The sequence below is a fragment of the Dysidea avara genome, chromosome 6 (genome assembly GCF_963678975.1).
Source record: "Dysidea avara chromosome 6, odDysAvar1.4, whole genome shotgun sequence".
Classification (NCBI taxonomy): domain Eukaryota; kingdom Metazoa; phylum Porifera; class Demospongiae; order Dictyoceratida; family Dysideidae; genus Dysidea; species Dysidea avara.
The window spans coordinates 37,781,138-38,028,622 of record NC_089277.1 but is presented as its reverse complement, the minus strand read 5'-3'; the positions used below and the strand labels follow the sequence as shown (position 1 = coordinate 38,028,622).

The window sequence follows — 247,485 nt, the reverse complement described above, 5'->3', positions numbered from 1 at the left end:
ATTTTCTAGACCTTCTTACATATTGAAATTGTGAAAATCACATTTTACACAGTTTTGCAAAAGTTTTGTCTCTTGAAATTTTCTAGCTACACAGTAGCTGTTAATATAGATTTGTCAAAAGGGGTCTTCCACACACATCAAACTTACAATATCACAATTTTAGTAATGCATATCTACACATCAGGAAAACCCATTGCTCGAACTTTGGTTTGAAGTGAGACCTACTGTACATACAGCATAGCAGGCGTATACTGTGTTCTTAATGCAAATTTAAGGGATGGCTATAACCAATAAGTAACCACAAACAGGTTTGTGGCTTTCTATGAATAAAGGTGCTATAACTAGCTTTTTGAAAGGATTGCTGCAGCAATTTTATGATGTAAAGCATTTACATATAACCAAGTGGAAGAGCCACAAATCCATGCTTGTCTTGTGCATGTGACAATTCACTGCAGCACTTGTATATCTTTGTCAATTAGCAAGTACCTATTGCTATCAACTTTATTGTACATGATACGTATGCCCCATCAGAGTAAATAACTTTCCTAAACAACACATAAGCAAAAAAAAATTGACTGACTGCAGGTAAAACATACCACTGCAGCCCTAAAGTTCAGTTTGTTTCAGAGCGTCATCATGGATTGGAAATACAGTGCAAAAACCACTTTTATAAAAATTAATGTTCTAATGAAAGATCATTCATACAGCTCACAGGATTAATGAAATTAGGCCCTGGGAAATCTTTAAAAGCACAGTTGGCATCCTATTTCATTAGAATGGTACTGATTAAATGCCATTTTTGGGATAGAGGGTGCCTAGATTTTCTTTAATAATTTCACTTACTGTATCTTACAAGGGTACAGTGAAACAAACAACAATTTTCTTAAAAGATTTCTAATTATGTACATGAATTATTATGTAGCCACCAACTTAAATACACTCCTACGTAGTTCATAAAATTGGATGTATGTGAATGAAAAATCCCATTTAGGACAGCAATTACTCTTTATAATGACAAACGAATAATATTATGTGTTTGGTAAATTTTTACAGGTTATCTATGTGGCAGTTGTAACCAGACAGTTACTGCTCTCCTTAACAAGTGTGTATCCTGTGATCATGGTAGTATTGCTCTCATCTTTGGTTTAGGTTAGTCTACTTGTTACCATTACTGTATCAATTGTGTTATTGTTCTTGTAGTTGTTGTGGATATCATTGTGATTACAGTAATCCTACTATCATCTGTAACCATTTTCAGTTGGCTATATCCAGTATTGTTCTACATACAGGTAAATCAAATTATTATCCTACATATTAAGTTTCCATTAATATATGCCATAGGTCACTCCATATATTGCACAATACTTTCCAGTCACATTCAGTGCTGTTCAACCATATGTAAGTCACTAGCTAGTTAATGGGTAATATTGTACTGTTGTATTTCCTATAGCTTCACTACATTAGCAGTGCTGCCAGTCTCTACTTCCCTTATGACTTTTGTATCTATCCTGGAATGACTGCACTAGTATCTTATAGTCTCCGATATACTCCAGTTTTGCTGTTCTCTACAATTTTCTGCTCTATCTGGGGCCTCAGCAGGTATATATGTGACCGAATTTCGGAAAATGAACCTTATGTTCGCACTTAAAACAATTAGAATTTTTGAAACTAGCGTGGTGCTGTTTATTAATAGCAGAAAACACTTTTCTAGAAATTTTCTTTTTATTCTACAATAAGCCTAGCCTTAACGTGTAAATCCCACAATTTAAAGCTCTGTTTTACTAAATATAAGGAGTCAAAGTGTATCATATCTTTGAACTGGTTAGGCATCAAAGCCATGAGCAAACCACCTTCCCATGATATTGCCCAGGCAACATCAAGGTATTGTCTGGGCAATATCATAGAGTATGATAGTACAGTATAGTAAGGATCACAAAGGTTTGACCCTGATGATGATGAGGTAGGCCCAAACAAGCTTTCAGATCGAGCAGTAACACTTTCAACAAGTTGCTACGGAATTTAAAAAAAAATGTTAAATGGAATTTTCTACTGACTGACTGACTGACTGACTGACTGACTGACTGACTGACTGACTGACTGACTGACTGACTGACTGACTGACTGACTGATGCCTTCAGACAAGTGTAACTCAATAGTGGCTAAAGACACAGGTTTGATTCTTTCACTGTTCGACATCGCTTTGGCCTGAGAGGTACCTTTTGGTATACCGCAATACATAGAATGCATCTTTCATGGACTTACCAGTGTCCTCCTTTGTGTCCCATTCATCTTGGCTGACAGTGAAAGGTGTCAATTAAGGTGGTAGCATGTGATGGCTTCCCTTCGTAATGGAAACTGTCGATATTTTTCATAGTGGCTACTTTGATTGCAGAGGTGCTTTTTGAACAGTTCTTGATTTTTAATGCTGTGTAACGGGTTCAGCATAACTGACAACAAAGCGTAATGAACACTTCACTTTTCAGACGATAATTGGTAGCTGGGACATGTGGCACCATTTCTTTCTTTTGATGCGATATGCGTGGGTTCACCAGTCATAATAATTTTATTTTGCACAAATTTAACAAATAAGTAGACAAAAGAATTTGGAATTTTCAACTAGATTAGGGACCATAACACATTGATAAAAAGTACTGAAACAAGCTGGAGTAGTGTATGATAGGCCTGAGCCTATTATGCTTTTAAAATTGCCTATTATGCTTTTGAGCAATGCTCAAAAAGTTCCCTAATATGCTCCAATTATTCCCAGTTGTGTCCCATTATGCTCATATAAAATTGGGTCTTGACTGCTCTATTAGAGTATCTAATGCATCTGTGAATGTTCTATTAGGATATTTCAGTCTGTGGTGACTGTTCTGTTAGACTATAATATTATCAATCTTTAACTAATCTTTTCTTCACAACGTAGCTGTAAATCTCATTTTTACCATGTTTGCACACTATCCCATTTTGCATCATGCAAAATAGGCAGAGTTTCAGCTTCTCTGATAACCAATGCACAAAAACTTTCCTATTATGCTGGCATTATGCTCAATGCTTTTGGCTAACTATCATGCCCCAAATTATGTTGGCATAATCGGTACAGGCCTAGTGCACAATATTAATCACAGTAAAGCATTATATCCTTACTGTGCTCAAGATACCATAATGGAAATGCATAGTAGGGATATAACTCTTATTATTGGTTTACTGCACAGTAGGGGTATAACACTTCTTGTTGTTTTACTGTGATTTAATATTGTGCACTACTCCAGCTTGTTTCAGTACTTTTATCGATGTGCTATGGTCCCTACTCTAGTTAAAAATTTCATTTTTTTGTACACTTGTGTGATTTAAACCCCCCAGTGGTGCCTATGAATGCCCACACTAAAATGGTATTATAATAGGATATGACTGAAACATGTGCACTCTCCTTTGAGCACTGCACTCTCTTGGGATTATACGTATTTTTCATTGATATCTCAAGTAATCCTGTTATAACTACTATATTCTACACCCCAGTAGATGAAATAATCAGAGAGAGCAATAATTATTTACATTATAGTGAAACAGTACCTGTTAGTCAGTAGAATCATTGGTGTTTGAGAGTATTTAGCGATACCACACCCATCCAGTTGTTATTCCTGAGTTATTCACAAAGGAGACAAGAGTTCTTTGACAACATCTGAGGTAACAAATTGTTGGTTGATTTAGGCACATGTTGGAGACTTGTTCACTTTTAGGTAAGGATTTTGTAGAATGTGTAAAGTTACACCATTATATGGCATGTGTAGCCGTAGCCACAAAGCATGGTATATCAGTTATATACCACAGTGCACATGACACTTTTAATCTTTGCCACAGATACATTACATAATTATGTTATAGTTAAGGTACTGTTACAAATGTGTATGGAAAATACAGTATTAGGGGGTGTGTCGAGAGGCTAATACAGCACAAGGTGTGAAGCCAAGTACTGTATTTGTCTCAATACAACCCTTGAGTGCTGTTTTCTTTCTTTTTTTTGTAAACACAAGCATAGGCAGTGCTTTAAGTGTTGTATTTTACTTCCTGGTCTTCTTGCTTGGAGCGTTCACCTTGCTTTCCCAAACTGCTTCAATTTTTGGTGATCTAGTGTGTTTATGTAATCTATTTCTAGTTATAGAACCAACTGGTAGGGTTAGTCTGGCTAGTTCTAGCGATTTACAATGTCATGCACATGATCAATCGTGCTGTCTGAGTGTTTTAATAACATTCCATACATAACTGTTCTCCATAACTGTACTGTATTTGCCCAATTATGTGTATAACTATATTTGCCCAATTATGTGTATAACCATATTTGCCCAATTATGTGTATAACTATATTTGCCCAATTATGTGTATAACTATATTTGCCCAATTATGTGTATAACTATATTTGCCCAATTATGTGTATAACTATATTTGCCCAATTATGTGTATAACTATATTTGCCCAATTATGTGTATAACTATATTTGCCCAATTATGTGTATAACTATATTTGCCCAATTATGTGTATAACTATATTTTCCCAATTATGTGTATAACTATATTTGCCCAATTATGTGTATAACTGTACTGTATGACTCATAAAGTACAGTTATGTGGATAATTGGTACTGTGTGGAAAATACAGTACACGGCAACTCTTTGATCCTTCCATGAATAATACAATATTTAGATACAAGTGTAAGGAAAATTAAGAATTTTAAATTTAAGTAAGGGATCATAGAAACAAAAAGCAATGAAGTAAGTGAGGTCATCTTCTATACCAGCGCACATTTAGTTTCCACTTCAGTCATAGACCCTCCACTACTGAATCACAAGATTAATTTGTCATGGCTTATCGTACATATCAATTTTCATCTAGGAAATTCTACAACATTTCAGTATCATGGCGTGGAGTGTGGCTACTGATATTATTATTGTTCACTGATGTAGTGAACACTTCAGTGTCTATACTGAACTGTCCCATATTAAGAGATAGTGATGGACACAGATCTATGGTAATATCTTGCAGTATTTGTATTTTTCTTTTCATACATTTCATTCATTTTTCATATAGAGATGGTTTGTAGATGGTACAGTGGAGTGCTTCTCAGGAGGTCATCTTGGTCTAGCAACATTTGCCATATTAGTACTGATAGTGTGTACACTACTGATAATGGTGGTGGTTGTGCTGGGGAAAGTGAAGGTATGTGTAACATACAGTACAGTAGTACTGTATATTAGGGATCGTGGAGGTTTGGACTGGCTAACACAAAATACTGACAAGAATTAAACTACTCACAATACCTTAATGGAGGTAGGTTAGCTCTAATCAAGTCTTAAAGTGCCTTCAGTGTAACCCAAAGCATTTCCAGCAGGTTACTAGTTAAAGTTTTTTTAGTAGAATGTTCTTCTGGCTGATTACTTGCAACTGACTGCCTATATTTCCATCAGATACACTCAATAACAGCTAAGGGCTTAATGTTTCACTGTTAGATGCCCAACAGGTGTCATTTAGCATGCTACTGTATGTACAATGTGCACATTATGGACTTACCTTTGTCCTAAATTGTTTCCTTTTTTTTGCTGACAACATAGGATGTTGATTCATGGTAGTGCATAATGTCTTCCCTGTGCATTTATAATTAGAATCATCTGTATTTCCATAGTAACTGAAATGATTGCAAAGGCACTTCTCATACCATTCTTCACCATGTAATGGCTGTGGGCATTAATGTCACTAATCCCATAGCTGCATATAGCACTCTGACAAAACATTTTGGTTTCGCATTTTATTCTCCAATGAAAGCATCTATTACAAGAACACCACACTAGATAACATAGAATGCACCAACACTTACAGCCACCACTTCACCACTGTCAAACACTTAGCAGTTTTCTCCACAAAAAGGTAAAATGTATAATATAGGATTGCACCCAGGCCAAAAAATAGCAAAAAACGAAGCATAACTACCACTTTCTTTTTTAGTAATTGATATAGTTGGTGTGTGCATTCAGGTCAACACAAAATTAATTCTATGATTCTGTAAGGCTGGTGCCATTCATTGTGTTGATGAAGTATATGCTGCTGGGTTCACCAATACTATTACGTATGTTACAAAAAAAAACAACAACAACAACAACAACAACAAGGAAAAATTAAGTTTTTCACACTGTAGAAAGGCTTGTGACAATTATGCCATCATAATTTCAAGCATAGCAGGCTAGAAATTAGCACGAATTATGCTAGGATGATTTTCAACTTCTTTGATCAGTTAATGTGCAATGTACATGCTAAACGACAGAACATCAGTCTACTGCACACTATTATAATTGTATTTTGGATCAAAAGAGAGTACTGTGTTTATGTTGATTATTTTTATTAAAATCTAGACACTCTAATTGAGCAACCACCAAGTCAGGACATACTGATATACTCTAATAAAACAGTCAGCTTTCAAGCTTAAACTTTATAATTTGAGCAGAATATAATGTGCTTGATATCTGAGAGTATTGCTCAAAAGCACAATAAACAATTTTTGAAGCATAATTGACTCAAGCCTACCATAGAAATAAAAAGAAAGTAGTGAAACAAGGGAAGTAGCCTACATTTTTCAGATACACTAGTGGACATTTAATTCCTAGGTAAGTCATGGGATTCAATGTCTAGTAGTATATCGGCAGGTGTAGGGGACCTCCCTTGCTTTAATACATTGATTTCTATGATCTTTAATTGAACTAAAATTCCTTGTTGCTGTTATGATTATAAAGGTAGTGGTAAGTAAAGACAGCCAATTAGAACAACATTTTAATTTAATGTTGATAGTAGCAAGTGTTAGAGAATAAGGGTAAATTATATGTACTAGTAATAGCATGGGTAGCAGTGAAATTTGGGATAAATACCATGAGTGTTGTATTGGAAATGGGGATAAATTTCACAAGGCAAAGCCGAGTGAAATTTACCATTTCCAATACAACAAGAGTGGTATTTATCCCAAATTTCACTGCTATACCCATGCTATTCCCAGTTAATATCATACTCGCTGCATATACGCATGCTGTGCATTAGCGTTGCTATGTACGCAATTTGTCACTATGTACTAAACACGCGTAAACACTAATTGGCGCTACATTGGTAGCATAAATTCTAGCCAATGAAATTGCAATTACAACTTTTTCACTGCTGTCAGTGAAATACGGGATAAATTTCACTGCTACTATTGAGACTTTTGTATGGGCAGTGAAACAGGTATGGTATTAACATGTAAATACCATGAGCCCATAAATGCCACAAGAAGCAAATGTGTATGTGAGGTTTGGTTAATATACACCCTACTGATACTGCTTCCACCTAAAATATAGGTTGATAAAAAAACTAGCTCTAGGGTGTAAAGGGGGTCACCCACCACTCAGCTACAAGATCAACAATGGGTGGAAGACACCTAGTTGCACCTCTCATAAGATATTGCAGTATATGTGTTATGACTTGGTCTAATTACGTAGAAAATCAAAGGCTGTTTAAGGTTACGGCTATGGACTACCATGTTTGAGAAACTACTACAAGAGCCTTTTGTTGATCAGTATAACTGGTGGGCACCAACTGAATTAATAAGAAGACTACTGTTCATCATTTTGATCACAGCCTTTCCTGGAAACTTGGTATGGTACATTATTGTTAACACCACTGTACTTTATATTAGTTGTGGTTAGATTCCAGTTATGTTACTGGTGATGATTAGTGTGGCAATATACATGTATATTCAACCATACCAAGGATTGTGGACTAATATATTAGAGGTTGTTTTATTGGGAGATATTTTGTTTATGGTAATGATCACATCAACTGATCTTTTCAAGGTAATAACTATACAAGTATTAACTAGTCTATGATCCAGTTTGTTACAGACAGCTGCAGTGTTTGATAGTGATCATTCCTTTAGTATTGACCAATGTGGTAATGTGGACCAGATCAGTGAACATGCTGCAGTCTTGATCCCATTTTATTTCTTACCAATGATAATATTGTTTGGACTTATAGCAAAGGAAACTATTGATAGGGTAAAAACAATGTTGCATAACAGGTTGGTTGTAGCTATTGTTTAGTTGTCTATATTCAGTCATTTGCCATCATTGTGCTACATAGTAAAATTAATGTGTTTTGCGAAAAAAGTTCACAGAACAATTGTTGTATGTGACTCCCTGAGCAATATCATCCTTTTAGATATTGTAGTTTGCACTATAGTAGACCACTGGCTTGTCTTTGCACATCAACAGTAGAGCTGGTTACTGCAAAAAAGAGTAATTTCTCAGGGATGGATGTAGGGTGGAGACCAGGGGAGCAGTCCCCAATCCCCCAATCCTTCAGAATTTTTTAATGGTGTTGCTTATTGTACCATAGATATTTTGAACAGCATCCCAGCTGGTGTACATTATACATAATACATCTAGGCCTGAGTTAAATATGCTCAAAAATTTGCCCAAAATTCTTCCAGGAATTTCCCAAAATTTTAACCTATTATGTTCTTCAGTGTTCCCATTATGCTCCTAGGTTAGCAACATTTCTTACAATTATCTTGAATCAGTGAATGCTCTATTAGAGCAAAGTGACTTTTCTATGAATATCGATCTAAGAAGTTATATGTACAATGCATTTGAGTGCACTATTGCAGTTTACAGTTTCTACTGACTGTTGTATTAAGGAGTACATCAATCTATTTTTTTGGAATTAAGCTCCATAGTTTGAAATATCTACCTGGCCTGAGCCTATTATGCTCAAAATTTTACCTATTATTCTTTCCAGAAAATTCTCCTATTATTCTTTTTGTTATTCTTGTATCCAGCCTGTTATTCCATAATTATTCTCATTCAGTATATGTGTGTGGCTGGTGGCTTAGTTTTCAAGATGCTGCTATAAGAAATTTTGTCCGAATTATAATAGCCATAAATGAAGCATTCCATTGTTTTTCTCTCCATAATAGTTACAGCAGACTTAGAATCAAGACACATGGTAGTGTGTCGTGCGGCCCAAGAAGCCCGCGCGTAACACCCGTGAGTATATTGACAGGAAGAAAGAAAACGCAATTTTTGCACCTCCGTAGCTCTGTGCTTCCTTGATGAAACAAGACGATTTTTGCTGTGGACATGCCCTCCAACTGCAGCACTCCACATTCCAAATTTGAGCGAAATCGCTTCACAAATTCCCGAGATATGCGACTTCAAAAATTGGCTCAGTTTCTTCATTTTTTTTCTTCTTTTCTTGTTGCACACTTACAAAAACTCCTATAAAACGCGAACGCCACATCCGATTGCCTTGAAATTTGGCACACAGAAGGGGGGGTGTAAAGGCGCATCTCGGTACCAACGTTGGCTGGAATACGATAAACAGGCAAAGAGTTATGAGCAATTATTCACGAAAAATAGCACCAATATGTTGTCACGCTTACAGGGTAAACCGCGTATGAGAAGAAGCTGAAAATCGGTGAGTGAATAGGTTAACTATTGAACCTCAAACCTTTTGTGGTTTGAAAGAAATCGAGCTAAAAACCAGGAAGATACAACGAAAAAACCAACAGTGTGTAACAATTACGCAATCGAGATTAGCTAATTTAAAAAAGCGACTGCTTGCCACGCCTACCAGATAAACCGCTTGGGGTAATACTTTGAAAATCGTTGTACAGATGGAGTAATCATCTTAGAAAGGCTCATCAATGGTGTAGAAGAATCAGACTTAAAGCCACAGAGTTATAACACGAAATCCAACTTGGTGCAGCAAGTGCGGGATCGAGATACTCTAATAGAGCAGTCATCCTAATAGAGCAGTCACCCTGAAGAGAATTCAAGAGATCAGCTAGAAACAAGAAACCTGTATAGAGATCAGCTACACACAAGTCACCCTGTAGAGAGATCAGCTAGAAGAAGTTACCTTGTAGGGAGTTCATGCAACTATGGAAAGAGATAGTTCAGCTAGAAGAAATCACCTTGTAGAGTTCAGCTACAAAGAAACCACCATGTAGAGAGTTCAGCTACAAACAAATCGCCCTGTGGAGAGATTAATAGAAGAAGTTATCTTGCAGAGAGTTCAGCTACAAAGAAACCATCATGTAGAGAGTTCAGCTACAAACAAATCTCCCTGTAGAGAGATTAATAGAAGAAGTTATCTTGCAGAGAGTTCAGCTACAAAGAAACCATAATGTAGAGAGTTCAACTTCAAACAAATCACCCTGTAGAAAGATCAGCTAGAAGAGGTCACCTTGTAGAGAGTTCAGTTACAAAGAAACCACCATGTAGAGAGCTCAGCTACAAACTAGTGACCTTGTAAGGACATCAGCTAGAAGAAGTTACCTTGTAGAGAGTTCAGCTACAAAGAAACCATTCTTTAAAGAGCTCAGCTGCAAACAAATCACCTGTACAGAATTCAGCTACAAACAAATCACCCTGTATAAAGATCAGCTAGACAAAGTTACCTTGTAGAGAGTTCAGTTACAAAGATACCACCATGTAGAGAATTCAGCTACAAACTAGTGACCCTGTAAGGACATCAGCTAGACGAAGTTACCTTGTAGAGAGTTCAGCTACAAAGAAACCATTATTTAAATAGCTCAGCTGCAAACAAATCAGCTATACAGAATTCAGCTACAAACAAATCTCCCTGTAGAGAGATCAGCTAGAAGAAGTTACCTTGTAGAGAGTTCAGCTACTAACAAATCACCCTGTAGAAAGATCAGCTAGAAGAAGTCACCTTGTAGAAAGTTCAGTTACAAAGAAACCACCATATAGAGAGTTCAGCTACAAACTAGTGACCTTGTAGAGACATCAGCTAGAAAAGTTACTTTGTAGAGAGTTCAGCTACAAAGAAACCATTCTGTAAAGAGCTCAGCTGCAAACAAATCACCTGTACAGAATTCAGCTACAAACAAGTCACCCTGTAGAGAGGTCAGCTAGAAGAAATTACCTTGTAGATAGTTCAGCTACAAAGAAACCACCATGTAGAGAGATCAGCTAGAAGAAGTTAACTTGTAGAAAGTTCAGCTACAAAGAAACCATCATTTAGAGAGTTCAGCTTCAAACAAATCACCTGTAGAGAGTTCAGCTACAAACAAATCTCCCTGTAGAGAGATCAGCTAGAAGAAGTTACCTTGTAGAGAGTTTAGCTACAAACAAATCACCCTGTAGAAAGATCAGCTAGAAGAAGTCACCTTGTAGAAAGTTCAGTTACAAAGAAACCACCATGTAGAGCGTTCAGCTAAAAACTAGTGATCTTGTAGAGACATCAGCTAGAAAAGTTACCTTGTAGAGAGTTCAGCTACAAAGAAACCATTCTGTAAAGAGCTCAGCTGCAAACAAATCACCTGTACAGAATTCAGCTACAAACAAGTCACCCTGTAGAGAGGTCAGCTAGAAGAAATTACCTTGTAGATAGTTCAGCTACAAAGAAACCACCATGTAGAGAGTTCAGCTGCAAAGAAATCACCCTGTAGAAAATTCAGCCACAAACAAATTGCCCTGTAGAAAGATCAGTTAGAAGAAGTTACCTTTTAGAGAGTTCAGCTACAAAGAAACCATTCTGTAAAGAGCTCAGCTGCAAACAAATCACCTGTACAGAATTCAGCTACAAACAAACCACCCTGTAGAGAGATCAGCTAGAAGAAGTTACCTTGTAGATCGTTCAGCTACAAACAAATCACCCTGTAGAGAGATCAGCTAGAAGAAATTACCTTGTAGAGAGTTCAGCTACAAAGAAACCATTCTTTAAAGAGCTCAGCTGCAAACAAATCACCTGTACAGAATTCAGCTACAAACAAATCACCCTGTAGAAAGATCAGCTAGAAAAGTTACCTTGTAGAGAGTTCAGTTACAAAGAAACCACCATGTAGAGAATTCAGCTACAAACTAGTGACCCTGTAAAGACATCAGCTAGAAGAAGTTATCTTGTAGATAGTTCAGCTACAAACAAATCACCCTGTAGAGAGATCAGCTAGAAGAAGTTAACTTGTAGAAAGTTCAGCTACAAAGAAACCATCATTTAGAGAGTTCAGCTTCAAACAAATCACCTGTAGAGAGTTCAGCTACAAACAAATCTCCCTGTAGAGAGATCAGCTAGAAGAAGTTACCTTGTAGAGAGTTTAGCTACAAACAAATCACCCTGTAGAAAGATCAGCTAGAAGAAGTCACCTTGTAGAAAGTTCAGTTACAAAGAAACCACCATGTAGAGAGTTCAGCTACAAACTAGTGACCTAGTAGAGACATCAGCTAGAAAAGTTACCTTGTAGAGAGTTCAGCTATAAAGAAACCATTCTGTAAAGAGCTCAGCTGCAAACAAATCACCTGTACAGAATTCAGCTACAAACAAGTCACCCTGTAGAGAGGTCAGCTAGAAGAAATTACCTTGTAGATAGTTCATCTACAAAGAAACCACCATGTAGAGAGTTCATCTGCAAAGAAATCACCCTGTAGAAAAATCAGCCACAAAAAAATTGCCCTGTAGAAAGATCAGATAGAAAAAGTTACCTTTTAGAGAGTTAAGCTACAAAGAAACCATCATGTAGAGAGTTCAGCTGCAAACAAATCACCCTGCAGAGAGTTCAGCTACAAAAAAATCACCCTGTAGAGAGTTCAGCTAGACGAAGTCACCTTATAGAGAGTTCAGCTACAAAGAAACCATCATGTAGAGAGTTCGGCTATAAAGACACCACCATGTAGAGAGTTTAGCTGCAAACAAATCACCTGTTACAGAGAGTTCAGCTACAAAGAAACCATCCTGTATATAGTTCAGCTACATTTCAAGTCACCCAGTAGAGAGATCAGCTGCAAAAAAAATCCTGTGGGGAATAATGAGCATTTAATAAATATATGTATATAATTTGTATAATTACTAATAAAATCAAAAATAATTGAAGTACTAAAATTCTTCTTTAAGTTCTTTTCTTCTTCCTGTGGTAAAGAAAAAAACACATGGGTTAAAAAAGCCCCAAAGCCAGCCATGGGCCGGCTTTGCAGTATACAAATACAAAAAGAAGTGATATCTAATCAAAAACAGCCAAGCTGTAAAAAAAGGTGCGGCCCCCATAAAGGCCATGGTGAAAAAAGATGTGAAATCCAAGGTGGCGGCCAAGAAATGGCTGTGATGGTAGGTTAATGGTTACATTTTAATAATGGCAATTCAGGTGAATTTTGTGCCGCTTGGTCTTGGCACCAAATTCACCTGAATTGTTGTTATTAAAATGTAACCATTAACCTACCATCACAGCCATTTCTTGGCCGCCACCTTGGATTTCACATCTTTTTTCACCATGGCCTTTATGGGGGCCGCACCTTTTTTTACAGCTTGGCTGTTTTTGATTAGATATTATTATGCCTGTAACCATCCTATAATTCCAGAATTATTCTCACGAAATTGGTGACCTATTATTCTCAAGATTATGTCGGCATAATAGGTGCAGGCCTAATATCTACCCATTATACTGGCATAGCACTCCAGCACATTATGCATTTTGTTACACGCATATTAATTTGATGCAAGCCTAAATACAGTACAGCTGAAATATAACTTCACAGCATGCACGTTTTGCATGATTTCCACACGCATGAGCTGAAGTATGCACATGCAAGCTTGGCCTTGTGTATGCGCATCGACACTCGTGTCTTGTTGCACGCATGAAACAGTTGTTCACACCCACTATGCGTGTATACTTCTTCACACGCATGTGGCCACATGAGTATACATGGTTGCATTTAGTACAGTAGATCCAATGTTTTTAAACAAAAAACACAATGGAGAGGTTATTTCAAAGCCTAAGTGGCTTACCTAACTTCTCTGCTATAGTAATATGGAGATAATATCTAATTAAGCAGTCACACATAGTCACATACTCTAATAGAACAATCGTAGCTCTATAGCTATGCTCAAATAAAGATCAGTTAGTTTCTAGAAGATTTTAGATTTATTGTCACATTCAGTTTTTTTGATGAAGTCAGTATTACTGAAAAGATTCCCTGTAAATTTCTGTCAAATTAATTCTCTAGCATAAGAGTATGGATAGTTTCAATATGGATTCATGAATATAGTAGGCTTTCAGGTATATTTTAGTCAGCAATGCCAAGAGTTTGTAAGCCATACTTTTACTCCAGCTATTGATTTCAGAGTATGCAAAACTTTAGTGAAACAGCCTATATAATGTTTACATATTGCAGTGTTATTTAAAGTCAAAATTACAGTTATACCTTGGTTATCAGACTTCCATCAATTTTATCTGCTCCCTCATTTATCCAAAACTGGAAGTGACTGTCCTATTAGAGTATTTTGAGTATAGCTGTATGTTCTATTAGAGTATTTCTTCACAGTAAATTGTCACACCAAACTCATGGTTTATCACTACAGGTTGCATGAAGCTTGTACAGTAGACAAAGAGATGGAGAGAGTAAATATGTAGTGCATGGTTTAGTTGCTGTTATCACAGTTTTACTTATAATACAAATATGACTGGTTTTGGCTCAACTTGTCCAGAACATAACAGTGTTAGTATTAAGTGGTACAGGAAAAAAATTGCTGTGTCTAACTGGAGTGTTAGTTTGTTTCTTTGTACAATTCATGAAGCTGCCACAAAGGTCACTTAAAATTTAGGGTAGATACACAGTTAAAGGACACACTTAGCTGGTTCACAATTTAATTGTTTACTATAATACCTGTATTACTGCACATGGTGTTTGCTAGAGTTCTTGTTGTTTACTTGCAGGGAAATTTTTCCAACTAATCGCCACTACTCAAGGAGAAATCGTTCTACTTGTATAATCAATGGTCCCACAGGCCATTCTTTTGAACTGAAGTTTAACACATTGAGAGAATTGACATTGCGACTAGTATTGCCTCAGCACCAACAATCTGAAGAAACACAATTATAACAACAATATTGTCGGCTATGAGTAATATGTATAAGTAATGTATTTATTAAGTCATTATACCTACACACGAGTAGTTAATCTAATACCATGACATGGGTATGAGTAATTATTTGGTAGCTAAAGCAGTTCCATGCACTTACAGTCAATTTCAGATTGCTTGTGAAATGCAATTGTAGATGATTTGTGAAAGGAATGGTGCAGATATTTATGCACAGGTGCTGAATTCAATAACCATAGCTCAGTATACCTCTAGCATTGTCTAATGATTAAGGTAGCGGGTAATTATTTTGGTTTTCTTATAAGGAGTTGAAGTAGCTCACGTGTGAAAATTGTTCAGTTGTATTTTGCAAACAGTCTGATATTGACTGTATGTGAAATTGACTGCATGTATGTTTCCTTAATTAAAATGAGGTGGCCTGTATCATGTGTATTTTTGTAATAATATTATTGAGATCATTTCAATAATTTACATGAAACAGATGCACACAATAGTTTACATTATGCAACGTTCACTCTGCCTAGGGAACTAATTTGTCCAAACAGTAAAAAACACTAGATTACACCAATTATAAAGGTACAGTAAATGGTGCATTTTAGTGCAAAGATATTTCCTGTACTAAAATATACAAACAAAATACAGTGTGCAACTGACCCTGCAACAACAGGGTCAGCCCTTATCTATTAATAAGGGCTGATCTATTAATAAGGGCTGAAAATTACTTTGTCATAACATGCATTGTGATGGTATAAAGGTTAGAATAAGTAGGCAACTTCCCACATTCTCTGTTTCCACAGGTCCATATGCCACAATAATATAGTAACTGACTAGATCTGCACAAATCTAAAGGCTAAACTGAACAGCTGTATCAATCTCTAAAGCTTGAAGTGAAAAGCTTACATTTTGGGCCCTCTGCTGTTTCTTGTCTACATTAACGAATAACGATCTACCAGACCATGTATTGACTTCAATAACATTACTATATATTTGCAGATGACACAAACTGCTCCACATCACAGATCACACAACATTATCTTTGCACTGAAATAGAATGTTAAAGTTCTTTAGCATGTATTGTAAAGCCAATTAAATGTTAAATAAGTAGGCTTGAGTGAAATATGCTCAAAAGTTTGCCCAAAATGCTCTCAGGGATTTTCCAAAATTTTCACCTCATGCTTTTCAGTGTTCCCATCATGCTTGCATATTGCTCCTAGGTTTGAACAACATTTCTTACAATTACCTTGGAACATTTCAATCAGTGAATGCTTTATTAGAGTATTTCATTACAAAGTGACTGTTCTATTAGAGAGTATCGGTCTAGGGAACTGCATTTTAGTGCTCATAATTACAGTTTGCAGTTTCCATTGACTGCTTATTATGCTGGCACATTTGACACAGGCCTATTAATAAGGGCTGAAAATTACTTTGTCATAACATGCATTATGATGATATAAAGGTTAGAATAAGTAGGTAACTTTTATGTGCCCACATTCTCTGTTTCCACAGGTCCATATGCCACAATAATATAGTAACTGACTAGATCTGCACAAATCTAAAGGCTAAACTGAACAGCTATATCAATCTCTCAAGCTTGAAGTGAAAAGCTTACATTTTGGGCCTTCTGCTGTTTCTTGTCTACATTAACGAATAACGATCTACCAGATCTAGACCATGTATTGACTTCAATAACATTACTATATATTTGCAGATTACACAAAGTGCTTCAAGACTATAACTGATATAAATGACAGTCTCGATCTGCAAAAGGATGCAGATATTCTAGACGGATGGAGTATCAACTCTGATCTACTGTTCTCAATCTTTCTAAAATTTTATTCATGTCCTTTAAACCCCACCTGCTACTCTATAGGCAGCAATGTTATATCCAAAGTTTCTACTCATAGCGATCTGGGTACAGTGCGCCAAGGCATAAATAGGGACCCGCCGATTATGCTGGCGTAATTTTGAGCATAATAGGTGCCTAAAAGCATTGAGCATAATGCCAGCATAATAGGTTAAATATTTGTACGATAGTATAAATTCTTGCTGGAAAAATGACAATTGCAAAATAAGATCGATATACTCTAATAGAGCAATCAGTAACTCTAATAGAACAATCATCAAACTGACTGTTCTATTAGAGTATATCGATCTTTTCTCTTACATGCAGCAAGAATTTATTATTTGTGTTTCAGCCACTCATTTTTTTCTTTCTATGCAGTGTTAAACTAATAGCAAAGCATATGAACTAAGGCATGAACATTGAGCATAATCGAGCATAATAGGTAAATATTGAGCATTAATTTAAGCATAATAGGTGAATTTTTGAGCAGTGCAGCATAGCATAATAGGTAAAATTATGAGCATAATCGGCGGGTCCTGTAACGAAAATTTTGGTCCGGGGCAAAAATTGGTCCGGCCGGACCATTTTCAGTCGACCAAATTTAGTCCGCCCGGACCATTTTTAGCATCCGAAATTGGTCCGGCCCAAACCTAGTTGGCCACATGCACTTCTGGCCACTCAGACCAATATTGGTCGACCAAAATGGGTCCGGGTGGACCACTAACGCATGCAGCCAATGATGCTTAGCTATAAGTTGTTTGTGACGGAACACTGCAGCCGACTTAGCTATAGCTATTCTCATTTATCAATCTCGAACGCGAATAATGAGCATTGCAGGCATTATCACTACATGGATTTGTGCTTAAAAGGTTATCCAACAAGGGCACGGATCATTGCATGCATGGGATCAGCTAGCTGCATTGGAGGTGCTTAAGATCGAGATACTCTAATAGAGCAGTCACCTATAACACTCATCACCAGGCACTGATCCAGAAATAAATAAAGGTGGGTGGCTACCCAGCCTAGCCCAGATTTTAAGTTGAGAGTCCTGAATGTCTTATTATTTACATCAGGAAGAGTTGACACTGTTATTGTTTGGCTTGTACAGTGAAGCGCATGCACAGTAGCATGTGCACTGTGCTCTTATGCACATTATAATGTCTGATCATGAGTTAACACTAATGGTTAAAACCAGCGGCGGAGGAAGTAGTTGATATAAGGGTGGGCTGGGCTGACCCAGACTTATTTCTATAGTTTGGTAAGGTGAGACCAAAAAAAAAAAAAAAAAAAGGTCGCAACCAACTTGCAAGAGCTTTCCACCTCACCAGCTACCATTTCTAGCTGATAAACTATATAAAAATCCTTTCATAGCTCGCTACACACTGACTACTTTATTGAAGTGACTGCTCTATTAGAGTATCTCGATCTTTATCACCGTTTTCAGCCCCATTCCAAGAAAGATAATTTCGGTGTGATATCATTCTGAGGGGGGCTAAGCCCCCCCTCAGCAGACCGAGGGGGGCTTTAGCCCCCTAGCCCCCCCCTTTCCGCCGCCTATGGTTAAAACAATACACTGATCTGTAACAACGTTGAAACCGGGTCACTACTGCTGACCCGGATGACCCACTGACCCGGATTTTACCCGGATGTGACCCGGATTGACCTGGATGTGACCCGTCGGCTAGTCTCGAGCGAGCGAACGAGTCTACATTTTGAGCGTTCGAGTCGTGTTGAGTAAATATTGCAACTTCAGCCTAGCTGTAGGTTGAAGACAGATAAATGGCAAATGGCTTTTAACATCAGCAAATGTAAGATAATGCAAATTTCTAATCACCATAACAAAAGTTTATTTTCGTATGTAATGAATGGCACCTCACTGGCAGTTACAGAACAACATTTGTATCTTGGAGTAAAGTTACATCACAGACTTTCATGGAAGCCACATATAGATTACATCTGCAATAAGGCAAACAGAGCTGTTGGTTTTTTGCGACGAAATCTACAGCATTGTCCTAGCCATCTACGTGAGCTAGCATATAAACAACTTGTCTTGCCTATTTTAGAGTATTGTTCCCCAATATGGGATCCATATCACCAAACCAACATAAATCAAGTAGAGATGGTCCAACATAGAGCTGCTCGTTTTGTCACAGGTCAACCATGGAGACGAAATAATAGAGACAGCATCACTAACATCCTTGAAAACTTGCAATGGCCTACACTACAAGAACGTCGCAAATCAGCTAGACTAGTTTTACTATATAAAGTACTACATGATTTATTAATTATACCGAACTGTTATCTCCCATTTAAATCTACTGTATTACGGACCCGACACTCACATAACTTTAAACTAGTACCTTACCAACCAAGAATTGATGTATATAAATATTCCTTCCTCCCAAGAACTGTACCAGAATGGAATAGATTAGATGCTGAGATTATTGAGACTGACTGTGTTGAAGAATTTAAGCAAAAATTAGCCCCTTTTATGTATATGGTTAAGTAACTTATCGTAAATGTATATATTTTTATAGTTTATTATTGTAATTGTACATATGTATATAATTAAGTAACTTGTCGTAATTGTACATACTTATATAGTTAAGTAACTAATTGAAATTGTACACATGTAATTGCACATCAGCATTATACCCCTGGAGGGTCCTGCTGATTAACAATAAATACAAATACAGACCAAAAAAAAAAAAAGAAGAAGAAGAAGAAGAAGAAAAAGAAAAAGGTCTTCACCTACTGACAATAGCTACCCCTCACCATAGATACCCAGGGCCGCCCAGAGAAATTAAGGGGCCCAGGGCAAAGAGTTTAAAGTGGGGCCCTTGACCCAAGTTGTAAGGTGAAGACCAAAAAAAAAAAAAAAAAACAAAGGTCACAACCTGCTGGCAATGACAATAACTACCCATCACCAACCATATCTCCTTATCTATAAGCTTGCTACACTGCTCCTCTGAAGAATACTGTGACTGCTCTATTAGAGTATTTAGATCTGACTGCTCTATTGGAGTATATCGATCTTTTAAACAGGTATTCAGGGGGCCCTTCATGGGGCCTCCTGGGGCCCCTTTCAGGCTGGGGCCCGGGGCAAAATGCCCCAGTTGCCCCCCCTGTGGGCGGCCCTGTAGATACCCTCAGTTTCGTGCTACATACTGCACTTACTAACAAATGGGCGTGACTAAGCATATGTTGGTAATGCGATAAGTGGGCGTGGCTCACGAAAAAGCTACGCGATAGCGTTTATAAGTTCCACGTCGTCAAACAATTTCGTTTCTCACGTGATCCAATCCTGGTCAGACCCGGATAAATTGTAAACCGGGTCAGACCCGGAGAAAATGTGACCCGGATGACCCGACCCGGTTTCAACGCTGATCTGTAACACCTGCATGTGTACATACTACACGTACATTCCTCTCTTTTGTATGTGATAGCTATGTAGGAGTCACTAGCTTAGGTTTGCTCCATTAAATAACTTAATGTGAATTCAGTATCATCTCCTACTGATCACATGTTCCTGCTGGTATAAACATTCCTTAAAAGTTATAGCTATATAATATTCCCTGTATGCTTTTCACTATACTTAACCAACTTTAAAATTTTACTAATTTTCACCTGTGCACATATACCAATAGGAGATGCAGACACTGATCCAGAAATAAACCAAGGTAGGTGGCTGGTCCAGATTTTAAGATGAGAGTATTGAATGTCTTGGTAGTTACATCAGGGAGGAAGGGCTGACAATATTATCATCTATAGCTAGTACAGTGAAGCACATAGCTAGTAGCATGCCCTTGTGAACATAATAAGGCCGGGAAAACTTGATTAATTGTTTCTCATCCCCACCCACATCCCTTTTTACCCCACTGCCTCTAATTTCATTATTGCTGTTATCAATCACGTGCACACGTATTTTGATGTTAGGAAGGCTGGTTATCATTTTACAGCACAGCAAATGTCACTTGCACCTCAGAAAAGGTGGTAGCTAATACGTAAGTAATAGTTCTTAAAAGGTTTTAGTTAACCTTTATAACAGACAGCTTGATTTGGAGTATTTTCTTTACTAATGAATAATGAAAATGACCTCCCACCCACATGGAAATCTGAACTGATTTTTGTGGATGAGAAACTAGTAATCAAGTTTGCCTAGCCTAATGTAATGTATGGTTAAGACAAAGTGTAATACATCTGTAACACCTGTGCACATACTGCACATTCCTCTGTCAATCTGTCATACGTGATATGTAGGAGATGATAGTTTAGATTTACTCCATTGAATAACTAAATGTGAACTATCATCTCCTACTAATGACATGCCCCACAAGAAGAAACATCACCTTAAAGGTTACAGCTATAATATTCTCAGTATGCAGTGTTTTTCACTACTTAGCCAACTTAAAAGTTTGAGGCAGTCGCATTATTCCACATCTTAGGGTGAATTGCTGCAGACATAAAAGTAAAATTGACTCAATCCTAAAGCAGACCCCATAATTTCCTTCAAGAAGTCCTCTGCCTGGTGATAGTTAATACTGCCCATGATCATAGATAAATTCATGTAGCTATACTGCTACCATCTACTGTAAGGTTATAGCCAGCTATAGCTTTGGAATCTGATGCAATGCAGGGATTTAGTTTATATTGATATAACGAAAGAGTGTTCATGAACAGTAATATTCGGCATTATTAAATAATACAAATCTGAGTGGCTGCAAGGCCATGCATGGTGGGTGGCTAGCCACCCCATCCACCCCTCTGAATCAGTCCCTGAGATGATATGTGTAGCTGTTTATGACAATGTGCGCATGGGTATTCCCAGATTAATAAAGAACTGACCAAGGGTCAGAATTAACAAATTAAATTCTGAGCTATATGCAGAAGTTGAAGGTAAGACATGTTTTAATGACTGATAGATTTTATATATTGTCCATAGGCGGTGGAAGAGGGGATGCTGGGGGTGCTCCAGCACCCGCAACTTAAAGCTGTATTGCGCAATAGTCGTCACGTGAACTCCTGCAAGGTTTCCAGAAACTGGTCAATCACTATCGAGATACTCTAATAGAGCAGTCACCCCAATAGAGCAGTCACCCTAATACAACAGTCAATCATGTATTAAAATAGATAGCATTTCATTGACAGCTAAATCCACCAAAAATGCCCCCAAATTGAATCTCCTGATACCTAATTTTCAAAATTTTTCTGGGGGGACATGCCCCCAGACCCCCCTAGAATTCGCATGCTCAACTGGGTGTGCTTCGCACACTTACTACTACCAACATAAATTTTGGGCACCCCCAACTCTAGCACCCTTCCGCCTCCTATGACCATCAGTGATTTCCGCCATGTTGCTATAGTTGTTTGTCATAATCAACACTAACAGGCTGGATGAAAGATTCAACCAAACACTGCAGAGCCGATGATGCTTGTGAAGTTTATTGAGCATATAAAAACATACTTGGGAAGAATGATGTGATTATGACTATGATGTGATTATGATGTGATTTGGGTTGAGGCTTAGAAGCCTGTACACCCACCCAACCACATACATATACATACATAAATTAGATGCAATGAACAAAAATTAGCTATGAATATATAGTCATAAAAGAATACCTTGATACCTGTGTTTTTGCATGCAACATTGCATGCACACCATGAGTCCATGTAGTATTGACCATGCACTTGAGTTGATGTACTGATGCCGGAAGAAAACCTCTACTTCCCACTCGGACAGCTAGCTATTGATATGGAGAAGAAGAATGCAGGACTTTTATCATCTCACACTGCTTTAAATTAAAACAGCATTAATTTTGCGACTGTGTATAGTGTGTGTTAATTCAGCTGCATATATAGCTACGACATAGAATAGTTTCTGTACTACTGTAATATGCATTTTCCGTAGCTAAATCAAGTCGGGAAACGAAACTACACTACTCATTATATAGTTTCCAGGCTAAGTCGGCTGCAGTGATCTGTCACAAAAAAACTTAGCATGGACCGACCTGTAACACTGATAGTACACGCAGACTTATGCATGCACTACACATGATCTCCTGTAATTGACACATATGGGTAATGATTGTGGTTGTAAGGTTTCATGTACTTGTAATGGGAGATTAATAGTGAGATGTAACACGAGTGGTAGTGTTTCCTAGAGTAGCCGTTTCACAGACCTGTCCACACAATGCCGGGTACACCCGCAGACCGGCTAACCAAAACTATTTTTATTTATATTTTATTTTATTTATTGTTAATCAGCAGGACCCTCCAGGGGTATAATGCTGATGTGCAATTACATGTGTACAATTTCCATTAGTTACTTAACTATATAAGTATGTAGCTACAATTACGACAAGTTACTTAATTATATACATATGTACAATTACAATAATAAACTATAAAAATATATACAATTATGATAAGTTACTTAACTATATACATAGAAGGGGCTAATTTTTGCTTAAATTCTTCAACACAGTCAGTCTCAATAATCTCATCATCTAATCTATTCCATTCTGGTACAGTTCTTGGGAGGAAGGAATATTTATATACATCAATTCTTGGTTGGTAAGGTACTAGTATATATAGTTGGTCCAAGTGGTCTAGGGTCCGGTGCATGTGGCCAACCAAGTTTGGGCCGGACCAATTTTAGTCAGGCCGGACCAATTTTGGATGCCAAAAATGGTCCGGCTGGACTAAACTTGGTCAACCAAATTTGGTCCGGCCGGACCAGTTTTGGTATCCAAAATCGGTCCGGCCGGACCGAATTTACCCGGACCGATATTTCTGTGACAGTCCCTAGGCATAAACTTCCAAATCCAGTTCAAGCATGCATTTTTAAAATTACATAATATCATTCCTTACCTTTGTGCTATAGCATTAGTGCATCTTGCAATAAATAGTATTTATTGTAGTGATCAGTTATATCCAAAGGTATATTGAAAATGCATAAGTATGGCTGTTTAGATGGTGTGCACCAAATAGAAATTATTTTTGATTTTTATATTGTTTAAAAATAACTGTTGACAACTTTTAGGCCAAATTAAAATCTATTCTGTAAGTTTTGTTAAGCATTCTTTTAGGGAAAAGGTGATAATAATTTGAATACAATTAATTAATTTTTGAAACCCTACATACGTTTTTACGAAATTACCTGAAAAACACATAATCTGTACTACTGAAACTTGAATCAAAAATAAATTTTCAAAATTTGATCAGTAAGAATCAGGGAGACATCAATAACAATTCATGTGGTACATAGTTTTTAAAATTCTGATGTAAAACATAGAACCACTTACAAAAACTACAAAAATGGTATTTCAAAAATATCCACCATTTAATAAAAGTTTCCATGGCAACTAAAGGTGTAAAAGTTAGGTTGTGCTACAGGGTGCTCCCACACCAAGAACTGATTTGATTACTCAATGCAACTGGGAGATATACACTTTATTAATTTTTGGAAGTTTATGCCGTGGTGCACTATATCATTATTTCATCAGATTTAGACTGGGGACCCCACCACCAACTGGGGACCCCACCACCAACACATAATATCAAAGGCTTTTCAGATGTTAGGCTCATTTCGACGTTCCTTTTCAACAAACATAACTACTATATCCAAGAAACAACTATATACATATCACTTGTTAGATCCCAATTAATGTTTTGCTCAACACTATGGAAACCATACCTATTAAAAGATATTAGACAACTACAACAGCTTCAGCGTCACACAACAAAGTACATATTGAATGACTATATCGGCAACTGTAAATGTGACCGGGCCTGCAAAAATAGGGCATGTGGACATGATATTTTCCTATATTTTCAAACTTCCATCACTCATAACTTTTTATACCATTATGCTATTGCAATGCAATTTTCAGCTTTAGGTAAGCATTTAATATGCAAGTTACAGAATGCAGATATTCTGTCCCAGTACTGAGATATAACCTGGGGTGTAGTTTGTGCCCACATTCCATGTTTTCGCAGGCCCAGTCACAAATTTCGACTACTTGTGCTCAAAATTTCGCCTTTAAAGTATGTTTTGGACACCTGTGACATAATGTTTTTTTATCAAAAGCCTAAAAGTCCTACCAATACATTTAATATCACTGACTATGTTAAATTTACTTCAGAAAACACATGATCAGGTTCTACCTATAAACTACAACATGTAAGAAGTACCAATGTTTCCAGCCACGACTTCTTTTTCAGCAGACTCAATCACACATGGAATATTTTGCCAATAATAAATTACAATCTTAATCTACCCACAGTGGAACCTCTCTTATCCGGGCGGTCTGGTACATACTACTGTCCGTATCTCAGAAATGTCCGTAACTAAGAATAACATGCTATTATGCTAAAATGACTGACTTAAATACAAGTAATGTTATTGCTATCAGTTAGTGGTATGCAGTTTAGTGAGCAGAGGCCAGAGGGGGAAGTCACTACAGAGCATTCATAGTCACTCCCCTGGGCTGTAAAAATTCATTATCACCTCTAGCAACCAAGTGGTAGTTATTATTAGTAGAATAAACAAGTCACCAAACAGGTAAACAGCAACCTTTAGGCTCCCTCCTTGTGCTTTCATCCAAAACCAAACTCCATTATGCCAATTTATGGTCAATAAACTACAAGCCACATGACCAATTGGGCTGTCTGGACAATTAAGGTGCCCGGATAATAGAGGTCCGGATAAGGGAGGTTCCACTGTACTATCAAGTATAAACTTATAAACCTTCTTTGGAATTATTTTGAACAGAATTTTGATGTTGACAAGACAATGCACTTTTTTTTTGTTTGTCCCTGTATGTCCCCCAACCCCCCAACTGTGATCACCTGTAACCCTTGCTTTAATGAGTTTTATATAATATAAGTAACTGCAACTAATCTTCATAAGTACTCTATAACTACTTACTCCTGGCCACTGGCACTGGATGTCAGTAGACCTTCAGCATACACTAGATTTTAACAACTACTAGTGATTATACTGTACATATCTTGTTGTATGTATGCTGTAAAGCAAATAATAAATAAATAAATAAAATTATGTAAGTTGGACTATAATTATGGCCAGACTTCAGAAAATCAATCTTAATGTCATGTGTGAAATACAGTGTACATAGAAATCCACACTTTAATTTGTCACCACTAAAGCCCTTATGAACCTGTTAAAGTATTTCACAGAATTAATTTGTTGTTACTGACTAATGATTCTAATCACTGTAAAGCTGACTGGAAGTATGGAATGCCTTATTTTTTGATCATAAATATTAATTTTGATGTTTTAAAATATGACATTAAGGCTAATTTTCCAAAATCCAGTCACAATTATATAGTGTATGCACTGCAGAATGATGTTATTGAAATAGAAAATTGCTGTCAAACTGCAGTAGTTGCAATGTGATGCCCAGGGAATAATGGTAGCCAGTGTTTGCCTCAAATTGTAAAATTACATTAAGGTATTCCTAGGCTACAATTATGAACAATCAGTTGAAAGACCACCTCTCCCTATCAGACATTTTTAGTTTGACTTACTAGTTTCTATAAAGTATGTAACTAGCAATTTATGTCATTTGATCAAAATTAACAATTAACACTTTCAAGAGAGAGCTAGCATTTAGACTATTTCTACCATCTCAATCAATAACACTTATGACTGCTCTATTACAGTATATACTTTTAATATTAAAATGCATCACTGCTCTATTAAAGTGAGTCATTCTGGGGACCACTTTCTGTACACCTATACGTAGACTTGTCATGACTTGTGGGGGATAGTTTGAGTTTCTCCTCTTCTCAATGTTTAGCCTGTGATAGCAGCTAGAGAAAAACTTGTTTCATGACTTTGAAATTATATTACAGTATTTTGTTACTGCTGTATTGCTTTATAACATAGTATACTAAAACTAGCAAAACTTTAACCAGCAAAACTTTAACCAGCAACTACTGTCTCTCATGTAATGCCAGATACTATAAAAGTAACAGCTATGATATATAGTTACGATATAGTCACTGGCTATATTGTACTGACCTCGGAATACATACAGCTATTATGTAGCTATATAAATATCAGCTGAGCACTACAATTATTATGTGGTTGAACAGGTGTAACACATGCACCTCTCCATAAAAAAAACATGACAGGCTGTAATCACACTAACACTTATAGCATTACTGATTATACTGATACATGTAAGATATGTGTAAGATATGTGGAAGAGGTACCTTAATTATTATTATCATCAATAATTTTAATAAGCTGTGTATCCCTCAGTAAGTTTTGATGCATATTATTTTTAACAGCCACTAACCATATAGCTTTTATATGCAAGGTAAAATATTCAAATGTTCAGTGTCCAGCTGTCATTCTCAATAGCATGAAGCATACATTGGTTTGTTCATGCTAAATAACTGCCAATATAAAAATAATAAGGTACACTGTAACATCAATGTGTACCTGATGTAAACTGGGGAAGCAAATTCCCAACTATTCTTGTCTTGCGAGGTCACTGTGAAACTCTTTGAGTTCTGCAGCCTATCTCATTGAGACCTGGATGGTCCTCCTGCGGGTTACCAGTCCTTCCCCAGGAGGATTTTCCAACACTAGACTTGAATACATTACCTGAGTGGTGCACAAGCATCCCAATGTTGACTCACTGGGCAACAATAGCTGTGTTTCGCCTGTCTGCAGGATGTATGAATGTAAGTACAGTATGTATGTATACATATCACGCATTATTTAACATAGGCAATAGTTGTAAGGGATTTGCTTGATATGTATGCCTAAAGCCTGAAGGCGAAGCCCGCGGGCTCTGAGTATACATATCAAGCAAGTCCCAAGCTACATATCAAGCAAATTCCAACTTCCCAAGTTACATATCAAGCAAATCCCAAGTGCCTATGTTACAGCTACTGTAATACCTCTTAGCCTGCACCAGATAAGTAATCATCCATGCCAATAATATGAATGTAACCTTCTGGTTTCTTTTATACAAGTACACAAACGAATTAGGAATTTTTAACTAGAGTAAGAACCATAGCACATCTATAAAAAGTACTGAAACAGGCTGGAGTAGTGCAACACATTAAGTCACTGTAAAACAATAAGAAATTTTACATCTGCATTTTCAGTATAATATCTTGAGCACAGTAAGAATATAACAGTCCTAAGGATATCACAGAAAAGTTGAGGTGGGTGAATTTCTGGGAATTTGTATGTGTTTTAATGTTACAACATTGTTAAAAGACTAATTTATATACACTAAAGGCCTAAAAGGATAAGCTTAGTGGTTTACTTGTGTTATCTGTAATGTGGGTGTGGTCTATTTGGCTATGTTCTAAAACACTTGTGAATGTGCTACAAGACTTGTTCTCACCTTTAACTAGCATTTCCCACCTTGTAGAATGGCAAGGATACTGAAACACCTTCATCTGAGTGCTTCTAGATTCCAATTCTAGTTATTGAGCATTAATTTAATCCCATAATCGCTAAGCCAACAGGGTGGTATTACTACCTGATCCACATCAATACTTTGCGTTGCATGCTTTGATCAAAGCAGCTTGCTCTTTGGAAGTGCAACCACTTTCCCGGATACATTTCAATGTACACCGGTGTACATTTAGTTGTATCCCTATCAAGAGGTATACATGGCAAATGTATCCTCTGGAATTCCTTTAATCTGAGGTGTGAAAGTGGTAGCTGCATTCTTAACTATATTTCTGTATACTTGATGTGTATATAAAATGAACATACTATATTGGTACATTTACACCACATAATAAACAATGACAAAGGTTAAATTCCTATATTAATTCCTTGCTTTTGGGATGATATAATTGTAATGTCATTTCTTTGTTTGAATTAAAACTAATTTCATATGAATTTCCAATCGGATTGCCAACTATATGTGTTGGAGTAGAACGTCTTCTTTTTGTATAGTGCAATGACATCCTTCTCCTACAAATTATTGATAACAGCAAATGAAATGTGCAATATAATTTTGTATGGCAACAGCATGTATAGTTATCACTGAGCTGTAGTGGCTACATGTAGCACTGCTTATTACACGGACAACAGATAGACACTTCACAATGTGTTATACATAAATACTGGATATTTCATTGTCATAACATAAATCACTCTTGTATAAAATAATTGATCACCGAATCTATAGTATCATTGCTAACAATTTAGAAGATACCTCTTGACTAAAGCATAAAGTAATTCAAGAAATTCTGATCTGGTTGTAAGTGCATGTTTCTCAACTTCAGAGCAATACTTTAACAATGTCAGTTTATGGAGCTTTCCATAGACAACATCAAATGAAAAGGTGTACTTTATTTTCCATAAAGTAGAGTTGAGGTGTGAGCTGTACCCGGTAGCCCACCAACTGTACTCGAAACTTTAAAGCTTAATATAGTCGGTTATGACAGTAATAATATTATAGAATTGTGCATGGGCTACATCAAAGAAGAAAGTGTACTTTAAATTTCATAAAGTACACTCTCAGCCGGCCAACAGTGCTTCATTGACCACAAAGAGTGCTTTATTGCACTGCAAAGAGTGCTTTATTGAATGAATAAAGCACTCTTTAATAAAGCACTCTTTGTGGGCAATAAAGCACAGTTGACCACATGTTCTAGTGCAGGCTAATAGCCTACTAATCACCCAAGCTGGTGAAGACTGATAGCCTCGCCACGCTGAGTGATCAATCACCCCAGCCAATGCAAGTTCTACCACTGGATTGCTTTTATAGACATACTTAAATGCTTCGATGATGGGTGGGGGAAAGAAACGTTGCTGTTACATTTGTTAATGTAAACAGACAAGTCCTGGAGATATCACGGAAATATTTCACCATGTGACTCACAATAGAATTGATTGTGGGTTGCAAGCAAAACCTGCCAAAATACGCATTGAATGTCTACCATGCCAAACTATGGTGAAATACAAGTGAGTTACTTTGTTAAACCAGTTTGTGTACATTCGGGCTGCTAATAGTTCGTGCAACATGTGTTAATTACGAGTCCTAGTATATGGTAAAGCTACATGACTAGAAAGTTCCATAAATCATTTAAAGCATAGCCTTGCTCGTGCTATATGGAAATAAGACACTAGGTGCTTAGCCTTGATGCTAATAAAGCACTCAGCTTCGCCTCATGCTTTATTAGTATCTCAGCCACGCGCCTTGTGCTTTATTTTTCATATAGCACTCGCGGCTATGCTTTAACATAATTATACTTAAAGTGCAGGCACCAGTGGTTTATTGTTAACAACCCTAAATAAACCTGGGCACTGCCCAGTAAAATAACTGTATTTTGTAACAGAAAATTACTGAGCCTTTGGATTGCTACACTAATCATTTTGTACACTATGATGAAGATGAAACACTATCACCACACTCACCTGGACTACGTAAACATAAACATTTATGGCACACAATTTTCAGTCAATAAAGCTGAAGCTTTTGTTTTGCACAATTTTTAGTGTTACAGACTGCACGGTTAATAAGCATAAAGCATTTTGTAAGCAGTGCAAAACATCCTTTCTACAGATGTAAGACACCTTTTACCTCTTATGGTAAGAGGTTAGTGATTCGATTCCCACAGGAGGCAAATATTTTTTGTGTTTTAGTGTAGTTTTAGAAACATATTTTTTCATGAAGCACTTGACTGCAATAGTTTTGATTAGGGTATTTGAGAATCATATTGATCATTTTTCATGGTTTTCAGCCCCATTCCAAAAAGCATAATTTCAGTAAGATATCATTGTATACTGAGTGGATCATTAACCCCCCCATACTACTCCCCCTCATTCCACCAAATGTGGGTTTTATGAAAACATTTGAACTACTATGTGAATTTTCGATCACAATTGAATTAAACAGATTATTAAATAATGGAGGATTTTATAAAACAGAGATGGGGCTTCAGAATTATATCTACCATAATTATACAATAACACAAAAAAATTGGATACTTTTCACATAAACTACAGAATGTTTCAGGAGAAGGCACTAAATGTGAAACTTTGTCAGGCTTCAAATATACATCTACTGTATGTGTAAGTATGATGCACATGGAAGAGCAGTGAGGAGTTAGGGTTATTATAGTACATTAACAGCCTTATAGTGGAGTGGCCACTAGAAGCTCTGCCTTGTGTAAAACATACTTGAGCACTGCTCTTTATAGTTAGACAATGTAATTGACAGCAATTGTAAACATTTTTTCTTTGAAAGAAGTAGTTACTGAAAGTTGTATATACACACACTGTTTATCGCTAATGGTATGGATATGTGTGGTCTGATTATACACTCACAAACAACTAACGTGTCATGACGTATTCCTTTAACTTTAGTGAAGATTTCTTTAGCAACAAATCCAAACAATAGTACTATTGGTAAAAAATATAATGGGATCAAGACTGCAGCATGTTCACTGATCTGGTCCACATTACCACACTGGTCAATACTAAAGGAATGATCACTATCAAACACTGCAGTTGTCTGTAACAAACTGGATCATAGACTAGTTAATACTTGTATAGTCATTACCTTGAAATGATCAGTTGATGTGATCATTACCATAAGCAAAATATCTCCCAATAAAACAACCTCTAATATATTAGACCACAATCTTTGGTATGGTTGAATATACATGTATATTGCCACACTAATCATCACCAGTAACATTACTGGAATCTACACGCAACTAATAAAATACAGTGATGTTAACAATAATGTACCATACCAAGTTTGCAGGAAATGCTGTGATCATAATTATGAACAGTAATCTTCTTATTAATTCAGTTGGTGCCCACCAGTTATACTTATCAATGAAAGGCTCTTGTAGCAGTTTCTCAAAAGAGATGGTCCATAGTTGTAATCTTAAACAACCTTTGATCACCTACAGAACACGGCAGGTGATGTCTTTTACCAAAAATATAAAAAATAATACATGCATATACACAGCAAAATCACTAACTGTAAAGGTAACTACTTTGGCTCAAAATATCATATACAACAAGTATTAAGAATAGCGATCAGAAATGACCTTTGTGAAGCTACTTTGTGAAGCTACTTTGTGGCATTAACTGAATTGGTATGTCCCAAGGGCATCGCCTACTGTGATGTCATATCTAATTCGTTGTAAATATGCACCAATATAGCTGAGTGATAATATTGATAATTTATAGTGCAACATACAGTGTATTTGTGACCTAATTTGGGAAAACCGTCAATCTGTGCACATCAATATCATAACTCAGTGGTTTGTAATCTGATTCTTCTGTACTACTGCAAGGACTTTCTACGAAGATTATTCCAGCTATACACCGATTTTCAGCTCATTGCTCTAAGCGGTTTGCCTAGTAGGCGTGAAAACTAATACTTTTTTTATTCATAAAAATCGATCGCGTAATTGTGACACAGGTTGGGTTTTGTGTCATATCTCCATGGTCTTTATCTCGATTCTTTTCAAACCACCAAAAGGCACTCCTACGATGGTTACTCCATCTACATAGCAATTTTCAACTCATTCCATGAAGCGGTTTACCCTGTAGGCGTGACAACAAATCGATCCAATGATGCTGTGATCCTAAAATCAGCTTAAAAGTCCTGCTAGTTTTTCTAAACGAGGTGATTATTTATTGCTGTGTGTAGCAAAATTATCAAAAATTCTTCGATAATCGCTGCTTATTCCCAAGCTCAAAGAGCTATCTGGTCCATTTTCATACAGTACAGAGGGACAACTATGACTTACCACTATACCAAGTTTCGTTTGCAAACAATCAGCCCTATGGACTATTTTGTAAGAGCTAGTCTCATTGAAGCTGTATAAATATTTGTGTAAATACACCTAAATTTGAAATACCCATAACTTGACAACGAAAGGTACTATGACTCTCAAAATCGAGTATGAGGTGGGCGATAGATGCAAGTTTAACGTGGTGGTGTTTAAAATTCGAAATCAACTTCGAAAGTGCTGTATCAGGCATGATAAAAAGTGTCCGGAGTTAAGAGCATGCATGAAATTTACACATAGTTGAATTTTGGAGCGCAGCTCCTCGATGGATGGAGATATTTTGATGAAACCTGCAGGACTGATGCACCATAGGATAGGCTTTTTCACCATATTTTAAGGATTGAGTAATTCGCTTGCATGGCGGAGATAGAGCACCGAAAGCAAAAACTGTCCGGAGTTAGGCGCACTTACCTTACTAAGTTAAGCCAACTAACTTTGCTATTGGAACGGTAAGTAAGTTATATTAAGTTAAGTACTTAGGACTGTAATTTACTAACCTATTTCAGCATAGCAGTAGTAGTTTCGCCATTCTGTGGTCTGTTTAAAGGCTTGTAAAATAAAAAGCAAAGCTCTGTGTTGCTCAATATAACGAGTCAAAGCATATCGTTTCTTTAAACTGGCTGGGCATCCAAGTCATTGGCAAACCGCTTTCCCATGATATTGCCCGGGTAATATCCCAAGCAGTGTCTTTGAACACCCATGCTAAAGTGGTATATAATGCTTTATATACTGTAAATTTAGGCTTGTGCGATTGTGTCAGGTTTTCGTAGATCTGGTTATCTATAGTGGTATATTGGTGACATTGCACAGTAAGCTTGGATAACATTGATAAACTGTTTAATCGCCAATGGCTTGGATGTAAATTGTGGCCAAAGTATGTTATTCTAAGCACTTAACTAAAAGGTGTTGTGTAACATACAGTATGATAGTACTGCATATTAGAGATCATGGAGGTTTCGGTTTTTGTGGCCAAAAATATCACCCTTACACCAGCTTCAAAATACCATACTGGTGCCTTAGCAGCATTGGCTAGGTACAATCAAGCCCAAAAGTGCCTTCAGTATGACCCTAAGTGCTTCCAATAAATTGCTACAATTTTTTTTCAATAATTCAATAGAATTTTCTACTGATTGACTAACTGCCTTTCTGATGGTTTCAGACAAGCGTATCTTGATAAAGGCTAAGGCTATGGGCTTGTGTTCAACGTTGCTTCATCCTGAGATGTGCCTTTTGGTACACCGCAGTACGTAAAATGTATGTATCATGGACTTACCTTTGTCCTCCTTTGTGTCCCATTTCTTTTTGCTGACAGCCAAAGGGGTCAATTTGCACTAGCAATGGAAATTTTCTGTGGTGACTGGAATGATTGCAGATGCACTTCTCCCACTGTTCTTCATTTGTAGTGCTGTGAAATGGGCTGAATGTAGGTGAAAATAAAACATAATAGTCACTTATTCACTTTCGAGTCAGTTATAATAGTTGGGGCACATGAATCATCTGTATTTTTCATGAGACTGAATTGATTGCAAAGGCACTTCTCCTGATTGCTCTTCATTTGTAATGGGCTGAGCATAGCTGAAAGTGAAGCGTTATGGCCACTTCACTTTTAAGTTAGTAATTCATAAAATATTTGGAGCATACGTTCAGTCAAAAGCATTGCCTCCGGCACCATCCTTTCTTTTGATGCAGTTTGCACGGTTCACCAGTCATAATAATGTTACAGAAAAGTAAACCAACAAGTGGAAGGAAAAATTAAGAACTTCAAGTAGATCATAGAAAAAAGTAGGAAAACAAGGGAGGTCACCTACAACTGCAGATATACTAGTGGATATTTAATCCCTAATTCAGTGTACCTACCATGACTGAATTAGGGATTGCAGGTGTAGGGCAACCTCCCTAGTTTCCCTACATTTTTCTAAGATCCCTAATTTAACTTAGTTTCTTCTTATACTTGTATGTATGCAGCTATATCTCACTATTTTTCACAGCAGTATGGGTAGATTATTACAGCACATTTTTGAAATGTCACCATTAAGTTTTTGTCATCATAAAGTTAAATGGCTTAATGATGTAAACAATTGACAATGACTGCATGTGTGCAAGAAGATGGCTGTGTTATTAGGGTACATATAGGCATACTTATGGAAAATTTGTTTTTATTGATCATAATTTCAGCCAGGGAAGGAGATATCCAATTCCAAGCAACAGGTACAGTAACAAGGCAATGCAATAAATGAGTTGTATCAGAAGCTTAATAATTTTTTTGATAATTATCACTTATTTGTAATAGTTTCTTGTTATTTTATACTCATAGCTGTTGGCTACTACTTGATATCTTGTTCCTTCATGACTGAAATATGACTGATCAAAACAAGTCCCCAAATATTATGACAAGATTTCTGTTTGTAACGTTATTGTGGATAAGGTCCACACTGAAGTAGTGTATCTTTTAGTTTTTCGTCAGAATGAACATCCAATTGTGAGAAGCTTTGTATTGTCAGGTTGGGGGTGCACTTTCCATGCCAGGCCAATTGATCTAATAGAGTTACTAGTGTTCTGGATTACACTGGACACTGATGCAGATGTAGTGGCAATCTCTTTTAAAGTGTACTCCACCTTAGTACTTTCATTTTGCGTTTCACTTCTACTGTAGCTACACTGTGTTTCTAATTTGACTTAATGAATTTTTGTCAAATGTGACCGGATTTGCGAAAAGGGGTGATGGTGAAATTTCAGGTTAATACATTGCTTAAACACTAAGTTATGGTCTTCCAAGTTTACAGAATTGGATGTGTGTGGAAGACCCCTTTTCGCAAATCCGGTCACAAATGATAAAAATATGTTGCATCAAAATTTAAAACATCAGACAATAATTTCAACATTGTGGATTTACGGTACCGCACCATAAAAACTTCCTTTATTATAAGGAGGTGGTAACGGTTAATTCTACAATGTATTGTGTCTCCATAGTGCTGATACGCTTAATGGAAAGCTGCAATCTACTAACTTTCCTGCAACTTTAAGTACTTTTTTTCTGAAAAGCTACAGGCAGTATGAAAGATCCTAGGCTTGTAGAAAACCAGTAAATTTCTTTGCAATACACTTTATTAAATTCAGTCATTTATCAGTTGTCTTTATTGATGGATAGGGTTTTTAAAGAACTATAGATACTTTAATTTAAGATTTAAGCAACAAAAAATAGAGCAGTGATGTATTATTATACCACTACTACACAGGGGTGGCAAAAGATTGATATTGCACTAAACAATAATACTAAAATTTTGTGATGGCTTAGTCACAATGCAAGCTATCTATATTTACACTGTACATGGATGCATTTATGACAGCAGATGATAGCACATATCTACAAGTGGAATGGCTAGGTTTGATTTCTCACTATATTATTATGTGGACTAGTTAACTGACATGTGATTACTTATATCCTTACATGAAATTTTAAGAACTTTTTCATAAAAAATAAAATGAATATTGGTATCACAATGATGGCTAGTTGCACTCTAGTATCACCAGGGCTTGTATTATTAGTTATTACAGCTGGATCACATGGCTGCATTGTTTTTAGTCAGGCTACTCTGGATTAGATCTTACTTAGTGGTAATTTGATAACTGAACATACAGTAAGATATACACAGCTAATATGGTAACACATTCATTCACTTTAACTTTCCCAAGTACAACTACCACCAGAGCTATTATCAGTAGTGTACACACTATCAGTACTAATATGGCAAATGTTGCTAGACCAGCATGACCTCCTGAGAAGCACTCCACTGTACCATCTACAAACCATCTCTACATGAGAAGTGATGAAAAGAAAAGCACAAATGCTACAAGATCTTACCATAGATCTGTGTCCATCACTATCCCTTAATATGGGACAGTTCAGTATAGACACTGAAGTGTTCACTACATCAGTGAACAACAATAATATCAGTAGCCACACTCCACTCCATGATATAGAAACATTATGATACTTTCTATAGTAATGGAACATGTTCTTATTTTACACATCACACACATGAACACATATGTACCTGCTGAGGGCCCAGATAATGCAATAGATGATAGAGAACAACAGAATTGGAATATATCGGAGACTATAGGATACTAGTGCAGTCATTCCAGGATAGATACAAAAGTCATAAGGGAAGTAGAGACTGGCAGCACTACTAATGTAGTGGAGCTATAGGAAATATAGCAGTACAAATATTACCCATTAACTAGCTAGTGACTTACATATGGTTGAACAGCACTGAATGTGACTGGAAAGTATTGTGCAATATATGGAGTGATCTGTGGTGTATATTAATAGAAAATTATGTACACTGCATGGATAATAGTTTAATTTACCTGTTCATAGAACAATATTGGATATAGCCAACTGAAAATAGTTACAGATAATAGTAGGATTATTGTAATTACAATGATATCCACAACAACTACAAAAATAATAACACAATCGATACAGTAATGGTAACAAGTGGACTAACCTAAACCAAAGATGAGAGCAATACTACCATGACCACAGGATACACACTTGTTAAGTAGAACACTAACTCCTTTGTCACCACGACACTTGCCACACAGGTAACCTTCAAGATTGTTATGAACTAAACAATTGTACAGTACAGTAGTATTGTATATTAAGGATCATAGAGGTTTGGATTTTTCCGGCTGAAAACATTCCCCTAAAACCAGCTTCACAATACCATTCTGGCACCTTGGCAGGTATAACCAAGCCCAAAAGTGCCTTCAGTATAACCTTAAATGCTTCCAATAGATTGTTATATTGTTTTTAAATTATGGAATTTTCTGATGCCTGCCTCCCTGCCTGCCCCTACCTGCCTGCCTGCCCCTGCATGTGTGATGCCTTTAGGCAAGTGTAATTCTATAATGGCTAAGGCTACAGGTTTGATTTTTCACTGTGTTTGACATAGCTTCATCCTGAGACATGCACTTTGGCATACCACAATACTGTACATACATGTACAATGCATGCATCATGGACTTATCTTTTTCCTCCTTTGTGTTCCTTTTCTTTATGCTGACAACCTAAGGTGTAGATTCACAGTAGCATGATGCATAGCTTCCGTAAACGATAATTGTCCATATTTTCTGTGGTGACTGGATTGATTAGAGGTGGACCGATACCACTTTTTACCGATAATTCTGATACAAGTATTTGTACTAAACTTATCTTCCAATACCGATTGTGATACCGATACCAAGCATTGAAGCCTAGACAAGTTTATTATAGAAATTTCACTGTTGTGATACATAGCTAGCTATTAAAATATCACAGTAATTGAGCAGTTTGATTGAGAAGTGATGATCTCAGTTCAATCAAGTGCAAAATATTTGTATAAACTGGTAAACATCATCATGGATTACAAACTGCTTGATTAGAGGTAGTTTTCTTGTAAGCTATTGATAGGTAATTAATTACGTGGGCATCCATTAATTCTACAATGTTTGTTACAGCCTTGCGATCCGATATCAATATCACTGATATCGGCATCAGTCCACCTTTAGGATTGATTGCATGGGCATTCACTATTCTTTGTTTGTAACACTGGCTGTTTGTAACACTGGCTGTGTGACAGGCTGAACGTAACGTGCATTAAATGGCCATCACGTTTAAGTCAGCAATTGATATTTGAGGCACACAAATTGTCCGTATTCTTTGCAGTGACTGGACTGATTGCAGAGGCACTTCTCCTACTGTTCTTCATTTGTAGCACTGTGTAACAGGCTGAAAATACGTAGCTGAAAGTGAAGCATAATGGCCACTTCATCTTTGAGTCAGTAATTGATAGCTGCAGTGCTCATTCAGACGAAAACATTAACTCTGTGCGATCTAGGGCTCTCACAATAAATTGATAATATCGATTATTTGATGAAAATATGTAATCAAATTTTTTTATTTTGTAATCGATTAATTGTGTAGTATACACATCATCAAAAATTCTAAGTGAAAAGCCTCTTTGCTCACTACCAACAAATAATAGAAAGCCTCTTTGTACAATTCCACAAAGTACTAAGTTACGAGAAGCCATACAACCATGCGTGTAAGTACTGCTACTAGTGTTAAAATATTCTTACTCAGATCTTCTGAAAACATTAGTTGTTATACTTTAAGAATAAAGAACTGCATTAAAGGAAAATAAACTGATAATCTGTGTATAGCAGCCATCTTGATAACTAATCAAAACATGGAATAATCCAGACAAGGGAGCATGTATTATTATTATTAATAATAATAATAATAAGTGGCCACTGGCGTTTGAGTGGCCACTGGCCACAGATTTTTGGGTGGATTTCTTGGCAGGTCCATTGAAATCCAGGACTATGTTCTCCAGAAGGTTCGTCATTGGTGTGCTCAAATTAGAGTCCTGGCTGCTGTATCTGTTTCTCAGCCTCAGGCTTCTTTTATCGCTTTGACACGATCTCTACAATCTGAATGGATGTTTCTTATGAGAGTAATTCCTAACTGTAGTCCTATTTTGGCTGAGCTTGAACACTGTCTCTATTCCTGTTTTTTACCAGCATTATTTGGAGTTGAAGTATCTGTTGCTGAAAGGCAGTTATTTACTCTGCCGGTCCATATGGGTGGACTTGGTCTTTCTAATCCGGTAGCTGTTTCCAATCATTATTTCGAGTCATCTGTAAGTTCATCCGCTCTTCTTCGTGAGTCTATACTGGGTGCTGTCACTTTTGAATTAGGGGCTTTAGTTCAGTCCTCAAAGTCTATGTTTGGTAAATTAAAGTCAGACTATTTTTCTGGAGTTTTTAACAGTCTGATTGGGAACTTTGCTGCAGCACAACAGCGTGCTATCTTGAGGGCTAGAGAATGTGCCTCTTCTTGGTTGTCAGTTCTTCCTTTACGGAGTCATCATTTTGATTTGTCTGCACAGGAATTTAGGGATGCACTTGCTTTGCGTTATAGAAAGCCGTTGTTAAATTTACCACCAGTTTGTGATGGTTGTGGCTCTCTTTTTAGTGTGGAACATGCCTTAGATTGTCGTGTAGGTGGCTTGGTTTGTCAGAGACATAATGAGGTGCGTGATGCAATTTGTGATCTAGCTTGGGGACAGGTTCAGAAGGAGCCTGTGGTTTGCGAAGAAAAGATGGATGATCCATCTTCTGAGACCCTGATTGCTGAATACAGATGTAAGAATTCGTGGTGTTTGGCAGTCTCAAGTTGATGCTTTGTTTGATGTTCGGGTTGTTGACACAGATGCTCCTTCATATCAATCTCGTTCACCTCAGGCTGTCCTTTGTACTGCTGAAGTTGAGAAAAGGAGGAAGTATGGTGCTGCATGTCTGGCGCGTCGTGCCAGTTTCACGCCTCTGTGCTTTTCTGTAGATGGTTTATTTGGCTCAGAGGCTGATTATTTTTTGCGCAGGCTTGCAGACTCTCTATCAGTTAAATGGGAAAAGAATTATAGTGTTGTGATGGGATATGTGGGGCACGATTATCATTTGCAATTATTCGAGCAGCCTTATTATGTGTGCGTGGATCACGAACGAAATGGAGATCACTAAGTTTGGCAGATGGAGCGGCTATTGATGAGACATCTTATTGACAGTTGTGACAGATATATTCCTTTTTGCTTAATTGTCATATTTACTGTTGTTTCATTGTGTGTATGCTTTAATGTGTTTTATTTAATTTGTCATAATAATAACAATAATGCTTTACAGAATAATAATTCTGAGGGTCTACCAGTGACCTACACTGGTAGCCTAACATACATTAAAAAATAACTATACACTAACATTTACATACTTAGTTACAAGTGGTTAAAATTATTAGATGCAGGATTCTTGGAACAATGGAAACAGGGACAAAGGTAATGGAAACAACAGAGTGAATTGTCAAAGTTAGCTAGGAAATGATTCCATAAAAATTTCTTCAATTTTTGTTTTATTACAGTTAGTGATTGTGTATGATCAATTATTGGCAAAGAGTTCCATAGTCTAGGTAGGCGAAAAAAATAGGAGTTCATAGCTGCATTGGTATGGGCTGTCTTGTGGTGTAGTTTGATTCCAGAAGATCTAGTTGGGTCAATCTATATATTTGTGGTGCCTAAATGTCCGGGTTGTGTAATAGAGGCCACACCACCATTAGTGTGCTTTATAACAAAAGTTACATCACTTCTCTTTTCTCTACTTCTAGTTGGCTCACCACATCCATGACAGATTCTGAGCTCATAAACATGTCATATTGCAGCCTGTAAGTGCTGACAATGATTGCTAGTGTTTCCAGCTAAACTACTAATTGTAACTACCTATCAACTGCTGCCATTCCTTCAACTCTCCTTTTACCACTATAATGTTATTCTGGGTGGTGTGTAGACCACCACTGCTATACTGTGTACAGTATTGATTAAGTGTAGCTGATGCTATATGCATGGTGTTCACTACATATAGATTAATCGATCAATCAATTTAATAATCAATGATTAATCAATTAACAAATTAATTGAAACTGAGAGTCCTAGTGCAATCCTTTGTATGCATGGGTTCACCAGTCATAATAATTATTACAAAAAAGTAAACAAACAAGTATCAGGAAAACTTAAGGATTTTAAGTTTGATTCTGGATCATAGAAATATATAGAGATTAAATGTTCAATAGTATATCTGCAGGTATAGGCAACCTCCATTGTTTCCTACTGTTTTCTGATTATCCCTTTTCAAACTTAAAATTCTAATTTTTTTCCTTATACTTGTATAAGTAGATTCTGGCCTACAGTATCGTAGCCCAGTTTTTACTTTTTATGAGGAATGACTAAAAATTACGCTCAGAATTGCGGTTTAAATATGATTTTGCTAGAGCGTATCGACTGCTACATCACAAGTGACTGCTCTATTAGACTATCTTAATACTTTTGGAAAGTGTAGCCAAAAAATAGTTTATATAATACAATTATCACATGTTTGTTACTATGGAATGCAATAGATACTTGTGCTCATAATTTACTTTCTTTTTGGCATACACATTGCATATTTTTATAAAATATCATTATTATCAATTCATGCTAACATAATGCTAGATGTTTTACAAGCATAATTATTATGGAGAAATTATAATGAAAACTGACTGTACACTATACAGAGTTGTAAGTATACGCACACCGAATCAGCTAAACACTTCACAAACATAGTTACCTTGTCTATCACAGACACACTGAAGATCATCATTATCATAATAATATACACTGTTACATATGTTACCACCATCATCCTCCCTACTACACTGACAGTAACCAGGTGGGCACTGGTAATACTCCATCATCCCATTCAGTGACTCCCCAGTGTTGATATTGGTAGTCCATAATCCTTCCTGTAGTGTACAATGTGATGTTAGCCCTGCTCTTTGTCAAACAGCCAATACAGGTATCTTAACATTCTTATGGGCTAATACATTCAGTACATTTGCAATTAAGCATTCACTAAAAGCATGTCAAAAAATTGAATTTTAGAGTCACATTAGAACAAAATCCAATGGCAAGGCTAACGTACCAATATCATCACAGTAAGTGGCATATCCCAAAAGGCAAGGTTAATTTTGATGTTAATTAACGACACTTTTATTAAGAATTGCCTCTAGAAAGAGTATTGCTAATTATGCTAATAAACCAAACCCCAAATTTATTATTAAATATGTAAGTAACTTGGCTATGTGTAGTGATCAGTCTATTATGCTTTTTCTTCCTAATTTTCTTCCTATTTTTTTTCCAACAATTTCATATTCTTAATCTATTTATACATGTTCGTTATTTTGCCAGTAATATTGTATATTGTTTACAGTTTTTTTGTTTTTTTCACATAGCACATGAATGACTAAGCCAAAATGTGCTTATTATGTTTTTTGGTGACTGTTTTATGCTATTAGTGACTGCTCCATTAGAGTATCTTGACATCTGGGTGGGTATACTCATCTGGGGCCTAGATTTAACCGTGAACTTTCAATTAAATAAAATGAGCTGAACAGCCATGACACTAGTGGCTCACTGGTTAGAGATTCTTAATTTGAACAGTTGACAACTTTACTTACCATCTCATGCCCATAATCCTACACTAGTTTGGGTTTTGCAGTGTAACTTTGTACCTAACTATTTCTCAATGTCTTTTACAAACTCTTATACATTTCAAATGTGTTCCATACTCTGCATGTGTGTATGACATACTCTGTGTATGATGCTTCTCTAGTTAGAGAATTATACATAGATTTACTATAGCAGTTACACTTCAGACCACTGGGTTTATATAATATGTGTTACTAAAGTAGTAACTCTCATGTCTAGAGTTTATTAGGGTTGCATCATAAACTCCACGGGAGTGGTTCATAACAGAGGTTGCCGGTTTTTTTTTTTTCCAAAGTCCTAAAAAAACACTCAACTAAATGCCACTTTAGAAATCTCGTCTAACCTCAAAAAAAAAGCTTTAGAAGTTAATTTGGAATAAGTTTAGGTCCACTATAGTATGTTCACGTTGAGCTGAATCCTGAAAAATAGTTAAAAATTAAACGTGGATTTTTTCTCAACAGAGTTAACATTTCAACTAACCAGATGATTATTGGTAACAGCAAAGATGTCAACAACAGACACGTACGGTTTGGCTCCATTACAAGTTCGGGAAAGGACTGTAATGGACACTGTACTTATATGGCTTCCCCATAGGAAATGTATTGTGAAAATTTTGATTGGCTGTAAATATTATGTCAAACATTTGAACAAAAAGATTTTTAGCGGATCAAGCAATACTACAAACAAGCCAAATTTCAAGATCGTGTGTAATTGCATCCATGAGTTATTAAATGTTTTTGAGGATTCAGCTCAACGTGAACGTACTATAGCAAACTTGAATTCAAAAGGACCTGATAAAAGTTTTTTTTTAAAGAACTGAAATCTGCCATTTTGAGCCATTTTGTTTATTTATTTTTTCTCATAGGGCTAGAGCAAAATGTGAGTACTTTTTGGAGATGAAAACTAAAAAATATTTCTTTCCTATGTCTTTTTTTATATCCATGACATATTTTTTAATGCATATTACAATGCTAACATCCACTTTCAAGCAAAGAATTTGCTTCTTATAGGTTCACTTTGCCATTGATCTTCTGACTTAGTTTCTGCAAGAGAAACCAATGTGTAAATATGTGTTAATAAGTATCCGATCTATTTGATTTGATTTATTGTTCATCCTCTAGCTAGTTGGCATAAGCCGTTCTTCCTTACCAAAGCAACTAAGTACATAATTATACAACACACAGAGCAAAGCGCAAACAAATATACAAAAACAAAAAAGTACATTAGTTAATAACTACACAACACATAAATACAAGCAGGACACATAGCTACAAATTTAACACTTATAATTACTTAGCTAAGTATATAGATTTAGCATAATTAACAAAGATAGGACATATCAATGTACTAGGAAATGATGCTGTTGAATGGATTGAATTCCAATAAGGAGAGGCATTACAACGAAAATATTTCCTAGTTCTGGAGAGCTTAGAATTACAAGTATACGCAAAATAATCACCACAGTGTGCGTTGTATGAGTGCTGACAACCAAAGATAATTGGAGGATCTAATTGAGTATATTAAGTTCATACCGGAGCATCAATGTTGTTGTGTACCACTGGGTACTTGACTTATTTGGATCACCTAGCTGAAGCCATACTACTACTAGTGCTAATCACAGCAAACTATAATTTGCCTATAGTTGGATATATCAAAGCTGTATAGTACAAAGTACATTCAATAGTAAAAAAAACACACATTGGTGTACAGTATGTTAACACTGATAGTATTAGCTAACTACTTAACAATTGACTTGATACTGAGCAATATATCATCAGCACCTCTAATTGATTATTTTAAGTAAGAGTTTACAAATTAAAACATGGGAATAGAGATCGCTGAAAAAGTAAAGAAACAATTATAGTCAAACAAGCCAGCATGTTAAACACACAGAGATCTCTATTTGGACTCAATAGATGTGGTAGAGACTAAGGAAAAACCATAGTTTCCATAAATCAGGGGCAGGTAAGTACTAAGAATGCTTCTGTATAAATGTTTATTTCAGTTCAAATAGAGATCTCTGTGTGTTCACCACGCTGGTTTGTTTGACTCGTTTCTTCAATTTTTTCAACAATCTCTATTTCCATGTTTTATTGTTTTTACACTAGTAACCACATAGATGCTCTATCAGAAGAAAACATTGAGAAATGTATCAATATTATGACAAAGAAGCTCTTTCTACCTTTGATGATCAAGCTATATTTAGTTTCACATTGTCTTGTGTGCATGGGAAAAATAGTATGAAAATGGACTAAGAGGACAGAAAAAGTGTTTAAGTAATTTATACACCACTATAGTATGTATGTACTGAGCTGGATCCTCAAAAACATTTAATAACTCACGGATGGAATTTCATACGATCTTGAAATTTGGCACATTTGTAGCACCACTTTACCAGCTAAAAATATTTCAAAATTCTTTTATTCAAATGCCTGGCACAATATTTACAGCCAATCAAAATTTTCCACTATACATTTCCTATGATGAAGCCATAAAAGTGCAGTGTCCTTTCACGAACTTGTCCAAACTGTACATGCCTATTGTTGACAATTTTTGCTGTCACCACTAATCATCTGGTTGGCTGATCATGAAATGTCAATTTTCTTGAGAAAATCCACTTTGTATTTTTAGCTGTTCTTCAGGATCCAGCTCAACTTGTACATACTATAGTAAGTAAGGATTTACTATGCATAGAATCTACATCATCTGCATACAACTTTGCCTTATACAAAAATTCTATTATAACTCAGGGCTGGAGAAGATGGTCTGGTTGGTCAGGCCTGAGCAACCAGCTGACCAGCTCAAACTACATTACTTTCCATGCACCCGTGTAGGCGTGTACTATCTATGGACATATCTACATGTACATTAGTTTTACAGATGTTGTCGAAAATGAAATAATGAGTTACCTATAGTTCCTAACTAAAGCATAAAACTACACGTACAGTACTTACAATTAGCTTACAGCACAGTATAGCATTCACATCGCTTTGTGTGGTAAGTAATGATTGTGGGTTCTATGTATCACGTGTGCTGAGTCCACTAACAGCTGCATAGTGCCCGAAACATCACATGTACCCTGTACAGCAGGTGCCTTCTTTGATTGGAAACCAACACACTTAAATAGCAATTCAATCTTCATAAAATAATCATCAGTATTTCTTGACTTGTCGCTCTTGGCTTGGTATTGACAACCTAGCCGGGCGCCTCATTCCATGCAGGAAGCTGTACATCTATAAATCACTCCTCTTCAACTACTCACTCATCTGGTCAAGATACTGAGCAAACTCTCTCACCTTACACTTATCCATTTTCAAGTAATGATTGATCTCATGATTATCCACTAGTATCAAGACACACAATAGTGTGTTGTGCGGCCAAAGAAGCCGGCGCGCCACACAGTGGGTAAATTGACAGGAAGAAAGAAAACGTTATTTTCACACCTTTGTATCTCGGTGATACCTTATCCGATTGGAACCAAATTTGCTGCAGAGTTGCCCGCAAGCTAGGGGAGTCCACATTACAAATTTGAAGGAAACCGCTCAGGCCATTTCTGAGTTACGAGCAGCCAATGTTTTGGTAGTTTTTTTCTTCTTCGTATTTTCACACACTTGCAAAAATTGCTATTAAACACAAATGCGTACTCCGATCACCTTGATATTTGGCACACAGAAAGGGAGTCCAAAGGCGAATCCTAGTATCCAATTTGGTGCAAATCCAATGAACGGCTAAGGATTTATGACCAATTATTCGCGTAAAACAAGACCAATTTGTTGTCACGCCTACAGCCAGGGTGTGGGTTTTACTCTTTTCACCACCTTTCATAACCCTTACGTAATATTAAGCTCAAAAGCATCCAGACTTCCTACTGTAGTTGTTGCTCTCTCTCTTCGACTTTAGGGCACGCATCTAGTAGTTGCCGCGAGTAGTCGACTTTAGGGGATGCGTCCAGTAGTTGCCACGAGTAGACTTTAGGGGAAGCGTCCAGTAGTTGCCACGAGTAGTAGACTTTAGGGGTAGCGTCTAGTAGTGTTAGCGTTAGGGTTAGGGTTAGAGTTCAGCTTTGGTTTCTTCTTCACCTTTAGGGTTAGGTTCTTCTTACTATATACAGCTTATTTCGTTAGTCACATTTATAAGATACAAAAGAAGGAAATCAAGGGAGCGAGCAGCGGTAGCATAATCGGTAGAACACTGCATCATCACACTGGGATCCTGGGTTTGATCCCCGTTCAATATTGCACTTTTTTTTTCGCCTTTTTGGTTCACCATTTTTTGTCTAAGTTCTGTAGGGTTATGAAATAGGGTGAAAAGAGTGATACCCCAGCCAGGGTAAGCCGCTTCATGGAATGAGTTGAAAATCGTTTTGTGGATAGATCAACCATTGTAGGAGTACCTTTTTGTGGTTTGAAAGCAATCGAAGTAAGATCATAGAGATATGACACGAAACCGAAGGTGTGTAACAATTGCGCGATCGAGATTCGTGAATAAAAATACCAATAATTTTCAAGCCTACCAGGCAAACTGCTTAGAACAGTGAGCTGAAAATTGGTATGTAGCTGGAATAGTCATCGTAGAAAGTCCTTGCAGTAGTACAGAACAATCAGATGGAGTTGTGATTCGAAAGCCAACTCCGTGTAGCAAATGCGAGATCGAGATACTCTAATAGAACAGTCACCCTAATAGAGCATTCAGCTAGTTCATGACTTACTCCATTATAGATTTCTATTATACATTGCAAGTTATGCTGTAGAGAGTTCAGCAGCAACCAGTTAATATTGTAGACAGTTCAGCTACAAACAAGTCACCTTGCAGAAAGTTCAATTACAAATGAATCATCCTGTAGAGAGTTCAGCTACAAACAAATCACCCTGTAGAGAGTTCTGCACAAACAGATCGCCCTGCAGAGAGTTCGGCTACAAAGAAACCACCATGTAGAGAGTTCAGCTGCAAACAAATCACCCTGTAGAGAATTCAGCTAAAAACAAATCGCCCTGTAGAAAGATCAGCTAGAAGAATTTACCTTGTAGAGAGTTCAGCTACAAAGAAACCATTCTGTAGAGAGCTCAGCTGCAAACAAATCACCTGTACAGAATTCAGCTACAAACAAATCACCCTGTAGAGAGATCAGCTAGAAGAAGTTATCTTGTAGATAATTCAGCTACTAAAAAATCACCCTGTAGAGAGATCAGCTAGAAGAAGTTACCTTGTAGATAGTTCAGCTACAAATAATTTACCCTGTATAGAGATCAGCTAGAAGTCACCTTTGAGAGTGTTCAGTTACAAAGAAACAATCATGTAGAGAGTTCTATAATAAATATATGTATTATGTATATATACATATAAATTTGTACATTTACTGATAACATCAGAAATATATGAAGTATTTAACATCTACTTCATCTTTTCTTCTTCCTGTAGTAAAGAAAAAAAGATAGGTTTAAAAAGCCCCAAAGCCGGCCATAGGGTATACAAATACAAAAAGAAGTGAAATCTAATCCAAAACAGCCAAGCTGTAAAAAAAGAGTGCGGCCCTCAAAAAGGCTAAAGATGTGAAATCCAAGGTGGTGGACAAGAAATGGCTGTGATGGTAGGTTAATGGTAAAAATTTTAATAACGACAATTCAGGTGAATTTTGTGCCAAGACCAAGCGGCACCAAAATTCACCTGAATTGTTGTTATTAAATTTTTTACCGTTAACCTACCATCACAGCCATTTCTTGGCTGCCATCTTGGATTTCACATCTTTTTTCACCATAGTCTTTTTGAGGGCTGCACTCTTTTTTTACAGCTTGGCTGTTTTGGATTAGATATATATTTACGTGATGATCTGCTCACTTCTATACTCTTCCAGACAAACCAATGTAGTGCTGGCATTCTTGTACGTAGCTGTGTAGGCTTTTTATTGTAGCTGTGCAGTGAATTCACATAAATCCCTGTGAAATTTGAAAAATCTTAGGGGAAAAGTCGCAAGTCATGATTTACTAGTTTTACTTGTGTTTAGCATCAATTTTAAGGCATTTTCAAGCTGAAAAAATCCTGCAACTTCTGGGGGTTGCACCCAGACCCCCTTGAACTTCTAATTCCTAGCTATACAGCTACACAGCAAGTTTCATGCTGTGCCCTATATAGCTACTCCTACCATTACCTACCTATTATAGTATAGAAAATCTGAAGAATAACAAGGTATAGGCTAGGTGATTTGAGCATATTTATATAGCTAGCTAGTGTCTAATTTTTCAAAAATTTCCTGGGGGCCATGCCCCTAGAATGGTTGTACAGTTGTGCTTCGCATTTCACAGAGTGTGCTTCACACTCTGTGCTGCAACTCCTCTCTCAGGCAACACCATGCATATTAGTAGCAATTTCAACATCTACAATGGCCTGATCAACTCAATGTTCCTTCCTCCAGCCCTGTAACTTTTATTATTTACAATTTCAAGTACTAAGAAAATTTTTAGAACAGTTATCACATAACATACGTTTGGCAGGTAGTACATGTACAGTACCTTTAGTATTAATCTCCTCTCAGTTGGTGCACAATTAACAATATTCACATCATGGTCCTTGTGACATATGCATCCATATCTCTTTAAGTCACCCACTGACTTCAATGCCTGGATTGAATGACCAGCAGGACAGGCAGTGACTGTTAGGTTGAAGTACGATGATTTTTCCTAGAGTAACACACTATAATACCACCTATATAAAAAGGTACATAATACATAACTATTTCTATAAGTACAGGTTCACATACAGTATATCTTCACATTATAGGCCATGGACTAGCAACAGTAACATTTACTTACATTTGAGTGCATCGAGATTAGCAATGAAACAAGGGAGGTCATGCATATATATCTATTATCACACAGTACTGTATAGTAGGGATTATCATGGAGGTTTGGAAAACATCACCCAAAAACCAGCCTCATTTTTCCTTCAAACCAGCCAGCTTGGTGGTGCTGGATTAGGCATAATAAAGTCCTTCAGAATGGCCCCAAACCCTTTCAACAAGTTTCTATGACATCATTAAATTTTTTTAGCTGAATTTTCTACTACAGTAACTAAATGAAACCTCAGCCAAGTGTAACTTAATGGCAATAATTCGACTTAAGTTAATTCACAGTTTATCGCCATCACCTGCATAGTAGCTATTGCAAAATTTTCATTTTTCACTACTACTTTATCACATGGTGCCTTGTAGATTACATTTTCACAAAAATAAAACTACATTGCATAATTATAGCTTAAAGTGTGCGAAATAGCTGGCATAATTATGAGCATAATAGGTGCCTGAAAGCACTGAGCATAATGCTAGCATAATAGGAAGAATATTTGAGCCACACTACAAATCTTTGATGGCCAAAATACATATCACAGAAAAAATTGAATATTTTCTAATAGAACAGTCAATAACTCTAATAGAACAATCAGGCAGCTGACTGTTCTATTAGAGTATATCAATCTTTTCTGTCACGTGCATTTTGAAGAGTACAGATGTGCTTCAGCCACTTATTATGTGCCCATAACTGCAAATTTATTAGCAAAACATGGGAAATGAGGCATAAATCTTGAGCATAATTTGAGCATAATAGGTAAAAATTTTGATAATAGGCGGGTCCCTAGTGCGAAATAACTTTTCAGACATGTCCTGACATACTGTCAGAATATTGTGAAAGTTCAGTGGACATCAAGTGATTTAACCAGACATTTTAATTTTTGTTGCTTCTCCTTTCCTATGATTATACCAACTTTAGATGTTTACTTCTGCCAAACATTGGGGCTACCCACATACTGTAGAGCTGATTACTGTTCAACCACTCACTAATGCTGATACTACAGTAGCTTCTATGGAATCGATTCTGTTACAAGAACTTTTGTAGGAAAGGAGTCATAAAGAATTCTGTTAAGGCCTTCTACTTACTTTTATTATGTGGTCACACTCTGCCATGCTTTATAATAATATAATTGTAGTGGTTTTATCCCTAATACAGTATATGAACATAAAGATACACTGATATCATGTGCTCAAAATATAAACTGGTTGTACAGGTGATCATGAATACCACAAGTAAAAGTACTACTGGCGATCAAGTTACAAATACATGTTACTACTGCAGTACAGATGAAGACTGGCACAGCATAGTAAACTGTTAACCTCAGAGTTCATCTTGGGCATACCTTTGTAGTGACTACAAAACAAAAACACATAACTTAATTATATGTCAATACCATCATGTCTGGCCTCCCTCCTAGCTCAATATAAACTCTGCTACACTTTGAAAAGACACTATTTCTGGACAAATTCAATTATGGCCTGACACCTGCTGTAATTGACCAGAAATTGTCCCGATGTCCAGTCGTTATTTTGCACACTGGCTTATATAGAGGAGCTGAAGCCCCCATGATTCTCAGATTCTCCACTTTGCATGATTGAGATATTCCAATACTGTAGTACTCTAATAGAACAGTCAGCACAACTGCGTCAGACTGTATGCATTGTAGGAAGATTAGTGAGTGTGAAAAAGCACACTCACCATGCATGCATGTGCTAGGGGGGCCTGGAAGCATGCCCCCCAGGACATGTTTGAAATTTAGATGCTCTGAGGCTGCATTTGGCTACAATTTTGGTGTGAAATTATGTGTAAAATAAATACTTACGGAGTCTATTTACAGAGTGCTGAGCATGCACATTGCTTACTATATAAGCACACACTGCAATAATGAATTAAAATACTCAACTGTTATGTAATCATTTTTCAAAGGGGGTTTCCATGGAAAACTTGAAATTCGCCACTGAAATTATAGCAGTGATAAGTTACTAATTTTTCTGTGTACTTGTTATATTACAAGTACACAGAAAAATTTGGAAATTTCAACTAGAGTATGGACCATAACACTTCGATAAAAAGTACTGAAACAAGCTGGAGTAGTGCACGATATTAATTCGCAGTAAAACTATAAGAAGTGTTATATCCCTACTGTGCTCAAGATACCATAATGGAAATGTACAGTAGAGATATAACACTTCTTATAGTTTTACTGTGAATTAATTAATATTGTGCACTACTCCAGCTTGGTTCAATACCTTTTATCAATGTGTTATGGTCCCTACTCTAGTTGAAATTTTCTGTGTACTTGTTTGTTAACTTTTTTTGTAAATAATAATGATTGGTGAACTCACGCATACCAAATCTGAAATGGCACTTTGCGCCCCAATTATCGTCTGAAAAGTGAAGTATTCATTATGCTTCATTGTCAGCTATGTTCAACCCGTTATGCAGTATTTCGAATCAAGAACTGTTCGAAAAGTACCTCTGCAATCCATGCATACCAAAAGAAAGAAATGGTGCTGTGCGCCCCCCAGTTATATCAATTGTCGTCTGAAAAGTGAAGTATGCATTACGCTTCGTTGTCGGCTATGTTCAACCCGTTACACAGCAGTATGAATCAAGAACTGTTTGAAAAGCACCTCTGATATCAAAATAGCCACTATGACAAATACGGACGATTTCCGTTACGAAAGGAAACCATCACATGCTATTGCCAAATCGACACTTTTTGCTGTCAGCAAAGATGAATGGGACACAAAGGAGGACACTGGTAAGTCCATGAACGTACGTACTGCGGTATGCCAAAAGGCACCTGTTGGGCAGAAGCGACATCAAACAGTGAAAAAATCAAGCCTGTAGCCTTAGCTGTTATCAAGTTACGCTTGTCTGAAGGCATCAGTCAGTTACTTACTTACTCAGTCAGTAGAAAATTCCATTAAATAAATTATTTTAAAAATTCTGTAGCAACTTGTTGAAAGCGTTTCGGGTCGATCTGAAAGCTTGTTTGGGCTTAGTTTCACCTAATCAATAGTGCCTGATAGTCGTTAGCTGAAATTGAGGCTGTTTTTTGGGTGATATTATTTCTTGGGCCACGCCTACTCCTTTGTGGTCCCTACTATACACTACTATTGTAGTGTATGGTTGATTGCAAATAGCAGCGGCCATAGTTCATCTTTTAATATGGATTATAAAGTTTAGTCATTAAATCAGTAGATCAGTGATGACATTTGAAGCATAGCACATTTCAATGAAAAATGGCCACCCACTCTCATGCTTTTATGAGAAACCTTTGATGATAAACAACAGGTGATGTTTATCATCCAGATATCCAGCACGGCTGTCCTGCATATACTTTGATATTTCGATTCATAGCTACTACTCAGACTTCATCTCCACTTCTTGTTCTGGTGCAGCCGGGGAGTTGGTGAAGGAAAAAAAAACATCAAGATCCTATAGAGAAAGCAGGGTGTGATTTTATTTGATATTTGACTTTGAATTTTATTACTGGACAGACAGCATTTGCTGATTTGTCCAGGAGACCAACCCAAAGAAGAATTACACACACACAATAGATACATATATGCATACACATTTGAGGAGACTTAAGTTACATGTACTGGTTCAAGTTTGCTACAAATGGTTCAAGGGAATTTGATTCAATTATCCGGATGGGGAGATTTTTCCAATCACAGATTGTATTGGGTAAATCTGTAAGAGTCAGTGGATGAGGGGGGTAAGATGTAGTACATCTCATGGTAACTCCTTGTTGGTCTTGAAGTGATGTTGTAGTAAGATGGAATCTTCAGAGGTATTAGATTATAGATGGATCTGTAAAAGGTAACTAGTCTTGCTATTTTCCTTCAATATTTAAGTGTTGGCCACATAAATGCCTCTAACAGTGATGAAACGCTAGCTTTCCAGTCATAGTTTCCACAAACCCAGTGGGCTGCAGATCTTTGCACTCTCTCAATTTGGTCGGAGTCTTTGTTTGTGTAAGGGTCCCAGACTGTGGAGGCGTATTATAATATTGGACGTACCATTGATAAGTATGCTCTTGCTTTTGTCTCTATAGATCATCTATATACAGTAAGTTTCGTCTTAAGAAATTAAGTGCTTTAAAGGCTTTGGCAGTTATATTGGTAATATGTTGGGAAAAGGACATTTTTGTAGTAAAAGTAACTCCAAGGTATGAGTGCTGGACAACACTAGATATCGGTTCATTATTTAGAGTATGAAGTTGGATGGTGATGATATTCTATAGCGTCTAAATACAGTACATTTGTTTATGTTAAAACACATTTGCCATGTTTGTGACCACATGTAAATCAAATTTAAGTCATTCTGTAGTTGTTGGTGATCCTCTTCTGAATTTATGACTCTGAATATAATACAATCATCAGCAAAGACATATCGATGAAGATATACTTTTGCCAATATCATTAATATATAATAAGAACATTACTGGACCTAAGGCAGTCCCTTGCAGAATGCCAGATAGTAAATCTACATAGTTTGAGGCATTTCCATCAACAAAAACTCTTTGTGAACTTTCAGTGAGCCAGGTAGTTAGCCAGGTTAGTAACCTTCCATGTATTCCATAATATTTTAGTTTACTTAAAAGTTGTAGGTGGGGGACAGTATCAAAAGCTTTGAAAAATCTAACATAAGGAGATCAATTTGTTTGCGGTGGTTAAGGGCTATCTGTATTTCTTCAACTATCAACAGCAACTGAGCCTCACAGGAGTGAGATAGTTACTTAAGATGTTGTTTGCCTCAAGGTGGCCCATTATATCATGACACAGAATATGTTCCATAAGCTTGCAGCAAATCAATGTTAGCGAGATTGGCCGGTAATTTTTCAGCACTACTTTGGTCACCTTTTTAAACACGGGAGTGATATTTGCGAGTAGCCAATCATTAGGTAGTTTGCCACTTTCGTAAGATTGGGTAAATATTATAGCTAGAATTGGTGCTATTTCAGGGACACATATCTTAAGTACTCTACCAGGAATATTGTCTGGGCCAGATTCCTTGTTAATATCCAACGAGTTGAGGATATGTTGCAATGTTCCTGCAGGTACAGCAACAATTGTGCATATCCAACTTAGTAATTGTTGGATACATACATACATACTGTTGCCATACTTCCAGGTTATTAGCACCCAAAAATGACTTCGGTGAGTAGACTGACACAACTGTGGAAAGCAGTGCATAAATTCAAGGAGAACATTTATGTACTTGTGAGTTCATGATTGTGTGCATGGTGCATTCTTGTGTGAGTAGTGTCTATTGCAGCTACTATTGTAGGTACAAGTAGGTGGTATATACTAATATACAAACTTACAGGTGACTGGAATACATTAACTCTAATGGGAAATGTCATGTTGACCTTTGAAACATCATCTATTGATCCCAAATTGTAAGTGATATTAAATCTCAAACTTTGTGGAAACAGCACCCTAGCTGTAGGGTTGATTAAGATGTAAGGAGCCTATGGTAATACAGAACAATTACATAATATAAGCATGGACTTTATAATATTGCATACAGTGTCTTTGGCATCGGGACTTCTTTTTGGGCTGCTTTCAAAAGTTACTATTCCCAATGTAGTTTGATTTAGTTCATCCTTTGGTATCATTAGCAGCTCAAAATTTTCACCAGGATAAGCACTTACCTAAGTACATGAGACAATAACACCCATAGGTAACTAAATTGCAACTTACAGACTCATTCAGTAGTTTTATTGTGTCAATAGGAGTTAATAATGGTGAAGTGTTACTGTCAGATGTGATAAACGACAGTCCCGGTATACTAGTACTATTATGGTTAAAGAGATGTGGGAGCAAAGGACAGAGTTCTACTTTTGTGTATACATCACCTCCAACAACAGCTGTATTGTCCATGAAGTTAATGGAAATCTATGTTGATACATACTACAAATAAATGATAATATTTTGTGACATACACACCTGGTTAGGGTTAAAAGAATCAAAACGTACAGATGGATCAGAGTACTGCAAAAAGCATAAAGAATGAGTGAGAGTGTATCCAAAAACACTTGGAGTAGTTGGAAGGTCAGCGTCTACCACAACAGATGCACCAACTCTACATTAAAATAGTCTTTACATAACATATCATATACATGTACAGTATATTATATACCTGCCAGTATTGTTAACAAATTTAACATGTGTTCCATTACGAAGTTGAATTTGACTGAAGGAGCGGAGATGCAATGCACCACCCTCACTGACAATACCTTTACTAGCATCTGTTATGGCATTGTTTCCGTCATATGTAATATAGCCTTCAACATAAACCTTTCCAGAAATCACCTTAACCAAAATAACATAAATAAATAAAATAATATATTGAACAGAAGTTACGTATATCACATGATAATTATGTAACTTGTGTATTGATTTACAAACAAAAGTTTGTTGACTTACTGGGCAAGCTGTGATAAGGATGTTTTCATGTCCAATAAAAAATGATGTGACATCTTTTGAGGTGTACGCTTAGTGCTACTGCATGCATGGCTCAGAAAATAAACACTGAGTCCTTTACAACTTGCTAAGTAAAGCCACTCACTAGCTTTACGTTCCTCTACCATAGCTGTCTATTTCTATTTTTACTGATCCCATTTGTAAGAGCCTATGGTAGCATAGTTTGAAAAGCAGTTCTCAACATGCAGCCTAACAAGATGGCATGTGTTTCACAGGAAGAACTATAACTCAATATTCACCCATACATAATTCCGTGATGCATAGTGATTTAGTTTAGTCCCAATAGCAGGAGAGCAATTAAATCCCAAATCGCATGGTTTGTTTGCACTGTAAAGTAGTGAATAAAATAACAGAAACACAGAAGCCTTTTAAGAGCAACAAGAAGTGATTATTATAATGAATAGTCAATCAAATAAACCAACAATAGAAGCTTTTCAAGTGCAACAAATGTTGAGTAGCCAATCACAATTGCTCACATCTTTTAAGTGCAATAGCAAATGATGTGATAATAAAGCAATCAGATCAAGAAGCCTTTTAAGTGCTAGAAAATGATGCTATCACATTTAGAAGTTAATGGCCACACAGAACTGGATAAATGTGTACTACAAACCATGAAGGGTGATCACTATGTGATTAGCAGGCAATCACACATTTTTGTGCAAATATGTACTTGCAACAGCCAAAATTGTACTCAAATGTGTGTGATTACCTATACAAATTGTACTGACAACATTGCAATGATTTTGTTGCTGACACCTTTAATTTCACATTTTACTTATTGAGACTGAACACTCTATTCACAGCTACACTAATCAGGCATGGACATCTATATAATACTTACTTGAACAGCAGTTCCGACGTTGTTTCTAAATGTGACATTATCAAATCTTGCATTGTAATAAACAATGTTGATAGCTGCGGCTTCTGCACCAAAGTTGCTATCAAACAAGCTACATACCAGGACAATTAATATTTCAATGTGTTGATCATCTCCAAGCTATCCAAAATATTTGATAGCCATGACAACTTAAGTTCACCCTTTTCACAGCTTTGCAGTTTGGGCAATAGATAAAATGTACGAAGCTCTATATATACTTATCCGCATGCATTATTAGGAGTTGTAATTTAACTGCAAGACAGATTAGAGGTACCTTTTCCACATCCATAATTGTAGAGTTGTGGTAGTTACTTCAGAAAAGTAACTAGATACTAGTTACCTTTAGTTACAGTTATAGTTGCTTTTTAAAATGTAACTAAGTATCTAGTTACTAGTTATACTTTCATATACAAGTTATGCTTGTTTGTTAGCTTTTGTAATATATTTATTCTGCCCAGAGCAAGGGAGAAAGTAACTATATATAATAATTATATGCACACGTTCTGAAAATAATGATTCTGTAGCCATTTTAGCTCAGTTTCAACTGTTACGTCTGTATACTCAAGCTGAATCATGAAGAACAGTACACAGAAAGTGTTTACTTAATGTGGTTGTAGCACAAAAATTGAGCTTTTAAAGCATTATTACCTATAGTTACAATGTAACTATTGTAACTAGTTACTATTATAACTTAAGTACTTTTCAGGCACTTACAAAGCAAGTAACTAGTATTACTAGTTACTTTATGAAGTAATTAGTTACATAACTTAGTTACAAAGTAACTAGTTACCCCCAACTCTGCATATATTTCATAGCTACCCTGTAACACACTCACGTTACTCTAATAGCTACTTAGCTAAACCAATTAATAATTAAATATTACTGTGCCACGTGTTTGATTATAGGTCATATTAAATCAATAAGAGGTATAAATCAGGACCATTGACTTATGTACATACCATTTATGCATCAGTGTAAAATCACTTTAGCAAATTAATTTCACACACTACAATGAAACCATTTGATTGACAATAAGTGCAGTCTCATCACACATTACTATTAGGGGGTCACTTATACATTTACATGAGTAACTCACCAGTTAATAAATGCTACAGGAATAAAACTGCTCCTATCCACATAGAAGTTAACAGACACTAAGTCTACAGTGCCAGCAAAGTCTGTAGCTGAATTGTTGGTAAAAGTGCACTGCTTAAAAGTCACAGAATTATTCAATCCTAATGATGGAATTTGTGCAACTCCGGCAATTCCAGCGGTGTTGTCCGTAAATGTACAGTTACAGACAACCATACTATAAACTGCTTCTTCATTTCCTTGAAAGCGTACTGCATAAAATATGGCTCCAGCTACTGTAGCTCTATTGCCTTCAAACATAATATTTTCGAGCATGTACGTTTGATTATCGTATGCTGCGACAATTACACAGAACAGCCCTCCACCAAAACTACTAGCTGTATTGTTGATAAATGTTGAGTTACTTACTATACAATTTAATACACTGAAAGTGTTAATAAGAATTGCTAAGCCTCCACCTCTACCGTCAAAAAGATTTTGACTGAAAAAGTGTCGAAGTGAAGTTCTCAAATCTAAATCATTAACAGATGCAGCCACATTATTAACATACTCACAATCAGTTACAGTAATGTTAACAGTAGTTGCTGTTACAGAATTGTATGATATAGAAAGACCTCCACTACTTGTCTGGAATGGTCTAATATCACTACCATCAGAAGTGTTGTTGTAAAATGTACAATTCCTCACTAGCACATTTGGTGAGTTGTAAATATTTACTGCTCCATTTTTCATATTCCTGTGAAGTGTACATAATACATACTAGGTACAGCTACAATATTATACATCTCATTTCTTCCTTTAATACACAGTGTATTATAACATAGCACCTACACTGTAGCTGAACATGTAAAACAGCATTTGTGACTGGATTTTGGAAACGCAATCCAAGTCACACATTCATCAAGATAAATGGTTTTAAATCAGCATAACTTGGCAAGAATAGCAAGCATGCATATGAAATTTACACAAGAGATGTATCAATTCATTATAATACCTTTCAGACCACTTCCAGTACTTGTACCTGCTTGAAGAGTTTCCTGCCAAATAAGATAGATAATCTGAGTGGTTGCATGAGCAAAATAGTATCACTAGTGATCACAAAGGGGAGGAGAGTGGGGGTGATGGGATGGACAAAAGATAGACTCCAAAATGGAGGCAGACCAGGATTGAAGTCCAGAAACGAGATTACAAGGCTGTGCTGGTTTCTTAGATGCTGATATGCAGCAAAATCAACAGAAAAGTTGTTAGGCCGACATTATCAGGACATCCACCAGAAAACCACCAATTCTTGCCTGAAACCACTATTTGAGCTCCCGGAAAAGATGTTTGTTAAAACCAGCCTTGAGTAGTTTGAGTAGTATCAAGGGTCAAAACCAGTAGTATGATAGTGTACTAGCTGGTGTTAGTTTGATTTTGCCAGATGTGAAATTTGGACCAGATTTGCAAATCTGGTGACATGATCCACGCAAAAACAGCCAAGCTGTATAAATCCTGGGTGAAAAAGTTATGAAATCAAAGGCGATGATGTGGATGATAATAAATTTTAATAATGGCTTTGTACAATAAAATTTATTATCATCAACATTATTGCAGCCATTTCGTGGCCGTCACTTTTGATTTCACAACTTTTTTCACTCAGGCTATTTGAAGGCCGCACTCGTTTATACAGCTTAGCTGTTTTGCATGGATTTCACTTCTTTTTGTAGTTTAAATATATACCCAAAACCAATGATAAACCAGCTTTGAGGTTTGTTTTTACACATATCATTGTTCTTATCTACAGATGAAGATGATATGACAAACAAGTTCTACCAAAACAGAAAAATAACTACCTACTGATCCGATACTAAAGCCAACTAATATTAAGATAATTTTGTGCTTGCTTGTTCATGGCTATAAAAAGTTGTGATAATTATATAGATATGTTTAACGAAAAGGTGTGGTCATAAAAATGCACCACATGTGCAAATTACCAGCCATTTTTGTAGGGCAAGGAAAATGCGATGTCAACTGGAACTTGTCAATCAAACAACGATAAAATGGGTGGTTATCGTTGTTTGATTGACAAATTACAAACAAGTCATGCTGTAGAGAGATCAGCTAGAAGAAGGTACCTTGTAGAGAGTTCAGCTACAAAGAAACCATCATGTAGAGAGTTCAACTGCAAACAAATCACCCTGTTGAGAGTTCAGCTGCGAAAAGATCACCCTGTAGAGACTTCAGCTAAAAGAAGTCACCTTGTAAAGAGTTCAGCTACTAAGAAACCACCATGTAGAGAGTTCAGATGCAAACAAATCACCCCGTAGAAAGTTCAGCTATGAACAGATCACCTTGTAGAGAGTTCAGTTAGAAACAAGTCATCCTGTAGAGAGATCAGCTAGAAGGACCATCTTGTAGAGAGTTCAGCTACAAACAAATCACCCTGTAGAGAGATCAGCTCGAAGAAGTCACCTTGTAGAGAGTTCAGCTACAAAAAAAAAACCACCATGTAGAGAGTTCAGCTGCAAACAAATCACCTGTGGAGAGTTCAGCTAGTAACAAGTCACACTGTAGAGAGATGAGCTAAAAACAAGTCACCCTGTAGAGAGTTCAGCTAGAAGAAATCACATTGTAGAGAGTTCAGCTATGAAGAAACTACCATGTAGAGAGTTCAAATCACCCTGTAGAGAATTCAGCTACAAACAAATTGCCCTGTAGAAAGATCAGCTAGAAGAAGTTACCTGGTAGAGTTCAGTTACAAACAAATTACCCTGCAGATAGTTCAGCTACAAACAAGGTATCCTGTAGAGAGATCAGCTAGAAGGAACACCCTGTAGAGAGTTCAGCTACAAAAACAAATGACCCTTTAGAGAGATAAGCCAGACAAAGTTACCCTGTAGAGAGATCAGTAAGAAACAAATCACCTTGTAGAAAGTTCAGCTACATTTCAAGTCACCCAGTGGAGAGATCAGCTGCAAACAAGATATCCATAGGGAATAATTGACATGTAATATATGTATGTATTATATATAATTTGTACATTTACTGATAAAAGCTGAATTAGTTAAAGTATTTAAAATCTGCTTCGCCTTTTTCTTCTTCTTGTGGTAAAGAAAAAAAGATAGGTTAAAAAAGTCCCAAAGCCAGCCATAGGCCGGCTTTGCACTGTTAAAAGTGGCTTGTTAAATTAACACTCTGAGTGGTTATAATTGGTACCCAAACTTGTTAAGTCCTGTAAATTTTTGTGGCACAATACCAAATATAACCATCTTTGGTGTTAATGTAACAAGCCATGGTATACAAATACAAAAGAAGTGAAATCTAATCCAAAACAGCCAAGCTGTAAAAAAAAAGAGTGCGGCCCTCAAAAAGGTTATGGTGAAAAAAGATGTGAAATCCAAGGTGGCAGCCAAGAAATGGCTGTGATGGTAGGATAATGGTAAAAATTTAATGATGACAATTCAGGTGAATTTTGTGCCAAGACCAAGCGGCACCAAATTCACCTGAATTGTTGTTATTAAAATTTTTACCATCACAGCCATTTATTTGTTGCCACCTTGGATTTCACATCTTTTTTCACCATAGCCTTTTTGAGGGCCACACTCTTTTTTTACAGCTTGGCTGTTTTGGATTAGATACTATTTGTATTAAAATTTTGTAGTAACTGTTCTATTAGAGTATCTTGATTTTTCATGCAAAACATGATAAGTTGCAGTTGCTCAATTTTACAAAGCAAATCCTGTACCTTAATTTGCAGCCTGTTGTCACAAGTTTTATTAGCTAAGTTTAACTCTATAGTTGTCAATGCAATTTCTTTTAAACCGCACAAAGTTGAGCTGTCATGGTTAACCTATACGCATACTGATTTTTAAGTTATTCCCATAAGCAGTTTACCCTGTAGGCATGACAACATGTCGGCCATTTTTAATGCAAATAATCATCCATAACTCTATGACTAATAATCAGATTAGCACTAAACTTGGTACGTGATTGTGCCGCAATACGTTCTTAAAGTGTACCAAAGCTCAAGATAATCACGCTACGCATATAAGTTTTATAATGGTTTTTGTACAGTGTGTGAAAAGAATAATCTAAGCCCCCTGAATGAAGGAAAAATGCAGAACTTAAGCTGGATTTTGAAGTCTTATATTTCACGAATGTATTAGGCAGTCTTGGCATGTAAGGTGCTGAAGGTGGAGGGCGTTTGTAGTATAAAATGATTTCAATTCAAGAAGGGAACATGGAGCTACGTATGCATGAAAATCATGCTTTGTTTCTTCCAGTAAGTATATGTCATGAAGACAGAGCGAGGTTTTAGCTGCCACTCGTACTGTGATATTGTCGAGACCATTCATATTAAAGAGCACACAGTATTTATACAATAATTGATAATTAATAATTGTTGAAATAATAATTGAAGTCCAGCTTCGTTAAATAATAAATAATAATATAAATCTCAGTCTATCTTCTCAACACTCCCGAGGGAAGCAAAATATAACTGTGGAAATGTTATCATTTAAATGTTTTTGAATTGCTAGTCGAGCTTGAGTGGCTGCCTTTCTTTGCTGTTTGATAGGTTCAATTTGGCTTGGAACAATACTGTTTCTAACAGCATCAATCTTGTCTACATCAGTTACAGAATTATCAAGATCCTTTGTTTTATCGTTTTTGTTTACATCTGATTCAGTAATAGAGTTATCAGGGTTTTCTGGTACTTCTAGTGGATACAAGTGGTTCACTGGTCTTGTCATAATAATTTTCCTGGTAATTGTATTTCGGCTGATCGAATTTTGGAGTCTCTACTAACTATTAGTCTTAATATTTTGCCAATTCTCCAATTGCTTCTTGGCAAATTATCATCCTTTATGATTACGATACTGCCCTCAGTGGGTTCCTTCTCACTATTTGACCTAGGTTGTCTATGTACAAGTAGATTTCTTTCCCTTAAACTCAAGAGATATTCATCTCTCCAGGATTTCCAGAATATGTCTAGATGTTTTTGTCCTTTCTTCCAGTGTTCAATCAATTTAGTTGCTGAATTCTTAACAACTTGGAATTCAGGATCACTATGATCGTTGCCATTACCAAAGGGACTGATACCCAGTTTTCTGTTGGATGCTAAAAAATGTGAAGGCATTAGTACAAATCCTGACTTTAAATCTCCATAAACATACGTTAACGGTCTAGAATTAAGTACTGCTTCTATCTCAGCTATCAGGGTTATCAACTGTTCCAAAGTGAAATGTTTCCTTCCAGTAGCCTTCCTTAATGATCGTTTAACCATACCGACAAGTCTTTCATAAAAACCCCCTTGCCATGGGGCAAGAGCAGTTGTGAAGTTCCATTTAATTCCCTCCATAAAAATATAATTAAGTACATCCTTATTTTTGAACACTTGCCTCCACTGTTTATCCAAAACTGTATTTGTTAATCGAAACTGTGGGGCATTATCGGAGATAATTAGGTCTGGTCTACCCCGACGTGATACAAATCGTCTGATACAATTTAAAAACTGACTTGCAGTCAGGTCTAGAACCCACTCCATATGGATAGCTCTAATCGACAGATAAGTGAACAAGCATATCCAGACCTTCTTAAGTCCAGTTCCTTGTTTCACATATAATGGTCCCAAGTAGTCAAGCCCAATAAACTGAAATGGGTCACTCCTTGAAACTCTCTCCCTGGGCCAGGGTGGCATGTTGGGTAACTGGAATGAAGGTCCTTCATGTCTATTACAAATCAAACATTTAGAGATTACATGCCTTACTTGTGTCCTGCCTTGGGGAATCCAAAACTCCTCTCATATTTGAGATAAAGTATGTGAAACTCCAGCATGAATCAATCTCTGGTGTACTTCGCTGATTAAAAGAGCAGTAAAACGTTCATACCTTGGAAGTAGCTTGGGATTCTTAGTATCCTCATTCAAATCAGCATTACCCAACCTTCCATAACATCTAAGCAGCCCAATATCATCAATTTTAACACCAAGTTGTTGTTGAATACAATTCTTTCGATGTTTCTCAATATCGTTGAGCACCTCATGATATTTTCTATGTTGTATCACATAAAGCCAAAGTAGTGTAGCATTTCTAATTTCATCTGAATAAATGGAACCTTCCCTCATATTATTAAACACTTTCTCCAAAATCTTGTGTTTCCTCAGAACTCTTTCTTTCAATTCCTTAGAACATTTGTTTAACACCATAATGTAAATAAACTTGATACAGTAAACAGTTATGCGAAGTAACTTTCGTAAAGAGGAATATTTGAATTCATCTATTGTTAGTGGAGATGGATAATCATTGTGGACTTGAGAACCATCATTAACAACATTAATAACTTCGTATATGACTTGTGAACCTTTCTTACCAATTTCCAACAAGTTATCCAGCTTATCTGGTGTAATGTCTGGTATGTTCCAACTAGGCCATGTTGTTTCTTCGGATTTTAACCATTCCGGTCCATGCCACCATAATTTACAATCGATAATTTCTTGAACAGTGAGCCCCCGTGTTGCATAGTCTGCAGGGTTTTGTTTTGATGGAATATAACAAAATGTAATGTCCTTTTCCATTCGTATCTCCTTAATTCGATTTTCAACAAACAAAGGTAACAATTTTGAACTCTTCATCCAATGTAAAACGCATTCAGAGTCAGTCCAGAGATATCTCTTATATATTGGTAGTTTAAGCTCCTGAACAATAAAATTTGCAGCACGTACTCCAATTAAGACACCTAATAATTCAAGCCGTGGCAATGTGATCTCACCAGAATTGTTGGCATTCTTCTTCTTTCCAGTGCTGCTTGGTGCCAAACGCATCTTAGAAAAAACTAGGTTTACAAAAGTCCTACAACCTGTAATGACTCGTAAGTAAACTGTAGTAGCATATGACATAATTGAGGCATCACAGAATACAAGTACCTCAAAGACCACGTCATGTTCACATGTTGCAATGAAACGTGGGATTTTTATCAATGATAGATGTTGAAATGTTCTTGTTAATTTTCGGAATTCCTGACAAAGTGATTGTGGCAAATGTTCATCCCATGATAACTTATGTTTCCATAGACTCTGCAAGAACACTCTTCCATGAAATGAAACTGGTGTGATCAGACCCAATGGGTCATATATCTTGGCAACAAAACTTAGTACTTCTCTTTTAGTAATGGTCATGTTTGATGAAGGGATATTAACATCAGCAATCTGGATATAATCCTCAATTCGATTCCACAACATTCCAAACAATCCAATAACACATCCCATTACCTTCTGATCATCAGGTAAGCAATCAAGAAATTCCTGAGAATTTGAAACCCATTCACGTAAATTCATTGATGCCTTTCTGAAGATATTTCTAGATTCAACAAATATTTGGTAGGCTTCATTAACTGATTCAGATCCCATAGTAACAATATCCACATACAAATTCTCAAGAATTTTCTTTGCCACTAAACTGTTCTCATTTTTCAGGTGAAATTTCAAAGTTCCCTCCAGCAGAAATGGGCTACATACTATTCCGAATGGGACACGACAAAATCGATAAATGTCTATATTACCTTCTAGTTTATCTGGATGTTCAGGATCACGAAACCATAGAAAACGCGTCACATCCCTTTCTTCCTGCTGGATCCCAATTTGCAGAAAGGCCTTTTCTACATCGGCCAAAATAACAATTGGGTATGTTCGTTGTCTTAATAACACTCCACACATATCAGGTAGGGTTATAGGTCCTCGATATAAACAATCATTTAAACAATTAGCACTCTTACTTGCCTTAGATGAGGCGTCATAAACAATTCGGACCTTAGTGGTGTTTCTAGAAGGTGTCAGTACTGGATGGTGTGGTAAATAATGTGTCTTGTGATCAATTTCCTTTTCTATAACCTTTTCAATAATTCCTTGCTTTAGTTGACTCTGTAAAATATCATCATACTGCTGTAAAAGAGTTCTATCAGCTTGAAATCGTCGTGACAATGATTTCATTCTCCCGCAAGCCACATCAGAATTATCAGGTAAGTGAGGTTCAGGCCTCTTCCATGGCCATTTAATCTGATATCGTTCTCCATCATGATAAATTCCCTGATTGAACTGTTCTAGGGCCTTGTCATCACCATCCATCTGTACAGGGTCACTAATACCGATTATGTCTAAACTCCACATATCAGTCAAGTTAGGATTCCTTACCACAACACTATCTGCAGCTGAAAACAAATTCAGTTCGGAAACACTTTGGTTCATCTGTGTCATAACAAAACAAGCGGCTAACTGCTGATTAACATTAACATTACTGTTAGGGTCCACAAACTTCCCTGTAAGTAAATATCCCAACTTAGATGACAACAATAATAAACCTAATGGCAGCACAATCCTCCCATTATCAACAATGCTCCAAAAGTAATCAGATCCAACTAAGATATCAATGGGAGCTGCATCTGATGGGTCCGGAATAATATCAGCCAGTTTCTCAGGTGAAATCGATTGAAGAAACTTTAAATCTGATGGTTGAAGTGGTCCTCTTCGAATGGGACTAGTGATCTGAGTCAAAACATTAGCATTGAGGTCCATATTTGAATTCTCTTTTGTAATGATGGTAAAATGGACAACATATGTATCAATGGTCTGAGGACACTGTGAACTAAACGTAGAAATAGATAATGTTTCTTTTCTTTGAGAAGGCAAACTCAATTTTTTAGCAAGTCTTTCTGTCATGAAAGTTCTCTGGCTAGCACTATCTAACAGTAGTCGAGCTGATATAATAGATCCATTGGAGCAAAAAATTGGAACTAGTGCTGTCTGGAGAATTACTCTTTCCCCATGCGTTAATAACATATGATCTGTACTTACTGCAGGTGTAACAGTGTTTGTGCTAGAAATGGTTTCAGTGCTAACAATCAACTAGTTATCAGTAGATGACTGGTTAACAGCTGTTGTTTCCGATGAGGAAGCAAGTCTTGGTGTTTCTGACGAAGAAGTAATTCTTGGACGTATCCTGGAAGAACCAGCAGGTAGTTGATTAACAGCCGTTGTGTCAGGTGATGAAGCAAACTTCTTGGGACATATACACCGGTTGTGGTGACCACTTGCTCCACAGTAGCAGCAAGATCTCGAGTGACCGTTAACACATTCCCTAAAAAGATGACCAATCTTGAGACATATAAAACAACGACCTTGAGAAGTAAGTAGACGTTTACGATCTGCAACAGTTTTAACCTTATCACAATTGTCGTTAAAGTGACTACCTTTGCAGAAAATACATGGGTATGATGGCTTACGTGATTGACTCTGTTGTTTTTCAAAGTTCCTTTTACTGTCAACTAGAAAACTCTCAACTGAATGATAACCTTGTTTTTCAGTAAGTGGCTTGTAAGAGCTTTCACTTCTTCTCTGACTTCTAATTTGACTCCCCCTAGAATTAGAGTCATGACTTTGTGCATTTTCATGAATTGAAACATATCGGTTAAGTGACTCTCTTAATAACTTTACTGTCCATGTTTGTTCAATGTCCTTTGACTCTTCTAACCTTATGATTACCTCAACTGGAAATTTTGATAGTATCTGTTGTATAAGCATACGTTGCTCATTAACCCTCTCTCCCTGAGATTCCAACTGTCGCAACATCTTCTCCATGGTTTCGTAATTATGTTTAATATCGCTAAATCGATTTGTAGCCATTGAGAGATGCTGTAATTTGGAATACAAGGCCTCTATTATGTTCTCTTTCTTACCAAACATATCTTGTATTATCTTCATGGCTGATGAATAGTTATCGTTAGTGACAGAAATTCCACTTATCGCAGTAGCAGCTGCACTGCAAATTGAACCTTTTAGGTAGTTGAACTTGGTGACATCTGGTATATCCTGTTCATGCACAGCTGTGCTGTACACATCCCAAAACTCTGAGAATATCACCATCAAAGGTCGGAAGACTTAATTTGGGTAGCTTCACTTTCACATTGTTGTCTGTTTGTGATTCTGTAAGGTTTCCAGACGTTGTCAACAAGGTGAGGTCGCAGGTAATGTCAAAGGTCGCATAGCTGCCCTTTCAGCTTTCCTCAACACCCTTGCTAGGCGCGCTTCCAGACGCGCTGTAGTCTCTTTGGAGTCTAATAATAGTTCGATTAGACCTCCATCTCCATCCGTAGCCCACAGATACTCCTTTTCTTCCATTTCCTTTTCGTCGCCAGCCTCCATTATGTTTACCAAGGTCGTCCAATCCTGGTTGCATCGTTCAAGGAGCGCTATATTTGTTGAAAATCGGTGAATAAGATCGTCCACCTCAGTCTCCTCCTGGTCCAAGTCAGTCTCATCCACTGAACGTTCCAGTATCGTCTTTGCTTTCTTAATGTAACTCTGCAGTCGCGCTTTTGTTGGTCCAAGCAATCTTCTTATGGGTCCCGACATTGCAAAACCTCGCGGATAAAGCCAAGCCAAACTCTAGATCCTGGTCACAGCACCATTTGTCATGAAGACAGAGCGAGGTTTTAGCTGCCACTCGTACTGTGATATTGTCAATACCATTCATATTAAAGAGCACACAGTATTTATACAATAATTGATAATTAATAATTGTTGAAATAATAATTGAAGTCCAGCTTCGTTAAATAATAAATAATAATATAAATCTCAGTCTATCTTCTCAACAGTATACTCACAGTGTGACGTGCTGCATTTCTTGGCCGCATGACACACTACCATGTGTCTTGATAAGTATTTACCCTACTCCTTTATAAACTGTAACGAAATAATAATGGTCAAGTCTATTATACCCAATCTGCATAATCTGTACTACTAACAGTGTACTTCATGACTAACTTCTTATGTAACTGTAGACCTCTGGTATTGCAGCTAACAAATTCTCAACGATTTTCCACTACAATTGAACTTCCGTGTGTATTAGATTTCATTCAATATGTACTTTAGGTTATGAATGTGTCTATGTGTTGTCAGAAGATTCTTTAAAAAGAATATAGAGGCCATCTTAATTTTGTGAAGTATAGAGCATTTTCAACACGTGATCTACATTATGTAACTTCAAATATCGCCTACGTGTGCGCCATACTGGTGAACCAAGCACTGGTGAACCATGTAATAGTTCACTCAGTATAGCGTACTTACAGTATTCTTCTGGCAGTGGAGAGAAATCATGGTTGCCGTGGAAGAGAAATGCATCTTTGGCAGTGCTTTAGAAGGTTAGTAGGGTACTTAAGGCCAACATAATAAGATTCCTTGTTTCCCGTCACCTTGAGAGCAATCAGGTAATGAGGGCGGGCGGTTATTATTATTAATAACTAAAATTTTATTATTTTGGTCAGCCTTAACTGTCCATAAGCTAACTAGTCTAAAATAACATTCTAGCTAGCTACAATGGATGTTTAAGAGCTTGTCATAAGCATACCAGACAAGTAAGCACTTAGGAAGACGTTTAGCAACAAGGTAAGTAGTTCAAAAATGCTTTCAAGCAAATAAATATCATTGAAATGTGTTTTAGCAGAATAACTGAGTGTATGGCTGACTGCTCTATTAGAGTATTTCGATCTTTACACAGAAATATTTCGTATTTCTAAATAGTTATAAATTCTAAATGCAATAATAATTACCAACGCGGTAGGCAAAGTGGGTATGCGGGCGGGTGACGGGAAACAAGGAATTAATAAATGTTGGCCTAATAAGCACGAAAGGCGCCGGGACTGAACTGAAAGAAGCTGTTCTTTACTAGAATCTCGAGGAAATTTCTCCGTGTTAAACATCCGTTTCATGGTATCCATGACAAGAATGATCATTCCAGTGTGTCAAAGGACTGGGATGGGTAAGGCTGTTCAACATTTCCATGTTAGGGAACTAGCTAGCTAGCTAGTTGATATATTGTATAGTTGTTCAGTGTATAGATTATATAAACTATGTTCACTGCAACTACTCGCAACAACCTTGTTGGTCTTCTCTGCACCATCTACAGTTTGTAAATGTTTCCTTCATGGTATGGAAACCAGACTGTATACAGGCGCGTATTCAAGAATGGGATGAACACATGTATTATAACAATAGCATTTAGCTAACTGCTAAACCAGACATTTTGCTATGTTACATTATAAAAGGCCCCTTACTGGATTTGCCTTTGCAGTGATCATGTTGATGTCTGCATGCTGTGCCCAATTTAGGTAGCTGTCCAGCAATAATAACACCCAGGTACAGCACTTAGTATGGCTTACTAGGTGTTAGGTTGTCAGAACTCAGTAACATGAAAGTGAAACAACTGTAATTATGACTGCTGAAATATGCCCGGCAAATGCAAATCTCAATAAGTCGGATTTTACTGAGTGCCACATGTGTTCTGTTCTTGATATAATAGCTATGCCGTGGTGGTATGACTAGACACTTGGTCTTATTATGACCACACCAACGTTGAAACCGGGTCACTACTGCTGACCCGGATGACCCACTGACCCGGATAGCAATCCGGGTCAGACCCGGATGTGACCCGGATTGACCCGGATTGACCCGGATGTGACCCGGATTAATTAAAGCCGAGACGTGTTTCAGCTAGTCTCGAGCGAGCGAACGAGTCTACATTTTGAGCGTTCCATTCGTGTTGAGTAAATATTGCAACTTCAGCCTAGCTGTAGGTTAAAGACCAAAAAAAAAAAAAAAAAAAAAAAAAAGGTCTTCACCTACTGACAATAGCTACCCCTCACCATAGATACCCTCAGTTTCGTGCTACATACTACACTTACTAACAAATGGGCGTGGCTGAGCGTATGTTGGTAATGCGATAAGTGGGCGTGGCTCACGAAAGAGCTACGCGATAGCGTTTATAAGTTTCCACGTCGTCAAACGAACAATTTCGTTTCTCACGTGATCCAATCCGGGTCAGACCCGGATAAATTGTAAACCGGGTCAGACCCGGATGACCCGACCCGGTTTCAACGCTGGACCACACACCCTTATTATTGGTCTAGCTGCATTCGTAATGCCAGTGCAATGAAAATATGAAATAGTAACACACCATCTGGAAGGTAAAGGCTGATTCAAGATACTATACTACAGCAGTCACCATAGTAGAACAGTTACACCTGTATAGCTTTACAGTGTACGCTATGAACAAATAAATTAGTATATAATAATATTAGTTAAAAATGAAGTAGGGACCCAAGTAATAAAAAGTACTGAGACAAGAGATGAATGATGGTACTACAGTATAGCTTGGTGGGAAATCCCTACTCTTCATTTTTAAATAAATTTTTTTTTAATGTACTAGACTAGCATTTATATACAACTGGGTCTGGGAAAACTGGGTCTGGAAAACTTGGTCTTATCACCCTTGACAGCAGATTTGATTTTTCACCAAGAACATAAAGCTACATGAATAACTATCAATTGAGTGGTCTGCTTTTTCTGGATGCCTTTCCCAAGCACAGTGGCAATCCATACAAGCACCTAATGGAGTAAGGAATGGTTGTATGTGACAATAGTGGAGTAAAATAAGACCTGTGCTGTAAATGTCCTTTCATTTTAGCCAGTTTTGAGATCTAAATGGCCCATAACTTGGCCTAATTCATCCCTGCACCTTTCTCTTTAATTTTTAAACAGCTTCTTGCTCTCCTCCAGCCCCCTTTTTGGAGCTCGTCTGATATATATAATCAATATCGAGCAAGAGGATAGGAAAAGCTTAGCTGTTGGCTACTTGTACAGTGAGTGCTCATTGTCACCTCTTGTCAAAAATTATGCCCAGGTATTTTTGGTACTCAACTTCCCATATCTGATTACCATCCACAAAAGTAGCAAGGAATTGGTATTGTGTGAGAATTTGGTAAATATACCTTTGACCTTTGGCTAGCTACAACACACACAACCAGCAGTTCTGATAATTTAAATTAGTAGGCAATAACATCGGTTTTCCCAGACTAAGTTACATACCTAGTCACATAAAGCCAGCTGTACAGCCCATGCTGTCTGCACAAGAAATGCATTTGAAATTTGAAAGGCCTTATAAGCAGTATAGTGCATGCTCAATTTGTCTTCTGCCACTTTGAAGAAGGAGGGTGACTAGGTGGGGCTAGTTTTGGCCATAGCTAGTTTGCTGTTTAACACCAGGTACCACTGGGTGGGTTTCTCCCCAGTTGACACTAGTCACCAGGTCCCCAGACAGACAGACAGACAGACAGATGGATATGCACATAATACATGTACATTATTGTCGTGTACTGAGCATGCCATGGACGCATGTGATCTACATGGGCTTTGCGGAGCTGACCATCTACTAATACTTCATAAGTAAGTGTTCCCAAACACTTTGTGACCTTGCCTTTGCGCCATTTAGATGTGGCTTTGGGATGCAAATCACGAACAAACACTTGCTGGTCAACCGAAAACGATCGCGGTGGTTCATCACCAACCTTTGCTTCTGCTATCACATCCAAGCAATTTGACAGGCAAGGATGTACTAATGACAATCTAGTACGCGGTGATCTACCAAGTAAAATCTCAGCTGGAGTCCTCCCTGTAACTGAATGTGGTGTGTTCCTATAGCTTACTAGAAAGCGTGAAATTTTAGTTCCTAAGGTCTCATTGCTTGAGGATTTCTGCAGAGCTCTCTTCACTGACTTAACTAAGTTCTCAGCTGCCCCATTTGATGATGGGTGATATGGTGGTACACGGCGGTGATTAATGCCATTGGCATCCATAAATTGCTTAAATTCAGCTGACATGAATGGTGGTCCATTGTCCGAAACAATGGTGATTGGCAAACCATGTGTGGAGAAAATTACCCTAAGTTTCTCAATGGTTTGCTGTGCTGAAGTAGAACTCACCAAATGAACTTCTGGCCATTTTGAAAAAGTGTCTATTGCAACAAGTAACGTGTGCTTCCCCCAGCTTGCATGATCTATGTGTATTCGCTCCCATGGTTGTTTGGGAACAAGCCAGGGATGCAAGGGGGCCTTAGCTGGATTGTCAGCTACTAAAGCACATTCGTTACACTCACGAGCCATCTGTTCAATATGTGCATCTAGCTTGGGCCACCAGACGTAGCTTCTGGCCAGTGATTTCATTTTAGTCATTCCAACGTGGCTAACATGTAACTCTGTCAACAACATCTTGCGGAGGGACATAGGAATGATGACTCGTTTTCCCCACATTAAACACCCATCTGTAACTGATAATTCATTAGTTTTACGATAGTAGGGTAAAAGATCTTCTGATATCTTGGATGGCCACCTTCCATGTTGTACTGATGTTAGAACTGTGGCAAGATGTTTATCCTTGCTAGACTCCTTGGCCACTTGAGCAGCTGTTACAGGCAATTCATCAATGGCCATAACGGCATGAGCCTTCTCAGCACTATCATGCTTACTGCAGCTATGCATGCGTGACATACAATCAGCACACGTATTGTATTTGCCTGAAATGAATTCAATCTTGTACTGATAGGCACTTAAGAGTAATGTCCACCTCTGCATTCTGGCTGCTGCTAGCAGTGGAATACCTTCTTTAGGCCCCAAAATTTTGCATAAAGGTCGATGGTCGGTAACTAATGTGAAATCACGACCATACACATATTGGTGGAAACGCTTCACAGCGAATATGATTGCCAGGGCTTCACGCTCAATCTGAGCATACTTTTGCTCAGCTGACTGCAAACTACGAGAAGCATATGCTACCGGCTGCTCTGAACCATCCTGCATAACATGCACCAGGCAAGCACCCAATCCTTTTGGTGAGGCGTCACAATATATCTTGAGAGGTTTTTTTACATCATAATGAGCCAGTACTTTTGGTTCACACAATAACTGTTTTGCAGCTTTGAAAGCCTTTTGCTGTTTTGCTTTCCATGCCCACTTACTGTTTTTCCTCAATAATAAATAGAGAGGGTGGAGGATGTGTGATGGATGTGTGATAGGGATGGAAGGAAACTGGCATTGTACGTCATCATTCCAAGAAATGACTGTAGCTCTTGTTTGTTGACTGGTGGGGGAGCCTTCTTGATGCTCCTGACTCGCTCCTCAGTTGGTGTGATTCCATCATTGGAAATACAATGCCCTAAAAATTCTAGACGCTTCTGGAAAAACTGACATTTCGCTCGTTTTACATGCAGGCCATAATGACGAAGTCTGTCAAGAACCTTGTGCAAGTTTTCCTTATGTTCAGCTCGTGTCCGGCCTGTCACCAAAATGTCGTCAATATAACAAACCACCCCCGGGAGCCCTTGGAGGACTTGAGCCATGGCTTTTTGACATAATGATGGGGCTGTTGAAATTCCAAAAGGGAGCCTGGTATACTGAAAAAGGCCCATGTGGGTGTTGACGGTTAAAAGGTGCTGGCATTCTTTCTTAACTGCCATCTGCTTATATGCTCTCGCTAAATCTAATTTAGTGTAGGTTTCACCATTTGCTAGTGTGCTGAATATTTCCTCTGGTGTCGGCAGTGGGTAAACCTGTGAGCATATGACTGGGTTTATTGAGACTTTAAAATCCCCACAAATGCGAATACCACCATCTCGTTTGTGCACTACTACTATGGGAGAGGCCCATTCACTGGATTCAACAGGTACCAGCTCCCCTTCAGCCACCTGCGACCTAAGTGTCTCCTCAACCTTGTCCTTGATTGCAAAAGGTACTGGTCGGTGCTTATGGAAACGTGGTGTAGCTGATTCATCTACTGAAATAGTGGCTTCAATCCCACGCAATAAGCCAAGTTCTTCACTAAAAACATAGGAAAATTCAGCTAGCAACTCTTCAGTTTCTGACTGGTTAATGCTGTAAGAGTTATTCACTAGTTGTGGCATCAAGGATGCAAGGTCGATGCCAAACTTACGCAGCCAGTCTCTACCAAACAATGGATATTTTCCAGATATGTCTACCACAATAAAAGAGGCTTCTATTTTACGACTGTTCAACTGTACTTCTACAAACGATTCACCATCTACTGTCAGTGGGGAATGATCGTACTGGTGCAGATTAATCGATGATGGACTGAGCTGACACACACTCGCTAATTTCTCACTAAAGATTGGAGTGGGAACTGTCAAACGTTCCGCTCCCGAGTCTACTTCCATCTCGATTGGGACCCCATTAATGGTGACCGTGACTAAAAATTTCTCTTGTGACTGATTTCCTATTTGGAAAATGTTGTGCATGTCACTAGAACTATCACTATCACTAAAGTCAGCCATGCCATCTACCTCTACTAGATTCATGCCACTGTGCTTGCTCTTAAGTTTGGGGGTCTTTGCTGTATCCCCCTTCCTACTACTCTGGGCTCTCTGACGTGGGTTACGACAAACCTTAGCTAAATGGCCAACTTTGAGGCACAAGTGGCACTTAGCAGTCTTGTATTTACATGCTGAAGCTAGGTGTCCTCTACCACCGCAACGATAACAATGGAACTTATCACTACTACCCACCTGGTTGATCTCAGGGTTAGTCAGCTCATCAGGAGGCTCCTGCATGGTTTTCACTTCCTGAGCAACTACTTCAGCAGCACTTGCACTCTGGAGTGCTATGTCCGCAGTGAGACCCTCCTTACACAATAACTCCTTCTGGCACTTTCTATCACGAAGACCACAAACAAACTGGTCTCTAATTGCTGTTTCTAAATAATTCCCAAAATTACAAGTCTTAGCAAGTCTTCGTAAATCGGCAATAAAATCCACTGCTGTCTCCTCTTTCTTCTGAAGACGCTTGAAGAACTTATATCATTCGGCAATTTCTATGGTTTTTGGCCGGTAGTGGGCGACTAAATGTTCCATAATGGCGTCCAGTGTCAGTTCTGAAACAGGCGTTGGGCTAGCCAAAACTTTCAACTTTGCGAACGTTGCTTGTCCCAATAGCGTTATAAACATTGCCTTCTTGCGGCGAGCAGCATCAGCATTTTCCCCGCGAATGTTGTTAGCTAGGCAGTAGAAATCGAATCGCTCTCTAAAATCTTCTATAGACTCCTTGGATGGGTCAAAGTCTTTCAAACTGCTGTGAGCCATCCTCGTCGCCAATTTATGTCGTGTACTGACACAATAGCAAGCACTCTCTAACTTCACGAGGTTACTCTAATTAACGACTATTCATCTCCTATGCATGCGTACATCTGCATACATGCATATACAACAATTATTAACACACATGTACATTATTAATACACATGCACATTAATGCATGTACGTTTTGTTGTTGTAATTGTAATATGTATGTATGCTTTGTGTGGTGTACTATTGTATGTATGTCTCTGCCAGCCATGGCCAATTGGTGGAGTATAGCAATCAATTAATCAATCAATCAACCAATCACACAACACAACACACACTCACTTACTGGAATACACAATTCTGGATCACCACAGTGTTCACTTCCTCCACATATATTGGACGAAGACATCTAGTAAACACTAGTCCATCAAATACAACCATTGAAGCTTTTGATAGATAAAGATTTGATGCATGAACACCATCTACACCTGTACAGCATATATACACCCTTTCTCCCTCTCCTTCCACCTTCAAACTGTCGTTTCCCTTCAAGTCAACTCCAAGTACAAATTTAGTTATATTCAGTTGATAACTATTAGCAGTTAGTGACAACTGAATATGCCGTGGACTGGAGTGACATCCTGAATTGCGTCTCCGTGAAATGATGCTATCTAAGAAGCGATCTAGCTGCGATTGGTTAGACAATCGTTCGGAATAATGTATAACATCAGCACTGCACGTTGTCACATGTGGGGAGACCAAACTTACTCGAAGTGATCCAAGAAACAGCAAAACACGAAGCAAGTTCACAAAATACGAACAATCCATTGTTACACACTGCCTCACTCAGTGCTCTGATACATCATGTAATTACGTGCCAGTGTTCGACTTCCGGTACCTAGCTAACTGGTAAAGCAAATAAAAACTCTATATAAGTATTCTTATCATACCAGTCCTAGCACTTAGATGTTATCTGTCACGTAGTGTAGCTGGCTACTTCGAGCTACAGTAGCTACTTGGAAACCACGCGCACTTTAATCACGCCATCAAGAACGCCATGCATGATTAGCTATTATCTCGGCTATGAATTCAAGCCCATACCCAGGGGGGGTTCGGTCGAACCCCCTACATTAAACTGGATTTTTTTTTTTGTAAAACGATCTTTTTAACTATAATCTGTTTTCTGGCATTCATTACACGCCTTCCATGGCTTCTACCAGCTGAACCGCGTGTGGCTTCCAGATATTAACCATAATGCTTCGAGGTTATCTGTGTACATAGAAACCACTTTCATGATGCATAAATACAGACAGTGGGTTTTCTTTCTATCGCTAAGGCTTCTATTATGCTACTTACAGTATCTTAATAAGGCTATCCATCGAGCCATCCTAGACCATACTGCACTGAGAGCTACTATTAATATTATTTCGATTAATTCCAATCGTAATTTGTTAAATATTTTCTAATAAGAGCCCGGAATAGCAATGATGAGCATCAGACTTGATGGACACTGTGACTGATAGACTGTTAACTATAACAACAATTATAACACAAGTAAGCCTGGCTTTTGTTACATCCAATGCAGGGCTGTAGCCAGACTTTTATCTGGGTAGGTTCTTTTAGAAGAAAAATGTACCTTTTTATATGACATGATTCAGATTATATTATGGTGCGCGAGAAATTTTTTGAAAATAGGTACTAAAAGGTTGAATTTAGTGGCATTTCAGTCAATAAAAATAACAATTTTTTAGGTAAGTTGAAGACCAGCTGTATGGATGATATCTGGAAAAATATCTCTACTGCTACTGTAATTATACCATCTGCACATGCATGTGTCTAAATATATAGCTATAATACATTGGAATGTCACAGTGAATAAGAATGGAAAGATTGAGCACTCTGACATGATCAACAGGGGCAGTGGAGCAGAACAAAGGGTGTCTTAAACAATGAAATTTACACATTGCATGGAGTTGAAGCATGGATGCTATTTGTGGGCTCTGCATGGAGGGTCTTGTCCTCCAAAATCTTATATTTTTATGAAAGCTTGGTTTAGACAATCTACATGTAGCTTTTAAAATGTAAATGTGACTGTTCTATTAGAGTGAATGTTCTATTAGAGTGGTTGACTGCTCTATTAGAGTATCTCGATCTTGCATTGCATTTAATACAAGCACTGAATGAGTTACTCTAAGCACTTAATTTAGCTTCTTATTAGTGGTATCTAGTAAACTGTACCTAATGGACTTTTGCTCCCAAGAATTTGGACTTGTATACTAAAATTATGGACCTTTTTACTAAAATTGTGGACCTTTTTAGTGATGTTGTGGACCTTTTTTCCAAGAGAGCGGTTGTTCAGAACCCCCGGAACCTCTCCTGGTTATGGGCCTGCAATGATATGAATTCTAAAGTGTCAAGTGTGTGAATCTGTCAGTTGTTGTCATATTAACCTTATTGTGGTTATCATCCATGTTTGGACAATGGTAAAATGTGAGGTTTAGCTTATAGCTGACCCTGAGCAGTCCTAGAAATGCTGGAGTGTACATGCACTACAACCATATTTTAATCTCTTGTTTGTATTAGTGTGTGATGGGCCCATGTTGAGAGGAATTTGTGTCAACACAATGATGTGTGAGAAGTTTATTTAATCAGTGCATGCATTTCTACATTTAAGCAATTTGAGGCTATTCTCAGGACATTGAATATTAAACCTTTCTCAGCGTCTGGGATCGCCTACCGCTTCAATTTAGAACCCCCCTTTTGAAATTCCTGCATACGGGCCTGAAATTTATATAGGCTGCAAGAGCTCGGAAGGAAGATAGATATGGCTCTTTATTGTATGATCTTCAGCACACTGGGTTAGGTTAGTTGTTGATTGATGAGGTCGATATTGAGTTCCAATCAATGATAGTTCTTGGGAAGTAGCTATTTTGATATGCTGTGGTGTTTACACTTGGGTGGATAAAATGAAGTGGATGGTGGCGGCGAGTGTGTCTAGTTGTCCTCAGAAAATGTGGTGGTATATTTACTACTATGTACAATATCATGAAAGAAGGATAATCTAGCAATCTTACAGCGTTCTCTTAGAGTGACCCAATTTAGAGATTCTATCATAGCAGTTACACTACTATATGTGACTGTCTCTGGGAAAACCGGTCTTATCGCCCATTTAACAGTATCGAGAAACGTCAGTTTTAAATATTTAGAGTGTTGTAGCTGGCCAATGATAGTAGCTACGCATACCAAATTTTCACACGTTTCACAACAATTTCTTACCTTCCTGATCATCAACTGAAGAAGTAGTCAACAGCTAAGTTTCCCGCCATTTTAGATAGTTTTTAAACCGAGGTTGTCTGTATCAGGCACGCTCCAGAGGGTGGGAGGTGGGGGCCCTGGAAGGTGGGCAAGATGGTGTTCAAAAATTGAAAAGAAACGTGTTGGGATGAATTAGTTATGGGCCATTCAAGGTTCAGAACTGGCTAAAGTGAAAGGAAATTTACAGCACATGTACAGGTCATTGTCCAGCACCACTGAGCTGTACAGTCACACACAGCCATCTCCCGGTTAGCCAGGGCTCCATCACGACCCCAGACCACTCGTACAGCTCGCCACTGTGCTTTTAAAAAGCAGCCAGCAAAAGCAGACCGCTTCATTCTGGTAGAATGTGGCAGTGAAACTTGATAGTGCATTCATTAAGCTTTGTGTTTGAGTGAAAAAATCAAACTTCCTGTCTTTGGCGATAAGAACGGTTTTCGTAGATCCAGTCACATATGTGCTATAGTTGTTATATACCCATCTTGCACTTCTCCTCTGTATTTTTTTCCAATGAGTTGATATGTACTTGCTGGTAAAAGTCCCAAACAACAGATGCATATTCCAAAATGAGACGAACAATTGTAAAATATGCAGATTCTTTGACTTTTTGAGAACAGTTTGATAAGTTCCACATTCCTGGAAGCAATGCTATTTATATGAGAAGCCCATGACATGCTGTTGTGTAATATGATCCCAAGGTAAGTGTGTTCGATTTTTGTGTCTAATACATGCCCATTAAGTGAATAGTTAAAAGAGATGATAGATGGTGACTTGCTGCATTTCATGACTACACATTTAGTAATGTTGAAAGACATTTGCCAGATTTCAGTCCATCGAGATAAACAGTCTAGATCTGATTGTAGTTGTTGTGCATCAGTTTCAGTGTGGATTACCCTATATAGTAAACAGTCACAGGGGCGGATCCAGGGGGGGGGGCTTTAAGGGCTGAAGCCCCCCCCCCCCCCCCCCCCCCCCTTCATATTTAGGCTTTACTTGATCAATATGCTGAGTATTATAATGAAATTTTGTCTTAGCATAATTATATGATCACTAATAATACAAATACTCATAAAACCACCTTATAAACGTCCTTCCAAGGTATTATCAGTGGATTCATGCTAAAGTTTATACAACAAGGACCCGGATCAGCATTGGAGGTGTACAAGATCGAGATACTCTAATAGAGCAGTCAGCTAACTACTCTAATAGAACATTCACTGGAAACATGTAGTTGGTTCTGTTATGGAATTTTTCCAAATCTGCCAGCACCTATACATGCAATGAAATGTATTGGTCTGTTTAAAGGGCTTCATTCATCTACTTGTGTAGTTAATATGTATGACAATGCTTAATTCAGGTTCACAATTTCCATTGAAAATGCTCTCAGATTCAATCTTGTATTGTTCAAATTTCAAAATTTTCCACTTTCAACGTTATTATTCTAACATGCACCTATTCAGTGTTGTGCAATTGTGAGAGGGGTGCATCATGTACTTGGTTGTCTGTACCTACCCAAACTTTTCCATTAACAAAATGCTTCAGAGAGCCATACCTATAATCTAAAGGCAGTATATAAAATATCTACAGGCAGCAAATATTATGAATTTTATGTGGAAATGTCTCCAAATTGCAGTGTTTTAGCATCTATTTTTCAAATTTTTCCTGGGGGGGAATGCCCCCAGACCCCCCTAGTTCCAGCATGCTTCGCATGCTGGGAAGTGTGCTTCGCTACCTCTACCCAAGAGATTAGTACCTTGAGTTAGGCCCCCCCTTTTATAAATCCTAGATCTGCCCCTGAGTCATCAGTAAATAGACGTAATGGAGATGATACTTGTTCTGAAATGTCATTAATATAAATAAGAAACATCAATTGTCCTAAAACCGTTCCCTGTACACCCGACCAGACAGAAGTAGGCAGAGAACACTCATCATCCATTACTACATGTTGTGTTCTCTGAGTCAGCCATGTTTCTATCCATTGATATCTGGAGACGATTATCTAGAGCAAAGTTAAGTAATGTAAGTCTTGCCAGGGCTCCTGCACTGATCACTCTTTGGCTATTAGGCTTGAGCCAATTATGCTTTGAAAATAGCCTATTATGCTTTTGAGCAGTGCTCAAAAATCCAGCCTATTATGCTGCTCTCAAAATCAAGATTACACTCAAGAGCTGACTGTTTTATTAGAGTATATCTGCATTTCCTGACTGCTGTTTAAGAGTAAGGTAATACAGCAGACAACATTTTCAGAACTGTATGGCTCAAATCATTGGAAATAACATACTTATGGACAAAACAATGATCACGTACATGCACATAGTAGTAGCTACCTAAATTACAAATATGGATTAAAACCCTATAACATTGTATTACAAGAATTTACATGCAATTGTACTGGTATAAATGTCTCAGTATGTATTATATTGCATGTATACTCTAGAATGGAAGAACAGCCTTGGTTGAATTATATACAAAATTGTCACATGATTTATAGTAACATATCGGTTATATTTACTGACTTATTTCCTAGTGTTAAAATTAATGTAAATGCTTTAACAATTAAATCATCAATTCTGTTCTGAAGCAACAAGTTGTTCAGTTAACATGCACTCCCAGACTATTTAATTAACACTTTGTAGACTAGAGAAGGATCGATCTCTCTGGTGTTGTAACTGTAACAGCTACCATCAATAAACAGGTAGGAGGGGTCATGATACCCAACACACGTACTTGGGTACTGACACACAAGTACACACCTTCTTGATGTGTCATCACCTTCGCCTTCGTCGCTTCCGTAAACTTTATAACTGGAATATGTTAATTGGAATCTTGTACTCCAATCCTATCCATCTCTGCATGTGGGAGACATGTGACATCGTGTTGGATTGTGAATCCATCGTTTTCTATGCTTCTTCTGAATCACAAATAATCGTGCTAGTGTTAAACAGTTAGCCAATGGCGAGCTGCAACATCGGAATTGTCAGAATCCCTTTTGCCTGATCACGTGATCTATTTAATTACTTTGCGCGCAGTCAAATTTGTGGGGTGCTCCAGCACCCGTTGCACCCGTGCTTCCTACGCCACTGTATGGGAAACAGATTGTACTTACACTTTAATTGTATGGCTTTGTTTACTTAACTAAATGTGATAACTTTTCAGCTTCATCATCCCATTATTCATGGACTTTTGTTTATACAGACAGCACGTGACTTAAGATTTTTTAACTGTATCAAACAAAGTCATGATGATTTTACAATATGTACACTTTTGTTAATCACTATAGCTATAGCTAGCTTTGTTGTGATAATTTCATAAGTAGACATTTTCATACGGCAAAGCATATAATACCAGAAAAATTAATGTTGTTTTTTGTATCTACGGTGCTGCATATCACAGTTTAGCCTTTAGGTTAGAAATTCGTGTACATTTTAACTTAGATGGTGCTGCTCTGCCTTGCTTACATGGTGATTGGTTGTGTGATATGTCATCTAATATTTATATACCTTAGTTGTGTTACACTCCTAAATAGTAACAGAGTGTAGTACTTTTTGAGGAGTTTTTCCCTTGTTCTATATATGAATATTTGAAGCTGTACTATATACATACACTGTTGTAAATATTGCACTTAACTAATTTTCTCATAGTGTTACGTATCATGAGGTATGGTTGTGTTTTGATGACTGGGATAAAAGAAAGGAATAAAAAAGTATAGTTTATCACCATCCTATAATGGTTACCCTCAGTGTGGCACTTAAAAATATCCTCACAGCAAAATTTGGCACGGTGTATATACATGGTTTAAGCTTATACACAAGATCAATAAAATAGTTTTATCATATGCAATGTTCATCCTGTGTTGCTGTCTTCTTTCAATGTCCTTTGATCGTACAGTGGTACCAATATCTGTAGTACAATTGAATATTGTTTCAGTACTCTCTCATTTGATTTTTAGGTTTTGCTAGCTTTAGGTACTTCTTGCTGTATACTTGCTTTAGTTTTCCTGGCCCACCAAATTAACACTTGTCTTCATAGACAGTTTTCATACAACCCACACTGACAACTTGTAGGTTGTGCAAACATATATATACTCAGGAGCATAGCCAGGATTTTTTTGAACTAGAGGGGTTTGGAATGAAAGTGGAATGTCTTAAGGGAAAAGCCTGGGTGCTTCCCCTAGACCATGTTTGGATGAAAGTGATGCATACACAAAATGTGCCCTTAGGCAGTAGCATTAAAAGTTGTTGTTTGTGCATCTAACTAGCTAAAACCTACACTGTTTGTGCAGCTTATAGAAACTATAAACCTATTGTAAAAGCAACTAATCTTCACTTCCAGATGGCATACTGACAGCCAACTTCAATTTCCTAGCACACGGAAGCCCTCCACACTCGAGTCCCTTTATAGTTGGCAATACTTCTTCCAGCTGTACATTTTTCTCAGCCGGTCCTCCAGTTGATGCCTTGATGGTCTTCAGACTTGGCTTGTATTCCAATATGTTCAAGACATCACGTGCCCACAGCATGTAAATATTCATCAGTACTTCACGGTTTGTGCTAACCTGACACATGTATAACACGACCACTCAAGTTTAGCAGCTGCTGCCTCGTAATATGTCTCAACCGACTATTGAACAGTCCTTCGCCATTTCACTCGCGCCATTTTACTCGCGCCATTTCACTCGCGCCATTTCAACCATGCATCACGAGCGCAATTGATCACGTGATGCAATAGATATGCTGTACAATGGTTCAGCATTAATGTGATGTGACCCTCAAGAGTAGCACAGAGGAGCGCCAGTGGGCAAGTAGCTACCGGAGAGCTCTAGAGCTGTAAGATTTGGTGTGATTTTTAATTTCAAAAAAATTTTTGCCTCTGAAAGGGGGGGGGGGGGGGGGTTCGTCCGAACCATCCGAACCTCCCCCTCCCCCACCTACGCCCTTGATACTGTGTTGTGCATGCATGTGTGTGTGTGTGTGTGTACATGCAGTGTCTTTATATGGTGAACACACTCACTTATAGGTGATGTAGTTAATAGCAGTACCCGTGACACTGCCGTGTGGTGGAGACCACATAGGGTCAGGGTAAGATATATTATGTCCCATAGTCTCTTCAACGGGTGAGCAATATGTCTGTCCAATCTGCTTGTCGGCTACTGCCACTTCCTCCAGTGATCAGATAGAGTCTGTCCCCTCCTCTGGGACTCAATTACCAACTTTTTCAGTAATGTCTCCCCCTTCCTTTTTATGGAAAGATGTCAGCGGTGAGTTTTTTGTGAAGGATACATCTGCAGCTTATGATATAGCTGTGCATTGGCATTGTAACTTGTTTGTTGTTCCATTTGGGAAGGTGGGAAAAGCCTTTGTTCAGATTGTTTGCTGCTTATGGGGAAGGTAGCTCCCTAGAGTGTATTGCTATCAAGGCTGCCATGGTAATGTGTACTCTATTATTGTAGAAACCACACAAGTCTGCCAGGACAAAGGACTTTAACTCCTGTTTGGAACGACGTCTTGATTTGTAGAATCAAGGCCAGATTGCTGATTTGTTAAATGAAGGAATTGTAATACAACAGTGTCTTCATGTTCCATCTGAGAACTCTTTATCTGCAAATATTGATCATTTGTATCGTCGTTTTGTTGACCACATGTCACGTGGTAATGTAAAGGCTGCTATAAAAGTGATTGATTCCACTAACCATTCAGGCACTCCATTGAAGTTGGACATGCCCGTGAATCAGGACTCTCCTACATGGACAGTTTACAATGAACTATTGAAGAAGCATCCTCCTAGTCAGCCTGCTCACCCAGGTGCCCTTAAGCCATTATTGGAGAAGGATACAAATTTTCATGCTGTGATTTTTGAATCTCTGGATGGAACTGTGATTAGAAGTGCTGCCCTTCGGTTTCAGGGCTCTGCGGGCCCTTCTGGGTTGGATGCTTATAGATGGAGACACCTCTGCACCTCATTCAACAGGCATCTGATGATTTGTGTAATTCCTTGGCTCTAGTTGCTCGGCGTTTCTGTACTTCCTGTGTGGATCCTGATGGAATTGATGCACTAGTAGCATGTCGTCTTATTGCTCTCAATAAGTGCCCTGGAGTACATCCAATTGGTATTGGTGAAGTGGTATGATGGATTATTGCAAAGGTTGTGCTGAGTATTGTCAAGTTGGACATTTTGGAGGCTGCGGGACCACCTCAACTTTGTGTGGGGAAAGATGCAGGATGTGAGGTGGCCATTCATGCAATGAGATACATTTATTCTGATTCATCCACTCAGGGTGTGCTGTTGGTTGATGCAACAAATGCATTTAACTGTCTTAATCGTCAAGTGTCACTCCATAGCATGCAGTCTCTGTGTCCTCCTCTTATGAACATTCTTATTAATACCTATCGGAAAGACATTCCATTATATATTGATGGTAGCCACATTTTGTCTTCTGAGGGAACTACACAAGGTGACCCTTTAGTGATGGCTATGTACTCTGTTAGCGTGACTCCATTGATCACTTCACTGCAGGATCCCAGTGTGGCAGAAGTAGGGACCCGCCGATTATGCTGGCATAATTATGAGCATAATAGGTGCCTGAAAGCATTGAGCATAATGCTAGCATAATAGGTAGAATATTTGTGTAATAGTATGAATTCTTGCTTATCAAAGTAGCTATCACAGAAAGATCGATATACTCTAATAGAACAGTCAGTAACTCTAATAGAACAATCATATACCTGACTGTTCTATTAGAGTATACCGATTTTTTTGTAATATGTATTTTGACAAGTAAGTTTGTGCTTCAGCCACTTATTATTTATCCATAAACTGGAAATCATTAACAGAGCATGAGAACTGAGGCATACATAATTGGGCATAATTTGAGCATAATGGGTAAGTATTGAGCATAAATTTAAGCATAATAGGTAAATTTTAGAGCAGTGCAGCATAGCATAATAGGTAAAATTATGAGCATAATCGGCAGGTCCCTAGGCACAAGTTTGGTTTGCTGATGATGCGACAGCAGGGGGGTACACTGCAAGGCTTGTATACTTGGTGGACTAAACTTCAGGATCTTGGTTCTATGTATGGATACTATCCTAATGCTGCCAAGACCTGGTTAATTGTAAAGCCAGACTATCTTTCCTCTGCCAGACAGCAGTTTGCTGGCACTGGAGTGAATATTATTGTTGAGGGCAAGCACCATCTTTTAGCTGTTCTTGGTTCCCGCTGTTTCACCGAGGCTTTTGTCTCTGAGAAAGTCGAGTCCTGGTCATACTGTGTTGGTTTGCTCAGTGATATAGCGAAAGTCCATCCCCATGCTGCTTATGCTGCTTTCGTACATGGCATGTGTAGTAAATGGACTTATTTTGTGCGTACCATCCCGCTAATCTCTGCCCTCTTTGGTTCTCTTGAGGATGTTATCTCTCTTAAGTTCCTTCCTGCATTGACAGGGAGATCAATTAGTGATGCTGAGAGATCTCTTTTCTCGTTACCCATTAGGCTTGGTGGTCTTGGCATTGGTAATCCAAAACTATTGTCTGATTTCCAATTTGATTCATCTGTGAAGATAACCTCTGCGCTTGTTGCTCTGATTGTTCAGCAAGAATCTCATTTTAGCATCGACACTTTGGAGGCTCAACGTTTGGCTAAATCCGAAGCTGTATGTGCGACACATCAAGCACAAGCAGATTTTGCTGCCTGTTTGCACCAATCATTGTCTGCTGATCTACAGAGAATCATGGCACTGTCTAATGAGAAGGGGTTTCATCTTGGCTTTCAGCTTTGCCTGTTGACGAGCATGGCTTTGCTTTGCATAAGGGCGCTTTTCGTGATGCACTTTGCTTGTGCTATGGGTGGCTTCCATCTGGTTTGCCCACACAGTGCGTTTGTGGTAAGGGATTATCTGTGGATTATGCTATGAATTGTCCCACTGGTGGTTATCCCACCCTTAGGCATAATGAATTAAGGGACTTTATTGCTGATGCCCTATCAGAAGTGTGTTCTGGTGTGTGTGTGTGTGGAACCTTCATTACAGACCCTTTCAGGTGAAACACTCACATACTCAAAGGCAATTGCTGAAGATGGGTTCGTTTGGACGTCTCAGCTGATGGGTTCTGGGGTGGCCAACACCAGAGGACTTTTTTTTGATGTCAAGGTTTTCAATCCAACTGCTTCATCGTACCGCACCACTCCAGTGTCTTCACTGTATCGGCGATTTGAGAAGGAGAAATGCAGAAAATAATTATGAGCAAAGGATCAGAGAGAAGTTGAGATGGGCTCTTTTGTACTGTTAGTGTTTTCCACATTTGGTGGAATGAGTGGGGGTGCACTGTCAGTAGTGTCACATATTCAGGGCTGTTTGTTAGAACAAGGTCAAGGATGTTGCCACAAGTGTGGGTAGATGATTCCACTAGCTGCGTTAAGTTAGATTCAAAGACAAACTCACAGAAATTATTGGAAACTGGTGAGTCACTATTGAGAGTTGGCCAGTCAATGTCTGGCAAGTTGAAATCCCCAAGGATTAGGACTGGAGTGGATAAGGCAGTGATTGTTAATAAGTAATTAACAAGATCAGTATGGAGTTCTGCAGAGGAGTTAGGAGGTACATAAGCCATACATATAGTAATGTCTGAATCACTATAGGAGATAGACACAGCTACCATTTCTAAGTTATCAGGACTTGTAATCTGTCTACAAGGAAGTTTGTTGTCTATTGCCAACAGGACACCACCGCCTCGTATTCTAATATAACTGGTTCCAACTACCCTCTATCAGTAAATAGCACATTTTTGGATTTTGTGAATACTTTTGGACTCACTCAGACTGTTGACTTCCCAACCAGATTAAGCAACACACTAGATATCTTTTAACCAATAGACCCTCTTTAATTAATTATTGTACACCTATAGCTGGCATTTCTGACCACGAAGCTGTACTGACTGAATCCAACATTAGTATTTTTGTGCAAAAACAACCAAGAAGAAAAATTTACCTGTGGAATAGAGCAGACTCTAGCTTAATAAGAAACTTCTTTTATGACTTTAGCAATGAATATCTGCATTCCAACACCACTGACACACCAATCAACCAGTTGTGGACTGACTTTAAATCTGCTTGTCACTTCTGTCTGGACACTTTGGTTCCTAGCACGTTATCTTCGAACAAGACATCAAACCGACCATGGATCACCACCTACATTAAAAGAATTTGTAGAAGAAAGAAGCGAGCTTATGCTCAGTATCGCCGAACACGCTCACCTGCCGCCTGGCAATATTATAAAACTCTCAAAAATTTAGCTCAAAAAGAATGCCGTCAAGCCTATAATGACTACTTTTCGAAGCTCATTGACTCCAGTTCCACAGCTAATTCAAAAAAACTATGGTCATATATCAAAAAGCAAAAATTGGATCACGTTGGAATACCCCCACTATCACATAATGGTCATACCATCACTGATTCCACCCACAAAGCTAATATCCTCAACGATTATTTTAGCTCAGTGTTTACCACCGAAGACACCCAGTGTACTCTCACACCAGATGAAAGCCCTTATCCTGATATACAACCTATTTCCATTACTTATGCTGATGTCTCCCAGCTCCTAACAACTTTGGATGTTCGTAAAGCACCAGGACCAGACAAAATCCCATCACACTTATTACAATTAGCCTCTCAAGAAATTGCTCCAGTACTAACTCTGATCATCAATTCATCACTTCATCAAGGAGAACTTCCCATGGACTGGAAAAGTGCTAATATTGTACCTGTATTCAAAAAAGGAGACAAAACACTTGCATCCAATTACAGACCAATATCGCTAACCAGTATCAGCTGCAAGATCATGGAGCGCCTAATTCACACTCATCTCTTCTCTCACCTAGAAGCAATAAATATCCTCTGCGACCAACAACATGGTTTCCGACCTAGAAGATCATGTGAATCACAACTTATTACTACCGTAAACAACATTTCTAAATCTCTTGACTCTGGCTTTCAAATTGACATCATTTTTCTAGATCTATCTAAGGCACTTGATAAAGTCCCCCATCACCGTTTATGTAACAAATTATCCTACTATGGTATTAGAGGGGAACTACTAACATGGCTACAAAACTTCCTCATCAGTAGGCATCAACAAGTAACTCTTGACGGTTCAACCAGTGAGTCACATGCAGTTAACTCGGGTGTCCCCCAAGGAACAATCTTAGCCCCTCTATTATTTTTATGTTATATTAATGACCTCCCATTATCAATCAATCAATGCCAACATTGGTCTGTATGCTGACGATACCATACTTTATACTGTTATTCACTCTACATCCGACTGTTTATCACTTCAAAATGATCTCAACTCCTTATCACAATGGGGCACTAGATCTGGTATGTTTTTTAATCCTGATAAAAGTGTATTCATGAGAATCACTCGTAAACACAATCCGATCACCTACAACTACACCATTAATGACATCTCTATCCAAGAAGTTTCATCTACTAAATATTTAGGAGTTACAATCACCAATGACTTGTCTTGGTCCACACACATTACTAACATCACATCCAAAGCTCTATCAGTCAAAGCATTCCTACAGAGAAATCTTAAGTCCTGCCCAACTCAAATCAAATTGAAATGTTATAATGCCATGATAAGACCAATCTTAGAATACGCCAATCCTGTCTGGTCCCCTCACATAAGAAGAGACATTGATAGGCTTGAACGAGTACAGAGGCAATCTGCCAGATTCATTATGGCTGACTTCTCGCGTTTCAGCAGTGTAACTAACATGCTCATTGACCTTAACATTCCCAGCTTAGAACACCGCAGACAAGTATCTAGTATCACCCTCCTCTACAAAATTGTTCACAATCTCATTGATATATCCCCAGTTGATTTAATCCCTGTCACTTCTAACACCAGAGGACATGATCAAAGATTTCATCATATCTATGCAAGGACCAATCAGTACAGTAATTCATTCTTCCCTAGATCAATTAGACTGTGGAATTCACTCCCACCTGACCTAATCCAACAACAATCATTACATTTTTTTAAGTACCAACTGAAATTATTATTACTTTCCCCTACCAATCAGTAATCCCATAATCAATCATATTGTAAAACATTTTGTATGCATGTTTCATATGTGCGTTAATCCTCAAACTGAGGCTGCACATTTTTGGAAAATAAATACACAAATCAAAATCGTGATCCTCTGTCTTTCCTGTAAATTGAATAGCCTTGTGGTAGGATGAGTGGGTGTACTAATGTTGTTTACAAACGTCTGGCCTACTTGCTGTCTTTGAAAAGGGGTGTTCCTTACAGTAGTGTTATGGCCTGGCTACGCTGTCGCCTTAGTTTTTCGCTGCTGCGTTCAGCAATTGCTTGTCTCAGGGGAGCACGCTCCCACAGTGGCTGCCCAGGCAGCCATAGGGCTCTTGACCTTGCTCTGATAGAAGGTCAGGTGCCTTTCCCTTAATTAGGCCTGCGCCTATTATGCCGGCATAACCTTGAGAATAATAGGTCACCAATTTCGTGAGAATAATTCCAGAATTATAGGATGGTTACAGGTAGGCATGAGGCTATTATGCTCCAAAAATTGAGCATTATGCTTTTGAGCAGTGCTCAAAAAATCACCTATTATGCTTTTGAGAATTGCCCATTATTCCCAAAATTATGCCACTATAATTGGCTAATAATGCCAGTTTATTGCTGTATCAGACCATTTTCATTGATGTTTAAGCTTCAAATAGTCTTGAATTCTTTAGCTGGTTGCTGTATTAGAGTATCTCATTTCAATGTGACTGCTTTGTTAGAGTATATAATCTTCAGTGACTGTTCTATTAGAGTTTCTGACTGCTCTATTAGAGTATCTCGATCTTTTTAAACGGAATTGTGCAATCTGCAGATTTTCGTACTGTTAAAGCTTTATAATCACCTCAAAATGCTAGCATAATTCCTGATTCTCACACATACCTATTATGCCCGAAATTATGCCGGCATAATCGCCGCATCCCTAGTTACAGGAATAATTTTAGAATAATTGGACGACCACGGGAATAATCAGTGGAATTAGGGGGCGTGTCTCTTCTTGAATACCTACAAGAAAGAGTTAAGCTACTACAAATGATATAAAGCTGACAGGAGTGCTGGCTGAAAGGAGCTGAATAGCCTCTAAAAGATCGATTAACTCTAATAGAACGCCCAAATACTCTAATAGAGCAGTCAGATCGTTTCATGTTAACAATCTGCAGCCAACACCAGGGATTTAACTGCATGATTATCTGCAATTCTGAAACTTGTACATCTTATACCAGTATATCTTCTTCAAGTCTTTGAGCATTACTATCTACCTAACTTAGTAGCTATACAGTAGTTACAGCATAATACACTAATAATATGCACTTGCATTATTACTGTAGATAGCTATTCTAAGTCTGCTGTAACTATTATGGATAGAAAATGATGTATAAGGAGGAATGCTTCATACATGGCTATTGACAATTTCGACAAAACTACTTATAGCAGCATCTTGAAAACTAAGCGACTAGCAACAGATAATTATACTGAATGAGAATAATTCTGTGTGGCCACATTCACGAAGACAAATGTTGTTTCAATTAAAGCAGTGCAGTGTAGAGATGAAGACAGGTAGCATTGGTCTTGCAACTAACTTCACAGAAATTTAATGTTGCAATTACTTGTTAGGTTCCTTAGAAATGTTGCTGGGAAATTCTTGTCTTCATGAATACATCTCTTACACAATCTTCATACTGGAATTGTCACCTTCCCATGATGGTTGCCATTAAGACAAGTTCAACTAAACGTTTATTTGAATTTTCTGGTGGAAAAATTACTAGTTTCTGTTATCAACACATTCTAGAAATGTGGAAGATTTTAAGGAGAGGACTGTCAATTCTTTTTTCATAATACTGTGTGCATAAGTTTGGTTGTACCTACTGTGAATATTTCATATTCAAGGTACATGTGCACACAGTATTATTAATAACAATTTACTGTTTACACTTTGTTTACTGCACTGAAGGTGAAACTATATTTGTAATATGAGTTAAGGGTATTGACTCTTAGTTAAGACGGTGTGTGTTCTATTAGGATAAAAATAAATGGGCAATGCCTACTGTGAACCCACTATTTTAGTTCATGATGATTATAAATTTAATGATTATACAGGTATAAATAATTGTTTGGTGCATACTACAATTATATAGGCATGTACGTAAATGTTGTTCACACATGACTTATTAATAAACACACTGAACAAGTAACTTGATTACAGCAAATGATGTGTACAAATGAACCATACAATAAACAACGATAAAAGCACATTATTAATTGTCCATAATATTAGTATCTTGCTCTTGGGGAACCACCAATCGTAATGTAAGGTCTTTCGTTGAATCAAAGCTTACTTCAAATGCACCACCAATTGGATCACCAACTATACAAGTAGATTGACTACTCTTTATATTATGATGCAATGAAATCTTTTTCCTACAAATTATTAATAATGGCAGATAAAAGGCAGTTGTACAATAGTTAGCAAGGCAGCAGCATGTATAGTAACCTATAACACTGAGCTGCAGTACTGAATGTATAGCTTTACTTATCACAAGAGTACATAATATTATATAAGAAGTAAGGGAGACAGTACCAAATGTCCAATGTGTACAAATGCACTACCACAACTTCACATTAATCATTATGATGAAACTAATACCTCTGCTGGTATGTCAAAATGAAGAACAGTTGATATTTGATAAAATCCATGCAAATCTACTGATAAGGGAGAACTTTTGATTGGTGTTGAATAAATTTAATAATAGCTGTTTTATTATCATTCAGCTGTTTCTTGGCTGTCACCTTTGATTTCACAACTTTAACCCAGGATTTTAACTAATCCGGCAGTGAGAACCTCGCTGACCAAGAATACTTGCTGAAAAGATTGTTGACTAACAAGAACTTGTGTAGTTGTATTTAGTAACTACTATGTCTACAGCATGCTTGATAAGGATTCCTACCACTGTAGTTCATTGTTGACAGACATTACGCTATCAGGTGTAAAGCCAAATTTTTCACCTCTAAAAACGCTAGATATCCAGTCATTCCTTAAGAAAAGGCTTCATACAGTATGCCAACAATAACTTACTGAAAGAAATTCGCTTCTATTGTGGCCCATAGAACCAATAATCAATCATGACAAAAATTTCCTGCAAACGTGCTAATGCAATAGCATCTAATTCTACTGCAAGTGCATTGGCCAAGGCAATGAATTCAATTGCAAAATGACAAATGTACAACAATAGCATTGAATTCAATTGCAAACAGGACAAACTGTAAAATGTTTTAACACAAAAAATAGAGATACACTAATAGAGCAGTCACTTACCCTAATAAAACAGTCACTCTATGTGACTGCACCATTAAAGTACCTCGATCTTAAGGTTTTTTATGCTTGCAAATTATGCACTGTGGTGTCACCTGCAAATGGCAATGCATGTAACTTGTACTATTTCAGGAATCACTCATAGGTGAATTTATAAAAAAGGAATTGCTAGAAAAGGTTAATGGACAATTTTGAAAGCATAATGTACTGAAGCCTAATTACATAACAATGTCTTTGGCCACTAGTAACTTTGTCTTACATGTGTTAAACATACTGGAGCACTGCTCTTTACTTAGACATGTATTTATGTAAACAGTTCAAAATTTTATTTGCAGCTAAAACTAAGAACTACAAGTTAAACACACACTGTTTTAGCACTAACAGTATGGATGTGAGCTCTAAGTGGTATACATACTCACAACAACTAACTTTGTATGACATTTTCCTTTCACTTTAGTGAAGATTTCTTTAGCAACAAATCCAAGCAATATTATTATTGGTAAACAATAAAATGGGATCAAGACTGCAGCATGGTCACTGATTTGGTCCACATTACCACACTGGTCAATACTAAAGGAATGATCACTATCAAACACTGCAGTTGTCTGTAACAAACTGGATCATAGACTAGTTAATACTTGTACAGTTATTACCTTGAAATGATCAGTTGATGTGATCATTACCATAAGCAAAATATCTCCCAATAAAACAACCTCTAATATATTAGTCCACAATCCTTGGTGTGGTTGAATATACATGTATATTGCCACACTAATCATCAGCATCCACATTGCTGGAATCTAAGTAAATATCAAGACACAAGGTAGTGTGTTGTGGGGGAAAGGTATGCAACAGGCTAGTGTGTATTATACAGGACTCAAGAAAATTTTGATTGTCATGTCTGGACAAAAACAGATCCATTTTGCAGTAGAATCTCACTTTAGGTGGTCTACTTTCTCACCTAAATGATTTTGCATTTCAACCTCATAGCTGCTACTGTCTAAGAACTGATGAATAAACTATTCATAACCACATATTCCCATTAGCTGTTTACTCATTAGGCATGACAAACAGTGCATCATTTTTTGTAACTGTTATTACTCCAATTTCTCTCAAAACACAACAAGTATGATTTGAGGAATAATGGTTAACCTGTTCACATAATGTACTTCCATTAGTACAATGGCGGATCCAGGATAGGGCATTTACCCCAAATTCCCACCATCCTCCTTTGTGGAGGAGCCATGCATACTTCTTTTGATCAAAATACTAAACTTGTCAGGCAAAAATCAATTAATTTATATGAAAATTTTGCTACCATGCATAGATTACAAACTCACCTGAAACCAAAGTAAAAACACCTGTCAAACTGTCACCCTGTGCTTACATGAACACTAAGTGCCTCTAACAATAATTATCATGTTGCTGGTGTTTAAGATCACAGTCTATAAACACCTTTTAAGACTTCAAAACCATCTGTACAGGACAAAAAGGCAAAACTCGACACTGCTACAAAGTGATTATTTACTGCTTCAAAAACGCAGCAAGTCAGCAACTAACAAAGAGAATCTGCTCTCCCCAACCACCTACAACTTAGCTTGTTTGTGCCCTTCCCCTTGCCAGCTTCTGGATCCGCCCTGTAGTATGACGATAAAAATCTGCCACATTAGCTATATTATATATATATATATATCAAGACACACGATAGTGTGTCGTGCGGCCCAAGAAGCCGGCGCGCCACACCGTGAGTATATTAACAGGAAGAAAGAAAACGCACTTTTCACACCTATGTAGCTCTGTGATCCCTTATCCGATTGGAACCAAATTTGCTGGAGACGTGCCGCCCAGTTAGGGTAGTCTACATACCAAATTTGAAGAAAATCGCTCCAGCCATTTCCGAGATACGAGCGAACAAAATTTCGTTTTAATTTCTTCGTTTTTTTCTTCTTCTTCATCTTCTTCATTTCGCACACTTCGCAAAATTCTTCATAAAACACGAATGCGTGCTCGGATTTGGTTGAAATTTGGCACACTTAAAGGGCTCATTAAGGCGGATCTCCGTACCAACTTTGGTAGGAATCCGATGAACATTCACGGAGTTATGACCGATTATTTGCGTAAAATAAGGTCGAAGGTCTGTCACGCCTACAGGATAAACGCCTTGGAGGAATCAGTTGAAAATTGATATGTAGATGGAGCAACCATCGTAGGAGTGCCGTTTTGTGGTTTGAAAGGAATCGGGATAAAGACCATGGAGATATGATACGAAACCCAACCTGTGTCAAAATTACGCGATCGATTTTTATGAATAAAAAAACTATTAGTTTTCGTGTCTACCAGGCAAACCGCTTAGAGCAACGAGCTGAAAATCAGTATGTAGCTGGAATAATCATCATAGAAAGTCCTTGCAGTAGTACAGAAGTATCGGATTACAAATCACTGAGTTATGATTCGAAAGGCAACTAGGTGCAGCAAATGCGAGATCGAGATACTCTAATAGAACAGTCACCCTAATAAAGCATTCAGCTGCATTTATAATTTACTCAGTTATATTACATTGTAAGTTATTCTGTAGGGAATTCAGCTACAAACAAGTCACCCTGTAGTCAGATCAGCTAGAAGAAGGTACCTAATAGAGAGTTCAGCTACAAATAAGCCATCATGTAGAGAGTTCAGCTCAAATAAATCACCCTGTAGAGAATTCAGCTACAAACAAATTGCCCTGTAGAGAGATCAGCTAGAAGAAGTTACCTTGTAGAGAGTTCAGTTACAAAGAAACAATCATGCAAAGAGTTTAGCTACAAACAAATCACCCAGTAAAAAGTTCTGCTATGAACAGATCACACTGTAGAGAGTTCAGTTAGAAACAAGTCATCCTGTAGAGAGATCAGCTAGAAGAAGTCACCTTGTAGAGAGTTCAGTTACAAAGAAACAATCATGCAAAGAGTTTAGCTGTAAACAAATCACCCAGTAGAAAGTTCCGCTATTAACAGATCACACTGTAAAGAGTTCAGTTAGAAACAAGTCATCCTGTAGATAGATCAGCTAGAAGAAGTCACTTTGTAGAGAGTTCAGCTACAAAGAAACCACCATGTAAAAGAGTTCAGCTGCAAACAAATCACCTGCAGAGAATTCAACTACAAACAAATCACCCTGTAGAAAGATCAGCTAGAAGAAGTTACCTTGTAGAGAGTTCAGCTACAAACAAATCACCCTGTAGAAAGTTCAGTTACAAACAAGTCACCCTGTAGAGAGATCAGCTAGAAACAAGTCATCCTGTAGAGAGTTCAGCTAGAAGAAGTTACGTTGTACAGAGTTCAGCTACAAAGAAACTACCATGTAGAGAGTTCAGCTGCAAATAAATCGCCCTGTAGAGAGTTCAGCTACAAACAAATCACCCTGTAGAAAGATCAGCTAGAAGAAGTTACCTTGTAGAGAGTTCAGCTACAAACAAATCACCCAGTAGAAAGGTCAGCTAGAAGAAGTTACCTTGTAGAGAGTTCAGCTACAAACATATCACCCTGTAGAGAGTTCAGCTAGAAACAAGTCACCCTGTAGAGAGATCAGCTAGAAACAAGCCACCCATAGAGAGTTCAGCTAGAAGAAGTTACATTGTAGAGAGTTCAGCTAGAAACAAGTCACCATGTAGAGAGTTCAGCTAGAAGAAGTTACCTTGTAGAGAGTTCAGCTACAAACAAATCACCCTGTAGAGAGTTCAGCTACAAACAAGTCACCCTGTAGAGAGATTAGCTAGAAACACGTCATCCTGTAGAGAGTTCAGCTAGAAGAAGTTACATTGTAGAGAGTTCAGCTACAAAGAAACTACCATATAGAGAATTCAGCTACAAACAAATCACCCTGTAGAAAGGTCAGCTAGAAGAAGTTACCTAGTAGAGAGTTCAGCTACAAACAAATCACCCTGTAGAGAGTTCAGCTAGAAACAAGTCACCCTGTAGAGACATCAGCTAGAAACAAGCCACCCGTAGAGAGTTTAGCTAGAAGAAGTTACATTGTAGAGAGTTCAGCAGTTCAGCTACAAACAAATCACCCTGTAGAAAGGTCAGCTAGAAGAAGTTACCTAGTAGAGAGTTCAGCTACAAACAAATCACCCTGTAGAGAGTTCAGCTAGAAACAAGTCACCCTGTAGAGACATCAGCTAGAAACAAGCCACCCGTAGAGAGTTCAGCTAGAAGAAGTTACATTGTAGAGAGTTCAGCTACAAAGAAGCTACCTTGTAGAGAGTTCAGTTGCAAACAAATCGCCCTGTAGAGAATTTAGCTACAAACAAATCACCATGTAGAGAGTTCAGCTAGAAGAAGTTACATCGTAGAGAGTTCAGCTACAAAGAAACTACCATGTAGAAAGTTTAGCTGAAAACAAATCGCCCTGTAGAGAATTCAGCTACAAACAAATCACCCTGTAGAAAGATCAGCTAGAATAAGTTACCTTGTAGAGAGTTCAGCTACAAACAAATCACCTTGTAGAGAGTTCAGCTACAAACAAGTCACCCTGTAGAGAGATCAGTTAGAAACAAGCCACCCGTAGAGAGTTTAGCTAGAAGAAGTTACATTGTAGAGAGTTCAGCAGTTTAGCTGCAAACAAATCGCCCTGTAGAGAATTCAGCTACAAACAAATCACCCTGTAGAAAGATCAGCTAGAAGAAGTTACCTTGTAGAGAGTTCAGCTACAAACAAATCACCTTGTAGAGAGTTCAGCTACAAACAAGTCACCCTGTAGAGAGATCAGCTAAAAACAAGCCACCCGTAGAGAGTTTAGCTAGAAGAAGTTACATTGTAGAGAGTTCAGCAGTTTAGCTGCAAACAAATCGCCCTGTAGAGAATTCAGCTACAAACAAATCACCCTGTAGAAAGATCAGCTAGAAGAAGTTACCTTGTAGAGAGTTCAGCTACAAACAAATCACCCTGTAGAGAGTTCAGCTACAAACAAGTTATCCGGTAGAGGGATCAGCTAGAAGGATCACCTTGCAGAGAGGTCAGCTACAAAGAAATCACCCTGCTTCATCTTTTGTTATTCCTGTAGTAAAGAAAAAAATGACAGGTTAAAAGCCCTAAAGCCGGCCATAGGCCGGCTTTGGGGTATACAAATGCAAAAAGAAGTGAAATCTAATCCAAAACAGCCAAGCTGTAAAAAAAGAGTGCGGCCCTGAGAAAGGCTATGGTGAAAAAAGATGTGAAATCCAAGGTGGCGGCCAAGAAATGGCTGTGATGGTAGGTTAATGGTAAAAATTTTAATAACAACAATTCAGTGAATTTGGTGCCGCTTGGTCTTGGCACAAAATTCACTTGAATTGTCATTATTAAAATTTTTACCATTAACCTACCATCACAGCCATTTCTTGGCCGCCACCTTGGATTTCACATCTTTTTTCATCATAGCCTTTCTCAGGGCCGCACTCTTTTTTTACAGCTTGGCTGTTTTGGATTAGATATATATATATACATGTATATATTATATAGTTATACAACGGCCACGAGTGTTCTGCCTGATATAAACGCACGAGCCTGAGGGCCGTTAGGCCTCTCCCTGCAGTACTGCAGCCACCTGAGATATTGAAAGCTAGTACGCTATGGGTTATATCACTAACCTACATTTGCTGTTCGACTCTCATCATGTAGTGCTCAGCATGCCAGCGTGCCATATAGACTAAGCACCAGACTAATCACCATAGTGATTCTCTCAAGCGAAAAAAAGCAGCTAAATAGACGGTTTAAGTAAACAAAACCTAACTAATAAACGATACTAGTCTAATTCTTACTATTTACACTGGCTAAACTCGAATCTGGTGGCATGACAAAACTGGTTCCCACAATCGAACATAAAGGTTAGTATTATTTAGAATATATTTGTTTTATTGAGTCATTGTCGAAGTGGACTACAGTTTAATCTGGGCTAAGATGGCACCAGACTAGTAAGGTGTATAAGTACATTTATATATGTAGACTAGAGTTGTGGCCACCCACGTTGGCTTTTTCAATCGCCATTGGCTGCTTGAAAACATTATACGTATTGGTGACGTTATGGCCCACAATCAACCTTCACATGTCAGGCTATAAAAGAATTCGAGTGATCTGTGAAGTGTCTTTCCACCTATTAGGTGAGGTGTCATAGTGGTCTTCGCCACCGGCACTTGTGCTATGCTGCACAAAACTGCAGCCAGTGCAATATCTGTATATTGCACTGCGGTCGGTGCATTATAACTTATAATGCACTCGTTGTGGTCTACAAAACCGCAACCAGTGCGTTATAAGTTATAATGCACTCGCTGCGGTCTGCAGCAGTGCAATATACAAATGGCACTGGCGGTGTCTTTGAACTGCCCACGCAGAGTGGTACATATATATATATATATATATATGAGACCGGATCTACGAAAACAGGACATAATCGCACAAGCCTAACTTTACAGTATAAAGCATTGAATACATGGGATGAAATACTTGCGTATTATTGAAAAAATTCCATAAATTTTTTAAATGCCTCTTTCTTAGTGAAGAAAGGGACTAACAATAAAAACCCGGATATCATCTTATTCGCCTGCTAAAGAGGAGTTGGAAAATCTTGCAGTAGATCCAAGGATAAGTAAGTTATGAGCATTTGTTTACGTCACGTCGAAGCGATCATACGCGATCAATTTTTCATCACAAATTTCACCTTTCTCTGCAGTGAGAAAGGGTGAGTAGAGAAAAAACGTACCCAGTAATTGATTCCCCCATTCATAGCAAACATCATGGTGATAATTTCAGCTCCGTACCTCAATCCGTTGGTAAGTTACAACCGTTTTTGTAAGCGCAAGTAATATATTTTCCCTATAATTGCTGTACAAATCGATTTTTCTGTTGTTGCTACTTTGTAGGCCTGTAACTCCCAAATTTATCGGCATATGAAGCTGAAACTATGCCAGTGGGTACACTTGGCTAAGTAGATTATAAATATGTAATAAACAGGAATTCGAAAAATATGTGATTATGTCCTGTTTTTGCAGATCCGGTCACATATATTTGTAAAATCTGGTCACAAATTAAGTGAAATTTTGAAAGCTCAAATTTTGGGAATGTCTGAGACAAGTATGCTCAAATTTGGTATGGAACAAAGGTGAATGTGGCATTCCCACAGTAAAACCAGTCTCACTCAGAATTATTTTTGCAGAATTATGTATAAGTGAAAAATTGTTCATGTTGATAATGCACTGCTTGCTTTTGGGCTGCACAACAGACTACTGCATGCCTTGATATACAAAATCCATGCCAAAACAGTAAAGCTATAGTGCTACCTTTAAAAAAAGTTGTGGTGGTGGTCAAGAAATAGCTGGAATGATATTTAAATACAAAAAGATCAAAAAGAGCTGAGCTGTGTACAGTGTGGCCATCAATAAGCTGGTGTGAAAGGGTTAGCCAAGAAATTATGTAGCGATGTATTTAAATCAATTTTTATTCCGAATTAATCTGCAAGCCATTTTTGGCCACCACCTTTGATATCACACTTTTGTTTTCTAGTCTTTTGATTCAATGCTTTCTTTTATAGTTCAGCTGTTTCTGGAATAGATACTGATTTAAGTCAGAGATATCATAATTTGTTTTTTCTTTGTTGTAAAATGATATTCATATGGAAAACTTGTACGAAAATTTCTTACATGAAAATTCTTACACAAGATCCAACTACTCTAATAGAGCAGTCATTCATGTAAATCGTATGAAAATGTTTTAAATCTTTATCATGAATTATCTTGCACATAAATAATATGAATTACAGTAGTAACAAAACTATATATAAATACATACCAAGTTTCCAGGAAATGCCATGATCAAAATGATTAACAGTAATCTTTTTATCAACTCAGTTGATGCCCACCACTTATACTGATCAACAAAAGGCTCTTGTAGCAGTTTTTCTAATGTGAAAGTCCATAGGTGAACTCGTCTACAACCTTTGATAGTCTATAAAATAACACAGTGTATAAGCAATTCCCACCAGGTGGCCCATTCACATTGCTCACCTTCACTTTCCCCAGTACAACCACCACTAGAGCTATTATTAGTAGTGTACACACTATCAGTACTAATATGGCAAATGTTGCTAGACCAGCATGACCTTCTGAGAAGCACTTCACTGTACCATCTACAAACCATCTCTATATGAGAGACATAAACTATACTCATGTCACATATTGTACATCACATTCTTACCATAGATCTGTGTCCATCACTATCCCTTAGTATGGGACAGTTCAGTATAGACACTGAAGTGTTCACTACACCAGTGAACAATAGTAATATCAGTAGCCACACTCCACTCCATGATATAGAAACATTGTGATACCTTCTATAGTAATGGAACATGTTGTTACTTTACACATCACACACATGAACACATATGTACATACCTGCTGAGGAGCCAGATAATGCAATAGATGGTAGAGAACAACAGAACTGGAATATATCGGAGACTATAGGATACTAGTGCAGTCATTCCAGGATAGATACAAAAGTCATAAGGGAAGTAGAGACTGGCAGCACTGCTAATGTAGTGGAGCTATAGGAAATATAACAGTGCTGTGACTGACTCCCAACATGCTTGCATCATATATGAAACTAAGAAATAGCATGTTAATACTTCCATTAATTTCCACAGTATTGTTTTCACAAGTAGAAGGAAAAAATTGAAAACTTAAGTTGGAGTAGCGATTAAAGAATTTAAAAAGTAGTGAGATTAGGGAATAGCAAAAAAGTAGTAAAACAAGGGAGGTATATTAATCCCTAATTCAGTTAATTAGGAATTAACTATTCATTAGTATCCTGTATCTGCAGGTATAGGCAACCTCTCTACCTCTCTTGTTTTACTACTTTTTTGCTACTCCCTTGTTACGCTACTTTATTATAATTATATAACTTCTGATCCAACTAAAATTTATTCTACTTGTTACTTTTTAATAACATAGTTATGAATAATGAACCTGTACATACCGCATAAAAAGAGGGAATGACAGCAGGCATGCCATAAAATTAATTTTGCATCTGAGCATCTACCCCAACAATCAATTATTGCAAGTTCAGTGGCCTCATCTTAAGCTATGTTCCACCCATTACACAGTGATACAAATGAAGAACAGTACGAGAAGTGTCTCTGTAATCACTATGGAAAATATGGGCGATAAGTGTAACAGCTACCATCATGGCCACAGGGAAGCCATATAGCCCTACCGTGAATTGACACCTTGCGTTGTCAGTGAAAATAACTGGAACACAGAGGAAGACAAAGGTAAGTAATCCTAAGGCTGCAGCACATGTTGCTGTAAGACTTTCTGTGCTGGTCACTGTAAAGTGCTAATAATAAATAAAAATAAATAAAAAGTCCATGATACATGTATTGCACATAATGCAGTTTTCAAAAAGGTATGTCTTGGATGAAGCAATGCAAACAGTGAAAAAATCAAGTCTTTAGCCTTATTATACTGTCAAGTTATGCTTGGCTGAAGATATCAGTTAGTTAGTTAGTCAGTTAGTAGAAAATTCAGTTAATAGAAAATTTTAAAATTCTATAGAAACATTTGGAGTTGCTCTGAAGGAATTTTTGGGCTTTGTTATTCTTAACCAATACTGCCAAGCAGCTTTGAAGGAAAATTGAGGCTGTTTTTGGAAGGACGAGAAAGCCAAAGCTCTATGATCCCTAATATACAGTACTACCATACTGTATGAAATGCTAGTGGTGAGTCACAGCTACTCAGAAAGTACAAACTACAATTTCTGCATTGCAACACGTACATCATCAGTAAGTCAGTGACTTACATATGGTTGAACAGCACTGAATGTGACTGGAAAGTATTGTGCAATATATGGAGTGACCTAGGATGATATTATTAACGTACGCTATATATGTACAACCATACAGCTATTCAGTTTACCTGTATGTAGAACAATACTGGATATAACCAACTGAAAATGGTTACAGATGATAGTAGGATTACAGTAATCACTATAATATCAAAAACAACTAAAAGAACAATAACACAATTGATACAGTAAAGGTAATAAGTGGACTAACCTAAACCAAAGATGAGAGCAATACTACCATAACCACAAGACACACACTTATTAAGTAGAACACTAACTCCTTTGTCACCACGACACTTGCCACACAAGTAACCTTCAAAAAACAAGGGATTAGAGATGTAACCAGAACTTGGGCCACCCAGGGCAGGCCCGGGTATCAATAATTGTGACTGGGCCTGCAAAAACAGGGCAGGTGGGCACATGATTTTTGTCTACTTTTTCAAACTTCCATCGCTCTAAACTTTTTGTGCCATTATGCTATAGCAATGTAATTTTCAGCTCTTAGTAAGCATTTAATTGGCTTTATAATACAAGTTACAGAATTCAACTATTCTGTTTCAGTACTGAGATATGACATGTAGAATGACGAGGTATAGGTTTTTCCCACATGCTCTATTCTCGCAGGCCTGATCACAATTGTACCTACAATAAACATCAGCATTGACATACTCTAATAGAACAGTCAACCTAATATAGCAGTCATGCAAATATAAGCAATAGTAGCTACTCTAATGAGCTGTTAAAACTGGTCTCACATTCAATTTCAAAGGGTTAATATCTTCCTACATGGTATGTAGTGAGCAGAAGGCCAAGATTGAGATACCCTAATAGAGAAGTTGTCCTATTAGATCAGTCGCCTAAAATACAGCAGTTACCCTAATACAATGAGAAAAGTATATATCAGATTCAATTTCAGAGGGTCTAAATTTCAGGGAAGCATGACCCCAGACCCCCCTAGGTTGGAAGGTATGTCCTTCCTAATTATTATCTTGCTATCAAACAGTATAGTAGTACTGTTTAAGTAGAGATCTCCCCAAAAATGACATGCGCTGTCTAAAATACTACCATCTTTAAAACATCTTATGCAACGGAAATCACCTTTATGGAATACTGTTAGTCCATCTAACATCAAATACAGCATTTAAAACACATACAGATGGCTGGATATAGAAATTTTAAAAAATCATCTAAACTCGATTTTTTGTCTGCCAGCCAGCCAGCCTGCCTGCCTGACCACACTGGCAAGCTGGAGGCCAACGAAACAAATCACATTCACAATTTTACACCACAATAACAAACTCACTTGACTTTTGGAGTTCCGACAAGTGTGTGCCCTCTGTGGCTTGTCTTTTCTTTTATCTTCAATCAAGCTTGTCTTCGTCCTTCTTTATGCAATGAAACCATATTGAGGCATTAATTTTCCCTATCAACACTTTCCTTGAGCAGCATATTTAGATGCCACAAACTTATTTAAGTACTTACACTCAGTAGATGCCTGTAACGTTATGATAGGACCAATACCACACCTATTAACACAATATTAGTTGATTAATTATATGATTGAGTGCTGCGTTGATTGACTTATACGTCTTATGGTTCAAGACATGTGTATAGGAAATAAATAAATAAATAAGGGGGCTAAACATAGGGGTACCAAGGAGATTTAAAGCAACTGGAGCCCTGGAAAGGCGAAAACAAACAAAAAAACCTCTTAGCAATCTATTTACTCAATCACGACAACACACCCTGTTATTTTTTACCTACCTGTATCCATAAAACTAGCACAATATGAAATACTGACATACCTCCTGGTAGATGAAGTTTGACTCGAGATACTCTAATACAGCAGTCACCCTAATGGAGCAGTCACATGTGTATTATGTGACTGGATCTTGGAAAACCGGTCTTATCACCCATGTCAGCTTTCAGCAATAACACAAAGCTACATGAATAAACTATCTATTTCACAATCAAAATCAGTTAGACTTGAGTGGTCTGCTTTTTCTGGCTGCTTTTCCCAAGCCCAGTGGCGATCCGTACATGTAGTGTGGGGCCTTAATGGATTTCTGGTCAGCCTGGGGATGACTGTATGTGGTTGCTGTACAGTTCCGTGAGTAGAATAAAGCACTCTGCAGTAAATTTCCTTTCATTTTAGCCAGTTTTGATACCTGAATGGCCCATAACTTGGCCTAATTCATCCCTATGCCTTCCTTTACAATTTTTTAAACAGCCTCTTGCCAGGACCCTGCCTCCCTCCAGCTCACCTGATAGTCAACCACGTACAGTATAAAAACTATCTAAAATAGTAGTTGTTGGCTATTTGCACAGTAGATGCTCTGGAAGGTAGGAATTGGTGTAAAACATGCAAAAATTTGGTACATGTAGCTTCAACAATTGGTGAGCTACAACACACTAAATACTTAAAACCAGCATTTCTCGATACTTTTAAATAGGTGATAAGACCAGTTTTCCCAGACTGGGTCACATAATACCTATATGCTATGACAAAAACCTACTAAACTAGTATAATTATTTAAAAAATCAACATGAAGTAGGGATCCAAGCAATAAAAAGTAGTGAAACAAGAGATGAATGATTGTATTACAGCACAGCTCGGTGGGAAAATCCCCACTTTAACATTGAACAAATGATTGTTATAACATGCCAATGTAGGAATTTTCCCACCAAGCTATATATGCAATATCATCATTCATCTCTTGTTTCACTGCATTTTATCACTTGGATCTCTACTTCATTTATAGTATTATTTTTAATCTATCTATATATATAAAGCAGAAACGCCGTCTGTCTGTCTGATTGTCTGTCCATCTGACCGTCACGCCGCTTACTCACCAAGCTCAGTGAGAATCGACACAATCTGTGCTGATGAAAAAGCACTCATCATCCGGTTATTCTAAGATTGTTATCACAAGTTCATGCGTGCTTCCATTCGTTCTCTACAGTGCGTAGAAGGCCAAGGTGTAGAGAATATTTGAGCAACATTCCTTTGAAACCACAACACATATATTAAACTCATATGCTCAGTTTTTCAGCACTGGCACTTAACTGCCTCACATCATAGGGACTCTTGTATAACACTTTTGTGATAGGGCAGGCAAATTACCAACATATTCGTCCATCTGTGTGTTGGTCCAGTGTGTTGTATTAGAGTATATAGAAGCTTCTTTCACCAGTATCCAGAATATCTATATCTTTGTTTTAAGCACATAGGTGTGCACTGATATGCAAAACTGTTTGTTCAGATTTACTCATTACTGCTGTAGTAAATAGGCAGCTTGCATGATTAGACAGATACTACTGTGCATCTGAAAAATGATAATACTGGAACCATGTAGTTACCATAGTTTACACCAAGGTACTGCGTCTGACCTGGCATAATTGTTTCACTATAATCCTGCTTACATGCTTTCAATCTAAAGAATCATACATTAACTTAATGGTCAATTACACTGCAGGTGTTTTAAAACTGGGTTTTTGTATGGCAAGATTGTGTTGGCATAATGTAGAAGCTGAAACTGTACCATGTGTACTGTATGTACAGTTGCCTTAGCTCGCATGCAGTTTAACTAATTAGCCTTGCATGCTAATTATTTCACTATATGCACTGCATAAGGATCATATACTTTAAGGCACTATCGACATGCATGCTACTCAGCAAATATATGACACTAACATTTATGGTTGGTTCCCAATGTATTAATTATTGTCCCATTAGTTGTTGAGCATGTAAAGCAGCGTAGGTTTTGTTTGTTCTTTACAGCACATTGAAGTCACTGGTAGGGAAGACAAACTGAATAATTGAACTACATTCCTGTCAAAACCACCAACAATAAACTTTAGTGTTTTGCATCATTAATTCCAGCAGGATGGCATAAGGTAACTTTAAAAAGGTGACATCACCATGTACTCTACATAGCTACATGAGCAGTGCTGGTGTTTAATGCTTGGTCACTCTTCCTGGCATTAAAATGTTTAATGTGGAGATGGTCCTGCACATAGAGCAGGTACCAATGGAGTAGGTAAAAGCTTCTTTCAGAGTATGTTTTATGCACATAGGTGAGCACTGACGTGCAAAACTCTGTTTGTTCAGATATCATTACTGCTGTCAGTAAATAGGCAGCTTGCATGATTGGACAGATACTACTGTACATCTGAAATATGAGAATACTGGAAGCATGTAGATGCTGTAGTTTACTCTGTGGAATTACGTGTGACCTGGCACAACTATTTCACTATAATCCTGCTTACATCCTTTCATTCTAAAGGATCATACATTACTTTAATGGTCAATTACACTGTAGGTGTTTTAAAACTGGGTTTTTGTATGGCAAGAAGTATATGTGTCACTGCAACATCAGAACTGAAAGTGCATAGCATAGGACAAGTTCTGAATCATTGCTTGCCATGAACCATTGCTTGCCATGCAGTAATTATAACTGCAAATTGTGGTGGCTTTAAATTATGCCCAAGTTCATTTCCCTTGGTTGACAGAAACTGAAACTGTACCATGTGACATGTGTACACCACCTGTACTGTGTATACAGTTCACATGCAGTTTAGCCCTGCACGCTCATTATTTCATTACATGTACTTTAAAAATTGGCATAAGGATCATGTACTTTAAAGCACTATCAACATGCACGCTACACAACAAATATAGGACACTAATATACTTGATTCCCAATATATTAATTATCATCACATTAGTTGTCCTGCATGTAAAGCGCGTACCAATGCTTTTGTTTGTTCTTCACAGCACGTAGAAGTCACTGGTAGGGAGGACGCACTGAATAATTGAACTACATTCCTGTCAAAACCACAAACATTAATTTCAACAGGATGGCTTAAGGAAACCTCATGCTCTTTAAAAATGTGACATCACCATGCACACTACATAGATACATGAGCAGTGCTGGTGTTTAATGCTTGGTCCCTCTTCCTGGCATTAAAATTTTTAATGTGGAGATGGTCCTGCACGTAGAGCAGGTACCAATGCTAGGATATAAAAAACTAAAAAGTTGCCCATCTATCTGACCGTACGTCACGCCACTCACTCGCCTGAGTCTGAGCATGTCAACTTCATTCATGCTCGAAATGAAGCCCTCATCATCCAGATACTCTGGGATTGTTACCGTGAGTCTCTGAATGTTTTCGTTAGTCCGCTACAGCACAAAGAAGGCCAAGGTGTAGAGAAAACTTGAGTTACATTCCTTTAAAAACCACAGCACAAACTGTTCAAGTGGTAAAACGCCTGACTAATGTGTAGGAATTTGTGGGTTTGAATCCACGTGTTGGCACATTCTTTTTTTTTTCTTTCTAGGCAATACCTTTTTGCGCACACCTTTTAAAAAGCTCAGTTTTTAGCTCATAGTATCTTGGCATGCACAGCATATATTTTCACAAAGTGCTCTCACGTGATTGTGAAAAATTGGCTTGGTTTTTTGTTCCATTAGTTTTCTTCCTGTTGCTGGGGTCTTACATTTCAAGGCAGCCATTTGTTTTGTTGAACCTAATGGTAATGATTCATCTTTATGTTGTGGTGAGTTTCTGACAAATAATGCATGTTTCGATTGACCCTCAGATTATCATTTTGTGACCATCTTACTGTGGATTATGAAAATGCTTTATTTACCAGCTCTCAATGTTTGGTTATTTTAGGTGATTTTAATTTTGACCCTACATTGACTAGTTCTCCACAGGCTAAGCTTTTTTATATTTTTTATTAATCAGTTTAATTTACATGAGCTCATGCAGTGTCCTACCAGAGTGACAGCTACAACTAGTTCACGTTTCGATCTTATTCTTACAAATAGTCTATCATATTTTCAGACCACTGTTGCTATTCCTTGTGGCAGTAGTAATCACCACTGACTATGTAGATTAAGGGTGAAATGCACTAGGTCTCCTTGGAATCATTCTTCGGAGATAGCTTTAGCTAGATGACAAAGGAACTGCAGCTGGTAACATTGTCAGGCAATAAAATCTGATGATCCTAGTAATTGGTCTAACTATATAGATGTTGTCATAACAATGTTACTGCCATGACTCACTCAGCTAAGCGACAATATTTATCTAACTTGCAATTGGTGTAGAATCTTAAGCATGACTCTTCCAAGCTTTAGAAGCATTTTAGCTATTAGTCTTTTCATCAGAGAAGTCAACACCAGACCAATTCAGATTTAATTTGTGAAGATACCAATCAACATTTTCCTTCTGTTGCCCAGAAAACTGTTAGTGCCTTACCATCTTCCCACACATCCCCTACCTCATATATTATCAGAAACACTGATGTGTCACCTTCAAAATTATCTGAAGTGGATGTTCTGGAGGTAGTCAAGTGTATTTCTCATCTGGATAGTCATAAGGCAGTGGTATTCTAACGAAGTTCGTTAAGGCCTCACCTCTCTGTAAGGCTGTGCTTTCGACCAAGTTAATTATTAAGAGCATTTCATCAGTGTCTTTCCGGTTAGTTGGAAATCTGCTATTTAATGCCAATTCCAAAATCACGCAATGGTTCTTCATTGTCCAACTTTCGTCCCATTTCTGAATCAGTTCTACCAGTCATCTTCAAGATATTGGAAAGAATTGTCTCTGATCAGATTATTGCTCATTTCAACAAGCATGATCAGTTCTCACAAAGACAGTCTGGTTTTTGTTATGGATATTCAATTCAAGATGTTCTTCAGCATGTTTCAAACTCTTTTTCTGGTGCTATCAATTGTGGTGAATATGTAGGTGTTGCGTTTATTAACCTGGCTAAGGCTTTTGATTGTGTGGACCATTCTATATATTATTCCATTACAGAAGTTGGCTTGTTACGGCTTTATTGATAGTCCTCACTCATGGTTAAAGAGTTATAATAGAACACATTTCAAGGTTGTTTGTCATCTAGTGGGCCTGGAATTCCTCAGGATTTAATCCTAGAGCCCTTACGTTTTTTATTAATGACAATGACTTGCCAAATGTTTCTTTATTTGACATTAATATGTATGCAGATGATATGGAGCTTTGCTTCACCATGGTGACCTTTCTGCAGTTAAACACCCTTCGAGCTGATGTAGAGAATGCTCCACTTGGCTGGTTGTTAATTAAATTATTGTGTATACTCATTGGTTGCCGTCAGAGAAATGGAGGTTGAATCTCACAATAACATTGGACATGGTGTTGTTTTAAAGCAGGTTTGTTCTCTCTCTAGAGTTCTACAGTTGCTTTATCAAGCTTATATATATTCAGCGAGTGGTGATACTGTAAGGTTACGATAAAATTCTACTGGAATTCATTGTTTAGAAAGACTCCATTCTAAGTTTACATCATCATTTCCTTCTTCTGATAATTTTAACTTACAAGCTACCAAGCTGCAACAAAGGGAAAGTGAGGCTGATTTTTGGATGATATTGTTGGGCAAGAAATCCTGAACCACCCTGATCCCTAGTATACACTAAAAGCACACTGTATGATTAAGCAACCTTTATTTGGGCTTTCTGCTATTATTAATTGATGTTAGTGCACTTGTTGAAAGTGCTTTAAACTGTTTATAGAACTTTGTATGCAAGCGAAAAATTAATGTGTACTACTGTTACAGTAGTAAAGTACACTTGAGGTGTGAACTGTACTTTACTGTCCACCAACTGTATTTTTATGAAGTCATTCTAAACATGTTAAAGGGGAGTTAGTAAAACGCGGAATAGCTACGGAATGACAGAATTGCAGAATAACGAAATAAGCAAAAGTTATCTTTTGCAGATTGTACAAATAGTTATATGTTCTACTTTATTTACCTTGTAACAGCTCTGCATGGCGCACCACGGCAATGGATAGAACAGCAGCTGGCGAGCATTAAATGCGACGAGCACACAACTAATCACCCTAGAACGATCTACCTTCGCTAAACGTACTTACCTACACTCTTGATTCAAACCTGAAGAGTTTTGAAATCCACACAACCACTGGACTTCCCTACTGAACTCTAGTGTGACTCTAATAAATTCGGTCGTATGCGCATGAAGGGCAGCTAGTTTAACCTAAGAATAGAACTAGGTCTTGACATTTTGTAGCTATATCAACTAAGGAGTATAGATAAGTAAGTTTAGGGAAGGTAGATCGTTCTAGGGTGATTGGTTGTGTGCTTGTCCCATTTAATGCTCGCCCAGCTGCTGTTATCCATCGCCGTGGCATGCCATGCAAAGCTGTTACAAGGTGTAAATAAAGTATGATTGCTATAGAGCATGTAACTATTTGTACAATCTGCAAAAGATAAGTTTTGCTTATTTCGTTATTCCACAATTCCGTTATTCCGTATTCCGCGTTTTACTAACTCCCATGTTAAAGTACAGTTATGACAGTAATTATAAAATGTGACTGGGCCTACGAAAACAGGGCACGTGGGCACAAACTACACCCTATCACACAACAGGTTATATCTCAGTATTGGAATAAATATTTGACTTTTGTAACTTGTGTTATAAAGCCAACTGAATGCTAAATGAGTGCTGAAAGTTTATGGTCATAGCATGATGGCATTAAAAGTTATAAGACATGAAAGTTAGGAAAAGTACTGTAGGTAAAATTTGTGTGCTAACATGCCCTGTTGTTGCAGGCCTGGTCACAAATATAGGTGCCAACAGTTTATTGTCAACAACCGTCAGGACAGTTGGGCCCAGCCAACATTACACTGGAATTCAGTAATAGTAGCTTAGTCCACAGAAAATTACTAATTAACAGGCCTGTTGTACTTTACAAGGAAGTTGCTGGACTACTGTTACCATGAGTAAGTATGCAACAAAACTACAAAGTTAGAGCATTAACTGGGCTTCAATCCACTTTGAAATTTCATAGCATTGTCTTTCTTGTGGTATATGAATAATAAAGCACTCACCACTTAGCCTCGCTGCTAATAAAGCACTTGGCCCCACCTAAAGCTTTATTGTCATCTTGGCCACTGGTCTCGTGCTTTATTTTTCATACATAGTACATGCAGCAATGTTTTAACATAACTACTACACATGAAATGCCCCCGGCACACCTTGCTGTAGTATTACAGTGTACAGTATATTTGCATAAAAGTACAAAGCAATGAAAGTAAACCAGGTATACATTTGAAATAATGACATGCACTTTTATTAGTCACCTTGTCTATCACAGACACACTGGAGATCATCATTATCATAATAATATACACTGTTACATATATTACCACCATCATCCTCCCTACTACACTGACAGTAACCAGGTGGACACTGGTAATACTCCATCATCCCATTCAGTGACTGCCCAGTGTTAATATTGGTAGCCCATAATCCTTCCTGTAATGTATAAAATGATGTAACTTCAATGTGTGACTCTCTCTGGGAAAGCTGGTCTTATTACCTATTTACGAGTATCAAGAAATGTTGGTTTTAAGCATTCAAAGCATTATAGTTCGCCGATGGTTGAAGCTACATAGATACATGTACCCCATGTCATTCTAGAGCATCCACTGTACAAGTGGTCAACAGCTATTATTTTCCTGATAGTTTTACTCAAAATTGATTGTATCAGGTAAGCTTTAATAGGATGGTGAGTGGGGGAGGACAAAAGGTTGCGTACAAAATGAAAGAGGAACAATCAAACCTGCCGTCATGGGAGATAAGATCAGTTTTCCCTGTCCCATTCACATATTTTATTGCATTCTAAATCACATCTTTCATACATGCTTGTATGTATGTGTGTTGTATAAGGCTCAAACGATTAGCCGAATATTCGGATTAATATTCGTTTGCTTTGTAGCCAAATAATAAAATTAACAAACGATTATTCGCACGTGATCATTAATATGGTGACACATGATTAGCTGTCAGTAATTATGAAGCGGAAGACGATGCTAATGAAAGTAACAAAAAGGAAAGGACTATGGAGATAAAGTGAAGAGTAGTCATAGAATTAGGCAGCCACTAATTGGTGAAGATGTACTAATTCCACGATGAATCGATGTAAGCGGAAGAGTTCGTATGGATTTGTGGCTTACTCCAGGTACTTCTACTTTCTTCTATCACAGTATCGCTGTGATAATCCTTTCTTAGTAAAGTTATTCATACGAAGCCACAAAGCTGTCTGTTATTTGTAGGCTTCTTGGTAGTGACTGCCTTAATTACTGAATTGCAATGAAACCTTACAACGATTATTCAACTAATTTCGTTACAGCTGAGTGAATATTCAAATACAATAAACCACTATTCGTTTGAGCCTTAATGTTGCACACATAAATTATCATGGAATGGGTTATATACAATAACTGTACACAACAAGTGGACTGGACTACTGGACTCAAGTTAGCTTTCTTTCCTTCTGACTTTTAATTAATTAAAACCCTTCGAAGACGGAATTAATGAAAATAATGCGTAAGCGTGTACTGTAGGCAGACCTCCAGGCTTCTATTACTGCACAACGGGATATTCTTATACATGAAATAAAACTTTATTTCAAGCACTACAAGAACATGTAAACAGTTTTACACAACACTAAAGAGTACTTTTGATATGAAGCGATGAACAGCAGACATCTGAGTAAGCAAAATTAAGTGACTGTCTTGCTATTCCATCACAATATGTACACCCTGTATAGCTGCAGCTGCATGCAATGCTGACATATTCTGGCATGGCTACACTGCTTCCTTTTGTGTGAAGGTGGGAGTGGTCTAACTACATAAGATTAGCATGTTCCATATACCAAACAATAGCCAGTTAACCAAAATTTAAGTTAAAAAAAAAATCCTGAGTCCAGTAGTCCAGTTTACCAGTCCTGTCCAGTGATTATACACCCATCGAATGTGGTACTAATGAATAATTAATAATAGACACAAAGATTTGCAATTTCCATACAGGTATATGTGTCCTAGTTTAGGAAAACAGGTCTTATCACCTATTTAAAACTATCGAGAAATGCTTATTTAGAGCAATAGTTGAAGCTATGTGTACCAAATTTTCACATGTTTTCCTTACCTTCCAGAGCATCCACTGTAAAAGTAGGCAACAGTTAAGTTTCCTGTCATTTTAGATAGTTTTAAAACTGAGGTTGACTCTATCAGGTAAACTCTAAAGGGGGTAGGAGGCGGAGGCCCGGAGGAGGGAAAGAGGCTGTTTGAAAATTATTAAAGAGGAAGGTGCAGGGATGAATTATTAGGCCAAGTTATGGGTCATCCAGGTCTCAAAACTGGCTAAAATGATAGGAAAGTTTCAGCATAAGTCTTTATTCAATACCATAGAGCAATGCAGCCGCATACAGCCATCCCCAGGCTCCATTTATAGTCCCAGACTCTATGCACGGATCGTCCCTGTGCTTGGGAAAAGCAGCCAGCAAAAGCAGACCACTGAAGTCTAGCTGATTTTGATGATGCAGTTTGATGATTTATTCATGTATCTTTTCTGTTCTTGGTGAAAAATCAAATATCTTGTCATGGGTGATAAGACCGGTTTTCCCAGTCTCTCTCTCTCTCTCTCTCTCTCTCTCACACACACACACACACACACACACACACACACACACACGCACACACGTATGCACATGCACACACCATGGGCAGGAGTGCTTTGCCAGATATATACACTCGAGCATGAGGGTGTTAGCCCGAGTGCAAGCGTGTATATATCAGGCAAAGCACGAGTGTCCGTGGTATAACTAATATGTGCCACATGGGTTAATCACCTACACGTGTGAGAAACTGCTGGCATACTTCATGAGTGTATTTATATTGGGCTTTGTGAATTTTGATCGTGGACACTGGAAACAACATAAGAATAACAAGGAGTTACTTTGCTAAGAGTTCAAACATATGCACAATGACACAAGCATACGAAAAGTTCGATTGTGGGTTTGTACAGTGAGCAAGGAGACACAGGACATCGAAACACGACTTGATAATGATGGTTTAACGCTGGTATAAGCACTCCCAGGTATTCACTGTAATAATCGTGAGTAAATTATAGCATTATAGTCGTGCATGAATACCACTTCACCACCAAAGGCTCAATCTATTTAGCATGCGTTGCGTAACAACACACAGGACATCGAAACGCAACTTGATAATAATGGTTTAATGCTGTTATAAGTGCTTCCAGGTATTTACCATAATAATCGTGAATAAATTGTATCCATGAATAAAATTACAGTCGTGCATGAATACCACTTCACATCTAATGGCTCAATTTACTTAGCATGTGTTACGTAACATTGAGACAGGTATCTAGAACTTATCAAAACAGAACTCACCTGTATTAGAAACAGCTCCATTTCAGTTAAGGAACTACTCAACACAAACTACAAATAAACCTAATCCCACAATCAATGTTAACATGTGTGACTATATAATGGCACAAAGAGGTAGCAAAGGACATCAATGAAATCTGAGAATTTCTTGGAATGGTTTAACATGATATGTACCATTTTCACACCTCAGATCAAAGAAAAGCCAGTGCACATATATCACATATTGCACTGGCTCAAAATGTTCACACACTGCCTTAACAAGATATACACACTGTGCCAGTGCGAGATATTGCACACCTAATAGGAGTGCGCACTATATTCAGAAATCATTAGATTCTTTGATGTTATCTGTTATCTCTCTTCTCTTATATAGGGTATCAAACAAGCTGTGATTGTGGGATTAAATTTTGTCAAACAAGTGGAATTCAAGTTTTATACATCAACAGTAGTTTGTTCTTTTACTTTTGTAAATGTAGTAATTAAAGTAACATAATAAACACTAGTCTCTTAAAATTGCTATATTAGCAAAAATAAAATCAAACTACTGTTTGATGTATTAAAATTGAATACCACACTCACAGTTTGTTCGACAAAATTCGATCCCACAATCACAGCTTACTTGGTTCCCTATATAAGAGAAGGGTATAGCAACTAAAGATTTTGCCAATTAGGTAGGTCTGCATGCTAAAGTAAAACATATTAGTTATACCACGGCCACTCGTGCTTTGCCTGTGTATACGCACTCACACTCGGGCCTGCAGCCCTTCTGCTCGTGCGTTTATATCAGGCAAAGCTCTCATGCCCATGGTATGACTATTACATATGCACACCTAACTGTGCAATATCTTGAGTTAACAAGATATATGTACCAGCATTGAAACCGGGTCACTACTGCTGACCCGGATGACCCACTGACCCGGATAGCAACCCGGATTTGACCCGGATTAATTAAAGCCGAAGAGTTATGTTTCGGGTAGTCTCGAGCGAGCGAGACTACGTTTTGAGCGGTCGATTCACGTTGAGTAAACGAGTAGTTGTATGTGATAACTAAGCAGGTAAGTTTATAATTTAAAATCAGTCAGTGGGTTTAGTTCCAAGTAGCTACTGTGAGTTTTAGACAGCAATTGGGTGTAGCTTCTTGCATACCTAGTATTACAATTTCCAGATATATTAAAGTGGGTGTGGCTCACAAAAGTACTTATCCTGCTGCAAGGTTAGACTGTGCACAACTCGTACAATAATCAATTAGTGGGCGTGGCTCTATTTAAGATTGCAGACAGCAACGGACACGGTTTTGTGCTACAGACTGCACTTACTAATAAATGGGCTTGGCTGAGCATGTTTGTAATGCAATAAATGGGCGTGGCTCACGAATGAGCTGCGTGATTAGCGTTAATAAGTTTCCACGTCGTCAAACTAACAATTTCGTTTCTCATTTGATCCAATCCAGGTCAGACCCGGATAATCTGTAAACCGGGTCTGACCTGGATGACCCAGAGTAAATGTGACCCGGTTGACCTGACCCGGTTTCAACGCTGATATGCACTGCCTTAATGAGATACAGATATACACACTGGTACCAGTGCGTATATCTGTATCTCATTAAGGCAGTGCATATATCTCGTTTAAATTTTGAGCCAGTGCAATATATGTGCACTGGCTTTCTTTGATCTGAGGTATGAAAGTGGTACATATACACAATTCAACCCGAAAATAGCTTGAAATATTCATCTCAATAACTTAGTGATATAACTTGAGTCAAGCTATAAAATGATCCTAACAGCATTCAGCAGCTTTTCTGTACAACTTTAGTACAAACTCACTGTCACTTCAAAGCAATGTGCTATACAGTTACAAACCTGTATTACTTTAGTTTAAGAGTAACATATAGTATAGTTTTATTATTCTCACTACTTTTATAAGCTGTTCAAGTTGTCTTGTCTCGTTCCAGCTGTTTCTTATCGAAAGGCTTGTTCCAGTACACAATAAACAACTGTGTACATCTGCTAGAGTAAAAACTGCACTAATTCATTATAATTTAAGAATAATCAACTCCTGTTTTTCCATCAAAATAATGTCTATCTAGTGGCTTGATGACTATGCTGTGGAATTCCAGACAAATGGTCACGTAAAGTGGTTAACAGCAGGAGCGGTTTATGGAGAAGGGGGGCAATGGGGGCTGTAGCCCCTGTGAAAAAAATTAAGGGGGCTTAGCCCCCCTAAATTATCTGTAGGTGTGATGGAGAGCCTAGCTCAATAGCATTAACAATTCGAAATACTGTAATAGAGCAGTCAAAATCGAGATATTCTAATAGAGCAGTCACAGTATTCTTAGAGAAGCAGTGTAGCAAGCTACGTATGTAGAGAGATATAGTTGGCGGAGGGCAAATATTGCCAGCAGGTAGTGAATTTTTTTGTTTTCGGACTTACAGCTAGGCCATGGCATCACCAAGCTAGAAGCCCCCCTTAAATAAAGGTGTCTCCTCAGCCCTTGGTTAACAGTGTTCACATATTAAACATAATAGTTAGCAGATGAATTCAGTATTGCTCCATTCTACGCAAAGAAGATAATCAAGCGATCCAGTAGCACTGTTTAAATATATAGGAATCTACCCAAAAGTGACACACACCACCTAAAATGCCACCTCTAAAGAACCAAAAATCTTACGTGACGAAAATCATCTTTTTTTTGCAGATTAATATTAGGCCGTGTAACATCAAACAAAGCATTAAAAGCTAGCAAGAAAAACTTACAGGTAGCTGGAAACAGAATATTAAAAATAATCACAGAAACTCGACTTTTCATCTGCCTGCCTGCCTCCAGCCTGCCTGACCACAGTTGCAAGGCTGGAGGCCAAACAAAACAGCATACAGCCACCATTTTATGTCACAATAACAAACTCACCAGTGGCATGTGTCTTTTGGGGTTCCGACAAGTGTATGCCTCTGCACCTTTTATCTTCTAGTCTTTCCTTCTCCATGCAATGAAACCATATTCAGACATCAATTTTCTGTATCAACACCTTCCTTGAGCAGCACATTCAGACGTCACACAAGTATATAAAGCATTTATGCTCAGTAACTTCACGACAGGTTTGAGACAATGACACCCAATAAACAATCTTGGTCAATCAAGAGCAGGGACGATAATCTATTCACTCAATCAAGATGGCTACACCCCTTTAGTATTAGTCTAGCAGCATTCATAATGTTAGCAGAATGAAAATATGAAATAGTGACACACACCCTGGGCTGATCGAGATACTCAAATACAGCAGTCACCCTAATAGAACAGTCACATGTGTATAGCTGTATGCTAGTAACAAAAAACGAAACAAACCATCTCTTGTTTCACATTTTATTGCTTGGATCCCTACTTAATTAATATCATTATAGTAAGATATTGTTAATTTTAAAATTAATATCATATAGTAAGATACTGTACTGTAGTACTGTATAGTAAAGACCACAAAGGTTTGGGCGTTGCCAATGATAAACATCACCCAAAAACTAGCCTCACTTTTCACTTATGATGATGAAGTAGTATTGGTTAGGTAAACCTATGCCCAAACAGGCCTTCAGATCGACTTGAAATGCTTTCAACATGTAGCTATGAAATTTAGTAAAATTGAATTTTTCTAGCAACTGACTGACCGATGCCTTCAGACAAGCTTAACTTGATAACAGCTAAGGCTACGGGCTTGATTTTTCACTCTTCGACATCGCTTCAGCTGGACACGTGCCTTTTGGCATACCGCTGTACATATAATGCATTCTTCATTTACCGGTGTCCTCTTTTGTGCCCCATTAATGTTTGCTGATAGCAAAAGGTGCCCATTTGGTAGTAGCGTGCAATGGCTTCCCTTCATAACAGAAATCGTCCGTAATTTTCATAGTGGCTACTTTGATTACAGAGGTGCTTTTCCAACAGTTCTTGATTCGTAATGCTGTGTAATGGGTTGAACATAGCTGCCAACGAAGCGTAATGGTTACTTCACTTTTCAGATGAAAATTGATAGCTGGGACATGGCACAATATCTTTCATTTCGATTCACGCAGTATGAGTGGGTTCACCAGTCATAATAATTTAATTTTTCAAAAGTTAACAAACAAGTACACAAAAAAATGGAATTTTCAACTAGAGTAGGGACTATAGCACATCGATAAAAAGTACTGAAACAAGTGCACCATAGTAAATTACAGAAAACAATAAAGAAATGTTTTATCCCTACTGTGCATTTCCATTATGGTATCTTGAGCACAGTATTGTTTTACTGCAATTTAATATCATGCACTACTTCAGCTTGTTCAGTACACAATCGCACATTTTTCAAATTCCACAGGGGCTGATACAGGGGGTGGATGTGGTGGCATTGAACTACTTTACCAGCTTACACATGCAAATCAAAGCATTAATAGCTAAAGTACTCATACTAATCATATAAAAAACACTTGCAGTATACATTTTTCTGTTATGTTTAGTCACAAACTAGCTCTTTGCATATTTGTTCAACTTTCAGTGGGAAACTAAATCCTTGCATTGCCAACACTCCGAGGTTACCCAGTCTTTCATCACTCATAATAGTTACTAGCATGTCACGTAACCAGTGTTTCTTTAGGTTCAGTACAAGTGGCCAGCGCAAAATTTACATTTATAATTTTCAGTCAAAATCACTTCCAGATTCAATCTCAGTGTACACTGACCCTATTAACACAAACACTTTGATAAATCCCCACTTCATTATAATTATGGCAGTGCTCATTGTATCAAGAAACTAGCAAAAGCATGAAACTAAGCCAGCCACCCCCTTTGGTTTATTTCTGAATCAGCCCCTGTTTATTACATATTTATAATTTACTTAGCCAAGTGTACCCTTTGGCAAGTTTCAGCCTCATATGCCAATAGTTTTAGGAGTTACAGCCCTACAAAGTAGCAACAACAGAAAAATCGATTTGTACACAAAAACGATTGTAACTTACCAACAAATCGAGGTACAGAGCTACACTGTTCACCATCATGTTCACCATGACCAGGGGAATCAATTACTGGGTAGGTTTGTCCTTTACTTACCCTTGTTCACCGCATACAAAGGTGAACGTCATGAAGGAAAATCCATAGCGTACAATCCCTTTGATGTCACGTAAATAAACGCTCATAATTTCCGTATCCCTAGGTCTACTGCAACGAAACGGAGATTTTCCAACTCCTCTTGAGCAGGCAAATAAGATGATATCCAGGGTTTTATTGTTAGTCTCTTCCTTCACTAAGAAAGAGGCATTCAAAAATTTTACGGATTTTTTCAAAGCTACACGAGTATTTCACCCACTGTAATCAATGCTTTGTACTGTAAATCAGGCTGTAAATTTAGGCTTGCGTGATTGCGTCAGGTTTTCGCAGATCCGGTCACATATAATAAATCTGTCTCTAGCAAATTGCTACCCATATAAGCATAACACAAGGGGAACTAGATGGCACCCTCTACATTAAAAATCGAGATACTCTAATAGAACAGTCATTTACTCTAATAAAACAGTCAAAGGTAGCATAATTATTATAAAACATTGTTTGTCATTTTAAACAACTAAAACACCTGTTCTAAATTGAGTTACTGACTCTATACACGCCCTAGTGACTATAGAAATTCTCTGGAGAAGACAATCATGCAGCTGCACACCACATTACAGGATTATAATAGTGTTTAAATATTTTGTGATGCTTGTGCAGGGACCTTATGCAAAATCTGTCTAGTAGCTTGGTAATATTTGAACATTCAATAAAACTTTTCAACTTAATTTCAGCCAAAATTGGCACCAAAATTATTCTCAAAAAGTCAACTTTTCAAAATTTCCTTGTAGACTTTATAGCTACTACCAGCTCAGTAGCATTCATGCTTCCAGCATTAAATTTTCATAAACATTTACATATTTTAGTCAAAATTGCCACTAAATTCAGTTGATTTTTCAAAATTTCTTTGAGGAAACCCAATACTGTACCAGCTATATTGTTTCTAGCTCAGTATTTATAACTACTATTAGTATTCATACTTCCAGTGTTGAACTCATGCAGCAAATTTCAGTCATAATTGACACCAAATTCAATCTCAGAATGTTAATCTTTCAAAATTTCCTGAAGGAGCAACCTAGGTATTTACACTATTATTACTAATTCTGGAATTTAACTCAGCAGCTATGCTATTAACATCCATACGTACTTCCAGTGTTGAACTATCAACAACTTTTAGTCAACATTTCCACCAAATTCAATCTAAGAACGTTAAACTTTCAAAATTTCCTGGAGGGGGGGGGGGGGGCAGACCCCTTAGAAAGTTCATCCTTTGTATTTCGCAGTGTGTGCTTCACACACTGTGGAGTGACTCCTACCTGTGTGCCCCCCTCCCCCCCTTAGCAAAATCCTAGATCCGCTCCTGTTATCGATGTGCTATATATGATCCCTACTCTAGTTGAAAATTCCAATTTTTTGTGCATAAGAAGTTGCAAACGCACCACAGAAATACTTAGTTATGTATTACATATGCAGAGTAGCGGTAGCTCTTGTAATATCTGTTTAAGTAACTATCTACATGTATACAGTATCTACTACTAGCTCAAAATAATATATGTACGTAAGTAGCAATTTTCAATACGTCATTATATAACACAGCACACCCTAACTAAGGTACTAATAAATACGTAGTTTTCAAATTACATTTTTATTTGAAAATTTATACTAAGGCTAAATTTATGTTAAACATTGTACAATAGTCAAATGCCACTTAACTAATGACAAACTACATAAACATCACCAATCTGTATACTGTACCAATAGTCACTTACAATCAATCAATACCCACAAGAATACATAGAGCCTCATTGTACCTTTAGTATCAATCTCTTCTCATCTGGTACACACTCAGCAATGTTCTCATCTTGGCCCCTGTTACATTTACACTCATACTCTTTTACTTTATTCAATGATTCTACTGTACGCAGTACAAGGCCAGCAGGACAAGGAGTGACTGTCAGGTTAAAAGATGAGTTCTGATCCTAGGAAACAAAAAGTAAGTATACATTGTAATACAGTAATTAATAATACTTCACATCTCAAATAAAGTTGAAGGACACTGTATATGTGACCGGATTTGCGAAAACGGGTCTTCCACACACATCCAATTCTGTGAACATGAGAGATTATAACTATAAGTGCTCAAGTAACATATTAACCTGAAATTTTCACCATCTATTCAGCTATGTTGGTGCGTACCACTAACCAATAGCTCTTTCCAAACTGAAACTATGAATTGTCAAAGTTGGTAATTTGGATGTGTGTGGAAGACCTCTTTTCGTAAATCCGGTCACATATCATACTGTATGATAGTACTGAATATATTAGGGATCATGAAAGTTTGGGCTTTTGTAGCCAAAATTATCACCCTAAAACCAGCCTCACCATACATTCATGGAGTATTGGTGTGGTATAAGCAAGCCCAAAAATGCCTTCAGTATGACCTGAAATGCTTCCAAAAGTTATTACAAATTTTTAAACATTTTCTTTAGTGGAATGTTCTACTGAGTGACTGCTTGACTGACTGACTGACCGGTTGATGCTTTCAGACGAACATAATTCAATAACAGCTAAGGCTAAGGGATTGATTTTTTCACTGTTCGATGTTGCTTCAGCCTTACTGGAAAACCCCAATATATACAATGCATGCATGCTTCGTGGACTTACCTGTGTCCTCCTTTGTGTCCCATTTATCTTTGCTGACAGCGCAAGGTGTCAATTCATGGTAGCGCCACATGTTGGCTTCCCATGTTTGATAGGAAACATCCGAGTTTTTTTTGTGACTGGGTTGATGCAGACATCCTTCTCCTAGTGTTCTTCATTTGTAATACTGTGCAACAGGCTGAAAATAGCTGAAAACGAAGCATATAATGGCCACTTCATTCTTTCAGTATTTGATAGTTGGGGAATGTGTTCAGATGAAACAATAAGCCTGGCACCATTTTTTTAAGTTCTAATGTGGTATGCTTGGGTTCACCAGTCATAATAACGTTACAAAAAAGTAATCAAACAAGTGCATATAAGGAAAAATTAAGAACTTTAAGTTCGATTTGGGATAATAGAAATAAAAAATAGTGAAACAGGGGAGGTCGCCTACACCTGAAGATATACAAGCTCTTAATTCAGCTGTGGGTATAGACTGAAGTAGGGATTTAATGTCCACTAGTATATCTTCAGGTGTAGGCGACCTCCTTTGTTTCACTACTTTTTATTTGTGTAGTGATGTAACACTAACACCCATGCCACACGTAACTGTGCATACAGACTTTCATGTAACACATAGTTTAGGAGTGTTGTGTTGTGCTGAGTTGTACATTTGCTGTATAACTATCCTGTGATTCACATGATATTAAGAATATCACATTGGTGACAAGATAAAAATGGCAACATGTGGAGGAATAGGTGAATTCTCAGGAGAAGCGGCAGACTGGGAGAGCTACATAGAGAGACTTGAGAATTATTTTGTAGCACACGAAATCACTGATGCCGCCAAGCAGAGGACAACGCTTCTTAGTCAATGTAGCGCTGCCACCTACAAACCGGTTTGAAGTCTCGTGGTGCCACAGAAGCCAAACAAAGTGGAATACGCTATCCTCGTCAAGCAGATCAACGAACACTTTGTTCCCAAGCCCTCTGTCATTGTTCAGAGATTCAAGTTCAATACCTGCGTGAGGCAAGCGGGTGAGTCTGTATCGACGTCTGTGGCACACTTGCGTGCTCTTTCAGAACATTGTGAATTTGGCGACACATTAGAGAGATCGTCTTGTCTGTGGTATAGCCATAGCCAAATGCAGTGTGCCATGCTAGCAGACCGAAACTGAAGTTTGCCAGGGCTTTTGAACTCACTCAAACCATGGAGTCTGCAGACCGGGACACACACAAGTTACACTCCAACACTTCGGTGCACTTGTTGACAGACAAATCAACAACAACTAAACCTTGTTACCATTGTGGCAAACGACATCACCCATCATCCTGTCATTTTGTGGATGTTATCTGTCATGCTTGCAAGAAAACAGGCCACATCTCTAAGGTGTGCCAAAGTAAATGGAAAACCACAACAGCTGGAGGCAACACAACTCAGACAGGAGGTACAAAAAGTAACACTTCAACTTCAGCCAGTCAATCTTCTAAGTCATCCACACAGTCTGAACCTAAGGCAGCTCTTACTCTCACTGCCACACCAGAAGAAGATGTTTATACAATGTTTAGTATTCATGGACCAGGTCAAGCACTATTCTATGTAACTTTAGCAGTTGATAATCATGAGCTACAAATGGAGTTGAATACTGGTGCTGCAGTGTCAGTGTTGAGTGAGGCAACCTACAAGGCAGTTTAGAATGTTGAGAATCTACCACCTCTGGAACTCTCCCAGGTACACTTACATAATATTATGTACACAGGTGACACAATTCCTGTTTTGGGCATGATACATGTGTCTGTACAACATAAGCAAGCTAGACAATTACCTTTGTTGATAGTAAAAGGGGATGGTCCTACATTGTTGGGCAGGGACTGGCTTACACAGTTGAGATTAGACATTGATTGGTCTAGTGTTTATCATGTACCAACACAGCACACTCTCAGGGGTGGATCCGGGGGGGAGGGGGGGCTTTGGGGGCTGAAGCCCCCCCCCCCCCTTCATATTTAGGCTTTACTTGATCAATATGCTGAGTATTATAATGAAATTTTGTCTTAGCATAATTATATGATCACTGATAATACAAATACTGATAAAACCACCTTATAAACATCTTTCCAAGGTATTATCAGTGAAAGTTTATGCAACAAGGACCCGGATCAGCATTGGAGGTATACAAGATCGAGATACTCTAATAGAGCAGTCAGCTGACTACTCTAATAGAACATTCACTGGAAACATGTAGTTGGTTCTGTTATGGAATTTTTCCAACTCTGCCCATACAATGAAGTGCATGGTCTGTTTAAAGGGCTTCATTCATCTACTTGTGTAGTTAATATGTGTGGCAATACTTAATTGAGGTAGACAATTTCCATTGAAAATGCTCTCAAATTTAATCTTGTATTGTTCAAATTTCAAAATTTTCCACTTTCAACATTATTATTCTAACATGCACCTATTCGGTGTTGTGCAATTGTGAGAGGGGTGCATCATGTACTTGGTTGTCTGTACCTACCCAAACTTTTCCATTAGCAAAATGCTTCAGCGAGCCATAACTATAATCTAATGGCAGTATATAAAATATATACATGCAGAAAATATTATGAATTTTATGTGGAAATGTCTCCAAATTGCAGTATTTTAGCATCTATTTTTCACACTTTTCCTGGGGGGGGGCAGACCCTCCTAGTTCCAGCATGCTTTGCACACCTCAGATTAGTACCTTGAGCTAGCCCCCCCTTTTACAAATCCTAGATCCGCCCCTGACTCTATCCCAGTTGTTACACAAACACAGTTCAGTTTTTGCTGATGAGCTAGGTACAGCGAAAGCGGTAACTGTTACCTTACATGTCGACCCAGCAGTTCAACCAAAGTTTTACAAGTACCTTTTGCTATTCGTTCCAAGGTAGAAGATGGTTGTTGACAGTTGGTGTATTTGAACCTGTTCAGTACTCTGACAGGGCTGCTCCAGTGGTACCAGTAGCTAAGCAAGATGGTAGTATCAGGTTGTGCGGGGATTATAAATTAACTGTAAACAAAGCAGCTCAACCTGAGGTGTATCCCCTACCATGAATAGAAGAGTTATTTGCCACATTAGGGGGAGATACACACTTCACAAAACTTGATTTAAGTCATGCCCACCAACAATTGGTGCTCTCTGAAGAGTCTCGTAAATACACTACAATCAATGCTCGCAAAGGGTTATTCAGATACACCAGAATACCCTTCAGTGTGTCTACAGCACTGGTAGTTTTTCAACGCACAGTGGACACTTTGTTGAAAGGTATCCCTAATGTTACAGTGTACTTAGATGGTATATTAGTCTTGGGTCAGTCAGACAAAGATCATTTAGACAATTTAAGCACTCTCTTGTCCCGATTAGAGACAGCTGGTATGCGACTCAAGAAAAGCAAATGCTCATTTTTCCTATCAGAAGTTGAGTATCTGGGTCACTGTATCACTCCAGATGGCCTCAAACCATCACCTTCCAAAGTTGAAGCCATTGTTGCTGCCCCACCTCCAACAGATGTTTCACAACTTAAAGCCTTCTTGGGTCTTGTGAATTATTATGGCAGATTTTTGACCAATTTGGCTTCTACCCTAGTCCCTCTGTACAAGTTGTTACGTAAGCATGCTCGCTGGTGTGGAAGACTGAAGATGAGTCAGCATTCCAAAAGATCAAAGACCAGTTAAAGTCTGATGCTGTACTGATGCACGTTGACCCTTCAAAGCCCCTAATTTTGGCTTGCGACGCCTCTCCTTACGGAATAGGAGCAGTCTTGTCGCATAGACTAGCTAATGATGTGGAACGCCCAATCACCTTTGCATCTCGCACTCTGGCACCCACTGAAGTCAAGTATGCTCAGTTAGACAAGGAAGGGCTAGCAATTATATTTGGCTTAACGAAATTCCATCATTATCTTCATGGCAAACATTTTATTGTGTATACTGACCACAAACACATCTTTAATCCAGCTAGAGCTATTCCAGTGATGGCATCTGCACACACACAGCGCTGGGCCCTAACAATTGATGCTTATGACTATGAAATTAAGCAGGTTCACAGCAAGCCCATGCTGATGCTTGTAGTCGCTTACCACTGCCAGAGGTGCCATCCACTGTGCCAGCTCCAGGAGACACTATCTTGTTAATGAACCATTTCAATTCTACTCCAGTAACAGCTGCACAGATTAGTCGGTGGACCCAATGCTCCCCTCTGTTGGCAACAGCTACACAGTACGTCTTACATGGATGGCCATTGAAGCCAGATAATGATGATCAGCAACCTTACAGGATGAATTACATGTTGGACATCCGGGCATTGAGTGAATGAAGAGACTAGCAAGAAGTTACCTGTTGTGGCCCAGCCTGGACACAGAGATCGAATCCAAAGTGAAGTCCTGTGTTGCTTGCCAGAGTAACAGGAAGATGCCAGCCACAGCCCCTTTACGTCCATGGGAATGGCCACATAGGCCATGGTCTAGGGTTCACATAGATTATGCTGGTCCTTTCCTTGGCCAAATGTTTTTGCTCATTGTTGACAGTCATTCCAAGTGGCTAGAAGTTCATGTCACATCATCCTCAACCACAGCTGTTACTATTGATAAATTAAAAACAACCTTTGCAACATTAGGACTGCCAGAAGTCCTTGTTTCAGATAATGGGTCAGCTTCCTGCAGTGATGAATTCCAAATGTTTTCGAAGGCCAATGGTATTAAACATGTCCTCACTCCTCCCTACCACCCTGCTTCAAATGGGTTGGCGGAGCGATATGTACAGACATTCAAAGAATATCACAGGAGGTTCCATTGAATCTACAGTGGCAAGATTTTTGTCCTGCTACCATGTGACTCCACAGTCAACTACTGGTACTTCCCTTGCAGAGTTGATGTTTGGTAGGAAACTACACACAACACTGGTATTGAAACCAAATGTTGCAGTGAAAATCCATCAGAAGAAGACCCAGCAAAAAGCGGCACATGATCAACATGCCAAGCGCCATAGCTTTAAAGAAGGTTCCTCAGTTTTTGTGGATAATTTTCATGGTAATCCACAGTGGCTTCCTGCTATTGTCATTATAAGCAGACAGGATCAGTTACTTTTCTTGTAGAACTGGAAGACAAACGTCAAGTTCATAGGCATCAAAATCACATCCATCATAGAGACAGTACAGACAATACTGTTACCCAGGACAATCAATCTTCGGATGACATTGATGACATTCTTCCAATTTTGCCACATGTAAATGATTCTGTGGATGTTCAGCCCATTGTACCCTTGCGTCAATCACATCATATCCGACGCCCCCCTCATCGTTTCACTAAAGGGGGAGGACTGTAGTGATGTAACACTAACACCCATGCGCACAGGTGACTGTGCATACAGACTTTCATGTAACACATAGTTTAGGAGTGTTGAGTTGTGTTGAGTTGTATATTTGCTGTATAACTATCCTGTGATTCACATGATATTAAGAATATCACAATTTGTATGATCCCTAATCATGCACATCACTCAATGTGTAGATGTACATATGTATATTTAAATTTAGGGCATGTCTAAATTTGTGTAAGCATACAAGCAAGTCTTGACCTATACAAACTCACAGGTGATTGAAATAGTTCAACCATAATGAGAAACGTCTGATTCACATAGATAACATTATCTGTTGCTCCAATGGTGTAACTGACATTATAACTCAAGCTTTGAGGATGCAGTACTCTAGCAGAAGGGCTGAAGGAGAAGTAAGCATCCTACAAGACATAAAAATATCACTTCACTTGATTACGCATATTGTATAGTACATCATCATTGATCTCAGCACTATTTCTTGACCATTCTAAAGTTACTATTCCCAATGTAGTTTGGTTTAGTTGATCTTTAGGTATCATCTGTATTCTAACTATTTCACCTGGATAGGCTCTTACCTATAATTATGTTAGAGATTAATATACATACTTATGCATACTTGCACTGTTACAGTAGATCATCTTACAGATTCATCATATAGTTCCATTGTTTGAGCAGGGGTTAGCGGTTGTAAAACTCCTTTTTCTCTACTGTCATATGCAATAAATGGCAATCCCTGTGGAGGTGGAAACCACGGGCATAGTTCTACGCTGAAATACACATCATGTCCAACAATAGCTTCATTGTCCATAAAATTAATGGAGGTCTACAAGCACATATGATCTGCAAGAGAACAGGTTAGTATGCTTACAACTTACAAAATTAGGATTCAAAGATTCAAAGGGAACAGATGGATCTGAGTATTGAATGAAGCAGAGAGAATGTCCATTGATATTTCTGAATACTGGTGGTATAACTGGAGAATCAATTTCCACCACAACTGCTGCACCCACCCTACACACATACATGTTACACTACCAAAACCACTGTGTGATTACCTGCCAGTGTTGTTAACAAAGTTAACATGTGTGCCATTGTGAAGTAGAACTTGACTGGAGGAGAGGAGATATAATGCTCCACCCATACTGACAATGCCTTTACCAGCAGCACTGTTACCATTGAATGTGACTCTACCATTGTATACCTTTGCAGCAATTACCTAACCAAGAGCATTACACATAGTTTTCATAATTATACAATGTACAGCATGTTAGGGTCCCGATATGCATGTACTCAATACTCAGGCTTTCAGGTATTCAGTATACATAATATATATGATATCAATTACATAATACAGCTCACACATAATTCAAACACAAACAGGAAAATAATTATTTTCCCTAATCTGTATACACTATATTCAGCATGTAAAATTCACTTGTGGGAGAATAGCACATCATCCATACATGTTTGCTCGAATATTTCTTGCAACAGTAAAATGGGTGTAGATAGGGCATGAACAAATGTCAAAACATTCAACTTAACATTTGAATGTATTATTCAACTTAGCATTTGAATGTATTAGTTCAAAATTCGAACATTCGTTATCCCACCCACACTCTATTTTTATGGACGTAAAACTAGGATTTTACCTTGTTTTTAACATTCTTTTACTTTATATAGATTAGTTGTTTTTAGCATTTAATTTTCTTGTACAAATTTCACAAGAGTATTGATAAAATGGTATGCATAATATGCTTTGATCTTTGGAGGATAATGAGGTCTTTAAAATCCACTAAGAGACCTGCTAGCAGGTTCTTAAAATGGTTAGAAACCTGCTAGCAGAAAAGACCTCAAACATCACAAATCTCACTTTCGATCATTGATTTACAATGCTCCCTCCAAGCATAATCAGGCTGATAGCCTGCAGTGGGTGACCAGTCACCCAGGCCAACATGTGCTTAACCACTCTATTCATTTTATAGGCATACCTAAAAGAATTCGATTATGGGAGATACAATGTAGCGTTGTACGTACGTTTGTTACGATTAACGGAGAAGTCCAAAAATATCACGAAAAATTCTTTTAAGCGCCCATCTGTTTCTAGAGTGTTTTATGGCTATTTTTGTCGTCTATTAACCTATGGATGGACTTTACCACGACCTAACTAGGTAATCTTCCTTGTAGAACGTTACTTTTCGCTACGTGTAATGTAAGTGTGGTCCATATTAGAAACCATGCCTGTTCTTCGTATTACTGTGGCACCACTGAAGGCACAACTTGTGACAATTCGTTCCCATCATATAAATCCACACAAGTTGCTTCTTTGACACATGTGTTCTTTACACTGCTGTGACGCCATAGGCACTGGCTACCGCTAAACCGGCTCGACATTATCGATTACTGCCGTTTCCCAGCTGTGCCAGATCCAATTAATCTAACTTGCGAAAGGAAGCGGTGCGAACTTCGATCTTTTTCAACACTTCAACAAAAACATGTTCACTCCTCCGTGATTATTTTAACATTGCACGATGATTTCAGTACGACATATAACCCAATCCCACAATGACTCCACCTATATGACCATATATAATGCATACATTTTCTAAGTCAGTTAGAGACCACGTCCTCGGATCTTCGTGTATTTTAAAAACTTTGCTTTGCTCGGTTTTTAAAATCCACGAAGATCCTTGTGCTAGGTCTCTAACCTACACGCAAATCTACCTTTTTTGCAGCTGTTCATGCTCATAATGCAAAGTTATCATTTTAGTAATTGAATAGACTATAGTACACATGTACAACTTGAACTTGGATCCTGAAAAACTGCTAAAAACAAAAAGTGGACTTTTCTCAAGAAAATTAATATTTCAGCCAACCAGATGATTAGTGGTGACAGTCAAAGTGTCAACAACAGACACATGTGGTTTGGCTCCAATACAAGTTTGGGAAAGGGTAGTAATGAATAGTGTACTTTTATAGCTTCCCATAGAAATGTATGGTGAAACGTTTGATCATTATGGTTGGCAGGTCCCAACCTGCCTCAGACTTGTGTGGAGGATGGTGTACGACTTGATGGACTTTTGGGGCCTGAATAGGCAGCATGAGCTTTTTGACAATAGGGTGTTAACCCATTTGCAAGCTCCTATTTGCATTTTTCTTTGTCCCAATGCTATGTAACCAATGAGCACAAGAACAGAGATGTTTATGATGAGAGGGTGAGAGAGGTTGAGAGAGCTTGCTTCTCTCCTCTGGCTTTTTCTGCTTGTGTAGAGGTATGGGACCAACTGCAACCACAGTGTATAAGAAACTAGCTTTCATGTTGGCTGACAAGCGGGAAATGAGTTATAGTTGGTGTTTGTACTGGATAAGATGCAGATTTTGCTACTCTCTATTAAGATCAGCTACATATTATGTGTTTGAGGGGTCATCATTCTATTGCACGTAATCCTACATTTGCCAGTATTGATCTGGCCTATTCTGAGGGCAGCCAATACTCTCAAATAACTTTGTTCCTAATAGTCGCTGGTGTTATCCAGCTGTCCACTGTCCAGCACTTGACAACCAGTGCTGGGGGTGGTGGCAAGGGTGTTGCATCTAGCCCGGAATTAATTGTAAGTATTATGTCAGGAATTAGCATAAAAATATTTTGAAATATTTCTAGTGAATAAAGCAGTGCTACAAATAAGCCAAATTTCATGATTGCGTGTATTTGCATCCACAGGTTATTATGAGGATACAACTAAACACATACATACTATAATTGAGTGGGTTTAACAACATTCAAACATCCATTAAGAAAGAGTGCTCGAATATTAAAATTTAGCATTTGTTGATGTCCTTCTTGGACTGAATTCTTAAAACAATCTGCTAGAGTAGGCAATACATTGACATGTAGGAATACATTATCTTTATAGGTCTACATAACTGTTTGCTCTGTCTTCATGCTAGAAACGATTTTCAAAAACAATGCATCTGCATGCATAATTGGTTTAATTATAGCTACAAACTAATATTAATTAAATAGGGATCCAAGTGTTATATAAGTAGTGAAAAAAGAGATAAATGATGGTTGTACAGCATAGCTCAGTTGGAAAATCCTTACTTTGCATTGAACAAAATAACTGGTATAACATGCCGATGTAGGGATTTTCTTATAGAGCAAAACATGTGACCATCTCAGCAAAAACCCGACTTGTTCGCACAATCAATTTTTTTTATTCACTCAGCAATATCAGCAGTGTCCAAGGAATGGACCACCAAAGTTTCAGCTTCTGTGGTGTGTAGTTTTGGAATTATAGCGATAGACAGTAGGAAGAGCAAGGTAATCGATTTGTACAGCGACTATACTGAAAATAAACTATAGGCGCTTACATTCGCAGCCATAACTTCCAATTGGATTAGTCTACAACGTTGCAATTTGGCTTAAACCGTTCACCATGGATCAGCACATCAGGTAAGGTATAGTATTAGCCCTATAGATACTTGTGCATATGGATATGAAGGCAGTTTGTTGGAAGAAATGATGACAATCTTGTTTACGTTTACCGCATCGTAAACAAACGCATGTGACACGCATACCGTTGGAGCTAGAGAAACGAAACAAAGATTTTCGAACTCTTCATGAACAGGCGAATAAGATGGTATATAGTTTTAATCGATTTAAGTCCTCCTTCTTCGCCTTATAAAAGCTTGCGTAGTTTTTTTGTAGCATGCGTAATTTTACGAATTATTTTTAAATTTCGATTTTCTCAATACGCGAACAAGTTGGGTTTTTGCTGAGACGGTCACACATGCTACAAAGCCATCATTCATCACCTCTTGTTTCGCTACTTTTTATTGCTTGGATCCCTACTGCATTTTTAAATATTTTAAAATATACTAGTCTGTACATTGCCTACTCTAGCAGATTGTTTCAAGAATTTAATATATCCTTAATATGCCAAGTAGGGCAACAACAAAATTAATGCTAAATTTTAACATTCAAGCACTCTTTAATTGTTCTTAAAGAATGTTTCAGTGTTGTTACACCCACTCAATTATAGTATGTATGTATTTGGCTGGTTTTAATACACATGTTTTCTGGGTAGTGTGGAGAGTTCGAACGGCGGTTTCCGGCCTTGTGAAGGACCTGGCTGGCAAGAATCAGTAGTTTACTGGTGGATGGCCTGATAATGTTGGCCAGGCATTTTTCTGTTGATTTTGTTACATATCAGCCACTAAGGAGCCAGTATAGCCCTGTGTCTGGACTCCAATCGTGGTCTGCCCCATTTTAAAGTCTATCTCTTGCACACCCCACCACCCCTCACCCTCCACCCCTTTGTGAGCACTCGTGATACTTCACTCGTCCAACTGCCCAGATTTTCTATCTTATTTGGCGGAATCTCTACAAGCAGCTACAAGTACTGGAAATGATTTGAAAGATAATGGATGCAACTTTTGTGTGAATTCCATACGCATGCTTGTTAGCCCTGGCAAGTTATGCTGACTTAAATTCTTTAAAACTGTTTATCTCGAAACTTCTAATGTGCAATTTGGATCATTTTCCCAAAATCCAGTCACATAGTCTCATTCAAATTCCTGACACTATACTTACAATTAATTCCGGGCTAGATGAAACACCCTTGCCACCACCCCAGTACTGGCTGTCAAGTGCTGGACAGCTGGATAACACCAGCGACTATTAGGAACAAAGCTATTCGAGGGCACTGCAAGGCTGCCCTCAGAATAGGCCAGATCGATACTGGCAAATGTAGGATACGTGCAATAGAACGATGACCCCTCAAACATATAATGGCTGATCTTAATAGAGAGAAGAAAAGTCTGCATCTCATCCAGTATATGTGACCAGATTTTACAAAACCGATCCAAATCGCACATCAGGCAAAATCAAACTAACACCTCCAGTGGACATCTACACTATCACACTAGTAGTTTTGACACTCAGTATCACTCAAACTACTCAAGGTTAGTTTCAACAGACATCTTTTCTGGGTGGTGTGTAGAACTCTAATGGCGATTTTAGGCCTTGTGAAGGACCTGGCTTGGCAAGAATCAGTAGTTTACTGGTGGACAGCCTGATAATGTTGGCCAGACATTTTATCTGTGGATTTTGCTACATATCAACCACTAAGGAGCCAGCACAGCCCTGTAATCTCGTCTCTGTACTCCAATCGTGGTCTGCCTCCATTTTGAGGTCTAACCCTTGCCCACCCCACCACCCCCCACCCCTTTGTGATCACTCGTGATAGTCCAACGGCTCAGATTTTCTATCTTATTGGGTGGGAAACTCTATGAGCAGCTACAAGTACTGGAAGTGGTCTGAAAAGTAACAGATTGATGCATCTTTAGTGTAAATTTCATATGCATGCTTGTTATCTTTGGAGAGTTATGCTGGCTTGAATTCTTTAAAACTGTTTATCTTGAAACTTCTAATGTGCGATTTGGATCATTTTTCCAAAATCCAGTCACATATATAGTTTTGTTTAACTGAAGAATATAGCTACACACAAGTCACTCCATGCCAAATCACAAAATAATCAAGCACCTTATTATTAGTAATGTTTTCCTTCATCCCACATCCCCAAAATTATTCCCTAATCTTTCATGGATTGAACCACAGCTAATTATGTCATCTCTTGCTGTAAAAGCAATTGCTGAGTGACTGCTTTATTACAGCAGGTGAATGCTCAATAATAATTATTAGAGCATCTTAATCCTTATAATATTCCAGTTCTATACTAGTAGTGTTTGATAACAAGATACTGTTATATTATACTGCAAGTAAATTTTTTTTACTTTATTTCTGAAATACAATTGCTTTACAATTCCTGATTCCTTTACTACCTAACATAAATTATTTAGGCATACTCTGTTGGGCCCTTCTGTTGACAAAATCACTTACTCTAACAGTAGTTCCAATGTTGTTTCTAAAAGTGACATTATCAAATCTTGCATTGTAATAAGCAATGTTGATAGCTGCGGCATCAGCACCAAGGTTACTATCAAATATACTACACAATACAGTTTTACTACATCAACCATTCATTCTGCTACAGTTCACTTACCAGTCAATGAAAGTTACGGGAGTATAATGACTTCTGTCCACAAAGAAGTTATATGATGCTACATCAACAGCACCAGCATATATTCTAGCTGAGTTGTTAGTGAATATACAACTTCTAAACGTCACAGAATTATTAACTAGTCCATTGTAAAAATAAACATTTGATACAGCTCCAATACTAGCAGTGTTTTCCGTAAAAATACAATTACTTATTGTAACACTAGACATTGCTTCTGAATCACTTCTGCTGTACAATGTACCAACCAATAAGGCTCCAGCGATTGTAGCACGATTACTGACAAACAATAGATTTTCAAACACAAAGGTCTGAAAATTTTGTGCCTCTACATAACAAAACAACCCTCCACCACCTTCATCAGCACTATTTCTGAAAAACACTGAGTTGTTTACAACACAATTCACTAGTGCGGAAGTATCAACAAAGATTGCTACTCCTCCACCTCGACCACTTTGGAAAACAATACGATTAATGTCACTCTGTAATCTGTCCGGCAGTTTAGCAGAATTATCAGTGAAATTACATTCACTAATACTAACATTAACACTATCATAGATTCCATTGATACATGATATAGACAGTCCTCCACCAGTTGCCTGGAATGGTCTTGTACTGTGGCTACCATCAGAAGTATTGTTGTAAAACGTACAATTCTTCACCATCACATTTGGTGAATTGTAAATATTTACTGCTCCAAATTGATTGTCCCTGTAATGCATAATGTCACAATAAATGAATCTTCTCTACTGATAGGTTAGGTCCTTCGATAGATGTTTGACATGCAAATTTTAACATCATTATAAAATTATACATTTATTAAGCATTTCAACAAACATGTTTCTTATGTACAGAATAAATGTGTCTTATAGCCTTTCCAAATTTCCAAATTTGACGAGTCATAACTCATCCTGTGTTTAACATATTGTCTTAAAATTACATACAGTAATAGTGCTATTAGGAATGTAAAGTGACCAAAATGTCAGCCTGGTACCATACTCACAAGTAAAGTTATGGATTGCCAAGTATACATGCAATGGACAATATCCGCAATGACGTTTTCTGACGTCACTAAACAAAATGGCCATGCTACTTTGTACAGGAAGGTATTGGGCAAGATAGGGTTTCCCTATGATAGTGTTCATAAATTCGAAAAAGGGCGAAGGTGAGGCATATAGCAATACAAATAAGCCTATTTGTGTCTGAATTTATAATTTTTGGTCTGCTTTCCTTGTTGGAGTGGGTTCTGCATCGTCACGGTACATGAATTACTTCTTACCTTGATTATCTCGTGGTTCGATGTGTAAAAAACTACAGACAACATACATTTCGAATACTACATGCTAAAATCTCTGAATCCCCCATACTAACACGGCCATTCTGTCATTTATGACATCATATTTTGTCATAGCAGATATTGTCCTTTGGAAAGGCTATAAGACCAGTTCCAGTAACAAAATTAATAATCTATCTCTCAATCACTGTACAAAACACTTTACACTTTGACTAAATTGCAGCGCTTTAGGCCACATAACCTTAATTATTGGCTTCTCATCCCCGCCTGCATCACTGTTTTTTTCTTACTTCATCAAGGATATATTGCACCACTAGTGGCTACGGGAGGTCAATTAGCACCTTTATAGTTGGTACCTTGCTAGAACAATCTAAGAAAATTGCATTTTGAGTCATCTTAGCTAGCTATGTAATTCAGCTATCTACATAGCTAGTAAAAATTAAAATAAACATCTGCCCTCCCACAAGGCTATTTTTAGTACAGAAGGAGGAGAAACTAATGGTTAAGTTTATGTGGCCTTAATAACGATTTTGGAGCATAACGTTTGCTCATGTAGATCCAAGTCTGTGCCATTTCTTAATACAGGGATCACCTGATATGAACCTTTCAAAATACCTTAAATTTTATAAGTCATATTTATCTTACAAACAAGCCTTTAACCCTTAAACACGCAAAGGCCATTATAATGGCCCTATTATTTATTACACCGAAAATGCACGAAAGTTTATGCTTACTTTCGCGAAAATAATCGCGCATCTTTACAAGGCTGTATCTCTGAAAATCCTCGACGTATCAACTTGAAACTTGGTATACAGATGGTGGATACCCTGGGGTTTACCCATCGGACTATCAATTGTTTATCATTAATGCTTCTCTATTTATCCGAAGTAATATGCGCATAACTTGGAAATAACCGTCATGGTAGGTGGCTCCGTTGGCGATTCGCCTCAATACTTGGTGTCGAGAAAGAGTTGTACCCTTGATACAAGGTGGTGAAATTCCATTGACATTGCTGCAACTCTCAGGTATTTATGAATTTTAGAAAAAACTTGTGGTATTCACACAATTGTGCGAAGTAACCGCACGTCTTTACACGACTGTATCTGTGAAAATGCTTGATGTGTCAGCTTGTAACTTGGTACACAGACGGTGGATAACCTGGGGTTTATCCAATATTATTCTTATGTTTTTATCAATAATACTTCTCCATTTATCCACAGCAATACGCGCATCATTTGGAAATAATCATCATGGTAGGCAGCTCCTCTGTCCATTCGCCTCAACACTTGGTGTTTAGAAAGGGTGGTACCCTTGATACAAGGTGGTGAAATTCCATTGACATAGCTACAACTCTCAGGTAGTTGTGAATTGAAAAAAAATGTCGTATTCTCATAATTATTTTTACCCTATAGGCATGTAACAAAGAACTCCAACACAATCACTGTGGCATTTCAACGTGCTGCCAAGACGTATTCTGGTGACTGGTCAATCAAATACCAACAGCAATCCATTTTATCATGCACTGTTCATCAAACAAAGTATTATTAGCATTAGAATTTGAAAAACTTTTCAAACATAAAATGTACATGAAATATATACACTAAAGAGCTGGGATCTTTACTCAGTAAAGGGTTTGCCTCATTTAGAAACCACCGATCCAAGTGATTTCAGAGAAAAAAACCACAATCGTGGAAAAACCTGAATTACAAACAGCTCTGTACATAACTAAACAGACAATACTGTCAACACATCTAAACTATATACATCGGCTGAACCTGTAAAAAGTCTTAAGACACAGTAAATAGCATACACCCCTTATTTATTTATAGTTTTCCTTGGTGTGGTATATCTTAAAACAATTTTCAAGGCACAAATGAACCATTCCACAATTTACGCAGCCATACTTAGTACGTTTTCTATGTGTCTTCCGGTCAGAACACACTGCACAGTCACCGTCAGTCCCAAGGTTCTCTATGAAATGGCGTTCCTCAAGCCTCGCAGGCGATTGAGGAAGAAGAGCCTGTGATTGACGTCCTCCATGCTGGCGTGAGCTATGTTGACAAAAGTTTAGTAGCCAGTTGCTCCCTAAAGCTTTTGATGGTCCTACGATCATTCACAGGTGTGAAACAGCACTCTAGAGTATAAGCATTTTCGATAGCCAAATCCCTACCCCTACTGGTACCTCTACCCCTACCAGTACCTTTCCTCCTACCTCGACTAGGCACAAGATCCATTGTAGACACAGTTCCCCTACCCCTTCCTCTACCTCTACCCCTCCCTCTATTTCTACCAGACAAAGGATCAGATGGAGATGGTGAGTAGTCCCTGCCTCTATCACTAGGTGAAAATGGGACATGTGGAGAAGAAGAACTAACAGGAGAGCCATGGTAGGCCACAGGAGAACCACTACAGGGGTATTCAGTTTCCAGGCTACCCATCCCACCGTCACTCACTCCACTATGTAGCCCAGATGGTCCAGGATGGCTTGACTCATCATGACCTTCACAATATCTTACATCAGCTATTAGAAGAAGCAGGACTCAAGTTATAAAACATGTGAAAAGCATTATACCTTCATAATCATCGTTTGTTTCTTCCTCGATGTCTTCTTCGTCGTTGCTGAACTCTTCCTCACGATCATTTTCTTCCACACCGCCATAATCATCTATAATGGCAGGCGAAGTGATAGGACCGATTCATCTGTCCGCCATTTTACCGTCTTGTTCCCTGGTAAGCCTATCAAGGACAAAAGAGTCTTCTCCATGGACAAAAGAGTCCTCTTCGTCCGAGTTGTTCCAGTCATCGTCGGTGTCGCTATAGAAAAGTTGATCAACAACAGTATTTTCATCCATATCTCGCTTATCTTTAATCACAGCACAAAGTTCTTGAGCTCGAATTAAAGCCCAGAAACGTGGCTTTCCGTTGCACTAAACCGTTTCACGATCACGTAATCCTAGCGCGCGCACCTCTGTGCCAAATATGGAGGGCCACTTAAATGGCCCTTGCGATTTCAGTGCAATATTTCGTAAATTCGCGTGCACGTTTAAGGGTTAAATATAAATTAGACCCTTTTTGTGGTGGATTTGGTGGATTTTGGCGGTGTCTAAGTTACTTAGACCCTTTTCATGTTTACTTAGACCCTTTTCATGTTTATTACGCGCACCTGCACTGGTAGCGTTGGCAACGCATCGCCACCTGAAAATTAATTTACGGGTGGAGTAATGGCTTGTTTCTACTAATGAACACTACATTTCTCTGTTACAAGCAGCTGACAACAATGTTAAGGTACAACAACTACATAAAGGGTCTAAATAACTTAGACACTTCAGACCACAGGGGTCTAAGTAATTTAGTAACCTGATGGTCTTGTGTTGTGGCGCCTGAGCGAAGCGAAGGTGCTACTACAGGGCCTGAGGGTTACTAAATTACTTAGACCCCTGTGGTCTGAAGTCTAACTATTACATAGATTTTGGGTTTGTCAAACCTGTATGAATACCCTAATTGAAAAAAAATTGAATATTACTTTTTCTTACTACTCCAGCAATACATACAGTATATCAGGTGTGTTATAGTAGGGATCATGGAGATTTGGGCTTTCTTGCCCAAGAACATCACCCAAAAACCAGACTCACTAATCCTCATAAAAGCTTGGCAGGACTCTACCCTTCCAACAAGTTTCTTTGAAATTTTATATTAACTGATTTTCACCCTGACTAATGCATCAGACCAAGCATAACTACGGCTATGGGCTACAGGCTACAGGCTTGAATGCTTCACTTTCCAATGTTGCTTTGGCCTGATAAACGCCTTTTCACCAACCATGGCAGCTATAATACATGCATCATGGTAGTGTTGGACACTAGCTGATTAATCGGTTTTGGTTAAGTCAAAGTACAGGTAAATACTTTGAGTACCATTATTAGCGGTCACCTTATATTTTAGCATACATATATCAATGCTTATAATTATTACTAATATGAATCATTTAATAATGATGAGGATGAGTGTGTTAGTAATAGTGGAGAGGAGAGTGACTTACACAATACAGAGCCTCTGCAAATGATGTTGAGTGATTCAAAAGGATACTCTCAGATGTGTTATATTAATTCTTAGTGTTAGCATTATTTTTTTTGGATCGGTTGTCAGTATTGACTAATTCTGACACTGTAACATCAGTTATCAATGTAATCAGCTAATTTGGTAGACCTACGGTAGCTTTGTCCTCCTTTGTGTCCCACTCCTTTTTGCATGGCTTTCATGCATTCTTTATTTTATGTAGGATGACTGGATTTATTGCAGAGGCGCTTCTCATACTGTTTTTTGATTGTAACACTGTATAACATGTTGAATATAGCTGGAACTGAAGCATGGCCACTTTGCAAGGGATGAGCACTTGACTATAATTTTTTGGAGCTGGATTGTTAGCAGAGACACTGCTTATACTGTATTCTATTTGGAAAACTGTACAACAGATGGAACATAGCTGAAAAACAAGCATGAAGATTTCAGCTATTGATAATTGCGATGTGCATTTAGATATGTGATTAAAAATAACTAATCCAGATACTCTAGCAAGGGCGGCCCCAGGAATTTTAGTGACTGGTTTCCAAACCTTTGCTAGAAGCAAATTTAAATCTAGGGAGGTATGGGGGCAAGATTTTCCATAAAATTGTATAATTTGAAATTGAACCTGGTAGCAATATTGACAGTTTAAAATATAATTAAGTTAGGTATAATGCAGGTTGCTTAATTGTGCTTGCTTAATTGTGCTTGCTTAATTGTGCTTGCTTCTGGTACAGTATCAGGTGCTGACTAAAGAGTTAAGGGACAGAGCAAATTTGACATTTGAAGCATACAACTTGCAGACATGGATGTTGTTCTGGGGGTCTTGGGACATGCCCCAGGACGATTTTCAGATTTTAACATCCTGTTATAAGATTTTGGACTATTTTTTTACTGTGGTGGCACAGGTAAATAAAGTAGCTAGCTAGCTACTTACAGTTCTTAAGAGAAATACAAAATGTGGCTGCTCTATTAGAGTGGTTGACTGCTCTATTAGAGTATTTCGATCTGAACTTTTGTACCATTGCAAATCACTGTATAATATAATTTTGATTACCTGAATACACTTGACTAGTTTCTGGGAACCTCAGAAACCCCCCTAGATCCGCCCCTGCTCTAGTATGATGATCATCTAAACTGGAAAATTCTTGAACATTGGAGCTCTAAAGCCATCATTACTATGTATTACATGATTATTAACTGTGCATCTGTAAACTTCTCTGATTACCTTCAAAGATCTATAATCTGGACTAGAGGTCACCAAATAAAATTCCTTAATTACTCCTCAAGAATAAACACCTTCTACCACTCATTTCTGCCTACAGCTACAGTATTCAACTATGGAACTCACTGCCTTGCATGTCGAATTAATAGACTAACTTGACATGCATTACACTCAATTTTGTAAGTTGCATAGTTAAAATTAATGTATCTGGCACTGCCACTGTTATTCCTTTGATTTGTAAATAAAATTAAAACTTTCACTCACTAAAGGGTGACCTATGAGCCCCAAAAATTGTATATGAGACTCCCAATAACTATTTAAGTACTTCAAAATATTTCAGCATTTGGATTACAGTAGTAAGACTTGTGAACACAATATTAAAATTTTTACTGAGATCGATGTTTCAACTTCTATGCTTACTTATTCCATGAATACCTTCTTACTAGGGAACTGTGTGCTTGTGTAGGAAATGGGATGGTACGTAGAACGTAGAGGACCAAAGGATCCTACAGCACAAGTGTACTTAGCACATGTTAATAACCAGAGTCAGTTCACTTTTATATTCCAAATAGTCATCATGTCTAGTTATTGCATAATGTAAAAGTAGCTATGTGCATGCATGTGAATTGTAATTGTACTTTTAATTAGAATAATGAACGGTGTGTGAAGTAAAGAGGTTTAAAGTGTACAGAGTAGAGACGGTGAACTATCAACTACCCACTGACTCTCTGGAGAATAGGAATGCATTCAAAGAAGCTTACGACGACTTTGCCATTGCAACACAACTAACCACCGAAGATGATGCAATACAAGCACTTACATTGAAGACAGTGCTGACAAATCCTTTTGTGCTGAGAACTTACTGATGAAGACAGAAAAAAATCAACAAACATTCTCGAAAAGTTGGAGGAACATTTTGCACCTACCCAGAACATGCTATACAAATGGTACTTATTTCGCTCAGCCCAGCAACAGCAAAGTGATGCTGTGAGCCAGTACATATAATTTGTTTACGACATTTGGCAGAAAGTTGGGGAACTTAAATGATCAGATGCTGCATGATCGTTTCATCCTAGGCTACCATGACCAATTGGGAGGTAAAATGCTTGTCAAAAGCTGGTCATAAACGAAGTACTTTAACATTTAATTTCCTCTACTACTCCCTTTGTGACTTCTGTTTTCAGAAGTTTGCTGGAGATTAACAACTGTGTTCTTTTTCGTCATGAGTGCAACTTTGCACTGGACTGTAGTGGCCTTCTTCTGTTCACGTGTTATGCCATGTCAGTAGTGCCAGGTTTATTTGCATGTTGTCTTGGGTCACCTTTTAAACTTGTTTTTGCTGCTGATTCCGCCTTGTCATTAGTGTTTAACAAAATCTTCATATTGTTGAGCTCTGAGTTGTGGCTCACCGAATAGTCGAGGTATGACTTTCCTGCAAATGTAAAGAGATGTGTGCTACAATAGCTTGGTGTACCGTAAGTCGCATTTATTTTTCGTTTTTCATATACCAAATCATCTACAAAAATTTCTTACATGAAAAGTTTTACACAAAATCGAACTACTCTAATAGAGCAGTCATTCACATAAATCATACAAAAAAATTTTTACGAAAATTTTTCAGATTTTTTTTTTTTTTGCATGAAAATAAAGCGAATTACAGTAGTTGGTATTTCTGGTGACATTAGTGGCTCTTTTGTTGGTTAGTTGCACGATCATTGCATGTGAAACATTGCCTTGCTAGGTGCCAAATTCCACTTGCATATTTCTGCTGCCTCATTAACATCAGCTGTAGTCTTTTAGGTACATTATAGATTGGCTTCCTAAAAATTGGCTCGGTACATGGATCTGAGAGTCTTGAGGGTTAGCCTAAGATCTGGGACTCTTGTTTGAATTCTAAAGTAATTATTTGTTCCCATCTGTTCATGAGCTTAACTATGAGCTAAGAGTTACAGGAGTATTAATATTAGTAATAATACAATTAATTAATGACTTGTCGTGGTAACTAAAGTCGCAAAAAAGATTAATTTGATGCTGGCTAGATTTTCGTATATGTTCATTGTTCTAATTGAAAGCACTACAATTCACCCGCAGGTGCATTAGTGCTGTGAAACGGTATGAAAAAACCATTTATTAACCAATATTGTCTAGGTCAGCTAATTACTGTTTAAGAAGCCTTTAAACCGGTTTTGCCCACCCATTTGGTAAACCAAAAATTACCCCTCAAAGCAAGTGTAAATATGTGATTATAATAACTGTTATTGTAAGACAGGATGTTGATGATCACTTTGGTACCACCCTAAAGCTTCCAGCAGGCATGTTGTCAATGAGTATCATTATGTTTGCCAATTAATACCACTGTATTACACAGAAACTAGTTAACCCGTTAACTGCCAGTTATTGGTTACCAGTTAACCAGTTTTGAATTTGTTATCAGGTTCACAACTCTAATGTGCATACTAATACATTATGCAATTATCCCTAAAATCTCCCTCCTTTACAAAACAATATAGTACAATGTTCTACATCCTCACCCCTTTACATCACAATATATGTACAAAAACTGCACAATCACAGTTCAATCAAACACTACATAGTTGATGTTAAAAACTACATAGTTAATGTTTAAAAACTGCTCTGCATATTAGCATTTGACACAATCCTTTAGCCAGTTAGGTGGTTTAGAGATAGTGAGGATGCTGTACATTTTACATCTGATATATGCTTTTTCAACAATGTAATCCTTTTAGTTGTTGGTACTTATGACTGTTCGCAAAAGGTATTATACAAACTTGTCTGTTTTTGTGCAAATCACAGAACAAAACAAATAAACCAAAAAAGCATGGTGCAAAAAAAAAACTTCCAGTAAATGAAAATAAATGCTTGTCCAACCTGGGATTTGAACCCACACCATGTAACTAAGGCTACGTAGGATCTGCTAGATAAAACCTCAACCATTTACACTTTAGCAAGTAAGGCACTTTTCATGGTATTTTTAATAGTACATATAACTCCAGTGAAATATCTGTATGATCTACTATTGATTGCAAATGACACTTGTAATATTGGTACCGGTACAGCCCTAATGAGTAATGACGAAGCCACCATACAACATAATGCTTCAGAAAAGGGCTTAGGAGCCACAATTCTACAACATAGGCAACCTGTTACCTATGAGTCTGTCAAACTCGTTAATGTAGGTGGAACGGAATTATACACAAATAGAAAAGAAGTTCCTTGCCATTGTGTTGGCGTGTGAACTCTTCAATCAGTAATCAGTATATTCATGGCCGACAACAAACAACAGTATGCAACAACAGAGCTGTAACTACAAGACTGACACACTTACTGAAACACACAATTCTGGATTACCACAGTGTTCACTTCCTCCACATATATTGGAAGGATACATCCAGTAAACACTAGTCCGTCAAATACAACCATTGAGGCATGTAATAGTTGTCTACTCTGCAGACCATCCGATATGTTTGGGGCATCATCCACACAGTTTATGATGACTGCACGATTCTCTCCCGTGACTGTTAAGCTGTCATCTTCCTTCAAGCCAACTCCATGCACAAACTTTGTCATATTTAGTTGATAAGTATTAGCAGTTAGTGACAGCTGAATACATCTTGGATCTCGTCCTTCTCGTCGCTGTGACGTGATGTTATCTAAGAAGTGGTCTAGCTGAGATTGGTTGATGATAGTATGTTCTACACATGGGGAGTCAAGAGTATTGGAGACGACGCCCCTACAATACAACCTGAGAATGACGAATAGCAGAAAACAATAGTTCATCATTGGACACTCTCTCCTTGACGGAAGCCGCACTATATAAGGTCAGTTATGTGTATTTAGGCGGGGGTAGGTCCTAGCCGGTTCGTCCTCGCAGACTAGGAACGATTCCGTAACACGGAATTAGTGCATAATAGTATACGGAGGTGTTGTGAAACCACTACGCAGTGATTATCCCGGTGATCAATGGCGGATCCAGGATGGAGCATTTGGGGCAAATGCCCCCCTGGAGCAGTCAGCCATACCTAGGCCTGAGCCTAATATGCTCAAAATTTTACCTATTATTCTAACCAGAATTTCCCAAAAAATCAGTTCTCCTATTATTCTTTTTTTAATTCTTTTATCTAGCCTATTATTCCATAATAATGCCAATTTAGTTTCTGTAGCTATAGTCACTTAGTTCTCAAGATGCTGTAGTATTGCCAGAATTAATTAATATCTAACCATAAATGAAGCATTTCACCTTACACATAATGGCTGTAGCCATTACAACAGACTTTAAATGGTTATCGGGAGTAATAATAATAATATAGCTAAGTGTATCAAAGCTGTAGCTATAACTACATGCTAAGTTTAGTAGATAATAATATCAATATGTTTGTAGATACACTGGTATAAGATGTAAAAGTTTCAGATAATCATGCAGTTAAATCCCTGATGCTGTCTGCAGATTGTTAACATGAAACGATCTGACTGCTCTATTAGAGTATTTGAGCGCTCTATTAGAGTATATCGATCTTTTAGAGGCTTTTCAGCCAGCACTTGTATAATAATGCCAGTTACCTATCATTCTTAGTAGCTAGGTTCTTTCTTCTAGTTAATCAAGAAGAGACACTCCCCTTAATTTCCCGTGGACGTCCGATAATTCTAAAATTATGCCTGTAACCATCCTATTATTCCGGAATTATTCTAACCAAAGTAGTGACCTATTATTCTCAAAATTATGCCGGCATATTAGGCGCAGGCCTAGCCATACCATTGACTTTGATTAAAATAATAAACTTATGTCAGGCCAAGATCATATAAAGCTCATGAAAATATACATAGCATTTATTATAAATTCACCTGAAACCAAAGTCAAGCTAGCTGTGAAAATGTCATCCAGCACCTTCGTGCGTACTAAGCGCCTCTAAAATTAATTATCATGTTTTATTTTTATTTATTTATGATTACTGGGCAGTCAACACAGCTGATGTGCCCAGGAAAGAAAAAGGGGGAACACAGTATTAGGTACAATTATATACTAACTAGTGTGGTGCTGATTGTTTGTAAAGTGTGATATCAAGTTAGTTGTAAACTCATCATAGTTTGTCATCTCTATAATAAATACAGGCAGTTCATTCCATTCTTTGATTGATCTTGAGTAAAATGATTGTTGATAAGATGTTGTTGATGGTGTGGGCAGGATAAAATGCAAGGGATGATAGTGTCTTGTTTGTCTCTCTACGGATTGATAATATGGGGGAATTGATAGGGATGTGTCTTGATGGAGAACTTTGTGGAGCAGTTGCAGTCTAGATATCTTTCATCGTGTCCATAGGGTAGGCCAGGATAGTTGATTTAATATTTGTGTCACGGAGCTAGTTCTGTTGTAATCACTGATGACCCACCTGGCTGCTCTACGCTGGATTTTTTCCAATTTGTCTACATCAACATTATAACAGGGGTCCCAAACAACTGAGGCAGATTCCATTTGGGGTCTTACCATGGTAAGATATGTTTGTGCTTTTACTTCTCTTGAACAATCACTCAGATTACGCTTTATAAAATTTCAAGTGTTAGATGCTTTCTTAGATATGTGCGACTTGATGTTGGTTAAGACATTCAGAGCCTTTTAAACAGTTTTCACAACCATCTGTGAAGGCCAAAATGACATAAATCAACAGTAAAACACTGCTAAGAAGTGATTATTTGCTGGTTCAAAAATGCAGCAACTAACAAGAGAATCTGGCTCTAGATCTGAATCAATCTTTATTACTAACAAGACACACCTAAAGCAGTTTCTTTGGAATCATTTTACAACCAATTTTACTTCAGATGATCCACACACCAATGGTGGATACAGGATGGGGAATTTGGGGCAAATCCCCCCCTACCACCTGTGCATGGAGGAGCCAGACATGCTTCTAATTAAAATAATGAATTTTATGTCAGGCCAAGATCAGTTTAGCTATAAAAATCACGAAAATATGCACATTTTACTAGCATTTATTACAAATTCACCTGAAACCAAAGCAAACCAAAGTCAAACTAACTGAAACTGTTACGCAGCACTTTCTTGCGTACTAAGCGCCTCTAAAATAATTATCACGTTGCTGTTATATAACACATTCAGAGCCTTTAGACAGCTTATAAGACATCACAACCATCTTGCAAAGGCTAAAATGGCAAAAATCAACAGTGAGACACTAAAGAGGTGATTATTTCCTGCTTCAAAAATGCAGCAATTAACAAGAGAATCTGACTCTCTCCAACCACTTACGTTTGTGCCCCTCCCCTTGCCAGCTTCTGGATCCGCCCTTGCACATCCTCCATTTTGTTTGTCTTTGTTCCATCTGTTCAAAGCATCCTCATACACCCAACTTCAATTCCTTTAACTAATGTCACTCAAACAATACTTGTATTATGAATGTAATCTGATAAGTTATAGTATAGTTATTTGTAGTAGTAAGCAAATAAGTATAAGTAAGTATTACGGGTGCTGGTACAAGTTACCAGTTACCTTTAGTACAACTTGTAAATGTTCTTACACACACAACTTGTAATTGTCCAAATCAATTATATTAATGTATTTTGCAACACCGGCTATAAAGCCTAATAATAATGAAAATAAATAAAGTGCTTATCTAATAACATTTCCCTGGCTATATAGAGGTAGAAGATGCTTATTCTTATTGACGTATTCACCCTATATTCAAGCATTTTCCATTATAAATGGTGAAGCATGCTCATTACACTATAGAGTCCGGTCTAAAACAAGTCTGGCAGCTTTACATTGGCACCATTTCTAACTTGTCTTTTTTATTGAATAAATGTATTATACGTGTGTATGTGTGTGTGTGGTGGAATGCAACAAAGTGTATAAGAATAATATTGGTCCATTGGTCTTATGGCATGCTAAGGATTTAATATGATGTGGACACTGCCTAGGATTTATTTGCATGGACAGAAGTAACTTAAATGTAGTTTTGTGAATATGCCTGGACTGTGAAGTGGATTCTGACTTATTGTGATTTACTGTTGTATAATTTGTACTGTCATGTGCTGATCCGGTACAGGCTGTGCCTTTAGTGGTACGTCATATTCGTATTACTGTATGAGGTATCTTTGTGTAGAGTTGAAAGGTAGCCATTTGTTTGGTTGTTATATGTTCAGATTGAACAACAATCGTGGCATTTAACCTTTTGTTCATGGCCAATCAAATACTTTTACTGGGTCCTCTTGCAGTTTCACAAGTATAGTATATAGTACTACTAATTACAGTGCTTTCATAGCTGCATTTCATGGACCTGTGTGTGTTTATTGCACACAGGCAAAGCCCACATTAATGGTCTGTGAATGAGTGATGGGTGACATAAATTTCTGGTAGAAAATTATCCATAAAATCATTGGTATGGTTCAGTGTATTTACTATGAAAACATTGTCATGAAAGATGTATATGTACTAGCTTAATGTCCCAACTCCTAAAGTAACATATAGCCTTAGCTTAGTATATAGCTACATGGAAAATTAGGATGTATTGATAATCAAGGCATGTCCTATGAGCTAGTACCAGCATGTACATAATTACACAGAATCTACTGTACAATCATTAAAATTTATGCATGTGCCTCAAAATTAAGAGTGTTCAGTGCATTTAAACTTTGAAGTTTATTACAAACAATGCATACAGTGAAAATTAGTGTTGTTTTAGAAGGACCTTTAATTTTAGTTTTAGTTATAGTCATAGTCAGTTTCCTCAATAATAATTTAGTTTTAGTTATAGTAATTTTTCTTAATTCCTTTTAGTTATTGATTTAGTTATGGTTATATTCTCTGTGTTATTTTAGTTTTAGTTATAGTTTTAGTAATCTTTTCTGATTCATTTTAGATTTAGTTTTAGTAAAATAATATTATTCTGTTGTATTTTAGTTCTAGATTTAGTTTCGGGTATGTCACAGATTTGCTTTTAATTATAGTTATAGTTTTAGTACTAAAAGTACTTTTAGTTTTAGTTATAGCTAACTAAACCATCATCAGGTCACAAACTATAGCATATATTGATGTTTGGATGCTACATATAGCAGTACAGTTTCATTCTGTGCTTTGTTCCTCCTGTAGAACATATATACATGCAGTGGTCTGAGCAACATGGTGTTGTTTTAGTAAAGAGTTTTAGTTTTAGTTATAGTCATAGCTAGTTTCTTCAGTAATTTAGTTTTAGTTATAGTAATCCTTCTTAATTCATTTTAGTTATAGATTTTAGTCAGGGGCAGATCTAGGATTTATAAAAGGGGGGGGCTAACTCAAGGTATTAATCTCTTGGGTGGAGGTATGCGAAACACACTTCCCAACATGCAAAGCATGCTGGAACTAGGGGGGTCTGGGGGCTGCCGCCCCCAGGAAATGTTTGAAAAATAAATTCAAAAATACTGCTATTTTCAGCCTGTAGATATTTTATATACTACCTTTAGATTATATAGGTATGGCTATCTGAAGCATTTTGCTAATGGAAAAGTTTGGGTAGGTACAGACAACCAAGCGCATGATGCACCCTCTCACAATTGCACAACACTGAATATGTGCATGTTAGAATAATAAGTGGAAAGTGGAAAATTTTGAAATTTGAACAATACAAGATTGAATCTGAGAGCATTTTCAATGGAAATTGTGTACCTGAATTAAGTATTGCCATACATATTAACTACACAAGTAGATGTATGAAGCCCTTTAAACAGACCAATGCACTTCATTGTATGTATAGGTGCAGGCAGATTTGGAAAAATTCCATAACAGAACCAACTATATGCTTCCAGTGTATGTTCTATTAGAGTAGTTAGCTGACTGCTCTATTAGAGTATTTCGATCTTGTACACCATCCATTGCTGATCCGGGTCCTTGTTGCATAAACTTTAGCATAAATCCACTGATAATACCTTGGAAAGATGTTTATAAGGTGGTTTTATGAGTATTTGTATTATTAGTGATCATATAATTATGTTAAGACAAAATTTCATTATAATACTCAGCATATTGATCAAGTAAAGCCTAAAAGTGAAGAGGGGGCTTCAGCCCCCATAGCCCCCCCCCCCTGGATCCGCCCCTGTTAATTATGGAATAGGTGAAGTGTAACACTTTACTTGGTGCATTAAATAATGTATGGCTAACACTGAGGATACTCTAATGCAAAAATGTATAACACCTCACCCCCATCCAAGTATTTTAAACTATATAGAGAGGTTTCCCTCTGTTTAAATGCTATATAATTCAAGAACTATTGATCCTCGTATATGCGTCATAATCATGTGTAATCAAGTAGGGCTCTGCAATGTAGTCATGCCGAGATGTTGACAATACTATATATTGAGGTCCAAAACTGAAAAGCAAACACAGGATGTTGTGGCATCAAAGTAAACTTAGTGTTTAAAGTGCAAATGCTTATTTGGCATGCTGCTTATTTATTTATGTATGTATTTATTTTTTTAGTTAATTAATATTAAGCTTTACAGTACAAGTTCTGAAGGTCTGTAAGACATATGGTCATTCAAAGATGTTATATTACGTAAACTTTCCCCCATTTATTTGTGGGGAGTGGAATTGACTGGTGAGATGAAATTTTTGATTGAATGTTTTATGCTAACTGCAAAGAAATAAATTTATTTGAATTAAGCCATACTAAATGTGTAAATGAACAATAGAGATCTTTGAAGTTACAGAGAAATTTCCATTGTTTAGCCTTGGTAACATGCATACATTTAGTGTGTCCCCGTAACGTCGCCTGCTATAATTCTGCTTGTAAAACTAGACCATTCATCATGACTTGCATTTGCATGTTCTGTCTGTCATCAACGATTCACAGAGTGTTTCATTTTAGCTATGCGTATCTATACTTTGTTCAGTTTGTTGAATTGCTGTGGTTCTGTAAGTATGCAAATTGTATAAACTACCATGCAAAATGTTTACAAGCTTTGTAGTATGGTGCGTGGGCAGATCAAAGGCTGCCGCCAGTGTTACAAATCAGTTGTAAACCAGTTTCAAATAATGTAACATGGCTAAGTACCTCCGTTTGGCCACACAGTCTGGCCAAAGACTTCCAAACACCAGACCAATACAGGAAGTCACAATACAAGGCTAATACATCAAGGACTGACAAGGAGGTAAATTGCTCTGAAACGAATAAACACAACACTGCACTCGTCTGAAAGAAAGGGAAGCAGTACAACTGCCTGGGCTCAGTTGGTAACTGTATACCACATGCTCGAACTTGTTCACCAATAAATTCAAGGCTATTATAGTGCTGTTAACTAACCATCAAGACAGTAATTAGTAAGTAAAACCATTCCTTGTATACAGCACACAGTGGTAGCCAATATTAGCTTTGCGTTCTTATTCCTTCCGTGTTACAAATGGGTGCCCTTGATCTGCACATGCCCCATACCACAAATCAGTTAGAACACAGCCATTTGGTTTGTATCTGATTTGTAAACAACTCCACCCTTGGGCCTGCAGCCCTCGGGTGTTGCTTTTACAAATCAGATACAAACCTCATGGGCGTGTTACAACTATTACATACATCATCATACAATGCATGTACGTTTTACAATGCATACATGTATATTGAACATCAAATCCAGCATTAAAAACAGGACAACGTAGGGACCCGCCGATTATACTCATAATTTTACCTATTATGCTATGCTGCACTGTTCAAAAATTTACCTATTATGCTTAAATTTATGCTCAATACTTACCTATTATGCTCAAATTATGCCCAATTATTTATGCCTCAGTTCTCATGCTCTGCTAAAAATTTCCAGTTTATGGATAAATAATAAGTTGCTGAAGTAAAAACTTACTTGCCAAAATGCATATCACAGAAAAGATCGATAATTCGATATTCTCTAATAGAACAGTCAGCTATTTGATTGTTCTATTAGAGTTATTGACTGTTCTATTAGAGTATATCAATCTTTCTGTGATAACTATACAAATATTTTACCTATTATGTGTAAAGTAGCTGAGAACTGGGACTGTAATAAGTAACTGGTGATGATGCGTGATGATGCAACCCTGATGTAATTGAAACCTTATAGAAACAATAAACAATTACTAGTATAAAAAACACTGATTTTGTAAATTTATTGCTGCTGCATATTGATGTGCTGATTCTTTTAATGCTGGATAAATGAAGTGCTGATTCACAGTGGAGGTCCTACCGAGATCTTGCAGGCTTACTTTGTGTAGTAATTGGCAAGAAACTGAACTCTTGGCTTTAGCAAGAAGGACAGGGAGGAAAAGGTCAACAAGACAGGTACTGCTGGTATAACATACAGCTTACTGTAAAGAGACAACTCCCATGAACTTTTGGCTTTTTGGCTTTCAGTGTGGGAGAATTTCTTTTAGTGAGAATGGACAATACAGTTGGAACAGTGAAAGGGACAGCCTACCCTTTAAGCTCGAAAAGGCTAAAACTCCAGCACATTCAGCACTTGGCAAGAGCCCTTGACTTGCCAGCAGCAGCCCCAAGAAGTGACCTTGAAGTAATGATTACTGGAAGGATAGCAGAAACCCGTGGTGAAGAAGCACAAGTTCAAGTCATTATTTCCCTGACTGAGGAAGGAGAACTAGTTTCACTGAGAGACATGGAGGGTACATTTTTGATTGCTCCACCACTGCCAGCCTTGCCTAGTAGAGGATCTAGCAGAGTATCCAGAAGGGCATCTAGTATGGCTTCCAGTATGGTGTCTACTTCTAGCGAGGAGCTTGAAGATTTGGACATAGCAAAGGACTTGGAGAGTCTAGCAATTGAGGTAACCCAATTACGTAATCTTCTTCAAGTGAGAGAGGAAGAGAGTGGAGCTTTAAGTGCCAAACTCGAGTTAATGAGAGGTGAAATAGATGATCTGAAGGCTGAGCTCAGTATCGCCCAGGATAGGATCCTGGAACTCTGGCAGGAAAACTGTGAGCAACTAATACAGTACGATAATGCTATGTCCGAGAAAGATAAGGAGCTGCAACTTCTGAGGGAACAGTTGCAAGTGAGAGAGCTGGAGCTAGCCAGGTTGAAACTGTCGAGTTTGGAGAGGCCAGAAATTCTGAGTGATACTGCTAAACTTCTCAAGGAGGAGTCAGTGAGTTTACTTGATGGTAAAAGTGTTTCTTTTCCTACAGGAATTGCTCGAGACAACCTACCTGGAGGAGGTCTCCAGAGAAGCCCTGATGTTAATTTTACTTGTTATCCAACTACTATGGCTTCAACAACACCAGAGCAACACAGAGGTCAGACCTTTGTACCTGTAGCACCACTAACAACAACAACAACAACATCCTTACCTTTGGGACATGTGACAACAACATCAGCTGATATTTTACCTGTCACAACAAGAGCAGCCACATCTAATCCTTTCCAACAGCCATGGCCATTACCTACCAGCTGCATACCAACAACAACCCAGGGACAGTTGAACAAACGTGAACGGAGTGGTTTTCTAGGAAGTGCTTATGAGCAGAGCTTACCTTCAACTGGTCAAGAGGTAACCAATATAAGTGCATCGTTATCTGATGCCCTTTCTGTCAGCAGACCTATAAACTCTATTGGAATTGCTAACTGTAGTAAGCCGGCTACCGACAGTCAGACTTATTCTCGCCGAGGGAAAGCACCCCCAATAGATCCTTTCAATGCTGAAGAGGTCACAGTAACTTTTGAGGATTGGCTACTGACACTAGAGAGAGCAGCCCAGTGGAATGAGTGGACCACTGAAGAGTCACTGATGCAGCTGGCTGGCTACTTGAGAGGAAGAGCAGCGCAACAGTGGAAACTACTACAGCCAGAGAAGAAGAGGACATACCAAGCTGCCATAGCTGCTCTGAAGGAGAGGTTAGACCCGGGAAATCATACTTTGGCAGCTCTTGATTTCCGTCACATTTCACAGCACACAAATGAATCTGTTTCAGATTTCATAGGTCGACTAGAACAGGTGTTCCAGACTGGATTTGGGTGTGAACAACTTTCCAATGAGACAAGGGAGATGTTACTCTTTGGGCAACTACAGGAGGGCCTACTCTACACTTTGATGGAGGCACCATCTGTGTCTGGTGCCCAGAACTACAAGGAGCTTTGTTTAGCAGCCAAGAGAGAGGAGAGGAGGCTCAATGAGCTTAAGAAGAAGCAGCATTACTTGAAGAATGCTAAGCAATCGATCATTGGCTCAACCTACAAGCAGCCTACAACCTCACGAAGCTGGCACTGGAAGCCAGGGAACAGGTCGCAGAAAGATAGTAGCAGCCCAGTCTTACAGCAGAAACAACGAAGATGTTACATTTGTGATAGCCCAAATCACTTGGCTTGGCAATGTCAACAGCCAAAGACCGAGAGCTCTGGTAAGAAGTCAACACAGACTAAATCATCTAGTTCTAGACCTGGTGCTAATGTAATTCGAGCTACTCCTCACAGTCACCCTAAGTGTGGATCCCGTAGTGTGGAAGTCAACATTGAAGGAATTCCCATAACTGGTGTTATAGATACTGGATCCGATATCACAATACTAAGAGGAGATCAATTCTACAACATAGTTTCAAAAGCTGGCTTGAATGTACAAGACCTTGAAGTTGCTGAACAGATTAGAGCCTGCACTTATGACCAGAAACCAATACGACTAGATGGACAGATGAAGATGAGTCTTAGTTTTAGTGAGAAGGCAATTGTTACTACTGTTTATATCAAGCTAGTTGCACCTGACGAATTACTATTGTCAGAAGAAGTTTGTCACCTCTTGGGAATTGTGAGTTATCACCCCAGTGTGAAGTCAGCTGAGAGGTGTCAGCCTACTAGTGAAGAGAAACCTCTGAAAGAAAAGAAGGAATTCCCAATTAGCATTAATGAAGCCTCAATTTCTGATCAGAGTAGCTGTGATTCTACTAGTGATAAGATTCCAGTAGTAGATATGAATCAGTCTTCTGATACTCCAGCTATTCATGTTCTGCCCGATGCTAAGGAAAGTGAGTCAAAATTGATAAGTAGTGATGGATACCCACCTTCGAATGATGTTGGCGATATTTCTAAAACTCAGCCTGCACGAGTGAAACTGATTACTGCTGTTCGACTACCAGCTTATTATTCAGCAGCTGTACCAGTGGAGGTTGAAGCAGTGAGAGGACATGTTCTGATAGAGTCAGAATACTTACCTGATGATTGTTTGAGCATTGATGATTCTCTGGTGAATGTTAATCAAGAGGGACGAACCACTGTAATAGTTTCCAACAACAGCAAAACACCTTATCAACTGAAGAGTAGTATCAAGCTTGCATGTGCTAGTGAGGTGGAGGTGGAATCAACTATAGAGAAGAGTCAATTGTCAGACCAGAAGTGTTGCTTTGAAGATGATGCTACTATTTCTGATGTTTCTTCACCTAGTATGCCAGAGTCGTTACAACCAGCTTCTGGACAGTTGAACGTATGGACTATAAATACATTGTCCAATAACCATCTTAGCTCTAATGAGCATATACGATGGAGACAGCAACAGCTTAGAGGAATCTTAATAAAGTCTAACAGAGAGCTATCTGATGATAAGTCCACGCAGTTGAGTAAGATTTTATCTGAGTACCATGATGTATTCAGCCTGAGTGATGATGAAAGGGGAGAGACTGATTTAGTCGAGTTCAAAATTGACACTGGAGATTCACAGCCAAGGAAGCAACCAGTCAGAAGAGTCCCTTTTGGGGCTCGGCAAGAGATAGCCGATCAACTTAATAAGATGCAGCAAAACAATGTGATCCAGCCATCTGAAAGTCCATGGGCAAGCCCCGTCGTATTAGTGAGGAAAAGAGATGGAACACTTAGGTTCTGTGTGGATTATAGAGCTCTGAATTCACTAACAAAGCCAGATCTTTTTCCACTTCCAAGAATTAATGACCTGCTTGACCAACTGGGGAAATCAAAGTATTTTAGTACATTAGATCTCAAGTCTGGATACTGGCAGATTAAAGTTAGTGATGACAGCCAGGAGAAGACCGCATTTATCACTCATAAGGGCTTGTTTGAGTTCCGAGTGATGCCATTCGGGGTTACCAATGCCCCAGCAGTCTTTCAACGTTTGATGCAGCGAGTGTTGTCCGGATTACAGACATCATCTACAGTTGAATTTGTCTCTGTTTACTTGGATGATGTGATAGTGTTTTCTGAGACTCTGCAAGATCACATCAAACATCTTCGAGCTGTGTTTGATCGACTAAGGAAAGCTGGACTGATGCTCAACCCTAGTAAATGCAAGTTATTGAGCAAGGAGGTTGAATATCTGGGACATATTGTGACACCTTGTGGACTCCAGCCCAATAATCGTAACTTGGAAGCTGTGAGAAATTTTCCTCAACCCACCACCTTGAAACAGTTGAGACAGTTCCTTGGTTTGACTTCGTACTATCGAAGGTTTATTCCTGGCTATGCTAAAGTAGCCCATCCACTTCATGCCCTCACTAGGAAAGGAGCAGTGTTTAGCTGGTCAGCAGAATGTGAAGTGGCATTTGAATCCTTGAGAGTGAAACTGTCCTCTTCACCACTGCTTGCTTACCCTGACTTTACCAAGGACTTCACACTGGAGACTGATGCAAGCAAACTGGGACTGGGTGCCATACTATCGCAATATCAAGATGATCTGAAGCTACATCCTGTTGCTTATGCCAGCAGATCCATATCCAATGCTGAAGCAAATTATGCCATAACCGATCTAGAGACCCTTGCAGTAGTATGGGCTGTTACCCATTTCCGCTACTATCTGTATGGTCATAATGTTATTGTTTTTACAGATCATGCTGCAGTCAGAGCCATTCTTGGTGCACCAAACCTCACTGGAAGACACGCGAGATGGTGGAGTAAAGTCTATGGTAGCGGCATCAAGCACATTGACATAATTCATCGGTCAGGTAAAAAGAACCCACATGCTGATTGTCTCTCTAGACAGCCGGTCATGGCTGCACCCTCAGATAAAGATAGTAACACTGAGGTACAAGTTGCAGCCATCTCTTGTGAGCTACCAGCCACTATCAGTGATGTGCTACAAGAGGAACCCAGAGAAGCGGAGCATAATAGTACTGCATTTTGTGATGAGCAGATGAAAGATCCAGAACTGAGTTCAATTATTCTCTACCTAAGAGATGGAACACTACCAGGAGATGCTACTCTGGCCAAGAAAATAGTAGCTGAGTCAACTCTGTATGCTTTGTGTAACAATGTGCTATACTTTGTAGGTCCCAAGCAGACTGAGATTTCACGAGTGGTGGTGCCACAGCATTTGCGTCATAGAATAATGCAGGAACACCATGATGGACCATTGGCTGGTCACTTCTCAGGACCCAAGTTGTACAAGAGTGTGATACGGTGTTGGTGGTGGCCACATATGTATACTGATGTGATGAAGTATGCTGACAACTGTCCACAGTGTGCCATAGTAGAAGGTACAGGAAGGAGACAGAAACCACTACTACAACCCATTGCTACTGAGCGTCCCTTCCAAATACTTGGAGTAGACATCATGGAACTACCTGTCACCACTAGAGGGAACCGTTATGTGATTGTTTTTCAAGATCTGTTTACCAAGTGGCCCATGGTCTTCCCTGCTCCAGACCAGAAGACAGAGCGTATAGCAAGATTACTGGTTGAAGAAATAGTCCCATGTTTTGGTGTACCTGAAGCTGTTTTGTCTGATAGAGGAACCAACTTGTTATCGTATCTTATGAAAGATGTCTGTAGAATGCTTGGAATAGAGAAGTTAAACACTACAGCAAATCACCCACAGTGTAATGGGGCCATAGAAAGATTTAACAGAACCCTCAAGACCATGTTGAGGAAGCACGCAGCTAAGTTCGGGATGCAGTGGGACCAGTATCTCAGTGGAGTTTTATGGGCTTATCGTAACACCCCTCACAGTTCCACAGGGGAGAAGCCATCATTTTTGTTGTATGGCTTTGATTGTCGCACTCCCACTGAAGCTGCGTTACTGCCAACCAGATCACTGAAGGCTACCAATCTGAATGATTATCGGGAACAGATGGTACTGTCCCTATCAACTGCTAGGAACCTAGCTAAAGAAGCTAACAAGATCTCTCAGAAGCGGTACAAGACCCAATATGACAAATCAGCTAAACCATCTAAATCCAAAGTTGGAGATTGGGTATTAATCTACTTTTCTCAAGATGAGACTGGAAAAAACAGGAAACTCTCTCAGCCTTGGCATGGACCATACCGGATAGTGTCCCAAGATGACCCAGATGTTGTAGTGACCAAGATTTATTTCCCTGATGATCCGGCCATTCAAGTCCATCAATCCAGAGTACAACCTTGTCCTCCATCCTTACCAACAGGCTTCTTCTGGTATGGGAACAAGCGATCAAAACCTGGTAGACCACCAAAGAAAGTGCTGAAGCAATTGGAGAACCTGGACGCTGAAATGAAACATCAATCAACACCCGGACCAAAGATCATGGACAGAGAGTCACTACCAGAGCCAACAGCCACAGGAACTTTTCCAGCAGAGTCATTACCAGAGCCATCACAGACTAGTTCAACTAATCCAGCAGAAGTTCCACCAACAAGTGCTTCCCAAGTTAAGGAAGTCACATCAACAGATACAACCAATGATGAGCACCGATATTTTCTAAGAAGTCGAAAGAAGCCTAGTGCAGAAGCTCGGGTCGAGCTTATACCGGCGAGGAGATGATGTAAAGTAGCTGAGAACTGGGACTGTAATAAGTAACTGGTGATGATGCGTGATGATGCAACCCTGATGTAATTGAAACCTTATAGAAACAATAAACAATTACTAGTATAAAAAACACTGATTTTGTAAATTTATTGCTGCTGCATATTGATGTGCTGATTCTTTTAATGCTGGATAAATGAAGTGCTGATTCACATATGCTAGCATTATGCTCAATGCTTTCAGGCACCTATTGTGCTCATAATTATGCCAGCATAATCGGCGGGTCCCTAGGACAACGTTATAGATGGTCGGATATTGAATTTTAAGAAGTCTCCAAAACCTGAATTTTGCTTTGTCTGTCCTGCCTGACCATAGTCCAGCCACCATTTTACTCCTCAATGACAAAGTAACCTGCCTTTTCTGGTTCCAACAAGGATCTGCCTTTCTGCGCTTTGCCTTTTGTTTAGTCTTCAATTACATGGTCACATACCATATGTATTTCGACTGTTTACCTTTCACTACTGTAATAGGTGGTTCACTGCTAGCCAACTTTCATCACTACAGATGCTGAGGCACATAATTTCTATGGAGCTATTACTAAGGACCATAACAAAATATGATACTCTTTTGAGCTTTAAATATAAGCCCACAACATATGAAGGCTACATGTGAACAGAGCCTGAACTGGAACTACATACTTGGAGTCAAATATTTGAGTATTTGTATTTAGAAGTATTTAAATACAAATTTTAAGTATTTGTATTTGCAGCATTGATCAGACGGGTACAGCTCAAGGCATCCCAGGTTCAGTCATGCATTTTTTCTCTGGTCATCAACTTTTCAGACAACTCGCTGTATGGATACTTTGTGTATTTCTTGCATAACAGGTGGTGCTTGCCTTAGTTGCAGCAAGACTTTCCAAAGATACCTCATACCAGTATTCTCCCAGGTATACACATATCATCTGTCTCCATATCTGCGTTGTATATCACTATGATATGTTGTTGAAGCAGTTAGCAAGTTTAAATACTTTTTTGATTATTACAAAAGTAACAATTGAGAGAATTTGAGATGTAACCCGGAGTGCGTGAACACCACATGGGTTAGTGCAAGAACCGTTAATTAGGCTATTTTGCCAAAATATTAATTGTTGACCAGTCTCACTTCTTCATGACACTTTGGCAGCATTGATTAGGTATAGTCAAAATGTGCAATTAGAGTGACCTGAAAATTTCTATGGTTACAAATAATTAACTAGGTTTGCTACTAACAGACTGTGACTTTACTTTAGTTTCACAAAAAGGTGCACTGTAGTGTGCCCACTCAAAAGTCTGTACCTGTAAAGAATATTGTCTATATGTAAAGTAATGGGAATGTTTGTACTTACTTGTCACCAAAAATATCCAATTTGCAAATGCACTTATAACGATTGGCCTATTGAGTATATTATGTGTAACTGTATAAACCACATCTATCCATCCCAGTACATGTACTGTACATATGACACTCGTTTGTGTGATATCTGATAACTTGTGTGTTATATTGTTTCATAGGTGGATAAGTAGATGTGTAGAGCTTGACCATTGTGTTGCTGACCATGTGCACAGTACATACATAGGTACGTATTTTAAGTTTGATGTGTGTCACACATGTGTCTGTAGTGTAGTGTGTTTGGTGTCTGTAGCATATGTTACACCCACAAAGTATGCAATCGGATCAGACTTGGTAATTTTAGTCATTTAGTTTAGGAGGCAATAAAATGGTTGGTAGTTCCCTTTATGTGAAGACCAAAAGAAAACACAGAGAACTAATTAAATTGTGTGCATATCACATGATAATGCATCACAGCCAAGTGGTAGAAGGTCTGGAAATCACAACATTCCAGGTTCTATGCTCACTGATGCCCAGTTGCTGTTGTTAATCGTTTCCTTGAGCAAAAACATGTAGCTAGCTGTAATTTGGGACATGATGGTGATGGCAGTCCACCCCATCAATGACATCTTATGCTATATGGAAAGAAAATGAAATTCTTGTAAAATAGATTAGTTCTCTCCTAGCATAAATTCAATGGCTTGTGTTTTGCTTCCCCTAGCTGGCTGGGTAAGTATTTACCTAGTTCCATGGAGGATTGGGATGGAGATGATGAACTTAAGAGAGATGATGGTCTCCAAACAAAAGAAGTATGTGCATTCGTGTGTGTGCGTGTTTGTGTGTGTGTGTGTGTGTGTGTGTGTGTGTGTGTGTGTGTGTGTGTGTGTGTGTGTGTGTGTGTGTGTGTGGTGATGGGGGTATGTGTGTGTAGGATCGGTTGGCCTGGTTTCAACTAGTGCTGGCTTGCTGGGAGGCAATAGCTGTATTTTGCACAGGCCTTGCTTCAATTGAGTTTGTACGTGTGCGTATAGATAATGGGTGAGGATCAGGGGTAAGGATCAGGGGTGAGACTTTCAGTCCACACATGCACCTTCATCTGTGAGACATGATGCAGCCACCTGTGGGTTTAGCCTATTCATAGAATGCTACATTGTATTCAGGTGACCTCGTGATAAGTAATTTGACTGTGTATATGGCAGTGTATGTGACAGCTAAAGGCTTTACTGTGTTTAACTACGTTTTGAATGTGTATAATATGTCTGAGTATTTGTGTATAACAAATGAAGCAAAGATAATTTGTGTGTGTGTGTATGTATGTGTGTTTGTGTGTGTGTGTGTGTGTGTGTGTGTGTGTGTGTGTGTGTGTGTGTGTGTGTGTGTGATGTGTGTGTGTGTGTGCACGTGCATGTGTAGTGTGTGTGTATGTAGTGTGTGCATGTGTGTAGTGTGTCTATGTGTGTCTCTGTGTGTGTAGTGTAGTGTGTGCGTGTGTGTGTGTGTTTATGCGTGTATGTGTGTAGTGTGTGTGTGTGTGTGTGTGTGTGTGTGTGTGTGTGTGTGCACGCGCATGTGTAGTGTGTGTGTATGTAGTGTGTGCATGTGTGTAGTGTGTCTGTGTGTGTCTCTGTGTGTGTAGTGTAGTGTGTGCATGTGTGTGTGTGTAGTGTTTGTGTAGTGTGTAGTGTGTGTGTGTGTATGTGTGTGTAGTGTGTATTTGTGTGTGTGTGTGTGTGTAGTCCATGTGTGTGTGTGTGTAGTCCGTGTAGTGAACACCTCTTGATGCCACCCACTGAAGTTGTGTTCAGCACACAAATACGCACTACACACACACACACATACACACATACAGGTGTAAAATGTGAAAGAGAGAGGCACTTGCAGTTATTGGTTAGAGTAATGACATAAACCCAAGTTCCATGTTTGATTGGTTCAGCTTTAGAAAGAAACTTTAGTATACAGTGGAATCTTTCTTAAAAGGCCCTCCTATAAAGGATACGGCACATTTAACCTCCTTATATAGGATAGTTTCTGTGATCCCTATGGACCTCTGCCAATACAATTGTACCTCAGAGAAAGGACAATCTCCTTATAACAATAAAATTTTATCATAATTACTTTGTATTAAAGTGTCCATTTAATAGGTTCTACCTTACCAAGTGGTATTGTTGACAACCAACATTACTACAGGGAAATAAATGCCAAGTATCACATAATGAGATCCAAGTAGTGCTAATGAATAAATAATATCTTTTGGTATATAGAAGTAACTTGTAATTATTGTGTGATGGATTATCATCAGAGCAATCGGGGTAATTAAGTCACCATGGTGATGTGTACATCAAATTGCCGTGGTGACAGCTTCCATGTGCATGCAGAATAATTTTTTCCCTTACATTCCAAGAGGATGGTTCCTTCTCGCACATATTTTTATGTTCGGCACGTAATACAACCTGACAGTGATTTGTTTACCCTCTTTTCACAGTGACTAACTAGATGATACATGTGAGAAAGTGTAGTAGCGTAAATGGTAAGTAGCTATTTGCTTTCACAATGTACTGTAACATTTTTGTGTCTAGACCATTAGGAGAGGAGTATCAATGTGGACACTCATCGAAGGAACTTATGACAAAATAATGTGTCTGTGTTCGTGTGTATAATGTGTGTGTGTGTGTGACATGTACTGTACAATGCCTTTAAACTATTGTGCACTATGTTTTCTTGCATAATTTACATCATCAATACTATTCCATTGTATTTCACTAATTTCAGTAATTCCATGTGACTAAATAATATTACAGAAATGTGTTCTGATGATCAGATTGTTCGTATGTACTTTCATAGCATGGATAAATCATCCCCTACTGATACATAATATTGCAGTATCTTTTAAACACACTCTCTCGACGCCTAGAAATGTGTTGCAATTACAATTCTGGTATAAGTACATATACCGTTCCAAAAGGTGCATCATCCATTGTATCACCTTTAGCTCTAACACTGGGCGAAAAGTTCCATGTCCGCTTGTAGGTAATGAGTATAAAATGTGCATGAAATTTGTCATTTCAGCCACATTTCATATACTTAGAACATTAGTAGATTTCAGTAAAGTTTCATACAGAGGATAGAGAAAGATTTACTGCATCTAGAATGGTGCTGGAAATGAGGCAGTGAAGAAATGTACATTTTAACACTGTGAAATGCATACAGGATGTAAAAAATCCTGTAGCTGAAATCAACATTTTCTATATTGTGCATCTGCTTTATACTGCGCTAGTAATATAGCTAGCAATGTCTCGCTCCTGTGTTGTATTTACTACCCACAATACGTATTTCATTAATAAGTAAAAAAGCACATGATTTGAACAGCAACTATAATTTTCAGTTCACTTTCTGAGGGATGTTACATCACTAAAATTAATGTAGATTTGCTCTTTTACTTCTGTCCGTTGAGTGCAGCTTTCTTCTCCTAATCTGTTTCATCACCAGTTATATATAGTTCTTATAGGTAGCATCTGTAAAAATGTTGTTACAATAAAAATATTGCTATGGCAATTTTTTTCTATGACTAACCTTGAATTAAGGTATACTACTATTCCTTGTACAGTGTCATTTATAGCTTTCACAAGATCCAGCCATGATCACAGGTTTCTCCACCGCCTAACTTCAATAGACCACAAAAGACTCATTTCCAAGAACTATAGTAGAACTTACTATGTGATTTCATCTACAGTACTACCACAAGACATCAGCAGTCCAAGTTTTGAAAGCATCAGTAACTACTTTGTAACTTCCTTTGACAACTTTACGTAGCTAGGTGATGTTGATGGCAGGTCCCACTGCCATGCAATGATAGATAACAAATTAATAACGAATCATGAATTAGCCACATCTTCTTACCTCACAATTGCTACAAATGCAGCTCTTCCTATAGCTATGTCTTTCTCCAAAGTTCCCTATGTCAGGGTAGCTTGCACTTGCAGTCATCTATAAAGTAGACTTAACCAATTCACTGTGAGGTAGTTGTACTAGAGATGATGAGTGCTTGTGGAATGCACTCAGTTGTCTCTCGACCCGGGGGGGTGTTATCCTCTACTCCTTTTGCCAGCAAGCAACATGCGATTTTGTAGCTGCCAAATGCGTGTAGCACTGTAGCTAGCTACTGTAGCAAAGGTATACAATTGTGGCGTCGCTAGAAACTGGCGGAAAAGGATGGAAGAGGCGATATCTACGAACTATCATAAATGCTGTGACAGTCTTTATAGCTATACCTGCAGGTAAGTCTGCCACGGAGCACAAGCACTGTTCTAGTTCTGGATGACAACAAGCTGCCTCATTGCTAGAGCCTCGTTATTAACTGCGACAACAATCGGAAGAAACATGCAGCGAAGGTGATTGTGTGCAATCTGTGCATACATGCATGCTGTTGGTATATATATACGAGCATGATAGAGCAGTGACCTCATCCATGCGCAGCCATATAGCTAGTGCGGTGGATGCACTGTGGCTAATTAGATTGTCCACACTGATTAGTAAAAATAGTCAAGTACTTGAATGCATTCCTGTCAACGTCTTAGTCAACTACACTAACAGAGCAAAGCCCAACACACACACACACACAAAAGACAATACCTTCAGCTACCACTTGCCTACCTGATTGCATCTGTGTGCTAGCTACTCATGTAGGCTGGTGCTAAGAGTCATCGTAAGTATAATCCTTTGAGGGCAGGACTAGTATTATACATAACTCACAGAAAGGTGTACCATACAGTATCTATGGATGGTCTGCCTCCCCAGTTGTCGTCGGTTTTCCACTTAACACCTGGGTAACTGGACTGGGCATCAAACCTGGCTGAAACCTTTCAATTACCAAACTCAGACCACTTATCTTAACTGCCTCATTTACTCTCTCTCTCTCACACACACACACACAAACACACACACAATTTTTTCACAGCAATATGTGAAACACATTGCTCTTCAAAGCAGGCAGTCACAGTGAAGTGTATAGCTTAGTAATCTACTCTATGAATTTCCATGCTGGGCATCCACCACAGCACGTTAACGTTATTTCATTAGTGGTTCTATCCATTTAGTGGCTTGAGGTAACAGCTGTTAGTGTTTTTGTGTCGCCAATGCTTGGAAGGGACTTATATACTTTGCTATTCATTCATGTAAGCATGGCCAATAGACATTTTGAATCACAAAAAACCTTCTATAGCTGCTAACAGTCTGTCACTATCAAATGCATGCATTTTAGTAGGCACAATCAAAGTTTGGTAATTGTAAGGTTTCAACCAGGGTTGATACTCAGTTGCTGTTGTTGCTTCCTTGAGCAAGAAAGGTTACTCACTTTGCTCCGGTTTACCCAGTTGTTAAATAGGGACCTTTCTTAAATGGTGACTTTTTTGGTAGCCCTACTTTTACATGCTTTTGGTTGAATACATATTAAACTATAATATTACTTTGTTCTGTTGTAAATGAATTTCTAGTCACCTGTTAGCAACTATTGTGTGCACTATAATACATATCTACATGTCAGGAACATGCATTAAGCATGTAGCAAAGTAAGTTTCAATCACAGAGGCTCTTAAGATGGAATGCAATCCATCTATGCACATGTGTCCTGCTAATGGTGGTAGCTATCTTTTTCTATATTAAAACTAACTTAAAAGTGCCAAGTGTTCACATCAATCGCCACAGTGATGTGTGAAGCATATTGAGCAAAAGCTCTTTGAAGCAGGCAGTGATGTGTAGTGCAAAAAATTCTATGAATTTGCATACTGGGAATCCACCACAGCACATTATTTCATTAGTGTTAATGGTTATATTATTTTAGTGGCTTGAAGGAACAGCTGTTAGTCTGTGTGCCAATAGTTTGAAAGGACTTATACTTTGCTATTGCTTTTGACTCATGCATGCATGCAAGCACAGACATTATAAATCACAAAAACATTCTGTAGCTGCTAACAGTCTGTCACCATCAAATCCGCCCATTACCTTTGGTAGGCACAATCAGTGCTTTGATACATGGAAAAATTTAATGTTGTATAGTAGCTAGTGTGTGTGTGTGTGCACTTGGCACTTTAAACACATAAAGCTGCAGCTACCACCAGGATCAGGTAACACAGTTAAGCAGGACACATGTACATAGATGGATTACATTCCATCTTACGAGCCTCTGAGATTAAACTCTTACCTTGCTGACATGATAGAATTTTGTTCACACATTGCTGCTAAGAGGTGACCAGAAACTCATTTACAACAGAACACAGAAATGTGGCAGGTAGCTATAGTTTATGTATTTAACCAAAAGGTCTACCAAAACATTTGAATATAGTTATGTGTAATTCTTCAACTCTATGAATATGACCAATTAGCTGCCACCACCCTTCTCACTCATGCAGTTTCTTAGCAAATAGCTAATTTTAGGAGAACTTTATTCCTCATGCAAGTCCTTGCAAATTACTAGCTACTAGCTATATAGTTACATGTGAATGATGATCACATCTAGTTGGTCTCATAATGTTATTAAGGCATACAGGTCTCCAAATCTGTATAGTAAATCTGTGAACTAAAAAAATTTTATGTGATACTAGCTATAGACCACCATATGAGAGTGCTGTAATCCAAACATTTTGTTTTCTTACAACATCATAATTCTTGCATGGATAGAAGCCATTTAACTGTAAACCAACATCGCAATTAATAAACCATCTAAGTGTCAATAGTGTTTTTTTTTCTGCAATAAAGTTCTACCAATAACCTCTTGTACCAAGAGTCCATACTATAAGACCTCTTTATTATGAACTATTGATGGTACACATACACAATCAAAAATCAGTAATTTATTGTTACAAAGACACAAAGTGTAACACACAATTAAGGCCATAAATTCATGCAAACAGGCGTACAGTACATAACTATCTAGCTCCGTATGTTGACTGTTTACATTGTCATGTTGAAAGCCCTAAAGGGTTGAGTATCATCACTGTATGCCATAGCTTCTTTTTTCTGTAGCATGGTAAGTCACTGAGAAATATGGTGTAGTTGATTTAGATACAATTCTGGCATCACGTAAAGTTAATTTTAAAAGTAAAATAGAGCTTCCTTAGTATAACAATTCATATACCACTAAAATGTTATTGCAGCAGCAGCATAATATGAGTTACAGTTTTACACATTGTTGTAGAGACACTCTGTTATATGATGTTGAAAACCTATGTTGTGTTGAGAACCAAGTTTTGGCTCAGTATTACACTGAGCTAAACACAAGAAACCTGCAGTATCCATTTGATCAGTTTACAGCTGCATTTTCACTAGTCATGAATATGGTGAAAATCTTAATACTGATTTTATCTACATTTCTTGTAAATGTTAAAACAATTTACTGCAATGTGACACTAACAGGGAATTGTACAGAAAGTGTTCAAAAACATTTCCTGCATGATAACTCAAATAGGAAATTCTAAAGTAAATCATTAAAAAAATTTCCTACATGCTGACACAAGCAGGACATCTTACTTTTCGTGCAGTGTAATCTATGCAATTTGTTAACAATTAAGCTTTCATCAAGAACTAACAAGACTACTCTAGAAAAAATGGGAATCGTGCATGTATTATACCCTATAGATCCTGATTTTTATGCAAAACATATTTTAGGTCCTGCTCCAGATGCTCTATTGCTGTACACAGTGTATATTTGGGCACAAATGGCTCAAGTTTTACTATTCAAATGGCTCATTCTTTGGGTATGGGAATTGTAATGATCCAAACATTTATTCAACTTTTGTTATAAGGTGTTATACAAACATAATTATAATTATAGTCGTATTAACCAGATGTCTCATGGTTTACCGTATAGCGGAAAATATTGGCGGGAGAAATTTTTGGCGAATTGATCATTGGCAGAAATTGGCGAATAATATTTTGGCGAATGTATGACATTACTTTGCCTACGCAATTTTAATCTGACTGCGTAGGCGACGAAGCTTACTACAGTTCAATGCCTCTCATTCGAATCGACGCGCTCTTATGCAAATAGCTAGCTGTAATTAAAACAGCATGCACTAGCTCGCTAAGTCACTGGGACGCGCGTGGCAAGCAAGGCGAGGGCACTGAGCTGAATCGCTTGAGCTGAATTGCCCATCTGCCTGAGCTATTAGTAGTCTAAAACCATACTGTATTCAATGGGATAGGAAGACTAACCACTCACCGCTGTAACAATATTCACCCACTAATGAACAGCGTCTACAACACTTTCAGTGTTTAAAAAAATGGCGAGTAAAATTTTGGCGAATCAATGCACACTCGTTAAATTCGCCAAAATTTTCTCCCGCCAAAATTTTCTGCTAGGTATTTCAATTTGTAGGTAATCTCACATAGCTAATAATACCACACAAAATTCATTGTTATAACATTACTTCTTTATACCTGATATATAATAGAGTTTGAAATTTTATAGTAATATTATATGACACCTAATTATAAGTTAACTTTTAGTTGTGCAATTTTATATCTCACAATTGAAATTGAATTCACATTTTTTTAAATATTTGAGCGGCGAATTACCATGCAGTACATATACCTATATGAATTTAACCATTTAGTTCGTCATCTCATTCTTATTGATGTCAAAAAAAATAGTTCAACATCTTAATAGAACATTACTTGACCTTTCCTGGTCATTTGACTAATTTAGTTACAACATTAACCTTTGGATGGTAAACTCCTGTAGTTTAAAGTTACCTAAATCAGGGGCGTAGCTAGCCAGAAGGTGATGGAGGGGCAGGATGCCCCACGAAACACTCAAAATCATTCATGATTGCAAAAAAGGCTAATGACCCAATGGTGGGCTTGCCAACATACGGTGTTGTATTATTACAGCTTAAATAACTAGCTACGTAACTATTTCAGTACTGACTGCTTTCAATCGAGGTATATTCGTCGAGCATCATCGCACGTGCCACAACCGTACTCCAACAAATTCATCCACAGTCCGGTAGAGCTAATACTTTAGTGCAAATACAAATTACTTTACGTTAGCCACAACTTGTGCTGCAGTCCTACCACACTGCTGATAGGATGACATATTCACTCACTTCACCCGGCGAAATTCAAATGCCATGTATTGCACAAAATCCCACCCGTCTTGCTAGCAGAACTTGTAAGCTAGACTGATCCACCTGACTGACTGGCAAAGTAAAAACAGACTGACTGACAAAGTAAAAACAGACTGCACTGCCATATGTACAAAGGTCCAGTGTGATCGACTCGATAAAATAAACTGGGTACATTTATTTGGCTAACACTTTATCATCTCATAGGCAGTAGGTTCGTAGCGTCATCTGGTCTCCTTTGTCACTTGTGAGTTGTGACTCCTGTCGAGGAGATGTGGGTCACTCTTCTTAGATTCAAAAATGTTCTATCACACGAGTAATCTAGGCTAAATATAGAAGCATGTCTCTAATATTTTCGTTAAATGGATTCACGAGCGAGTTGAATGTTGTGTGTGCGCATTCACTACCAACCTCTGGTGATACCGCATAGTAGTGTACATGATTTACAGTCATTTGCGTGTCAGTTTAATACTGGTAAACTTGTGACGAAGGTTTAAAAAATATCATTTAGTGATGGGGGGGGGGGGGGGGGGGGGCAAATGCCCCCCCCCCCTTAGCTACGCCTCTGACCTAAATCGATTCAGAATCATTTAGATTTTGAGTTGCTGTCAGACCTTCAGTGCTGAATTTCTCATAGCAATAAGTAGTTATACTTAGGGACCCGGCGATTATGCTGGCATAATTTTGAGCATAATAGGTACCTAAAAGCATTGAACATAATGCCAGCATAATAGGTTTAAATATTTGTACGATAGTGTAAATTCTTGCTGGAAAAATGACAATTGCAAAATAAGATCGATATACTCTAATAGAGCAGTCAGTAACTCTAATAGAACAATCATCAAACTGACTGTTCTATTAGAGTATATCGATCTTTTCTCTTACATGCAGGCAGGCAGCAAGAATTTATTATTTGTGTTCCAGCCACTCTTTTGTTTCTTTCTATACAGTGTTAAACTAGTAGCAAAGCATATGAATTAAGGCATGAACATTGAGCATAATCGAGCATAATAGGTAAATATTGAGCATTAATTTTGGCATAATAGGTGAATTTTTTAGCAGTGCAGCATAGCATAATAGGTAAAATTATGAGTGTAAACTTCACAACTAATGACGACACAAGGACTTCTTAACTACAGAGACACACGCGGTCACACATACAATCTCACGTGATTCGGGGAGCAACTATTAGAATACAACAACTATGTGTGTCAGTGATGCTATTACATACCTCCCCCCTTAAAACAAATAATTACAATCAAACAGTGTTGTGCACGTGTATGAAAAATGTGTGTGTTTGGTCAATAGCCATAATAATCAACTGGTCTAACAACTCGTCCACTTCTGGTGGTAACAGGCTGTCCAGACTGAGGAGCTGCTGGGGATTCCTGTCGAGGGGCTGATGCTGGACGATCATCACAGTAATACTGGAAAAGGGGTGGACCCCATTGTCCTTCAGAATTCTTGCTTCTTACATCAGGTCTCAATAGTGATCTTAGCCTGTTGACATGAACGACCCGCTCCTTACCATTCATCTCTATTCTTACATTCAGTGGTCCTTTTAACTCTCTCACTGTCCATGGTCCAGTCCAACGTGGATCTAGTTTTCCTTTAGTAGGATTGTCTAGAAGAACTTCCTGGCCAACTTGTAAACTCACTTGTTCATTACCACCATAGTTTTGCTGCTGTCTGGTTGCTGCTTCCACAGTATTACACTCCACTAATTCCTTCAGTTCTAGTAGCCTTCCCTGTAGTTGGGAGCTGTAGTTGTGTGGGTCTCGGTGTGAGACTGTGTCTGCTGTTGGGAGGTTCAGTGGTGTCGGGTTAGACCCAAACAGAATCTCATATGGAGAGAGGCCGGTTGTTGCATGTTTTGTTGTTCTATATAGGTACAAGAGTAGCTGTAAATGTTCCTCCCAGTCCCCCTCCTTATCTACCAGGCCACGAAGCATGTTCAGTATGGATCGGTTCATCCGTTCAACAAGCCCATCACCCATTGGGTGATAAGGTGTTGTTCGGGACTTGGTCACGCCAAAGGCCTTGCACAGTTCACTGAGTATCTGGCTCTCAAAGTTTCTGCCTTGGTCAGAATGTAGCCTCTGGGGAGGCCCAACCAGTGTAAACACCTGATCCTTAAGAGCCTGAACTATCTTGTTGGCTGTTTGATCAGACAGGGGCACGGCAAATGGCCACTTGGAAAAATAGTCTTGCACCACAAGCATATACTGATTTCCCTGACGGGACATTGGTACTTTGAGGATATCAACAGCCACTAGTTCCCATGGTCTGCTAGCTACTACTGGCTGAAGTGGGGCTGGTCGAGGGGCCGCTGCCTTAGTGCGTTGGCATGTGACACAGTGACTACAGTGGGTGTTGACATCTTTACCCATTCCCACCCAGTAGACAGCTTCTGACAGCCGTGCCATGGTCCTATCAGCACCTTGGTGGCCAGCATTGTCATGGGCATTCTTCAGAAGTTGTTTCCGCATGGATGCTGGTGCAACTAGAAGCAGTTTCTCTTCATGCATTGTTGGAGTCTTCACTTTGCGGTAGAGTATGGACTGGTGTAGAGTGAGCTGAGACCAGAGTTGGTGGTATCGCTTTAGAGGAAATTTCCTCCAGTTCCCAGTAAGTGATGGTTTCTCTTTGCACGACATCTGCTGGATGAGTGTTTGAAGAACTGGGTCTGACTTCTGGGCTGCTGTGATCATTGTGTGATCCAGGTCCCTATCGATAGCTACCATTGCAATAGGTCTCCGAGAGAGGGCATCTGCATGTTGATTCTGTGATCCCTGACGGTACACAATGGAAAAGTCAAATCCACGGAGCTGTAGGGCCCATCTCTCTAACTTCTGTGAGCGTGCATGGCTGGATCGCTTTGACTCTAACCACTCCAAAGGCTTGTGGTCTGTTTCTATAACAAAATGAGCACCGACAAGATAATGCCTTAACTTCTGAGTTGCCCAGACGATTGCTAAACACTCCTTCTCGGTGGTGGAGTAGTTTCTCTCAGTCTTCGTTAGAGTGCGGCTAGCGTATTCAACAACTGTGCCTCTGGTTGTGGAGAGAACTGCACCCAAACCCATGTCTGATGCATCGGTTGTAAGCACAAAGGTGTCATGCTGTTTGGGGTAATCTAATATAGGAGGGTTGGTTAATGCATGTTTCAATTTGTCAAAGGCATGTTGGTGTGTGCTCTCCCATTTATATTGTGCATGTTTGCCTGTGAGTTCGGTTAAGGGGCTAGCAATATCCGCAAAATTGTGCACAAAGCGGCGGTAAAAGTTCACTAGACCAAGGAAGGAACGGAGGTCCTTGGTGGTCTTTGGCACAGGCCAGGTGGAGATGGCTTTGGTCTTCTCTGGGGAGGGGGCTACTCCGTCTGCCGAATAGTCAAATCCCAGATGGGTGGTATTGTTCTTTCCAAAAAAACACTTAGAGCCACGAAGAGTGAAGCCAGCAGCCGACAGTTTGTGGAGAACTCTTTTGAGGTCTTGAATGTGTGTGGCCATGTTATCGGAAAATACGATACAATCATCCACATAATTGTCGACGCAATCCTTACAGTCCTGCAAGATGTTGTCTAGGCCTCTCTGGCAGGTCTGAGTGGCGCCCGTCAAGCCATAGGGCATCCTAGTAAATTCCCATAGTCCATAACCCGGCCCAGGACAAAATGCTGTCTTCTCGACTGACTGTGGCTGCATGGGAAACTGCCAATAGGCGCTACGAAGGTCTAGTTTAGAAAAAACCTTTTTGCCAGCTAGTTTCTGTTGGGGGCCTTCAGCACGGGGAACCGGATACGAGTCTTTCTTTGTGACACTATTTAGCTGAACATAGTCGACACATATTCGGATTTCTCCAGAGGGCTTTGGAACGTATACAGCAGGAGCACACCATGGGCTAGTACTGGGTTGTATAATGCCCTCTTGGGCCATCTCCTGGAGCTGTTGGTGAACTCGCTCAGAGTAGTGAAAAGGGATTGGGCGGGGTGGAACTTTGATGGGAAGTGCATTGCCTGTGTTGATAACGTGCTCTGTGGTGTTTGTGCAACCCAATTCAGGTGAAAATAGGGATTTGAATTCCTCGAGTGTGGCGTTTAGGGCAGGGTGTATGTCAGTGGGCATGTCCACTGTTGGTATGCTGGTCTGTTTGCATGGTATGGGGATTGCTTGAGGGCATTCATCATCAACAGTGATCGTGTGCAGGGGTTGGGGCATTGTGTGTGGGGGGTGTCCCCAAGCAGGTTGCAACTGCAAGACCTCTTCAGGATTTTGACTGCGATGGTATGTGCATTGTTGAAAGTCAAGCACATAGCCATGTCTCATCAAAAAATCACAGCCAAGGATTACTGGGGTGGATAGATGGTCTACGACTACAAATTTGTGTTTAGCAGAAAACTTTCCCAGGCCGATTGTCATAATGGCTACTCCACAAGGTGTGATATCTCCCCCATCTGCATTGACCAGTCTGACTGTGTGTATGGGTTCAATCGCTGTACGATAAACATGAGGCTTTGAGATAACTGAACAAGAGGCCCCCGAGTCCAGCAATATTGCTGTTCTTCGATCATTGAGCAAGCCATGCGTGTGTGCTGCCCTATTAGTGTATGCATTGTGTGTGATTGTAGGGACATAATGCATAGGTGCGTTTGTGTGTGGTGCATGCATAGTTGTGTGAGCACTCACCGGCCTCCGGGGATGCCCCCTGCTCGAGGGATCTGGGCACCCCCCAGTCCATTTCCCTGATTCTGACAGTCCCTAGCCACATGTCCTGTCATTCCACAGTTAAAACACTGGATCGTTCGTCTTGAGTAGCAGTTCCGAGCCAAGTGTCCAGGTCTACCACAAATGAAACACCGTCTGGGTGGTTGTCTGGGAGGTTGAGTGGGTTTGGTCAAGTGGCTGCTGAGTGCAGCTAACTGTTCAGTCATTTGTAGTAGTGACTGCTCCACTTTGTCCAAGCGGTCCCCTTCTTCACTTCTTATGGAGCTGACGGGGTTGGTGTTGTTGTTCCGGCTGTATATGAGTTGGAGCTCTCGTGCCTTAGCGATGGTGGCAGAATAGGTGACTTGAGGCTGAAGCTTTAATTGGAATGCCACGTTGTCAGGCAATGAATTAATTAGATGAAAACGCAACTCTGCCTCGCGAGTGTTGGACGGAAGTCCAGGTGAGGCCTGGTCCAGCAACTTTTCTAGGTCTCTGGCCAGCTCATCAATACTCTCCACTCCTTCGCGAAGACGTCTATGGGATAAATGGTCTCGGGCAGCCAGCCGGTGTTCGTCAGTGTCGGGGTCCAGCCGGTCGAGGATGGCCTTCTTTAACTTAGCGTAAGTTTCCTTATCAGCATCGCTGAGCGACTCATAAACTGCCCATGATCGACCTCGGAGAAGTGTCGGGAGACGTAGTAGTTGTTTCGCAGCATCCCACTCGTTGGCAGCAGCGCAAAGTTCAAATCTTCTAAACCACGATCTCGCATCATCGTACTGCAGAGGCTCAGGGAGACAAATACTGCTCACAGCCATCTTGTCCCGTGTTTCGGCACCAATGTAAACTTCACAACTAATGATGACACAAGGACTTCTTAACTACAGAGACACACGCGGTCACACATACAATCTCACGTGATTCGGGGAGCAACTATTAGAATACAACAACTATGTGTGTCAGTGATGCTATTACATGAGCATATTCGGCGGGTCCCTAGTTATACTAAGAGAAGTAATAAGTAAAGACAATACATAATAATTTCTTATACAAGTTTTTATATATGTTGCCATACCATGCAATTGAAAAATAACTGTATGTTAAATGTTGAATCTTTAAACATTTAATATGCTGTGATTTGTGAGGAACCAGCTCAGTTTAAAAGTTCGAAAGATTCGTGAACTTTAGTTGACGAATGTTCGAACCCTGACAATCCAAGTTCGTTTGGGCCCTAGTCAAGTTACAGTACATTGTGAAAGTAAATAGCTGCTTACCATTTACACTACTACACATTATCAGTTGTTTTCTCACATGTATCATCTAGTCAGTCACTATGAAAAGAGGGTAAATAAATCACTGACAGGTTATATGTGATTATGTACTAAACATAAAAATATGTGCAATAAAGAATCATTCTTGAAAGGGGACAAAATTAATCTGCATGCACATGGAAGCTGTCACCATTGTGCTTACTCATCACCATGGTGATACGATGTACACATCACCATGGTGACATATTCATCACTAAAAGAACAGCTATGGACAATTTCCACCAGTCACTATCCTGATTGCTCAAATGATAGACTGTGATAATAAGTAAGTATAAGTTGCTTCTTGGGATATGCATGAAGGAACCACTTGGATCTCATCATGTGATACCTGGCATTTGTTTCCCTGTTATAAAGTCGGCTACCAAAGTTTCTTGCTAAAGCTGAGCAATCAAACATGGATCCTGGGAATACAATTGTGATTGGATTGTCACACATATCCAATTCACCAATTTTGACGATTCAATGTCAGAATGGAAAAAGCTTTTGAATAGAAATTTGGTCAGTAGTGAACGCTACCACACCTTAACAGATAAAGAAAATTTCAGTTCTATGTGTTTCTTGACTACTATTCCAGATTCATAAAATTTGAGTCCCTTTTGAAAAACAATCACGTACGTATGTCATTGCTATAACCATTTGACTACAACTGCCTCTCTCTTTCAAACTTCACAGATACACACTACACACATAAGATGCACACATGTACTACTCACATACACATGCACACACACACACACACACACACACACACACACACTACATGCACGCCTGCACGCACGCATGCATGCACCCATGCACGTACACACACGCACACACACTACACAAATGCACACCACACATACACAAACTGTATTCTGCACTACGCACACTTATATTATACACATTACACTAAGCTGCATACACATTATGCTATGCTGAAACGAATGCTTCACTTGTTCACAGTAGCCACCACACACTAAACCACACATGCACGCATGCACGCACACAGAGGCATTTGCTTCCCAATGTAGCATAAGATGTTGCTGATGGGTCGACTGTTCTCACACCATCATATCAGAGCAAAGGGTATTTGGTAAGATGGCATGGTGCTTCATTGGCCCAGTGTGAACACAAACTTACCTACACATCCCATAGCTTCTGTTCAGATTTGTGGGTAATACACTTCAAACTTGAAGTAATTGGCCCAATGGGATACTGCTGGTAGAACAGTAGATGGGTCACTTTGGCTCAGATCGAGTACTGTGTAACAACAAATAAAGGCAAAACTAATTTTGGAGATTTGTTGTAAAATTGCAGTTGATGAAAATTTAAGGGTGCTCGCTGATATTTGAAGCCGTTTAAGTGCCAGCCCAGAAACCACATGCGGCTATTGCATCATAATTGGCATTACTACGCATACTTGTAGTATCCGTGTTAAGCGGACAGGTTTTGCGCCAGAGAACACGAGGAAGAATAGCATATTTTTTCGCTTCAGAATCGTCACTGAAGTGTTAGCAAATGATTGTCTGATGGATCAACAGTTACACTAACATGAATTAATCTAAAAGTAAGTGTTATTTAAGGCAACAAGTGTGAACGCACTTTTCACTTGTAGGCAATATGCGTTCGTGCCTTGTTTTCTCGAGTGACAGGGTATGCTGGTAGTTAGTATTGTAATTGTAAGCTGCTTATGTAGGGGACAATGTTACCAGCTGGAATCACAAGGCGTTACAAGCTGCTGATGATGGCGTGCCTAGCGTAACCTATCCAAGAGTGACTTGGAGACTCCAGGCGGAGCAAGAAGCTGTTCCTGTGTGTGAAGAAGAGAAAACAGAGCTTTTTGTGTTTAGAACAGCGTTTATGACATGTTATTTTGAAAAATTGGTGATTGCAGTCAATAGGAATTTGTGTGGTTATTGTATCAATAATGTTGGGCGCACGCAATCTTTGCACATGTTTACTAAAAATAAAACTAGTTTTTGAGTGATAGCCGTGAAGGCTTCAAATTTTGTAGGGAGATTCGCTGATAAATTCTCCAGAGGTCTATGTTTAGATTTTGTCCGTAGCGTTATGGCTTCATGAGTTACGACACCGAGAACATGAGGTTTTGAATGGTGTAGCACACTTTTAGTACTAACTTAAGTTCTATGTACACTGTGTACTAATACTAAACATAGAGTTGTGAGTTATAAGCTGAAGTTTGTTCAACGTGGTTTCCAGTGCGCTACTGTGAAAAATGGAGAACTAGTTTCGATTTAAGCGCTTCATAAAGAACTACGCATAGTTATAAAATGGTATAGGCTAGAAGAATTCTGTTTGGTTTGTGTTGAAGAGAAAGAGAAGCACTTCCAACGCAAGTAGCATATGGATTCATTTTATACATTATGTGAGTATAAGCAACAATACAAAAATTGCATGTTGTATGGCTTCAAATAGCCGCGAGCACCCTTAATTTAGCAAAATGCTCTCACAGAAAAATTGATGGCACACCATTGCAGATGAGATTTTATGCGGTGCAAGCTGACAGAAGGACGAAGTGTGTTTATTGTGTGGACTCAGTCACTGCATCAGTATGGCCAGGTTGCTTTCTTGATCAGGCCATCCCAGTTTGACACGCTTTAAAGGTTCTACTGCAGCCTAGTTCTTTCGTGGGCCACGTCCACGTATCAGGATCATGTGTTTCTGTCTGTAGGCATACTTAGAGCCTCATCCATTTATCAATGGCTGTGCACTAATCCATGTCTGTTGCAAAGTATATGTGGAGCCATGCCCACTAATCGAGTACAAGTTTTAGTCTAGTCTCATCTCAGCTTCTGTCATGAGCCACACCCATTTGCATGTGAGGAACCATGCTATTTAAATGTACCAGTAAGGTGTAGTTTCAGTAGTATCCACAAAGCACACTTGGTTTGTCGAAACTCACCTCAACAACCACTATCAAAAGCTTGGACACAAGGTATCAAAATAATATCGGTGAAATCTAAATTTGGCAGTTTGGTGACAAATTGCCAATATGCCAAATTTAGTATATCGCCAAATTTTGTTGTTATATAAAAAACACTTCTCAAATTTCCATGATGGTCTGGTTGCATTATATCAACACACTTTGTGGGTGTAACATATACTAGACACATCAAACACACTACACTACAGACACATGTGTGACACACATCAAACTTAAAATACGTACCTACTGTATGTATGTACTGTGCACATGGTCAGCAACACAATGGTCAAGCTCTACACATCTACTTATCCACCTATGAAACAATATAACACACAAGTTATCAGATATCACACAAACGAGTGTCATATGTACAGTACATGTACTGGGATGGATAGATGTGGTTTATACAGTTACACATAATATACTCAATAGGCCAATCGTTATAAGTGCATTTGCAAATTGGATATTTTTGGTGACAAGTAAGTACATACATTCCCATTACTTTATGTATAAACAATCTTCTTTGCAGGTCCAGACTTTTGAGTGGGCACACTACAGTGCACCTTTTTGTGAATGTATTTCAACTGTTTACTACCGTATTGGGTGGTTCACTGCTAGCCAATCTATTTCAAACTTCATCACTACAGTTGCTCAGACACATTGTTAGTAATTTCTATGGAGCTATTACTAAGGGCCATAACAAAATGTAATACTCCTTTGAGCATTAAATATAAGCCCACAACATATGAAGATTATGTGTGAACAGAGCCTGAAACTGTGGACTAACCAAGACAAGTCATACTTGTATTTGAGACATACAGTACATCATCAATCACAAAATACTATACTATCTTTGCTACAAGTAGATGTAATGAATGGCAAGATTTAAATTTGTTAATTCTTCCTTTACCAATGATTAACTTTTTGTATAGTATGCATAATAATCTGAACCCTCAGTATTGGCACATCGAGGTGTCCGCAAATCTCTTGAAATTGTGTACAGCTTGTAGAGATGCTGTGAAACACTTAGTGAGGTAAAACAAACAATTAATATAATTATGGTACTTCAGCAAGAAATACAGCATAACATTACATCACATAGTCATTTATGTGATAAAAGATAAAATTTCATAGATTTTCTGCTATAACGTTCTTAGCACTATTGCCATCATGAAGCCCACCTGAATATAACAGGCTATACCAATTATAAGGAAAAAATGGCAGACGACCTGCTTTCTCCTGGTATCCTCATAACTGAACAAGTGTAAGAATAAAACAGGGACGTAGCAAAGCAAAAAACTATAGGGGACCACTAATGGTAACTAAAGCAGTGGCGGAGGAGGGTGTAGCTACTTGTGGGTACATGCAGTGCACGAAGCGCACTCAGAGCATGCTCTCCTTCTAGGGGGGTCTGGGGGCATGCCCCCAAGGGGAAATTTTGAAAAATAGGTGCTATGAGGTTGAATCTGGAGGCAATTTTAGCCAATAATCATAATCACAGTTATGCTAGATAAGTAATCTTATAGCAACCTTGTATACCATGTTAATGACGTGATAGGACTGATGACATCACAAAACACAATTAATAAGGGGCTGTTACTTGAACTAATTTCATGTTGTTAAATATACCCCCAGAAGTTATAAATTACTTGTATGCGAGATGAATTAATGAATTAACGTCTTCCCCCCTGAGTATTAGCTGCATTCTGCGTTAGTTCGCAGATCCGTAGTCTTCTGGGAAGTAGGACTGCTCTGATTCAGCTTCCTCCATCAAAAGTTCGTTATTAGGGCTAGAGCCAGGGCTAGAACAAAGCTACCTCCGCTAGAACCGCTCTGGGAACTGCTAGAAGCTCCTTCACTAACTGGACTCTTTGAAATAGGTCTACCACGACTACGAATTAATTCTGACAGAGTTTTTTGGTAGTGAGACTGAGACATAAGTTAACTCTCTGCAGCTGCACAGTTCTTTAACTATTTTCTAACACGAATTACACGTGAGGTGTACGTAGCTTATTATCACTTTAAGCGCCTCTAATATTATTTCAAATAACCAGGACCAACATTTTAATCGGTGAGAAAGGAACATAGCTTATCAGCGTCCAAGTAGGTCAATGATCTATAATTATTACATGTCACATGGTGCATTACTGTAAAAATGATTCCTGCTGCAAACTGGAGGGGCCCTGGCCTGTTCTATCTATCCATGGCCACAGACTAGGGGGGCCCTGGCCACTGTGGCCCCCCTGTTCCTACGCCCATGTAAAAAGCAATGAAATGAGGGAGGTAATCTATGCTTGCACCTATATGAGTGAATATTTAATTCTTACTTTGGTTGTATAAGGAGTATAGCAATGAGTGAAGTAGGGATTATATGTCCACTAGATGTCTTCCCTTGTTTCACTGCTTTTCATTCAAACTTTCCTTAAATTTGTTCGTTTCTTTTTATGCAACATAATTTACATATGATTCATGAATTGACGTCAACCAGACATATCAAAGCCGTTGTACAGTATTACAAACCAGAACAGTATGAGAAGTGCCTCTGCAATCAATCCAGTCACTGCCAAAATTACAGAGAATCCTTGTGCCAACCAGCTGCACTGAAGCCATAACATGTTACTGCAAATCAACACCTATAGGTATATGGTAGTGGAGAAAGACAAACGAGGACAAATGCAAGTCTAGCTGAGGTTGGAGAAAACGCACGTCTCGGGCTGAAGCAACATTGAACAGTGAAGAAATCAAGCCATAACCTTATCCATAGTCAAGTTATGCTAGGCTGCAGGTATCAGGTACTCAGTAGAACATTTTAGCTAAATAGGAATGATTCCATAGAAACTTGTTGGAAAGGTTCTGAAGGCATTTTTTGGCTTGGTTATGCCAAACCAATATGGCTAAGCTGTTATGAAGGAAAAATGAGGCTTGTTTTGTGTGTAATTTATAGGCAAGAAGCCCAAACCTCCATGATCCCTACACTATATGTGACCCGTTGAGCAAAAACTGGCCATTTTCACAAAATTCTATTTTGCTGTATTAAATACACTGGGTAAAAATACGCATGCTACAAGAAAATTTTACGCACATTTTGATCACGTTCATACACACTTAAATGCACTGGGTAAAAATACGCATGCTACAAGAAAATTTTACGCACATTGTGATCACGTTCATACACACTTAAATGCACTGGGTAAAAATACGCATGCTACAAGAAAATTTTATGCACATTTTGATCATGTTCATACACACTAAAATTGAGCTCAAATCAACAAAACCTATATACCACTGGATTCGCCAGTTTATGGTGAGTAAGAAAATCTTAGTTTCATGTTTGCACAGCAAAGGATATGTGAATTATGGGTGTTTATTTACGATGCAGTAAAAATAAAACCCACCATCATTTCTTAGTTGGAATGGCCTTCTTCTTTGTCAACATGGAGAAGTACAGGGAAAGCACTATACCTTGATTGATTTGCCAGTTCATGGTGCACAGATTGAGCCAAGTCCCATCTTCGTAGCGTGTTTCAATTGTGAGTTATGATCGATTATCTAAGCACCTGTAATTTATTTCCCATATTGTTGCTGTACAAATCAAGGTTATCACTGTTCCAACTGCCAAGCGCTATAACCCCAAGACCATGCTCCACAAAAGGCCAAAATTTGGCTGTCCACTTTTTTGTTACTATAGATTACAGAGATGCAATAAAATGGAATTTGAGGAATGTGCAAAAACAGCCGGTTTTTGCTCAGCCGGTCATATATAGTACTATCATACTGAATGATAACATTAGCAGCCACTATAAAGAAGGCATAAATTGACCACTTTGATCAGAAAATAACAGTAGTTTATCAGTGCCTTAGATTTGTACCATACATACAGGTGTATGGTATACATATTAATAACTACTGTTGTAGTTAGAGGTATGGGTGAATATGGTGCCATGTCCCACAGGTTGAGCAATTGGTGCAGAAAAACATTGACATTGATGCCATATTAACAGTTCATCTACAACACGAAATTGACATTGATATCAGCATGTACAGCCCTATATATATCATGATGTTTAGCTTATTTTCTGGTGACTTGAACATGGAGGTAATTTGCCCTACAAAAGTACCTTTAAACAAGCTGTCACTGAGTCTATAGGTATCTATTAGGTTTCTGATAGCATAAACTGCTTGCACAGTTATAAAATTCATCATAGTAGAAGAACAACGGATGGGGGTTCTAGTAAGTGTGCTTGTTTACTGGTCAAAACAAAAATAGCTTATAGACGTAGATGGTATTTTAAGATTCTATATCTTATAGCAAGAGTAAATAATGGAAGTCGTTCTCTTATGATGCAGCAAAACAAATAAATCACAAATGTCTTGCTCACATACATACAATACCGCTCAAATGTAATGTCGTCTTGCAAGAATGCGAGCAATTAAAACTTGCTAATTAAAGAGCATGAAACCTGTTTTGCTTATGAGTATTCATCCTGTTTTATTTGGGATGAACACTCGCAAGTGAAACGGGTGCCATTCCATTTAATTAGCAAGTTTTTTAATCGCTCGCACTCTTGCAAGACAACGATGCATTTGAGCAGTACTGTACACTAGTATACTTCACCCGAACCATAGCAAGGGGGTGGCACTTTAATCTTCTCTGTAATCTGATCTAGTCAAAAGTCAAGCAAGAAATTCTCAGTACCGTACAACAGGGAATTTTGATGAAAGGAAATTTTGACAAATTGGTTACATCCGTCAAATGTCAATAAGCACCTCAAATACTGTTTATATTTGTGATTTCTTACTTTTCGTTTTGTCAAATTTAATTAACCGTCAAGTTTCCTTTCGTCAATATTTCCTGTTGTACGATGGGTCAAAAGGCAAGCTAAATTTCTAAAGTGTATACCACTATTTGATGCTTTTAGAACTACGACATAACTGTAAAAATATACAAGAATTTGGTCAGGAGTCCATCATGGATTTTAGTGCATGTCAAGGATCAAGGATTATTATTCAACTTGGACCATGGACGAAGATCAGAGTACAGGATATATTGGAGTGGCCTGCAATGCTCACATGCAAATTGTCACAGCCACATAATATCAAGACACACGGTAGTGTGTCGTGCGGCCCAAGAAGCCGGCGCGCCACACCGTGAGTATATTGACAGGAAGAACGAAAACGTCATTTTCACACCTTTGTATCTCGGTGATCACTTATCTGATTGGAACCACATTTGCTACACAGTTGCCCGCCAGCCAGGGGAGTCTACATTCCAAATTTGAAGGAAATCGCTCCAGCCATTTCCGAGATACGAGCTGCCAAAGTTTTGTTTTTTTTTTCTTCGTTTTTTTTTCTTCTTCTTCTTCGTCTTTTCGCACACTTGCAAAAATTGCTATAACAAGCAAACGCGTACTCCGATCGCCTTGAAATTTGGCACACAGAAAGGGAGTCCAAAGGCGAATCCTAGCATCAAATTTGGTACAAATCCGATGAATGGTTCAGGAGTTATGACCGATTATTCGCGTAAAACAAGATCGATTTGTTGTCACGCCTACAGGGTAAACCGCTTCATGGAATGAGTTGAAAATTGCTATGTAGATGGAGTAACCATCGTAGGAGTGCCTTTTGGTGGTTTGAAAGGAATCGAGATAAAGACCACGGAGATATGACACAAAACCCAACCTGTGTCACAATTACGCGATCGATTTTTATGAATAAAAAAGTATTAGTTTTCACGCCTACTAGGCAAACCGCTTAGAGCAATGAGCTGAAAATCGGTGTATAGCTGGAATAATCTTCATAGAAAGTCCTTGCAGTAGTACAGAAGAATCGGATTACAAACCACTGAGTTATGATTCGAAAGCCAACTCCGTGTAGCAAATGCGAGATCGAGATACTCTAATAGAACAGTCACCCTAATAGAGCATTCGGCTAATTTATTTACTCCATTATAGAATTTTATTACATCACAAGTTATTCTGTAGGGAATTCAGCTGCAAACAGTTAATCTTATAGACAGTTCAGCAAGAAGACAGTCACCATGTGGAGAGTTAAGCAAATATACCACTATAGAGATTCAGAACATTACAAGTCACACTGAAGAAAGTTCAGCTATAAACAAGTCATGCACTGTGTAGAGAATTCAGCTACAATTAAGTCACTCTCTAGAGAATTCAGTTACACAGAATTCAGCTACACACAAGTCACTGTGGAGAGAGTTCAGCTACAAACAAATTACCCTTTAGAGTGATCAGCTACAAACAAAACACTTTGCAGGGTGTTCAACTGCAACAATTCAATTACCTTTAGAGCGATCAGCAATGAACAAATCAACACAAATCTACCTGTAGAGAGATCAGCTAGAAACAAACCACCCTGAAGAGAGTTCAGCTACAAAAAAATCACCCTGTAGAGACATCAGCTAGAAACTAGACACAATGTAAGGAGTTCAGCTACAAGCAATCACCCTGTAGAGAGTTCAGCTAAAACAAATCAACCTGCAGAGAGATCAGCTACAAACAAATCAACCTGCAGAGAGATCAGCTACAAACAAATCACCTTATAGAGAGTTCAGCTACAAACAGATTACCTGTAGAGAGATCGGCTACAAACAAATCAACCTGCAGAGAGATCAGCTATATACACACAATCAACTTGTAGAGAGATCAGCTACAAACAAATCACCCTGTAGAGAGATCAGCTAGAAACTAGACACAATGTAAGGAGTTCAGCTACAAGCAATCACCCTGTAGAGAGTTCAGCTAAAACAAATCAACCTGCAGAGAGATAAGCTACAAACAAATCACCTTATAGAGAGTTCAGCTACAAACAGATTACCTGTAGAGAGATCGGCTACAAACAAATCAACCTGTAGAGTAATCAGCTAGAAACAAATCACCCTGAAGAGAGGTCAGCTACAAAAAATCACCCTGTAGAGAGATCAGCTAGAAACAAATCACCCTGAAGAGAGGTCAGCTACAAAAAAATCACCCTGTAGAGAGATCAGCTACAAACAAATTGCCCTGTAGAGAGATCGGCTACAAACAAATCAACCTGCAGAGAGATCAGCTACACACAAATCAACTTGTAGAGAGTTCAGCTACAAACAAATTACCCTGTAGAGAGATCGGCTACAAACAAATCAGCCTGTAGAGAGTTCAGCTAAAACAAATCAACCTGCAGAGAGATCAACTACAAACAAATCACCTTATAGAGAGTTCAGCTACAAACAAATTACCCTATAGAGAGATCGGCTACAAACAAATCAACCTGCAGAGAGATCAGCTACACACAAATCAACTTGTAGAGAGATCAATTACAAACAAATCACCCTGTAGAGAGATCAGCTAGAAACTACACACAATGTAAGGAGTTCAGCTACAAATAAATCACCTTATAGAGAGTTCAGCTACAAACAAATCACTCTGTAGAGAGATCAGCTAGAAACTGGACACAATGTAAGGAGTTCAGCTACAAGCAAATCACCCTTTAGTGAGTTCAGCTACAAACAAATCAACCTGCAGTGAGATCACCTACAAAAAAGCACCTTGTACAGAGTTCAGCTACAAACAAATTACCCTGTAGAGAGATCGGCTACAAACAAATCAACCAGTAGAAAGATCAGCTACACACAAATCAACTTGTAGAGAGATCAGCTACAAACAAATCACCCTGTAGAGAGATCAGCTAGAAACTAGACACAATGTAAGGAGTTCAGCTACAAGTAAATCACCCTGTAGAGAGTTCCGCTAAAACAAATCAACCTGCAGAGAGATCAGCTACAAATAAATCACTTTATAGACAGTTCAGCTACAAACAAATTACCTTGTAGAGAGATCGGCTGCAAATTAATCAACCTGCAGAGAGATCAGCTACACACAAATCAACTTGTAGAGAGATCAGCTACAAACAAATCACCCTGTAGAGAGATCAGCTAGAAACTAGATACAATGCAAGGAGTTCAGCTATAAGAAAAATCACCCTTTAGTGAGTTCAGCTACAAACAAATCAACCTGCAGTGAGATCACCCACAAAAACGCACTTGTACAGAGTTCAGTTACAAACAAATCACCCTGTAGAGAGATCAGGTAGAAGAATTTACCTTGTAGAGAGTTCATTTACAAAGAAACCATCATATAGAGAGTTCAGCTACAAAGAAATTACCCCATAGAGAGTTCAGCTAGAAGAAGTCACCTTGTAAAGAGTTTAGCTTCAAAGAAACCATCATGTACAGAGTTCAGCTACAAAGAAACCACCTGTACAGAATTCAACTACAAACAAATCACCCTGTATAGAGATCAGCTAGAAGAAGTTACCTTGTAGACAGTTCAGCTACAACAATTCACCCTGTAGAAAGATCATGCTAGAAGAAGTCACCTTGTAGATTGTTCAGTTACAAAGAAACCATCATGTAGAGAGTTCAGCTGCAAACAAATCACTCTGTAGAGAGTTCGGCTACAAAGAAACCGCCATGTAGAGAGTTCAGCCTCATACAAACCACCTAGTAGAGAATTCAACTACAACAAATCACCCTGTAGAGAAGAAGTTACCTTGTAGAGAGTTCAGCTACAAAGAAACCACCATGTAGAGAGTTTAGCTGCAAACAATTCACCTGTAGAGAGTTCAGCTAGAAACAAATCACCCCGTAGAGAGATCAACTAGACAAAGTCACCTTGTAGAGAGTTCAGCTACAAAGAAACCATCATGTAGAGAGTTCAGCTGCAAACAAATCACCCTGCAGAGAGTTCAGCTACAAAAAAATCACCCTGTAGAGAGTTCAGCTAGACGAAGTCACCTTATAGAGAGTTCAGCTACAAAGAAACCATCATGTAGAGAGTTCTGCTATAAAGACACCACCATGTAGAGAGTTTAGCTGCAAACAAATCACCTGTTACAGAGAGTTCAGCTACAAAGAAACCATCCTGTATATAGTTCAGCTACATTTCAAGTCACCCAGTAGAGAGATCAGCTGCAAAAAAAATCCTGTGGGGAATAATGAGCATGTAATAAATATATGTATATAATTTGTATAATTACTAATAAAATCAAAAATAATTGAAGTACTAAAATTCTTCTTTAAGTTCTTTTCTTCTTCCTGTGGTAAAGAAAAAACACATGGGTTAAAAAAGCCCCAAAGCCAGCCATAGGCCGGCTTTGCAGTATACAAATACAAAAAGAAGTGATATCTAATCAAAAACAGCCAAGCTGTAAAAAAAGGTGCGGCCCCCATAAAGGCCAGGGTGAAAAAAGATGTGAAATCCAAGGTGGCGGCCAAGAAATGGCTGTGATGGTAGGTTAATGGTTACATTTTAATAACGACAATTCAGGTGAATTTTGTGCCGCTTGGTCTTGGCACCAAATTCACCTGAATTGTTGTTATTAAAATGTAACCATTAACCTACCATCACAGCCATTTGCTGGCCGTCACCTTGGATTTCACATCTTTTTTCACCCTGGCCTTTATGGGGGCCGCACCTTTTTTTACAGCTTGGCTGTTTTTGATTAGATAGTATTAAGAGTTCATAAGAGAGATAAACGTCATAATAATTGACAATTACATGAAAAAATAATTACAAGCGGTCAGGAGTCCAGTCTCAGGGTTACCAAGTAATTACTAAAAAGCATGGAGCCCTAGGCCTGGCAAGACCAAAAAAATAAACTACATACTCTTGATACTATGTGGAAGAATGGAATACTTCAACAAAAGCATCACTTCTCTTACGTTGCTGGTAAGTTTATATTGATAGACTAGTCTACTTACTACTGCTTTACCATAGACGTGGCTATGGGCAGGCTATATAGGTCACGTTTAGTATACAAATAAACAGTCGTGTCGACAGTGCAATGCAAATCTACAGGCCCTCTTTGTATGACTCACCAACTCTTCAAGGGTAGTGAAACTCCTGGATGTGTTTTCAGCAAATAATCACCCTCTCGAGTTCATTGTTGGAGTCTATCGATCTTACCTCGCCAACCCAGAATTCGTAGGATTTACACTGGTACTATCCTACATCCGTTAATTCCAACGGTGGGGTCTATTCTACGGATCGGAACGGAACGGAACGGAACGAATGATGGACTAAACTGCGGAACGGAATGCTTTCTCAGATTCAAGCTTGCAGCTTACCATTGCTGTACAAGTTATCAGTGGCACTTCCAGCAGGTAAGGCCAATGAAACTTGATTACCAGTTTCTCGCTCAGATTTTTGAAAATTTGATGCGGGCGGGCGGTTATTATTCATTATTCATTATGCACAACACACATCCAAACATGAAGATTTCTGCCAAAAAACAGTGAGATCTACATTGATTACTCTTGCATTAGCTAAAGTACGTTACTAGAATATTCAGTTAATTCTGTAACTCCTAAACAAGTGATTTTTCCATTAGAGTATAGCTGATTGCTCTATTAGAATAAAAGTGGCTGCTTTATTAGGGTATTTCGATGTGAAATACCAATAATGAAATTCCATGCGGGTGTATCAAAAGCATGCGGGCGATGACGCGAAACTGCTAATCAAATTTCATTGGCCTAATCAAACGTACCCCAAGAAAGATAAAACGAATTTAAGGATCGACTGTGGGTTCTTGTTGGTTGTCATTAGTAACGAAGTACTAATTGTGGGAATAGCTGACTCAGTGTGTTCATCTTCGGATATATCAAGTAGGGAACTTAATGCATGACTTGTTTTTACTAGTATGTGAGTTGTTTTTGCTTACTTTGACTTTAAAATGTACATGTCTGGGGCCCAGCCTTTCTAATCAGCATAAATCAGTGGGTAGTGCTAAAAGCCGGAACGGAATGGAACGTAAACTTAGTTTACTTGCCAACATCTCCTCCTCATCAGATCCGATGATTAAGGAGTTGGCCTTACAAGTGGATCTTTCCCCCAATTTCCTCCAGATTAACAGTTCTCATCAGGAGTTACTCAATGAAGCCAGAGCTCAACTGGACTCTATTCCTACGGCTCGCAAGCTCTACACAGCTAGCAAACACCTTGCCATTTCTAGAGAATTGACACTATGCAAAGAGAAGCTGGACACTCTCTCTGTTCAATGTAAATTTGAATCAAGTGCTGTTCTGGAAGCTGACTCTAAGCTGTGGAATCGACTCCTGTTGGGTTTTCATCCAGGCCAGCTTTCGTTTGTGCTGCGAGCTTCATCAGATACATTACCAACTCCGTTAAATTTACGTCGCTGGCATATACAAACTGGTGCAACTTGTTCACTTTGTTTGTCACCTCGTCCAACTTGTCACCATGTGCTAAATGGGTGTCCTGTGGCTTTGCAGCAAGGCAGGTTTACTTTTCGTCATGATGCTGTTTTATTATGTTTGATGTCTGAGTTGCAAGCTTGTTTGGATAATGTAGAAATATTTGCTGATTTGGATGGCAAACGTGCGTCTGACTCTCCTCCTGCCACCATTCCCCCTGCTGTACTAGTGTGTTCTCACCGACCTGACATTGTTATATATAATGCAGAAATGAAATCTGTTGTACTTCTGGAACTTACCTGCCCATTTAATTCTCGTGCTGGCCTTTCTGCTGCACGAGAACGTAAGCAGGAGAAGCCAGAATATCTGCAAATTATTGCTGAGCTTGACCGCTTGGGTTTTGTTAGTCATTACCACACAGTTGAAATTGGTTGCCTTGGCCATTACCTTACAGAGACAGTAACATCTATGAAAAGAGTTTCAAATCTGAGTTTTTCCAAGACGAAAGCATTGCTTGATAGAGCAGCTGCTGTGGCTATAACTTCCTCTCAGAGAATCTTTTATGCACGTAGTAATCCATCCTGGACACTTTAAGTTAAGTTTTGTAGTTAATTATTTTTGTATGTATCCTTGCCATGCCTACGCGGATCTTATCTTTGTAGTCGCATGTGTCCGAGGCTCTGTATGTAATTTTGTCATTTCATCATTATTCTGATGGTTTTTAAAAAGGGGGGCGCGCGCCAAGTTAATAAATCGTTTTTGCAGATTGTACACCGTTTCTTACAATTACATAGTGACTAGAATTGTGCTGAAGTTAGTTTTCTTCTACTTCTAGGCATGCTAGAAATCGCTCGCTCGAAGTTTCTATTTAATGCCCACTGCACGAAAGCGTTTTACAATTACGTACGCTGAAAAACTATCATTTAACCTGCTACGCTATTATTCTGTAAGCACTGTAAGCATATGATTCACAGCCACTAACATACACTGTGGTTAACTCTCGTAAATTATTGTCCATGCTGGCAGACTTCAGAAAACCATCCTCGCTGTTACTAAAGAGTTGGACACGACTATAACATGAAAATACTACAGTAGTTTACCTTTTAGAATGATAGGGAAGCAATTCTACATCAGGATTAAACAGAATTTGATGGATTGGTAAGAGCACAACATGCTACGTGGCGGGAATTAAATAGAAACTTCGAGAGCGCGATTTCTAGCTTGCATATAAGTAGAAGGAAATAAACTCTAGCACAATTCTAGTCACTGTGTGGCAGTTAGAAACGATGCAAAATCCGTCTCAAACGATTTTTCTACTTGGCGTGCGCCCCAATTGGTTCCATTCCGTTCCGGCTTTTAGCACTACCCTAAATCGGTATGTAGCTACACTACAAAGGAAACAAGTATGGTGACAAGCTGAATCAACTCAGTCTAAGCAGAATCTAAAGGAATTTTGTGCAGTGTGTGAGGAGCAAACATTCAGATACCTCGAGGAGGCTATATTGTGTGAAAATCAATGATTCATTAACAGAGTAGTGGACTATTGTCAGATATCTCAGCCTGAGTACTGAGTTGAATTCTGGATGGGGTCGATTTTACAGAATGAAATGCTTTCTGAATCAACTTGCAGCTTGGCTAGCTGCTATCATTGCTGAAATTGCATTTTATCAGTGGAACCTCCAGGAAAATGGAATAGGATAATTATAAAACATTAATTAAGTGATTGTTCTACTACCTGATAAATTAAGCATGTCTCTTCAATTCATTTATTGCATGACCAAGGCAAGTTATGTTACTACAATACAGTAGCCGATTGGATGTCAGTTGTTTCTGCTTATTTTTGACAAGATAAATAGTTTAGAAGACCACTCAATTTCTTCAGTTTCAGAGGATTATATCCAGAGAAATTAACTAGAAAGTTACTGGTGACATGAAAAGGCTAGGTGATCATGACTTTATTCAGTCTAATATATGGTTGATTGAGTGAGGTATCACTTTCAGAATGTTCAGACGACCAGTGATGAGATGCATGGATTCATTGAATTTTTGTTGCGGTTGGAGACATTAAATATCCAAAAGCAAACTGACTGTATAATATTAATTCACTTTCTTTATATTATTTTCTCAATTTTGAGCCTGTATACAAATAATTGAATTTTCCTTGTCAGTAGAAATCCTAGAATAAGATGGGAAAGAAACTTATCTTTGTTTACCTATACTGTACAACCAAGAGTTTGTAATATTTGTATGGGGGAGAGTGTCTAACTCTCAGTATGGCCTGTACAAACACCCTGCGTAAAGTTCACCTTTCATCAAATCAACACCTTTACTGGGGATAGAAAACTGTTGATTAGTGTTGCTGAAGACGGTAAAGCCTTTGTTCTGAAATAAGGCTGAGGTGTTACTTTAAGCAGGGTGTTTGGTGAATGCATTCAAGTTAGACACTCTCCACCTTATTATGAACTCTTGGTACAACTTCAAAGGAAAATGAAGAAAACATACAGATGAATAAATAAAATCACTACAGTAAGAACAGACTAGTGAGATCTTGGTTAATCAATGACAGTGGTTGGAGATTAAGTGTGGTAGCTTGAATATGTTGCAAAGTGGAAGTACAAATCAAAATGGGATATCAATTTCATTATGAAAAATTTGTATACATAAATAATCTAGCATTACTATTTCATTTGTCCTCCACTTAAACATGCTACAACAGTACTAGTGTCAGTACATTGGCAGTGAGTCTACCTTGAAATCTCAACTCTAGAGTAGATCCAACACAGCACTGTAACAAATACATGTGATCCCATTGTAATTTCATGGACCAGCTGGACTGGGAATCACTTGAAAATAGACGAAAAAATTTAACCTGTTTTGTTTGAAGTGAAGCATGTAAAATGTTACTTAAGAAATCCTAGGATTCTTAGGTGGTATGTAATTAATGAGTGTTCCATTTCAGGTCTGACTAGATACATTGAAATCACACACACATCCTGGTCCAAATCACATTTGCCTGGTGGCTACGGGCATGGTTTCACATGCGGCTTATAATAGAGATTTGGCTGATCTTGGAGTTTTGGCATTTAGCCTGATTCAAGGCTAGCAGTCCGACACATCCTTGAATTGTGCAACAGATAAAATCAGCTCACTATTAAATACGGCATTAGCCCACTGCACCAGCTGTTAATAAATAACTCCATGCATACACTTCAGTGATGTTTGCAGAATATACCCTCCTTGCGGTCTGCCAAAATATTTGCTCCTCACACACTGCACAAAATTCTTCAAGTTTTAATTCAGCTGGCTCTTTCCTGTTACCAGTATCTTCCTGCTTGCTTTATTTATACACTGACTTATGACTTGAAAGACCGGCCCAGACTGTTTTCTAAAGTCTAAATAAGAAAACAGCTCACATAAAGTTCCCTTCCGTAGATGAACCATGGATGAACATCACTGATACAGCTCATCCCACAATTAATACTTCGTTACTAATGACAACCAACAAAAACCCACAATCGATCCGTTATTTCTTTTATCTTACGTTTAATCATAGATACAGTATACCAAAAGGGATTGGAAACGGAAGTAACTCACGTGATATCTCTGTACAAATTCCCAATATGACGCAACAGACGTGAAATACCATCCGTGTCTCGAGCGCGAGTGACCGTCACCATAGATACCAGTGCAGCGCGAATTCGTTAGAAGCCACTTTTGTGCACGTTGTAGAAGAATTACAGCCTAAGCGTTGCGACAATTGGGCTAATTACTGTTCTACTCGAGGGCGAAATTGCCTGTGCGTGTTCTAGTACACGAGTGATTTGAAATGACCATTGACGCTAACTTCTGTGGTAAACTTATTGTAACCCAGCAGCGCTTCTAGCAGTTGTGTTATTTTGTAAGCCTGCCAGTAAGAGCAGTTAGAAAAGTATTATGTTTTCTGGTGTTTACATCGTCAGTGCCGTGTAAATAGCTTATTGAAATTACTATTCGTGTTACCATACTGGACATTTTAATAATTTTACAGTTTACACTTGTGTTATTTTGGAGGACACATCAGTAACTTTGTGTACCAATATACCATGTCATTAGTTACTAGTACATTAGTAGAGTGTAACGTAAATATTAGATTGTTCTGAAATCAATCCTACAGGAAATGGGATGTGCAATGATGGAATCCATACCTACACACAATATTGCTGAATAACCACTGTTAACACTGAAGAATCTGAGAGTTGTTTACCATAAGGATGAAGAACACACATTCAGCAACAAAATATATTCCAGTATATGTATGTGCAGAACAATCAAGTGGTCAGATAGTGAACTTGAAGCCATGTTGTCAATACATTAACACAGAAGTATCATTTACCAGAAGATATTGATAGTGAATCTTGAGCTGTGCTTCTCACATCAGTGCACTTGGTGGTAACTGGTTATATTTGTTTTTGTTTTTTTACCTTCCTTTACGTTTTGCTTGTGTAGTGTTGCAAAATTAATGTTAGCTATTGTGTTGTACTATTATAGCAATGAGCATGCGCGTTATCAGTTGGTCACTAATATACTGAGCTTTAAATTGTGTTGTATATAGAAGGTACTAGCTCTGTTGAATGTGTAGTGTAGACAAGCTGGCATGAAGGGTGCATGTGGGTTGTATGAAACCGGAGTTGTGCTTGCTAGTCACACGAAATCATGGTCTTGCGTCTATCAGTTACACTGCCAGGCATTAACCAGCTCATACCAGTCCCACCACCACATGGTCTGACAGAGTAAACATGTATACACATTAATGACTGCCACCCAGCAATGGCTGGAAAGGAACAACAGGCAATATAGTTTCCGACTTAGTTCCAGAGGGTAAGTGACTCAGTAGTAACTAATAAATCAATCTAATCCAACTGATGCCAGGGCTAGGCCACTGACGTGAGAGTGCCCATATCTAGATTGCTTCCAGTACTCATCTAAATCGCTGCTTGAATGTTTCTACTGTGGGTGTAGCAGTCATAACCGGTTGGCTAGTTCCATCGGACCCCCGCCAGTCTGGTCAGTCTTGAAAGTCGGCAGTGCGCGAGCGACCGTCACTATAGAAACTTTCATACCGAGATACTTTTCGTGCTCTACGTTGACATTGACTAGCTAGTTACTCGTAGTTCAGTATCTGCTGAGTGTTCTATTGAAGAGGGGCGGATTTTTTTTTGTAGAGTTGTGAGTGCCGGCGCCCGGCGTGTATGGAACAGCTGGCCACAGTAGTCAGTATTTTGTGGTAAGTTTTTTATAACGAAATTCACCTCATATAGAAAGAGCCGTATACGTAGTCGACAGGAGCAAGCACATACATATTTTTCTTACATTGTCAGCAGACCTCATACTCATGTAGCTAGTACACTGAATAGCTGTGTATTATGCTGCAGTTGTAATTGTGCATAATTATACTTGATCTGTTTGATTATACTAATGTGATGCATGGCATAGGATATATGGGAAGAAAAGCCAAGATTGGCAGGTTGCACAAAAATTATGAAAGAAAACGTCAAGTATCACAGAAACAGCAAGTAGGGCGTCCATTAAAATATAAAGCTGAACATTTACCTTCAAATGTTGCCAAGAATCCTGTAAGCACTGGACCCTCAAAAAGTGAATGTATCACCATACCACCAACTAGTGAATTTATCACCATACCACCAACTAGTGAATGTGTCACTGTACCACTGACTATTGGATGTGCCACCATACATTTACCATCAGCTAGTGAATATGTCACCATACCATCATCTACTGAATGTGCCACCATATCATCTGCTAGTGAATGTGTCACCATGCCACCTTGTTTGACATCTCTCAGTCATGATCATATTTTGCCACTCAAGGAGCAGCCCTATGAGCTCACTAGTGAGTCCTGGATTACTAACTTTACTCCACCACAAATGAACTTACCACAAAAGTGGAATTGTTTTAGCAATAGCAACAACACACAATTACATATATATAAGATAGAAGATATGAATGCATGTGGCAACATGAATTCGTCTACACAGCATTCTCTTGTTATTATATAGTCACAGTATTGCCATTAATCAAAATCTCACTTGGTCACTAAAAGTAAATGGACAGCATGTGGATCCAGCTTTATGTACTTCTCTTGCATCTGTACCATCAGTTTTAAAACCAGGAACCTTATCAGAAATGCTGCGCATTATAGAAACCTTGCAGATATGTACAGGACAGCCAGATGATGATTTTGTGAACTTATTACAGCTAAGAAATGGTAAAATAATTTCACCAAAAGGAAGCACCAGTGCATATATTGACAACACTCCATTTACATCAAATGACAAGTTTATTTCAGTTACAGTGCGTATGACACAATGTGAAATTTTAACAAAGACAGGAATGTGCAAGTCATGCAAGCAATATAGACCAACTCTTAGAAAACTATGTAATCGCTTGAAACATCGTACACCTATAAATAGCAGCAGCCATATGAACGACAGGTCAGCATTGCTAAACTGTGAAGTATTTGCATGCTATTATAGTGTACTAAACTGTATACAATATTAGATATATAATTGATGTACAAATTATTTACTATGCTCTTCCTAACATAGATATTTGCTGCCCCCCTGAAAAAGACACTAAAATTGACCACCTTAAAGACAGAGCAAGCATGGCTATGAAGCAAGTGGAGAGACTGAAACAGCAAATCAACAAGTCAACAGAAGTTAGAGGGATCAGTATAGATGAAACGTTGAATAAAGATTTATTACACATTATGCTTGAAAGAAAGGGTGATATATATGCAAAATTTCCTGAAGGCAGTTTCCAGAGAATATTTTGGGATCAACAGTTGCATGCTGCAAGTGTGTCTGACTTTCGTCAAATTAGGTGGCATCCATGTATTATTAAATGGTGCTTAAATCTAAAACTTCTTTCAAGCTCTGCTTATCATGCTATGAAGACATCTGGATTCATAAAATTACCATCCGAGCGTACATTGCGGGACTACACTAACTACATAAAGGAAAAACCTGGCTCATTCCACCCAGAAATATTGAAAATGCTACAACAAGAAGCAAAAATTGAATCTATTCCTGAGTCACAGCGGTTTGTTATATTAGTTCTAGATGAGATGAAAATTAAGGAGAACATTGCTTATAACAAGCACACTGGGGAGATGATTGGTTTTGTTAACCTTGGAGACATTAATAATGCCATCTGTGACTTGCAAAGAGAGCTTAATAATACCTGTGACCATCCACCTATTGCATCACATCTGCTAACCTTAATGGTACGAGGAGTGTTTTTCAATTTAGATTTTCCTTTAGTACATTTCGGAACTGACAATGTCACAGCCAGTGAATTATTTCCAATTGTCTGGGAGGGTGTGCGGCACTTGGAAAATAGCGGGTTTAAAGTTATTGGAATTACAGCTGATGGTGCTAGCCCTAACAGAAATTTTTTTAGAATGCACAAAGAAGGCAATGAGTCATGCACATACAAGACAAAAAATCCATATGCAGATAATGAAGAACGTGACATTTACTTTTTCTCGGATCCACCACACCTTATTAAAACAGCTAGAAATTGTTTGAGCCATTCCTACGGCCATGGATACACAAGAAAACTTTGGGTAATTTAATATATTGATACAATTAGCTAACTAAATACATCTCACAATCTAAGGTTCACTAGCTATATACCCGCAACCAAGTTTTGTTTACTATTTGCATTAAACTATTATTCCAACTGCATGTATCACCATTCTTTTATGCAATTGTACTACACAAAATTATAATGATGTGTATATGTATATTATGCATATACTTCTACATTATATGTATACAGAACAACGGCCATCAAATATCATGGAAACATATAGTAGACCTCTACAACAAATTAACTGACATGGCAGTTGGATCTAAAGGAATAACATTCCTGCCAAAGCTGAAAAGAGAACACATAGAATTAACATCATATTCTAGGATGCGTGTTGATTTGGCAGCACAGGTATAATTTTACACTATGACTTAAACAATCAAGTTCAACCCATATAGTTCACTACCCATGCATGTATACAATTCAGTGCTTAAACTGTTTATGTATATTATATGGCTATATATATGCTGTATATGATACATCATATTAAGCTGTATAACATTGTTGTTATAGCTATTACTTAAAGATTTATACAGTATAGTTATATTATACTTATATCTCTGCAAATTGCATTTGTAGGTTCTAAGCATGTCTGTAGCAGATGCTTTACAATATTTTGGTGAGATAGAAACTGCAGGTACTGAAGAATTTTGCAGAATGATGGACAAATTCTTTGACTGTCTTAATGTGCGTTGTTTACATGCATGGAAGGAAAACAAGAAGAACAATTTGAAGCCTTACACAAAGCCAGATGACCTCAGATTGAAGGTATACTAAATAGGGTGAATTGCTAAATAAGTACTATACAATATGCATGCAGTGGTTGGAAGATGATTTTTTGCAATATTGGAAAGACTGGGAAAGTAGTCTTACAAAGCAGTGGCCAACTTTAACGCCAAGTGACAAACAACTTATGCAGATAAGTCACACAACCCTGGAGGGAATGACCATGACAGGTACATGCATCAATATTGTGTGCATTGATGATTGATTGCGTCTTCTTTGTAGCTAAATCATTTGTTGAAATGACCAGGTTCTTGTTGAAATGCAATGATGACGAGAAAGGTGATCTGTTTTTATTGAGTGAAAGGATATCACAGGATTCCCTGGAAAATTATTATGGAAAACAAAGGGCAAGAGGGGGTAGAAACACCAATCCAACACTACAACAATGTTTGACAAATGCAGGGGCTCTTCGTATCCAAAAATCCATGGCCCTGGATTCTGTGAGAGGCAACCGCTCACGGAAGAGGAATTTGGAGCGGTCTGATTTAACAGCTGCAGCAATGATTCCTCTGCCAAAAAGGCGATCCGAATGTCTACATTGATTGTATATAATGTATTAATGTATATTAATAACAGGAATATTATACAACAGCCAAACAACTAACTATATAGATATATATATATATAGGAATGTGATCATGTTTGTTAACTGTAGCTATATATATTGAAGGAACTGCATGTATTAGCTACTCTGATAAAAGAGACTGGCGTAAGCTTTTTTTCTTCTTTGTGTTCACTTTAACTTGCTGTTTGAATGTTTCCAACCATGTTGCTGCTACAGAAAATCCACGTATAGTAACCCAAAGATTTACAATTTCTTCTAATAACTTTATCTCATCATCTGGCTTCTCAAAATCAATGTATTTGGTCAACACAGTCCATTTTTCCTGAACTTGTGTATTTTTTATGCATGTATTTATTGTATGTGTTTTGATGTTGTCATGTTGTACAGTGTTCATATAACTGGTAGATAGTGTCTGTATAACTATGCTCTCAATGGCAATGAATAATTGAAATGATTTATCGTTGATGGGAAATAATCCTCCTCGGTTCACTGTCTCAATCCACTTTGTTGTATAGTTGTGGATGTCACTGTCATCCCCGGCTACCGCCATATTTCCAAGGCACTCCAATACTGCTGGTTTTGTCTGGTGGTTTCTTTCATATCTCTTTAGTATGGAATATGGGACATATCCTGCAACATATCTTAGTGCATTCAACTCGTCATCAGAAAAAGAGAAAGAAGTAGTTCTACTAGATGTTGGTGCAGCCACTGTTTCCGAATTTTTGGCAAAAAAGGTTGTTAATAGGCTTTCAAATAGCTTCAGGTTGACTGTTTGTGCCACCAGCTGGTTGCATGGGATGTCTAAACCCCTGCAAAAACGCTTCCAAATATCAGGAAACGTGTGGAGTCTTTTACGGTGGAATTCACACCAGAGTTTCTCTTTCTTTGTGGAGATGGACTTGTACTCCCTCAAATTGTCGAATATTTCCTTAAGTGACATCACTAGCTCTTCGCTGAATTCGTCAAAAGCGTCCATTGAAGCGTCTCCGTTCGTAATATGGTGCAAAAATGCTTCAACAAACTTTCTACCACTCTCCATCCGGGAAGATTCTTCCGCTTCGTCACAAAACCCACTTATAAAGCTACGGACAATTCCACTCGCCATTACTAGCTACGGATGAAAGCCCTAGTGACGGTGCGTTCTTTACGTCATGCGAGACACGGATATGTTTGTGCGCGAGTCTCCGTTTCCAATCCCTATGGTATACTGCATAGGCGGCGGAAAGGGGGGGGCTAGGGGGCTAAAGGCCCCCTTCGGTCTGCTGAGGGGGGGCTTAGCCCCCCCTCAGAATGATATCACACCGAAATTATCTTTCTTGAAGACCGTGATAAAGATCGAGATACTCTAATAGAGCAGTCACTCTAATAAAGTAGTCAGTGTGTAGCGAGCTGTGTAAGGATTTTTATGTAGTTTATCAGCTAGAAATGGTAGCTGGTGAGGTGGAAAACTCTTGTCAGTTGGTTGACCTTTTTTTTTTTTTTTTTGGTCTCACCTTACCAAACTATAGAAATAAGTCTGGGTCAGCCCAGCGGAGCCCCCCCTCATATCAACTACTTCCTCCGCCGCTGGTATACTGTGTCTATGGTTTAATCACCCACTGGTAGGCATTCCAGTATCCGAGATTTTTTAATAAAAAAATTCTCCGTATATTCCCCAATAGAACCTTGGCACAAAATAACAACTCGTATTTAACTTGGGATTGCTCCGTCGTCCAAGCTCCAATGAGGACGAAAATCACTGTGGGGTTTGTCCACACGTTGATCATCATGAAAATCTTAGTTTTATCGTGCGCGTTACATATAAGTAAGTTTTGTGTTGTTTTGTAATCTTTTCAAGCCTTATAATGTATGTAGAATGCTTTAAAACTTTAAAAAACGTACTGTCGGGTGGAAGGTAGTCACTGGTGCTTACTTTAAAGTGCGTAGTTACTTCACTCGGGTTAGCGATTTTCAGCTCCAGAGCAATCTTCTGATGGCTGTGTCATCAGCTCAAAAGTATAAACCACTTCAAAGTCGGCATAACAATACCATAATTGAAACCACAACTCCACCTTAGGTATTGTTGCATCATTGCGGCACCTCCACTTTAGTTGTTTACCTTTATAAGTTGTTAACTTGATGTTTTCACTTACTTGACATAGCCTCTTGCCTATAGGTATACACCATTGTATTGAGAAGTGTGCAATAGGTGAAACATATTTGCTCACCACAAAGTATACAAAGATAGCTGAGATCTGATACAATCTGAAGTTACTCTCATTACATGTACACACTTGCAGATAGAAGCAACTGCAGTTTCAAGATAGTCCAGATTGCTAGATGGCTTCCTGATTCAATTGTGCCATTTTTCCCTTTAAAATGTATAGGGAGCCCCGGAGAAAAAATGTACCTTTTTTCAGTTTTTAAGCACTGTGCATGCCAAAGTAGCTAATTCCAACCCAACAAACTATATATTTCTGAGATCGGCAATCAATACTCTATCTATTGAGCATATAAAAAGCCCATTTTTCCAAAATTTAAAAATCGGGCTGGAATGCCTACCACTGGAGATACCACTGCTAACTTATAAGGGAAGTTTCAGCAATGGTAAGTTGCAAGCTTCAATTTGAGAAAGCGTTCCGTTCCGTGGTTTAGTCCATCATTCCGTTCCGTAGAATAGACCCCACCAATTCCAACCCTTGGTTAATTCTGAAATCCTTTGTCACAAGTGACGGTATATTGACCACAAGTGACAACATAGATATTATAGTAAACTATAATATCTATGATGACAGTCCAGTGACGAAGAGTGGGTGGTGCTGCAGACATTTACGTAAAACTTAAAAATTTCCGCACTGTATATGGAAAACACTTACGTACTTTACTCCCTATAACTTACGGAGAACTTTTACGTCAGCTGTTCCATCCTCAATACGGGAGAATTTTACGTACTCATCTCCGTAGTCTCTACGAGAGAATCTTACGTCCATTTGTCACGTGATCCACTTCATGGCTCTACATACAGAGAGTTGCGCTCACGTGAACCATGGCTTTGAGCGAAAATCTTTCTACTGTCATGGTAGTCATATAAAACATTAGCTGGTTCTTTTCTTTCACAACCAATAAATTAAATATTTTGCAGCATAGTGTAAAGACTTTACCGCATCCTCTCCCCAGCCGGCCCCACATTTGATTACATGAATGTCAATCGCGCACGCCGCTTATTGATCTAGCATCCCATGAGACTTTAATTACTTGAATCACGTGATTTTTGGCCGGTTTTTCGCGCTTAATCTAAATGGAGTGTGAAGTTTGCTGTGATCAAGCTGCTGTCTTTTTATGCTATGACTGCAGCACTGAAGGAAGGCCTCTTTGCTTCAGTTGCTCAGAGTTGTTGCATCGTAATCCTAAAAGAATTGGACATTCACTGGTAAGACACACATACATTCTATAAAATATGACATTATAAAATGTAAATACTACATTTAGATGTCTATACAGGATAGCCCTGACAACTCTCAGAGCTCTGAGCACAGTAGCAGTTCTCTAGATACAGATGAAGCTGGTAAAGTTTTGACATTGGTCGAATCTTTTTCGCTTTTGTCCTTTTATCCATACCAGAAGTCTATCATTGATGCCGTGTTAGAGAAGAAGGACACAATTGTTATCCAGTCCACTGGCAATGGTAAAAGCTTATGCTTTCAGTTTCCGCCTGTCCACCTACAAAAGAAAGCAATAGTAATTATGCCCACAATTAGCCTCATGCGTGATCAAACCATACAAGTAAATGAACACGGAATCAAAGTGGCATATATGGGCTCAGCAGCTAAATATCAGCAAATGACAAAACTGGCTCTAGATCCTACATCAGATGTAAGGCTTATTTTTGTTACCCCGGAGTGGCTGTTTACTGAAAGGTTGGGCAATAAAGCAAAGGTACAGGATCTTGACAGGGCTAACAATCTTGCATTGATTGCAATCGATGAAGCACACTTGATGTACGAGTGGCACTCTTTTCGACCACTCTACACACACTGCCAAGAGCTACCATTAGAGTTTCCCAACACTCCAATAATGGCTCTGAGTGCAACCGTGACCCCGGACATCATGGTGAAACTACAAAAAATTTTAAGGAGTCCTCTGATTGAGAAGGGGTCTGTTCACCGTTCCAACATATACCTTGAAGCCATACAGTGTGATTTCAAGGTTGGCAGAGGGAGTCAAGGTTAGTTAGGCACCACACACCACAAATTCAATCTGTGTCAACTAAGAATCTACTTAGCAAAAGGTGCAGACCATTTAGCTGCTGTATGGAGGGAAAGTTTGGCGGGGAACATGTGGTGAATCATATAAAATAATTGGTGTGGAGGAAAAAATTTGAGATATGTGCAGATCTGCCAAAGTTTCCCTTCTTACGGGAGCCAAACGGCATTATTTAGGTTTGAAAAGTTGTTGCTCGGATCCACCCTTGGTTTAACTTGTTATTACAGATAGTTCTCATGGGTTTGCAATGGTTGGCTCCAAAAATGAATCTCAAGGGAAGAAGTCATGCGAAGCAATCCCGGGTAACCAAGTGCACGAGGGAACATGGCTTGGCTGGTAGTGCTGTGACTCTCTATGTAGTGCTGGGCGGTATACCGAAAATACCGTATACCGCGGTATTTTCATTAAACCGTTTCAAAGGTATTTGTTTCTGAAAATACTGTGGGCATGAATGTGACTAGTGTGCAGGAAGCCAGAGACAAGGTAGTTGGGTTATGTGTTGGTGGTTTGGTGGTGACCACAAGCCTCTCCTAACAGCAACTGTTAGGTTTCAGGTTACAATGTAGCACCTGCCTACTGTCATGTAGTTAGTAAAATGTTTTTATAACCTGCTGGCCATGGGTAACTTTCAATTGTGAGTAGCTACAGTTAACAATTACTGTAAAAACATATATTAGTTCCTTACCAAGCTGAATACCGTGAAATACCAAATACCGGGGTATTTTCTTCAATACCGTACCGTAGCCAAAAAATGCCATACCGCCCAGCACTATCTCTATGTTTGATTCTCAGGCCCGAGTCCCTTCTGTGCAATGTTTCTAAAACACTGTTTCATTCACTCAACAGTGCCACACCCACCACACTTATAATTGGCCAGCCACTTATACAAATTATCTTGGACTTTACAGGCTCATGTTTCACGATGTATAGCTTAGTTCGATACTTTCCCTACCCATCATATATAACTCTTGGTATATTAGTGTGTTACTGTTATGTAAAGCACAGTCAGAGGCTTTTAATTTTTTTCTTCTTAATGGTTTTAATGTTAATTGCTTTGTTAGCTCTTAGATGGCTTTTGATTAGCAAGCAAAGCACAGAGGAGGGAATAGACATGCACATCCCATGTACATTTGTGTTCAAAGAACGTCAAGGCATGACAGTATTGCAAGGAAGGTTTTTGGTCAGAATATTTATTGGAGGAGTGTTGATCCATACTCCTGTATGATATTACAACAGATACATTCCAAAACCATATAACAATTTGTCGGCAAGTTGTAGAGACTAGCACCAATAATCATGACTGCACTACACTGGAATTCAGCAATAAAAAGGCTAAAATTACATAAGTGCCATTGTCAAACAATAGGTAGTTCATGAAAGCCTACACCATTGTAAATCATTATTGCTGATTATTAGGCTTGATTAATGTACAAAACACACTAATTGCCTTGTGTATTGGTACAAGGAGTGTCTGCTGCCACTAAGTATGTTTCTTATCACCAACAAAAATACCACAGCGGATACCAAATACTATGTATTAGCTCAATGGACTTTCCTCAACAAATCTATTTGGGTTGTTGCATAAGGTATTGTTCAATAATATTAAGAGTAAATAATGAGAGAGAGAGAGAGTATCTAACTCTGGTATGGGCTATCAAAAATGAACGCGTGAAGATAATCGGATTTATTAGTAAAATTATGCATATCATGGGGGTATTGATTAGAGGCCTTTTAACACATCTGGTAGAGAAGACATCCACACGGCAGTGTTGTGTGTTATGGGACTATTGTGTAGTGGTAATGGCTGAGAGTCAAGAACAAAGCAGTGAGATCGCGGACAAAGTAGTTAATGAAGACGCTTCGACACTGACCTGCCTGTGTTGTTAGAGCTGCCAACCCGAGTAGAATTGCGTATCAAAGTGAAAGTTGGCTTAGATACAACCAGGTAAGGTTATTGGCTCGTGGCTTGAGCTCCTTGGCCTGTTCCACGCCCTACTCCTCGTCTTGCTCCTCTCCCTGCTCCTTGTCCTCTTCCTCGCAGTCCACGTTCTATGCCGGCAACTGAAATCACATATGTGACTGTTTTCGACTGTGCTGATCTCCCACTGGCTGCGAATGTCGATGTAACTTTCTGGTTGCTTACTTCTCTTTCACGGCTAGTCCTATCCACTCGATGGCGAAGGTTCATAGCACCTTTCACCTAAGACTCCATTAACAGACACACATGTATGTAATCATAGGCGCTGTTTGCAGGTGTAATTCTTTATGGGGGCGCATTGCGCATGCCAGTTGATTGGCACCTATTATAGCCTGGTCTAAAGAAGCCAGAGGTCTTCACACGCTCATTTTTGATAGCCCATACCAGAGTTAGATACTCTCTCTCTCTCTCTCTCATTATTTACTCTTGATAATACCAATTACTATGACTTAAACGTTATCCATCAATTTCAATAAAACAGAGTTGTATTAGTCCAATTCAAAATGGCAATACACTCTTGCTATGACATTAAACTCCTGTGGCACCAGTATTTCGTATACGTCAAGTATACTGTACGATACAAAATTTTGGTGGGACAAAATTTTGGCGATTTCACTCATGAAGGAATTTGGCGGATAATATGTTGGTGAATGCTTGTGTCATGATGCATTAACTTCAATTAGTTAGCTAACAATTGGCAAGAATATTTTGGTGAATCTACATCATTTTGCCAAATTCGCCAAAATTTTGTATCGTGTGCTATAATATGCATGATTAATATTATCATTATAATATACATAATATTTTATGAATATTTATTACAGGTTTAGGAGAAAATCGTGGGTTTACTGAATTTGCAGCTATTGCAAAAAAGAAGTTGGAGGATATTGGTGATGGAAGTGCAATAGTATACACAGATTTTGCGAGACATGTTGGTCCCATAGTTTGTGCACTCCATGACAAAAGCACAGATGCTGTAGGATATTATGGTGCCATGAGTGACAAAGATAAAGAAGATTCGCATAATTCTTGGCACAATGGGAGCTGCAAGGTAATGGTAGCCACAAGGGCATTTGGTTTAGACATAAACAAAAAAAACATACGCCTTGTTATACGGCATGGCTTACCAGCTGACTTATCATCGTGGGTGCAGGAGTTTGGCCGAGCAGGTAGAGATGGTCTCCCAGCACGTGCATGCATATTATATTCAGATGACGACATTCAACATCTGTCGTACTGGCTAGGAAATGGAGATAGACAACGAGAATCACCGGTCGCCACAGCATTTTCTGAAGCTTTGAATTTTACATATGCTCACCTAGCCAGAAAATGTCGACACCAAATAGTATTGGAAGGCTTTGGGGAGCAAATGGTCCATCCATCAGATCAATGCTGTGATGTCTGTGCTCTTACCCCTGTTGTATCTGTGGACATGTCAAAGGAGCTGGCATTACTAATTTCAGCTATTGATGAGCTAGGAACAAAAGGGGAGAAAAAGGTGGCACAATTTCTACGGGGAAGCAATTTAACGTGGATTAAAGATCTACAAAACTTTGATCCAAAGGCCTCTGCTGCATATGGGAAAAGTCCACCGCATCTATCGCTAGAATGGTGGCGCTTATTTGCACGGCAGTGCTCTGTTGCTGGATACCTGAGCAGGAAGGTGGATTGTGGCACATTTCAAGGAAGACAAGCTGGGGTTTTCGCATACTTTAAAGTCACAAGAAAAGGACAGGATGCCATTTCCAACAACAAGGAGGTTATGTTGCCACCTCTTTTATTACAAGAGGATGTTGCTTTGAAGCATCAACCAGTTTCAGAGCGCCGCCATGAATCAGCTGAAAAAAAAAAGCGTGTCGGTCGTGGGAGCAACCCTTTGTCTACAATTAGAGATCTGCTTAATGACAAGAAAAACTGGCAGGATATCACTTCAAAGGAGCAGTACCAGTTTCCAGGAGTAACAACAGAAGCCACATCAAATAAGCTCCTATTCAGCAAAGATATTAGCAAGCTGCCTCAGTATGTTGCAGCAAAGCCCCACTTTCTTTGGGATGACATTCAATTTAGCAAAGGGAAACTGAGTTCAGATAGGTGTGTAACCACTGAAATTGACGGAATCGAGGAATCCATTTTCTACAGATTGGCTCCTTGCAATGGCGTAAAAATGTGCTCTGGAGCTGGATGTGAACATGCCAAAAGCCGAAATTCCAAGAAAAACCTTTGCACTAAGCATCCAAGCAGCCCAACCATTAACACAGACAACTGCCCTGTCATCTTCGTATACATGTTTCCACAAAACTTTGTGTCTCCTGACAACAGAAGGTACAGATACTATACATACAGCAGACAATATATTCCTAAGTAGGACAATCATTAATACATGCACAACTATATAAGTCGTTTCATCGGTTTAAACTCTAGGACAATAAAGAAATTGAGGTTGTAGCCTTATCTGTAGTGAAGGTAACTTAAATTAGTTACCATAATTACTTGATTTGTATCCTGGCAGTACTATTTTTTACCAAAATAAAACCCTTCAAATAGTGCCGCACTGCAGTATTATTTGAGGGTTTTAAGCCTGCCACTAAAAGTCACAGTATATGAGGAAATTTTAGGCAGTAAGAAGATTTTGTGGTTGCCTTACACAATGAAAATAAAAATTACAAAATATAACAAAAATAGTTTGGGATGATATGTAGTCTCGCACAACCAGACCGCTTTTTCTTCTTTTATATTGGGTCGGGAAGAAAAAGGGTCTGGTGAATGCAGTATGGCTATTTTGTTCTGGCAATCCCCAAAACTTGGGGATTCTACTGTGCGGCTTCTGATTGCTCTCAAAGGCTTGCTGATTGGTGTTGAGTAGTGGGAACCGCACACAATGGCTTCACAAATAATTTTAATGTTGGACCAGGTTAGCTAGCTGCTCTAGTGACTCCACAACAGTTGTCTTGCGATGTTGCCATTGAACCACCCCTGAACCTCTCTTCAGTGGCGACAAGTTCAAGCTTCAACTGCTGTCATTCACCATGTAGCTAGTTAAAGAGCTATTTCTCCGCGAGTGTAATAGCAAATTCTGTCCATGGAGTAATCACTTAGTAGTGAAAGAGCGGGCCTAGTAACAACATAGTAAGAACAGTTATAGCTAACCTTCTTCAGCATTAAAATAAGTTGCGAAGCCATCGTGTATGGTTCCCACTACTCAACACCAATCAGCGAGCCTTTTAGAGCAATCCGAAGCTCCACAATAAAATCCCCAAGCTTTGGGGATTGCCAGAACAAAATAGCTATACTACATCCACCAGACCCTTTTTCTTCCCGACCGAATACAAAATAAGAAAAAGTGGCCTGGCTGCGCGAGAATAGATGATATGGGTGCATGGTGGCATGGAGCAAATGTGATAGTATCAACTAACCTAATGGCTATATACACTATATGCTAGAATATATATGCAGCAGTCACCCTCCCCAAGGCCTAGCAGTCAAGTTGAGTCCTTCTGTTTGCAACAGTGGCTGTGCCCTGCTAACTGTTTTCAAAAAGTAACTCATGTGTAGTTTGACTGCGGCCTAGGGTGCAATTACATTTTGTATTTGTATTTAATAGCATATCTGTAGTATCAATTGTAGTTTAAAAACAACTCATTCGTATTTAAATGCTTACAATTACTTCAAATATCTTTGCTATAATAACATTATAGACTGGGGCGCATGCAATAAATTTTTTGTGTATGTTCAGGATTTATCCATAAATTAGTTTTTAGAAAATGGTGACAGAGTGGAAGGGCTGATTTAAGTATCTCACATTACTGGTAATTTAAGAGAAAGCGACTTAATTAGGAACAAGACAGGAGGTCTGTAAACGTGAAGTATTCCTTGTAGCATATCACCAAAGGTAGTTTTGGGGGTGTATTATTTAGTATGAGCAACTTTAGGAGGCTGCAGTGCAAAGCGCGAGCTAGCAGCGGCCTAGTGACACTACTGTACAAATATGGGATACTATCCCATCTGTTACCATACACATTTCTTCTTCATCCGGGGCTTGTGTGCCCTGATGCAGGCAGGAATAGGCTGATAGCTAGAATTAACACGCCGGAAACTACCCTATTCAATGTGACAGCAAGTATCATCCCAACAAAATAGTATGCTTTGACATCTTACAGACCTCCTGTCGTGTTGCTAAGTCGCTTTCCCATATAAGTTAGCAGTAATCTGAGATTGTTAAAACAGCCTTTCCGCACTACTAAAAACAATTTTTACGGATAGATTCTGAGCATATACAGAAAGTTAATTGCGTGCACCCCATTGCATAAGGTCTATACTGTAAAATCTGAACAAGAGTTTGAGACAGCTTGTCAACGCATTTGTTTCATACTACTTTGAAGTACTGGGGAGTGTATAAACAGTGGAATGGACTACTGGAATGGTGGAATAGTGGAATGAAAATTTTAAAAGTTCATCACATCCAAATAAGGGCTCAAATTCCTGAAAGCCAGCCCAATTACATACTTTCAGCATTCTTGTGGCTCATGTACGGGAGTGTATAATCAGTCATGGGTTTACTTTTTTTCCGAGCGCTTAAAAAAGGGTCGGCCACGCCAGACTATATTATAGCATCATAGGCACTCAGTTGAACTGGTAGATTTTGCTTACAACCCACAATCAATTAGATCATGGCACAAGGGAAAGAATTTCTATGAATTTTTTTCAGGACTTGTCTGTTTACTTTCATGAAAGTAATAGCAACATCACCCCATACAGTATAAAAGCAATCCAGTGGTAAGCATTGGGTTGGGTAGGGTGATTAGTCACTCAGCGTGGCACTGGCTATCAGCCTGCACAGGCAAATAGCCTGCACCAAGATATTATGCTCTGTGGTCAGGGCAATATCAGATACACAGACCTGAAAATTCCTTTGATCTACCCAAGCAGTGTTACATGTAAAATTATTTTCTGAAACAATAAAATTCTTCAGCAGCAAATGTGGCAGTTTAAAAAATTGATAAATTTTTATTGCAACTTGGTGGAATGGCTTAAGGTTGATCCAAAATATTTGGGCTTGCTAACCAATAAGTCTGTGGTCTTTTAAAGGCCTTGTTATGTTCTAAACCATAATACACTGTGTGCATATCATTTGTCATTACAGTTTATAATACACTCTATATCTATATTTGTAGGTGGGTGGCTGGCATTGTTATTAACAACTCATCACCAACTAAAAACCATCACAACCATAAGATCCCTAGTCCAAGTGTAGTCTCCACGTTTGTCAAACACAACATTGTATCTGCTGTAAGTGCATCGCCTCGTTTGACAGCTGATGATTTAGCAGCAGGAAGAGGACTGCAATTCGTGCCAGGTGCAGTGGATACTGCAGCTACTAGCAAAGACAAGTTGAGAGTAATCAGGAAAAAGGCACTAGAAGATGGAGGTCACAGAAAAGGTATGTACACTCACTGCTCGCCTAAGGCTGAAACAATCATTACCTTTTCTGCGTTTTGAGTATTTTCTACTACTCAGTTTTTGCTTGCAATTAGGCTCATCATAATGTATGCTGGGTCATGAGATATTAAGAGATAAGTGAGCACCATTTTACTATACCAACACTAAAATGCTTAGTGAATATTCAAAGTTTGTTTCAAGTCTTATTTTTGATAACACTTGCTAAAAACTCTCTGGTGCAATAATATACACACAACGTCTCTCTATAGGTCTAACTTCAATAGTGGACTTCAACGAAGCTTTGAAAAAGCTTGATGGGAAAGATCTGGAGAGAGAAGGTCTAGATGATAAAAACTCAAAGCTAACAAGCTATGCCACATTAGGACATCCCTACATGCGCCACTACAGCCTTTCACCAGACATCTCATACCAATTCATTATGAGTCCCTTCATGTCGAAGATAATGGCTGGTGCTGACTTTATGCAGGTTGATGTTACGTATGGTGAAAATTCAGTTTTGCCATACCTATTTAATGCCACAGCATTTGACGAAACAACAATGAAGTGGGTTATTATTGCACGAATGCGCTGTAATAAGGAAAATGCCACTATGTATGAGATCGCATTCAAGCAAATGTTTGCAACCTGCACCCAAGATGTTCCGGAATACAATGTCGACAAACAGCTTCAGGGCGTTGTAGTTGACTGGAGTGATACAGAACGAGCTGGCCTTATTAAGGCTTTGGGACCAGCTGGCTGGTAGACTGCTACGTGGGTGTGCTGTGCATTGGGCACGATCGTATCAGCGAGTAGCTAAAAGAATCACATCAACTGTTACAAGCGGTAAAAAAATACTGGCTCGTCAAGCTTTTGAACTTATAGCGCAGGAAATACCAAGCTTGAAAAGCACAAACGAAGTTCAAAATTGCTTTGAAGTATTAAAAGGGGAGAAACCAATATCAACAATTACGTCAATGGTCCCAAGACTAACTAGTGAGCACATATCTATAGTGAACAATGAATGCAAATGGTCTGGTGCAAAGGCTTGGGTGAATTGGTGGACAAGGCCATACCATTTAAAGATGCTGTGTAAGTGCCAGTCAGATATGACCAGCTCAACATGGAAGGCATGCCCGTCAACCACCAATGCAGTAGAGCGACACAATTTGTCATCAAAGTCACCACATGCTGTCTCCATTATGCATGCCATGGTGGATGTCTACCGGATGGATAAAGCCGTCATCATGGAACACCTGGCAGCATCAGAAGGAACCAGCATATGCTACAGAGACAGGTAGGTGAACAACACTTTTACAGTGGAATACACAAAAAATCGATACACTATTGTGCTGGGTCACACTGACCTTTTAAACCAGGCATGTACCCACAGTTACCTTAAGGCCGACCGTGGGCACATGCCTGAAAAGAGTGTGAGTGTGAGTGTGTGTGTGTGTGTGTGTGTGTGTGTGTGTGTGAGTGTGTGTGTGAGTGTGAGTGTGAGTGTGAGTGTGAGTGTGAGTGTGAGTGTGAGTGTGAGTGTGAGTGTGAGTGTGAGTGTGAGTGTGAGTGTGAGTGTGAGTGTGTGTGTGTGTGTGTGTGAGTGTGAGTGTGTGTGTGTGTGTGTGTGTGTGTGTGTGTGTGTGTGTGTGTGTGTGTGTGTGTGTGTGTGTGTGTGTGTGTGTGTGTGTGTTTGTTTGTTTGTTTGTTTGTTTGTTTGTTAATGCTCATCCTTTCACACCCTCGTTCATTGTTTGTAAATGCAGGTCAGAGGAAGCCATCAGAGAACAGGCTAAAAAGAAAAGGTTGCAGAGAAAGAGACCCCAACTTCCTACTGATCCAACAGCAATTTACGGCCCTCCTGACAAACAGCAACATTTTGATGATGATTTTCAAACAGGCAAGAAGAAAACAAAAGTTGACAAGCCAAAAATTGGTTCAAAGGTCAAGGCTAAATATGACCAACATTGGTACAGTGGAGTGCTTACTGCCTACAACAAGGACATTGACCAATGGACAATATACTTTGAAGAAGACAACTACACAGACTACGTTATATTTCCAGACAAGGATGTAAAGCTACAATAATTATTCTAGCATGACAGCACTAATTCTAGAATGTGTGACATTTAGTTATTTTGTTCAATACTGGCCAGACTGAACTGAATACATGCATGCATCTGAAGATATCGTCTGGTTTTACCAACAGCACATGTACGTATACTGTATACACACAAATTGTTAGTGATTAATTCATCTGTTAAAATTTATGATTGGGCCACTTTTTAAAACCAGGTAGATGCCCTAGTCTTGCATGGCCAGACCACAATTTTCTCGGCACAGCACTTATTGAATTATCAGCACCTGCTCAAAAAAGGTCTTTCTCATTTGCATAGTCTAACTGGATTTCACATCCCAGACAAAGAGCCGGGTGGTAATGAAGCTTTCATCATCATACGTATGTTTACAGATAAAGAATGAGCCACAACTGTAAAAGATAAGTTCATCTGAGGTGATCAGAGCCGATTCTCGAGTCGAGGATACTTCATGTGACATGATAGACGACACAGCATCCTTGATTATATTTATTAAAGAAGACTCGCATTTTCTAGCATTTAATTACCAACACTTTCTACTGTTGTCAGGAAGTATCTTTGGCTCGAGTATCACCTCTGATTGCCTCAGAAAAAAAATTGCCTCAGATAAACTCATCTTTTACACTCGTGGCTTGTTCTTTACTCGTAAATATACGTATGATGGGGAAAGCTTCATTAACACCCCGCTTTTGTTCTGGGGTGGGAAATCCAGTTTGACTATGCGATTGAGATCAGACCTTTTTTCAAGGATGCGCTTATAATCTCTAATCAATAAGCGCCACCCTGAGAAATTAGGATCTGGCCATGCATGACTAGTGCGCACCCATAGCCAGCCAAAGTGTGGGAGTGCACCTGGTTTATTGAAGCTCGAAACCATGTGTTTGCATGTCTATCCACCCACGTGAGCAAGCAGACTTTTGAGATGCAGAAAATAAGTCCTTTAATGACCTTTAACATTCCACAGTATTAGCAGCTGTGGGCAAATAGTGTTGGTTTTAATTTTTTTCATTAATACCCCAAGGTGGTTGGGGGTGTTAGAAACCAGTAGCCTATGCTATATCCAGACCCCTTTTTGTCCCTACCCATAGATACTCTACCCCCACAGGGATTGAAAAACGGCCGTTTTAATACCTATATCCACACCTCCGTTGACAGCTTTCTATACTGGATAGATCTTATTCTGCCATGACTAATCTTCCCAGTGCCGGTGTAATAACAAGCCAGTCACCAAGTAACAGAAGGAAGACGGACCTCGCTGTACCTACTTGGTCAAAAAAACAAGGAAACTCATGTACGTTCAACTGAAATAGTATTTTTATCCATTTGACACGTGACATCATTTTCAAAGATCAAACCTCTGGCCTTCAATACTTCAGTGGAGTTTCTAACTAAGTTGGTTCGATTCATTAATGCTTTCACTGTCAGGAAACAAAGCAACAAGTTGAACAAGCTACCAAGTGTTATGCTAGAGCTAGCAAAAGAAGACCTGGGTAAACGACAATTCCCAAAAAACACCCTTGTGATAGAGGCAGCTATTTGCCACTATGCTAGTTTGTTTTGTTGTATCAATTTACCTAAGCAGTGTAAAGTTGAGTTTCCTACTCACTGCCATTTGAAAGTTAAAGCTAGCAGAGGTCTGAGTGCTGCCAAAGCAATAATTGTCCTCAGAGCCGGTTGACGGCGTTAACAAGAGGCTGACTATGATGCCTTGTCAAAAGAAACACATTGGAACCTAGAATAGTGATAGAATTCGATGTATTGCAAGTATAAGAAATTTAACATCAATTAAGTTGACAAGGGGTAGTCACTTCAATACTTCCTGTGCAAACACTTACAACCGGGATCAAGATTTAATCAAGCGATCTAGGCCCCTTTATATAGTGTATCAAGTAATCAAGACGCCTGAAATAATGGCGATCAAGCACCTTTATAAGCCAACTTTTAATAACATGAGAATTTACTAGGCCTGTACAGTTTACGATCAAGAATCAAGGCTTGTTAAAAGGTGAGTCAAGCGATGAAGGGGGGATTTTAATGATCAAAATTATTGATCCCGGTCGCAAGTGTATCAACAGACACTATGGAAGTGACTACTCCTTGGTGGAGGTGGTTCCATTTTTTGTATGGGCAGTCGTGTAGTTTCCAATCCCTGGTGGGTACAGTATCTATGCCCTATACAGAGAAAAAGAAGTGATCTGCCCAGAAGAGACTACAGTCCCCAGGCTTACTATTAGCAAAGGGACATGCGCTAGATTAAGCCAGGGGGTGGTATTAACACCACGGATTATTATTTCTATTGGTATCAACCTCACGAGTTGGAGACAGGCTAACTCGGGCTATGTAACTTCCTTAACACCAGGACCATGCCAGGACTAAGACTTTTAATGTTGTGTAGAACCTTAACAAATACATGATAACACAATTGCTTACTTTTTTCACAAAGAAAAAGCGGAGTTATAACAAAAGAAACAATCCTTTCCCAGTCTGCCGAGAAACGCCATCTTATCATAACCACGTGAGGTCACGTGCTAATGAAGCTGTTGATCACGTGAGGTACATTAAAAGTACGTACAATCTCCCCGTACTACCGTGTTTTTCAGGTTTCTTGCGAAAATCAAAGCATAAACGTGATCAAACACGTGATCTGTAATTCAAATATCTCGAACTTGCAAGGCATTTAAAGTGAATATTCGCACCTTTTGCCGATCATTGTACATGTTCAAGTATTGCTAGTATGCTGCAAATTATGTAAGCCTTGCTAGTTCGAAGCACGGATCACGTGTTTGATCACGTTAATGCTTTGATTTTCGCCAGAAACCTGAAAAACACGGTACGTGCGGTGAAGCTTACGTACAATTTCTCCGTAGTATAAAGGGTATTGCTTACGTAAAATTACCCCGTAATATATATGGTGTACTTTACATAAAGTTTCCCCGTATATGATAAGGAATTTAACATGTTTTTATGTACTTATATGTAGGACCAGAGTGGGTCTGGCCACGCGAAACTAATCGTCCTCGACTATCGCACAAAGAAATCCTAGTGACACGAGTTAGTAGCAAATTGAATCACTCGCTATGGAGCATTGGTTATTTTGTTATATGGTCGTCTTCTCTGCCAGTTTCACCTCATCGTCTTGTGCAGTGTATCGTGTGTGCAATCAATCGCAGCTAGATCTCTTGTTAGATAACATCACGTTACAAAGACGAGACGAACAAGTACCGAGGACAATTCATCTGTCACTTACTGCTAATACTTATCAACTAAATATAACGAAGTTTGTACATGGAATTGACTTGAAGGAAAATGACATCTTAAAAGTCATGGTAGAGGATAGTGCAGTCATCATAAACTGTGTGAATGATACCCCGGCAAACATATCGGAGTATCTGCAAAGTAGACGACTATTACATGCCTCAATGGTTGTATTTGATGGACTAGTGTTTACTAAATGTCTTCGTCCAATATATGTGGAGGAAGTGAACACTGTGGTGATCCAGAATTGTGTGTTCCAGTAAGTGATTGTGTGTGTGATCTGGTTTAATTATAGCAAGGGTGTGTGTATCAATACCTAGATATTGACATAGATTATAAGTGGCTTAGTTTTTGGTATGATGTTATAAGCAAGACCATAGTGCTAGTAGCTATTACGTGACTGGCTGAGCAAAAAGCGGCTGTTTTTATAACTGGCCATTTTCGTAAAATTTTAATACATCGATGGTAAAAACACATGTTTTTAAAAAAACTTACACACGCTTTAATCACTTTGCACTGAAACAAAACCCAAATCAATAAAACCTATACACCATTGGATGTGCCTGTTCCTGGAGAGTCTTTGAGGCATGTAAGTTATGGGTGTTTATTTACGGTGCAGTAGAAACAAAGTGTATTGTCATTATTGGAATAGCATTTTTGTTTGCCCACATGGAGGAGTACAGGAAATCACTATATTATTCATCACAGGTGGCTGAAACTTTCGCTGTTCACTCCTAGATAACAGAAAAGCACTTAACTGACATTCAAAGAATGTGCAAAAGTGATCAGTTTTTGCCTAGCCGGTCGGTCACATAAAATTATACTAAAGCAATTTGCCCTGCATTTATAGAATGGTTGCTACACTATAGAGATTGTATATAGGGAAAAAATGTTTGTAGAATAAACATGATCTAGTTTGGGAAAGCTGTCCATCTATACACATCAAGAATAGATTGTGAGATATGCGATTTAAAACAATTTGGATCAAAAGCTACAAGTTTTAAATTATCACCATTCAACTATAGTGTTTATCTCACTTTAATCCATAACAATTGAAATAACCATGATTTTGAGCACCCTTATCATGATGGTATCTGTAACACAAGCATGTCACCAAAGGTGTGGTGGGTGGGCAATTGATATATGAGCTGAAAATGGTTGAGTGGGTTACATGATGTCTCCAGCCATAATATGGAGCTCTTAAGACCACCTACTGTAAAAATGAAAGAGATTTATATAGAAAATATCCAAGGTTGTCCATGTCTCTAGTTGAGTTCAGTGGCAAATCAAGGTGCCAGAGCATTCCCAGTGGCTGGCACATGGCTCTAGAAATCCACTTGTGAAAAGCAGCCAGGGTAGGTCAGTGGCTGGGTGTGGTACAAATGTGTAATGTGTGCAGTTGGTATGGCTATCTATTCTTGGTGATTCACTGCTATATGTGTATAAAGATTGACAATTATCAAAAATTTGGTCACAAGTGAGTAACTATACCAAAAACATTATTGTAAGTACAGAGATGATCTATGTATGTGGGAAAAGTGCAGTATTATTGTCCATGTATTTAGTGACCGAATTAAAGTAATAAGCACCAAGTGCATGATTATGCCTATGGTTGAATCCTACTACAAGTGTGATTCATATCAATGTTAAAGAGAATTAGGAGAGTATTGAACCACACTTTTTAGTGGAAATGTTAGAAGTCAGTTATGCGGCTATGCAAAAAGGTAACTAATTACTAAAAAGTTTATAAAGACTGGTTGATTTCTCAGCTAACTATTATAATCTAATGAAATTGTAGGGTAGAGTTGTGGGCACTGCTATAATAGCTGTAACTAAACAAATGTGCCAGTTTTGTACACATTCCCTTAATCATGGATAAAGACACTAGTTACTATCAGTGATGGGTATGACGATGCCAACATTTTCAATCAAATATGTTCCACAGCTGTCCTTGGGTTAAAATGTGACTGGGTCTTGGAAAACCCCATGGCAGCAGATTTGATTTTTCACCAAGAACACAAAGCTACATGAATACGTAAAATATTAAATTTTACAATCAAAATCAGCAAGACTTGAGTGGTGTGCTTTTGCTGGCTGCATTTCCCAAGCACAGTAGCAATCCGTATGAGTGGTCTGGGACCCTAGTGAAGTTCTGGGGATGACCATGTGTGGCTGTACAGCTCCATAGTGTTGTACTTTCAGTTTGAGACCTGAATGGCTCATATCTTGGCCTAATTCCTCCCTACACCTTCTCTTTAATTTTTTAAACAGCCTCTTTCCTTCCACCACCCACCCCTTGTGGAGCTCCCCTGATACAATCAACAAACTCTAAAATGGTGAGAAACTTAGTACTACTTGTACAGTTGATGTTTGGAAGGTAAAGAATTAGTGAAAAAAATCTAAATATTAGGTACACGTACGTAGCTTCAACCATTGGTGAGCTACAACAAATAGAATACTTAAAACCAGCATTTCTTGATACTTTAAGTAAGCGATAAGACCGGTTTTCCCAGACTAGGTCACAAATACCTTATTTGACTGTATGTATGCTAATTTTAGCAGACTCCTTTTGAATGTCAAACAAGTTTGTGCCTCCGATTCAGGTCACATCGTGTTACTTATTCAAGGTCAGTAGCCTGACCTGATACCCAGACACCTAAGTATACAGTAACCATGCATCCCTATGGATGTTTAGTTTTGTGCCATCGATGGCCGGACTCTAAACACCTAGGTACATTACGCAAACAACGTACTGTTAACATACATCATAAGTAGTTATGTACCATCACCATTAAATGCACTTTTTTTTGTATCACAATATTGTGGAAAATGTAAAACAGTGAAAGTGAAAGTTGTCTATTTGTGCGTACTTTTCACTCACTAACTGATTTTATAAATCAGTTTCTAAGTCGGTACTATAGTTACACAGTTGAACCCAGCTTTTAATATTACAACAACCCTGCCTAATGCTACAGGAATTTAATGTTATGGCAGTCACTCTCGCATGATTTGCTGATCACTTGTTATGCATAGTATTGCAAACCAGATAGATCAATTACTAAGTATTGTATGTTATAACTGTGACTGGATTTACAAAAAGGGTCTCCACACACATCTAATTTATCAGCTTTGTTGACTCTTAACTTCACATTGGAATAGTTTATAAACTTGACATTTGGTTGGTAGTAAGCACCAACATGGCTTAGTAGATAGCTAAACCTTCAGGTTAATATGTTTCTGTATCACTACGTTATGGTCTTCCAAATACATAGAATTGGATGTGTGTGGAAGACCCCTTTTCACAAATCCGGTCACTATAATATTATTGTATATAGTGTATCCATTACTAGTATTCATTGATACAGGTAGCATGTTGATCTGTTACTAGTATTCATTGATAATATGTTGATATGGCTTACCTGTGCATTTTTCCTGTAAACAGATATGGTAACAATATTCACATATACTGCACTATGGGTATAGTACAATACCATTTATGGTTTGTTTCCTGGTTTACCTACTGCATGTGTAGCATTACCTTGTCTAACAACTGAACTACCGTCTAGTAACTAAAATTGATCACAAAACATGCGCCATTGAAAACAATTGTTTTATAAAACTTCTTCACAAAACAATTAATTTTATTATTTGGCAAATGTTTGTTTGCAGCGGACTTTCCTTGGCAAGAAATATTTATTTTTTAGCTATCGAAGAAATTGGTCAGTAGTCTATAAGAGAAGCAATTGCAGGAACAGTTGCTCTCTAGTTACAATATTGCACATAATATATGTTCAATGTATTGACTCTATCAGTTTAGTACATTTACAAACTTGTAGGATAATTGATTCAACAGAACACAGGTTAAGCATGTCTCATATATATTTATATTACCTAGCCCCCTCCCCCTAAGTACTGCAACAGTCCCCCTAAGTACTACAACAGACCACTTGGGTGAAAGGTTCCACCATCCTTCAGTGGTCCCCCTTTCTGTGGCTTGAGTATGGGGAATTCGGAGGAAAACGGAAATGACTCCTGACGCCGAATTCCCATCTTACCCAAGTACCTGTTGCCTTATAACCAAGAAAAGGGCCCATTCATGTTTGGCCGTAAAAATAGAGTTGGAACTTTTATCCTACAAGGCAGCCGAGACCCCGTACATTTACCAAACTACCACCACAATCAATAGCTTGTGGGAGGTGAAGAATGCTTGGGATGGTGACAGTAGCCACTGCTGACTCCCCTGCTTCACATAATAGGTAAGTGTACAACATTAAATATAGTTTAAAAAAATACCTTTAAACGTAGTTAATGGGGGGAACGAAACACCAGACCTCTGCCCTGGCAGGAGTTAGGTAGCATTAAAAAGAGAATAGGGCATCAATTAGAGTAAACGTGCATGCCTAGTCAGTACCACGCAACCAGTGAACAGCTGCGTGAGAGCGTTACCCATGCACTCCCCTCCCTCCACTTCTCTGGCTTGGCCTCACTGCATGACTTATGGTACATTGCATTGGTGTACAACAACCGTATCAACCAAAACACAGCAAGTCTCAGTGGTACACCGCATTTTCAGTAGTGTATTTAACGGGTACACACCCGGAGCACATCTCCCAATAAAAGACCTGTAGTCTTACCTGACATTTGTATACTGACCAATCAAATTCTATACAGCCATGATATATCGTATATGGACCTGCTATACTGGTTATGGTCCTGACTTGGTGTATGCGTGGTTCACACATACCAGCTGGAAACATAGCCCATTGTAATTGTTTGTCACTTTACTTTATTTTTTTTAACCAATACAGATAGACATATGGCTGTATCAGCCCACATCAAGTACAACTGACCTCAGTGGCATTACTACCATTCAACTGTGGTGATATCACCGCCATCTGGTTCGCGAGCGCCTGCTGGCATCTTCACAAAGCAAGTGCCAGTACTTCGCACCGAGGGGGACATACCAGCACACTGCTACTCCGTCTAGCATTTGCTGTCCCCTTTACATGGGTGCACCAACACACTGCCACTTTGACGGCAACTGTTGACCCCATCTCGGCCAGATGGTTGCAACTACATTCTGGCGCCCTGTTGTCAAATGTAGACGTGCAACTCATCCTGCGCCAATTCAAACAGAGCACCAGCACCACCAGCTCTGGCTGCAACGCAGCACCTCCATTCCTGATAGAAGGAATGTGATAGTATTGGGGTCTCCCCTAGGATGACTGCCAGAGATATAATAGGCTACGTAAAGGCTTGAGTATGGGGAATTCGGAGGAAAACGAAAATGACTCCTGACGCCGAATTCCCATCTTACCCAAGTACCTGTTGCCTTATAACCAAGAAAAGGGCCCATTCATGTTTGGCCGTAAAAATAGAGTTGGAACTTTTATCCTACAAGGCAGCCGAGACCCCGCACATTTACCAAACTACCACCACAATTAATAGCTTGTGGGAGGTGAAGAATGCTTGGGATGGTGACAGTAGCCACTGCTGACTCCCCTGCTTCACATAATAGGTAAGTGTACAACATTAATTTGGCAAATGTTTGTTTGCAGCGGACTTTCCTTGGCAAGAAATATTTATTTTTTTAATATAGCAGGATCAAAAGTAAGATAATTCAAGTGGATTCTCAATCTTTTTATCCTAATCTCAGTTGTGCTCCTACTGGTATAAGAGCCTCGCCTCTATTGAAAATACTAGTGAGGATAAGCAGATAATGAGAAGTTCTGCATGTGATACCCATTGTTTACAATTTGGCTTTTAACTTTTTGAAGAAATGTGGCTACGTAGGTGTAGACTGTTGACACTTTAGCAGCTATAAATCCTATACAGGGATGACCTAGACCTAGCAAGCAAGCAGACAATTTTACGGCATTCCTATGTTATGGTGCAGTTTGCCAAAGTTTACCCTAAGTTCTTATTACTTTGTTTTATATAGTTTTCAGTAGTTCATTTAAAGTACTCATTAGTCTGCATGTTTAACTGAATGTTCTATGGAAAATGCTCCAACACTTACTAGTCAGATTCTGTTAATACATAACACTTACTCCAGGTATTTAAAATTGTTCACATAAAAAGAGACAGCAACCACCAAATGCATGGTATATGTAGGTGTCCAGAGGAGTTTGACTGCAGTTGAACACTGTGTTAATTGTGATGGCAAAATCTTATACCTCCTAAAATTAACAATAAAAATCTCTGCTTCTAGGTGGGATGGAACATACGTACACAACTTATAATGCATTGCAAAGTCCTGTTATGTATTCTGTAGGTAATGATTTTTGTGGCAATGGTTGGTCAAAGTTAAAATTGTGTCAAATTTAATAAAAGTATCAAGACACACGGTAGTGTGTCTTGCGGCCCAAGAAGCCGGCGCGTAACATCCGTGAGTATATTGACAGGAAGAAAGAAACGCAATTTTCGCACCTCCGTAGCTCTGTGCTGCCTTGATGAAACAAGACGATTTTTGCTGTGGATACTCCCTCCACCTTCAGCACTCCACATTCCAAATTTGAGCGAAATCGCTTCAAGCGTTCCCGAGATATGCGACTTCAAAAATTGGCTTAGTTTCTTCGGGTTTTTTTTCTTCTTATTTTTCTTCCTCTTTTCGCACACTTACAAAAACTGCTATAAAACTCGAACGCAATATCCGATTGCCTTAAAATTTGGCACACTGAAGGGGGGTATAAAGGCGCATCTCTGTACCAACTTTGGCTGGAATACGATAAACAGGAAAAGAGTTATGAGCGATTATGCAAGAAAAATAACACCAATATGTTGTCACGCCTACAGGGTAAACCGCGTATGGGAAGAAGCTGAAAATCGGTGGGTGAATAGGTTAACTATTGAACCTCAAACCTTTTGTGGTTTGAAAGAAATCGAGCTAAAACCAGGAAGATACAACGAAAAAAGCAACAGTGTGTAACAATTATGCAATCGAGATTAGCTAATAAAACCTACTACTTGCCACGCCTACCAGATAAACCGCTTGGGGTAATGCTTTGAAAATCGCTGTATAGATGGAGTAATCATCTTAGAAAGGCTCTTCAATGGTGTAGAAGAATCAGACTTAAAGCCACGGAGTTATAACACGAAATCCAACTTGGTGCAGCAGGTGCGAGATCGAGATACTCTAATAGAGCAGTCATCCTAATAGAGCAGTCACCCTGAAGAGAATTCAAGAGATCAGCTACAAACAAGTGACCTGTATAAAGATCAGCTACAAATAAGTTACCCTGTAGAGAGATCAGCTAGAAGAAGTTACCTCGTAGGGAGTTCATGCAACTATGGAAAGAGACGGTTCAGCTAGAAGAAATCACCTTGTAGAGTTCAGCTACAAAGAAACTACCATGTAGAGAGTTCAGCTACAAACAATCGCCCTGTAGAGAGATCAATAGAAGAAATTACCTTGTAGAGAGTTCAGCTACAAAGAACCATCATGTAGAAAGTTCAGCTGCAAACAAATCACCTGTAGAGAGTTCAGCTGCAAACAAATTACCTGTAGAGAGTTCAGCTACAAAGAAACCATCATGTAGAGAGTTCAGCTGCAAACAAATTACTTGTAGAGAGTTCAGCTACAAACAAATCTCCCTGTAGAAAGATCAGCTAGAAGAAGTCACCTTGTAGAGAGTTCAGCTACAAAGAAACCATCATGTAGAGAGTTCAGCTGCAAAGAAATCACCTGTAGAGAGTTCAGCTACAAACAAATCTCCCTGTAGAAAGACCAGCTAGAAGAAGTTACCTTGTGGAGAGTTCAGCTACAAAGAAAACATCATGTAGAGAGTTCAGCTGCAAACAAATCACCTGTAGAGAGTTCAGCTACAAACAAATCTCCCTGTAGAAAGATCAGCTAGAAGAAGTCACCTTATAGAGAGTTCAGCTACAAAGAACCATCATGTAGAAAGTTCAGCTGCAAACAAATCACCTGTAGAGAGTTCAGCTGCAAACAAATTACCTGTAGAGAGTTCAGCTACAAAGAAACCATCATGTAGAGAGTTCAGCTGCAAACAAATTACTTGTAGAGAGTTCAGCTACAAACAAATCTCCCTGTAGAAAGATCTGCTAGAAGAAGTTACCTTATAGAGAGTTCAGCTACAAAGAACCATCATGTAGAGAGTTCAGCTGCAAAAAAATCACCTGTAGAGAGTTCAGCTGCAAACAAATCACCTGTAGAGAGTTCAGCTACAAAGAAATCTCCCTGTAGAGAGATCAGCTAGAAGAAGTTACCTTATGGAGAGTTCAGCTACAAAGAAACCATCATGTAGAGAGTTCAGCTGCAAACAAATCTCCCTGTAGAGAGATCAGCTAACTTGTAAAGAGTTCAGCTACAAACAAATCACCCTGTAGAAAGATCAGCTAGAAGAAGTTAGAGTTCAGCTATAAAGAAACCATCATGTAGAGAGTTCAGCTGCAAACAAATCACCTGTAGAGAGTTCAGCTACAAACAAATCTCCCTGTGGAGAGATCAGCTAACTTTTAAAGAGTTCAGCTACAAACAAATCACCTTGTAGAAAGATCAGCTAGAAGAAGTTACCTCGTAGGGAGTTCATGCAACTATGGAAAGAGATAGTTCAGCTGGAAGAAATCACCTTGTAGAGTTCAGCTACAAAGAAACTACCATGTAGAGAGTTCAGCTACAAACAATCGCCCTGTAGAGAGATCAATAGAAGAAATTACCTTGTAGAGAGTTCAGCTACAAAGAAACCATTCTGTCAGCTGCAAACAATCACCTGCACAGAATTCAGCTACAAACAAACCACCCTGTATAGAGATCAGCTAGAAGAAGTTACCTCGTAGATAGTTCAGCTACAAACAAATCACCCTGTAGAGAGATCAGCTAGAAGAAGTTACCTTGTAGATCGTTCAGCTACAAACAATTCACCCTGTAGAGAGAGCAGCTAGAAGAAGTTGCCTTGTAGAGTGTTCAGTTACAAAGTAACCACCATGGAGAGTTCTGTAATAAATAAATGTATTATTTAAATATAATTTGTACATTTACTGATAAAATCAGAAAGTACGTTTGCTTCATCTTTTCTTCTTCCTGTAGTAAAGAAAAAAAGACAGGTTAAAAAAGTCCCAAAGCCAGCCATAGGCCGGCTTTGGGGTATACAAATACAAAAGAAATGAAATCTAATCCAAAACAGCCAAGCTGTAAAAAAACAGTGCGGCCCTCAAAAAGGCTATGGTGAAAAAAGATATGAAATCCAAGGTGGTGGCCAAGAAATGGCTGTGATGGTAGGTTAATGGTAAAAATTTTAATAACAACAATTCAGGTGAATTTTTGTGCCGCTTGGTCTTGGCACAAAAATTCACCTGAATTGTCGTTATTAAAATTTTTACCATTAACCTACCATCACAGCCATTTCTTGGCCGCCACCTTGGATTTCATATCTTTTTTCATCATAGCCTTTTTGAGGGCCGCACTGTTTTTTTACAGCTTGGCTGTTTTGGATTAGATTATTATATCAGCATCACTAAGAGTGACAATTCATGAAGCCAGACTGTTTGAAACCATTAAGCAATGAATAATGCTACTAACCAAATGCATGATTCCTGTTTCAGTTTCTCACTAATACTTTTGCAGATTAATTCTCATTACCTGCTGTAGGTGTATATAATATTCCATTTGCTAGTTAGGCTTCTGTATTTATAAGCCACTTGTCTCACATACCTAGTGTTTGGCAACTACTGTTAGTAAGTTTTATTGCAATTGTCATGCTCACCTTTCAAGATGCATACAGTTGTATATATATATATATACAGGTACGTGTATATACAGTGGAGCCTCTCTTATCCGGGCGGTCTGGTACATACTACTGTCTGTATCTCAGAAATGTCCATAACTAAGAATAACATGCTATTATGCTAAAGTGCCATTTTTTTATAAAACAATATTGCTATTACAGTGGATCCTCACTAATCCGAACAGCTCTGTTCTCAAATTGACAAAACTTTGTTCAGATTAGTGAATTTGTTTGGATTAGTGAACCCAGTGATTATAATACAGAACCTAGTTCAATTACTCTAATAGAACATACACTTGTTGCAAAATACTCTAATAGAACAGTCATTTGCACTGTTCGGATTATCGAGCGTTCGGATTACTGGAGTTCGGATTAGTGAGGATCCACTGTATTGCTATCAGATAGTGCTATGCAGTTTAGTGGGCAGAGGGAAGTCACTACAGAGCATTCGTGGTCACTCCCCTGGGCTGTAAAAATGCGTTATCACCTAGCAACCAACTGGTAGTTATTAAACAAGCCACCAAACAGGTAAACAGCAACCTTTAGGCTCCCTCCTTGTGCCTTCATCTAAACCAAAATTCAAACCAATATTGAAACCAATATTGGTTTCAATATTGGTTTGAATTTTGGTTTAGATGAAAGCCAATATTGATATCAGTGTTAACAGATGTAACTTTACTAAAACCAATATTGATATCAGTGTTAACAGTGATATCAATATTGATATCAGTGTTATTGATATCAGTGTTAACATCCATTAAAACCAATATTGATATCAGTGTTAACAGATGTAACTTTACTAATAATTCTGCAATATCAACTGTTCCTTTGAGACTTTCAATTAATCGGTTTTTCTTAAAGAACATATTTGGCGGAGATTCTCACTAAACTGAAACTACTTTTGCAGATTAATTCTCGTTACCTGCTGTAGGTGTATATAATATTCCATTTGCTAGTTAGGCTTCTGTATTCTGTAATAAGCCACTTGTCTCACATACCTAGTGTTTGGCAACTATACTGTTAGTAAGTTTTATTGCAATTGTCATGCTCACCTTTCAAGATGCATACAGTTGTATATATACAGGTACGTGTATATACAGTGGAACCTTTCTTATCCGGGCGGTCTGGTACATACTACTGTCTGTATCTCAGAAATGTCCATAACTAAGAATAACATGCTATTATGCTAAAGTGACTAATTTAAAAAACAATATTGCTATTATTGTTATCAGATAGTGCTATGCAGTTTAGTGGGCAGAGGGAAGTCACTACAGAGCATTCGTGGTCACTCCCCTGGGCTATAAAAATGCGTTATCACCTAGCAACCAACGGTTGGTAGTTATTAAACAAGCCACCAAACAGGTAAACAGCAACCTTTAGGCTCCCTCCTTGTGCTTTCATCTAAACCAAACTTCATTAGGGTCAATAAACTACAAGCCACATGACCAATTTAGGCTGTCCGGACTATGGAGGTTCCTGGTCAATGGAGGTGCCCGGATAATAGAGGTCTGGATAATGGAGGTTCCACTGTACATGCATACTTTTGTGAACATATTACGAATATGCATCTGTAGGTCAGGCATACATTTCTAGGGAGCTCACATGGTTTAAAAACTATAATATTAATTGCCAGCATGGACATGAGAATGTACATGAAATTATTATTTTTTAATTGTGTGTCCATTTGTATTACAGACAAAGTAAATTTGGAGCTGTGAACATTTTTAATTCACCAAATGTGATAGTGAGCAATTGTTCATTTCACAACAACACTTCTGATGGTAGTGATATTGATACGCCATTCCAGCCAAGCAGTGGAGGACTATCTATTTCATACAGCAGTGAAATAAAAGCCAATATTGATATCAGTGTTAACAGATGTAACTTTACTAATAATTCTGCAATATCAACTGTTCCTTTGAGACTTTCAATTAATCGGTTTTTCTTAAAGAACATATTTGGCGGCCGAGGTGGAGGACTAGCAATTGTTTTTAATACTTCCAATACAGTAAATTGTATTGTAAACAATTCAGTATTTGTCAACAATGAGGCTAGTATTTGGGGTGGAGGATTATACTGTGTAATAGCAGAGGCACATAATCACCAAAACTACATGTTTGAGAACCTAGTGTTCACCAACAATCGAGCTTTAGTTGCTGGGGCTTTTACTTATGTGATATTAGTTGGACAAAGTGACGATATATTTGTTAATGCTTTATTAGTTGGTTGCAGATTTGTGGAAAACACTGCTAGAATTGCTGGTGTGGCAAATGTTTATTTTTATAACAGAATTCCTAATAATTCTGTGATATTCGAACATTGTAATTTCACCAACAATTCAGCTACAGTTTATGCTGGCACTGTTGACATCGTATCATATAACTTCTTTGATGACAGAAGCCGTTATACTCCAATAACATTTTTAGACTGGTAAGTGCAATCATTGACAGATAAGTTAAACACATGTTGTCATCCTTACAGTATGTTTGATAGCAACTATGGTGCTGATGCTGCTGCTATCAATCTTGCATTCTATAATGCAAGATTTGGTAATGTCACATTTAAAAACAATACTGGAGGATCAGCTGTTCGAGTAAGTATGTCAGCTGTACCACATATCATACAATTAGCAGTACCTGCCAAACTTCATTGCCCTATTGCAGTATATGTGATGACAAAAAAAACCTATTCATTAAGTACAAGATAAATATCACATCACATAATCATAGTTTCAGCTATTAATATTATGTATTTCCAACTATTAACACAGCATCACATATATGCATGCATCTTTGTCCTCCTTTGTTCCCTCCTCTCCTGTGTAAGTGTTATATTACATTGACAGTAATGCTGTGTGGCTTCAATAATTTTTCTGGATTGACTGCACAGACACTTCTTGTACTGTTCTTCGGTGGAACATAGCAGTGAAACTGAAGCGAAGTGGTAGCTTCATGTTTTAATAATTGTTAGACCCTTTTTGTGGTGAATTTGGTGGATTTTGGAGGTGTCTAAGTTACTTAGACCCTTTTCATGTTTACTTAGACCCTTTCATGTTTACTTAGACCCTTTTCATGTTTATTACGTACACCCGACTGGTAGCGTTGGCAACGCATCGCCACCTGAAAAACCCGTAACTGTTGTTACGGGTGGAGTAATGGCTTGTTTCTACTAATGAACGCTACATTTCTCTGTCACAAGCAGCTGACAACAATGTTAAGGTACAACAACTACATAAAGGGTCTAAATAACTTAGACTTCAGACCACAGGGGTCTAAGTAATTTAGTAACCCTCAGGCCCTGTAGTAGCGCCTTCGCTGCGCTCAGGCGCCACGACACAGGGCCATTGGGTTACTAAATTACTTAGACCCCTGTGGTCTGAAGTCTAACTATTACATAGTTCGGGTATGCATTCAGTCGTAATCTCTGCAGTGGCTGGATTGACTGCAGGGTCACTTCTCATACTATTCTTCTTTTTTAACACTGTATATTAACATGTGAAACATAGCTGAAAATGAAGTGGAATGGTGAACATTACCATAATTATATCCAAACATCAAATCTGTGCTGTCTTTGCTACAACAGTATAGTATACTTCAAAAGCAGCACAGATTGCTGTAGCTACTACTGTAGCTACTTGCTGTTACTTAGTAGCAAAAGCAGCTTAGATTGCTTTTGCTACTAGCAAAAGTAGCACTATACAATATCTATGCTCAAAATGTACAAGCCCTGTATACACTTCAGAAATACTTTTGCAAAATTAGTAGAAAACAAATCTTTAAAAGATAGTCTCTTAAAAATAATTCATGTAATTATCCCTCTTATATGTCTATGTACATACGTATTATAGGCAGCTGCTGGAAAAGTTCAATTTGATGGAAGTGTCAGATTTTTTAATAATACTGCCAGGGTAGACGTAGGTGGTGCATTGTATCTCACCTCATTCAGTCAGATGAGGATTCAAAATGGTACACATCTGTACTTCATTAACAACACTGGCAGGTAATAGGTAATTGGTACATATAGTTTGTAGTCTGAATACAATACTTTGTAGCGTCGGTGCTGCTGCTGTGGCTGTAACTGAGTATCTACCTCCAGTAGTGTTTAGTAGAAATTACCGCAACTCACGCTGCTTCCTGCAGTACTCAGACCCAACTACAGATCTTACCACACTAGAACCAAATGATGTGCGTGAGTATGTTGTAAGTTTGAGCATGTTTTATTTATGTTATTTCACAGACATCTATCAACTTTATGGGTAACAAAGCTCTTGGTGGACAAAATTTATTTGCTTCTGAACTAGGGCAGTGTTCCTGGTTTCCTGTATCACTAAACCGCACAAATATAGCAGAGCTTTTACCATTTATCAGAAATAGGGATGATGTCATGAATAATCAAGGAGCACCAATTCTGACAGCATCTTTTAAAATTATATTGCATAATAGTTCTGTTAGTTTATCATTGCAATGATGATGTATATAGTGGTGAATGTTGTGCCTTGTCCGTTAGGTATATGCTTACCCAGGTGAGAAGGTTTTGTTAGTAATGACACCACTAGACCCACACAATCATACCGCATTTGCAATAGCTGAGCTGATAAGAAGAAGTAGTGAAGAAAACAATACTGTAAGAATAGCTCTATATATGCTAGTATCAACTGCTATGTATTTGATTATGTAGGACGTTTACTTCTCATTCAGTCCCACAGCTAATGCACTGTATCCATCACAGCTAAATTATTATGTTAGCTTCACTATTAGAGGAACATCTGGTGAAATTACGGATGCAATTGTGAATGAAATGTTTCTTATTGCTGTTATAATATTTCTGGTGCCAGTAAGTATTTTATTGTGGTTATATGTATGTATTCTACACACACACGCACGCACGCACATGCACACACACACACACATACCAGTGGCGGATCTAGAAATTTTCAGAGGGGGTTTCAGGTTCACAATGACTGTTATCCCGACCAAACTCTCCAGCTGGTAACTTGATAGCTCAGTGGCCTATAGCTAGCTACGTAGATCTAGTAAACTGTATCAGTAAAAAACATGACTCCACAACATTGTTTCACAGTTGAATCTTACCAATCCAGGCTTTTGCAGAATGTTTTGAAGCAAAACAGCACTTGCACTTATATCAATGATAATTCTTTTTAGAGGCGCTTAGCACGCTTAAACGCTGTAATGGCATTTTCAGTGATTTCAATGGTAATAGTATGAAATTTAGCCAGTAGAAAAAGTCCCAAATATAATACACTATAAATCTTGTGATTCTATCATTCACACGAATCGTAAATAAATTGGGGCATGGACACTATTACAGAGGGGGTTTCAGCTGAAACCATTGCAACTCCCTTGTATTCGCCACTGCACACATGGACGCACACACACACGCACACACACACACTCACAAATGCTAATCATCTAATACTGGCTGAATTATAGAGTTATCTATTTTATTGTCAAAACCAGCTAAACTTTTAAGTGTGGATTCTACCCAGTAATGCACGAGTGAATTATCTTCTGTAGTAGACATATTGTATAGAGCCTAGCTATTTAGTATGCGTGTTGTGATTAGCACATCCGTAGCATGACTTAGTTAGACGTGGCTGATACTTATGTGGATACCAAATGAATGAAGTATGTGGTTTATTGGTGATTTGATTAGGTTGCCTATTTTTGTACTTTTGGAAGGAGTTTAATTTATAGATGCACCACTAATTTATTCAATTTGCTAATTAAAGTCCTTGCCAATTAACTGTATACATAGCATGCTTTAAGAAGACACTGAATCATATCCAAGGAATGGAATAACGCTCAGAACGATAGCTAATTGGGAGCAGCTACTCAAATTTAAAACAAAATCTGTGCAACATCGAAGCAAGAGTACAGCAAACAATGCTGAGATGTTGCAGAATATGTACTTTTCTGTACTTTAGGATCGAATCACTCCAGTTCAGTAAGAATTGTTTGAAAGAATAATTGGGGGATTTAAATTTTTTAAAGCATATGTGGGGTCTGTACTATGTACACGAGACTATTGAATAAGAATACAACTTAACGTTTCTTTAGCCAACATGGGTATTGAGGTAGCTACAAAGTGGGCTACGGGACATCTAGAAAAACAGTACAAGACCATTGTATGCAACCCTCAAGAAGAATTTTACTGACAAGAGGTGCACAACTATATGTACAATTGCAACCTTCCTTAGACAATGGCATTCAAAGAATGCTTTGGTACATATTTGCAAAGTATACAAGGTTTTTATTCCAGTAAGAGACCTGTACACAGGTGTCTTACTGGGTAAGAACCTAGCCACAAATTTTGACAAACAAATTGCATACTTTATGGGTTAGTAACAAAATTACCCATTGTCTAAATAACTAAGACATGCACTACTAGGATTGTTCAGTGGAAACACTCCTCAGGAATGATCCACTGAAGAATCCTAGTACTGCTTGTCTTACCTATACAAGTTCCAATATATAATATTATGCATTTGGTCCAATTTTAGAATCAAACCTCATATTTCAACTTAACAATCACTCCTTGTCCTGCTGGTAATGTACTATCAAGTGATATGAGTGGCGGGTATGCGTGTCAGTGTAACAATAATAAAGATGAGAACATTGTTGACTGCATACCAGATGAGGATAGATTGATACTCCAGGTACGTGTTTGCTCAAATATATTACCAGATTGTGAAATGGATTTTCCATACGCGAGCAGTATCCTTTGTGGTCTGTAACTTATTTACTTCAAATTAGGTTTATGTGCTGCAGCAAAATTTAATATTTATATGACAAACTTAGTATGTTCAGAAAATTGCATATATTATGTGGAAGATTCTTTAATGCATGCAATCACATAATATGTGACCCACTGAGCGAAAACCGGCCATTTTCGCAAAATTATATTACTCTATTAAAAATACACTGGGTAAAAAATATGCGTGCTACATGAAAATTTTACGCACGTTTTAATCGCATTTATATACACTGCAATTAAGCTCAAATTAATACAACCTATACACCACTGCATTTGCCTGTTTATGGATAGTAAGAAACGTTTTGTTTCGTGTTCACACAGCAAAGGATACGTGAGTTATGGGCGTTTATATACGATGCAGTAAAAACAATGTTCACCATCGTCATTTCTTAGTTGGAATGGCTTTCTTCTTTGTCAACAAGGAGGAGTACAAGGAAAGCACTATATATAATACCTTGATTGATTTGCCAGTTCATGGTGCACAGATTGAGCCAAGTCCTATCTTTGTAGCTTTTCAATTGTGAGTTACAGTATGATCAATTATGTAAGCGCATGTAATTTATTTCCCATATTGTTGCTGTACAAATAGAGTTTATCACTGTTCCAACTGTCAAGCGCTATAACTCCAAGACCATTCATCATAAAAGGCTAAAACTTAGGCTGTAAACTCTTTTGTTACTAAAGATTACAGAGATGCGATAAAATGGAATTCGAGGAATGAGCAAAAACGGTCAGGTTTTTGCTCAGTGGGTCACATAATATAGTAGATAGTGTGTTGAATAAGAATACATTATGATTCGATGTTGTTTAGCAAGGATTATGGGCTACCAATATCAACACTGGGGAGTCACTGAATGGGATGATGGAGTATTACCAGTGTCCACCTGGTTACTGTCAGTGTAGTAGGGAGGATGATGGTGGTAATATATGTAACAGTGTATATTATTATGATAATGATGATCTCCAGTGTGTCTGTGATAGACAAGGTAACTAGTGAGTGTTAATATTTGATATGCCATTTATATAAACATAATATGTGACCTAATTTTAGAAAACCGTCGATATCCGCACAATTTTCAAAATGCATTTTACTTGTTCTTTGTTTTCTACAGGGACAGAGGAATGGACTAGCTAAGTTTCACCTTTATAAGTTAAGCAACGTTGGAAATACAGCACTAGACAGACGGACGAGCAAATAAATTGATATGTACAGAAGCTATCGAGAAAAGAATCTACAGGTGCTTACATAAACCATCATAACTTACTGGTACAATGGAGTACAGAATTGAATCTTTGCTCATTGTGTTCGCCATGAATTTGTGCATCCACCAAGGTATAGAGTTTGCCCCAGGAATGCTTCTGTGTTCGAGAAGGAAGGCAAATTTACTGACAAATGATCGTCTGTAAATTCTTTCGTCAATGCAATGTAAACAAATGTCTGTAACTTTGAAATCCTTTCGTGTATGGAGATGAAACTAAGATTTTTGTACTCCCTATGAACAGGCAAACACAGTGATGCCCAAGATTTATCCATTGGGGGCTTAATTCACCCACCAGTGAGGTAATAAAAACTTGTGTATATTTTTTTTTCTGGAGTTTGCATTTTTTACCCATAGTTTTTAAATGCATTTTATTGCAAAAGTACTATTGTGAGTATATCGACGGTTTTCCAAAATTCGGTCACATGTACACTGTTACATATATATAGGTTACTTGTGTGGCAAGTGTCATGGTGATAAAGGAGTTAGTGTTCTACTTAACAAGTGTGTATCCTGTGGACATGGTAGTATTGCTCTCATCTTTGGTTTAGGTTAGTCCACCATCAAGACACACGGTATGTTGTACAGCCATTAAAGCCAGTGCACCACACCATGTTTACATTGACAAGAAGATATAAAGCATGATTTTCACGCATCAATAACTTCAATGTCCCCTCTCCAAAGCACACCATTTTTGAATTATAGTGGTCTGCCAGGTAAAATAGTCCACACAACAAATTTGATTGAATTTGCTCCAGCAATTCACAAGCTATGGGTGGCCAAAGTTTCATTTTCTCTGCTTAAGGGATCTACGGGGGACCAGATTTTCCGTTGTACACACTTTGCAAAAACTGTTATAGAACACAAACATGTGATTCCATTACCTTGAAATTTAAGAGCATAAAAGTTCAATATAATTTTGTACATCCAAATAAGTACAACTCCTCCCTGTTAAGTAAGCAAATAAATAGGATTCCCATTGAAGTCAGCTCTTTTAGCGTACTTCTCCTTACCAAAACACTAGTATGACTTATGACTCAATACTTTAAAACTTGTCTGAAACTAACTGTCTTAACAAAGGTTCAGTTCAGTGTGCAATGTGTCATTGCCACAACGATTTTTAAATTGCAATTGTGGAAAAGGCTCGTTGTAAACACTTACAAGATAGTCCCACTTCGCTTTAGGATACTTTACTCAAAGATTTTCGCTTAGGCTCCTAGGCTAGTGGCAAACACCTCATACAGGCTCTGACATCTGTGTTCACTCTCCAGTAATAAATAAATACAGGTAGTATTTGTAAAAGGGAGTGTGTAAACAGTGGAATGGAGTACTGGAATGGTGGAATGGATTTTTTTAAAGTTCAATATCATTTTTTACATCCAAATAAGTACAACTCATCCCTCTTAAGTAAGCACATAAATAGAATTCCCCTTGAGTCAGCTCTTTTAGCATACTTCTCCTTACCACAACATTTGTATAACTTATGACTCAATACTTTATTTATCACTTGTTTGAAAACTTAAAATTTATAACTGTGTACGTATAGTCTGTTCGCGTTCACCTGAGTCCTCATTTTTTGTTAATATCTCTTGTTACATGTCCAAACATTTTGTAGCGCTGTGAGGGTAGTTGGAAAAGGAGGATACGGTCGGACAAGGACACAGAGATTTTCAAAAAGCATTTTTACATTTATATAACAGTTATTTTTCATACCTAACGCTGTTTTTACAGCAGCATTCGCTTCCAGACCCAGGAGTCTATCTTGTCATAGCACTTATCCATATATAGGCGCATGTGCGAATGATACACTAGCACTCTAAAGACCATAATACATGCTCTAGAAATCTAATTCAGAGTCATAGAGATTAATCTAGCATGTCCCAACCTAATCTCGTAGGCCAGGTCCTTGAAACCCTCCACACTTGGTATAAGCGCCTGCGCCTTATACTAAAAGGGGTAAGATTGTGGATTTGGCCTGCTAAACTACTGTAAGTCACATGGGGCATACAAGCTAATCTCTACAACTATATAACTCTGTATTAGACTTTAGAGCATGTGTACAACACTATATTATGGTCTTTGGCATGCTGTGGAGTGCTGGTCTAGTCCTTCGCATGTGTGCTTATAAATGGATAAGTGCTATGGCCTGGGCAGACTGCTGTAAAAACAGCGTTAGGTATGAAAAATAACTGTTATATAAATGTAAAAATGCTTTTTGAAAATGTCTGTGTCCGCGTTCGTGTCCGCATCCGACCGTATCCGCCTTTTCCAACTACCCGCACTGTGAAACCCTTTAAACACCAGAACTGTTAATCAAAAAAGCGTTTTGATACGGGCAAGAACAAATGAGTTATGAGGCTTTAAAAATATCCCATACATTTAGTATGGACGATTCAGGCATGCAAATATGTTTACAACATGAAAACATGCTTGTTCCAGTACAAAACCATTGGGAGTGATGGCATGTTCACTTCTTTAATATTACTGTATTTGGTGGGGGCTCAGGTGAACACGTAAGGACTATAGTTCAGTTTGTAATCACAACAAACTTTGACTTAATTTTTTTTCTGACATAATTCTTATTGTTAATGCTTACATGATACTTCATTATACAGTTTACAAGTAATAGTTGTAACACATCCATGACGTTTGTATCGGATTTGTAAACACGACACCTGAGGGTCACAGGCCCGAGGGTGGAGTGTTTACAAATCAGATACAAACCGAATTTATAGTAACGCAGTAAAAAAAAATTAAAGGAACAATAATTAGGTCAGGTGTCTTCTTGGTATTCCCAACAAACTGCAATTGTGCATGTTCATAACTGAGTTTACAGTCCATAACTAACTTTACAGTACATTACATTGGTAAACTTTGTCTATGCATGATGACATGAAGTATGCTAAAAGAGCTGACTTCAAGGAAATCCTTACTTAAGGGGGAAGTTGTACTTATTTGTATTTAAAAAACGATAACTTTTAAAAATTTCGTTACACCTTTCCAGTAGTCCATTCCACTGTTTACAAACTCCCATTTATTTCCATGCATATTTTTGTGTTGAAATTAATTTTGCTTATGTTCAGACAAAATCAGACCACAGGCCCAATACTGAATAGCAATGGAGTCATTTATAGATTTGTGGTCCATTTTCTCTCATTATAGGAACTTTTTTGTATTAGTTGCTTCATTACTGACTAAATTATGAAGTTAATATTGGTGTCCGGATATGCGAAATAACTTGCCTACTGGCATAACTGATGTGAATGATCAGGCCCAACAACATGAACAATCATTCCCTGCACATGTCAGCAATGACTCAGCAGAACAGTACATAGCGTAATTTTTTACTTTGTACTTAGTCAGCTTATTCTAGAATATTCTTTGTAAACAGTAACTAGTATAAAAGCAGAATTGTATTGTTAGTAGGGGAGAATCAGAGTGTATGACAGTGTGTGTAAGAATAAGAGAAGAAATATATGCTGGCAATAGATAAGAAGATATAGATAACAGGCTTGATCGGGGCAATTCCTGTCGAGATCACGACAATTGGAACACTATTTTTGTTATGATATTTGTGTAAAAAAGATCAAGCTTTTGTCACAGCTGCAGGTCACCAAGTCTTGTTTTCAGTAGCAAACTTGCATCTACGTCGATGATTAAAAGGTGTGGTGGCCATGCACTATTTTCTGCTTTGAATGATGCTCTGTGCCTCTGTTAACCAACCATTATAACTGCAGTCATCTAATCCCTTTACAAAATACAAGTGATTCAATTATGGTTACTAAATCCATGTCTCTAAGGAAATTATTGATACAGAAATTTAATGCCTAAAATAATGGTATGGAGAAGATGGTGACTAGCAAGATTGTATGTGAGCATGGTTTCTAGTCAATACAGGGTACAAACCTTCATGTTCCCTACTACTGTATCCAATTCCGCAGTATCTGACTAAATAGTTTTTATATGTGTTTTTGTATATATAGTTCTTGTGGATATCATTGTGATTACAGTAATCCTACTATCATCTGTAACCATTTTCAGTTGGCTATATCCAATATTGTTCTACATACAGGTAAATCAAAAATATTATTATAATGCATGTATAGTGTGTACGTATTTTACTATCAATATACCCCATAGGTGACTCCATATATTGCACACTACTTTCCAGTTACATTCAGTGCTGTTCAACCATATGTAAGTGACTAGCTAGTTAATGGGTAATATTTGTACTGTTGTATTTCCTATAGCTCCACTACATTAGCAGTGCTGCCAGTCTCTACTTCCCTTATGACTTTTGTATCTATCCTGGAATGACTGCACTAGTATCCTATAGTCTCCGATATATTCCAGTTCTGTTGTTCTCTATCATTTATTGCATTATCTACCTTATTCAGAGGTGAACATTGTATAATTTACAGACACGCACATACACAACACACATGCCACATATACACACACACTCACATTTACACTCTCTCTCTCACACACACACACGCACACACACACACACACACACACACACACACTCACAGTACAACATCTACATGCACACATATACTCTGTACATACAGTATACAAAGCCTTTGAGCACGGTCATGCCTGCCAGCACTGAGACATCTGTATGCTACTCAAGTGCTATGAGTCAGTACAACCCACAGGAAGTTGTGTCATTTCTCACAGGTGAATGTGTGGGTATTTAAAGTCCCACCTGGACCTTTACCCGCTAGACATGAACAGTTGGCATTTGATTCACCGGTTAACAGGTACCCTATGATGTTACAGTTGGGTGGACTGCTACCCCAAGGCCACCAGGTCCTCGCCCATTTAAACATACACTCACACACACACACACACACACACACACACACACACACACACACACACACACACACACACACACACACACACACACACACACACACACACACACACACACATCTCTGGATTTTGGAAAAACGTTACAAATCGCACATTAAAAGTTTCGAGATAAATGGTTTTGAAGAATTCAAGTCAGCCTAACTTGCCATGGATAACAAGTAAGCATGTGAAATTTTACACAAGAGATGCATCAATCTATTAACTTAGGCTACTTCCAGGTTTGTACAGTTTCCCGCCAAATAAGATAGAACATCTAAGCAGTTGGACGAGCAAAGTTGTGACCAGATTTTACAAAACTAGTCCAAATTGCACATCAGACAAAATTAAAACTAATACCACTGGTGGATTTTACTACTAGTCTTGACCCTCAGTACTACTCAAACGTGGTTTTAACAGACGTCTTTTAACATTTTTTCTGTTGATTTTGCTGCATATCAGCCACTAAGAAGCCAACACTGCCCTGTAATCTCATGTCTGGACTTCAATTGTGATCTTCCTCCATTTTTGAAGTCTATCTCTCTTGCCCAATCCCTACTGTATCATTCGTCATACTATTTATAGGAAGTACGTATATGTCTGCTTTTGAATCTTTCAAATTCTACCCTTGTAATTGTCAGAACACAACTGAAATTGAACCAAAATGACCATGTTGCTTGTCAATTTTAATTTTTTTTTTTGCGATGGATGTATTAGTAATAAGTCTGGTGCCCTCCTATTTTATATTTAAATGCAGTATGCACTAGCTGGTTTACCTTGTGTTGCCACAAATAAACAAATATAAAGTAAATTTTAGACATGAAAGGTAGTGAAAATAAGATAGATTTACCGCACCTGCTAGTGTTTATTCATTCTGTACTTTAGGCTACACAAACACTCTTGACAAGCTAAATGGCTGAAGTAGAAATGTGCACTAGTATATAGCTGCAAGGGTAGATGACCTCCATTTTTCATTACTCGTTTATTTCTATACGGTCCCCACTCACAATTTTGAATTTAAGTTTCTTTTGTGTATTATTGTACTGTAATGACTAATTGCTGTTGCAGGAGGTTTCCTAATATTTCAGTATGCTGGAGTGGAGTGTGGCTCCTGATATTACTATTGTTCACTGATGTAGTGAACACTTCAGTGTCTATACTGAACTGTCCCATACTAAGGGATAGTGATGGACACAGATCTATTGTAAGAATGTGATGTACAATATGTGACATGAGTATAGTATATGTGTCTCATATAGAGATGGTTTGTAGATGGTACAGTGAAGTGCTTCTCAGAAGGTCATGCTGGTCTAGCAACATTTGCCATATTAGTCCTGATTGTGTGTACACTACTAATAATAGCTCTGGTGGTGGTTGTACTGGGAAAAATGAAGGTAAAGTTTGTGTGCTAGTATTATATGCAAAGCTCTGCTACATCATTAATCATAGGCATAACAACCGCGGGGGGGAGGCTTGCGATTTTCTGATTATAAATTGCAAATATACTGTAGAAAGATACTCTAATAGAGCAATTACTCTAATAAAGCAGTCACAGTGTTCGGAGAAGCAGTGTAGCAAACTATGAAGTTGTAAATAAGGATTTTTATGTGCTTTATATATATATATATATCAGTGATACAATAGTTATGTTTGTGCTTAAACTAAGCTGTACAGAAACAGTGTGTAATACAATAGCAATGCACGTACTTACGAATTACAACACTAGTGCACAGGGATACACGACACACTTCCCCTCTCCCCCTACCTTTCCTCATCCTCAAACAAAAATATTTGAGATACTTTAATGGAACAGTCATCCCATGCAATTCAAAACATATCCCATTTACAATTTGTGACTATCATACATTAGATTCTAAACTCTGAAGCTGTGATGTGGCCCTAAGAGAGCCGTAGCCAACAGATTACACAAACCACAAATGCATGCTGAAAATGATTTTGTTTTCTAAATACAAGGAGGCATTCTGCAAGTTACATTGTCACACAAAACGTTTCCTCCATGAAAACGTCCAAACTAACTGTGAATTATAAACTGAATATACAATTATTGTACCTCTTATAAGATATTGCTGTAAAGCTCTTAACTATGTAGTATTGTTTTGACTTGATTATGTAGAAGATCAAAAGTTGCTTAAGATTAAAGCTATGGACTGCCTCATTGGAGAAACTACTACAAGAGCCTTTTGTTGATCAGTATAACTGGTGGGCACCAACTGAATTAATAAGAAGATTATTGTTCATCATTTTGATTACAGCATTTCCTGGAAACTTAGTATGGTACATTATTGTTAACATCACTGTACTTTATTGGTATTGTGTAGATTCCAGTGATGTTACTGGTGATGATTAGTGTGGCAATATACATGTATATTCAACCATACCAAGGATTGTGGACTAATATATTAGAGGTTGTTTTATTGGGAGATATTTTGCTTATGGTGATGATCACATCAACTGATCATTTCAAGGTAATAACTATTCAAGTATTAACTAGTCTATGATCCAGTTTGTTACAGACAACTGCAGTGTTTGATAGTGATCATTCCTTCAGTATTGACCAGTGTGGTAATGTGGACCAGATCAGTGAACATGCTGCAGTCTTGATCCCATTTTATTTCTTACCACTAATAATATTGTTTGGACTTATTACACAGAAAACTCTTGTTAAAGTGAAAACAAGGTTGAATAACAGGTTGGTTGTTATTACTATTGCTCTGTCATGCAATGACGATCTGCAATAAAGTGATTATTATCATTAATTTTGATGGTTATTGTATAGCTAGGTTTTAAGTTACAAGGGGAGTGCTAACAAGACAATATCTAAAGTTTTAAAATGGGGGGGTGGGGAGGTTGCTAAGAAATGTGGTCAATAATTAATACAACTTGCACATTATTCAGCATGTGTAGCACACTCTACTGTATCTCTAGAGGGATCTGGTGGTAGATCCCACTGAAAATTTAGCCTTCTGAGATAAGAGCAAGCAAATTGTGAAATATGTAGTGCATGGTTTACTATAATACAGTAGGTACTCAGACTCTTGATTATCCAAACAGCACGAATGACTACTCTGTTAGAGTATTTTGACAACTACTGTGTGTCAAGTAGTGTATGCTTTATTAGATTAGTTGAACACAGCTTTGTAAAATGAATTTATCCAGACTACTCCACTTAACTGAACACATTGTATTTGTGATTGAACTGACACATAGGTGTTTTGGATAATGGAGATCCCACTGTGGACAACTTTTATTCTATTATCCCCAGTTTGAATTTTAATATGGTTTTGGCTCAGCTTTTCAGCAGTAACAATTTATGGGGAAAGCCTGTACTTCCTGTTTGCAATGTTACAAAAAGATTTTCCTATGTGCAATTCATGAACCAATTTCATGGTCACTTAAAATTTGGCCAGATGTATACAGGAATGGGTATTACAACAAGATCAGCAGGATACAAACTCAAGGACATGACAGCATCTAAAACAATGTAATGAATTCCTACTTTTACCACATATCCCATGATTTTGGAACAGCTTACCACTAATTGACCTATCCCAAACCCTCCAAACTATCAAATTCAAACTCAAGAATTATTTTTGGAATCATTTTGTTAACAATTTTGAAGCAGTATGTACTTTTTACTTTCGTTGCCCCTGCTCCAAATGTTTAAACACTCAAGCTCCTACAAACTATTTTACTCTTTAACTTATACTCTTTGTAGCTACCCCTTGTAATTATTATTTGTAGATATATTATAGCTAATTGTAATTTGTAGGTAATTAATTATGGCTATCAGTGCAAGACACTGGTAGACCTCAGGTCTGTAATTTATTAGTTACGCTCTTAAGTTTAATTTTGTGTTGATATTTACAGTCCTGTAAAGTATTAATGAATAAAATAAAATAAAAACACATCTGTGTTTCTACACATTATTTGTTGTTTAATTGCAGAGAAAGATTGCCAACTCAGAGCCATTACTCGAGGAGAAATCGTTCTACTCGGATAGTTGATAATCCCATAGGCCATTCTTATGTATTGAAATTTAACACAATGAAAGATCTTACCTTACGTCTCATTGCACCTCAGCATCTACAGTCTGCAACAAACGCACAATAATGTGTACACTGTATGTAATTATTATATTTTGACACATTATAATTATCATAATTAGTAATTATACGTAATAAAATTTTTGAGGTGGAAAAGTTTGTACTCTGCTCCTCAGCTACAAAACGTTCCTCCAAACAAAGCAGTCAGTATTTGTAAACTTTGGTAACATTTTGACTGAAAATTAATGATGAAATGATCGACTCCATTACCGTAATTCGCTTTTTTTTTCATTGTAAAATAATTGTCGTATGTACAACTTGTACGAAACTTCTTACACGATTTATTTTTTTTACATAAGATCGAACTACTCTAATAGAGCAGTCATTCACTTAAATCATACGAAAATATTTTTATCACAAATTTTTAATTCTTTGCACAAAAATAAAGCGAACTACGGTATATCCCAACAGTTGGGACACAAACTGTCATAAAGGGTACAGCCATGCAGTAACTAAAAATCTATTCTGTACATCTTATTGAACAGGACGGAAAGATTTGGGTGTCAGGCTATCAGCTACAATGTACTTGCCTTATAGTGGTACACTAAATTATCATGCAGTACGATAGTACTGTATAGTAGGGACCACAAAGGAGTAGGCGTGGCCCATGAAATAATATCACCCAAAAAACAGCTTCAATTTCCCTTGACGACGATGAGGCAGTATTGGTTAGGTGAAACTAAGCCCAAACAAGCTTTCAGACCTGAAACACTTTCAACAAGTTGCTACAGAATTTTAAAAATAATTTATTTAATGGAATTTTCTACTGACTGAGTAAGTAACTGACTGATGCATTCAGACAAATACTTAGTGAAGCTAATTTAAACATCTTAAAGGCCTTCTGGTATACAGGCTCTGCCTTTACCAAGTATATACTTTAATCATAATCATAATAATAGACAAGCATAGCTCGATAACGGCTAAGGCTATGGGCTTGATTTTTTCACTGTTCGACGTTACTTCGGCCCGACAGGTGCCTTTGGCATACCACAGTACATACAATGCATTCTTCATGGACTTACCAGTGTCCTTTGTGTTCCATTCATCTTTGCTGACAGCAAAAAGTGTTGATTTGGCGATATCACGTGATGGCTTCCCTTCGTAACAGAAATCGTTCATATTTATCATAGTGGCTATTTTGATAGCAGAGGCACTTTTCAAACAGTTCTTGATTCATACTGCTGTGTAACTGGTTGAACATAGCCGACAACGAAGTGTAATGGATACTTCACTTTTCAGACGATAATTGATATAACTGGGACGCGCGGCGCCATTTCAGATGTGGTATGCATGGGTTCACCAGTCGTAATAATATATTTACAAAAAAGTTAACAAACAAGTACACAGAAAAATTTGGAATTTTCAGTAGGGACCATAATACATCGATAAAAAGTACTGAAACAAGCTGGAGTAGTAGACGATAATAAATCACCGTAAAACAATAAGAAGTGTTATATCCCTACTGTGCTCAAGATACCATAATGGAAATGCACAGTAGGGATATAACACTTCTTATTGTTTTACTGGGATTTAATGTTGATGAATTTTAGTGCATAAAGAATTTAGCAGTTTCATTAGTTCATGAATTAATCTTATTCATACATTAAATATCATGCACTATCACTACTCCAGCTTGTTTCAGTACTTTTTATCGATGTGTTTTGGTCCCTACTCTAGCTGAAAATTCCAAATTTTTCTGTCTACTTGTTCACTAAATTTAATACATGCTAAACGTGAAACATGTATGAACAATATTGATTAATTCACGAACTAATGAAACTGCTAAATTTTCTATGTACTAAAATTCATCAACATACGTACAAGATCGCTAAATATAGTGTATTGCTAATATAAGTTGGCTTATGGTATTTACAGTCTCATGAATGTCCAAACAATAACAATGAAGAGAGAGCTGTAGTAAAAGGGCAAATAGTCTCATCACCACTATTCACAGTACACATCTGTACAATTTTCCAGCTAGGGTGGTCTGGGGGCATATATGCAGGGGGGGGGAGGCTTTGCCCCCCCCTTATTTAGGCTTTACTTGATCAATATGCTGAGTATTATAATGAAATTTTGTCTTAGCATAATTATATGACCACTAATAATACAAATACTCATAAAACCACCTTATAAACATCTTTCCAAGGTATTTATACTAAAGTTTGTGTAACAAGGACCCGGGTCAGCATTGGAGGTGTACAAGATCGAGATACTCTAATAGAGCAGTCAGCTAACTACTCTAATAGAACATTCACTGGAAGCATATAGTTGGTTCTGTTATGGAATTTTTCCAAATCTGCCTGCACCTATACATACAATGAAGTGCATTGGTCTGTTTAAAGGGCTTCATTCATCTACTTGTGTAGTTAATATGTATGGCAATACTTAATTCAGGTTCACAATTTCCATTGAAAATGCTCTCAGATTCAATCTTGTATTGTTCAAATTTCAAAATTTTCCACTTTCAACTTATTATTCTAACATGCACCTATTCAGTGTTGTGCAATTGTGAGAGGGGTGCATCATGTACTTGGTTGTCTATACCTACCCAAACGTTTCCATTAGCAAAATGCTTCAGAGAGCTATACCTATAATCTAAAGGCAGTATATAAGGCCACTCCAAATAAATTCTCTGTTTCCCGTCCACCGCCCGCATCTAGTTACTGACAGCTCTAAATATTCCATTATTCCGTATTCTTCCATTACTTTCTGGTTATTCTTGCATACTGAGAGGCTTAGCAAAAGCCATCTTGAAACAGTGTCAGCTCACGTGTCAGCAGTGCTATCGAGTTGACACAAACTTTACGTTTGCACTATTTTTGCAACGTGAAAAGCTTAAGCATGCTTTTAGGCCCCTATTCGGTGATTATTAGTTTCTCATCCAGCCTTTCTAATTATTATGATGCGGGCGGGAGGGTATTACCATTAGGCCATTATTTTATAATATTAACACACTGATGTACAGACCTTGTCCAAATTGTCTTTCTTTCTTACTACAAACATTTCCTTCACCAGCTGATTCTAATTTTCGTGATCGCCAACTGTTTTTCGACAATCAACTGCAAGCCTGCTTTGATGAAGTCGATAGAGCACGATTGCAACTGGCACTGCAGCAATTTGCTAAGGAAAACAACAGTTCTCCTGGTGATATATAGCGCATTGTAGCGTTCATCAACAAAAACTGTAACAGTTTGGTATCACGTGTTCTTCTGAGCGTGCGCAGAGTAAATAATGGCTTACCATGCGGTAGCTTAAGAAGGATGCGGGCGGTGGATGAGAAACTAATAATCACCAAATAGGGGCCTTATGCAGCTTTTTATGGTTGTGCCAAGCAAATAATGGCTTGAAAAGCTGCCAATCTTATAATGAAATAATGGAAATGAACAGCCCGCCCGCATGCAAATATGCTTGAGTCCAGGACGGGAAACAGAGAATTTATTTGGAGTGGCCTAAAATATCTACAGGCAGAAAATATTATGAATTTTATCTGGAAATGTCTCCAAATTGCAGTATTTTAGCATCTATTTTTCAAAATTTTCCTGGGGGGACATACCCCCAGACCCCCCTAGTTCCAGCATGCAAATCCCTCATCTCTACCAAGAGATTAGTACCTTTAGTTAGCCCCCCCCCCTTTATAAATCCTAGATCCGCCCCTGATATGCATGCTCCTCCTGGAAATTTTTAGAAAACAGCTATCACAAGATTGAATCCGGAAGCTATTTCTAAAAAATAATGTTGAACTGAAACATTAATTGTCGGTACAAAATAATGGAGTTGAAAAATAGAACTACATTAATGTTATTCGATTTTAAGCAAGGTATATTATATTATAGTGGATTTTCAAAGAGAATAAAGAATGGTTCTGTTGATTGTAAGGTCAAATGGTGGACCAAAGAGAATTTTTTTAGCACATGAGTAGAGCTTAG

At 38.3% G+C, this 247,485-nt stretch overlaps 5 protein-coding genes and 6 long non-coding RNA genes across 15 annotated transcripts in view; 5 read left to right on the top strand and 6 right to left on the bottom strand.

Annotated features, from left to right (window-relative positions):
* The window catches only part of LOC136258669 (uncharacterized), a 78,922-nt gene extending 63,934 nt beyond the window's left edge, over positions 1–14,988 (top strand). For both annotated transcript variants that reach the window (XM_066052010.1, XM_066052011.1), the window contains 10 exons: positions 1,054–1,149; positions 1,201–1,289; positions 1,342–1,398; positions 1,451–1,599; positions 4,890–5,025; positions 5,085–5,213; positions 7,511–7,666; positions 7,718–7,864; positions 7,913–8,088; positions 14,740–14,988. In XM_066052010.1, the coding sequence (XP_065908082.1) occupies positions 1,054–1,149; positions 1,201–1,289; positions 1,342–1,398; positions 1,451–1,599; positions 4,890–5,025; positions 5,085–5,213; positions 7,511–7,666; positions 7,718–7,864; positions 7,913–8,088; positions 14,740–14,905 (1,301 nt within the window). In that variant the 3' untranslated portion in view covers positions 14,906–14,988. The remainder of the gene's footprint in view (positions 1–1,053; positions 1,150–1,200; positions 1,290–1,341; positions 1,399–1,450; positions 1,600–4,889; positions 5,026–5,084; positions 5,214–7,510; positions 7,667–7,717; positions 7,865–7,912; positions 8,089–14,739) is intronic.
* Positions 14,989–28,379: 13,391 nt separating this feature from the next.
* LOC136257996 (uncharacterized) lies at positions 28,380–76,806 on the bottom strand. Its single transcript, XM_066051296.1, has 20 exons — positions 76,265–76,806; positions 57,993–58,724; positions 56,861–56,969; positions 55,676–55,848; positions 55,483–55,618; positions 55,237–55,431; positions 55,062–55,187; positions 54,858–55,004; positions 49,187–49,354; positions 41,761–41,935; positions 37,077–37,178; positions 36,937–37,025; positions 36,823–36,879; positions 36,621–36,769; positions 36,428–36,563; positions 36,244–36,378; positions 31,513–31,668; positions 31,317–31,463; positions 31,093–31,268; positions 28,380–28,720 (listed from the first exon to the last, which is right to left on the bottom strand). Exons 1-20 carry the CDS (start codon positions 76,744–76,746, stop codon positions 28,567–28,569), a joined length of 3,744 nt encoding a protein of 1,247 aa, XP_065907368.1. The 5' UTR covers positions 76,747–76,806; the 3' UTR covers positions 28,380–28,566.
* Positions 76,807–88,121: 11,315 nt separating this feature from the next.
* Positions 88,122–90,251, bottom strand: LOC136258083 (uncharacterized). Its single transcript, XR_010702566.1, has 3 exons — positions 89,518–90,251; positions 89,044–89,098; positions 88,122–88,985 (listed from the first exon to the last, which is right to left on the bottom strand). It is a non-coding gene; the product is annotated as an uncharacterized lncRNA (long non-coding RNA).
* A 2,207-nt stretch (positions 90,252–92,458) lies between these two features.
* On the bottom strand, positions 92,459–146,343 carry LOC136257655 (uncharacterized). 3 transcript variants are annotated; one of them, XM_066050910.1, is made up of 22 exons: positions 139,871–140,184; positions 139,727–139,819; positions 139,608–139,675; positions 135,846–136,571; positions 135,683–135,791; positions 129,840–130,000; positions 129,660–129,795; positions 129,428–129,607; positions 129,237–129,359; positions 129,039–129,185; positions 122,606–122,773; positions 112,617–112,791; positions 103,680–103,781; positions 103,540–103,628; positions 103,424–103,480; positions 102,022–102,170; positions 101,825–101,960; positions 101,635–101,769; positions 101,420–101,575; positions 94,274–94,420; positions 94,050–94,225; positions 92,459–92,728 (listed from the first exon to the last, which is right to left on the bottom strand). In XM_066050910.1, the coding sequence occupies exons 3-22, from the start codon at positions 139,649–139,651 to the stop codon at positions 92,566–92,568; spliced, it is 3,279 nt and encodes a 1,092-aa protein (XP_065906982.1). In that variant the 5' UTR covers positions 139,652–139,675; positions 139,727–139,819; positions 139,871–140,184; the 3' UTR covers positions 92,459–92,565. The 3 variants fall into 3 exon arrangements, with proteins under 3 accessions (XP_065906982.1, XP_065906983.1, XP_065906981.1); XM_066050911.1 differs by having other exon boundaries at positions 137,889–139,675; positions 139,871–140,180; XM_066050909.1 differs by lacking the exons at positions 139,608–139,675; positions 139,727–139,819; positions 139,871–140,184 and adding an exon at positions 145,788–146,343.
* A 15,148-nt stretch (positions 146,344–161,491) lies between these two features.
* LOC136257656 (uncharacterized) lies at positions 161,492–164,229 on the top strand. Of its 2 annotated transcripts, XR_010702099.1 has the most exons (4): positions 161,492–161,750; positions 162,225–162,312; positions 163,986–164,030; positions 164,080–164,229. It is a non-coding gene; the product is annotated as an uncharacterized lncRNA (long non-coding RNA). The 2 variants fall into 2 exon arrangements; XR_010702098.1 differs by lacking the exon at positions 161,492–161,750 and having other exon boundaries at positions 162,184–162,312.
* Positions 164,230–164,800: 571 nt separating this feature from the next.
* LOC136257973 (uncharacterized) lies at positions 164,801–168,144 on the bottom strand. The gene is made up of 5 exons (XR_010702478.1): positions 165,772–168,144; positions 165,401–165,728; positions 165,215–165,339; positions 165,074–165,164; positions 164,801–165,015 (listed from the first exon to the last, which is right to left on the bottom strand). It is a non-coding gene; the product is annotated as an uncharacterized lncRNA (long non-coding RNA).
* Positions 168,145–176,551: 8,407 nt separating this feature from the next.
* On the bottom strand, positions 176,552–189,543 carry LOC136257225 (uncharacterized). Its single transcript, XR_010701854.1, has 3 exons — positions 189,454–189,543; positions 179,823–179,892; positions 176,552–176,653 (listed from the first exon to the last, which is right to left on the bottom strand). It is a non-coding gene; the product is annotated as an uncharacterized lncRNA (long non-coding RNA).
* An 834-nt stretch (positions 189,544–190,377) lies between these two features.
* On the top strand, positions 190,378–191,251 carry LOC136259461 (uncharacterized). The gene is made up of 2 exons (XM_066052946.1): positions 190,378–191,190; positions 191,243–191,251. Exons 1-2 carry the CDS (start codon positions 190,378–190,380, stop codon positions 191,249–191,251), a joined length of 822 nt encoding a protein of 273 aa, XP_065909018.1.
* A 3,088-nt stretch (positions 191,252–194,339) lies between these two features.
* Positions 194,340–195,348, top strand: LOC136258463 (uncharacterized). The gene is made up of 2 exons (XR_010702792.1): positions 194,340–194,639; positions 194,942–195,348. It is a non-coding gene; the product is annotated as an uncharacterized lncRNA (long non-coding RNA).
* Positions 195,349–203,173: 7,825 nt separating this feature from the next.
* On the bottom strand, positions 203,174–216,135 carry LOC136258674 (uncharacterized). Its single transcript, XR_010702919.1, has 2 exons — positions 215,972–216,135; positions 203,174–203,491 (listed from the first exon to the last, which is right to left on the bottom strand). It is a non-coding gene; the product is annotated as an uncharacterized lncRNA (long non-coding RNA).
* Positions 216,136–216,274: 139 nt separating this feature from the next.
* On the top strand, positions 216,275–243,621 carry LOC136258672 (uncharacterized). Its single transcript, XM_066052014.1, has 21 exons — positions 216,275–216,371; positions 216,522–217,055; positions 228,238–228,972; positions 229,024–229,135; positions 230,390–230,541; positions 230,594–230,726; positions 230,779–230,988; positions 231,049–231,165; positions 231,220–231,375; positions 233,063–233,218; positions 234,128–234,302; positions 235,025–235,126; positions 238,559–238,647; positions 238,716–238,772; positions 238,826–238,974; positions 240,501–240,636; positions 240,692–240,826; positions 241,567–241,722; positions 241,772–241,918; positions 241,967–242,142; positions 243,398–243,621. The coding sequence occupies exons 2-21, from the start codon at positions 216,619–216,621 to the stop codon at positions 243,561–243,563; spliced, it is 3,696 nt and encodes a 1,231-aa protein (XP_065908086.1). The 5' UTR covers positions 216,275–216,371; positions 216,522–216,618; the 3' UTR covers positions 243,564–243,621.
* Positions 243,622–247,485: the final 3,864 nt, after the last annotated feature.

Bases quoted from the DNA above. Each gene is read 5' to 3' on its own strand.
- LOC136257996 (XM_066051296.1), bottom strand. From the start codon at position 76,746: ATGGATTGTTCGTATTTTGTGAACTTGCTTCGTGTTTTGCTGTTTCTT. The intron at 37,026-37,076 runs GTTAGTCCACTT...TTATTTTTGTAG, and splicing joins TGCTCTCATCTTTGGTTTAG to TTGTTGTGGATATCATTGTA. The intron at 31,669-36,243 runs GTGAATGAATGT...CGTGTTCTGTAG, and splicing joins TTGTACTTGGGAAAGTTAAA to GTGATCAAAGGTTGTTTAAG.
- LOC136259461 (XM_066052946.1), top strand. From the start codon at position 190,378: ATGGAACGTAAACTTAGTTTACTTGCCAACATCTCCTCCTCATCAGAT.
- LOC136257655 (XM_066050909.1), bottom strand. From the start codon at position 146,242: ATGATGAACTATTGTTTTCTGCTATTCGTCATTCTCAGGTTGTATTGT. The intron at 129,796-129,839 runs GTAATCACACAG...GTATGTGTGTAG, and splicing joins TTTGTTAACAACACTGGCAG to GGTGGGTGCAGCAGTTGTGG. The intron at 101,961-102,021 runs GTATGTACATAT...CCATTACTATAG, and splicing joins ATTATCTGGCTCCTCAGCAG to AAGGTATCACAATGTTTCTA.
- LOC136258672 (XM_066052014.1), top strand. From the start codon at position 216,619: ATGGAGCATTGGTTATTTTGTTATATGGTCGTCTTCTCTGCCAGTTTC. The intron at 230,989-231,048 runs GTTAGTTTATCA...CTTGTCCGTTAG, and splicing joins TTATATTGCATAATAGTTCT to GTATATGCTTACCCAGGTGA. The intron at 238,975-240,500 runs GTGAACATTGTA...TTGCTGTTGCAG, and splicing joins ATTATCTACCTTATTCAGAG to GAGGTTTCCTAATATTTCAG.